Genomic DNA, 288,358 nt, shown 5'->3' with positions numbered 1-288,358 from the left:
TACATCGAGGAAGCAATGATGGAAATAAAAGAAAGATTCAGGAGTGGAATTAAAATACAAGGTGAAAGGATATCAATGATACGATTCGCTGATGACATTGCTATCCTGAGTGAAAGTGAAGAAGAATTAAATGATCCGCTGAACGGAATGAACAGTCTAATGAGTACACAGTATGGTTTGAGAGTAAATCGGAGAAAGACGAAGGTAATGAGAAGTAGTAGAAATGAGAACAGCGAGGAACTTAACATCAGGATTGATGGTCACGAAGTCAATGAAGTTAAGGAAATCTGCTACCTAGGCAGTAAAATAACCAATGACGGACGGAGCAAGGAGGACATCAAAAGCAGACTCGCTATGGCAAAAAAGGCATTTCTGGCCAAGAGAAGTCTACTAATATCAAATACCGGCCTTAATTTGAGGAAGAAATTTCTGACGTTGTACGTCTGGAGTACAGCATTGTATGGTAGTGAAACATGGACTGTGGGAAAACCGGAACAGAAGAGAATCGAAGCATTTGAGATGCGGTGCTACAGACGAATGTTGAAAATTAGGTGGACTGTTAAGGTAAGGAATGAGGAGGTTCTACGCAGAATCGGAGAGGAAAGGAATATGTGGAAAACACTGATAAGGAGACGGGACAGGATGATAGGACATCTGCTAAGACATGAGGGAATGACTTCCATGGTACTAGAGGGAGCGGTAGAGGGCAAAAACTGTAGAGGAAGACAGAGATTGGAATACGTCAAGCAGATAATTGAGGACGTAGGTTGCAAGTGCTACTCTGAGATGATGAGGTTAGCACAGGAAAGGAATTCGTGGCGGGCCGCATCAAACCATTCAGTAGACTGATGACCAAAAAAAAAAAAAAAAGGTGTGTCCGCTACATTTATTGAGCAACAGAGGCACTGACGACGACAGCGAAGACGTCGTCCTAACATCTGCAATTAACTATAACATCGTTTTATTTTCCTTCACGTTCTGAAATACTTCGACATTTCTAGTGAACCTCGTGTCAATATTAAATTGTACACGGCATTGTCAAGTACTTAGGTTCACCGAGCGAGGTGGCGCAGTGGTTAGCACACTGAACTCGCATCCAGGAGGACGACGGTTCAAACCCGTATCCAGCCATACTGATTCAGGTTTCCCTTGGTATCCTTAAATCCTTCCGCCAATGCCGGGATGGTTCCTCTGAAAGGGGGCGGCCGACTTCCTCTCCTATGCTTCCCTAATCCAATGGGACAGATGACCTCGCTATTAGGTCCCCTCCCCTAAAACAACCAAGCAGCCAACTACGTATTTTCCAAGTCCTTTCCTGTTGTTGAATATCCGAGTGTCGTTGCTTAAGGCTAAAGAATTGTAATGAGATTAGATTAGATTAGATTCAGTTTTCGTTCCATAGACCTAAATATGAGATGATTCTCGTGTGTGTGGAACATGCCAAAAAGTATAACATAAAAAAACATAATAAATTTGAATATAATACTCACTATCCTGTCAGGAGACTGTCAAAATAGGTGAATACATTACAACAAACTAAAACTGCTAATATTTACAGAATTAATGCTCTGTCAGAATCAAACATTGCTATGCACTTTCAATAAAGTTATCGTACACAAAATACCTAATCTTGTCTGTTGTGACCAAGTGATGTCGAAACTGAAATCTAATAGGCATTTTTACTTAAACTGGAAAGTAAGAAAAGTATGCATCTGACATCATTATCACTGAAAATACAGACTTGATTACGCGCTTCAGCAATTCTGTGGTATGATTTGCATGTCTTCATATGTTATACACATGCTGGAAGCAAATCTCTTACAGGTTCTGAATGATATAGTGAGTCTTTTCAAAGTTTAATGACAGTGTATTAGCTTCACACCATTTATTAATGTCAGTGAAAATTTTACTGGCAGTTTTTTCTACATCTGTGCGTGACTTGTTACTTATTGCAATGTTTGCATCAACTGCACATCTGGCAATGTAACAGACGAGATTTCATTGATATACACAAGAAAAAGCAATGGATCCAAGATGGAGCCTTGAGAAACACTGCATGTAATTAGTTCCCAATCAAATGAAGACTGACTGCTTACTGCACAGATATTTCGCAACGACACTGTTTCCTCTAGGTTAGATGAGACTCAAACCATTTTGCAGCATTACCGGTGGCGCCATAATAGTCTAATTTACTTAAGAGATTACTATGGTTCACACAGTCAACTGCTTCTGACAGGTCACAGGGAATGTCAGTAGCCTCTAATTTGTTATCTAATGAATGAAGTAGATTATCACTGTACATGTAAATAGTTTTCGCTATATCAGAACCCTTAAAGAAGCCAAACTGTGACTTGGACAGTACATTATTTGCAGCCACATGCTTTAGGAGATGCTTGAACAAAATCTTTTCAAATATTTTTGAGAAAGCCGACAAAAGTGAATTTGGTCGATAGTTTGATGGTACCTCTTTATCCCCTTTCTTGTTAAGAGGCTTAACTTCGACATATTTTAGCCAGTCTGAAAATGTTCCGTTGATAAGAGATTGTTTATACAGATAACTTAAGAGAGAATTTAACTCGCATGCACTCTTTGATTAACTTCGATGATATGTTATCATACTCACTAGAATACTCAGATTTTAAGGATTTTATGAGGGATGCTACTTCTTTGGGAGACGTTAGTGTCATTTCCATTTTACTGAAGTTATTTTTAAAGACTGGTCTCAGATACTCCATTGCTCTGTTCACATAACCTGATAACGAGTAGTCAGTAACGCAAATGAAGTACTTGTTTAAGAGGTTTACAACACTACATGTATTTGTTATCAAAGTCTCATTTATTTTTAGAGCTATCTGTTCCTCTTCCTTTTTGACCCCCACCTGTCTCAGTCTTCACTATATCCCACACAGTTTTTATTTCGTTGCTCAATGTAATTATCTTTTTCTGATAATAATGCTGCTTCGATTTCTGAATTAATTTCTTCAATATTTTACAGTATTCCTTCTAACGCTTCTAGCTTATTTATCTGTTGTGACTTGGCAAGACAGCCAAGCCACTAGGAGGTGAAGCCGAAAGGCACGCGTTTAAGCTCACGCAGGCTGGCGTGAGGTCTGGAACAGTTAAAGGATTTGAGTCTAGCAAATAAAGTACGTAGCTGTTGGAATACTTAACTTTAATCCATAATTGGTGAACATCGGTCTGACGGTACATGCATCACAAGATAAATAGCAATTGACAGTGGCGCCTTGCTAGGTCGTAGCAAATGACGTAGCAGAAGGCTATGCTAACTATCGTCTCGGCAAATGAGAGCGTAATTTGTCAGTGAACCATCGCTAGCAAAGTCGGCTGTAAAACTGGGGCGAGTGCTAGGACGTCTCTCTAGACCTGCCGTGTGGCGGCGCTCGGTCTGCAATCACTGACAGTGGCGACACGCGGGTCCGACGTATACTAACGGACCGCGGCCGATTTAAAGGCTACCACCTAGCAAGTGTGGTGTCTGGCGGTGACACCACATTATCATTCTCTCTTTCTCTGATAATTACTTCTTTGATTTTCATTCTCATTATAAATACGGATTCTCTTTTAATTGTTTGGAATAATAGCAAACCAATGAGATATAAATTAATTTATTTTACTGATTGCAACATTTAATATCCCGATAATAGTGTCAATCTCATGGGTGCCTTTACAATTATAAGCCAACAGATAATTTACTCGGGTAATGGATGAGGACTGAGTGTATTCATATTAATGCTAGTACTTGTGTGCTAGAGTCATACATTTACTGCACACCGGATTTTATTTCATGCATCACGATTAGTATGGTGCAACAATTTACAAGTAATTCAGCACAGTCGAACGCTACCTGGACTTGGTTACGAAATCCCAGCTAAGGTGCGTTTCGCGATTCTAAATTAGCAGAGGTCTGGCCGAAAGCTCGGCACACTAACGAGGCCGCTACACATTGGTTTGAGGGCCCCTTTTATGCTCGCCTCCAAGACGGCGGATTTCCCAACAGCGACCAGAATTCGGTCTGCTGTAGCCTCTGTCCCTTCTGCACAATGCGCTAACTTACCTCGCAGTCCGACTCCTTTCAGACTCGAACGCTAAGAGGGTTCCTTAAGCAAACTGCCGACTAGAATCTGTTCCTTCGGTGAAGCCGCACGTATAGCTTAACTAAGAGAAACTGTCTAAGAACGAATATTGCTCTCGCTACTCACAACGCTAAAAAGGTAGGCTAATTCACGTAAGGCACGTGAAATTCCCACGTGTTACTTAGAACCTTCATAAAAATTATTCACATGATGATTATTAAAATCGCACTACAATATATTAAAACACAACTTAGATAACAAGAAGGAACTCTATAACATCCTAACCGATTCACTGTATTAAGCAAACAGAGGATCTACACATTGCCTACCACGTGGCCACCAAGTCCACGTGTTGGCCTACTATTCCAATTAAATCTCGAGATCGTGATTACTATTCCCTTCTTTCACGGTACACGAATTCCCAGATCATACAGCAATTTCACAAAACATGGCAACACATTACACACACCTCGTTCTCGCCACTGGGGCGCTTGTGCACAATGAATCTCTAAGTCACATGTGTTATTCTATTCAGTCTCAAAACACGAATAGTATCTCACACACGCATCTTAATTTAGGTTATATCCTGCTTTACCAGCTGTGTCTTGCCATTTCATCGTGCTCTTGTGCAACACGACTCAGAGATTTACCATTACAAAGCTTAACACAATATCTTAAAATATTTAAAACATTCTTAAATATTTCACACACGCATCTTAATTTAAAACCTGTCCTGATTCCCTAACCCTGAAATAAAAGATTTAGTATAGTTGTGGCTCACTTAAGGTGAACTCACTAACCATGCCACGCTTTCTTAGCGGAGGTATTTAACGCGTCCACCCGTCATGAAGTCCGCTGCCAGAGTGCTTTAGAACAGCGCGCCACCCAGCATTCTTTGTTCTCCCCCCGGAAGTCCTCTAAAGTATCTTAAAAGAAGCTCCCCTCTTACTGCCAACCCTACTCATCTCTGCTTGACCAAGACCTGAAGTTTCGACTAGCTGTTGCTCTCTTTGGGGCACCCTTACGTCTCTGTCCAGCAGACGCAATCGATTGCTGCAATACTGAAATCGTGAAAATATCTTTCTCTCTCTCTCTCTCACACACACAACATGGGATATTGATTAAGGGAATTACACAGCAAATGTTGGCTTTACAAGGTATAACATAAATAAATGACCATTGGTTTTGCCTTCCTAGGAGTTTGTTATTACATTTTCTGTTCTAACTGAGTTTACTTTTATGATTGTCATTACATTTTCTACTCAAACTGAGTTTATTTCTATGAGAGGATCCAAGTAGTGACCTCTCAGCATATCCTATTTGCAAAGTTCATTTGTCATTACATTTTCTACTCAAACTGAGTTTATTTCTATGAGAGGATCCAAGTAGTGACCTCTCAGCATATCCTATTTGCAAAGTTCATAGGAGGAACTAAACTGAATGATAGATTTACTGATTGCAATAATTATTCACTGACAAAGCTTTTCAATAAATCCACATTAAAATCACAGCAACCACTATTTCCTTGTTATTTATTGTGAGATGGAACAACAGAGATTCCAGATTTTTTTTATGAAGAGGTTAAAATTTCCTGAAGGTGATCTGTATATACTTACTATTGTAAAGGACTTACTATGAAATACTACTTCTGTTGCAGAAGCTTCTGTGATGCTCAGAGCAAAATTTATTAATATCAATATTCTTGAAATGAAAACAGTTTCTGACAAAAATGGCAACTCCTCCTTTCTTCATATTTTCTCTAGAGAAGTAAGAAGCTAACTTGAATCCTGTAAATTTAACATATCTATACCAATTGTCACATTATGTTCAGAGAGGCCGATTATATCAACTGGTTTGTTCAATTCTACACTCCTGGAAATGGAAAAAAGAACACATTGACACCGGTGTGTCAGACCCACCATACTTGCTCCGGACACTGCGAGAGGGCTGTACAAGCAATGATCACACGCACGGCACAGCGGACACACCAGGAACCGCGGTGTTGGCCGTCGAATGGCGCTAGCTGCGCAGCATTTGTGCACCGCCGCCGTCAGTGTCAGCCAGTTTGCCGTGGCATACGGAGCTCCATCGCAGTCTTTAACACTGGTAGCATGCCGCGACAGCGTGGACGTGAACCGTATGTGCAGTTGACGGACTTTGAGCGAGGGCGTATAGTGGGCATGCGGGAGGCCGGGTGGACGTACCGCCGAATTGCTCAACACGTGGGGCGTGAGGTCTCCACAGTACATCGATGTTGTCGCCAGTGGTCGGCGGAAGGTGCACGTGCCCGTCGACCTGGGACCGGACCGCAGCGACGCACGGATGCACGCCAAGACCGTAGGATCCTACGCAGTGCCGTAGGGGACCGCACCGCCACTTCCCAGCAAATTAGGGACACTGTTGCTCCTGGGGTATCGGCGAGGACCATTCGCAACCGTCTCCATGAAGCTGGGCTACGGTCCCGCACACCGTTAGGCCGTCTTCCGCTCACGTCCCAACATCGTGCAGCCCGCCTCCAGTGGTGTCGCGACAGGCGTGTATGGAGGGACGAATGGAGACGTGTCGTCTTCAGCGATGAGAGTCGCTTCTTCCTTGGTGCCAATGATGGTCGTATGCGTGTTTGGCGCCGTGCAGGTGAGCGCCACAATCAGGACTGCATACGACCGAGGCACACAGGACCAACACCCGGCATCGTGGTGTGGGGAGCGATCTCCTACACTGGCCGTACACCACTGGTGATCGTCGAGGGGACACTGAATAGTGCACGGTACATCCAAACCGTCATCGAACCCATCGTTTTACCATTCCTAGACCGACAAGGGAACTTGCTGTTCCAACAGGACAATGCACGTCCGCATGTATCCCGTGCCACCCAACGTGCTCTAGAAGGTGTAAGTCAACTACCCTGGCCAGCAAGATCTCCGGATCTGTCCCCCATTGAGCATGTTTGGGACCGGATGAAGCGTCGCCTCACGCGGTCTGCACGTCCAGCACGAACGCTGGTCCGACTGAGGCGCCAGGTGGAAATGGCATGGCAAGCCGTTCCACAGGACTACATCCAGCATCTCTACGATCGTCTCCATGGGAGAATAGCAGCCTGCATTGCTGCGAAAGGTGGATATACACTGTACTAGTGCCGACATTGTGCATGCTCTGTTGCCTGTGTCTATGTGGCTGTGGTTCTGTCAGTGTGATCATGTGATGTATCTGACCCCAGGAATGTGTCAATAAAGTTTCCCCTTCCTGGGACAATGAATTCACGGTGTTCTTATTTCAATTTCCAGGAGTGTAATTCTTCAAAACAAATAAGCAACTCATTACGCTTACCCTTTAGTCCTCAGATATTCTGATGCAATAAGGGTAAACGATTTTTAGCACTGGTTGAATTACAACTGGATGAACCTAATTTTCCTGTCAATTTTTGAGTATCTCTAGTTTCAATTAGAGGCTATCTGCATAAACTGTGTACATTAAAATTTGCTTTCTGACTGGCTGTTTTGTCAATTTGAATGTCATTTTTAACCTGTCCCCGAACATGGTTCTGCCTTCTGTACCCTAAAAAATGGCTGTTCTGTCATTTTGGATCACTGATACTTTACCACTGGTGATAGTGCCATGTCTTAAGTTATTTGCTATTAGTCCAGACAATTTTCCTTCAGTTTCCTAGTATAGTCCCACCTGGTGATAGAGTCAACAGGAACCGCACTGATGTGAGACCTATACCTGGCCCAAGTAGCTGTTCCACCACTAAATTGACTCTCCTAACAGAAGAGTTTAAATGAGGCCAATCATGGCGCCTCAGAAAAGACACAAGCCCAACACCAGTATATCTCGTTGCTGAAGCTATCTTTACCAAGTCCCTCTCAATTGAATAATTAGAGTTCTTGTCTATGCTATTGCTCGCCCCATCCACTATTACCACGGTGTCTGCCTTTGGGAAGTCTTTGCAGAGTGAACCTACATCCTCTATCAGCTGACCCTGACTTGCAGTAGGTTTAAAAAAACTTGTGTCCTGGTAACCTGACCCTAGTTCATCCTGCAACAGCTAATCAACACCTCTATCATGTGAACTACCTAACAGTAAAACTTCTTCACAACTTTTTCTGACTTTTTACTTTTCAAACACGTTTTGAAAGTTTGCTGTGTCCTGTCTACTCACACATCTGCTTGTGGCTCAACAATTACCACCTGTAACAACAAATCAAACCTGCTCTCCACATTCACAGCAACACTGTCTGATAAAGTCCTATCCCTATTTTTTCTACAACCCATTGTCACTTTCCACCTGTCTTTTCTCTTCTTCCCCCTTAATCTTTCCAGACTTTGTTTCGCTTTAACTAGTTCCGCCTGAAGGGCAGCAATCTTCTCCTCCTGTTACATTATCTTCCTATCTCTACAGCAAATGGTACACAACCAATATGCCTTGTTTATTTTCCCATTTTCCACGCCGCTATAATCAACCACATTAAAGAAACCGCAACAACCTACACACCACACCCCAGAACTAACGATCCTACGGTAAGTCATACACTTCTCACTCATGGCAAACAAATTTTAACTTTAGTCTAAGATAAACAAGAATAACTTCCTAGACTACTCAATTAATATATTTCATTTCTTAGAAAGTTTAGGGCTAAATTTCGGATATTAATTCAAAACTTCCAGAGAAGCAAAAACGATTTTAACCTGTATTGTTTACGTGACGCTTTTCACTTACTTTTCATTTTGACTACTTACTAGAGAATCAAATGAATAGCGTGTAAGAATACGCTAACAATACTAACCACAGTTTATTGAACTAATCACGTAACTTATAGTGTACAATAACGTAAACAGATCCTACTCCAAAATTGGCGCCTATGAAATGTTTTATTTTTTATATGTGAAACTTTCAATTGATATCTTACAATAGGTATTAATTTACTTATTTATGATGTAATATTGCCTTAATTAATTGTTATTACTGAATTAAACACTTACCTTTACGAGAGCTCTGAAAGTACACCATTCTGTAATGAAAGAGAAATATTGGCAGCATTGTTTGCTTATTGAAAAATAAGTGCAGATAATTAGTAATGAGGTCTCAGTATGTTTACTGCTCTGCTCAATAACAATATACAGATACAAAATCGTTCCTATTATTTAAATGAAAATTAAACTAGAAGAACTTCAATTAAAGTACTTCTGGCTATTCAAAATCCGAGTAAAACAATATATTAAATTAGTGTATTTCAAGTCTATGTTAATTTTCGTAGCGCTACTGTGAGTTGTCTTGGCTAGAATTTCGGCGTTCTAGATGTGGTGTAAGTGAATAGCTGTTAATTGAGTTCAGTAATTATTAAGTAAATCACAGTACTTTCTCGTACATAGTTGGCAGATTCCAGAAACCCTGTAAATGGATGTAAACGTTGCTCTGAGGTTACATGGATTATTGCCGTAACAATAGGGGTTTAGACACTTATTCCAAATTAGTATTTTTTAAGTTATTAACGATAAAATACAATCGCCCCATTTCTTTTTGTTATATCGTAATGTGTTGTGTTGTTGAAAACCTTCTGTTGCTCCACGCTACAGTCAAACAGATATGTACTCATTACTGCTCGCATAGTGGTTTGGACAGTGAACACACAGTGCCCAATAGGGCTGGCGACCGTGCTAAATATATTCCGCGTTATGTCAGTTGAGTTCACTGTGGATTATTTGAGTCACGTGGTACACCTTCTCGTTTCGTACTTTATATGTGATAGGGCCATGTTTCAGGTTTATTAATCAAAAATCAAATAAACGGAGAATAGAGGAAGTGGAATAACTTATTCATTAGGATAAGTTGTTGTACACTTCTCCCCACAAACTGGTAATTTTTTTCTTCGGAAACGAGTGCTTGGTCCAAAACTATTTTCCGTTGGTGTACGAGATCACTGTCAAAATTTCGTTTTACCTGCTTAGTAAGAGGGGATGTTACAAAATGTATCAAGATTGTCACGAGCACCATAAATGTACTTTAGAAACTTATTTGTAAGTATTTTCAGTTTTGGCATTATTTGCACATTGTTTTTTTTATAGAGACTACAAACGTTTGATTTGTAGAACAACAACAAAAACAATAATAATAACGATACTACACTAAAATAGATTTGTTTTAGTAATAATTAACATCAGCAAAAGATCGCCTATGTGAAGGGGAGAAGCGTACAAAACAGAGCGCTGTCTGCTTCAGGAGCTTTATCTCCAAAGAAAATTAAATTTGATCAGACGACCAGCACAAACATAGGTCCTGACCTAGACGTTACCACTGAAGAGGAAAAAGGAAAACTAAAATCTAAAATACAACTGCTGACGAAAGAAACCTACACTTTGAATAGAAGAAGTAAAAAAGTCCTAAAGTGTTCTGATTGTGTAGTGGAACTAAATAGATCGCTTTGTTCAGTGGCTCCCGAAAGATTCTGCAAGTGCTCTCGCCTTAAGAGCTTTCTCACCCAAAGCTTACGCTTAATTGCGGAAAAAGGACAACTCTTTTCCTTGTATATCGTTCCTCTTTTTTCTTTGATATTAAAATGTTTTGATTTTAATGGAAGATGTGGTTGGGATTGTTGAGAAAAAGGTAAAGGATACTCAGTACACTGTTGGCGTCGCGTATATTCTGCACGATCTTAAATGCGGCTTACATATACGCCGACAGTAATCTAAGTTTCTACGCAGGACCAAATATTAGTAAAAATGAGTACAATGTTGCTTGCAATGGTTTAATTACATTGCCTAAAATCGCGGCTAGCTCAAAGTAATCAGAAGTAGCATAAAACTTTTACTGTTATTTCCCGTTAAATTAATTGTTACGAAGAGAGATGCGATATAACCACCTACGCAGCCTAAGGATTTGTACTCACGATAAATAATTTCATTGATAGTAAGCTAACTTCATGTTAGGTTCAACATTTCCTTGTTAGAAATAAATTTAATAGCAAACACAAAAATATCGTGAAGCAAACCTAAGCCTTATTGCAGTTAAATCTATCAACGGAATTCCGTAAACATTCTGATGAAATAAACTTTGTAAATATTAATGCTTGAAAATTATTATCAGTTATCAAACTATTTATAATTTTAACTTGAGGGTGAAGCCTAATATTTAATATTTAATTAAATAATGCGTCATGGCCGTCGTTACAACAAAAGAAAGCCAGATGCGCAATCTTCTACACAACTTACTTTAAATAATTATTTCTCACTTACATATTCGCACAGGAAGGGAGAGGTTTTGCATAATAACAGGAGAAATTGACTTTTACCATATATTATAAAAGAAAATACGTACCTCAAATACATAGTGCGTCAGAACAGGTAGCGACTTCATTCTTCAACAGCAGAGACAAAAGCAATATTCATCTTCGATCAAAGCCTTTTTTAATTTTATGAGATAAAATGTCCATGGTTACAAAGAATGTCTTTGCATTGCATAATTACTCTTTGATACTAAAATACATGTTTTATTAACACTTTCAACACAAAAAATCATATCAACGAGTTGTAAAATTTATAGTTATTTGTCGCATTAGCTACGGCTTTTATCGACAGAAATACACTCAGTGTTGTACTTTTTTTTACACTTCACATTTGCACGTCTGGTATATGTTTAACTTAATTTTTATAGGGCTTTCCAGGAGATGACACACTTGCTGCCCACCAATTCAGAAATGGCCAAGCAATTCAAGTGAAGACCCGGAATTCTGAAAGAAGTGCTACAACTTACGAAAGCTACGACAGAAACATTCAAACCTCTAGACAGAGGAGACTTCTATTTTGACGAGATGAATATAGGTGGTTGCATTGCCTTGACACATCAGACGATGTAATTTTAGGACCAAACGAAAGTATTTGGTGGTCATGGTTTGTTGACATCATGGGAACAGCTTGTATATTGACTAGTACCATGGCTTGTGAGTTAATCCTGAATATTATAAAGTAGTTGGTAGCAATTGGTAACAAAATACACCAACAATTTGTGATATGGAAGAAGCTTGGAGTTTCCACAACAAAAACCTAGTTTCCAAATCCTATGGCTCCAGGGAGAAGAGTGTTGGTTTTGATGTCCCGCATTTGCTAGAAATTGCTTAGGAACCACAGTTTAGATGATAGAGTAACTCTGCCCAACATTACAGTCTTCAACAAGAAGTCTTTTAAAATTTTTTAGTAAGAAAGAACAGGGATTTAAGCATCATACATCATAATTATTGCGGAGGTTCAGAAGAAGTAAGAGGACGAGTTCGGTAGAATGTAAGAATGGCAGAGCAGTTCTTTTCACATTATTGTGCCTCAGGCGTTTAGTACAAGCTAAATAAGCATCAAGAACGAAATTTAATTGAACTGATCAATAAACCTTTGATGATTTAAGCTCAAGTGTTCCTAAGAATAGCAAGGCACCTCTTCGAAGTGGCTCTGACTTTAATTTTCTAAGGAAGGAGAACATAGTAAAACGCCTCGTCGCGGATTTTTGTTCCAACATGCTTTGTGAAAAGAGGCAATGCCTGCTGCCTCTCCATTTCAATAAAGTCTCTCTTCGCACATTACCCCTGACACAAAGAATGTGGGAGCTTTGTACATCTTGATTGCGTGCTGAACCAAGACTAAAATTCGTGAACTGGGCGCATTGTACAACAAACCAACGCCTGTAGAAGTGAATAGTAAAATGCGGCTTCTAATATTGACTGAAAACACTGTACATATCCTCTTGTCCGTAAAAACATCCGTTGTGGAGAGTACTACTGAGGTACCGTCACATGTTTCTCCAACAGAAGAAAATGGACTTCATAAAATTCATCATAAGCGGGTGTGTGTTAATATAACTAGAAATATCACAGTTGGTTTGGATTGCACGAAAACCAGCGAACAATAACTAGACTTTTTTGTTTTACTAGTGATGAGCCAGCAATAAATCATGACTACGAGTCCTGTAGTGCACTGAAATAGCTTGTGGGTTACGAAGCGTTTACATGCAAATGCATTGACGTTTCCTTGGGTACAGTCCCAGATAAATTGTCCAGGATTCAGATTAAATCAGCGTTAATGACTGGATGTCCACAATCTCCAGAGGTGTGCTCACTCCTCCTTAAATTATCTGGTTCACTAAAATAAAGAAGTTTGAAGTACTGTTTCACAGTTTCCATGGGCGACATGTAGCTAAGTGTGACGGAGTGATGCGAAAGTTGAATTCTATAATAATCTCAAACTTCTCCGAAATGCATCATAAAGTGGTTTCTCTCTACGCGAGGACAACAGCCTTCATTAGAGTAAGCCATCTGAAAACAAAAGCTAAAACAGAAAACATTAGAGAACTTACTGCGATGCAAAATCTTCAGTGGGTTGCGTCGTCATATTTCTGAGTTACAGTGAGAATTTATGAATGTAGTAAGATGTTCTAGTACTTAATATGAAGTCTCTGAAGGCGGACGTAATTGTAAAATGTACACATTTTTATTTCTTATAAATTCAGATTTAAGCTACGCTTAATAATGTGTGTCAGCACTTCATAGACTGGTGTAAACTCTCGAGGCAGAACAGTGGTCCCAGTGACATCATACGCGTTACCCAATAGGAGCGTGGCTCCCAGGAACGAGGTACCTTAATAGGTGGCTTGGGTATGAAGTGCCCTCTGCCATGTAAAAGCGGATACTTTCTGTCATGCAACATTGCTATGAAACACTCTCAGCCATGCAGCATTGTTCTGGAGCAAACTCAGTCGCGAGTGACTGGTAAAAGCACCCTCTGCCACGCAACATTGGTATGGAGCACTTTCTTCAAAGGTACATTGGTAAGAAGCTCTCTCCACATCGCAACATTGCGTAACATTGGTGTAGAGCACTGAGTGAGCAACTGCGACTCCTAGAAGTTCTACCATCCCCCACTAGATAGCAATGAGGTCGTCTTCTCGGCGACAGAAGCTTTTTAAGTCATCACAGTTCATCCAATTTGAAAGAAACATTTATAAATGATATACACAAAACTACCTCGTAAATCAGTCTATTAGTGAGAAGACAAAAATATCTAATTTGTAGAAATCAGAAGAAAAAAATAATTCCGGTAGAAATGGGTTAACAATGTTATTTACAACTCGTACAAAATAGATATGTGTTTCAAAATTTTACTAATCTGAATAGTATCGCGTACCTAACATCGATAGACACGTGAAATTAAATAAAATAATAAAATAAAATAAAGTAAATTAAATAATATTGAATAGAAATACTGGATACAAGTGTACAAAGCCATTATACTGCCTTTCCTACTTTCTTCTTCTATCTATCTTGTTCTGTCTTCTCACTAATAGACTGATTTACGAGGTAGTTTTGTGTATATCATTTATAAATGTTTCTTTCAAATTGGATGAACTGTGATGACTTAAAAAGCTTCTGTCGCCGAGAAGACGACCTCATTGCTATCTAGTGGGGAATGGTATAACTGCTAGGAGTCGCAGTTGCTCACTCAGTGCTCTACACCAATGTTACGCAATGTTGCGATGTGGAGAGAGCTTCTTACCAATGTACCTTTGAAGAAAGTGCTCCATACCAATGTTGCGTGTCAGAGGGTGCTTTTACCAGCGGCTACCAGGTGATTTGTTTCATCATATCTAATATCATGCAGCACTCTGCCTTGGTTTGAATTACCTGCAGGGCGTCCAGGACCTCTTGGTACTGCAGCATTGGAAGTCAGGTAGCATTTCACGATGTAGCGCAGGAAGTGCAGCTGAGGCATATTTATACCAGTCCTTCTATGAAGAAACCACCCATTATGTATAGAGATATCTAGAACCCATGTAAAAATTGGCCACCACTATTTCTTTCCTCTGACACTCGCTCTATATAACGCTACATTTTCATCTATTCGGTCAGTTCCTCCCATATTTTTATTGTATTCTCCAATTACATTAGGTCGAGGTACAAGTATTCTATTCTTCTCTTGTCTAGAGTATCGGGCAACGGTGCTGACTGGACTGATATCATGTCTTGTGGAAGCAATTGTTACTGTAGAATTATCTAGCCATCTGGCAACGATTATTCCACTTTCCTTGCTGCTCTTGTAATCAAAATCTCCTCTCTTATTCCTTTTGGAGGTGTGAGATGACACTCTTTAGGCAGACAGTTTTCACGAATAGTCCCAGTTGCACCAAAACCTCGTTGCTTCAGGTAAATCAACAATGCTTGTGATGTTAACGGGTTGTCAAAATAAAACCTGTAGGGAAGATGTTTGTTCTTTTCAGAAAAAAATTCGATTATTTGAATCAAAGGAGCAGCACGTTTTCCAAATGCTTTCTCATATTTTTCATTCCTCTGAGGATCAGCTCCTTGGTATATTTGAAAGTTCACTAGATAACCCATGGTTGTGTTTAGACACCATGCTTTGTACCCAAATGTAATATGCTTACGTTTCAGAAACTGTTTACATCCATGTCTGCCAAAATACTTTATCATGCTCTCATCGTAAGACAAATCTTGCTCAATCTGAAAGTGGAGAGCAAACTTTTTTCTTAGTATATTTATTAATGGACGAAGTTTCCACATTCTATCATTAGCATCTATTTTTGTGTTATCAGACGAGTGAATGAATCTCATAATTGTTGCAAACTTGTCCCTTCTCACCGTGCTGTGGACCATTTCATTTCTCATGTCCAATCCAGAATCCCAGCAATATCTTCTGCTAGGTAAAGGATAATAGCCAGAAAGAATTAGAATTTCTAGAAAACCTTTTACCTCTTCATACGTTATTTTTGGATCTGAGCAGTTCTTGAACAATGCATACTTCGTCGATTCCGTGAGAAGAAATTCAATTACTTCGTCGTTCCAAAATAATTCGAAGCACTGAACTGGAGACAGGTTTCTGTATTTACTATAATCACTCACAGGAAATACAGAACTAACACTACGCAGATCGTCTTTTTTCCAGTCTCTGATTACAGTTTTTAAGATTGTGACTTTTCCTGTTCATCTGGTTTATCATCAGGAGAGAAATTAATCTCAGGTTCACTATCTAACCTGTTTTTACTTACTAAAACCACTTCTGCAATAGCCTGGAGTTGCCTTGGTCCAATATTATCGACGTTTCCTCCCCTATCTTCTTCCCCAGGATCTGCATCCGAATCCACATTAGCTTTAGGAGGTTCAATTAATATACCTGTTGGATCTTCTGCCTCCCCTTCAAGAATAGCAAGGATCTCATGGAGAGAGAGACCTCTAAAGAGAACGAATCGTTATTTTCACTGTTTTGCCTAGCGTGACATATATGCAACACAAAATTAAAACTGTAGTTGGAGCCACAAAAATAAGAATTGCATTTTGCAGATAACCATTAACATAAATTTCAGTACTTTTAACATTATAATCAACCATAATTTAAACAAATTGTATTATAATTTGAGATAAAAAACGATACTTACTTCTTATTCCAAGACATAATCTCACTCAGAAAAATCTTCCATAATTGAAGCACCAGTCACTGACCACTTAATGCTTGCAACTGACTGAAACCTACCTAAATATGAACAACAAAGCGTCCTTATCTGAAATCCATACAATAATAGCCACTCCAAACGCAGGCATTGTTGCCAACGAAAGAAAACAATGACAGGCTGTTCTGTGACATATATGTTACGCTAGGCAGAAATGAGTCAAAGTTCCAACCATCGGACATGAAGCTGTTAAGAAAATAAAAAATTGGGGTTCGCAGGTGGTCGTCGTGTACTGCATCTCACGATACTTCGTGTGCTCTCCTTGAAGGTGAGTCATCAAGTCTGACGAAGACGTCCACTATTCGCCACTGGTTAGCGAGCTAGACATCAAGATCGTGATGACGGACTGACCACACCACTTAGAGGCAGTGGCTTCGGTGATATAGTAAAAGACAAAGTTACCCATATAAGATTATTAAATGGTTCAAATGGCTCTGAGCACTATGCGACTTAACTTCTGAGATCATCAGTCGCCTAGAACTTAGAACTAAGTAAACCTAGCTAACCTAAGGACATCACACATATCCATGCCCGAGGCAGGATTCGAACGTGCGACCGTAGCGGTCGCTCGGTTCCAGACTGTAGCGCCTAGAACCGCACGGCCTCTCCGGCCGGAAAAATTATTAAAACGACGTATATAAAGATAATACGTCTGACACTTTAATGGTGAATTTACTTCGCTCTAATCCTGTAACTAATTATGTCTTACCTATTCGTGAATTGTATGACCAGACTAAATAATTTTACTTATTGACTGTTAATATGTTGTTTAAACGTTTTCTGTTGGAGACATATCACGATGTATGTAAAGGCATCTAGTGGCTAATTTCTTATGATCGGTGCGCGCCAACACAACGTCCTGGCTATCGTCCCAACAGAGCGCACTGATCATTGATCAATCTTTTCTTCAGCTGTTATATTGACATTTTATCTTTCATAGGTAATTAATAGGTTGCTACAGGCAATGCATTGCGTATATTAATTTTGACCGTAAATTCACCATAAATGTGTCAGACATATATATATATATATATATATATATATATATATATATATATATATATATATATATATATATATATATGTGTGTGTGTGTGTGTGTTGACATAATATATATATATATATATATATATATATATATATAATTTTACACAAAAGAAGACCAAAAATTGGACACTTCAAGTGCATTTGGTGTAGCTCTCATAAGGTCTTGCATGGTGCAGGTGGTTGGTGATGAGGAACACTGAAGGAAATGGCTGTTAGTCTGCTCAACGTCACACTGGGACAGAACTGAGTCCACAGAGAAATCCCAAATCCGCAGATTGGTCTTGCATCACGTTGTGTTTGATCTTAATGTATTGAGAGACCTCCATATTGACCACTTCTTGGATTGTCCAGGGGGAAGTTCTTTCTTTGGAGCCATCCATTCTCCCAAATACCGACATTTTTCCCGTAATCGCGAGATCCTTGTCGTATGTGGATTCTCGATGAGAGCCTCAGTAGTTGTCAAGAAGTTCTTTCTTGATTTCAGCCTAGGATGTGCGGGCTGACGACCATGTAGTGGATGGGGTTCCTGCTTTGTGGCCTTATTTTTCTCATATCTCGCAGCTACCTCACGTCTGGATTCAGGAGGAACTATGCCAGGGAGGCAATGGATTTTGTCCACAGGGCTTAATCAACCCGTGATAATCCAGCAAGACTCATTTAGAGCCACATCTGCGTTCCTGGCATGACTGGACTTATACCATACCGAACATGCATATTGAGCAGTGGAATAACATAGAGCAAGCGCGCTTGAGCGCTCAGTGAAAGGATTAGCACCCCATGATGTACCTATCAAATTTATCACTATGTTATTTCTGGCTGCCACTTTCTGTTCGGTGTCTAGGCCATGCGTTTTATATGTTAGCGCGCGATCCAGAGTTACTCCAAGATATTTCGGAGTAGTATTATATTCGAGTACGATGCCTCCCCAGGATATATTTAATGGTCTATTTGCCTGTTTATTCTTCAGGTGGAATGCGCACGTCTGAGTCTTGGCAGGATTAGGTTTTAAGTAATTCCATGATAGTAAACAGTGAATTCTTCCAAAGATTTTGATAGCGTATCTTCTACAGTATCAAAACAGTCAGCCTGAGTAGTGATAGCGCAGTCATCAGCATAAATAAAGCTTCGAGTACCTTGAGGGATAGGTTGATCGTTGGTATAGATGTTGAATAATAGCGGCGCAAGCACGCTGCCTTGTGGTAGCACATTTTTCTGAGTTCTCCATCTACTTTTCTTACCCTGAAACTCCACAAAAAATCTGCGGTTCTCAGAAGGTTTCTAATATTGCACATGAGTGTGAAGTCTTTTGTTATATCATAAACCTTATTCAGAAGGAGTCGATGGTTGATCGTATCGTAAGCCGCGGATTGATCTATAAATCAGCACCCTATTTTAAGCCATGTCCCGTCGTTTGTAATTTCCAGGTGACCATCACGAATCACTTCAGTACAAGTACGGTCTTTAAACAAAGGTATCATTTCTGTTCTTCTCACAGTGTATTTTTCATTTACCTTCTGTACTATTCTATAGCAGTTGTATCTATGTATGAACTAAGTTTCAGCGAGCTGTGTTACTTGGCAGTGGCGAATCATAAGAAAATTACCAAGTTTTGCGCAGCAGTGTATTACAGGGCACAGCCCCATTTTCCACAGATCGTGCGACAGTATTTCCCCGTAACTTTTATGGGTGTAGATTGGTCGAAGTGATCTGGTAGAATGGGCTCCCGTTCATCAGACCTGAATCCGTCACATTTCCGGCTATGGGGAAGTTTAAAAACATATCCAACACGTCGATAATGTGCAGTCATTACAGGTGCGTGCTAGCAATGCGTCTGACGCAATCTGAAGAGAACCAGGAGTGTTTTAAAGAGCGCATGATTCACTACGAAGAACGGCTGAAGGTAGTGATCAGGATGCGTGGTTCCAACATGCAGCACTACGTATAGTGTCCACTTTTACATAATAGGCAGATGTGAATGAAATGACAGATTGACACATATTTTAACAGATTGCTTTCCTGTTATATCACTAATGGAACTGTTCTTCAATTTTTGACCAGCACACAATATCAACAGTTATATTTCCTATGCACAAAACGCATGTTCAGTATAAAAGGCAATTACTGCTTTTGGAAATAATGTTATCTCGTTGGAAACAGTCCTCATTACTTTGTTGTACACTTATGCCGGCGCTTTATTCAATTCACAAAACATTTGCCTAGCTTGAGCTTTGGGATAGCTTTTATCTGTCTGTATTAGGGGATATTAATCTCATCTATGCTTTTATAACGACGGACCCTTAAGTTTTTCTTTATTTTGGGGAACACGAAAATTCCATGGGGACACGTGTGGGCCGGTAGTAGTGGCCGAGCGGTTCTAGTCGCTAGAGTCTGGAACCGCGCGACCGCTACGGTCGCCGGTTCGAATCCGGCCTCGGCCATGGATGTGTGTGATGTCCTTAGGTTGGTTAGGTATAAGTAGTTCTAAGTTGTAGGGGACCGATGACCTCAGCTGTTAAGTCCCATAGTGCTCAGAGCCATTTTTGACACGTGTGGCGAATATGGAGGCTGGGGCGTCGTTAAGGGTTTGTTTTTGACCGGACGTTCAGGAGCAGGCAACGAAGTGTGAGCATGTCCATTATTGTGGCGAAAAAGACATCAATTACAATTTCTCCACAAATCCAACCGTTGTTTCGTACTACTGACGCAAACGTCGTTGAACTTGTAAATAGTACTCCTTTTTCATCGTTCGACTTTGTGGCAAGAAGTCACGATGCACTAAGCGGTTAGAAACGAAGAATACAGTGGAGATAACTTTCGCATATCACCGTACTTGGTGATCTTCTCTAGTTCTTGACTATCAAGAAAGCTTCCACTGGGACGACAGAGTTTGCCCGAAATATCCTTAAACCCATCTCTCATCACCTCTTCTGACACATTTCAGTAGTTCTGCATGGATCTTGACTTTAAAAGATGCCCATCGTTGATTCTATAATATTTAATTTTTAGCATTGACACTATCTACCATGTGATTAGTCTCTGACTCTGAATTGTAATTTTATGAAAATACGGCATACATCTTTCACCATGCCTCATTGACTTATGAAACTAGTCTTTCTCATGACGATCAGGCAATGCCTCTCTACTTGCAAATTCCACTGAGTACAATGTTACCTGAAGTCATTAAAAGAATTTAATGGAATTTGGCCCAGTAACTTACCTGTAACGCACAATGGAATCTAAATAAGCGAGTACGTGCGAGTGATCAAGACATGATTTTCAGAAATAATTTAAATGGATATTTCTCAAGCAGGACAGCTATTGTGAATGATCATAGGAGGCTGAAGGGAGTGTTGGAATGCTCTTGTAGGGAAAAGCCTAACGAACTATATTCCACGAAGGAGGACATTTATTATTGGCTAGATGTTCTCTCCTCGATTTTAGCGATCTGCCAGCAGAGCAGAGTCATCTTAACAGTATGGTTCCTTACAGTGGGTCAGCTATTAACAAACTCTCTTGACATAACTCTCTCAGCAGAGGATCAGGTCATCAGAAAGATGGAACGCATGTGTACTTGTGAACTCACGAAAACTCAGAACACTCGCTACAAGGGGGAAAGCAAGTTCACAATATCAAAGAACATCCTTATAAATCCTACAAATTGCAAGTGATGCCGTCACCTGGCTGGTGACCATTCATTCTGCTCAAGAAATTCTGTAGAGCACAACGGAAAAATTCTAATGTGGATGGATAAATGGGTAACTGGGTAATGAACTCAAGCCTTCTTCTCCAAATATCAAGCTGAAATCGATAAAACTGACATGCATATAATTTGTTTACGTAACTCACTGCGTATCTGAACTAAATTACTGCAGTTATTATCTGGATTAAGAAATGAGACGAGTAATACAAATCATAACCGAAATAATTTACCCTAAGAGTGCTCGAAACAAAACGACTTACCATACCGTGAGAGCCCGATCAACTAACTGAGAAAATTTCTGAACTTCCCAAACGCTGTGGTAAGGGCTGAAGGCAGCCAGTTGTCAAGTAATGACACAACATTGCCAGTTGGCTTGATAGTAAAAATGTCATTGCCTCTTGCTCAAGCCTCCCACCAGTTTACTGAAAAAAATTTGAACAAGAGTTGGTTGGAAACTTCCACAGCTTAAGGATTGGTCTACCTGATCACATGACGTACATGTTAGCGGGACCAGCTGTTGTTCCCTGCCCAGTCGTGCCACAAGCCAGCTTCGAAAACTAAATTCTGTGGCAATTCACACCTCTACAATGATCCAAAAAGTTATTCTAATTGTATGATTGCACTTCCAAGCATCACACGTTCATACATCACAGAGCTATCCGTTGTTAGTAATATGGATAAGGGGTAACATAAGATGCTAATATGAAATAATAAAGGAAATACAATCAATAAAATTGAATACCTACGCAATCCTTCTTCCAGGCACGACCATTGTTAAGCAAGTAGCAGGCAAGCAGTCTTCTGAACTATATGAAGTCACTATTCCTGTTTCAAGAATTTTGGAATAAATTACATTGCCACATGTTTGATAGTAAAAAATTTGGAAAAAATCATGGCATGAGGCAATTGATATGCTAACATCATCAGAAACTTCTTTGACTGTGATTCGGTAATCGTTCATAATCATTTCTATCTCGTTTTCCTAATTTCATCGATTGATGATAAACTGGGGGCCAGACACATGCCAGACTCGCCAAAAGCAATGTTTACTATTTTTAATGAAACTCTAGTGCACTTTATTTAGTTCTTATAGAAATATTGAATATAAATTGTCTTACCCTTTGTTTTGAGTCTTCTGTCTGGTTCGATGCGGCTCGCCATGAATTCCTCTCTTGCGCTAACACCTCACAGAGTAGCACTTGCAACCTACATTCTCAATTATTTGCTGGATGTATTCCCATCTCTGTTTTCCTCTACAGTTTTTTGCCCTCTACAGCTCCCTCCAGTACCATGGAGGCTATTCCCTGACGTCTTAACACATGTTCTGTCATTTTGCCCCTTCTCCATGTAATTGTTTCCCATATCTTGATTTCTTCCCCGATCCTGCGGAGAACCTCCTCATTCCTTATATTATCAGTCCACCGAATTTTTCATCCAATTTTCACCATTGTTCTGTAGTACCGCTTTTCAAATACTTCAATTCTCTTTTGTTCTACTTTTTCCGCTGTCCATGTTTCACTATCATACTGGACTCCAAATGTACATTCTCAGAAATTTATTTCTCGCTTGGAGGCCTATGTTTGATACCAGCAGACTTTCTTTGACCAGGAGTGCCCTCTTTGCCCGTGCTAGTCCTCCATGCATCGTCCGTCATGGTTTATTTTGCATCCAAGTTAGCCGAATTCCTTTACTTCGTCTACTTTGTGATCACCAACTTTGATGTTAAATTTCTCTATTCTCTCATGTCTGATGCTCCTAACTATATTTGTCATTTTTATAGAAAATAAGTAATCGCTTCATTATCAAAACCGATGTGATATTTTTGACAGCAGAAAACCGCCTGTTGCAAACGACTTACATGTTGTGTGTCTGTATACGATTTGTGAAGCATTAATATAGCTCTGTAGTCCAAGTTTCCGTCTGATAAACTAGCCTTATCTTTGTTTGAGTAGTGAGAAACATGTCTAAGAAGACTTTGAGCGCAGAGTCTAGTCACCTAATTAGGTTGCTTGGTACCGAGTTTGAGTCCAACACGTCTATGCGGACAGGCTCCTGGTTTCTGCCTGCTGAGGATTTGTAAGGCTCAGACGTTCGTCTTGTGTACTCCCGAAGCTCCGGAATCCAGTATTATTGGTGAGATCGTAGCTTGCGTACGTTGCGCTGGCTTCATTCTATATAACATGTCCGCAGCTCGTGGTCGTGCGGTAGCGTTCTCGCTTCCCGCGCCCGAGTTCCCGGGTTCGATTCCCGGCGGGGTCAGGGATTTTCTCTGCCTCGTGATGACTGGGTGTTGTGTGATGTCCTTATGTTAGTTACGTTTAAGTAGTTCTAAGTTCTAGGGGACTGATGACCATAGATGTTAAGTCCCATAGTTCTCAGAGCCATTATACAACATGAAGTTTTGCCGCGCGGGGTAGCCGTGCGTTCTGAGACGTCTTGTCACGGTTCGCGGGGCTCCCCCCGTCGGAAGTACGAGTCCTCCCTCGGGTATGGGTGTGTGTGTGTGTTGTCCTTAGCGGAAGTTAGTTTAAGTTAGATTAAGTAGTGCGTAAGCCTAGGGACCGATGACCTCAGCAGTTTGGTCCCATAGTCCTTACCACAAATTTCCGATGATGTTTCAACTGTGTGTCCATGTTCGGAAGATTGGGTCTTTATTTATACATTTGAATGAATATTTTTCACTGAGTCGTCCGAGAATATCGGTCATCTGCCACATTACTTTCCCACTCGCTAACTGGTATTGTGGGGATTAGAAAGCGCATGGCATCATTGTTCAGGTTTTATAAATGGGTGGTACTGTATGGCTAAGCGGTCCGCTAGAGAACATTTGTATGTGTTGTTATTGAGCTTTTGTCTACGTTATGAATAATCAGTACATATTATAAAAGTGAGGAATGCGGGTAAGCTACTACAAACGGCATAGTGAACGCATTGTTATGGCCAAGATAGATACGAAGCCCACGTCTACCACAGTAGTACAAGTTTATATGACAACTAACTCCGCAGATGACGAAGAGATTGATGAAATGTATGATGAGATAGAAGAAATTATTCAGATGGTGAAGGGAGACGAAAATTTAATAGTCATGGGTGACTGTAACTCGATAGTAGGAAAAGGAAGAGAAGAAAACGTAGTAGGTGAATATCGAATGGGAGTAAGGAATGAAAGAGGAAGCTGCCTGGTAGAATTTTGCACAGAGCATATCATAGCTAACACTTGGTTCAAGAATCATGAAAGAAGGTTGTATACATGCAAGAAGCCTGGATATACTGGAAGGTCTCAGATACATTAAGTAATGGTAAGACAGAGATTTAGGAACCAGGTTTTAAATTGTAAGACGTTTCCAGGGGGAGTTGTTGACTCTGACCACAATCTATTGGTTATGAACTGTAGATTAAAACTGAAGAAACTGCAAAAAGGTGGGAATTTTAGGAGATGGGACATGGATGAACTGAAAGAACCAGAGGTTGTAGAGAGTTTCAGGGAGAGAATAAGGGAACGAGTGACAAGAATAAGCGAAAGAAATACAGCAGAAGAAGAATGTGTAGCTTTGAGAGATGAAATAGTGAAGGCAGCAGAGGATCAAGTAGGTAAAAAGACGAGGACTAAAGGAGATCCTTGGGTAACAGAAGAGATATTGAATTTAATTGAGGAAAGGAGAAAATACAAAAATGCAGTAAACGAAGCAGGCAAAAAGGAATACAAACGTCTCAAAAATGAGATCGACAGGAAGTGCAAAATGACTAAGCAGGGATGGTTAGAGGAGAAATGAAAGGATGTAGAGGTGCGTATCACTACGGGTAAGATAGATAATGCCTACAGGAAAATTAAAGAGACCTTTGGAGAATAGAGAACCACTTGCATGAATATCGAGAGCTCAGATGGAAACTCAGTTCTAAGCAAAGAACGGAAAGCAGAAAGGTGGAAGGAGTATATAGACGGTCTATACAAGCGCGATGTTCTTGAGGACAATATTATGGAAATGGAAGAGGATGTAGATGAAATAGGAAATATGATACTGCGTGTAGAGTTTGACAGAGCACTGAAAGACCTAAGTCGGAACAAGGCCCCGGCAGTAGACAGCATTCCATTAGAACTACTGGTAGCCTTGGGAGAGCCAGCCCTGACAAAACTCTACCATCTGGTGAGGAAGGTGTATGAGACAGGTGAAATACCCTCAGACTTCAAGAAGAATATAATAATTCCAATCCTAAAGAAAGCAGGTGTTGACAGATGTGAAAATTATCGAACTATCAGTTTAATAAGCCACGGCTGCAAAATACTAAGACGAATTCTTTGGAGACGGATGGAAAAATTGGTAGAAGCCGACCTCGGGGAAGATCAGTTTGGATTCCGTAGAAATGTTGGAACACGTAAGGCAATACTGACCCTACGACTTATGTTAGAAAATAGATTAAGGAAAGGCAAACCAACATTTCTAGCTTTCTTAGACTTAGAGAAAGCTTTTGACAGTGTTGACTGGAATACTCTCTGTCAAATTCTGAAGGTGGCAGGGGTAAAATACAGGGAGCGAAAGGCTATTTACAATTTGTACAGAAACCAGATGGCAGTTATAAGAGTCGAGGGGCATGAAAGGGAAACAGTGGTTGGGAAGGGAGTGAGACAGGGTTATAATCTAGCCCCGATGTTATTCAATCTGTATATTGAGCAATCAGTAAAGGAAACAAAAGAAAAATTGGGAGTAGGAATTAAAATCCATATAGGAGTATAATGGAATGTAGTCGAATTAAATCGGGTGATGCTGAGGGAATTAGATTAGGAAATGAGACGCTTAAAGCAGTAAATGTGTTTTGCTATTTTGGGAGCAAAATAACTGATGATGGTCGAAGTAGAGAGGATATAAAATGTAGACTGGCAACGACAAGGAAAGCGTTTCTGAAGAAGAGAAATTTGTTAACATCGAGTATAGATGTAAGTGTCAGGAAGTCATTTCTGAAAGTATTTGTATGGAGTGTAGCCATGTATGGAAGGGAAACGTGGACGATAAATAGTTTAGACAAGAAGAGAATAGAAGCTTTCGAAATGTGGTGCTACAGAATAATGCTGAAGATTAGATGGGTAGATCACATAACTAATGAAGAGGTATTGAATAGAATTGGAGAGAAGTTTGTGGCACAACTTGACTAGCAGAAGGGTCTGTTGGAAGGGCATATTATGAGACATCAAGGGATCACCAATTTAGTATTGGAGGACAGCGTGGAGGGTAAAAATCGTAGAGAGAGACCACGAGATGAATACAGTGAATAGATTCAGAAGGATGTAGGTTGCGGCAGGTACTGGGAGATGAAGCAGCTTGCACAGGATAGAGTAGCATGGAGTGCTGCATCAAACCAGTCTCTGAACTGAAGACCACAACAACAAACAACGTAAAAAAGTAAGTGTGCAATGTGCGTGCAGCTCAAACTCAGAAACGAGTCCCGGTACGATCAAGGGAGTTATATGTTGTGGTAGCTCTGTATCCCCCATCCATGACGAATGTTCCTTTTTAACTGAGGGGCATGCTGTTGAAGATACAACGGCTGGGAAGTTTCGCCCTCTAGAAATTTCTAGAACGTTCAAGAGTATTCGAGAGCATTTCACAACATTCCAGAATGTTCCGGCATGTTCCACAATGATCTGGGATGTTCTGGAATGTTCGGGAATAGTCTGGAACATTCGGAAAGATTCCAGAGTATTTAGGAACATCCCGGAACATCCCACATCATTGTGGAACATTGTAGAACACTTTCGAATGTTGTGGAATGTTCTGGAATTCGCCACTGATGGTCTTAGCCATTGGTAGGAGTATGTAAAGCAAGAGCTGTAGTGGGTTCGGACGTCAGTTTCTTATTAGTGATGAAGGGAGGAACAGAAAAAGTATTGCAGTGAGTGAATAAAAACAAAAAGTGAAATGTGAGTATCAAAGTGATAAAATGACAGAATACATGTTGAAAATAAAGTGTGATAAGTGTGTACAGAGTGCTTGGTGTATTGGGTAGTAAATAGTTGGCTTGATTTATACACTGGTGTCCAAAATTAAAGCAATGTGCTCACTACTGGGTGTGACCTCTTATGGCAACAATACAGACCCGACAACGACGGAGCGTGCTGTGAATACGGTCATCAATATCATATTGAGGCAATAACGCTCATTCATCCCGCGGAGCTGCTTGGAGAGTGGTGCTGACGTGACGCAACCCGTCTCGCTAGTGCATCCCGGACGTGCCCTATGGGATTCAAATCGCGAGAGCGAGCGGGCCAAGCCATGTGTGCAGTATCTTCCGTTTCCAAGAAAGCGTCAACCACCATTCCATAGGACGCCTGGGCGCACACCACCTCGCAACAATCGTGCATGAGGCCCCAAGACCTCGTCACGATGCCTGTCAGCAGTTAGACCATCGCGATTCACCTGTAAAGTTACATGAAGAGATGATAAACATAATCCGTGCCCTCACCACTAGCGATCCTCCTCGATATCGGTCTCTTTCCACAATATTTGGGTCTCGAAATCGTGTTCCACATCCCCTTCAGATGCGAACCCGTCGGGAACTAATCTCCAGACCAAGTCTGACTCATCAGTGAAAAGAGCTTTGGCCCACTGTTCGACTGTCCAAGTGGCATGTTGACGACTTCACTCTAGAGGTTCCCGTGAAAACGCGTCAGAGGCACACACGCAGCATGTCTCCAGCAATACTCTGTCAGAGCCTTTCTAGACCGTTTGCGTCGATACAACACGTCCAGCGGATGCTGCGAGGATAGATGCCAGTTGCTGCGCAGTACTAAGGCATTACCGTCGTGTCCTTAGAGCCAAATAATGGTCCTCTCTTTCTGATGTCACTTGTGGCAGGCTCTGCCCTGGTCTTCGTGATACAGTTTCGGTCTTTATAAACTGTCGCCACATCCGAGAAACATCAGAACGGTTCACATTAAGCTATTAGGCCACATGAGTCCGCGATTCTCTTGCTTCCATTATTCCTATGGCCCTCCATGCAGAGAGTCTGGTAGGCGTGTTCTCTGTGCCATAGAGCACCGTCTGTGACTGTAGACACAGCAGTTGTGGATGTGAGACTATCCGGCAACACTACTCCTTTCGATAAGTGCACTGACGCTAACGTCATCGCTGGCGTGGTTTTCCGTTGACCGAACTGTCTTCTTCCGTGCAGAACACGGTCGTACGGACATCTGTTAACAGTTTGTGTGATTATACAGGGTGATTCAAAAAGAATACCACAACTTTAAAAATGTGTATTTAATGAAAGAAACATAATATAACCTTCTGTTATACATCATTACAAAGAGTATTTAAAAAGGTTTTTTTTCACTCAAAAACAAGTTCAGAGATGTTCAATGTGGCCCCCTCCAGACACTCGAGCAATATCAACCCGATACTCCAACTCGTTCCACACTCTCTGTAGCATATCAGGCGTAACAGTTTGGATAGCTGCTGTTATTTCTCGTTTCAAATCATCAGTGGTGGCTGGGAGAGGTGGCCGAAACACCATATCCTTAACATACCCCCATAAGAAAAAATCGCAGGGGGTAAGATCAGGGCTTCTTGGAGGCCAGTGATGAAGTGCTCTGTCACGGGCTGCCTGGCGGCCGATCCATCGCCTCGAGTAGTTGACGTTCAGGTAGTTACGGACAGATAAGTGCCAATGTGGTGGCGCTCCATCCTGCTGAAATATGAACTGTTGTGCTTCTTGTTCGAGCTGAGGGAACAGCCAATTCTCTAACATCTCCAGATACTGTAGTCCAGTTACAGTAGCACCTTCGAAGAAAAAGGGACCAAAAACTTTATTGGCTGAAATGGCACAGAAAACGTTCACCTTAGGCGAGTCACGTTCATACTGAGTTGTTTCCCGCGGATTCTCAGTGCCCCACGCTGAGCAACTGTCGTCGATTCACTTCTGCCGTACTCAATAACACAAAAAAGCTTTCTGTTGAGCGGTCGCCATCTTAGAATCAACTGACGCTGACGCCTAGTCAACAGCGCCTCAAGCGAACAAACGTACAATTAAATGAAACTTTATAGCTCCCTTAATTCGCCGACAGATAGTGCTTAGCTCTGCCTTTTGGTGTTGCAGAGTTTTAAATTCCTAAAGTTGTGGTATTCTTTTTGAATCACCCTGTATTGTGAATTAGGCATAGGACGGGGAAATAGCGGTTTGTTACTTTAATTTTGGACTTCAGTGTATTTTAGACAACGTTCAAACGTAAAAGAGGAACATATCTTGCCACATCTGAAGTAAAATGGCGAAAGCAAAAATAACAGCGAAGAAACGAAACAGATGAAGAGCGCGTAGCACATTTAAGTTTCTAACGAACGAGAATGAGTAACTTGAGCAGCAGAGAAGCAGAAGAATAACGAAATGAAGTTATTCTTGAAGAAATGCGACACAATCTTATGATAAAAGACTGTGAATTCAAGCCAGCCATGAAAATATCACCCTACGAGAAGCGAGGACTGGACAAGGAAACAGTAAAACCAAACAAATGAAGCATTCCACTACGACACGATGAAAGAATAGAACAGAATAAACACGTCGTAAACGGGAAAATCGGGTAACATATACCAATTATGCAAAGTGAAAAAATTCAGTAGAGAAACACCAGGATTCTGTTGCATGAATGGAAAAATTCTATTCCCATCACTGGAAGTATCCCCGCAGGATTTTTTTACATCACATGACCGGGGAAACTCCAGAATTAAAACACTTTCTTCAAAATACAAAAGTGTATAACGCCTACTTCCAAAAGACTTCTTTCGGTGTCACTTTGACCAACACTAACACAGATGAAATCGATTATGTTTTTTCTTCCATCCAAGGACAAATGTAATACAACGTGGGGTCATTACTATCATTATGCAAAGAAGACCATAAATTTCTGTAAGTATATTACATCGGAAATGAAGAAACAGTAATTGGTCAACGATGCACAAATATCATTGGATTGAGACGAGAAGTAGTCCGAAATGTACAGAGGATCTTACACGAATACAACCAACTGATTCACGTATTCAGAGCAGCACTAGCTCGAATGATTTCTGATGTTACCAAGTTATTATTCGAGCCGACAAAAGACTAAATGAACACGAACATCGATTTAATGCACCTCAAACAGTCGATGTCGCCATCGTAATTCTGGACAGCGAAAACACAAGGCGTGACATAATTACAGAATGAAGAAGGGTCTGACTCCAACGCATTGCAGAGACACGCTGTTCATATGATGCCCTCCAATATCCATTAATATTTCTGCACGGAGAGAACAGATACCACTTTAATGTGAAACAAATACAACCTGAAAAAGGCGTAGAAACAAACAAAAAAGTTACTTCCAAGGATTTCCATGCTTACCGCTCAATGATCAAAGACGATGGAACATACACTCCTGGAAATTGAAATAAGAACACCGTGAATTCATTGTCCCAGGAAGGGGAAACTTTATTGACACATTCCTGGGGTCAGATACATCAAATGATCACACTGACAGAACCACAGGCACATAGACACAGGCAACAGAGCATGCACAATGTCGGCACTAGTACAGTGTATATCCACCTTTCGCAGCAATGCAGGCTGCTATTCTCCCATGGAGACGATCGTAGAGATGCTGGATGTAGTCCTGTGGAACGGCTTGCCATGCCATTTCCACCTGGCGCCTCAGTTGGACCAGCGTTCGTGCTGGACGTGCAGACCGCGTGAGACGACGCTTCATCCAGTCCCAAACATGCTCGATGGGGGACAGATCCGGAGATCTTGCTGGCCAGGGTAGTTGACTTACACCTTCTAGAGCAAGTTGGGTGGTACGGGATACATGCGGACGTGCATTGTCCTGTTGGAACAGCAAGTTCCCTTGCCGGTCTAGGAATGGTAGAACGATGGGTTCGATGACGGTTTGGATGTACCGTGCACTATTCAGTGTCCCCTCGACGATCACCAGTGGTGTACGGCCAGTGTAGGAGATCGCTCCCCACACCATGATGCCGGGTGTTGGCCCTGTGTGCCTCGGTCGTATGCAGTCCTGATTGTGGCGCTCACCTGCACGGCGCCAAACACGCATACGACCATCATTGGCACCAAGGCAGAAGCGACTCTCATCGCTGAAGGCGACACGTCTCCATTCGTCCCTCCATTCACGCCTGTCGCGACACCACTGGAGGCGGGCTGCACGATGTTGGGGCGTGAGCGGAAGACGGCCTAACGGTGTGCGGGACCGTAGCCCAGCTTCATGGAGACGGTTGCGAATGGTCCTCACCGATACCCCAGGAGCAACAGTGTCCCTAATTTGCTGGGAAGTGGCGGTGCGGTCCCCTACGGCACTGCGTAGGATCCTACGGTCTTGGCGTGCATCCGTGCGTCGCTGCGGTCCGGTCCCAGGTCGACGGGCACGTGCACCTTCCGCCGACCACTGGCGACAACATCGATGTACTGTGGAGACCTCACGCCCCACGTGTTGACCAATTCGGCGGTACGTACACCCGGCCTCCCGCATGCCCACTATACGCCCTCGCTCAAAGTCCGTCAACTGCACATACGGTTCACGTCCACGCTGTCGCGGCATGCTACCAGTGTTAAAGACTGCGATGGAGCTCCGTATGCCACGCCAAACTGGCTGACACTGACGGCGGCGGTGCACAAATGCTGCGCAGCTAGCGCCATTCGACGGCCAACACCGCGGTTCCTGGTGTGTCCGCTGTGCCGTGCGTGTGATCATTGCTTGTACAGCCCTCTCGCAGTGTCCGGAGCAAGTATGGTGGGTCTGACACACCGGTGTCAATGTGTTCTTTTTTCCATTTCCAGGAGTGTAGAATCATATTCTCAACACTGTTCTTTATTCCAATAATTGCTGGTACATACGTATGAAAAAATAGAAGTGGAATAGAAGCTTTACGTAAAACTGAATCGGAAGAAACTACACATGGTAGATTACATCCACCTTCGAGACGCAACCATAAATGACGAAAATATTGACGACGTTCGAACAATGGTAATCTTACCCTCATTATACATAGGAAGTACGAGATACATGCACGAATACATTCAATATGACATGACCTACATAAGAAAATATGGACGACCTGACCACTTCATGACATTCACATGGAACAAGTCGTGGACAGAAATCAAAGAACAGCTGAGATATGGAGAAGCCCCCATGCAACGACACAACAGCCCGAGTTTTCCGACAAGAAAAAGAGATTTATTAAAGTCATCACAAAATATCACATCTTCGTAACCGTTAGATGCTGGATGTACACATTCGAATGGCAAAAACGAGGACTGCCTCACTCTCACGATATCATACGGCTACACTACAGAATTCATCCCAAGCATGTCGAAAAAATCATCCACGCTGAATTACCCAGTCCTCCAGAAGGTCCGGAGCTGTACGACATAGTAATGAAAAGCATGATTCAAGGACCATGTGGGTCATTAAATTCTAAGTCGCCACGTACGATATACATAAAAATACCCAAAACCATACTTGGACGACACAACAAACCGGAGTTGACGGCTATCCCAAATAAAGAACACGATCGCCCGAAAACGGTTGCTTCACTGCAAAAATAGGAATACGAGGCAGCGACGAACTGGAATTAGATAACCAGATAATGGGTAGTACCATATCAAACACAACTTTCCAAAATGATACGAGCAATTCAGTGAAATCCATCAAATATGTCTGTAAGTGAACAAAAGCAGTGACGTGGCAGTGTTTCAAATAACCAAAGACAGCGAACAACAAAAGAGAAACGACGGGATCCTCTCATGTACCAGGTCGGAAGATCAACTTTGAAGGACGAAAAAAAGTAATTCCAGTAGAAGATCATCCAGAAATAATGAAAACTGGCGCACTACGCCGAGTATACACCGTAGATCCGAACAACGCCGAATTTTTCTGCCTTCGGATCTATCTACAAGAAACATGAGGACCAATAAGTTTCACATATCTCAAGTCTGTCGACGATTACCTATGCCAGACGTACAGAGAAGCACGCCAACCCTTAGGGAGTACTGTTAAACGACAACCTCTGGGAATTAACACTACAAGAAGCCCCACTCACAACCTCAGCTGAACAAATGAGACACTTACTCACCACAATTTTAACAACATGCAACCCATCGAATTCGAAACACCTATCGGACTCCATCGAAGAGAGCATGACTGGTGAAATACTGTACCAAATCCGACAGGATCATCCTGAAATGCCCATCGAGTTCAACGACGGCATCTTCAATGAAACACTCATTCGCCTATAAGATAGATGTTAAGCAATAAACAACCAGACGTTAGTACGACTTGGGATGCAAGCACCAAGAAAAGATGATATCAGTGTGCTAAACTTCGAAATTACAAAGGAGAATATCTTGAACATCAACGAACTGTTATCCACTATTTATCAATCAGAACACCACGGATCTCTACTGAACTGTAATTCCAATGTGAAAGACTGCAATTTCCAATCAAATAAGCCTACAGTTTTACAATCAATAAAGCGAAAAGACAAACTTTAAAATATTGCGGCATCAGCCTCAAGGACTCCTGCTCCTCTCATGGTCAACTCTACACCGCTAGCTCTCGAATAGGAAATTCGAAAAATTTGTAAATATACAGTATACCTCGGATAACAAAATGAAAAATGTTATTTATAAACAAGTATTGTCATCATCATCATCTTGGACAGTTTCCAGCCACTGGCTGGGTCTGTCGGGAACACAAGCCTCTCCATCGTGTTCTGTCTTTCCACCATTCCTCCTCTTCCACCTTCGTCCAGTTCTCTCCTCTTCTCGTCACACATTCCTTCACTCCCTTCACCCATCTATCTCTTGGTCTTCCCCTGGGCCTCTTCCCCTCCAGTTGCAGATCAAACATCCTCTTTGGAATTCTTCCCTCATCCATTCTCTTCATGTGTCCATACCACTGCAGTCTTGATTTCTCTATCCTGTCCTGTACTGGTTCCTCCTTTAGTCTTTCCCTCACATACACATTTCGCAATCTGTCTCGTTACACTCAACCTGCTCCTCTGGAACTTCATTTCACTAGCTTGTATTCTACTTTTGTCGCTTTTGTGCATTACCCATGTCTCACTTCCGTATGCCAATATGGGGACAAAGTAGGTTCGGTGTATAATTCCCTTGGATTTAAGTCTCCCATAAGTCCAACCCCTCGTCCAAGTCGTCGGAGATGGGCAACGGCACAAAGTAGGGGACTGCCTATAGGGGCGATGTACAGCGGGGACTTCGTGTGCCCCAGGACCGCTACGGTAGCTGGGAAGGCCCTATGGGAACCCTGAAACGTGACGGCTAACGGGGCTCTGGTGAAGCTGCGATAGGCCTAGCAAGCCAGTAGTGGATAAATCAACTGCTTTCAAAAAGGGAACATGCCTCGGATCACGGAAACAAGTATTGTAAATAGTTAAAATATGTTATCAATAAAAAAAATTTACCTCATACTTTAACAAGTATTGTAATTAGTTAGAAAATGTTTTCAATAAAATTTTTCTACCTCACCTTTAAAGTTTATCCTTTTATTTCAATTATCACACAATCTCATATCAACTACATGAGCGAAGCCCGGTACCCTATATAGTAACTGAATATAAACTCAAATCTCTCATGAATTATTTTCCTCGTGACGTCATTTTTCAATAGGACGATCTATAATGCTCTCTGTACAAGTGCAACCTATTTAAAACGAAGTGCCTGCAGTGGAACTAATATTTCTTAAAATGTCTTCAGCAGTCACATTATTTTCCTGTCAACGTATGATGCTTAGCCAAATAAAGCGAATACAAGTCGCAGTGAACTTCGAGACACGTGCTGCAGCAATACATACATCGAGATTTTGCTTTCTAATCTATCATTTTCTTCACGGTAAGGCTTAGAGCATACAGTGCTCAGTTACTACACATCTGCATGGCACGTACCTCTCCTATAAGGAGGGATACAGTTACGATAATAGGTTATATTAGAGCAGTTGAAGATGTTAATTGCAGATTATTTTCATTTGCTTTATTTTAAATGTTCCTTTCTTGTTCCGATGCGCTACCTCACATTTCAGTAAAAGTAGGCAGGTCGCGCTGTTGTACATTCACGGGTCAAATTGCATACTAAGGGGAATATTTGGAGAATACTGATACCAGAGTCATAACTTGCTATGCACTCAGAGCTAGTAGCTTAAGAGATCGGTCAGGTTTAAAGCTGACTAAAGTTTCGAAATATCTAACATTTTTCAGACCTGTGTCCCAACACAACACTGAAAAATCGCGTAAATTGGGATAATGCAACATGCTAAATTACAAAAGTTCCCTCATTTCTCGAAAAAATCTGTCGCCAACCGATCATAGTAAAAACTGCCAATACTGAATTTACCTTCCCACCAAAAATGCGTCCCTGCGACCACGGGCTCGTCATGTCCGGATCGTTTTCCGGCTGTCTGCACCTCAACGAGGACGCTGGTGTACTCGTGACGGAGCTTGCCTCTACTCTCTGAGGTTGTCGTCTGATGTGCAATTACCCCCTCGGCAGATGGATCGCAGTGACGTACACACGCCGATCAGGTTGGCAGCCCTTCGGACGCGCTCAGACAAGGCAGCTCGCTCGGCCTACTACTGCAGGCTGCACTAGGGCCGGCCCTTCACCAGCCTCACTGGGTTGGCGAGGACTTAATGGATGTTGACTGACGACCCGTCAGAGAGCTGCCGCTTGGCCCATTTCGGACACAGCATCTGGCGACTTGAAACTGGAGGAGGGTGCTTCGCAGAAGCTGTGACACACACCACGACGAAAGCAACAGGCTCGACGTGAGGGGCGGTCCATCAGTCAATCAGTTAAAACCTCTCAGGCTGTCCTGACCTGTAGCGTAACAATCCTGGAGGCACACAAGTGTCTCTTTCTCACGCTGCAGAGCAGACGTATACAATGGAAACTACTATGTGGTCTCTAGCAGACTGTCCTTAAACTAACATACACAAGCTACGAAAAAAAGAAAGAAAAGAAAAATAAAGACTCACCAGGAACGAATGAGACTGAAATCTGTAGATGTGACGTACATGTACAGACAAAAAGATGACTACAGTTTCAGAACAAATGGACGATTTATTCAAGGGAATGAGCTTCACAGATCGAGATAGTGAATGACACAATGTTCCACCTCTCGCCCTTATGTAAGCAGTTATCCGACTTGGCACTGATTGACCGAGTTTTCAGATGTCCTGCTGAGGGATATTGTATCAAATTCGGTCCAACTTGTCTTAGCTTCCCTGCACTTCCTATCTATTTCGTTCCTAAGTGACTTGTTCTTCTCTACTGCTCAAGCTTCCTGAACATTTTTTTTTTACTTCCTTCTATTGTCGACCAGCTGAAGTACACTATTGGCCATTAAAATTGCTACACCACGAAGATGACGAGCTACAGATGCGAAATTTAACCGATAGGAAGAAGATGTGATATGTAAATGAATAGCTTTTCAGAGCATTCACACAAGGTTGCCGCCGGTTGCGACACCTACAACGTGCTGACATGAGGAAAGTATCCAATCGATTTCTCATACACAAAAAGCAGCTGACAAGCGTGACCTGGTGAAACGTTGTTGTGATGCCTCGCGTAAGGAGGAGAAATGCGTGCCATCACGTTTCCGACTTCGATAAAGGTCGGATTGTAGCCTATCGCGATTGCGGTTCATCGTATCGCGACATTGCTGATCGCGTTGGTAGAGATCCAATGACTGTTAGCACAATATGGAATCGGTGGGTTCAAGAGGGTAATACGGAACGCCATGCTCGATCCCAACGGCCTCGTATCACTAGCAGTCGAGATGACAGGCATCTTATCCGCATGGCTGTAACGGATCGTGCAGCCCCGTCTCGATCCCTTAGTCAGTAGATGAGTACGTTTTCAAGACAACAACAATCTGCACGAACAGTTCGACGACGTATGCAGCGGCATGGACTATCAGCTCGGAGACCATGGCTACGGTTACCCTTGACGCTGCACCACAGACAGGAGCGCCTTCGAAGGTGTACTCAACGACGACCCTGGGAGCACGAATGCAAAACGTCATTTTTTCCGATGAATCCAGGTTCTGTTTACAGCATCATGATGGTCGCATCCGTGTTCGGCGACATCGCGGTGAACGCACATTGGAAGTGTGTATTCGTCATCGCAATATTGACGTATCACCCGACGTGATGGTATGGGGTGCCATTGGTTACACGTCTAGGTCACCTCTTGTTCGTACTGACGGCACTTTGAACAGTGGACGTTACATTTCAGTTGTGTTACGACCCGTGGCTCTACTCTTAATTCGATCCCTACGAAACCCTACATTTCATCAGGATAATGCACGACCGCATGTTGCAGGTCTTGTACGGGCCTTTCTGGATACAGGAAATTTTCGACTGCTGACTTGGCCAGCACATTCTCCAGATCTCTCACCAATTGAAAACGTCTGGTCAATGGTGGCCGAGCAACTGGCTCGTCACAATACGCCAGTCACTACTCTTGATGAACTGTGGTATCGTGTTGAAGCTGCATTGGCAGCTGTATCTGTACACGCCATCCAAGCTCTGTTTGACTGAATGCCTAGGCGTGTCAAGGCCATTATTACGGCCAGAGGTGGTTGTTCTGGGTAATGATTTCTCAGGATCTATGCACCCAAATTGCGTGAAAATGTAATCACACATGTCAGTTCTAGTATAATATATTTGTCCAATACATACCCGTTTGCCGGCCGAAGTGGCCGTGCGGTTAAAGGCGCTGCAGTCTGGAACCGCAAGACCGCTACGGTCGCAGGTTCGAATCCTGCCTCGGGCATGGATGTTTGTGATGTCCTTAGGTTAGTTAGGTTTAACTAGTTCTAAGTTCTAGGGGACTAATGACCTCAGCAGTTGAGTCCCATAGTGCTCAGAGCCATTTTTGAACCATACCCGTTTATCATCTGCATTTCTTCTTGGTGTAGCAATTTTAACGGCCAGTAAAGTATTTCGTCTATTATCCATAGTTTCTTCGCAGTTAACTTCCCTGTACCTATTACTTTCTTTCCATGTTCTATGATTGCCTTTTCTTAGAGATGTCCATTCCACTATCGAACTGCCTACTGAGCTACTCATTATCGCAGTATCTACAGCCTCAGGCAACTTCAAGCGTGTCTCTTCATTTCTTAGTACTTTCGTTTCCCTCTTTTTGCTCATTGATTCTTCCAGACTAGTCTCTCAAATTTCAGCCTACTATTCTACGTTACTAAATTGTGGCCTGAGTCTATTTTGCTCCTGGATTGGGCTTACAATCCAATAGCAGATTTCGGAATCTCTGTCTGACGTAATCTAACTGAAATCTTCGCATATCATCCGGCTTTTTCTATGTATACCTCCTCCTCTTCTCATTCTGCAGTAGAGTATTCGCTTTTACTAACTGATATTTACTGTAGTACTCAATGAATTTTTCTCTCTCCGCCCCTTTGATAAGGCCTTTGGCAGAATGTGGGTGACTTCTTATGCCGGACGTTATCGGCTGTCATTGCTGGTGATGGTTATTCAAAATTTAAATGATAGCGAGGTTCAAATCCAGGACCGAGAACGTTTTGATTGCTAGTCAAAGACGCCATCATTAGACCATACTATCGCAACATCTACTGCCAGAAACCCTCATTTGCGAAGCACGTTAATCGAAATCAACGCGCTAATTAACTTCCGTCTTTATGACCACGCTAATTGGGATATGTCGTTGTGTTGGTTGAGCTACACGTTTGATACAGCAGTCCATGACGCGCACAAGGATTCATCTGCCGTATGCATTCAAGCGTGCGAGAGAAGGTTGATGCTGTGAAAATCCGAAACACTTTGTAACGGGTAAGGAAAAATTATGAATGGATCATGAAATAATTGTTCTGCGCTATACCTTGGGAAGACGGAACAGGTAATTGAAGCCAGGGATTATTCACGTTAAGAATTTTGGTGTGGTGGGTAAGAAGCAACGATACAGTCATGGGCAAATTTTTCCCCGTTTCAGGGGATCATTTCAAATTGTAAGGTTCATCATTCCGGTTACCTTAGTGGTGAGGATACCAAAGAAAATGAGACCGCTTCTTAAATTTAGGCAAATGAAACCAGAGAATTATTTTGTGTATCTATGCTTGTGAACGGTCCTGCTATGAGCTTGACTGTTAATGCTACTGTGTTGGTCATGGTCTTAATGTGACTTACTGTAACCAGTTGTAATGCAAAACTGTGTAAACGGGAGCCTTATATCAGTGAATGGTAGGTACGAGTTTTTCCAGCCTAATTTTTTAAGTTCTACATGACAACTTTGTATGAGGTTCAACTTCAAATGAACAAATTTCACAACAAAAAGCTTTTTGAAGATGTGAAGATACCAGCAAAGCTGTCGAAACCGGTTGTTTCAAATAAAGAAATACGTATGCCAGTTTGGCATTGGAATGTTTTTAGATTCATTTAAATGGTTGTTGTTGGTACCCTAAGAAGAAAACAGTTTGTTCATACATAAACAAGCAAGTATTCTTGTGCAAGTGCGCTCACATTAATTGAAAACAGATTGTGGTCAAATATTGTTTAAATAATTATTTATGTACACTCGATAGAAGCGTCTTTTGCCATTCTTTTCATTAGTGGTGTCAGCTAATCAGTTGTAATCACATTTAAATAAAGTAACTGGTAAAATAGTAAAAAATACATTAAATAACTACACAACTATTATGACACCACATCAGCTATTTATGCTGCATTCAGTTTCTGCGTTCCTGAAGAGGATACAATGTTCTGACAAACATTTTCACAATGAAACACTATAAAATACTTAAGAAATCATTTAAAAAAAGGATAGAGATACATTTATTTGAGGGATGATAGCTGTATTGTAGTGCAATCATCTAAGATATCGTTTGTTGACATCTTCATGACGCGTTTAAAAGTTGTACCTCTTCAGGCTTCCCCGGCGATATCTTGACATGTGGAATAATCGGGTCTACTGCCGGATGTTTGTGTCGCTCTGGCACAATATTTCGGCCACGTAACTCGTTGCCTACTTCAGATGCTACCTGAGACTGCCATATTGGAGGATCTTGTCCAGTATTTATGGCCAGAGGGCGCTGGGTGCTCTCTTAGCTCTCTTAGCCTGGTGCTACTTGTAACGTGTTGTCTCTTCCCCGGTGCTCCCTTGGACGTCCGGGCCCGACTTGGTAGCCATCAGTGGATCAGTGGCAGCTCTCTGAGGCCCGTCCTGTGTCGGGCGTTCCGTTCGCGGTCCGCGCCCGCTTGACGCTGCTCTTGAGGTGTTGACACTTCCCTGGTGCTCCGACCGACGTCCGCGCCCGCCTCTTCCACCATCTGCAGTTGTGGCAGCTGTCTGAGGCCCGTCTCGCTGCAGAGTGTACATAAATAATTATTTAAACAATATTTGACCACAATCTGTTTTCAATTAATGTGAGCGCACTTGCACAAGAATACTTGCTTGTTTATGTATGATCAAACTGTTCTTCTTCTTAGCGTACCAATAACAACCATTTAAATGAATCTAAAAACAATCCAATGCCAAACTGGCATACATATCTCTTTATTTGAAACAACCGGTTTCGACAGGCTTTGCTGTCATCTTTACATCTTCAAAAAGCTTTCGTTATGAAATGTGTTCATTTGACATTGCACCTCAAACAAAGTTGTCAAGTAGAACTTAAAATGAGTACATTTCATAACAAAAAAAATTTCATCTTGAAGATGACACCAGTTGTCTTAAATAAAGAGATATTTATGCGATCTTGTTTTCGGAATGTTTTTGGTAAGTAAAACAGATTCCTCCCTTTGTCTTCTCAAATTGAGATAATTCAATTTAAATGAAGTGTGGTGCTTGAACAAAGTGCACTGCTTTTGCCTTCCTTATGCCAGATCTTCTTGCGTCACGATGCCTGAGGAGATGTTGTAAGCAGTGCAGTGAAGGAAATGGATCATTATCTGCTCGACACCATGTACATGGTACACGTTTTGTTTTTTTTTCTTTTTTTTTGAGTTCCCATTTTAACATGGCTGTTTTAGTTCAGTGAATGCCCATGCAAAGATTAAGTGATGTCCATGTTGGCCATGAGGTGCTGTTTCCTGGGTGGTAGCTCGTGGGGCGGCGAACGCCGTCTTCTACGAGGAACCTGAAAACTGCTTCTTTCCAGTCCCCATTCTTGTCCAGCCCTGCCGCGCGGTCTAGGGCTCCTTGTCACGGTCCGTGCGGCTCCCCCGGCGAAGGTTCGAGCTCTCCCTTGAGCGTGGGTTTGGGTGTTGTTCATAGTGTAAGTTAGTTTAAGTTAGATTAAGTAGTGTGTAGGCTTAGGGTCCGATGACCTCAACAGTTTGGTCCCATAAGACCTTACCACAAATTTCCAAATTTGTCCAGCCCACTGAAGGAAATATTTCTACTCTCTATCTACTCAGCGGGATCAGGAACTATGATTATTAATGAAGATTTTGGGTTCTAATTGATAGATATATTTGATCAACTTTCACATGCACAACGTAGGAATATTCCTGTTGATAGTACTAATAATAAATGTCTGTATCCTAAATAGCACTATGAGCAGTTCAGAGGCGACCTCTACGATAAGTTTCAATTAAATGATCTTTCGCCTTGATTTCTGATAGTCAAAATAATTGCTACCCACATAAATAGAAAATAATTATCACCACTTGCCACGCGGATTTGTTGACGTTACGGGCGGCACATAAACAGTGACTTCTGCGAAATATAAGCGATCGAGGACGGTGTACAGTCCTCCCGAGTTCACTTCCTATTTGTACCGATAACGGGAGTTTAATTGCAGTCTGGCTGTGACGCGACCCAAAGCAGCGCTTAAGCCGTTGTTTGACTGACGCGGTCTGTATGGTAGCTGGGCGCGACAGTAAGTCTTTTTACAAATCTAAACGATCCAGGACGGTGTACAGTCCTCGCGAGTTCGCTTTCTATTATTACTGAAAAAATGTGTTTAGTAACAGCCTGTTTGTGACGTCATCCGAGGCAGCGCGTACTCCGGCGTTTGACTGACACAGACCATACGGTAGCTGGGTGCGAAGTGAAGTAATGTCACTGCCTCTCAGTATTTATATACGGGCGCAGCGGACGGCCAAGGGAACAGGTGCTGTCATCCGCTCTATGCCCCGGTAGTAGCCTCTAAATAGCTGCTTTCTCGGGCACATAATATTTTATAGCACCGTTGTGTATTAATTTGGAAGTTTCGTAATTTTTGTATGAATGGAATCAAGTTTTCTATAATCCGAGAAAAAGATATACCTCACCTGCATTTAAACTTTGCCGTCTAGAATTTTTAGAACGGAACTAACAGCAGAAAATGATCTCTGAGCTACAACTTTAAGGTACCTTGTATTGGTTATTACTAACATCAAAGTCTCGAAACTTGTTATAGCTCTATTATTTAATGGGTGTAACCAGAACTGTCTAGCATTAACATAACTGATACTTAATCCACTAAAAATAAGAACGATTTTGTTCCAAATTTAGTTTTCAGTAAATTACGTGAAAACTATTAGAGGTAGCTCAATGGAGTCACGTAGTTACTATTTTTTATGTTGAACTGAAGCTTCATACAAATTTTTGGCTTTCTTGATTATTTAGCGTCACTTATTTTTCGTAAAATTTTGGATTTTGAGAAAAATATTGCTTCGATCAAGATGAAATTTGTAACAGTTGATTCTTACATGCATTTGCACATTATGGCCAATTTTTGGATTTCTTTCTTTATTATGTAGCGCAAATTGTTTTTTATTTTAAACGATGTATTTAGGGAAAGATATTCATCTGATCACTCTGAGATTTGACAATTTAGACATTAATGTACTGAAGCATATGTTGACAAAATTTGGAAAAACCACTTTAATTTTTAAGTTCATTTTTAAATTGTGGTGCAGCACACTCGCTCGCCTCTGTATCTCTCAAATGATACAGCACTTGTTTCACCACAAGCTCCTCTTTTGGTGGTATCGAGTCACTTTCAGCTCTTTCCTGCCGGCGTTGGAGCCTCTCATCCATATTTGACTTCACTAAGGGGGAGGTATTTAAGATGAAGCTTGTCGTGCTGCAAAGATATTGAGCAACAGCTTCATGCCCATGAAGAGGTTGTCGGTCATCGGTGTTGACTTTGCCCGTTTCGGATTTCAATGTTAGTATCCGCCCGATATAGCACGGAGCTGTTCAGGCCAGAAGCTGGATCTTCTCGTTTGGGGCTGATGTCAAGCATCCTGTAATCTGGAGGCAAGTTTGGTGAAGAGCAATATTACCTGTTTCGAGTGGCAGCACTGGTACCACACAAGGGACACATGTTCTCCTGTCACGTAGCACAAGGTTAGAGCCGACGTCCAAACTACATGTGAGCTTGGGCATTTGAGTGTTTTTAAGATACTGTTTCTTGCTGTGATCTTCATTCTGACACTGTCACAATGTTCCTTGAACGTCAGACTCCTATCAAGAAAAATGGTTCAAATGGCTCTGAGCACTATGGGACTCAACTGCTGAGGTCATTAGTCCCCTAGAACTTAGAACTAGTTAAACCTAACTAACCTAAGGACATCACAAACATCCATGCCCGAGCCAGGATTCGAACCTGCGACCGTAGCGGTCTTGCGGTTCCAGACTGCAGCGCCTTTAACCGCACGGCCATCTCGGCCGGCTCCTATCAAGAACAACCTTGAGGTATTTACTGGTAGAGCTGTGATTGATGAGTTCCCAAGCATGACATTTTAACCTGTAGTTAGTATATTTGTTATGGAGATGAAATGTGCTGACTAGTTTTGCTTGGATCAGGCCTCAGGCTGTTGGCATCATCATACTTTCCCATGTCGTCAAGAGCAGACGAAAGTTGTCTTTCAACGCTTTCAAATGTCTTATGCTGGGTAGAGAGGGTCAGATCGTCGACATAAATAAATGAGGTGCAACCATGTTACGTGGTTGGTCGTTGGTATACAATGCTATCTTGGGAAAGATCATTACTATCTTCTGTTGCTGAGCAGTTCCGCAGTGATCTTAAAGCTATAATCTTTGGTCGTGTTATACATCTTTGGGAGAAGTTTCCTGATATTTACGAACAATGTTTCCCGAACTGTTATATATATATATATATATATATATATATATATATATATATATATATATATATATATATATATATATATATAGTAAACGGTCTGAGTGAGACCAAGTGCTTATAATACGGCTTTATTAAAATATTGGTGTAATAGACTAGTTTAGTGCAGAAAGCGGCCAAGTTGAGTTAAATCATACCTGCGGAACATGAGAACGATGAATTTTGGCGGGGATGCCTTTCAGCCAATGGAGAAGCAGACAGCGGCAGAATACCGCTGGAGTCAAGTGGACAGACACATTCAGAGCTGTGCATTCAAGGGACCAATGGGGACACTTTTACATGAATTTTTGAAGGAGACACTTTTTACATCACATCTTGAAGATGGCATTTTTATGTTAGGTCTTGAAGGCAGACAATTTCGGGCGAATTGTTAGAGAAGGCACACCTACCTGTGATAACATGTGCTATTCGATCACGAGAGAGACAGGTTCTGGGCGGTGAACGGTCGCTAAAATATTTTAACTTTCGATAGCAGTTTAATTATCGCGAGCTCTGACTCTGAATGTGCTCCAAAGCAGAACTTTCGATTTTTTCCATTTGCATTATGGAAGTGAGAATAGACAGAGTATGACCTCTTATTCGTTATCTCATGTGCTTTATTTTTGCTTTTGCTTTGGCGAATAATTCGTGTATTGTGATCACGAAACGGACTTACTTTTTCGTGTGTCTTTAATGGCAATCTAGTTTCGGGATTTTGCTACCATTCTCGTAACACTCTCTACGCAGCTTTACTGCATTTAATAAGATTATTTCTGTCTGTGTTATACTGGTAACTGTAGGATAAACATTATTCAACAGAATTCTCTGATGTCCTCAATAATTACTGAGCAGTACCCTTTTTATTAATGCATCATGTGTCTTTTAATCAATTTTTCTGTTTATTTTATTAATACGCAATTCTAGCCAATGCACAGACTGATTGATGGCAGGATACAAGTAACCGCTGGCAAAGTCGCAACCAGTTTGCTCGTTTGGGATACTGGTTAGGGAGCTATTACTCAGCTGAGTATGCTTTAGGTAACGTCGTACATTGGACACAGTTTTTTTTTCAAGGGCATACAGTAGATTAATTGAAAGTAAGAGGCTAACTCAGTCACAGGCTTGGTATAGCATCTCTAAGGGAAACCATCGGGCCTGAGAGTTTGTTTAGTTTTAGTGATTTCAACTGTTTCTCAACTCCACTGGCATTAACATCTCTATCACCCACCTTTCTACTGGAGCGAGAAGGGGCAACATACCTGGATAACTGTGCATATCATTGTCGTCATTTCCAAGTGAAGAAACATAATTAATGTAAAACTGTATATTAAGTAACATTTTTTAACAGGACGATACACACACACACACACACACACACACACACACACACACACACACATATATATATATATATATATATATATATATATATTATATGAGTCATGTTGTTGTTGTGGTGCTCAGTCCCGAGACTGGTTTGATGCAGCTCTCCATGCTACTCTATCCTGCGCAAGCCTCTTCATCTCCCAGTACCTACTGCAACCTACATCCTTCTGAATCTGCTTAGTGTATTCATCTCTTGGTCTCCCTCTACGATTTTTACCCTCCACGCTGCCCTCCAATACTAAATTGGTGATCCCTTGATGTCTCAGAACATGTCCTACCAACCAATCCCTTCTTCTGGTCAAGTTGTGCCACAAACTTCTCTTCTCCCCAATCCTATTCAATACTTCCTCATTAGTTATGTGGTCTACCCATCTAATCTTCAGCATTCTTCTGTAGCACCACATTTCGAAAACTTTTATTCTCTTCTTGTCCAAACTGTTTATCGTCCACGTTTCACTTCCATACATGGCTACACTCCATACAAATACTTTCAGAAACGACTTCCTGACACTTAAATCTATTCTCGATGTTAACAAATTTCTCTTCTTCAGAAACGCTTTCCTTGCCATTGCCAGTCTACATTTTATATCCTCTCTACTTCGACCATCATCAGTTATTTTGCTCCCCAAATAGCAAAACTCCTTTGCTACTTTAAGTGTCTCATTTCCTAATCTAATTCCCTCAGCATCACCCGACTTAATTTGACTACATTCCATTATCCTCGTTTTGCTTTTGTTGATGTTCGTCTTATATCCTCCTTTCAAGACACTGTCCATTCCATTCAACTGCTCTTCCAAGTCCTTTGCTGTCTCTGACAGAATTACAATGTCATCGGCGAACCTCAAAGTTTTTATTTCTTCTCCATGGATTTTAATACCTACTCCGAATTTTTCTTTTGTTTCCTTTACTGCTTGCTCAATATACAGATTGAATAACATCGGGGATAGGTTGCAACCCTGTCGCACTCCCTTCCCAACCACAGCTTCCCTTTCATGTCCCTCGACTCTTATAACTGCCATCTGGTTTCTGTACAAATTTTAAATAGCCTGCCGCTCCCTGTATTTTGCCCCTGCCACCTTTAGAGTTTGAAAGAGAGTATTCCACTCAACATTGTCAAAAGATTTCTCTAAGTCTACAAATGCTAGAAACGTAGGTTTGCCTTTCCTTAATCTTTCTTCTAATATAAGTCGTAAGGTCAGTATTGCCTCACGTGTTCCAGTGTTTCTACGGAATCCAAACTGATCTTCCCCGAGGTCGGCTTCTACTAGTTTTTCCATTCGTCTGTAAAGAATTCGTGTTAGTATTTTGCATCTGTGGCTTATTAAACTGATAGTTCGGTAATTTTCACATCTGTCAACACCTGCTTTCTTTGGGATTGGAATTATTATATTCTTCTTGAAGTCTGAGGGTATTTCGCCTGTTTCATACATCTTGCTTACCAGATGGTAGAGTTTTGTCAGGACTGGCTCTCCCAAGGCAGTCAGTAGTTCCAGTGGAATGTTGTCTACTCCCGGGGCCTTGTTTCGACTCATGTCTTTCAGAGCTCTGTCAAACTCTTCACGCAGTATCGTATCTCTCATTTCATCTTCATCTACATCCACTTCCATTTCCATAATATTGTCCTCAAGTACATCGCCCTTGTATAGACCCTCTATATACTCCTTCCACCTTTCTGCTTTCCCTTCTTTGCTTAGAACTGGGTTTCCATCTGAGCTCTTGATATTCATACAAGTCGTTCTCTTATCTCCAAAGGTCTCTTTAATTTTCCTGTAGGCAGTATCTATCTTACCCCTAGTGAGATAAGTCTCTACATCCTTACATTTGTCCGCTAGCCATCCCTGCATAGCCATTTTGCACTTCCTGTCGATCTCATTTTTGAGACGTTTGTATTCCTTTTTACCTGCTTCATTTACTGCATTTTTATATTTTCTCCTTTCATCAATTAAATTCAATATTTCTTCTGTTACCCAAGGATTTCTACTAGTCCTCGTCTTTTTACCTACTTGGTCCTCTGCTGCCTCAACTACTTTATCCCTGAAAGCTACCCATTCTTCTTCGACTGCATTTCTTTCCCCCATTCCTGTCAATTATTCCCTTATGCTCTCCCTGAAACTCTGTATAACCTCTGGTTCTTTCAGTTTATCCATGTTCCATCTCCTTAAATTCCCACCTTTTTGCAGTTTCTTCAGTTTTAATCTACAGGTCATAACCAATAGATTGTGGTCAGAGTCCACATCTGCCCCTGGAAATGTCTTACATTTTAAAACCTGGTTCCTAAATCTCTGTCTTACCATTATATAATCTATCTGATACCTTTTAGTATCTCCAGGGTTCTTCCATGTATACAACCTTCTTTCATGGTTCTTAAACCAAGTGTTAGCTATGATTATGTTGTGCCCTGTGCAAAATTCTACCAGGCGGCTTCCTCTTTCATTTCTTAGCCCCAATCCATATTCACCTACTACGTTTCCTTCTCTCCCTTTTCCTATACTCGAATTCCAGTCACCCATGACTATTAAATTTTCGTCTCCCTTCACTATCTGAATAATTTATTTTATTTCATCATACATTTCTTCAATTTCTTCGTCATCTGCAGAGCTAGTTGGCATATAAACTTGTACCACTGTAGTAGGTGTGGGCTTCGTATCTATCTTGGCCGCAATAGTGCGTTCACTATGCTGTTTGTAGTAGCTTACCCGCATTCCTATTTTCCTATTCATTATTAAACCTACTCCTGCATTACCCCTATTTGATTTTGTGTTTATATCCCTGTAGTCACCTGACAAGAAGTCTTGTTCCTCCTGCCACCGAACTTCACTGATTCCCACTATATCTAACTTTCCCTTTTTAAATTTTCTAACCTACCTGCCCGATTAAGGGATCTGACATTCCACGCTCCGATCCGTAGAACGCCAGTTTTCTTTCTCCTGATAACGACATCCTCTTGAGTAGTCCCCGCCCGGAGATCCGAATGGGGGGACTATTTTACCTCCGGAATATTTTACCCAAGAGGACGCCATCATCATTTAATCATACAGTAAAGCTGCATGCCCTCGGAAAAAATTACGTCTGTAGTTTCCCCTTGCTTTCAGCCGTTCGCAGTACCAGCACAGCAAGGCCGTTTTGGTTATTGTTACAAGGCCAGATCAGTCAATCATCCAGACTGTTGCCCTTGCAACTACTGAAAAGGCTGCTGTCCCTCTTCAGGAACCACACGTTTGTCTGGCCTCTCAACGTGTTATTATACTTAATAAAGCGCAGTGCTGTAGGTTGTCAGATCATTATTAAGTCATATTTGTTAAGGCAGTCCAAATCTGCCTTTAAAAATATGACTTAATAATCCTTTATCAACCCTTACCATTGTAACTGATAATGCCATAAAAGACGAAAGCTGGATAGTAAAAAAAGATAAATATCATAATACACAGTCAAATGGTGGTTTACTCTTTTCGAAAATATTTGTATCGGTTTCTCCCCAGGTCTGTTTCACTGTCGCTAGGAGTTTCCTGTCGCCACGTGGCGAGAGGGCGTGTGCCGCGGTTTGGAGAGCTCTGAGTGGCGAGCAAGGGCAACATGGGGTTTCGCCTGAGAAGTGAGCGGAGCATACGCTGGACAGGAGAAGGAAGGCGGCGCTCGTGGTCACATCTTGGTGTCCACACCTGAGGCCATTAACCAGCAGGCCGTGAGTTTCGCCACTGTCCGAAAGCTGTACAAGACAGAGAGAGAGAGCAGCGTGATGTCAATGGCCCAACCGGCCTCGGCGCGGTTTGTGCAAGTCACAATAGGCTGAAAGCAGAAGGTTTGCTCTCGTCCCCGACGTCTGGTCAATTCAAGGAATTCAATAGAAGCCACAGTCGAATTTCTTCAAGTTCACCGAACTCTTAAACTCACTTGTTGGGTGTTAGTGACGAACGACACTCCTTTGTTTAAAGCAGGGTCTTGCACGTTGTGCTAAGAGAAAATAAGTTCTGAAACGAATGCCATGAAGTGCTTCCTTCATTCTCTGGAATAAAATCAAATTCACAAGGACCTAAGTCCGGGAGTATGGTGGATGGTACAGTATTTCCCAGTCCAATCGACCGAACAGAGCAGCCACAGCTTGTGTTGTGTGCTCCCGCGCATTGTAGTGCAAAATGACCAGTGGGTTGCGCAGAAAGTGTCGCAGCTTCTTTCGTAAAGCTGGTCGCAGGTGATGCTCCAAAAACGAACAGTAATACCGTGCAGTGACGGTCTGCCGTGGAGGAAGGTAACGCGTTAGGGTAACACCATCACAGTCGTACACGAGAATCACCATAACTTGCACCATGCTGGGGTTCTGACGCACTTTCGACTTTCGCGGCGACCCATAATGACGCCATTCATTGGACTGGCGTTTCAGTTTTGGCTTTGTGGCATTCGCTTCACAACTATCCCAGAGATTCTACAGGCAGTAGGCCGCTCCATTCGCACCATCAACAAAACAGGCTCTGCTAAGGATTTACTACGCCTTCCATATCGCTGGCAACGGGTTATAGACAAACGCTGGTGAAGGACAGTAACAGGTGAAACATGTAACTCTTTTGTATCGGTCGTGAGTAAATAGTTGCCACTATTTAAGTTCCTACCATAGTATAATAAAAAACAAACAAAAATAAGTTCAAAATATATAACGATTTTTCATATAAGGACGAGTATGCGTCATGAAAGGAGGAAAAAAAGCTCGAGTGCGTCCATTGCACGAGGACTCAGGGTACATGTAGGACGTGATGCACTGAACAGGTGGTTTCCGGAAACACTGGACGCAAATTGATTTCTGGTTGGGCGAAAATTTCATTGGGCATAGTTTTCACACAACCATTAGTCTTCACTATTAATTCTGATTTACCATCTACATATAAAAACAAAATGTGTGTTATGTTTCTTGATACATAATTAATTTTGTGTGGCTCATAAGTTGGTGTAAATACTTTCATCTCCCGCCACTTCAGGGAGGGTCGTGTAGGAGTACATTTAAATTTTTGCTGTCCACCGCGTGAAAAGCTTGAACACTACACACAGCTACAGAAAGGGATTTTTGTTTTTATGCGATGAATACATCTACATACATTGTTACAAGCCACCATATGGTGCATGGTGGCTGGTACCTTGTACCACTACTGGTCATATGCTTTCCCTTTCCAGTCGCAAATAGAGCGAGGAAAAAACGGCTTTATAAGTATACTGTCTACGCCTCCATATGAGCCCTAATTCCTCTTATCTTCATTACGCTTATGCAAAGTATACGTTGACAGCAGTAGAGCCTTTCTTTAATCAGCTTGAAATGCCTGTTTTCTTAAGAGTGTTTTGTGAAAAGAATGTCATCTTCTCGCTAGAGATTCCTCTCTAGTTCCTGAAGCATCTCCATAACACTTTCTTGTTGATTGATCCTAACGGTAACAAATCGAGCAACATGCCTCTGAAATGATTCTATGTCTTCCTTTAATCTGATCTGTTGGTAATCGCAAACACTTTAACAGTGCTCAAGAATGGGTCCCACTATTATTCTATACATAGTTCCTATAAAAATGAGCTACACTTTCCTAAAATTTTCCCAGTTAACTGAAGTCGATCATCCCCTTCCCCATTACCAACCTTAGTGTCAGAACAGAAAGAAAGCTGGTAGTCTGTGTGCCAACTCGCTGTCCTGTCGAACGTAGCTGTATGTGTCTAAGGCTACACACAGAGAGTTATGGTAAACGCGCTAGTCTAGGTGCTGCAGTGCCATTATGGGTAGAACGTCATAAACGGTCTGTTAGTTCTGTATCCTTTCTCACACGATTTTACAGAAATTATTCATAAAAAATTTTCATTTTTACGTTTTCATGGTGAAGTGCCCATCTTTTTGCTAATGTTCATAGTTATTGTGATATTCACATTTAGGTAAGACGCTATGCGAAATTCGAAAACATCAATATTTTAGTTAAAATTCGTTTGGATCAATGTATGGTGTAATATGTACCAGATGCAAAATCACAGTGACCCATAATTTTCATACATCCTATACTTTTCGAGATTCGAAACAAGATTTTGGTAAATGATAGCACACAACTACGAGAGTATTTTGCCATATGGTTAACATATGGAACTTCCATATCTACATCGCTGCAGCTGAAGCTACAGATTTTATTTCATTTTTTTCAGTCCAGTACTATAATTTTTAAAAAGTCACAGATGGCTAGTGGAAAAAGAATTTGCTAGTATGAAAATAACCGTGAAATTTCTTCTCTTATGTTACAACAATGTATTGACCTTTCTGGTCACTTATTGCTTGTTTAATAGGACAATCTGTTTCAAGATTTGTCACAATAGCTATTGCAAGGTGAGTCTGTGCAATTAATAATGCGTTTTGGCAAAAAAGCAAACTATAATGCGGCATTTAGATAAATGTATGCATTACTGAAAACTCGTCACGTATAACACTTCTCTTAAGAAAAAAGCTTAACAACTCAGATGAAAATAAATCGCCAGTTTTTTACAGTTTGAGGGGAATCCTGTAATCTAGAGTATCTTTAAAAACGAGCAAATGGGACTGAATCTTACAAAAGTATTTTTTCTACACTTGAGTTATACTTAACATACGAAAATGAACAGCAAATAGTCAACTTTCCGTTCCTATCCATGTACAGCGTGAGGGTGTGAATCTTCTTATTACAAATATTTTTGATTTTATCAGTGATATTGACTTTGACGAATAGCTGGCAGGTTCTGCAAATCATCAGTGTGTTCACAGCTTCAGAGTTATGAAAGAGTTTCATGGGGTCAATTCTAATATAGCCGCCAACCATGTACAGTGTGTAAGGCCAGCGCCAAACGAAGCTTGGCCCTGCAACACGAGGTAGTAGAAGAGATAGTACGAGCAGTTACGGTGGTGTTTCTTCTTGGAAAAACTAGGAAGACTACACATCATACATGGCATGGAGGGAGGACGAAGTTTTGCTTCTACATTGCGACACATCTCCTAACTACGTACAGGTAGTCGGAAGGAGATCTGAGTCTTAAACACACAGGTATTGGTTCAATGGAGCAGGTGATTCGTGATCGAAGTCGCTTCCACAGACCAGTGTAAAGTTTTATCTCCTGCACTGTAGGATGGCCATATACAACAGACCATCAATCACTCGAGAGTGTTCCTGTATTGCTCCCTCATAAGCAGTTTAATACATTCTTTTCGGTTGTAACACACCTGATCAATGTACACTGCCATACACTTTTTTTTCTACCTTGACTTAGAGATCCGTGTCAGCTGCTGCTAAACCCACATTATCAACATTTCTGTCCTCTGTCTCACACAGAAAACTGAACATCGCATGGCATAAACTGTGCAGCTACCACATCACAGTCTGGTAGAAATAAAACACTGACGTGACGTTTCTCATTGACAAAAATGTGGAAGACATCGCAACATATGGACACAGGAAGAGTGTGTGATATTGTAGAGCGCTTCCAACAGCTATTCGAAGGTGATTACCTGTACACTTAATCTCATCTTCCCATCGAAAGGGTATCGGATGCCTCGGTGTTCCATTTTGAAAAGCGTTCTTCCTTTATTCTGCAGTCATGTACATGATTACTGTTCCAGTGTTGACCATCGCCGGTAGATGCTGTTCACAACACGTGTGAGGTAGTATAAATAAAAAGAGGTACTGTTATCTTAATGGTGAAAAAAAAATAAAAACATATATAGGGCATCGCAGCGTGTGGAAATAGGATGAGTCGGTAGCAATGACGAACGCTTCCAAACAACTGTATTAAGGTGATGACTTCTGTATTTAATCCCATGTTCCACAGCGACAAGTAGCAGATGTACAGTGTTCCGCCGAGGTTCCCTCCATCTCAACGGAGTGGTGTCAGTTAATCACTACGTGGTAATCAACAGTATACACAGTGGACGGTCGGGATGGCAAAGATACTTTGCAACCTGTGTAGAAACAGAGTGAGCTAAGTTTTGACCACTTGTTGGAAATGGCAACATGTTGTATTTGCTCCACCACCCTTGTTTTATGTGTAAGGCCAGCGTCAAATGAAGTCTGCTCCTGCAACATGACGACAGTACGAATAGTTACGGTGGTGTTTCTTGGTGGGAATAATAGGAAGACTCAACACAGAGGCAGATCTGCGACCCTCAGGATGGATTCAAGCCTATCACCCAACCACCTATCATCGTTATTCTGCACTATCCAGCAGAGAAAAATTACGAAAACGTTGAGATGGAAGCACCGGGAACTGGGGAAACAATCTTTTATTTGTCGTCTAAGCCGCATTCTACTGTACGTCTACTGAGGTGACACGCGCGAGTTGACTGCTGTCTTGCATGCTTTCCTCGAAAAAAGAGAATCATCTGCCTCTAAACTTACTTGCATATGTTTTAAAGGATGACAGAGAGTGGATTGAGTGATAGGGTGAGATGGAGCTGTAGCTAGGTAGGATTTAATGGTAGACTGATGATGAATTATACGGAGAGAGGGACATGTTGCTGCAGGTCATTATAGCATTATTTTCCGTTGCTTCGTCGGGATGCATCATTTGTGTGACATAACCTGCGGTCGACTCGGATATAACTGGTGTTCCATGTATGACATAGCGCACTGTGTACTTGCGATTGTTAACAGCAAACCACTCGATCATCAGAAGATTTACATCCTGTTTCGACACATTACTCTAGACGAACGAGGATTTATACGACGTAGTCCATTCCCCTGCCGCATGTTGGGCATAAAATTGAGTCTTCAGTTTCTTCAGTTTCATAACTACGGTGATTCTAAGATAGCGACAGGTGTTTGTGAGGTATTACAGTCCCTGTGTATAAATCTGCTTAAAAGATGTCCTGTTTACGGAGTTAGTGGCGAAATGACGTGTAATTTCACATGTCAAACACCGCTGCTATGCCTTTGTCTCTTTCCTTGTAACAGGCATTCTCCTTTACTAAAGATCATTTTGTACAGGACTGATGCGACCATAGTATAATTTCTGAACCGTGATCAGATGTGAATAATGGGGGCTACACACCTCTGGAAAGCTATATTGTAAGAGTGTCACATGGAATCGATGTTTTGAGGAAGTAGCTTTTCATTTTACTGTTTACCACCATAGTTGATGGTAGAGAAACCTGCAAGGAGAATGTATGTCATGCGCTGGAAATGTAGTTCTTACATTGGGATAGTAACAGCGTTGCATTCCATACGACTACAAGGTCGGAAACGGCAACGATCTAACATTATAGCGTGTTTTAAGTGCAGAACATAGTAGCCTTAGGAATGCATGTGTTTGTGTTCTCTTTTACCATTACCTTCTTGGTAGTGACTCCAGACACTAGGACAATACATTAGAATTGATAGCGCAGTTGATTACGTAAAACGCAGCAAACTCCGTCCATCTGGAGCTCTATCATGCATAAAAACACTCGTTTCTTATTCTTAACTGTCTGTTATATCATCACAAAAGTTTCATATCTACTGTACACCGGTAAGGGGTGTTAACCTCCTCGACATTCGCACATCTGGAGAAATCTTGTGCTCCTGAATGAGTGCAGGACAACAGTTACAGACTCTGTTCGCACTGTTCCTACACGAGACATGGAATGGAGCATTGGTCAAAGACAATGCGAGGAGATCTTTCGGTCTCTAACTTTATCCTAAGAATGCGAGAATGTCCTGTGACTCCCATCCACACAAGGAATGATTGTAAGTTAAGCATATGATCGAAGTGCTATAGATATTTAAGTCAAAACACGGTCCTACAGCAGTAACTCAGAGCACTATGTTTCTACGCACGTTTCAAAATGTGATAGACATCGCCCTCTCCGACTTCTGGGTAAAATTAATTTCGCTATCAACTGCGGTGTGTATTAAAGCACATCACCCCATATCAATGGTATCTTTCCTATCCCGACCATCCACTGTGTATGCTGTTGATTACCACATAGTGACTGACTGACACCACTCTGTTGAGATGGAGGGAACCTTAGCGGAACACTGGATATCTGCTACTTGTCGCTGTGGAACGTGGGATTAACTGTAGAAGTCATCACCTTAATACCGTTGTTTGGAAGCGTTCCTAACTGCTACCGACTCATCCTATTTCCACATGCTGCGATGCCCTATATATGTTTGCATTTTTATTTTTTTAGTTTTTTCACCATTAAGATAACAGTACCTCTTTTTATTTGTGCTACCTCACGCGTGTTGTGAAAAGCGACGGTCAACACGAGAACAGTAATCATGTACATGACTGCAAAATGGAGGAACAATGCTTTTGGATACGAGTACACTTTCGATTGGAAGATGAGTTTAATCACCTACGAATAGCTGTTGGAAGTGTACTACAATACCGCAAACACTTCCAGTTTCCATATGTTGCGATGCCTTTTCACAATTTTGACAATGAGAAACATCGCGTCTGTGTTTCATTTCTACCAGCCGGTGCTGTGGTAGCTGCATAGTTTATGCCATGCGATGTTCATTTTTCTGTGAGAGACAGAGGATCGAAATGTGTTAATGTCGGCTTACCAGCAGCTCTAAGTCATGGTAGAAAAAACAAAGCGTATGGCAGTGTACACTGGTTGCGTGTGTTACAAGCGAAAAAAAAAAGCAATGTATTAAACTGCTTATGAAGGAGCAATACAGGAACAATACAGGAACCCTCTTGTGTGACTGATAGTGTGTTGGATATGATCATCCCACAGATGAACCTTTACATCAGTCTGTGGAAGTAACTTCGATCATGAACCACCTGCTCCATTGAACCAATACCTATATACGAGGGTTATTCCAAAAGTAAGGTCCGATTCGCCGTAACTATTGAAATTTGGCGCCAATGACAAAACACGCATGCGCGCCGACTCCCGGCAAGCCTTGCGCGTCAAACGCCGCCATTCGCTTTGTTACTGTTGCTGAGTGTAGTTCACAGTGTCACTTTACAATGTTTAAGACAATTGATCAGCCCGCCGATTGTGAAGTAAGGGCAGTGATACGGTTTTTGTCTGCAAGAAACAATTCAGCGGCGGAAATCCATCGGCAGATTACTGAAGTGTACGGTCCTAACATAATGAGCGACAGTAAAGTGCGCAAGTGGGTGCGAGCTTTTAATGAAGGACGGGATAATGTGCACGATGAATCACGGTGTGGCCGACCATCAGTGATTTCAGACGATTTGGTCAATGCGGTTGACAAAAAAATTCGTGAAGATCGCCGATTCACTATTACAGACGTAGACATGCATTTTCCGAATGTGAGCAGAACAACTTTGTACAGAATTGTGTCTGAACATTTGAAGTTTCACAAATTGTGTGCCCGTTGGGTTCCCAGGCTGCTTACTGAGCCCCAACGAATGAAAAGAATGGCTTTTGCTCTTGACTTTTTGGAGCGATATCATAAGGAAGGTGACAGTCTTTTAGACAATGTTGTCACAGGGGATGAGACATGGGTTTCTCACATCACTCCAGAGTCTAAACGTCAGTCAATGCAATGGCGTCACACGTCATCGCCAGTCAAGGTCAAGGCAAAGCAGACAATCTCAACACGTAAGGTTATGGCGACTGTGTTCTGGGATAGACGTGGAGTATTGTTAGTCGACTTTATGGAGAGAGGAACAACGATTAATAAAGCCGCCTACTGCGCTACCCTGACTAAACTTCGACGTGCAATCCAGAATAAGCGACGTGGTCTTTTGTCGTCTGGAATCTTGTTGTTGCATGACAATGCCAGACCCCACACTGCAAATGAAACGCAAGCTCTGATCAAGAAATTTGGATGGGAACAGATGGACCATCCTCCTTACAGTCCGGACCTGGCGCCAAGTGATTTCCACCCGTTCCGTTACTTAAAGGAGTTTCTCGGCGGCAAGCGCTTCGACACAGATGATGAAGTGAAAGAAGCAGTTAAGGACTGGTTATCGTCACAGGCGGCCGATTTCTATAACATGGGCATTCAAAAGCTTGTTGAACGATGTGACAAATGTTTAAATAAGTATGGAAGTTATGTAGAAAAATAGATAAAGATGTAAGGAATGTAAATAAAACAATTGTTTTGAAAAAACATTTTAGTTTTGATTTTTTTTTATAACCGGACCTTACTTTTGGAATAACCCTCGTATTTAACAGGATCGCCACATATGTTTGGGTGATAGACATGAGTGCACCCTGAGAGACACAGATCTCCTTCTCCTTTTGGAGCATATATTGTATTCAAACATTATGAATCACCTCGAAGGGAACGATCTATTGATACGTAATCAGCAGGGTTTCAGAAAACATCGTTCTTGTGCAACGCAGCTAGCTCTTTATTCGCACGAAGTAATGGCCGCTATCGACAGGGGATCTCAAGTTGATTCCGTATTTCTAGATTTCCGGAAAGCTTTTGATACCGTTCCTCACAAGCGACTTCTAATCAAGCTGCGGGCCTATGGGGTATCGTCTCAGTTGTGCGACTGGATTCGTGATTTCCTGTCAGGAAGGTCGCAGTTCGTAGTAATAGACGGCAAATCATCGAGTAAAATTGAAGTGATATCAGGTGTTCCTCAGGGAAGCGTCCTGGGACCTCTGCTGTTCCTGATCTGTATAAATGACCTGGGTGACAATCTGAGCAGTTCTCTTAGGTTGTTCGCAGATGATGCTGTAATTTACCGTCTAATAAAGTCATCCGAAGACAGTATCAGTTGCAAAGCGATTTAGAAAAGATTGCTGTGTGGTGTGGCAGGTGGCAGTTGACGCTAAATAACGAAAAGTGTGAGGTGATCCACATGAGTTCCAAAAGAAATCCGTTGGAATTCGATTACTCTATAAATAGTACAGTTCTCAAGGCTGTCAATTCAACTAAGTACCTGGGTGTTAAAATTACGAACAACTTCAGTTGGAAAGACCACATGGATAATATTGTGGGGAAGGCGAGCCAAAGGTTGTGTTTCATTGGCAGGACACTTAGAAGATGCAACAAGTCCACTAAAGAGACAATTTACACTACACTCGCTCGTCCTCTGTTAGAATATTGCTGCGCGGTGTGGGATCCTTACCAGGTGGGATTGACGGAGGACATCGAAAGGGTGCAAAAAAGCGCAGCTCGTTTTGTATTATCACGTAATAGGGGAGAGAGTGTGGCAGATATGATACGCGAGTTGGGATGGAAGTCATTAAAGCAAAGACGTTTTTCGTCGCGGTGTATTCTATTTACGAAATTTCAGTCACCAACTTTCTCTTCCGAATGCGAAAATATTTTGTTGAGCCCAAGCTACATAGGTAGGAATGATCATCAAAATAAAATAAGAGAAATCAGAGCTCGAACAGAAAGGTTTAGGTGTTCGTTTTTCCCGCGCGCTGTTCGGGAGTGGAATGGTAGAGAGATAGTATGATTGTGGTTCGATGAACCCTCTGCCAAGCACTTAAATGTGAATTGCAGAGTAATCATGTAGATATAGATGTAGACTACCTATAAGTAGTTAGGAGATGTGTCGCAATGTAGTAGCAAAAGCTTTGTCCTCCCTCCATGCCATGTATGATGTGTAGTCTTCCTAATTTCCGCAACAAGAAACACCACCATAACTGCTCATACTATCTCTTCTACTCGCTCGTGTGACAGGGGAAAGCTTCGTTTGGCGCTGGCCTTACACACTGTACACGGTTGGCGTTGCTATGACACCGTGTTCCCATCTCCACCGATTGGTCAAAACGCACTCCTGTCGCATTAACTCAGTTCATCTTGATTCCCCACAGGATACAGAAGGTCTTAGATATAGCGCTCTCCGACTTCCGTACGACTCAGATTTATATTGGGACGATCACATGGACTAAGCCGCAGGGAGGGCAGGGCAGAGACTTAGGAGCAGTTACAAATGCAGAGGGACTGTCTAAAAAACAGCGATGGTGATCTTGATGCATGGGAGTCTTACCAGATAGGCTCGAAAAAAAAGAAGAAGATGGCTCGTTTCGAGGTACAAGAATGGCACCAATATGATTTACCAGTGGCTGTAATCATTAAAAGACGTCTCTACTGGATCCAACGCAAATATGTGGTTGATTCCAAATTGAGGAAATTATTTTGGACAGTATTTCTGCTTCAAAGCGTAACACTACCAGTGACCTGTGTGTGCCGCTGTATGCTCAGAACCGCTATTTATGAATAGTGATTGTAACATAGAAGTTATGATCGTGTTTTTAATAGCGCGTTCCCTACACAAAATGTATGTTGTGAGCTGTAGAATCCCTCTGTGGTCAGCTTCAGATGTCATTTCTCAATAGTGTACCTCGAAAAGAACATTGTGTTCCTTCCATTGATTCCCATTTGACCTACTTCGCCATGCAAAGTTACATTTATCATGAAATGTAATCAATTAATGTATCAAACTGAAATCAATGACGTGACATCTGGCAGGTGGAAGGCATGGCTAGGTCGCCACGGAATGATTCTTCACAGGCCTTTCTTTTTTCTTTTCTTTCATTGTGGCGATATCTTTTAACGAAATTTCAGTCTCCCATCTATATAGGGCGAGAGAGGCTCTCACAATTTATTTCGTAATCACTAGTATGACATAGCATCGCATTGGGGAAAGGGGATCTGTCACAGTGAACAAAACAGCTGTGTTCTCTTGAATTATAGCTTGTTCTTGTCAAACGTAAAATGGTTGTATTTTTCTCTGTTAATAGATGCTTTATTATAGGAGTCGATTTGGTGTTAAATAGTCCAGCACAGAACGGCGGGCGAGTTCCCTACAAGGCTGTGGCCCTCCCTAGGTCGGCATAATAGTCGTTTATCATGGTTCTGACGATGCCGCCGTACGGCTGGACTCTCCTTAGGCGGCATAGGCTTCCTGTTTCGCAAGCATCCGACTTTTGAAATAGCCTTCTGGAGCATTCTCTGGATGGGTGGGGTTATGTTACCTAATTTCCGTTTTGTGTTGTCTACAACTGTTGCCTGAAGGCATGCCGCGTATCGCGAGTGGTGCAAAGGGGGTGGCAGCAGGGGTGCGTCTGCTGTGAGCAGTCGCCGGACACAGCTGCTCTCTGCTCAGGGGGTGGTGCGTGGCTTCTCTGTGGCTATATTTTAGACGAACAATTTGCACTTTATTGTGTTGGCGTAGGAGCGTCGCCTTAAAGCAGCAGCCAGATGGTGGAAAGCGAAGTGATGCGTACCATCTGGATCATTCTCTGGAATTTTGTTGTTGTTCCAAACGGCTCTGGTCTTTCCTAGAAATACTTTCAACAGATTGCAAGAAAGAGTTGTTGACATTAAATAAAAGTGATTTCCATTGTGGAACGAGAAGCCTATTGGAGGCGTTGGAAGCCTGCATAGTCTGTGTCAGGTCATCTCTGCAGATGCGTCTTGTACATTGAACAGAACGCACGTTCAACTACGGCCTCCTCTGCAGTTTTTTAGGACGACGATTTTCCCCAGTACATGTGTTGCATTATGATCCATTCATTTCAAGTGCTGTTTTTTCATGACAATTTCGAAGTGTTATTAAAACTGTGACACATTTTTTCCCATCACTTGTGGTAGCATGTATTGGCATCGGTTACCTGCGTTGTAAGGTGATTTCTGAGCAGCCATCTGTAGCAAACTCTAACATCAAACAGTGATAGATATTGTATGCTTACAGGTAATGCAGCTTTTAAACTCCTCTCTGTCCAACACCAGCATCTCATCGGTTGAACGTATTTCCCACCAAAAAGAATAAAGGTGCTATCTTACACCCCACCCTTTTTCCCGCCATCTTATAGGTGAAGGGTAGAATTTGAGTGTGTGTCACTGGTTTTCGAGTGGTATTGCGAAATTTTTTGCCAGTGTGATAACACCAGTTGTACGGCATCAGCAGTTATTGAGTTGTATTACGCTTTTATGCCGTCCTTGTGTAGTGCCATGCATATAGTTGTGTAATTAGGCCTGATCTTTCTGATTAATTACGTAGTTAGGATCGATCTTTGCGTCAGTTTCCCAAGCAAAATAAGTAAAGTACACTAAGCATACCTTCCTCTTGCGCATCTGGACAGTTTCCATACTTGGGGGGGGGGGGGGGGAGGTGCACTTGGGCTTTCGATCCAGTAGAATCAGGGTTCGAGTCCCAGAAAGGACACAGCCATTTTTAATTTCCCATCAATTTCAAGCGTTCTGGTGGTTTAATTGTGCTTTCCACCCAGGAGGGTCATGGCTGGAGTCCTGCAAAGTGTACCGCCAATTATAATTTCCAGTCAACTCACGGGTGGCGGGAGGGGTGGGATGTCAGCACCGCCCTGGAACAATGAAATTTCCGCCAAATTTCAAAATTCCTACCAAAATTCGAAATTCCTGCAAATAGGGTAGGTTGTGGGAGGGGGGAGGGGTGGGGAAAGGGAGGGGTAGGGGGAGGAGGGGGCTAGTGCATAATTGTAGGCTGAGAAAAACACGTGACATCATAAGTGGGTGGGGGTTTGCGGTTGTGGGGTGACGGGGAGGGGCAGGGCGTGGTGTGGGGTAGAGGAGAGCGGGGATGGTTGGGGTGGGGGGTGATTAATTGATCAATTTAATTAATTTGATATCAAATGTGGAGTGACGAACCCATCTCCCTACTACTAAAGCCTGCTTCATCATCTCGCAACACTAAAGCTTCAATTCAAAACGTATTTCAGCGACGGTTTTGAGAAATTTAATTGTATTAAAAATCCAATCACAATGCTCTTGGACCGTCATGTCTAAGTATAAAAGAGCACAACCAACTTCTTTTACAAGTTGTGATGCTTCACTGAGGAGAAAATGTAATGAAGTGTTTTTGTTTGAGTTTTGGATACATATTTTCCAAGCAATTCCCATTACTGAGCCAAAATGGAGCGAGAAATCCTCATTTCTTTTGCAACAACATATTTGTGCGAGAATAATTTTTCAACTTTGGCAGCTATGAAATATAACTACCGTTCAAAGCTAGATGCAAGCAAAGAATGAGGAACAGCTGTTCCTGCTATTAGAAAAACTTTCTACTCAAAAGCAAACTCAGCTATCACACTCAACTTCGTAAATTAAAATTGCAATGTTCTTGTAATCATTGATTGATGAATTCTAAATATTGTTGATTTCATGAAATGAATAAAAGAAAATGTGATAAACAATTTCTTCCGTTTTTTCATTATAATAATTCATGCAGTTTTGGTTTCTATAGCTTAAAATCCTTCTAAACCGAAATTTGTAAAACAGAGAATAAGGCCAAGAAAATATGAAAATTTAGTAGTTTTGTTCATAAAATAGGGTGTGAAGAGGGCTTATACTATTTTTGCCCATGAAGAAGGGACGAGAGGAAAAAAGTTTTAGAACTGCTACTACACAACCTTCACAAAAATCACAGTTTAGCGAAGAGAACGAAAGCGGGCATTTGCATCGATCACCTCCACAAATACCGTGCACAAACCTTTGTTGGAATACGGAAGCTGCCGATTTGTTTCTGTACAGTGTATGATTTCACATTTTGTGTAATTAAATGAAACATTACAATATTTGTCTTAAAACTGTCATACTAAGTACAAAACGAAAGGCAACGAACGTGTGAAGGATGGCTGCAGCGGTAGGAAGATGCACCGAATGATACGTCGCTTGTGAAGGGAAATATTCTCTGGGTGTCCCCGATGACATGAATTCCCCCAGTTGTGACGCAGCCATTTAGTCAAACGCGACTTCGTTTTGGCGTTCCTGCTATTGCATTCCTCTACCTGAAGAGCTAGTTGTCAATATTTTCTTTAAAGTGTCGAAGGTTTTTTCATGCTGTTTACGTATCTGCATAACAACTCCTGAGTACCGTGTGAAACGACCTACAAAACTCCATTAACTTGTTTTGATTTAATGATTTGCAAAGTTAATTACAGACAAATAAATACGAGTACATTAATTGGATCTCCAAAGCGCATCGTAGGCCAGTGATGATCCTCCTGAGACGTGACATGGTTTTACGCCGTACTTGTGGTTGAGGTGGCAAAGGTGTTCTCTCATGCATATCATCGGCTTTAGCACTGACGTCATCTGCCGCAGCTCAGAAATTGATTGAATATCTCAGGTACGTGAAGCACGGCAGAATAATTAGGTAAATTTATTAGCTCGCGCTGCATGTTCGCCTGACGGCAGTTTTGGTAAACATCGTTGTGAAAAATTAACGAACTCAGTAATGAGTCAGTTCCGTGAACACAAAGACAGGTTGTGCCAGCACGTATAGTAGTGAGGATGAACAACAACTGCTCTTACAAAGCACCCTTCCCGTGTGTCAATAAACGACCTCGATGAAATTTTGCGGGTGTTTGGAGGGAGCAAAATAGTACAATGTGTACTGTTTGTTTGTGCCCATCCCTAATGGTATTTTGGCGTTTTTGGTTTAGAGGTAATATCTTCGAAGCGATGATTTATAATAATGTTTTCTGTCCTATTAATGAGTTACTTATTACTTTCAGTTAAAACTTATGTGAAGTAGTAAATTAAAAAACAAAAAAACAAAAAAAACGAACGTAAAACTTAAAATAACAATTTAAAATATAAAACAAATACAAGTAAAATAAATAAGTAGAATACTAGTGAATGTCTAGATATTTTAATTAGCAATGTTGAAAATAATCCGACAGCATATTTTATTTTCCAAAAATAGTATTTCAGAAACCAGCTTTATTACACAGGGATGTAAGTGGCTTGGAAGCTTCTTTAATCTATATTGTAACAAAAATTTTCATTTTTCAACATCATTTAACGGTGGTGGGGAATTTTGTTAAACTTAAAATTATTACAAAAGTTTATTACATGTTTTTCAAGGACATTAATTACATTCAAAATTTTATATAAAACATTTTTATATATTATCATCTCGACGATATTCCTTCTAAGCCTAAAATGCCATATTACGTTATGGAGTGTGTTTCACCCCTTAAAAGCGAAACTGGGTACGGAAAAAAATACGTACTGCACTATTTTACCCCGTCTACACACACGCCAGGCTTCATCAAGATCGTTTATTGGCACTTAGCAATGTTCCTTTCTTAGTACCGTACAATATGACTCCGAAATTGTCTTTATACACGGTGAACACTAATAAAACCGATAAACTGGAGGGACGGATTCCTGACTGCAAATGGAGGAAAAGAGGTCCCATGAACATACCAAAACCAGCACCCCTCACAGACACCAACCAGATCACATAAGATTTTTCAGCCCTTTTTTGGCGTTTGTGTGGTCATCGTTCTTTTCAGACAGGCGAACATGCCGGGAGGCGGGGGACTGTGCGTACACCAGATTTGGAGGACCGGGTTCTGGCTCTCGACAGTTTCAGTGAGCTTGTCCGTACACGAATACCATTTCGACTTGTTCCCGATGTGAATACCAGCCCATTGCGCTGCTTTCAGCACGCTGCGTCAGTCACACAGCCTTCAACATAGAAGGAATACACGACAGGTGGTCAGAGGAACTTTCATTTGTCAGCGCCATCTACCGTGGCGACGGTATATTTCTAGACACATGTTCATAGGACCTTTTTTCCTCCATTTCCAGTCAGGAATACATCCCTGCAGTTTGTCGTTTTTGTTACTGTTCAGCCTCTAATTGAGCTAAACAGCCTCAAGAAGTATGCACAGTTTCTAACTGAAATACAAGGGGCGTTCAATAATAATGCAGTATTTCTTTTCTCAATCAATTTCGTTTGCAAAAAATGCAGAATTCGTTGTGGAACGTCGTGGAATATTCCCATTTCAGCCGCTACAGTTTCATGAAGCTACGATGGGTGGCGGCGCTACAGGTAGCCTTCAAAGTGAGGAATGTAAAGATGTGCGCTTGCAGAGTTCCTCGCCGCCTAACGGAAGGTCATAAGAACAAAGAAGTACCATCTGTGCGGAATTGCTTGCGCGTTACGAGGCTGATCCTGACAATTTTTTGTCGAACATCATCACGGGCGATAAAATAAGGGTTCATCACTTCGAACGTCCGCAGCTCGTGGTCGTGCGGTAGCGTTCCCGCTTCCCACGCCCGGATTCCCGGGTTCGATTCCCAGCGCGGTCAGTGATTTTCTCTGCCTCGTGATGACTGGGTGTTGTGTGATGTCTTTAGGTTAGTTAGGTTTAAGTAGTTCAAAGTTTTAGGGGACTGATGACGATAGATGTTAAGTCCCATAGTGCTCAGAGCCATCACTTCGAACCGGAAACGAAATGGCAACCCATGGAGTGACGGTACGCCATCTCTCCTCCGAAGAAAAAGTTAAAAGCCGCGTTCTCAGCGGGTAAAGTCATGGCGACGGTCTTATAGGACTGCGACAGGGTTACTCTGTTCTCTCACACAGTGCAAAGATCAACTTTGAAGCGTATTGTGTTATATATATAAAAAAAAATGGCTCTAAGCACTGTGGTACTTAACATCTGAGGTCACCAGCCCCTAGACTTAGAACTACTTAAACCTAACTAATCTAAGGACATGACACACATCCATGCCCAGGCAGGATTCTAACCTCCCACCGTAGCAGCAGCGCGGTTCCGCACAGAAACGCCTAGAACCGCTGGGCCACAGTGCCCGACTATTGTGCTATGCTCAGTAAACTGAAGATACCACTGTCGAGTTCGTCGAAACAAAAATGCAAACGAATTTCTCCTCCTCCATGACCAAGTAAGGCCTCACAAAAATTCATTGGACTGTTCATCCTCATCCACCCACAGCCCACATCTTGCATCTTCCGCCTTCAGGTCCAAGGAACAAATCTGGAATAAATTTCGAAAATAACAATAATAACTAAGCTTTTTCTGGAAAATCTTTCTCTGATGCATGCCGGAATTAGGAAAAACTAAACAGTAAGCGTTAGTGTAAAGTATACTGACAATCTTAAATGGTCCATTTTGACACCTCACAATCATTCTAGCTTGATTTCTCGTTCGCTTTAACGAGAACGAAGTCACCAGTTACGAATTGGTGACTTTCACACTCTGACACTTATCGCAAATCTTTATCGTATCTGTTATTCTCTTTAACATGCTGTTAAAATTCACAGCTTCAGCCATTTTCTAGTAAATTTCTTTGGTCTGAAATGCCCATAGGCTGAGTGATAATAGTCTACTATTTCAGCGATGTCCGCAGCTCGTGGTTTTGCGGTAGCTTTCTACTTTCCTGCGCACGGGGTCCCGGGTTCGATTGCTGGCGCGGTCAGGGATTTTCTCAGCCTCGAGATGACTGGGTATTGTTGTGTTGTCTTCATCATCATCATTCCTCCCCATTACGGTCAGAGGAAGGCAATGGCAAACCACCTCCGCTAGGACCTTGCCTAGTACAGCGGTGCTGTTATCCTGCATCGTCCCCTACACTCCTTGGAGTATGGGACCTCATCATCATCTCATTTCGGCGATGTACTTGGTCGGCCAACATATCCGCCTAGTGTCGGTATCCTCATCTTTGCCTATGTACGGGTTGTTGTTGTTCATCCTGTAATACTTTCTCAACGTTTCTCCATCTTTATAGTTTTCGTCCTACTTGGTTTTCACTATTTCAAGCATTCGTCCTCGCTCAGACGACGACGCTTATTTTTACAAATACTCTCTATCTTCTTTCGGCCTTCTATATTTTGAAAGTAGTACAATTTCAGTACCCCTTAGTATCCGTGTTCCACAATCAGCTGATTTATTTCAGGGAAACGCGAGAACGCATCCTCTTTGCAGTTGTCTGTACCTTTTACATAATTTTTTTTTTTTTTGTCATCAGTCTACTGACTGGTTTGATGCGGCCCGTCACGAATTCCATTCCTGTGCTAACCTCTTCATCTCAGAGTAGCACTTGCAACCTACGTCCTCAATTATTTGCTTGACGTATTCCAATCTCTGTCTTCCTCTACAGTTTTTGCCCTCTACAACTCCCTCTAGTACCATGGAAGTCATTCCCTCATGTCTTAGCAGATGTCCTATAATCCTGTCCCTTCTTCTTATCAGTGATTTCCACATATTCCTTTCCTCTCCGATTCTGCGTAGAACCTCCTCATTCCTTACCTTATCAGTCCACCTAATTTTCAACATTCGTCTGTAGCACCACATCTCAAATGTTTCGATTCTCTTCTGTTCCGGTTTTCCCACAGTCCATGTTTCACTACCATACAATGCTGTACTCCAGACGTACATCCTCAGAAATTTCTTCCTCAAATTAAGGCCGGTATTTGATATTAGTAGACTTCTCTTGGCCAGAAATGCCTTTTTTGCCATAGCGAGTCTGCTTTTGATGTCCTCCTTGCTCCGTCCGTCATTGGTTATTTTACTGCCTAGGTAGCAGATTTCCTTAACTTCATTGACTTCGTGACCATCAATCCTGATGTTAAGTTCCTCGCTGTTCTCATTTCTACTACTTCTCATTACCTTCGTCTTTCTCCGATTTACTCTCAAACCATACTGTGTACTCATTAGGCTGTTCATTCCGTTCAGCGGATCATTTTATTCTTCTTCTTCACTTTCACTCAGGTTAGCAATGTCATCAGCGAATCGTATCATTGATATCCTTTCACCTTGTATTTTAATTCTACTCCTGAACCTTTCTTTTATTTCCATCATTGCTTCCTCGATGTACAGATTGAGGAGTAGGGGCGAAAGGCTACAGCCTCGTCTTACACCCTTCTTAATACGAGCACTTCGTTCTTGATCGTCCACTCTTATTATTCCCTCCTGTTTGTTGTACATATTCTATATGACTCGTCTCTCCCTATAGCTTACCCCTACTTTTTTCAGAATCTCGAGCAGCTTGCACCATTTTATATCGTCGAACGCTTTTTCCAGGTCGACAAATCCTATGAAAGTGTCTTGAGTTTTCCTTAGCCTCGCTTCCATTATTAGCCGTACTGTCAGAATTGCCTCTCTTGTCACTTTACTTTTCCTAAAGCGAAACTGATCGTCACCTAGCGCATTCTCAATTTTCTTTTCCATTCTTCTGTATATTATTCTTGTAAGCAGCTTCGATGCATGAGCTGCTAAGCTGATTGTGCGATAATTCTCGCACTTGTCAGCTCTTGCCGTCTTCGGAATTGTGTGGATGATGCTTTTCCGAAAGTCAGATGGTATGTCGGCAGACTCATATATTCTACACACCAACGTGAATAGTCGTTTTGTTGCCACTTCCCCCAATGATTTTAGAAATTCTGATGGAATGTTATCGATCCCTTCTGCCTTCTTTGACCGTAAGTCCTCCAAAGCTCTTTTAAATTCCGATTCTAATACTGGATCCCCTATCTCTTCTAAATCGACTACTGTTTCTTCTTCTATCACATCAGACAAATCTTCACCCTCATAGAGGCTTTCAATGTATTCTTTCCACCTATCTGCTCTCTCCTCTGCATTTAACAGTGGAATTCCCGTTGCACTCTTAATGTTACAACCGTTGCTTTTAATGTCACCAAAGGTTGTTTTGACTTTCCTGTATGCTGAGTCTGTCCTTCCGACAGTCATATCTTTTTCGATGTCTTCACATTTTTCCTGCAGCCATTTCGTCTTAGCTTCCCTGCACTTCTTATTTATTTCATTCCTCAGCGACGTGTATTTCTGTATTCCTGATTTTCCCGGAACATGTTTGTATTTCCTCCTTTCATCAATCAACTGAAGTATTTCTTCTGTTACCCATGGTTTCTTCGCAGCTACCTTCTTTGTACCTATGTTTTCCTTCCCAACTTCTGTAATGGCCCTTTTTAGAGATGTCCATTCCTCTTCAACTGTACTGCCTACTGCGCTATTCCTTATTGCTGTATCTATAGCGTTAGAGAACTTGGAACGTATCTCGTTATTTCTTAGTACTTCCGTATCCCACTTCTTTGCGTATTGATTCTTCCTGACTAATGTCTTGAACTTCAGCCTACTCTTCATCACTACTATATTGTGATCTGAGTCTATATCTGCTCCTGGGTACGCCTTACAATCCAGTATCTGATTTCGGAATCTCTGTCTCACCATGATGTAATCTAATTGAAATCTTCCCGTATCTCCTGGCCTTTTCCAAGTATACCTCCTCCTCTTGTGATTCTTGAACAGGGTATTCGCTATTACTAGCTGAAACTTGTTACAGAACTCAATTAGTCTTTATCCTCTTTCATTCCTTGTCCCAAGCCCATATTCTCCTGTAACCTTTTCTTCTACTCCTTCTCCTACAACTGCATTCCAGTCGCCCATGACTATTAGATTATCGTCCCCCTTTACATTCTGCATTACCCTTTCAATATCCTCATACACTTTCTCTACCTGTTCATCTTCAGCTTGCGACGTCGGCATGTATACCTGAACTATCGTCGTCGGTGTTGGTCTGCTGTCGATTTTGATTAGAACAACCCGGTCACTGAACTGTTACATTATATACATCATAATTAAACTGCTGTAAATGAACAGACCATCTTGTTAAACTTTCACGCAATAAATGACAATCTTTGAAATAAGCGACCGCTGTATGACCTGTGTGAATCATAACTTGTCGGTCCCATAACTGACCTTTAAATTTCCTAAAACCCCGTATGACTGTGAGACGTTGCTTCTCAGAAATCGTACATAGTTTCAATCAGTTTTCGTCAGCGTCCTACTTGCGAACGCAACCGTCCGGTGGTTCTTGTTCTCTCTTTCTCCCATCTCCTTAACCAGTTCCACACTTAAACCTTAATTTGACATAATCATTCGCACGGGAAATGGCAAGTAACGGTCAGCGTGATACAATACGTTTCACTGTAACAATTCACTCTTCAGTCTCTCAGATGTGGCCTGACACTCGCTAGTCCACACAAACGGTGTATTCGTGCGTAGCAAGTTATTTAAGTTTAGATCATTGAACCCTTTCCCATGAATGAACTTGCAGTAAAATTCGTGAGAGGTCGCATTCGCCAACAGAAAGTCGTCCACATACACTGTCCATCTGGAACTTAGGGCTGTGCCTAGTTTTTTATCGAGGGTCAGGCACAGATATGTTCAGTCCAAATGTCACTAACTGGTACCACCTGCCTGCATACAAAAAAAGCAGTTTATTTCCTCGGTTTTTCCTCAAGAGCGATCTGCCAGTAGCCTGCTGTCAGATCGAGACCGGTCTAAATTGTACATTATGAAATCTTTGCAGGATCTCCTTCACACTTTCTGGTTTATCAGTTTCACATTGAACAACTTTGTTTAGCGTACGTGCATCTATCACGATTCTGACCCTACGATAACTGTTTCCTACTCTTCTCTATAAAATTCCATTCCAGCATTCGATCTATTTCTAGTTGTACAACATCCTTCTTGGACAGCAGTGCCTTGTACGGTGATACAAAGAACGGTTTGTGGAGCATTACATTTAATTTTCACTGATACCCAGTGACAAGACCTGGTTTATTCGAAAATACGTTTTCATTTCTCATAATTTCGTTATATAAATCGCGTTTCTGCACAGAAGTAGCATTTGGTACCCTTTCCACAATATCTTCGAACTCGTCTTTTAAACTATTGTCAACATTTAGATTCCACATAATGTGTTATTTGCACAAACGAAGTTGACACTTAGCGCGGTGGCTGATGGGAGCAACTGTAAATGGGAAATGCCTTTATTTTCGCTCCTATCAGCCGCGTCAACTTCGTTTGTGTGTTTAATAGTATTCCATATTTCTGCCTAAACCAATCACATTAGACCAAGTAACAACGTGAATACGTTCCTATTGACTACTCGCATCATCACCTGTTTCATTAAAACTCACAATTTCTGTCTGATCTTTTGAAACGCGCATCATTCAATGACTCTGTGGTATCCAATAATCACTCTGAGCCAATACTTATCTCGGTGCTCAAATCTGGCACGACGATAAATTCATGTTCAAATTGTTACCCTTGAATTTCGACACAGACAAATATTTTATGGGTTATAGGTTTGCTGCACTTTCCGGGAGTATCGATAATTTTGACTCCAATTACGGGCATTACTACTATTCCCGGTCTTCCTTTTAACAAATCGAAAATTTTTGCGGACATAACACTTAGCTCTGTTCCGTTATCAATTAAAACGTGCATTTGTAGGCCGTGCATGTGGACAGGCTTTGGCTATTATTTGTCTACTCTTACTGTGTCTAGTTCATGGTTTTTCCGTGAAAAGTCCTACATCTACATACATACTCCGAAATCCACCATACGGTGCGTCGCTGAGGGTACCTCGTACCACAACTAGCGTCTTCTCTCCCTGTTCCACTCCCAAACAGAACGAGGGAAAAATGACTGCTTATATGCCTCTGTATGATCCCTAATCTCTCTTATCTTTGTGGTATTTCCGCGAAATGTAAGTTGGCGGCAGTAAAATTGTACTGCAGTCAGCCTCAAATGCTGGTTCTCTAAATTTTCTCAGTAGCGATTCACGAAAAGAACGCCTCCTTTCCTCTAGAGACTCCCACCCGAATTCCTGAAGCATTTCCGTAACACTCGCGTGATGATCAAACCTACCAGTAACAAATCTAGCAGCCCGCCTCTGAATTGCTTCTATGTCCTCCCTCAATCCGACCTGAGAGGGGTCCCAAACGCTCGAGCAGTACTCAAGAATAGGTCTTATTAGTGTATTATAAGCGGTCTCCTTTACAAATGTACCACATCTTCCCAAAATTCCACCAATGAACCGAAGACGACTATCCGCCTTCCCCACAATTGCCTCATCCACACCAACGTCATTACAGAAGAATCTGTCCGGCTCTGATACCAATAGAGGTTTATCTGATGGTTTCTTTAACGTTCTGTTCTTGAACATCCTTAATTTCTATCTGGCCGTTCTGCGGTTGTTGAAGCCGTCATCACTCCAACATTGTAACCTTTTAATGAATTTCTTCGATTAACGAATCTTGTTTTATGAGCAAAGGACTAACTGTCAAGTCAGGTAAATTTTCTTCAGAAAAATGGCTATTATCTTCCAAATTGCTTGGAAAAATGTTCTGTGTTTCTCCTTCTAATTTTTCTTCCGAGCTCACGCAACCCACATCGCTGCACGACGTCAGCCTTAACTTCGTTGATGTTGTAGTCTACGTGGCTTACAATTAATCGTACCCAGTCATTGTCGGTAAACTTTTCTTGCACATCTTCAGAAATATCGCCTCGGTTTTCTTTAGGACCAGCGTCGTTGGGGTTGACTACTTCAATTACTACCATCATTTGGATAGACGTGCCTCTTCGGTACAGAGCTTTCTGTTTCTTCATAAATGCGGGTTGAGAAGCGTCAGGTATTTTTCGCTCTCCCCATTAGCGCACCTCTCATACAATCGTCTATAATTCTTCAGTTTGCCGTACATCCTACCGAACTGACCTAGCCACACCACCTCGCTTTCCGCGTTGCTCTGAGCGATAGCGGAAGTTGTATCCGATATTGGCTTCCTTAATTGAGCTGGCGAATGGCGCTGTATTGGAGCGTGCGGTGTCGTTGTTGCTGTAACAGCGGCTACCTGTTCCGTAACGACCGGTATTCTATTTTCATCTTTATCACTCATAGCGATCGCTTTGTCGACCACCTGTTCAACTTCAATTACGGTTACCGCAGATGCGTTACTCACTTCGTCTTCTTGCACACTCTCCCATCGCTGATTTATCCAACCGTATCTATCACAGTGACGCTGCATAGCCTTTCTTATGGACCGCCAAGGTCTTCCTGTTGTGGACTGGCAAGACAGCCAATCCACAGTGACGGGTAGCCGAAAGGCACGCGTTTAAGCTCACGCAGGCTGGCGTGAGGTCTGGAACAGGACAAGGTAATCAATATAGCCAATAACGTACGTAGCTGCTGGAATACTTAACTTTAATCCACAATTGGTGAACATCGGTCTGACGGTACATGCATCACAAGATAAATAGCAATTGATAATGGCGCCTTGCTAGGTCGTAGCAAATGACGCAGCTGAAAGCTACGCTAACTACGTCTCGGCAAATGAGAGCGCAATTTGTCAGTGAACCATCGCTAGCAAAGTCGGCTGTACAACTGGGCCGAGTGCTAGGAAGTCTCTCTAGACCTGCCGTGTGGCGGCGCTCGGTCAGCAATCACTGATAGTGGCGACACGCGGGTCCGACGTATACTAACGGACCGCGGCCGATTTAAAGGCTACCACCTAGCAAGTGTGGTGTCTGGCGGTGACACCACACTTCCCACCCCTGCTGGGTCCCAAACCGGCATGGTTAATCGTTTCCCAGGTTAAGTACAACAGGACCGTTGCTTTCAGGCTGTCGTAATTGTTGATTTTGCTCCTGCCTACTATCATTTTGGTGAGAACTACGTACCATATTCACTTGATACTGATCTTTGTCGTTTCTTTTATTATTGTTTCCACTATGACTCTTATTGTTATGATGGTGTGAGTTATTTCCAGTGTGGTACTTACCATTACTGCCGTGGTTATTGTTATTAAGGCTGTTGGTGTTGTGGTAATTCTTACTAGTACAACGTCTCAAACGTTCGCTGTTATTCGGCCAATTATCTTCCTCTTCGAACTCTTCTGAGAATGCAGTAATTATTCTGTAACGACTGCCTATGTGCCTCTTGGAATCATCTGGAAGCTTCTTCCACAACTCCTAGAGAATATGTGATTCAGTTAATCGATAATGTAAATATTGAAATTTGCGAATCTAATTTTCGCAAAGTTCTTTTATTTAGCCGCGCGAGTCTGCGTCGTAGGAATTTGACACTGCGGAATCGCGCCGTACACTCTCCCTCTTCTGTTCTGACCAATAGTCTTTCGAGAACGCATCCTCAAATTCTTGAAATCTCTAGTTCACAACATCGAGGTTTAAGCCCCATCGCTTAGCTTCGCCCTAGCACATCGATTACAGCGTTCATTTTTGTATTATCCGTCCACGATTCAGGCAGTACCCTTCAACAATTTTTAATGAAGTCGGTAGCGTGCAAGCCACCCTGCTTTTTGAGGGGATCGAAACGCTTCTTCTTCGCTAAGATTTCAGTATTATGTGCGTCGCACGGCACATAGTGCCGCTTTTCGTCTAACCTCTTTTCTAGTTAGGTTAAAGGCAAGGCCTCCGGTCCAGATTGTATACCAGTCAGGTTCCTCTCAGAATATGTTGATTCAATAACTACATATTTAGCAATTATATTCAACCTCTCGCTCACAGAAAGATCCACACCGAAAAAGGGAAGTAGGAGTAATCTGCTGAATTACAGGCCCATATCACTAACATCGATTTGCAGTAGTGCTTTGGAGAATATACTGTATTCGAACAGTATGAAGTACCTCGAAGAAAACGATTTATTGACACATAGTCAACACGGATTCAGAAAATATCGTTCTTGTGAAACATGACTAGCTCTGTATACTCATGAAGTAATGAGTGCTATCGACAGGGGATTGATTCCATATTTTTAGATTTCCAGAAGGTTTTCGACACCGTTCCTCACAAGCGTCTTCTAACCAAACTGCGTGCTTATGAAATATCGACTGAGTTGTGCGACTGCTTTCGTGATTTTCTATCAGAAAGGTCACAGTTAGTAGTAGTAGACGGAAAGTCATCAACTAAAACAGAAGTAATATCGGCGTTCCCTAAGGAAGTGTTATAGGGTCTCTATTGTTCCTGATCTGTACTATCGACATAGGAGACAATCTGAGTATCCCTCCCCCTTACAATGTTTGCAGATGACCAAAACGAACTGCAAAATGATTTACATACGACACCTGTATTGTGCGAAAAGTGGCAATCGACCCTCAACTAAGAAAAGTGTGAAGTAATTCTCATGAGTACTAAAAGAAATCCGTTAAATTTCTGTTAAGCGATAAGCCACACATACCAGAAGGGTGTAAATTCAACTAAACACTTAGGGATTACAATTACAAATAATGTAAATTGGAACGATCACATAGATAGTGTTATGGGCAGAGCAAACCAAAGACTGTGATTCATTGGCAGAACACTTAAAAGGTGCAACATGTCTACTAATGAGACTGCTTACACTACGCTTGTCCGCCTTATTCTGGAGTACTGCTGGGCGATGTGGGATCCGCATCAGGTGGGACTGACGGATGACATCGAAAAAGTTCAAATACGTGCAGCTAGTTTTGTATTATCACGAAATAGGGGAGAAAGTGCCACAGACATGATACGTAAACTGGAGTGACAATCATTAAAACAATGGCGTTTTTCGTTGCGACAGGATCTTCTCATGAAATTTCAATCGCCAGTTTTTTCCTCCGATTGCGAAAACATTCTGTTAGCACCCACATGGATAGGGAGAAATGATCTTCGCGATAAAATAAGAGAAATCAGGGCTCGCACAGAAAAATTGAAGTGCTCGTATTTCCCGAGCACAATTCGAGAGAGGAACGATAGACAGACAGCTTGAAGGTGGTTCATTGAACCCTCTGTCAGGCACTATATTGTGAATAGCAGAGTAATCACGTAGATGAGGATGTAGATGTACTTTTGCAACTGCTTGACAAGTGGTCGTCGCTCACCTTTCCACTTTCCCCTTTTTCTCATTGCAAGTAGTCAACTGTATCTTCATTCCAGTATCTACGTCTGATACTAAAATTCGCAAACTAGTAACCTATTCCCTTTCTTCTTTTCGCACTCATTGTACCTTTTAAATTACTTTATTTTCAAAATCTTAAATATGGCTGCGATTCAGCAACTATGTAAATTTGAATAGGTTGAAAAAATTCAGCCAACCAGTTGCAAACCAAAGGTTTATTAAGCCCTAGACATAGATTTCGATATCAGTAAAAATAGCTTCTTCAGAAGGAGTGGAACCTGTTGCATCACATGTATCAAGGCACACCCCTTCTGAAGACGATATTTTTATAAATATCGAAACTTAGACGAAAGGCTAAATAAAGATTTGGTTTGCAACTGGTTGGCTGATTTTTGCCTCTTACTTTACTTTTAATAATGGGATCAACAGTCTGTTCCAGTTCCTGCTGGATCCTCTGTACTACCGTCTCAAAATGCTTCCTAGTTTTGGCTGTACCTCTGTCATTTCCTCCTTAAGATTACCGATTTCGGTATTCACTGCAATTATTGCTATCTTTAGTTCAACTACTTTCGTATTAACAACTCCATTATTATTGTAAACAACCTTGATGCTTTGTTCTGATCATCCATTTTACATGACTGTGCATCAGTTTTACTGTTGAATCAGTCTCTGCTTTTGTTCACTCGGACTGACCATTGATCTTAGCATTAATTGATTAGGATTGAGCTTTCTTTGTTTCGAACTGAGCATTAATTTTACTGACCAACATGCTTAACAAATCGTTTATATTGTAAGATATTACTGGTTTTCACTTTAACGCTGGTTCTTTCTTAATGGTTTCCTCGTATCTATCGTGAATGGATTTGGTTTTGATGTTTATTCCGAATTCCGTAGCATCTGGAAATGCCAGGGATTTCATTTTGTCAGTTCCTGTGTTTCAGCGGTAGTGTCTGTGATGATAGCCGCTGGTTCCTCAACGATATTGCCTGTTTTACTGATTAATGCAAATTTAGAAATTTTGTGGTTCATTTCCACCATTTACCATTGCTGTGCATGAGCGACTTGATTCACAGCGAAATGGTTTAATTCGCAACGAATCTGCATAACGAAAATTTCGTGCCAAGAACAATAACAAACTGATATTGTCCTTTCACAAGCATCACCACGTGTAACCCCCCCCCCCCCCCCCTTTAACTTCCCCCTTCCCAATCTGCCTATTGGATTGTGATATAAATGACCGTGTTCGCCTGTGCCAAATTGAATTTTTCAGTGGTTAACGCTGTCGTTATCGAAGGTAAATATAGCGGTTAGTAGGAGGAAAGACAGTAACAGACCCATCTGAAGGAGAAATCTATTCTAAACCTAATCTAAATACTGATAATAATTTTGAAATGACTGGAATTTAGTACAATCGTTCACGAACCGCAAAGGAGAGAATAGGGTACCACGTAATATGTAATTAAAAAAAATGATTAGCAAAAAACGGGGTAATTAAACAGACGCCAACCCACTAGGGCAGTGAAATCCCAAATACTATGAAAGACAGTTGGAAAGAAAATTAAGCACATCACCGCGTGGCAGCAAAAGGCTGTCATGCCTTTCCAAAACACAACAGTTCACGAGAAAATAAATGAATCAGAAAGCACTGAGATTGCAGATACTTATTCTGAAATACTAAATTTTGAAAGCAAGGTTCAATGAAGTTCCTAATTAAATAAATGACTGGCTGTAACTGAAACATTGTTACGTAAGAGAATGACTTTCAGTAACGTCAGCGTAACGTATTGCAAAATTTGGAAAAAGGCAAGCAATGCACCTTTAATTATTGAAAGACCGAATTGAATTACGTGTAAGCAAATGAGCAATTGATTTGTTTTTAACATGAGAACAGTAAAATACATACCAAGCTAGCAGAAGTCACTCGCTAAGCTGAAAACAGAATAAATGAAACTGCACACTCTCAATTCGTGATGTATCTTTAGCTATTAGCTTTGCCAGTGAAATTTACATTATTTCAAATGAGTGAAATTAAGACTCAAAATTGCAAATTAGTCAATCCTCTGTTGTGCAATACAAGAAAGGACAGTTATGAGGCAGCTTTAGACTGAAACTGGTCATTAGCAAATAAACAAAAGTGGCAGTAAATAGTTAGTCTATGTTTTTATTTTTACGTCACTCGGTGATTACGAGGAAGGGAAAGGGACCCTGCGTGATAATTTCTGACGACAATGACAACACAGGTGCCCTACAAGTTTTAATTATTGCAGGTTATTAATCAAGAAAGTTAGTCATTAAAGTTTATTAAAGAAATGCCACTGGGTAACGCATGTAAAATATTAGTTAACAGTCTTACGATGCTGTAGCTGTGCGGACGACGGATAATGTAGCCGACGACAATGCTGAGTTGCTGCTGATGCTACTGCTGCCGGTTGAGAACCACGAGTCGTCTCCAGAGCCACAGATAATTATGGGGCAGGCAATAGTTAGAATGGTGGCTTCCTTCGCCTGTTCACTCCGACTTTGCTCTAAATGTTTGCTGGTTAATAAAATAGTTGTGTCTACATTGGCGCGATCATAACTACACAAAGCATCGGCGTGATCACGTAATCTACACTTAACGCACTCTCTCAAGACTCATGCTGCTGTATCTTGTCTCTGCACACAGCGCACCAGAGACTCTCCATACACAAAAGATAACGACGGTGCAACTACTGCCATTTCGTCGTTGCTATCGATACATTTAAACGAAGTTCCCTTGTCGATTACGCAGCATTTTACAATACTTACATAATTATAATCAATCATTTACATTCACAAATAAATACGCTGTTACATCCATTAACTATTAAATCTAGTTTCTGTGATAAAGCTTACAGGTATTAAACGGCGAAAGAAAAATTAGGACGATGGAGAAGATATTTTACCTCCATTCTTGGTGTCACAATGGTCAGGCAGACATTCCGATACAGGATATTGGATTGTAAGCCGTACGCAGCAGCAGTTCCAGACTCAGATGACAATACTGTAATGACGAAGAATAGGCTGAGGTTTACGAGACTAGTAACGGAGAATCAACGAGCAAACTGGGATACGAAAGTATTAAGGAAGAAGGAGATACGCTAGAAGTTTTTTGAGGCTATAGATTGTATTGTATGTGTTGTATTGCGTGTTAACCGGGGGCCTAGAAACCAAGGAGAGGTTCCGTCCCCGCCGCAGCCGCAGTGTCCACAACCCTACGGCCCCCGGCGACCACCCCCCCCCCCCCCCCAACCCCCCACCCCGGGGAACGCCTCACACCAGACGGGTGTAAACCCTACGTTTTCGTGGTAGAGTAATGTAGCTGAGGAGGGATAAGAGGAACCAGCCCGCATTCGCCGAGGCAGATGGAAAACCGCCTAAAAACCATCCATAGACTGGCCGCCTCCTCGGACCTCGACACAAATCCGCCGGGGCGATTCATGCCGGGGACAAGGCGCTCCATCTCAATCCGGAAAGCTGTGCGTTAGACCGCACGGCTAACCGGGCGGGCTGAGGCTATAGATACTGCGATAACAAATAGCTCAATAGACTTTTTAGTTAAAGCGAAGGATGATAACTGCAAACAAACCATGGACAACAGAAGAAATATTTCTGTTGATAGACGAAAGGAGGAAGTGCAAAAATGTTAAAGGAAATTCAGCAATGCAGAACCACAAGTCACTTTGTAAGGTGTCAGGCAAATCCAACACCTTCCATGAAAACCCTGACATGATAAGGAAATCCATAAGTATGTCACATAGCTCTGAATAAATCGTGACATTAAATTAACCAAAGTAATACGAGTAACGAGTGAGCAAATGGAATACCACAGACTAACACAAGAATGCCTAAATGCATGTCATACCCTCCCACCGTGAGACAGACGCAGTTCCGAGGGGAGAAACGAGAACAGAAGCCGAGAGCAGAACCGTGTTAAGCTGGAAGGCCCTACGATAAGGGACGGACGGATACCCACGCCGCCAGCTAACCGCTAGGACCACACCACTCGCAAGTTTTAGAGTGAGACTTTTACGCTTCTCTGTTACGTCAGGACCACCCCCCAGCCAATGTTAAAAGCTAGAGCCCTCCAGAAGAAAAGTATAGATCTTACGATAACACAAAAAGGGCTACACCACCCGCAAGTTTTAGCGTGAGACTTTTTCGCGTCTCTGTTACGTTGCAAACTTTAAAAAACATTGCCCCACCACGAAAAGTATAACGTTTCTCATAGACAGAATTTTTGTAGGCGGAGCTTAAGGTTAACATTGAGACCCTGATTGGTCAGATGAAAACACAGCCAGATAGTTTTTTTTTTTAAAGCAACTTCGGTAAATTGTAGTAAGGAGAAGTTAGGAGAGAGTTGCTTCCGAGACGGCGAGGTGAGCGGAGCTGTGCTGCCCCTCGCCCCCTGACGAACACCGACAAGGTAATGAATGCACGCGATGCCGCGTAACAGCGCATAAAGCTTCACTCAGAACTGCAGAAGTCTCATCTGTTACACCCCCTTTTTGCGTAATGCTAGTGTCGATCGTCAATTAAAGCTCTTGGTGTTCACATTTGCCACTTGAAGTAAAAATCTGAAACGCGATGATTTTTTTGTTATATAGTTATTGAGAAGCCACATCAACCACTGTAATTTACCACAAGTTAGATAAGTAATTAAAGATAATTGAGGGTCACTGTAGACCATTTTTATAGTTTTCTCTTTTGTGAAACTTAATTTAACCCTAGATTATAGATGTGATATGGCATAGGTCATCCTTCGATCCATTGTAGATCTTGGAAACCCATTCAGGGAATATTCGTTCACATTTTTGTTGAACGCAGTTGGTTTTTACCATCCTGTGTTAAAACATTTCCTTTTATCAATACTGCAATTTATAAACAATGTTTTATGAGTAGAATAAAATTTCCAATGGTAAACTTAACTGCTTTTTCGACGTTATTTTACCAGCTAACTAAAAATAGGAAAGCCTTGAACCCCTTCCACTAAATTTAGTCAGTATTGAGATTCTTTTACAGGGAGTGCAGTGGAGCTGACGCTGAAATCATTAAGTATTTGGTTATATCATCGCTAGTCTCACTGAACTCTTCTGAATTCTACATGTCATGTGTGGTCTGGCGTCTCCTTACCAGCAACAGGCCCCAGGTTCAAACTAGTCAATTCCCTAAAAAACACGCTCAGACCGTCGTTGCGCGAAAGTGGCAGGGAGACACGATATAGAACAACAGACACCACGCAGAATGTTAGAACTTCGGAACGGTATAAATAGAAAGCACAGGGAAGATAAGGCGAAAGGGCTGCACGAAACATGTGACGATATCAAAAAAGAATCGTCTGTTGGAAGGATTGACTCAGCATATACGCAATCCAAAAAAACTTTAGCTGAAATTAAAAGTGTTGCGTCTAGGCAAGACAGCCTAGACACAATGAGAGGAAGCGGAAAGGCACGCGCTTAAACTCACGCAGGCTGGCGAGAGGTCTGAAACAGGATACGTAATGAATGCTATAAAGAAAAGTACGTAGCTGCTGGAATACTTAACTTTAATCCACATTTGTAGAACATCGCTCTTGATGATACATGCTTCATAATATTAATTAGCAATAAAATACGGCGCCTTGCTAGGTCGTAGCAAATGTAGCTGAAGGCTAGGCTAACTATCGTCTCGGCAATTGAGAGCGTAGTTGTCAGTGATCCCCTTCTGGCAAAGTCGTCTGTACAACTGGGGCGAGTGCCAGGACGTCTCTCTAGACCTGCCGTGTGGTGGCGCTCGGTCTGCAATTACTGACAGTGGCGACACGCGGGTCCGGCGTATACTAATGGACCGCGGCCGATTTAAAAGCTACCACCTAGCAAGTGTGGTGTCTGGCGGTGACACCACAAAAAGCAAGGGCGGTAACATTAAGAGTAAAATGGGGATTCCACTGTTAAATGCAGCGGAGTGAATGATATGTGGAAAGAGTGAATTGAAGGCCTTTATGGGAAAACACTCGTCTGATAGCGTGATAGAAAAAGAAACGGGAGTCAGCAGGTAAGAGAGAGGGGGTCTGTATCAGAATCCGAATTTATAAGAGCTTTGGGAGAATGAGAATAGAGTAAGGTAGAAGGGATAGATAACATTCCATCGATATTATTAAAACAGTTGGTGGAAGTGGCAACAAAACGACTACTCACGTTGGTGAGACTGGGAATATAGCATCAGACTTTCGAAAGAACAAATTCCACACAATTCCGAAGATTGCAAGAACAGACAAGTGCGAGCATTATAGCACAATCAGATTAAGAGCAGATGCATCCAAGTTGGCTGGCTCTGAGCACTATGGGACTTAACTGCTGAGGTCAATGGTCCCCTAGAACTTAGAACTACTTAAACCTAACTAACCTAAGGACATCACGCACATCCTTTCCCGAGGCAGGATTCTAACTTGCGATCGTAGCGGTCGCGCGGCTCCAGACTGTAGCGCTTAGAACCGCTCGGCCACTCCGGCCCGCCATACAAGTTGCTTACAAGAATAATATATAGAAGAATGGAAAAGAAAATTGAGGATCTGTTAGATGACAATCAGTTTGACTTTAGGAAAGGTATTGGCACCAAGAAGGTAGGTCTGACATTGCGGTCAACAAGACTGAAGGAAAATCAAGACACATTCCTTGCATTTGTCGACCTAGAAAAGGCGTTCAACAATGTAGAACGGTGCAAGGTGATCGCAATTCTGAGAATAATATGGATAAGCGGTAGCGAAAGACGGGTGTTATACAATACGTGCAAAAACCAAGAGGGAACAATAAGACTGGATGACCAAGAATCAAGTGCTCGGATTAAAAATGGTGTAAGCTAGGGAGGTAACCTTTCGCCCCTGCTGTTCAGTCCAAACTTCGAAGAAGCAATGACGGGAATAAAAAAATGTTTCAATAGTGGAATTAAAATTCACGTTGAAAAGATATCAATTATTCGCGGATGACATTGCTATCAGAAGTGAAAGTGAAGAAGAATTACGGTATTTGCTGAATTGAATTAACAGTGTAATGAGTACAGAGTATGTATTTAGAGTAAATTGGTCAAAGTAATGAGAAGTAGCAGAAATGAGAACAGCGAGAAACTTAACATTAGAATTGGTGACCACAAAGCAGACGATGTTAAGGAATTCTACCTAGGCAGCAAAGTAACCCATGATGGACGGTGCAAGGAGGACATAAGAAGCAGGTTAGTGCTGGCCAAAAGCACATTGGTGACCAAGAGAAGTCTACTAGTATCAAACATAGCCTTCTTCCTTCGAGGAAGAAATATCTGAGAATGCAGGTCTGAGGCACAGAATCTGATGGTACTGAGACACAGACCGTGAGAAAACTGGAACAGCAGGGAATCGAAGCATTTGAGATGTGGTGCTGCAGAAGAATGATGAAAATTAGGTGGACTGATAAGACAGGGAATGAGGGGGCTATCCACAGAATCGGCGAGGAAAGGAAAGATACGGAAAACATTGACAAGAAGAAGGGAAAGGATGATAAGTCATCTGTTAGTAGCACCTTCCATGGTATTAGAGGGGACTATAGAGGATAGAAACTGTAGAGGAAGATAGAGATTGGGATACATACAGCAGATAATCGAGGATGTGGGATGCAAATGAGAGGAACTAGAAGCGGGCCGCATCAAACCGGTCATAAGACGGCTGACCAGAAAGAAAACCCATGGACAACAGGTTTTGAACATGGCTGCGTGGTCAGCGACCGTTTACAAAGCAAAATTAAAGCAATAACAGTCTTCGGTCGCAAAAAGAAGTCGTTTGGCCTAGATTTAGGAACTACTATGAGCGCCTTCATCAGAAGTAAAATACTCAAACTAACATGTCACGTATATAGTAAATATCAGACCAGTCTGATGCTACCTGTAGTTCGACATGTATGAGTAGCCCATAGTGGTTTGCCTTTCATGTATTCTATTTCAAAAATTTTGTGGCTAAGCTTTATCACTTGATATTTACTTTATACGTGACATGCCAGCTTGAGTGTTTTACTTCTGATGAAGGCACTCGTAGTGGTGCCGAAACCTAGGCCAAAGGACTTCTTTTTTGCGACCGAGGGCTGTTATTCCTTTAATTTTAAATAATGCTGCGAGGGATGAAGGGCTGCGCGGGACGAACGGTGTCCCTTAAGGCTCAAAAGTATACTGACAGAAATTAGTAATCTAGGGTGTTCGACGTACTGAATGAGCAATACGTGTGAGGCACGTTTTGTAGATTGCCCATCTTTCATAGCCGGCCCGAGTAGCCGAGCGGTTCTAGGCGCTACAGTCTGGAACCGCGCAACCACTACGGTCGCAGGTTCGACTCCTGCCTCGGGCATGGACGTGTGTTATGTCCTTAGTTAGGTTTAAGTAGTCCTAAGTTCTAGGGTACTGACGACCTCAGATGTTAAGTCCCATAGTGCTCAGAGCCATTTGAAGCATTTGAACTATCTTTCATAACAAACAACTGCATGCCGTATCGACATTGATGGCAATACCTTAAATAGCAATACACAATCTTCTGCCAAGAAAGTTACCACTGTTTACTCTAGTTATCGTAAATGTAGCATTATCCACTAGGAGAACTGGTGGACATTCAGTTAAGGTGTGGTGCAGTATGATTCAGTACACGGAAAACCAAACGAATGTTCAGAGGAAAGTTCTGCACCAGGCGCCGACAGTAGAACTTGAGAAAATTATTTTGGTTGGTGTGGAAGGATATGTTATCAGCAAGAACGAGTCACTTGCCCGAGAAATGTGCGCTTTCAAGAACACAATGTGGGCATGCTGATATTAGGAGTAATTAATGTGCAGACCTACTGGCGAACATGGTGCACCATGTACTTCCGACTGACGTACCAGTACCACACAGTGATTTTAATAGCTACACTCGCCAGGCAACCAAGATCGGAATGGACACTGTTAGTAGACATGGAATGTAACATTAATGACACATGAAACTGGATAATCCAGCAACAGATTCCACTCCACCCTTGATTTTTCTACTCGGCGCTCACAATAAAGGATATTGGCACTATTAACAGAATAAGACCCTCTTCAAGCTGTTATTCCTGGCTCACTCAAGAGGAAATTGAACATATATTAACAGATCTAGATAAGTAAAATTAGCCAGGAACAATTATTCAGTACAATATTTTAAAAATCAGGGTTTATTTTTTTCGTAGAGAAGCTGTTAGCGCTTTGACTAGGACCGTTGCCTAATGCATTTGCCGTTATATCCGTCTTTGTGAAAGAGCACTTTGCCCTCATCTCGTGGTCGTGCGGTAGCGTTCTCGCTTCCCACGCCCGGGTTCCCGGGTTCGATTCCCGGCGGGGTCAGGGATTTTCTCTGCCTCGTGATGGCTGGGTGTTGTGCGCTGTCCTTAGGTTAGTTAGGTTTAAGTAGTTCTAAGTTCTAGGGGACTTATGACCACAGCAGTTGAGTCCCATAGTGCTCAGAGCCATTTGAACCATTTTGAAAGAGCACTTTAAATTTGGAGGAACCTTCCCGAATCTCCAAATATTCGGAAGTCACTGGTTTTTATTTCTGTCAAGTTTTCACAGCATAGCTGCATTCACAGTTGTAGTATCGGCTTGACAAGAGCTACCAATTTGTGATGCCTAGACCAAACGACGCGACACTCGGATGCAATACGTGGCTAAGAAAAGGGCTGGCTACACCTTTCACACGCACTCTCCCAGAACCGAGGGACACCTTGGGCGTTTCACCAAGCCGCTACTTACAAGGGAACCTCCCCATCGCACCCCCCTCAGATTTAGTTATAAGTGGGCACAGTGGATAGGCCTTGAAAAACTGAATATAGATCAATCGAGAAAACAGGAAGAAGTTGCGTGGAACTATGAAAAAATAAGCAAAATATACAAACTAAATAGCCCATGCGCAAGATAGGCAACATCAAGGATAGTGTGAACCCAGGAGCGCCGCGGTCCCGTGGTTAGCTTGAGCAGCTGCGGAACAAAAGGTCACTGTAATAAGTTTAGTGTCTGTGTTTTGCGACCGCACCGCAAAACCGTGCGATTAGTAGACGAAAGGACGTGCCTCTCCAATGGGAACCTTAAACATTTGATCGCAAGGTCATAGGTCAACCGATTCCTCCACAGGAAAACGTCTGATACATTCTATACGACACTGGTGACGGCATGTGCGTCACATGACAGGAATATGTTGTCGACCCACCTAACTTGTACACTTGGCGAATCGGTAAAAAGATTCTTCTACCTTGCCCGATTTAGGTTTTCTTGTGGATATGATAATCACTCCCAAAAAAGTGATGAAAACATAAGAGTTTGTCATGTAAACCGAAAATAAAAAATTAAAATTTCCACTCGAGGGAAGGCTTGAACCAACAACCTCTCGTTCCGCAGCTGCTCACGCTAACCACGGGACCACGTCGCTGCTCAGCTCACATACTCCTTTATATTGCCTATCTTGCGCATGGACTACTCAGTTTGTATATTTTGCTTATTTTTTCATAGTTCCACACAACTTCTTCCTGTTTTCCCGATTGATCTGTGTTCAGTTTTTCAAGGCCTATCCACTGTGCCAACTTATAACTAAATCTGAGGGGGGTGCGATGGGGAGGTTCCCTTGTTAGTACAGATCACATGAGTAAAAATTCTTGACGCATTGCGTGCATGTTTCTCTGTCGTCAGGAGCGTGGGAGGAGTTTCCGACTCAAACACACGTTGTCTGGCTGGAAAAGAGGACGCTGTCAGACGCGGGGGCGAGGCTTCTGTCGAATATTTGGAGTCGTGCAGCAGGACATATGTTTCTGAGATACGGAACGAAAAATCAATATAAGTTCGGACGAGGCAACTATTGATACGAGCATGACGGTAGACAGTCAGCAAGCAGGAACATTAGCAAATAGTTATTTCTGGACCTGTATTTTAGGATGCAGAGCTGTAGGACTCCCCTGACAGGTCAGAGGTGCACTACATAAAGCAGCTACTGGCAGAATACATGTGGAGTGCATATGGGTTTTTTAGGCTAGGCGGAAGTTTGATGTCCTCTGATGAATACTCACCAGTCGATATGCAGAGAGCGAAATCAGATGATGTACGATGTAGAGAAAATGGCTCTGAGCACTGTGGGACTCAACTTCTGAGGTCATTAGTCCCCTAGAACTTAGAACTAGTTAAACCTAACTAACCTAAGGACATCACAAACATCCATGCCCGAGGCAGGATTCGAACCTGCGACCGTAGCGGACTTGCGGTTCCAGACTGCAGCGCCCTTAACCGCACGGCCACTTCGGCCGGCTACGATGTAGAGAAACTTCGATTGTCAAAATGTTAACAGTAAATTTTAACAGTAATCGGAACAAATTTTCCAAATTTACTGGCCTCTCGGAAATTCCTCAGTCTCGGATTATTCTCGTGGCCGAGTGCTGGCTGAAACCAGAATTAGAAAGCTCTGAGGTATCTGGCGATTCATGGACCATATATCGGAAAGACAGGTTAGACGCCACAGGAGGGGATGTGTTAATTGAAGCCGACAAAAATGTTGTCCCCATGGAGGTAGAATTTAAATGGAACAGTGAAGTTATCTGGGCGCGTACAATAATCAAGTTAATTCTTGGATGTTTTTACCGGCCAACTAATTCCGCTATGACAGTTTTAAAATTAAAGAAAGTCTACGCTCAGTATCGCGGAAATACCAAGATAATGCAGTAGTAGCTGGAGCTTACTTTAACCTACCGAGTATAAGCTGGGACGTCTTTGGATTCACTGCAGGTGATACGGACGGATAGTCTTGTGGAGTACTTACGAACACGTTTACCGCAAACTGTCCACACGCATTGGAGATATTTTACACCATGTAACTACAAACAGGCCTGACCTTATCTACAGTGTCAGCATATAAACAGGGATTCGTGATCATGATGTCATTATAGCGACGATGGTTACTGAAGTCAGTAAACACGTCAAAAAGGCCAGGAGAGTGTTTATATTAGAAAATGCAGACAAGCAAATGTTAGCATTCCACTTAGACAAAGAATGGACAAAATTTAGCTTCATTACGACAGACGTAGAGATATTATGGGCAAAGTATAAACTGATTGTATATCGCGCTCTGGAGATGTGTGTGCCAAGTAAGTGGATTGAGGATGGAAACGACCCTCTGTGGTTTAATAACCAAATTCGGGAAATGATAAGGAAACAGAGATTGTTGCACTCGCGACTCAAAAAAAGAGCGCCCAAATGTTGACAGGTAAAAGTTAGTAGAAATTCGTGTGTCTGTAAGAAAAGCGATGCGGGAAGCACACGACTTCGACCGTCATAGCTTAGCGAAAGATCTAGTCACACGTGAAATCACTAAGCGGGTTGAAGGTTTCTATCCAGTCACTCGTCGACCAGCTTGGGATGGCAATGGAAGACAACAAAAGAAAACCGTTACTTTTAAGAAATCATTCACGCAAGACGACCGTACAAACATACCGTCGTTTGACTGCCGTACAGATTCCCGCATGCTGCACTTAGAAACTGGCATCCGTGGCGCACAGAAGCAACTGAAAGTGTTGAGAACAAGTAAGTCACGAAATCCAGACAGAATCCCAATTAGTTTTTACAGAGAGTACTCTCGGCGTTGGCCCCTCACTTAGCTTGTATTTATCGTGAATCTTACCCAACTCAAGGTCACAAGCGACTGGAAAGAAGCGCAGGTAACTCCTTTGTGTAAGGAAGGTAAAAGAATTGACCCGCATAATTACAGACCAATATCTTTAATATCGGTTTGCTGCAGAATTCTTAAACGCATTCTGATTTCGGATGTAATAAATTACCTTGAGACAGAAAAGCTCCTGTCCACAAATAAGCACGAATTTAGAAAGTATCGTTAGTGCGAAACCTAGCTTGCCCTTTTCTCATGTGATGTCCTACAAACCGTGGATGGAGGGCAACATGCGGTTTCCATATTCCTACAATTCCGGAACGCGTTTGACACGGTGCCGCACTGCAGACTGTTGACGAAGGCCCAAGCATATGGTTTAGGTTCCCAGATAATGCATGAGTGGTTAGAAGACGAGGATATCTTCAGGAGCGCCCCAGGGAAGTGTGATACAACCAGCTGATGGTCAGGGGGGCGGTGGCGGCAATTTACGGCTGTTTGTAGGTGATACCGTAGTTTACGGGAATGGATTGTCGTCGAGTGACTTCAGGAATTTCTAGAAGGAATGATGAATGGCAGAATCCTGTAAGTCCAGAAAATGTAAATTAACGGATGAGTAGGGAAAATAGTCGTATAACATTCCAGTACAACATTGGTGGGGTGTAGCATGACACAGTTACTTCGATTAAATATCTAGGCAGAACGTTAAGATATGAAATGGAAGGAGCACGACAGCTTGGTAGTAGGGAAAACGAAAGCTCGACTTCGTTTTCTTGGGAGAATTTTGGGAAAGTGCAGCTCATCCGTAAGGGAGACGGCGTGTAGAATGCCAGTGAGATCTATTCATGAGTACTATTTGAGTGTTTGGGATCCCACCATATTGGATTAAAGGAAGACTTAGACAAAATTCGGAGACGGGCTACTAAATTTGTTGTCGGTAGGTTCGACCAGTACGCAGACAGCATTAAAATATCTTCTCATTCAAAAGCACAAGATACACACGGATCCGGGAAAACAATTCCTCCAACAACTCACAATACTAAAACCAGTCACTGTGAAACAATACAGACAAATTACAAGTCGGCACAAACAAAGAGAAGCCAGAAGCGGTCGGAAGACCAAATGCACATCGGCCGCTGCGACGACCGACCGAACGACCAACCAATTGTCGTCCCCACTCGAGTCAGGCACAGGAAAGATCCCAGTACAAATAGTCAACTGACAACTTACTGCCATGAAGTCACTTCGACGGGCGGACACACACACACACACACACACACACACACACACACACACACAAGTGAAGGTACCACTACTCGAATATCACGGTCTATTCAACTAGAACTCGCTGAATCCGGTCCTTGACATGGTCGTGCACTCTCGCGACCACATCCTTCCGTCGGACAGTGCATGTGTGTCGCCAGGGTCGGGCGATTACTGGCTGTCCAGACCTCACTGCTGATCCGTCCTAACTCCCTCTCGCTCGACACACGACGACCCGGAAATACTAGAGGCCGCTCCAATGATGGTACCACAGTACGCGCTATCGGTAAGCGCTGCTGCCGCCACTCACGGACAAACAAGGCGAGCAAACGTAGTGGCGCCAGTGAATACACTAAGAAAACGAGACGCCACTATCTCTATTACAAGACGCCAAGCTATGAACGGCATCAACACAAGCCACATGCGGCTCAGACATGTTGGCGAAAATACATTTTTAAATCCGGAGTTACCCATAAGACATCATCCGAAATTGTGCTAAACGCATTCTCTGAAAATTATTTCGAGCAGTTTGGCTCATGAGCTCATGCGAATAGTAAACGGTTGTGAAAACACACTTGACATCTTAGTAATAAATAATCCTGAGCTAATAACGAGCATCAAAACGGATACAGATATTAGTGAAAACAAGGTTGTCGTAACGAGGCTGAATATCGTAATTCATAAATCCTCCAAAAATAAACGAAAAATATACCTATCCAAAAAAGCAGCTAAAAATTCACTTGACGCTTTCCTGAGAGACAGTCTTAACTCCTTCCAAATTAACAGTGCAAGTGTAAATCAGATGTTGCTTGAATTGATAGAAATAGAATCGACAGCAACTGAGAGATTTGTGCCAAATAAATTAACAAACGACGGAGCTGATACCCCTTGGTACACAAAACGGTTCTGAACACTGTCGCAGAAACAACAGAAAAGCATGCCAAATTTGAATGAACACAAAATCCCCAAGACTGGCAGTCTTTCACAGAAGCTCGGAACTCACCGCGGTCTTGAATGTGAGATGCTTATAAGTTTCCCACATCGAAACTTTGTCTCAAAACCTGGCAGAAAACCCAAAGAGATCCTTGTCGTATGTTAAGTATGCTGGTGCCAAGACACAATCAATTACTTCTCTGGGCGATAGCAACGGAAATACTATCGACGACAGTACTGCCAAAACAAAGTTACTACACTCGGCCTTTTGAAATTCCCTCACCAAAGAAGACGAAGTAAATATTCCATAATTCGAATCAAGAACAACTGCCAACATAAATAACGTAGAAGCAACTTAAATCACTGAATAAAAACATGTCTTCCGGTGCAGATTGTGTACCAGTTACGTTCCTTTCAGAGTATGCTGATGCAATAGCTTCATACTTAACAATCATATATAACCGCTGGCTCGGCGAAAGATCCGTACCGCAAGACTGGAATGTTGCACTGGTCACACCATTATTCAAGAAAGGTATTAGGAGTAATCCATTAAACTACAGTCCCATATCATTAACGTCGATATGCAGCAGGATTCAGCAACTTATATATTGTGTTCGAACATTATGAATTACCTCGAAAAGAACGGTGGTCTATTGACAGACAGTCAACACGGATTTAGAAAACATAGTTGTTGCGAAGCACTACTAGCTTTTTACTCACACGAACTGTTGAGTACTATTGGCAAGGGAATTCAAACTGTTTATGTATTTCTAGATTTCCAGAAGGTTTTTGACAGTATACCACAGCCGCGTGTAGTGGCCGTGTGGTTAGAGGCGCCATGTCACGGATTGCGCGGCCCCTCCCGCCGGAGGTTCGAGTCCTCCATCGAACACAGGTGTGCGTGTTGTTCTTAGCATAAGTTAGTTTAAGTAGTGTGTAAGTCTAGGGACCGATGGCCTCAGCAGTTTCGTGCCTTAGGAATTCACAAACGTTTTTTTTAACTATACCACACAAACACCTTGTAGAGAAACTGCTTGCTGATGGAATATCATTTGTTACGCGACTGCATCATGGTTTCTTGTTAGAGAGGTCACAGTTTGTTGTATTTGTCAGAGAGTCATCGAGTAAAACAGAAATGATTTTTGGCGTTTCCCTACGTAGTGTTTCACGCCATCTGCTGTCCCTCATCTACACTCCTGGAAATGGAAAAAAGAACACATTGACACCGGTGTGTCAGACCCACCATACTTGCTCCGGACACTGCGAGAGGGCTGTACAAGCAATGATCACACGCACGGCACAGCGGACACACCAGGAACCGCGGTGTTGGCCGTCGAATGGCGCTAGCTGCGCAGCATTTGTGCACCGCCGCCGTCAGTGTCAGCCAGTTTGCCGTGGCATACGGAGCTCCATCGCAGTCTTTAACACTGGTAGCATGCCGCGACAGCGTGGACGTGAACCGTATGTGCAGTTGACGGACTTTGAGCGAGGGCGTATAGTGGGCATGCGGGAGGCCGGGTGGACGTACCGCCGAATTGCTCAACACGTGGGGCGTGAGGTCTCCACAGTACATCGATGTTGTCGCCAGTGGTCGGCGGAAGGTGCACGTGCCCGTCGACCTGGGACCGGACCGCAGCGACGCACGGATGCACGCCAAGACCGTAGGATCCTACGCAGTGCCGTAGGGGACCGCACCGCCACTTCCCAGCAAATTAGGGACACTGTTGCTCCTGGGGTATCGGCGAGGACCATTCGCAACCGTCTCCATGAAGCTGGGCTACGGTCCCGCACACCGTTAGGCCGTCTTCCGCTCACGCCCCAACATCGTGCAGCCCGCCTCCAGTGGTGTCGCGACAGGCGTGAATGGAGGGACGAATGGAGACGTGTCGTCTTCAGCGATGAGAGTCGCTTCTGCCTTGGTGCCAATGATGGTCGTATGCGTGTTTGGCGCCGTGCAGGTGAGCGCCACAATCAGGACTGCATACGACCGAGGCACACAGGGGCAACACCCGGCATCATGATGTGGGGAGCGATCTCCTACACTGGCCGTACACCACTGGTGATCGTCGAGGGGACACTGAATAGTGCACGGTACATCCAAATCGTCATCGAACCCATCGTTCTACCATTCCTAGACCGGCAAGGGAACTTGCTGTTCCAACAGGACAATGCACGTCCGCATGTATCCCGTGCCACCCAACGTGCTCTAGAAGGTGTAAGTCAACTACCCTGGCCAGCAAGATCTCCGGATCTGTCCCCCATTGAGCATGTTTGGGACTGGATGAAGCGTCGTCTCACGCGGTCTGCACGTCCAGCACGAACGCTGGTCCAACTGAGGCGCCAGGTGGAAATGGCACGGCAAGCCGTTCCACAGGACTACATCCAGCATCTCTACGATCGTCTCCATGGGAGAATAGCAGCCTGCATTGCTGCGAAAGGTGGATATACACTGTACTAGTGTCGACATTGTGCATGCTCTGTTGCCTGTGTCTATGTGCCTGTGGTTCTGTCAGTGTGATCATGTGATGTATCTGACCCCAGGAATGTGTCAATAAAGTTTCCCCTTCCTGGGACAATGAATTCACGGTGTTCTTATTTCAATTTCCAGGAGTGTATATAAATCGTTTAGGAGACAATCTGAGCAGCCATCGTAGGTTGTTTGCAGATGACACTGTCGTTTATCGTCTAGTAAAGTCATCAGAACATCAAAAGAAATTGCAAAACGATTCTGAAAATATATCTGTATGGTGCAAAAATTGGCAGTTGACCCTAAAAAATGAAAAGTTTGAGGTCATCCACACGAGTGGCTACAAGGAATCCGTTAAACTTCGGTTGCACGATAAATCCGTCAATTCGAAAGGCCTTAAATTCAACTAAATGCCTAGAAATTACAATTACGAACAACTTAAATCGGGAAGAACAAGTAGAAAATGTTGTGAGGATGGCAAACCAAAGACTGCGTTTCGTTGGCACAACACTTAGAAAATGTAACAGATCTACTAAGGAGACTGCCTACACTACGCTTCTCCGTCCTCTTTTGGAGCACTGCCGCGCGGTCTGTGGTCCTTAACTGGTAGGATTAACGGAGTACATCGAGAAAGTTCAGAGAAGAGCAGCAGGTTTTGTATTATCGCGAAATAGGGGAGAGAGTGTCACTGACATGCTACAGGACATCATTAAAACAAAGGAGTTTCTCGTTGGGAGGAATCTTCTCACAAAATTTCAATCAACAAGTTTCTCCTCCGAATGCGAAAATACTTTGTTTAGTCCACCTATGTAGGGAGAAACGATCATCATAATAAAATAGGGGAAATCAGAGCTCACACGGAAAGATGTAGGTATTCGTTTTTTACTCGCGCTGTTCAAGAATGGAATAACTGAGAATTATAGTGAAGATGGCTCGATATACCCTCTGCCAGGCACTTAAGTGTGATTTGCAGAGTATTCATGTAGATGTAGATGTAGATCAAGCGATAATACAATGGTTTGGATGTCGAAGTACGATGCGGACCGTGTGGAGGCACGATTCATACAACACATGAATTCACAATATGTAGAGAGAGACGCCGTAGGGACTTGCTACAGGTAAGAAAGATTTGCAGGAAGAATCTGGCAGGAAGATTGAGCGAGAGAAGAGGAAACTCGAGAGAGATGATGCGCGTCGTAATTTTTCGGAAGAAATGGCAGGAGTAAAGAAGATTCAGCAACAACAAAATGAATGCTTCTCGTCGGTTGAAAAGAGAGTAGAAAATAACGACAGAAGCGTAAGAGACGACACAGAGATAAATCGCCGCCAGTGCAAGTCTGCTTAAAGAGGCCTGTGCACAGCTTTATGCTACACGGGATGACACCATCATAGAGCTCCACCTGTAGATCTCTGTCACGAAAGTAAGTGTTGCAAACGAAAATAATCATAGCCCTGAAAACAGACGCACACCTCTAACTGTGACATCAACTGAAATACTTTTACTTAGATACTGGCGTAACAGAAAACGTTTCTCAGATATCTCGAAGCGTATTTTCATGTTAAAGAAATAAATGAGGAACATGAGATGTTTGTCATCCAGCAAGCGTTAGACCACGAGGAAGGTGCTTGAAACGCAGTGACATGTGCTGAACAGACGACGCACAAAGAAATTAACGAGAACTTCTTGGCTATATATCGGAATATTTCTGCCCAGAAAACCGTATCCCTCTCACTTATCCATTCTTGCAAGTCATTTAGCCTGTCAAATGTCGAAAGCATAGTGCTGTGATACTATATTGTCACATTTTCCGGAGGAATTGCAACGTATGCTCGTTAGAGGAAAATCAGCCACTGAGTTTATTCGAAAACGAATGGTCAACAGTCACGAAATTACGGACCCCTAGGTGGCCGTAATGGAGCACGAAGAATCATCCACAATAATAACAATAATTGCTCTAATACCTCACTGTTACCCACTTTGCCTAATAACCATTACACCTTTGACATGTCTGGTGAAAGCAATGGCCCTCAATCCGACGTCTCAGCAGCTGAAATCCCTTGAGTAACTGCATAAGCTTCAACTTACCTTATTTGCTGAAAATCATTTATAAAACCAGCAAAAAATCAACAGTGAACGATTATACAGTGTAACCTTGATTTCAAGTCCAAACAAAACCAAGAAACGCACCACCCCATGAAAGTATGTAAGAATTCCAACATCGACGCAAATACGGGTGGTTGAAATTCATGTTGTTGTTGTGGTCTTCAGTCCTGAGACTGGTTTGATGCAGCTCTCCATGCTACTCTATCCTGAGCAAGCCTCTTCATCTCCCAGTACCTACTGCAGCCTACATCCTTGTGAATCTGCTTAGTGTATTCATCTCTTGGTCTCCCTCTGCGATTTTTACCCTCCACGCTGCCCTCCAGTACTAAATTGGTGACACCTTGATGCCTCAGAACATGTCCTACCAACCGATCCCTTCTTCTTGTCAAGTTGTGCCACAAACTCCTCTTCTCCCCAATTCTATTCAATACCTCCTCATTAGTTATGTGACCTACCCATCTAATCTTCAGCATTCTTCTCTAGCACCACATTTCAAAAGCTTCTATTCTCTTCTTGTCTAAACTATTTATCGTCCATGTTTCACTTCCATACGTGGCTACACTCCATACAAATACTTTCAGAAACGACTTCCTGACACTTAAATCTATACTCGATATTAACAAATTTCTCTTCTTCAGAAACGCTTTCCTTGCCATTGCCAGTCTACATTTTATATCCTCTCTACTTCGACCATCATCAGTTATTTTGCTCCCCAAATAGCAAAACTCCTTTACTACTTTAAGTGTCTCATTTCCTAATCTAATTCGCGCAGCATCACCCGACTTAATTCGACTGCATTACATTATCCTCGTTTTGCTTTTGTTGATGTTCATCTTGTACCCTCCTTTCAAAATACTGTCCATTCCGTTCACCTGCTCTTCCAAGTCCTTTACTGTCTCTGACAGAATTACAATGTCATCGGCGAACCTCAAAGTTTTTATTTCTCCTCCATGGATTTTAATACCTACTACGAACTTTTCTTTCGTTTCCTTTACTGCTTGCTCAATATACAGATTGAATAACATCGGGGAGAGGCTACAACCCTGTCTCACTCCCTTCCCAATCACTGCTTCCCTTTCATGTCCCTCGACTCTTATAACTGCCATCTGGTTTCTGTACAAATTGTAAATAGCCTTTCGCTCCCTGTATTTTACCCCTGCCACCTTCAGAATTTGAAAGAGAGTATTCCAGTCAACATTGTCAAAAGCTTTCTCTAAGTCTTCAAATGCTAGAATCGGAGGTTTGCCTTTCCTTAATCTTTCTTCTAAGATAAGTCGTAGAGTCAGTATTGCCTCACGTGTTCCAACATTTCTACGGAATCCAAACTGATCTTCCCCAAGGTCGGGTTCTACCAGTTTTTCCATTCGTCTGTAAAGAATTCGCGTTAGTGTTTTGCAGCTGTGACATACTAAACTGATAGTTCGGTAATTTTCACATCTGTCAACACCTGCTTTCTTTGGGATTGGAATTATTATATTCTTCTTGAAGTGTGAGGGAATTTCGCCTGTCTCATACATCTTGCTCACCAGATGGTAGAGTTTTGTCAGGACTGGCTCTCCCAAGACTGTCAGTAGTTCTAATGTAATGTTGTCTACTCCCGGGGCCTTGTTTCGACTTAGGTCTTTCAGTGCTCTGTCAAACTCTTCACGCAGTATCATATCTCCCATTTCATCTTCACCTAGATCCTATCCATTTCCATAATATTGTCCTCAAGTACGTCGCCCTTGTATAGACCCTCTATATACTCGTTCCTCCTTTCTGCTTTCCCCTCTTTGCTTAGAACTGGGCTTCCATCTGAGCTCTTGACATTCATGGAAATGGTTCTCTTTTCTCCAAAGGTCTCCTTAATTTTCCTGTAAGCAATGTCTATCTTACCCCTCGTGAGATAAGCCTCTACTTCCTTACATTTGTCTTCTAGGCATCCCTGCTTAACCATTTTGCACTTCCTGTCGATCTTCTTTTTGAGACGTTTTTGCCTGCTTCACTTGCTGCAATTTTGTATTTTCTCCTTTCATCAATTAAATTCAGTATCTCTTCTGTTACCCAAGGATTTATACTAGCCCTCGTCTGTTTACCTACTTGATCCTCTGCCGAATTCACTATTTCATCCCTCAAAGCTACCCATTCTTCTTATACTGTATTTATTTCCCCCATTCCTGTCAATTGTTCCCTTATGCACTCCCTGAAACTCTGTGCAACCTCTGGTTCTTTCAGTTTATCCAGGTCCCATCTCCTTAAATTCCCACCTTTTTGCAGTTTCTTCAGTTTTAATCTACAGTTCATAATCAATAGATTGTGGTCAGAGTCCACATCTACCCCTGGAAACGTCTTACAATTAAAAATCTGGTTCCTAAATCTCTGTCTTACCATTTCATAATACTACGGAAAGGTGTGAATTAATGATTCTACGAAATCTAAATACAAGCAATATAATTTACACGCGTATCTGATGTGCAGTTTCACCAGAATAAGTAACATTCCTTTCGAACCACGTTTCAGGTTCGCAAAAGAAATATTACAGATCCTGAGAAAACTTGAAAATGGGTGTAAGTGACTGTTTGTAACTTACTTGAGTTTAGAGATGCCTAATACGAAGATGGGTTCAGATTAGCAATTGCTCTTACTGACGTAAAATGTGAACAGAGACACGATATTGTTTGTGAAATCTGCGCACAAATATATGAGAAAACAGTATCACTTTACCTAAACTGACTTCTATCACTGTCTCCGATATGCTATTTTGCTATGTAAAAAAATATGCGTCGGACTGTTGTTGTTGTTGATTATAATATGCAAACAGCATTTACTGGCAATATTCTCACAAAATATGTTATTTTTATGTAATTTCAGCTTAAAAATTATTAACATCTACATCTATCTACATGGTTACTCTGCAACTCACACTTAAGTGCCTGGCAGAGGGTCCATCGAACCATTTTCATACTATTTCTCTACCATTCCACTCTCGAATGGCGCCTGGGAAAAAAGAACACCTTAATCTTTCCGTCCGAGCTCTAATTTCTCTTATTTTATTACGATGATCAGTTCTCCCTAAGTAGGTGGGTGTCAACAAAATATTTTCGCATTCGGAAGAGAAAGTTGCAGATTGAAATTGCGTAAATAGATCTCGCCGCAAAGAAAAACGCCTTTGTTTCAGTGACCACCACCCCAACTCGCGTATCAAATCAGTGACACTCTTCCCCTATTGCGCGGTAACACGAAACGAGCTGCCCCTCTTTGCACTTTTTCGATGTCCTCCGTCAATCCCACATGGTAAGGATCCCATACCGTGCAGCAATATTCCAGCAGAGGACGGAAAAGTGTAACGCAGACTGTCTCTTTAGTGGGTCTGTCGCATCTTATAAGTGTTCTGCCAACAAATCGCCTTGTAAATGTATTCACACGGAGCAGTTGAAATCCCCAATGTTTTGAACAGATCTTTACAATGAGCTCCACTACCATTTTTGGTTATGATTCTTATGGCTCTTTTCTGGAATTTCAAATCTCTGTTCATATTTTGCGCATTTGTTACCCCGCTACGGTTGCAGGTTCGGATCCTGCCTCGGGCATGGATGTGTGTGATGTCCTTAGGTTAGTTAGGTGTAAGTAATTCTAAGTTCTAGGGGACTGATGATCTCAGATGTTGAGGCTCATAGTACTCAGAGCCATTTGAACCATTTGAGTGTACATATGAATAGTATGTGACTAAAAGACACTGCATGTTACACACTGATGATAGGATTCTAAGAGCATGACATGCTGATGACATTCTGTTTGCAAGTACCTTCGTGTGTCCACACTACTTCAACTGAGAATCAATATTCATTCCTAGAAAATTTGCGTTTGTTACACAGTCTGTAGAGCTGCCATCTACATTTAATTTTACACTGTCATTTTCCCTCTTCAAACTGAAATTCATGGCATTAGTTTTCTTTCTGTTCAATTTCACTTTATTGCTTATTGACCAATCGTAAACATCCTTGAAAACTTCATTAGCTTTCTTTGCAATGAGTTCTCTTGTTTTCTCAGTAGCTATAATATTGCTGCCATCGGCAAAGAGAATTTTTTCACCATGAGTAGCACTACTGGGAAAGTTATTGGTGTATATCAGGATTAGTTTTGGTCCTTATATACTACCTTGTGGAACCCCTATATTAATGTAGTTTTATTCTGATAAGTGTTTTACTAAATGTTTAGGCCTATTCGAAGTATGTAGTATCTCTACTCTTTGTACACTATCTGCTAGGTATGATCGAAACCAGTCATTAGGTACCCCTCTTATTCCTAATGCTTCTAATTTATTTAATAGAATCTTGTGATCAACTATATCAAAGCCCTTAGAAAGATCCAAAACTATGCCGGTGACACACTCATCTTTGTCAAGAGTATGAAGTACAACCTTTGTGAATTCTACTATGCCTGACCTCGTATTTTTGCCACTTCGTAAACCAAATTGTGATTCGTGTAAAAGATGGTATTTATTCAGGTAATTCATTAAGCTTTCATAATTGCTTCTATTATTTTTGAGAATGGTGACATCAGGTAAACGGGCTGGTAATTTTCTATGTCTTCTGCATTACCTTGCTGAAGCAAAGGTGCAACTCTCGCCTGTTTTAACTGCTCTGGAAATGCCCTGATGTGAAGGATTCGTTTAACGAATATGTTAAGGGGCCTTGCATAATCTCTATGTATTGTTTCAGTACACACATTGGTACTTCATCTAAGCCTACTGACTTTTTATTTTTTAGTTTTTGAACAGTTTTATTGACTTCATTCTCTGTGGTTGGAAGTAACATCATTGTATTTAGTGCAACATTATTTACAGGTGTTACATTTGTTTTGGGGAATTTTGGCTGTAAATTCTCTGCAATACTTGAAAAATACACAGTTACATAGTTCGCTAAGTGTTGTGGATCATTTATTACCGTATCTCCCTCCCTTAGCAGTATGCTATTCTGCATTTCTTTGCCTCTCCTCATTTCCTTTTTTATGACATCCCAGACTGCTTTGCTTTTATTCTCTGCGTTATATATTATTTTGTCATTAAATGACTTTTTTGCAGCAGTCAACACCTTCCTATAGATCTTTTTGTATCTATGATAGAAATTTAAGAAGTCTGAATCAATGCGACTATTTTTCATGGAACTAGGGTATTTGAGTGTTTGGGAGGACTTCTTAATACCTGCTGTTATCCATCTGTTTTGTGAGATTTTGATACAGACATGCATACTTTTGGAAATGCCTTTTCAAAGTTCAGTTTACGAGGGCAGTTCAATAAGTAATACAACACATTTTTTTTCTCGGCCAATTTTGGTTGAAAAAACCGGAAATTTCTTGTGGAATATTTTCAAACATTCCCGCTTCGTCTCGTATAGTTTCATTGACTTCCGACAGGTGGCAGCGTTGTACGGAGCTGTTAAAATGGCGTCTGTAACGGATGTGCGTTGCAAACAACGGGCAGTGATCGAGTTTCTTTTGGCGGAAAACCAGGGCATCTCAGATATTCATAGGCGCTTGCAGAATGTCTACGGTGATCTGGCAGTGGACAAAAGCACGGTGAGTCGTTGGGCAAAGCGTGTGTCATCATCGCCGCAAGGTCAAGCAAGACTGTCTGATCTCCCGCGTGCGGGCCGGCCGTGCACAGCTGTGACTCCTGCAAAGGCAGAGCGTGCGAACACACTCGTTCGAGATGATCGACGGATCACCATCAAACAACTCAGTGCTTAACTTGGTAGTGCTGTCACAATTGTTCACCAGTTGGGATATTCAAAGGTTTGTTCCCGCTGGGTCCCTCGTTGTCTAACCGAACACCATAAAGAGCAAAGGAGAACCATCTGTGCGGAATTGCTTGCTCGTCGTGTGGCTGAGGGTGACAACTTCTTGTCAAAGATTGTTACAGGCGATGAAACGTGGGTTCATCACTTCGAACCTGAAACAAATCGGCAATCAATGGAGTGGCGCCACACCCACTCCCCTACCAAGAAAAAGTTTAAAGCCATACCCTCAGCCGGTAAAGTCATGGTTACAGTCTTCTGGGACGCTGAAGGGGTTATTCTGTTCGATGTCCTTCCCCATGGTCAAACGATCAACTCTGAAGTGTATTGTGCTACTCTTCAGAAATTGAAGAAACGACTTCAGCGTGTTCGTAGGCACAAAAATCAGAACGAACTTCTCCTTTTTCATGACAACGCAAGACCTCACACAAGTCTTCGTACCCGAGAGGAGCTCACAAAACTTCAGTGGACTGTTCTTCCTCATGCACCCTACAGCCCCGATCTCGCACCGTCGGATTTCCATATGTTTGGCCCAATGAAGGACGCAATCCGTGGGAGGCACTACGCGGATGATGAAGAAGTTATTGATGCAGTACGACGTTGGCTCCGACATCGACCAGTAGAATGGTACCGTGCAGGCATATAGGCCCTCATTTCAAGGTGGCGTAAGGCCGTAGCATTGAATGGAGATTACGTTGAAAAATAGTGTTGTGTAGCTAAAAGATTGAGGAGTAACCTGGTGTATTTCAATGCTGAATAAAACAACCCCTGTTTCAGAAAAAAAAGTGTTGCATTACTTATTGAACTGCCCTCGTAAATAATGTGGAGAATTTAGAGAATTTCATATTCACTTTGGTTTCCTTATACTCTTCATCCCAGCTTTGTTTTGCTAGTTCCTTTGAAAAATCTTTTATTTTGATTTCTGATAGATGTCGTTTGTAGGCTTGTAGTTCAGGTAATGATTCGATGCCTGATTTTACTGTTGTTGTTTGAGAGGTGGGCTGACAGTCCGAGATCTTTTACAGATACATCACATTTTTCCCTGTCCATATTTATGACCACTATTGACCAATAGGGACATGCCAAAACGTTGAAGGATATTTATGAGGGTGCTGCTGGATTCATTAATGATATCTGTGTTGACGTTAATGTCCCCACACAGAGTTGTCTTAATTTTTGTACTTGAGACATTGTCTAGAACTTCTGTTAATTTATTGAAAGAAGTGTCCACGCTACCACTGGTGATATCAATTAAAGCTAACTCCACAGTGTAACACATTTTTAATGGAGTTAGTGAACTTGTGCGTCGACGTGGTGGCCCTGTTAATCCAATACATGATATTCCAAACTGTTTGTCTTCACTTGCTGTACTGAGGTCATGTCTTGATTTGAACTGAGTTCCTTTTCTGATATAAATACATGATCCTCCACCGCTTGAAGCAGTTCAGCAGTAAGAGTTTGCCCTTCCATACGATGATAAAACTACATGTTGGATTTGTGATTTGGTTTTCATAGGGGAGGACTATCGAGTCCTTTTACAAATATTTTAAAACATTGTTTGGGTTGGTCTCGAACCAGTGATGTATGGACATCATCTTATAAAATTGGACGGTCTGTCACTCTAGCAACTGAACTACCCACTAATTTACGTGAAGGTGGATAAAACAACAATTTTCACTAAGAGTTTAATTTCGTCGAATGATGCTATCCTTCCTTTTGAAAGGGGAAAAGCGTATCTAGGAGGTCAATTAAAATTAACTTCACAGAGCAACACATTTTTAATGGATCGGTGAACTTGTGCATCGACGTGGTGGCAGTTTGCCGGTACAGTGCTATCACATTTTACGCTTCTTCTATTCTCTGGAACACTCAAAAGAACTTTTGGGAGTTTTTATAGGTGTGTTTGTACAACGTGCTACTATACACCATTTGTAACCCATTTTCCGAAATGCAAATTCCAAAGAAAGACATCACTGTGAATTAGCGTTTTGAGAGTTGGAGCAGCGAGCTAGCCAGTGACGTCACAGGCATCACATGACTCGAATGGAGCGTTTTACTGGGCTTTTAATTTGTTTGAATTTCCTTTCCGTTTTTATAGAAGTATATCGAAATTCAAGAGGAAGAAAAGTATGTTACGAGCAAAAAATGACTGCCTAATTATTCATTTCAGACAATTTTCAGGAATTAGCAAAATACCCTATTATATGTAAGAGACTGCAATGGTTGCAGCTGGCTGCGATCTTATCATAACACCCATGTTTGGTGGTCAAACGCCATTTTATTCGCACTAGATAAAAGTCTGCAAAGCTTCTTCTACAGCACAGAATGCTTCCCCGAAAGACGAACAAGAAAGAAAAAGTAGTTTTGTCTCGCAAAGCGTGACAGAGCAGAATGAAATTCTGTCGCCTAGAAACTGGTAACGCGTTCTAGCAGAAAGAGGCAATCATAGAACACCATAAAGTAAGAGGTACATTGCCCATGTTGTAATATGGAATATGGAAGCAGACACGACAGCAGTGCTCCTAATGGTCTGGCTTTGAATGTGGGGGAATATGGCGCGAAAATACGTATTCTTCCCTTTAGAAAAACGAGTAGAGGTGACATTATTTTTTCATGTATACTTTAGAGGCGGGTGTCATAGACTAGTGGTAAAGCGCGCGACCTGAAACATGCTTGTCACCTTGTTATATATTCGAGAAGTCTCTATCAAAAAGTAACTTCTCTTAGCTGGGATTCACACTCATGCAAAATTTTGTAAATGACATCACGATTGCCTTTCGGCTGTAAGGTTGTTTATTTTATAAAATCCAATATTCCAATTTCGACACTGTGGTCATATTCAAATGAAAGTAATTGCACTATAGCTTGTGAAAACCTTAAGTTATCTACGTGACACAAATGTTGGTTTCATCGCACATCTTGTGTGTATTGCACTCTTTGTATTGCGTTGTAAGCATGTTCGCCGTACTCTGCTTGATTTTTGCTCACAGCCACGGTGGTGGGTGGAGTAAATCTTCCGTATGTGTTTTTGTTTCATATAAAACAAACTGTTCCCAAACACGATGTTTGACTCGTGTATGTTTTTTTTCTGCTTATTAATCTGTGTGTGAAATGTTCGATTTGATTGTGTTGTAAGTATGTTTAACGTATTCTATTTTATTTTTGTTTGCATCATTGAATGGAAAAATCTAACGTTAGCAGGTTTGGACAGATGTGGCATTCGACTTTATTACATCTTATCATAGAATTAGTACGTAATTCTGCTTTTAATGGTATCGCTTGTTTCTATTGAGTATGCTTTGTAGTTTTGGTGCCAGTATGCGAAGTTATTGTGCTAGTTACTGCAGAAACAATATTTCGATATGAAATTCTTCGTTATATTGTGAACGTACTTTCACCGTATTGAACGCTACTCCATTTACTTAACTCTTATTACACAGAATTCACTAACGAAAGGAGGCGAGAGCGTATTATCGTCTCTAAATTTTTCATTGATGTGATTTTTGCTTAAATGTGTGATATGTTGCGCCTGTTAATAACAGCTGGAAACACTTTCGTAATTACTTCTGCATTTTTAGTATTCGCAAGTAAGAAAGGTCTAGGCAAAGGAATACAAAGCATAATTTATTGGAGAAGCAATGCCATTCAGAGTTACGTATCATACTCTTAACAAGACGGCATGAAGTCGAATATCAATTCCGTTAGAAACTGCTGTCTTGGAGTTCCACACTAAATGTGAGAAAGCAGAAAAAAAACGGATGGGAACAAAAATGAAATATGAAGGCAGTTGTTTCATCAAAGTCCGGAAAAATCGAAACCACAGTGAAAATCAAACATTTTTTAATTGCAACATTTAGCTACTCCCTCTAACTACTTCTCTACGTAGTCACCGCTCCGATGTAGACGTTTGTCGTAGCGTTGTACTAATTTTCCAATTCCCCGTGTTAGAAGGCTGCCTTCTCTGCTTTCCACCAATTCTCTGCTCTGGTTTGTAGCTTGTTGCCTGTGCCAAAATGCTTAACGAAAACGTCGCAGAAGCGTTTTGTTGCACTGCAGTATGCGACGGCCATTGTGACGAAAAATGCCTGATAACAACATTACGCTTCGCCTGCTCTGAATTGCGCTTCGTAAAAGATTTTCCATAACCGCCTGATACTCTCTGAGCAAGACCGACGGTTGAGACCCTCTTCCCTCCTTGACTGCTGGTTCAAAGTTCCTGTATCATTGCTGCGCTTCACTGTCACTCGTGACAATTACATTATGTGGGTTGTATGACAGCAGAACGAAGAAATCGAATGACAGCACGCGCTTTACACCTGGTAGGAGACTCTATTGTTGTAGGTATCAAAAATGGTTCAAATGGCTCTGAGCACTATGGGACTCAACTGCTGTGGTCATAAGTCCCCTAGAACGTAGAACTACTTAAACCTAACTAACCTAAGGATATCACACACATCCATGCCCGAGGCAGGATTCGAACCTGCGACCGTAGCGGTCGTGCGGTTCCAGACTGTAGCGCCTTTAACCACTCGGCCACTCCGGCCGGCTGTTGTAGGTATCTTTACGTGCTCACTATGCGTTCAGCACTAAAAAGTGCGATCATCTAGGTATACTTGAGGCCCTACGCAGTGTATCTACTTAAAGCTTCATTGGGTTTTCACTGAGTTTTTTATTTGCGACAGATTTGACTTCACAAAAAAATAAAAATAAAAATATAATAAAAAAATGAAAATAAACTGGCCTTCGTGGACTGCGAGCAGTAGCTTTGAAAAACATTCAAGTTGTACAGTTCACACACGGATTCCTAAGCAGGAACAAATGCCAACAGAACACTGTGCGACAAAACCAGCTTAAACAAAAACAAATATGTAACCACTTACTCCACCCAACATTATGTATGCGAGAGAAAGTCAAGCAGAATGACAGCAACATATTTACGATGCAATTCAAAGAGTGCTGTACACAAAAGAAGTTGTAATTAGGAACACAATACGATTAAACGAGCTTCTGTTTACAACGAAACAACAGAAACAAATATAGAAGAAAACGAGATGATGGAAAACTCACAAATTTGCAGCGCTCCAAATGACCTGGTAGCGAAGCACCATCGTGTTACCGGAAATCCCTACATGAATGATTTCACTCAGCTGGAAGCGACGCATAACTGAATCTCTGTGATAAAACAAACTACTTAGGCCGAGCGTGGAGCAATTCTGCGATACATAAAAGGTGCCCTTTACCGAACCGGCCGTCTCTCAACCCTAATTTCTGTTACGCATGACTCTTTTTCGACGTACTTCTCACAGCATTAGTTAATAAAAGAAGCAAAGTTTTGTTATAGTATATATTCTGGGTGGGATGAGAAGTTCCGCCTTATGCAAGACACCTTTCTTCTTTTGTTTCACCCATACATGTTTCAGCACTTTTGTGCTATCGTCAGAGGGTTCTATTTTTATTTTTAACTGTAAATTTGTTGTTAACATATTAACATTTGCGTCGCTTACAACATTATGTAAAAGTTGCATTTGTAACTTAATTGGCGAAAAGTGGGTGTAATCATAAGTAACATACCTTACATGATGTTATTGTCCACGTTTTTTGGTAGCTGTTCTGCTACACAATATACAACTTGTCATCTGCAAACAGCAAAACGTAATTTATTTTCTGTTTGTTATGCATTTACGAACGGAAATGAGACTGTATCACGTTTTCTTTCTGTAACTTACAGTTTTGAAGTTGTGGTACGTTTTCCTGTGTTGTTGGTGAAGTAAATAGGCAAACAGGCAACAACACAGGAAAACGTACCACAACTTCAAAACTGTAAGTTACAGAAAGAAAACGTGATACAGTCTCATTTCCGTTCGTAAATGCATAACAAACAGAAAATAAATTACGTTTTGCTGTTTGCAGATGACAAGTTGTATATTGTGTAGCAGAACAGCTACCAAAAAACGTGGACAATAACATCATGTAAGGTATGTTACTTATGATTACACCCACTTTTCGCCAATTAAGTTACAAATGCAACTTTTACATAATGTTGTAAGCGACGCAAATGTTAATATGTTAACAACAAATTTACAGTTAAAAATAAAAATAGAACCCTCTGACGATAGCACAAAAGTGCTGAAACATGTATGGGTGAAACAAAAAGAAGAAAGGTGTCTTGCATAAGGCGGAACTTCTCATCCCATCTTCTTAGCAAGCACGGAGACAACAACAAGAACTGCACCACAAGACGAGTATATATGCTGTTGATTTCAGAGTTTAAAACTTAATTTAATTCATTTACGTCCGCACATTCCTTTGTAACGGTGTAGCCTTAGTCCAGCTGGCAGATTACGTAACGCAACGGCAATGTGCTAAATTATATGGTACAACGTAATGAACTGTGTAGTTAGACTTGACGTTCTAATTACTATTCCATTCAGCTAAACGTCCTAGCAACTACAGGAAGCCTACTAGTGTCATAAACGTTATGAATGCGTCGTACCTCGTTCAACCATAAGCAGAACTTCAATACTAATAGTCCCCTGCTTCCGTACGGTTATTTATTATTGCGACATAGGTTTCACGTTATTAGCCTGAATGTTTCCCGAACCGATTTTGTTTAGTTGCGCTCTGTCTTACAAGATTTTGCCAGTTATTTATTTCTATGAGTGTGACTGTGTTATTTTGTATTAGAAATTAATTTCTGTGGTTATACCTTCTTTGTTATTTCTGTCATCAACTTCGTTGTTTACATTTATACCGTGGTGGACAACAATACATTTCATTGTTATGATAGATAATGGGTTAATAGTCCGAAACCTTGCTCGCAAATATAAACAATTAGTGAAGCAATATAAACATTAGTTTTTCCCCACGTAATCGTGTTCCTTCAAGTGACAGTGAGACAAACAGTGATGATAGAGGTTAGTTAATTACTGCGTTCATAAATATTTTCCCTTGTGCACTGTCACAGATTCGATTCCCATAAGAAAGAGGGAAAACTAAGAGTTATAATATTTATTCGATACATGCAGAGAGGAAGAGACACAAAACTATGTGTACACTATGTGATGAAAATTATCCGGACAAGTTTATAGAATGCGGAATGGCCACTAGACGCCACGAGTGGCGGATGCACCATTATGAAAGGATGCCTGGAATACGGTGTAGCCAGTAGAGCAGCACTAATAGCAGAGTGGGTCTGTCAGGAGAGCTGATTGACTTTGAATGTTAACCAGTCATTGGATGTCAAAATGGCTCTGAGCACTATGGGACTCAACTGCTGTGGTCATAAGTCCCCTAGAACTTAGAACTACTTAAACCTAACTAACCTAAGGACAGCACACAACACCCAGCCATCACGAGGCAGAGAAAATCCCTGACCCCGCCGGGAATCGAACCCGGGAACCCGGGCGTGGGAAGCGAGAACGCTACCGCACGACCACGAGATGCGGGCGGATGTCAAAAGGGGTTGCAAATCCATCAGACACATTTCAACACCTCTAAAGCTGTTGGTGGTGTGATTGTCAAGTAGAAACACGAACAACCTGAGCTAAACCAATACCACGCAGACCTCTCGTACTGCCTGGAGAACGTCGCCTGTCATCATGTGTTCAAATGTGCGTGAAATCTTATGGGACTTAACTGATAAGGTAATCAGTCCCGAAGCTTACACACTACTTAACCTAAATTATCCTAAGGACAAACACACACACCCATGCCCGAGGGAGGACTCGAACCTCAGCCGGGACCAGCCACACAGTCCATGAACGCAGCGCCTGAGACCGCTCGGCTAATCCCGCGTGGCTGTCATCATCATGTGTAGGGCCAACACTGAAGCACGGAGTTGGTGGTTGTGTGGCACGGGAATGGTTCCAGTGGATAGGGAGTGGTTCCGTTATTGCGCACAGTAGAAGAACAGTTCAGAGATGATGGTTCTGTCAGCATGACAATGCATCCTGTCACAAAGCAGCATCGGCCTGGCAGTGGTCTGTCGATTATAACATATCCGAAATGGACTGGGCTGCCCATAATTTCGACCTGAACCCTGTGGTACACCTTTGGGACAAGGTAGAAGCTACACTAGGTTCTAGAGTCTAGCGTCTTTAGGACAAGGTAGAAGGTAGTCTTCGTTCTAGACTCCAGCGTCCACAGTCACTTCATCCTCTGGTTTCGGCTTTTGAGGAAGAATGGGCTGGTATTCCTCCATAGGCCTTCAAACCCCTCACTGAAAGTGTCCTCAGCAGACTTTAAGCAGTCATAAAGGCGAAGGGTGGACACACCTCGTATTAATATCAACAAATAGGTGCCTGGATACTTTTGATGAGATAAAGTGCGTAACACTCAATAACAACGCCAAACTGTCCGGCCGCGTTACTTTACGAAGACAAAAATCTCGTATGTAGTAAAGGTTGCAGGTAATGCCAATTGTAACGGAACAGACACACTACTTAGTTTCCAAAATTATTGTGTGTGAATATAAACACTGTTCTTAACCAAATAAAATCCAAATTTGACTATCTGATTCAGTGGTTCCCAAGAGGTGGTCCGCGGACCCCCAGGGGTCCGTGAGGAATGCGAGAGGGGTCCGCAAGATGCTATGACACTAAAAAATATGTTAAATATATTTCGTATGATAACAGATTTTTTAGTTTTGGCCGCTTCCTGCATGAGCAGAGCTTTAGCGAACGCTAACGTCTGCGTCTAGCTTGTTCCTAGAGCCAACTGACTTATTTTTTTAAAGAGTTTGTTATACTAAACACCCAGATTTGAAGACAAAGATTCTGAGCAATAATCAGAAATTTAACAATAATAATGATGACTAAATTGAAAAAGTTTTAAGTTCCATATTTTTTCAATAATAAATATGTCAATGCTTTTTCTAAGTACCAAAAACAGAAAACGTATAAAAAGACTCTTAATTTGGCTTTTTTAGGTACTTGATACCGTGATATGACAAGGTACCAATCATGCTCGATGAGGGGGTCCTCGAGAAAATTTTGTTGGGAATCCCTGATCTAGTTAACTGGTGGACAATGACAGCGCAGACGGTGTGAATTCAGCCCAGTAACACAGGAAAATTTATGTAGTCTCAAAATTTTATACAGCGTTAGGGAGGGGGTAGGGGGGGGGTGATGAAAGACATACTGAAACTCCTGACTGTTGGGGTGTGAGCTTGGGGGGCGGGGGCAGAGGCGTGGGTGGGGGCACGGGCGCGAATGGGAGTGGGAGGAGGCATTAAAGGTAACTTTAAATGTTTTCCTTGAATATCTTGCCGAAAATGTTTCAGGGGACTAAGTTACATTCCCTGCTAAAAATTCTATTGATTTTTTCCCTACGATTAATAGTTTCCTCGTTGCAGGGAATGGAAAAATCGCAGATTATTGTAAATTGTGTTCTAATGGTATAAAATTAATGTATATAAATAAATAATGAGACTTAAGATCGAATGTTCAATGTGTGAGCATGGCGGGGGGCGGGGGGGGGGGGGCGGCGGGGGCAGGCGAAGATGGGGGTGGGGGATGTTGAGGAGCACGGCTTTAAAGGTCGCTTTTTCGTTTTTCTTAAATGTCTCGTAAGCCACGGCATCTGGCGAAAATGTTTCCCAGGACTAAATTAAACTACATTAAATTCCCTGCAAAAAAAAAAAAAAAAAAAAAAAAAAAAAAAAAAAAAAAAAAAAAAAAAAAAAGACATTTCATTTTTTTCCCTTGGACTAATAGTTGCAGGGGACAGAAAAACTGCAGAATATCAAAAATAATGTTTTAATGGTATGAAATTCATGTATATTGTTAAATAACGTGGAATACGAACAAATATTAAATGTTTGTGCCACATCTAAGTGCAGTAGAACCGTATTTAGGGGTATATTTTGTTTTGGAGCTGTAATAGAGTGGAAAGGTAGGGACGAAGATTAGAAACGTGAGCGAAGGTATGTCGCCGGATTGTAGTTATCCACTTTTCTCCTTCATACGACTGCAAAATGAAGAGCGAGCAGGCACTTCCCGTTTCTCTCTACTGCACTACTTCGCAAGAAGCAATTACAGTGCTTTTCACAAAGTTGGACAGACCCTTCTGCAGCACGCCTTATCAATAATTGGCGTCGCAGTGTGCAGACATGCTGGTGGGGAAGGGGAGGTGGTGCCAAAGTGCTTTAAAACTACGTGGAGTACAGAAAGACATTACTAATTACACTAACGCAATTAACGCATATGTACAGGATCTACGTGAACCTCTACACACAGTTATACAATGAATCTAGAGGGAAATGAATTTCTAGTCATCCTACACGGCAGCTGTAGCGTTCTTAAGGGAAAGGCAACTTCCTCCACCCCGAGTGCTGCTAGCTTTTCATTTTACAGACCGATTATATCTCCACAGCAATACAGTCGAGCGACAAGACAAAATAATTTCACTCAGCTACTTTCCGTTTATTAATTATTTATCTGCAATTGTGAAATAAGCTATTATGTAAAAAGAATCAACAGCCGGATCTGTCATCTATCTACGACAGTGATGTGCCTACCGCAAATGTAACACGCTGTTAATACGCATTCGACGATGTCAGTTTCATGGTTTCCTCCACCAATGGCTCGAAAGCTTTTCGCAGCTTGAAGTCATCAAGCACGTCGCCCCAGTCTCAGCTCTCGCAACAGTTGACGAGGCCCAGAGGCTTAAATTGTCTCCTCAGAAATAGAAGTAGGCAATCTAGGCGTAAGGAAACTTCAGATATTTCAACACAAGTCAAGCAATTCATTTCAGCAGGTAACCATTCCAGAGTTAAACATGATTAGTCCCATTCCACTATACGTAACGAGACCCATCTTGCAAGATGTAATGAAGATGTGTGGTCACTGGCTCTACTCAGTTCTAACCAGTCCACAAGTGCCAGTAGTTCATGCAATGGAGAGATTTGTGGAGTCTGACAGTAACACAATTAATGGTGAGGGAGTGCAGCAATTCACCAGCAAGTGGCTAAAACATGGTTACGAGGCTTTACAATAAGCTGTCAACGACAGACAGCAGCAAGATATCACGTTCACCGTTTCAGTCACTTTCCCACCAACACTACATAGCTCACTGACAGCATCACAGTTATAAATTAAGCACTTTGAAGCTATTGTCTATAGGAACGTATTTTACAGGAAACCTCGTTTAAAACAAATGCAAGTAAGTACTCACTTAACAAACTGAAAATAACTCCAGTAAACACAAGCTCAGTGAAGTTATTTTTTATAGTTGCATAAGAGAACTGGACAGGAAACCGGAGTGGCCGTGCGGTTAGAGGCGCTATGTCACGGATTGCGCGGCCTCTCTCGCCGGAGGTTCGAGTCCTCCCTTGGGCATGGGTGTGTGTTGTTCTTAGCATAAGCTAGTTTAAGTAGTGTGTAGGTCTAGGGACCGATGACCTCAGCAGTTTAGTCCCTTAGGAATTCATGCACATTTGACTTTTTTTTTTGACAGGAAACGCTGGGGAGATATAGTGTGTCTGTAAACTGAAAGGCGGGCAATTTCTTGGCGGAGGAAGTCACCTTTACCTGAAGATCGCTACAACTACTGTAAAGAGTAACAAGGAACGAATTTTCCCTGTAGCAGCGTGCAGAGACTAACACAGAATCTATCCATATGCATTTCTTGCGTTTGTATTATTATCAACTCATATCTGCGTTCAGGATAGTGCTAACACACGTTGTGAAAATTAAACATCCCTGTGTCCGTTTGCAACTGTGTCGCCAGTGCCAAACTGCGGAAGGGTTGGTATAACTTTGTGAAATACCCTGCAGCTGCTTTTCATGACGCAGTGCGGTAGAGACAGAGGGGAATTGCCTGCTCGCTCTTCGTTTTGCTGATACATGAAGGAGGAAAGTGTATGGCCACAATCCTATATGTACACTCCTGGAAATGGAAAAAAGAACACATTGACACCGGTGTGTCAGACCCACCATACTTGCTCCGGACACTGCGAGAGGGCTGTACAAGCAACGATCACACGCATGGCACAGCGGACACACCAGGAACCGCGGTGTTGGCCGTCGAATGGCGCTAGCTGCGCAGCATTTGTGCACCGCCGCCGTCAGTGTCAGCCAGTTTGCCGTGGCATACGGAGCTCCATCGCAGTCTTTAACACTGGTAGCATGCCGCGACAGCGTGGACGTGAACCGTATGTGCAGTTGACGGACTTTGAGCGAGGGCGTATAGTGGGCATGCGGGAGGCCGGGTGGACGTACCGCCGAATTGCTCAACACTTGGGGCGTGAGGTCTCCACAGTACATCGATGTTGTCGCCAGTGGTCGGCGGAAGGTGCACGTGCCCGTCGACCTGGGACCGGACCGCAGCGACGCACGGATGCACGCCAAGACCGTAGGATCCTACGCAGTGCCGTAGGGGACCGCACCGCCACTTCCCAGCAAATTAGGGACACTGTTGCTCCTGGGGTATCGGCGAGGACCATTCGCAACCGTCTCCATGAAGCTGGGCTACGGTCCCGCACACCGTTAGGCCGTCTTCCGCTCACGCCCCGACATCGTGCAGCCCGCCTCCAGTGGTGTCGCGACAGGCGTGAATGGAGGGACGAATGGAGACGTGTCGTCTTCAGCGATGAGAGCCGCTTCTGCCTTGGTGCCAATGATGGTCGTATGCGTGTTTGGCGCCATGCAGGTGAGCGCCACAATCAGGACTGCATACGACCGAGGCACACAGGGCCAACACCCGGCATCATGGTGTGGGGAGCGATCTCCTACACTGGCCGTACACCACTGGTGATCGTCGAGGGGACACTGAATAGTGCACGGTACATCCAAACCGTCATCGAACCCATCGTTCTACCATTCCTAGACCGGCAAGGGAACTTGCTGTTCCAACAGGACAATGCACGTCCGCATGTATCCCGTGCCACCCAACGTGCTCTAGAAGGTGTAAGTCAACTACCCTGGCCAGCAAGATCTCCGGATCTGTCCCCCATTGAGCATGTTTGGGACTGGATGAAGCGTCGTCTCACGCGGTCTGCACGTCCAGCACGAACGCTGGTCTAACTGAGGCGCCAGGTGGAAATGGCATGGCAAGCCGTTCCACAGAACTACATCCAGCATCTCTACGATCGTCTCCATGGGAGAATAGCAGCCTGCATTGCTGCGAAAGGTGGATATACACTGTACTAGTGCCGACATTGTGCATGCTCTGTTGCCTGTGTCTATGTGCCTGTGGTTCTGTCAGTGTGATCATGTGATGTATCTGACCCCAGGAATGTGTGAATAAAGTTTCCCCTTCCTGGGACAATGAATTCACGGTGTTCTTATTTCAATTTGCAGGAGTGTATTTCCATTTGAAGCACCACAGGGCTTTGCCAGTCTGACTTCTAGCATGGCTAAATGAGTGTTTGAGGACGGATTTTATTTATTCGTCAAGATGATTGTTTGTATGCATGACTGTATGTCTGTATCTGTTATTCCCAAAACTGTCTGTGGATAGTGGTCTATTATTTGAAGCGGTGAGGTATTGTGTGCCTAGCTGGTGAATTAGTTACTGACTTCCTTTTAACGTATGTGAATATGGATGGTTCGCCTAATAATTCTTTGAAATGTGTGTTGGACGTACATCTATTGGCATCTGCTATGGCACGAGGGATACGGTTTTGCAGAGTTTGAAGTCTGTGCAGATGGGTGTCTGCCGCCATTGACCAAACTTCTGATCCATGTAATATGGTAGGGAGGATAACAGCTCTGTACAGTCGCAGCTTCGTTTCTACTGTCAGCCCCCCACCCCTGAGGAGCGGGTACAGGCGATTAAATGCTGTACTGCCTTTTTTCCGAGCCCTGTTTATTTGTTTTCCAAATGTCAGCTTTTTATCTATCTCTAGTCCTGGGTAGGTTGCCGAGTCGCTCCAGTCTATGTCTCTGCCTCCAACCGAAATCTGCCTGCTTGGGGGATTACCTTACTGGTGAACATTATCGCTATTGTTCTTTCTGGATTTATTTTAATCTTCCATGTGTTACAGCAGCTTACTATTTCGTACAGGTGATTTTGTAGTTTCCTCACTATAAAGTTGAGGTTCCTACTGCTTTTATATACCGCTGTACCATTAGCGTAAAGCCCCAGTTCATTGCCTTCCAGTTTTTGTATGTCATTTGTATATAGGGAGTATAGTATGGGACCCAGAATCGACACCTGCGGGACCACGGCCACAGCATCCCTGAGCGTATTAACATGATTGCCGCACTTCTGCCAGGAACGAGTTAATTATGTGTATTATGTGTCCTGAAATGTCTAACTGGAGTAACTTATATATTACGCCATCATGTCAGACTTTGTCGAACGCTTTCTCGATGTTGATAAATACCGCTACTGTGCTATGTTTTATATCTCTCGCCTTGCATATATGTTCAACCAGATGTGGGGGTTGATGGACAGTGCTACATTCAGGATGGAAGCCAACCTGCTCAGGGAAGATTATGTTATTCTCTCTCAGGAATTGGGTAAGGGCTCTGTGGATAAGGCACTCCGGTATTTTCTCTAGAAAGTATGGGAGTGAAATGGGTCTGTAGCTCTCGGGAATGATGGGGTTTTTATCGTGCTTGGTTAGGATTACGACGTGAGCTGTTTTCCACGCGGTTAGGGAAAGGCACTGGTTATATATGGCGGTGAGGTAAGTGATTGCTGTAGGAGGAAGGTGTTTTAGGTAAGGGGCACGGACCTTGTCAGGTCTGGGGGATTTGTTGTTCCCTAGTTGTCTGATGTAGGCACATACAAGGCGATCAGAAACCGCAGTAAATTCTGTTTCTATCCTCTCTTGCCTCCACTGAGCCACTTGTCCGATTATTACTTCTGCCTGCCTATCGCTCACGTCATCGACGGTGACGTGAGTTCGAAATTGTGACTCCAGCGATGCTTCTAACACTTCTAGCGTCTCCTCGTTATCTTAAAGTAATTTGTTTTCTCCTCGGTGTGGCCTTTGAATGCTGAGTGTAGCCTTCAGCGCTTTCATACTCTTCCATACTTCTCTTGTGTCCTCTCTGAGCTGTTCTTCCCAGCTGGGGTCTCTGTGCTCCGGTAACCTTCGCTTTACCTGGGCTTCTAGTCGTCTAAGCAGGCGACGGTCGACGGGATCGCGAAAAGTCTGCCAGTCCCTCCTCACCCAACGCTTTTCGACTATCAAGTCCCAGGCATCAGGGGGCAGGTCCCTGGCACCTGGTTCGGTGGTCTGCCTGGTGCTCGACTCCCGAACACAAGTCTGCAGGACAATCGTAAAATACTCTATCGCTGTGTCCACCTCTGCTTCATTCCGCAATTCCACATTTGGTGTACGTCCTCGGGATGGTGTTCTACAACGGCGTTATATTTTTCCCAGTTAGTAACTATGTTTCTGACATCCTCCGGATTTCGCTTCGAGATTGACACACTCTAGGACAATTGGGCTGTGGTCTGAGTCCAGCTCGAAGTGAACTGTTGCTGCAGCCCTCCATGGCAGGCCCTGACACAGTAGATATCCAGTATATCTGGCCTGTGTTGGGTTTGGAATGGGATATTAGTCGGCTCGTCGGGAGCGATTACCTCCAGCAAGGGATCGCTCTCGATAAATCGTCTCAGTCTCCGTCCACTGCCGTTTTCGGCGGCGCAGCCCCGACCTTCGTGCTTGAAATTCATGTCCCCCGCTACTATGACTCGCTCGTCGTTCTCGAACAAGGCCTGAAGGTCCCTGACGTTTAGGGTTGACCGTGGGGGTTTATGGGCCGATATTATTTTAAATACTTGGTTGTCTAATTTTAATTCTATCCCGGTCGCCTCGATCGTGACCAACTTTGGTATGTTACTTCTTCGGTGGCAAATCCTGCGCCTCACAAGGACCGCGACTCCTCTGCGTGGGTGGTTTTGTCGATCGACCCTGTGGGCCGAGTAATTGCGCACCTTAAATCGGTCGGTCGGAAACAGATGCATCACCGTGATGCAGGCAACGTCTATGGCGTGCCGGTCAAGAAAGGACTGTAACCGCAGCGTTTTATCCGTCATGCCACGGGCATTACAATTTAAAATTCGAAAGGATCTTGTTCTACTAAGGTCCATTGGCAAATTATGTCATGGCTGCTTCTACTATTATCATCAACTTGGCAAATCTATCTGATTCCGCTCGGGCCTTTGCCAGCGTTTCTTTAGCTTTTTGCACCAAGTGTGCTCAGTTTCAGTCCCGCAAACAGCGCCTTTATTTCCCTGAATTCTTTCAGCAAACTAAAGAGATCGCCGCTAGTGCTTGGCGTCGCCGGAAGTGCCTCTGGTGCGGGTTGTGGAGCGGTTCTGATATCTTCTGCGCCAGGCGCAGCTGGCTGCGTTACCGGAGGATATGATGGTGGGAGCGCAGCTGCTTTGCCGACTGCAGTTGACAGGGCCCGTCTCCTGCAACTCGGAAACTGTTAGTACCAGAGAAAAAATTAATAGCGTATTTTTACGTAGTTTATTTTTGTACCGGGAAACATTTTCGCCAAATGCCTCCGTTTTCGAGATATTCAAGATAAACATAAAAATATGATAGTTATAGGACCATAGCCGCTCCCTCCCCTCAAGCCCCCACGCTCACGACCCAAAAGTCTGTATTTTTAGTATGCTGTTCATGAAATTTCTCCCTACCACTGTACAAAAATTTGCAACTATGCGAATTTTTCCCCCAGTTGACATTTTTTGTCTATGTTGAGTGTCTAACTTTCATTATATCTCTTCCAAGATTTTAAAAACATTAATCACACCAATCTTTAAACAAGGAAACAGAAAAGATTGTAACAACTACAGAGGTATCTCTTTAATCAGCGTTGTGGGTAGACTCTTCTCAGGTATTGTTGAAAGGAAAGTGCGAGTGTTAGTTGAGGACAAACTGGATGAAAATCAGTGTGGGTTTAGGCCTCTTAGAGGTTGTCAGGACCAGATCTTTAGCTTACGGCAAATAATGGAGAAGTGTTACGAGTGGAATAGGGAATTGTATCTATGCTTTATAGATCTAGAAAAGGCATATGACTGGGTTCCTAGGAGGAAGTTATTGTCTGTTCTACGAGATTATGGAATAGGAGGTCTTTACATAGATAGTCAGGCAGCAGTTAGAGTTGACCGTAAATAGAGTTCATGGTTCAGAGTAGTTTCAGGGGTAAGACAAGGCTGCAACCTCCACTGTTGTTCATATTGTTTATGGATCATATGTTGAAAACAATAGACTGGCTGGGTGAGATTAAGATATGTGAACACAAAATAAGCAGTCTCGCATATGCGGATGACTTAGTTGTGATGGCAGATTCGATTGAAAGTTTGCAAAGTAATATTTCAGAGCTAGATCAGAAATGTAAGGACTATGGTATGAAGATTAGCATCTCCAAATCGAAAGTAATGTCAGTGGGAAAGAGATATAAACGGATTGAGTGCCAAATAGGAGGAACAAAGTTAGAACAGATGGACTGTTGGAAGTACTTTGGATGCATATTCTCACAGGATGGCAACATAGTGAAAGAACTGGAAGCGAGGTGTAGCAAAGCTAATGCAGTGAACGCTCAGCTACGATCTGCTCTCTTCTGCAAGAAGGAAGTCAGTACCAAGACTAAGTTATCTGTGCACAGTTCAATCCTTCCGCCAACTTTGTTATATGGGAGCGAAAGCTGGGTGGATTCTTTGAGGTTACAGATATGAAAGTAGCTAGGATGATTGCAGGTACTAGTAGATGGGAAGAATGGCAGGAGGGTGTCCACAATGAGGAAATCAAAGAAAAACTGGAAATGATCTCTATAGATGTAGCAGTCAGGGCGAACATGCTTAGATGGTGGGGTCATGTTACACGCATGGGAGAAGCAAGGTTACCCAAGAGACTCATGGGTTCAGCAGTAGAGGGTAGGAGGAGTCGGGGTAGACCAAGGAGAAGGTACCTGGATTCGGTTAAGAATGATTTTGAAGCAATAGGCTTAACATCAGAAGAGGCACCAATGTTAGCACTGAATAGGGGATCATGGAGGAATTTTATATGGGGGACTATGCTCCAGACTGAACGCTGAAAGGCATTATCAGTCTTAAATGATGATGATGATAATTAACACTTTTAACAAGCAATTTAAACATCGGTGTCGATGTTAAGTGAAGAGAATATTCTCTGTTAATATTGTTGTCAATTTCTTCATCTCTTGCTCTGTCATTTCTGTAGCTTCGTCCATCACTCCTGCTCTCATTGAACACCGTCATCATTGTAAGAACTAACTGTCTTAAAATATTCCTTTATCCGTAATGTCATTTCGTTTGCTGCTATCATTAGATTAGAATTTAAAACTTGTAAAACAGGATTCGGAAAGATACTGACATTGTGTCTTGTTATAAAGTTTTGACCTGATGATAGCAGTAGCAGAAACGACTTTACAAACAAAGACGTTTATTGAATGCTCTAGAGGATTTTATTCACAGCGTATTCACAATAATCGCAGACTCATCCAGGAAAATTATTACATTTATTATATTTAGCTTAAAAGTGTTGGTTACTTTGTCCAACCACTAAATCCTCAACTGCCAGTAATATTTTCATCGACTCACTGCACGAATGGTACCATAGTTTCTCCAGGACCAGTCTCGGGTTTTAGGCGATATTCAATCTGTTACAACTAAACAACAGAAGTCAGCTGTGTCCACTCGATATAGCCTAAGTGCAGGTACCAGTTCTCGGGAAATTTTGGTGAGTTGCGAGATTATGTGAGATATATGTGTTCCTCACAGACTCAATAAAAATACTAGTATTCATACCAGCCCCTCTATACCAGCTACATAGTCGACAGCGCCTCGATTATTCGCGGTACATTCTACTACTCTTCCGACTAACACTGGTTTGTATATTACCTGGAAGAGGAACTGTGGCCTAGGAGCATGGAAATTAGCCATGCCTGTAGATTTCTACCATCTGCATCCTTCGAAATGTTGTGGTTAGGTAAAAAGGTGCTATAGGTCTGTTTTCCTGTATTCAAATACGTAAATGTTTGTTTACATGTCTCTATTTACGAAACTTACTTCCTACTAACTGGACCATTGTCTGAAGCAGGGAACACTTTTCCGAGCTCAAGGCCGCAGTACCTTCTTTGAAGTCGCCCACTTAACCAGAATACTTCTTCCCTTCGTATAAGCTACGAACTTCATACGCTCTCTTGTTTTGTTCCTGCACAAGGTAACGTAGTGCCCCAGAAATATATCGTGTGCTTTGTATCTTTATTATGTGTATCGTGCAGGCGACTGACAAACATTTGGAACACTAGGCATAAAATCTATCATCTGGCACTTTCTACATGTATCCCTGGTTGCTATAGGTAGAACAGTGTAATTCAGAATCATTTGCTAGATATTTAAGATCCTGTTTAGAAACATACGTTCTTGTATTTGCAGTAGATTTCTCCAGGGCGATGAGTGGTAAAACAAAAGCCGGTATGCAATGCATCACTTCAGATCCCAAGTATGTAAAAAATTATTTCGCTTTTTATTAAGAAGTAGGTGCTCTTGCAAACTTTAATATCACTTCATACTTAATAAGTACTTGCTTAACTCGTTCGTAATGTTTATGATCAGTAGTGATATGTTTGAGCAAATGATGTCAACCTCGTACGGTACGTGTGCATTGTTTTCGACACTTGATTTTACAAAGCACTCATACTTCGAAATTCAGCCAATATACAGTATTACTTAATTTATAGGCTGCTTCTTCATCTCAGGCTGTTGTTTTGTACAACGGAATGTGTAAGTATATAAAATAGAAACAGTTTTTTTGGTCAGTATGTCCATGTCCAGATCTGCAAGAGTTTTGAAATGCAACACTAAAGCTGTTAACGACTTTGCTTTAGTTTTAAGATAGTACATTTCCTTCTGTTCTTCAGGTCTGGAACATCCGACGTAATAAATTCGCATGGAAGCTGAATGGGAAGGCAATTGCTTTTTTGTCTAGAGTCACCTGATGCAGTTAGGCGAGAAAGTGTAATTTTACGAGGAGCGTGGCTGTTATGTATAAATTAGTGAAATAACCGGACGTTTGGCTGCGCATTATGTAACTGGAAAGGTGCTACGAGGCGGCTACATGAAGTAGATACACAAATGCTCCCCAGCGTCGTTACAGAAAGCAGGAGGAGAGGTGGGGTGAAGAACAGCCGACTGCTGTGCAGAAGCCGCCAGGAATTCTTGCAGTGTCAATGTTAAGCTATGCCATCACGTCCTACAGTGTTTAATGTGTAATGAAGTAATAACTATATGCAAACCGTTTAAACCTGTATATCATGTGTATCTGAAATATTTAAAAATGCAAAAACTGGTATCTAGTGAAATGGTGAGCTATCTTCCGGATACTTCCTTCACCGTAGTAGTCGGTCACGTGACAGAAGTAATAAAGAAGCAAGCAGTAGATGTTTATAGGTCTTTTGACGTTAGTAGCTGGTTGGGTAGAATTTTTGGTAAAGCAGAGCGGCCAGAATGCCGCACATGGTCTGCTGCGTTCGGTGATAAGAACATTTCAATTTCCACCTATTCGGGACTTAGTCATTTCTTAGTGCATTAGTCTTGCAATTTAAAAAACATTTGAACAGTGAGTGCTAGTGCAGCTAACAGAGACAGAAATTTGTTATACTGAATTGTTTGTTGCCTACAGACTTGGATGAACTTGTTGAGCATTGAGAATTAATGTAATTACAGTTGATTTCGGTGCACAGTGCCATTGGCTTACATCGATCATCAACTGCAATCGCTCCGCTTGCTTTGCTAGATCAGTTATTTCATATCTCATTTGTTCCACTGTATACAACATTAGTCTTTGCAAGGTCACCATTCAATGCAACTTGTGTTTCATCTTAATTTATTGATAGTGAATTCTAATCCTGTGGTTAGGCTACATCAGTATACTGAGGGATCATTCCTTTATGTCCTTTCCTTAAGAATTTTCAGTAATTCATTTGATTTTTACATCATTGAATGATTGTCAGCCCGCATCTCGTGGTCGTGCGGTAGCGTTCTCGCTTCCCACGCCCGGGTTCCCGGGTTCGATTCCCGGCGGGGTCAGGGATTTTCTCTGCCTCGTGATGGCTGGGTGTTGTGTGATGTCCTTAGGTTAGTTAGGTTTAAGTAGTTCTAAGTTCTAGGGGACTGATGACCACAGATGTTAAGTCCCATAGTGCTCAGAGCCATTTGAACCATTTTGAATGATTGTCCATTAGGCGGGCCATAAGATTATTAGACGCTTCCGTAAGGGCACAGGGGAGCTGTACACGACCGGACTCTCTGCATTCAGGCGACCCACAAACAGATCTTGTGTTATGTGCTCATCCTGTGGTGGTTCGATAGCACCAAAGTAATTTAAATTGTCGAATAAGCTCACGATATTTATCTACCAACTGGAACCCCCGGTGTTGTTGCAAAATACAGTATAATGTGAGGAGCTTAGGCCGACGTGCACATCGATGTCCAATTTCGTGCGACTACTCATTTAGAACCAAGTTTTACAGCTTATCTAAAGCAATTGATTCAGGGCTACATAATTTTACTTGCTACTTATGATTATTTTATTTTATACCGCAATTATATTTTCAATTATCACGTTTTCATTGTTGTAAGATCCCTTACAAAAGTCAGTAAAATCGTAGCATAGAGGACCACATTCTAACATACTAAACTATTTTTGTAGACAACCTTCTAAAAACAAATGCCACAAAACCTTCATTCATCTATGCGGTAAGTCCGGGAGAGTTGGACCACTTTTCGTTTTCTTCAGCATAAAATTAGTGTCTTTTTAGACATTTTTTGGGTTCTGGCTGAATGTTCGTATAGAGTGCCATATAAACTTAAGTACTTATTGTTGAGGAACTGCCACTTAAAATGCACAAGGTATGACAAAACGAAAATATACATGAGAGATCCATCTCACCCATAGGTGTGTGAGTGAGCTGCACCAATGTACTGGGAGAGATTGACCATACAAAAATAATTATACGTGCAGAAAAGAATCAATTAAAATTTCATACTTTCATTTGGAATATATTTAATGAATACGGAGACACACCATTAAAATTTTAATCCAAAACAATTTTAATCAGGTTATTACAAATCTTGATTGAACATTGACGTTTGAAATGAGTTGTTGGTTTTGTTCAAGCATTAGCTTGTCTTCCTCTCACCATAGCATTTACACTTATTACCAAATGCTGGCTATCGTGAACAGGCAACACACGGAATCCAATTCTTATTTTTATAAGTTTTGTAATAGATTTCAGCACAGTAACGCGTTCACCCTCTGCTCATTCATCGAAGTTATTTTCGTTATCTTCTAAAGTGTCTGCACCTGATGGAAACGGCTATTGAGTTTCTTCAGACTGTTTCTCTCTCCACTAGTATTCCTATTTGGTGATCTTTTTGTGCCTTTCCTTCCTTTTCTTATAATATTTTTCTTTACAATTTCAATATTTTCAGAAGAGTTTAGCCCTTAGGATATAGTTACTCCTTCCTCTTAAAATTCATGGTTTTGTCAATAAAGCGAACAGGTGATATTTCTTCGAAAAGTTTTTTTTTTTTTTTTGTATTGGATTATGAGTAGACAGTTTCGAGTTAGTAGTTTTGAATGTCTTAGGTTTAGTAGGAGTGGAGACCGAAGTTATGTCAGTGAAGGAATTTGAATTGTGCTTATAACTCTACTCGTTTGATGTGCTTGGGATCAGTAGGTCTTTTGAGGAGCTTTGAAGCGGTTATCTGGTCTGTGTGTGGTATTCTGCTCTTCCATTTGTTAGCATAGACAAATATTCCTACAAGTAAGCATGGTCTGGGACTGTGGCCATCTTTAGTGGTATTATTACACATGCCTTGAGACTAAATTTAATTGTGCTCCATCTCTCTCATGTTAAAACAGGTCGTCCATCTCTCCCAAATAACACTGGTGTATATCTCCCGATTGTCTGGGAAAGATGGACCATTCCCAACTTCTTTCTGTAGGCAGCGATCTATCTCTATGACCATTTTTGTTAATTTTCCGTGATTGTATATTTGTTAAGATCGCAGTAAAATCTGCGTCAATATTGTGAAAACTAAGCCTTAATACCAAATTATGTAACTACACGACAAAACTTTTCTGCTTACCAGAACAGAGAATGCGATTTTTCGCCAGAACTCACACGAAAATGACAGCATCACTTCTGCATTACGTTTCTTCACCAAAAAGCTTCCTCATAAGTAGCGGAAGCTGCTCTCCAGCCGTGCATTTGTGAAATACGCAGCTGCTCCGTCTCACCTAGTAGTACCAATTCTCCCGGACTTGTACTGTTAGTGTTTTCGTGTAGTTATACGAAGTATATATACGACCCACTCTTTGTTAGTGTACAGATATGTGGTGCCTACACCGAAAAATTTACGTACTTCTTATTTTAGATACAAACTGTCTCGACCATATATTGGCCTTTTCTCAGGTCAAATGAGTCAAGGGTGCTACCTGGCGAACAAAGTGTACACGACATGCGTTGTCATCATATGGCATGGCCCGGTAATATGTGGTCCACAGTTTGAGTATCTCCAGTAAAGAGACTTATGACGTCGTTGGTTATTCTCAGTCGGTGGCAAATTGCACAGGGATTTAATCTCTTGTATACAGAGAAAAAGTCGACGCAAAATCTCGGATTTGGGAAATTGGCAGTTTGATTTTCGAAATAACCATTCCGGCTTTTTCCTTTTAAACGATTTAGTGAAAACATAGAGAACTAATTTGACAGAGCAAAAGCTCGAATTAGAGAAGGATGCAGAAGAAAAGCGGCCATGCCCTTTTGAAGTAACCATCCCAGCGATTGTTTTAGCGATTTAGGGAAATCACGGAAAACCTAAATGTGGATGGCTGGGCGTGGGTTCCGACCGTTGTCCTCCCGCATGCGAGTCCTGCATGAATCCTGCTCGGTGTGTGGTATCCGTTAATAGGTCAGGCGTACACTACCCACAGAAAGCGACTAGTAGAGTGTCAGAGTACATGTAGCGTGCACATGTGGGTGTTTTAGGTTATAGAAATCTCTCCACAGGCCTCCTGATTCCAGACAGAGTAACATTCGTCACAGCAGATCGGGGATAGATAATGTTAATATAGCAGGAGCGTCTAAGGACAGAAAGTTTGCTGAAACCAGTGGTTAATAGCAATGGAAATCTTAACTGCCACTGAAATGTTTTCCGCAAAGATAAGTAGACTCTGCTGATGGAGGCGTGTTTATAGTCATAAAAAATACAATAATATCTAGCGAGATTAATACACACTCGGAATGCGACATAATTTAGGTTAACATAAGTTAAAGGTGGATCAAACACGGTGGGCAGATGATTTTATAGATCCCCTGCCTCACCAACAATACTGGCGGAACAGCTGAGCGGAAATTTCAGTAATATTCCGCATAAATTTCCTGGTCATGTTATAGTTTTAGGTGGAGTTTTTAACTTACCAGCTATACAGTAGAATGGGAGACTCAAGTGAGGCATGGTGTAGGGACAGAAAATCATGTGAAATTGTTATAAGTGCCTTTCCAGAAAAATACCTTGCGCAGTTAATCAGAGAGCCGACTCATGAAGGTAACATGTTAGACCTGGTGACAAACAGAGCCGACCTTTTCGACTCTGTTATTGTAGAAAAGGGGATCAGTGATCACAAGGACGTTACAGCATCACTGAATACGGCTGAATATAGGAATACAAAGAAAGGTAAGAAGAAAGTTCTGTTCAGCAACAACGACAAGATAATAGATTGCCGGCCGGAGTAGCCGTGCGGTTCTAGGCGCTACAGTCTGGAGCCGAGCGACTGCTACGGTCGCAGGTTCGAATCCTGCCTCGGGCATGGATGTGTGTGATGTCCTTAGGTTAGTTAGGTTTCCTTAGTTCTAAGTTCTAGGCGACTGATGACCTCAGAAGTTTAGTCGCATAGTGCTCAGAGCCATTTGAACCATTTTTGATAATAGATTTCAGGTTACCTGAAGCGTAATCATGAAAATTTCTTCTTGAGATGGTGTTGACGGTCAATGGGCACTTGAAGAGTGCATTGTGCAATATGCTTCAGACAAAAGCAAAACGGTGACGGTTGGAAACTGTGTTAGGAAGCTACTACGAAACCAAAGAGAGCGTCACTTCAAATTTAAATGTAGAAAATGCCTCAGAAATAAACAAAAACGAAACGAAAGCAAAATCAGTGTATTCTGTGAAATTAGCCAACGGAGCGAAGCAATCTCTCCAGACACTCTTTGACGATACTGGCAGTGAAACGGAGAGTGACACAGGAAAGGCCAAATATTAAGCGCCTTTTTCCGAAAGTGTTTCACTGAGAAAGATCATACTGTAGTTCATGGAAGTATGTTCCGTCTTTGCGACTAAATGAAAGGCAGTTCGTCTTTTGCCATAAGCGTTTCCCTTTTTTTGCTTATGAAGCATCTTCAGTTGCCTGCGATAGATATTTACTTTTATACATGTAATGCATTATGTAGTTGTTACGACTGTGTTACTACGTTACGTTTTCTCACGTTATTCTATGTTTTCTAGGTTAGAAATAACTTTTGCAGCACAAGTTTCTCGAAGTTAAATTATCGTTTAGTGTTACTTGGAAAGCAAAGCATAACATGAGAGAACGTAACATTGTAACATAATCCATTATCGTAAATAAATAAATAAACAAATAATATATATATATATATATATATATTTGTCGTACTCGTTTCGCTTCTTTCATGTATGAATCATCATCAGTGGCCTGCAATATATATATATATATATATGTATATATGGAAATGGAAATGTCGTGTGGCTAGGGCCTCCCGTCGGGTAGACCGTTCGCCTGGTGCAGGTCTTTCGATTTGACGCCACTTCGGCGACCTGCGCGTCGATGGGGATGAAATGATGATGATTAGGACAACACAACACCCAGTCCCTGAGCGGAGAAAATTTCCGACCCAGCCGGGAATCGAACCCGGGCACTTAGGATTGACAGTCTGTCACGCTGACCACTCAGCTGCGGGGCGGACTATATATATATATATATAAGAAGCGAGACGAGTACGACAAAAAATGAACTGCCTTTCATTTAGTCACAAAGACGGAACATACCTTCATGAAACTTAAAGCGCCTAAGGAACAGCGGAAAATGGAAAAAAAATGACGACCATACTGTAGTTATTCCTTTAAATCGTCGCACGAACGAAAAAATTACAGATACTGAAATAATTGAAGAAGGGATCTACATCTACATAGATACTCCGCAAGTCAACGTACGGTGCGTAGCGTAGGGTACCCTGTACCACTACTTGTCATTTCCTTTCCTGTCATTTCCTTTCCTCGCAAATAGAGCGAGGTAAAAACGAGTCTGAATGCTTCGGTATGAGTTCTAATTTGTCGTATCTTATCTTCGTTGTCCTTACGTGCACCATGTGTTGACGTTAGTGAAATCGTTCGGCAGTCGTCTTCAAATGCAGGGACTCTAAATTTTCTCAGTAGCATTTCTCGAAAAGAACGTCGCCTTCCCTCCAGGGATTCCCATTTGAGTTCCCGAAGCAATTCCGTAACACTTACGTCTAGCAGCTCACCTCTGAATTGCTTCGATGTCTCCCTACAATCCAACGTGGTACGGATCCCAAACACTCGAGCAGTACTCAAGAACAGGTCGCACCAACGTCCTATGTGTGGTCTCCTTTATAGATGAACCACTCTTTCCTAAAATTCTCCCAATAAACTGAAATCAACAATTCGCCTTCCCAAACACAGTTCTCACGTGCTCGTTCCACCTCACATCGCTTTGGAACGCTACGCTCAGATATTTAAATGATTTGACTGTGTCAAGCAGAATGCTAGTAATACTGTATCCGAACATTACAGGTTTTATTCTCCTGCTCACTCGCATTAACGTACATTTTTCCACATTTGGGAGTAGCTGCCAATCATCACACCAACTGAAAATTTTGTCTAAGTCGTCTTGTATCTTCCTACAGTCACTCAACTTCGACACCGTACCGTACATCGCGGCATCATCAGCAAACAACCTCAGATTGTTCCCCACCATGCCCGCCAAATCTTTTATGTGTATGGAGAACAACAGTGCTCCTATCACATTTACCTGGGGCACATCTGACGATACCCTTACCTCTGATGAACACTCGCCGTCGAGCACAACATACTGGATTCTATTATTTCTACATCTACATCTACATCCATACTCCGCAAGCCACCTGACGGTGTGTGGCGGAGGGTACCTTGAGTACCTCTATCGGTTCTCCCTTCTATTCCAGTCTCGTATTGTTCGTGGAAAGAAGGATTGTCGGTATGCCTCTGTGTGGTCTTTGATCTCTCTGATTTTATCCTCATGGTATCGTCGCGAGATATACGTAGGAGGGAGCAATATACTGCTTGACTCCTCGGTGAAGGTATGTTTTCGAAACTTCAACAAAAGCCCGTACTGAGCTACTGAGCGTCTCTCCTGCAGAGTCTTCCACTGGAGTTTATCATCTCCGTAACGCTTTCGCGATTACTAAATGATCCTGTAACGAAGCGCGCTGCTCTCCGTTGGATTTTCTCTATCCCTTCTATCAACCCTATCTGATACGGATCCCACACTGCTGAGCAGTATTCAAGCAGTGGGCGAACAAGCGTACTCTAACCTACTTCCTTTGTTTTCGGATTGAATTTCCTTAGGACTCTTCCAATGAATCTCAGTCTGGCATCTGCTTTACCGACGATCAACATTATATGATCATTCCATTTTAAATCACTCCTAATGCGTACTCCCAGATAATTTATGGTATTAACTGCTTCCAGTTGCTGACCTGCTATTTTGTAGCTAAATAATAAAGGATCTATCTTTCTGTGTATTCGCAGCACATTACACTTGTCTACATTGAGATTCAATTGCCATTCCCTGCACCATGCGTCAATTCGCTGCAGATCCTCCTGCATTTCAGTACAATTTTCCATTGTTACAACCTGTCGATACACCACAGCATCATCCGCAAAAAGCCTCAGTGAACTTTCGATGTCATCCACAAGGTCATTTATGTATATTGTGAATAGCAACGGTCCTATGACACTCCCCTGCGGCACACCTGAAATCACTCTTACTTCGGAAGACTTCTCTCCATCGAGAGTGACATGCTGCGTCCTGTTACCTAGGAACTCCTCAATCCAATCACACAATTGGTCTGATAGTCCATATGCTCTTACTTTGTTCATTAAACGACTGTGGGGAACTGTATCGAACGCCTTGCGGAAGTCAAGAAACACGGCATCTACCTGTGAACCCGTCTCTATGGCCCTCTGAGTCTCGTGGACGAATAGCGCGAGCTGGGTTTCACATGACCGTCTTTTTCGAAACCCATGCTGATTCCTACAGAGTAGATTTCTTGTCTCCAGAAAAGTCATTATACTCGAACATAATACGTGTTCCAAAATTCTACAACTGATCGACGTTAGAGATATAGGTCTATAGTTCTGCACATCTGTTCGACGTCCCTTCTTGAAACGGGGATGACCTGTGCCCTGAGCAACTTACATATCTCGTTAACAGGCTACAATGGAACACCGTGTCAAATGATTTTCCGGAAATCCAGAAATATGTAATCTGCCATTTGCAGCTCTCAGTACATCATATGAACAAAAGGGCAAGCTGAGTTTCGCACGTGGACATAAGCTTCTCAGTCTCAAGGAAGTTTATTATTTTCGAACTGAGAATATGTTCAAGGATTCTGTAGCAAACAGAAGTTACCGATGATAGTCTGTAATTTTGCGGGTCCGTTCTTTTACCCTTCTTATATACTGGAGTCAACTGCTCTTTTTTCCAGTCGCTTGAGACTTTATGCTGGACCTGATATTCACGATAAATGTAGGGGCCAGTGCCGTAGAGTTCTGTTTGTAGAATCTAACTGGGATTCCATCCGAATCTGATAATTTATTTGCTTTCAAATCTTTCAGCTGTTTCTCTACGCCAGGTGCAGTTATTACTATGTCCTACATACGGGAGCCTTTCCGATGGTCAAATGTTTTGTACAATTTCCCTGTGTGACATTTAAAACTTCGGCTGCCGCACCAGACTAGTCAACAAGGGACTGAATGGAAGCCTTAGACCCGTTTAGGGATTATACATACGACCAGAATTTTCTCGGGTTCTCTGCCGGATCTTTTGCTAAGATATGAGGGCGGTAGCTGTGTGGTTCGCGCAAAGATCTTTTCACAGACGCAGGACTCTTTACCAACCTTCACGTGTCGTCATTTTTGCGTTCCCTTTGATAGAAATGCAACTGAAATCGCTCAAAAGAGGAAAGACCACTGGACCTGAGAGGATACGAGTTCGATTCTACTCATAGTATGCGAAAGACCTTGCCCCTCTTCTAGCAATAGTGTACCACAGGTCTATCGAGGAGCGAAGAGTTCGTAATGTAATATTTCTGACCTTACAGGAAGCTGTTCTTATAGGAGCTAAGAAGGCAGGAGTTGGAAGATGACGTGATGTTGTGTGCGGTACTGGTGATAGACGTTTTATCCGGCACGTGTGTGGTAAGACAGACCGCCTATATTGTGGTCCTTCACGACTGGCTGCTGTGTTCGGAATTAGTGTGCCAACATCATGAACTACTATTATTCGTATTAGAAACACTGGACAGTGAATCTACTTGCCTTCCATATAAAAGCATCTCTCAATAGCAGGGTGTCATTCCATTACTTAAAAAGTAATTGCTGAACGAAAATGCAGACGAAGCACTTCGGAGATATTCGGATCGCTCCTCAATTGGATGGTGGGCGAAGTTGCTGTAAGACCAGAGCTAGTTAGGCAGTCTCGGAAGACAGACATATTGTCCCACTTGGTCGGTATCGATTAAGAACTTAACTAGCGATCTGTGGTTATTTGGACAAATAACTGAGAACAATTTGATAGTAATTACGCAAATTTCTATGAAATCGTGAACAATGGAAGAAAGTGGAAATTATATGTGATTCATAAAGCGGAATATAATTGTGCACTTTCTCGTATTCTGCTAATAAAGGGCGAAAGGCATCCCGCATAAGCAACTTAGTCGAAAATTCAATTATTTATACACATTCAGTTCATCGCTAAGAGTTTGTTACAGCCTCAAGATAACGGATTCAAGACCTACGTGCTGCTTTCTGCCCAGGGGACGAACAGCTAAGAAAACTGCAGGTTGGTGAGCGTTATTCAGAACTTATGCATTCCACTCAGGCCGATGGAAGCAAGTAGGCAACTCGCACGTACGGCAATCTTAGTATATATGAGATGAGTGGCATGTCAGCTGTGGTAACACTGAGGAGAGATGGAGGAGGGAAATTTTCGAGGGAAGGGATTTATCGTACGCTCGTAAATCCCTCTCACTATCTCTCTCTCTCCCTCTTCCACTTGTCGTACTTATGATTGCAACAAAGCAAAGATCATTTCCGTTTTCAAGAAAAATCGTCGAACAGACACACAAAACTGTAAGCCTTCATGCATGACGTCGGTCTGTTGTAGAATTTTGAAAATTTTTTTATGTGTGCTATGACCTAAAATCTATTCTGTAGGAACCAGGATGGGCTCCGAAAACAAGGATCGTGTGAAACCCAGTTCGCTCTGTTTGTCCACGAGACGCCCAGGTAGATGCCGTCCTACTTGACTTCCGGAAAGCATCCGATGCAGTTCCGCAATGCCGCCTAGTGAAAGAAACTACAAGGTTGTACAATATCAGACCAACTGTGTGTCTAGAGTGAAGAGTTTCTATCGAACAGAACACTGCATGCCAATTTAAAAGGAGAGAAGTTTTCAGACGCAAAAGTATCTGCGGGCGTGCCTCCGGGGAGTGTTATGGGACCACTGCTTTTCGCAAGATATATGTAAATGTCCTAGCAGATAAAGTCGGCAGTTCCATGAGGCATTTCGTAGATAATGCTGTTGCATACAGAAAAGTGGCGACGCTACAGAAATGTAGCGAAATGCAGGAGGCCCGCAGAGTACCGGCCCTTGGTGGAGACAGTGGCACACATCCATGCCCGAGGCAGAATTCGAACCTATGACCGTAGCAGTCGCGCGGTTCCGGACTGAAGCGCCCAGAACTGCTCGGCCACAGCGGCCGGCCCTTCTCCAAGACATCTGGCCTATACACTACGTAGAGCGGACGATGTAGTTCGAACAACAGCATATTGTTTCGTTTAAAATTATATCATGGATCCAGATTCGCAACTTGCAAAAGAAGCACTGAAAACATCAATTTTCTGTCGCTACGATGTTTATATCGTGAATTGCGAGACAGTGCCAATTATCACGTAATACAAACAAGTCTTGAGTACCCCAGAAATCTAATTCTCCGTTCGCGCTGTATACGATTGTTATCATACTGGAATCACGTTCGGAAGGAAGACGGTTCAAGTACACGTACAGCCATCCAGATTTAGGTTTTCCGTGACTTCCCTAAATTGCTCCAGGCAAATGCCGTGATGGTTCCTTTCAAAGCGCAAGGTCGATTTCCTTCCCCATCCTTGACACAAACCTAGCGTGTGGTCCGTCTTTAATGACCTCAGTGTCGACGGGACGCTAAACCCAATCTTCCTTCCTTCCTCCGAGCTGCATGGACTTTCGACTTTCAGCGGAATTGTAAAGTTACTCTGGTAGCATTAAAGATCAAGGCGTATACCGCCATATCTAACAATCGGTACAAGACAGTCCCATAATTTTTTTAGAATACACACATGATGATAATACCAGCTGCTGCATTTCCACTCCTGTGATTCATATTCGAAATTTCTCAGAAGTAAAGTCATTGAGGCATAGACTTTCGACGAAATTATATTTTTGATAAGATCGATTAGAAATAACTTTAACTCAATTTTTTGCACATCAGCATAACTGAAAATTCAGTTATAGATGCGTCTGTCGTCCATCAACGGAACTAATTTCAATTACTTAATTAACTGCAAGCGTAAGGAAAACGATACCCAAGCTAGAAAGCTCTCTGGTGTTCAATGTGGTAAGTTCATATTAGTTTCGGATACTGTGCCAGTATGCATCGTTTCTTAGTTTCCTAGTCTATAAACTGAAGTGAGTTAATAAATGTCAGTTTTTATCACACAACGCGAAATATGAATTACAACACATTCAGGAATGGAAGTGCACGTGGTCAGCCATTGTACCATAATCTATTCTTAAAATCAGCTATTTGATTACATTACAAAATTTGATCTGAGCAACCGAGATGATACCAAACTGTCCAAAATGAGTTCTTTTTTTCCAAATATCGTTTTACAGTACTCATTTGTTGGAACATGGAGCAATTTCATGTGGTCCAACATCTCTCCCAACAGTAACCCAAACGTAGTTGCATAGAAGCCATATGCCAACTGCTGATCGAATTTGACAGAAAACTAATCATTCCTTCTGCTTCCTCTTTCCATTCTGCTCTTTCTCTATTTTTTTAAAAACTCGCACTTTTTTGCGCAGTTTCCACGTGCCAACAGTTCAAACTACACGGTTGTAATTCCGCTATGGTCGCAGGTTCGAATCCTGCCTCGGGCATGGATGTGTGTGATGTACTTAGGTTAGTCAGGTTTAAGTAGTTCTAAGTTCTAGAGGACTGATGACCTCAGAAGTTAAGTCCCATAGTGCTCAGAGCCATTTATGAAGTGCATAAGAGTTGTTTTACACAAAAACAAAAAAATATATGCAGTATATGCAAACTAACTGTTGTTCTTAGTAACGTAGTTATAAGAGCTGATACGGTCAATTTTTTGTTTACGTTCAATTATAAAATACAACTCGATATAATCATCGTGGGTCAATTCTCTGTTCACATGTGTGTAATTGATACTCACATTTAACAAATACTAACAACACACTTCTGGCACAAGTCTTTACGAAACCCGTAGCAAAATAATTTCGATCTTAAAATGAATGCACGGTCAGAGTGCGACGCAGTGCTAACCAGACAGTAACATACACAAAATACTACCAGTAATTACAAGAGCGTATGTCATTGTGGCGACGTCATTTATCCACTGCGCCAAAAGCAGCGGGTGAAAGCGGCAGCTGATAGGTATTTATCTTTGCCGTAGTCGGCTTGGTTACGAGTTGTTTATTCTTGTTAGTTTTTGATCTGTGTCTGGAAAATAAAATGTTTTCTCATCTCATGAAAAAGCTGTTACTTCATAAAATATAAAGGCTCCCATAGCGGTGACACCGAAAAATCGTAGCAGAAGCATAAAGAAAATATATATACCGACGAGAATAATGAATTCAGAGACAAAAGCATGGGGCAGTGGAATCAAGATTGAAGACTACAGTCTGTTCGACCAAGGATCGCGGTCCACGCCCTTTGATTCGCCACAAAACGGAACGACAGATGTTAACGCAAAAGATGGGAGTACCTAAGCGCGACACGGAAGTGTTAAGCTTTCCGCGTTCTGGCCGACGCGCCCCCAGCCTTGGTTTACGCAGGCTGAATGCATATTTCGGCAGCGTGGGGTGTCTAACAACATTGACAAATTTAATATAGTGGTTTCACATCTAAATTTAGAAGTGATAGAGCAAGTAGAAGAAACCTTGTCGCAACAAAATTACTTTGTTCTAAAGGAAGCTCTCATACAGCATTATACGTTGTCACCAGATTTGCGACTACAAAAAACTTTCGCATACGAAGATTTGGGCGACAAGACTCCGTCACAAGTATTCAAAGCCTTACGTACATTAGCCGGCCCGGAACTCCTACCTGAAGAGTCTTTACGTCTAATATGGCTTCTTAAACTTCCTGCCAACACCCGTGCCGTCATTGCAGCAGAAACAGACTTACCATTGCAAGTCTTAGCAAAAAAGGCAGACACCATCGCAAACACCTTAACCGAAGTTTCTGCGTGTTCCGAATTCAACTATAGCCAGGATAGAGGCCCAAGAACGTGTAGTGTGATGGAATCTGACGTCAGTGAGCCAGGAACATGCAATAATACTTCCCAACAGCTGTGCTCATCGACCGAACCCACCATACAGCAACTGGCAGCACAAGTGGCAAAACTCAACGTGCAAGAAACTTCACACCACCAGCAGCTACGAAGTCGCAGTTAGAAAAGACGAAGAAATGCTATCCAACAGGATTTGACAGATCAATGGTGCTGGTACCACAGACGCTTCGGTAACACTGCCAGTCAATGTATTCAACCCTGCAGCTACCCAAACTTAAAAGGCGGGCGTTAATGGGCGCTAACGTTCGTCAACAACAACATAGGCGTCCGAGTCATAGCGTGATTCAAAGAGGTGAAAACGTCACGGTATCTGCAGTCAACCAATCACACCGATTGTTCGTGTTGGACCTCTCTTCAGCTGAGAAGTTTCTGATTGACACAGGTTCAGAAGTCAGTGTTTATCCATGAAAGAGAGGTGATATACTCACGACAACAACGCAACATGTGCTGACTGCGGCAAACAATTCCAGAATATCTACCTATGGTGAGAAACAGTTGGCATTACATCTGAATTCCAACTTCCATCCAAAATGGACTTCTGTGGTTGCTGATGTGCCGATTCCTATAATTGGAGCGGACTTTTTACGGAACTACCGACTTATGCCCGACCTGGTTAACCGTCGTTCGGTGACAGTTCCCACAGAAGGGATACTGCCTACTGCGTCTTCCGCGTCGGTTCAAGTGCAGTGCGATGGTGTCTTTCTGCACGAAGATTTCCGGCTCCTCTACCGCGTCATCCACGTCGGGATATTGTGATACGATTTCGTACCCGCAACTAAGCGGGGCGCACACGTGTGCGTCACGCAAGAAGACATCCGACAGTCGTAACGATTCGTGTACTGTAGGCAATATCAGAGCACTGTCGGAGGAATCACTTTTTCGTAAACTGCTTCAAGACTTTCCAGCACTCACCGAACCCGTCAACGCAACCAGGAAATGCAGACACAATACTCAACACCACATCAGCACGACACAAGGTCAACCCGTTGCCTTCCGCCCGCGGCGTCTGCCTCCAGAGAAGCTGCTCGCGGCGCGAGCTGAGTTCGACAGACTTCTAAAAACAGGTATTGTAAGTAGGTCTGATAGTTCATGGGCATCTCCAGTTCACATTGTCCGTAAAAAAGACAATTCATGGAGAGTTGTGGAGACTACAGGGCGCTCAATGCCCGCACAATTCCCGACCGCTACCCAGTACCCAATGTGACTGATTTTAACAGTACGATTAGCAATGCCAAAATATTTAGTGTGATTGATTGCGCCAAAGCATTTTCCCAAATTCCCATGGCTCCATCTGACATTAAAAAAACAGCAGTTATCACACCATTCGGTTTGTTTGAGTACAATTTTATGCCATTTGGCCTCAGAAACGCTGCCCAAACATGGCAAAGATTCATGCATGAGGTGCTTCGAGAATTACCATTCGTATTTTGATATATGGACGACATTTTAGTATTCTCTGGTTCTGTATATAAGCATGTCGAACATCTGCGGCAGCTTTTCCGCCGTCTGACAGAGTATGGCATAATTATTAACGAAACAAAGTGCACGTTTGGAAAACGCGAGGTAAAGTTCCTGGGATATTTGGTTTCAGCAGCAGGCCTGTCACCTTTGCCTGAGCGGGTTGAAGCAGTACAACAGATGCCCCTTCCCACAACTTACAAAGGACTTCGCAGATTTTTAGGCATGCTCAACTGTTACAGACGTCGCTTACCTAAATTAGCTGCCGCCCAAGAGCCACTCACATCATTACTTGCAGGTAAAAATACAACAGGAAATCGTAAAATTCCATGGAGTCCGGATGCTGAAGTAGCTTTCCATGACTTAAAGAAATGTTTTTCTCGGGCAACACTACTGGGACATCCAAGATTGAGCGCTCCTTTAGCGCTCATGGTTGATGCGAGCCAAACAGCAGTGGGTGCAGCGCTACAGCAAGAAGTTGATGGCAGATGGCAGCCGCTCGCATTTTTCTCTAAAAACCTGACTCGACAGCAGCAAAAATGGAGCGCTATTGACCGTGAGTTGCTTGCTATTTACTTGGCCATAAAGCATTTTCGCACGTATGTCGAAGGGAGGCACTTTGCAATTTTCACCGATCACAAGCCGTTAGTAGCTATATTTCAACGAGACACAGAGCTCAATTCCCCACGTCAGTGCAGGCAAGTCGAGTACATTGCACAGTTCACAACTTACGTGCGTCACATTTCAGGAAAAGACAACCTGGTCGCAGATTGCCTGTCTAGGAATTGTGCCAGTTTAAATTCAATTCGTTGGACCGAGTTAGCGTCTAAACAACGAGAAGATCCTTTCTTGCGCCGTCTAATAGAGGAACAGAGAACTGTGCTGCAGCTCAGACGTGTGTCTGTCCCAAATGTTCCAGACGGAATTTGGTGTGATGTAGCAAAAGGAAAGGAGCGACCTTACATACCAGAACAATATCGTCGCGAGATTTATAGTGCACTACATAACCTATCACATCCAGGAGTACGAGCTACAGCCAAGTTAGTTTCCTCCAAAGTAGTGTGGCCTGGAATACAAAAAGATTGTCGTGCATGGGCGCGTGAATGCTAACATGCCAGCGTAATATAATCAACAGACATGTCTTTGCACCTATTGCTGACTTCCCGACGCCATCTGCAAGATTTTCATTTATACATGTGGACATTGTGGGCCCGCTATCATGCTCTTCAGAACAACGCTATTCGCTCACAATCATTGATCGTTTTACCAGGTGGCCAGAAGTAGTTGTAATACAAGACATTTCTGCGGAGTCGGTTGCAAAAGCACTGTTGCATTCATGGTTCTCCAGGTTTGGCGTTCCGCAAAACATAACAACAGATCGCGGAAGGCAGTTTGAAAGCCAACTTTTCAATGAACTTTTACTACTGCGCGGGTGCAACCACCTACGCACCACAAGTTATCATCCATCTAGTAATGAAATGGTGGAACGACTACACCGCACGCTCAAAGCTGCATTAATGTGTAGTTCCACTTCATGGCCTGAAGCACTACCGCTGGTCCTACTCGGATTGAGAACGGCCGTGAAGGAGGACTTACAATGCTCGTCCGCAGAATTGGTTTATGGCGAGCAATTGAGGGTTCCTGGAGAATTTATCGTTCCAGCATCTACACAGCCGTTCGCCCCTGAGCTATGCACGCAGTTCGCGAGACAACTCAGCTTTAGAATGAGAAACATCAAACCCACTAACCCTGTCAGACATCGAGACCGGAGAGTGTTTGTGCATAAAGACCTGCAAGCAACGTCCCACGTGTGGCTTAGGGATGATACGGTGCGCCCGCCGCTTGTTTCGCCTTACTCTGGACCATACAGGGTAATCACGAGAGGAAGCCACAGCTTCAAAATCGATAAGGATGGTAAAGAAGAGACAGTCTCAATTGAGCGGCTTAAACCTGCTTACACCGAAGAGGGTACACTCCTTCCTCGGTCTGCAAAATCACCCTCAAACGTGGCCAAAGAAACAGCAGATAGTCTCGCCGAGCCCTCGGTTTCAGAAGAGGACAACGAAGCAGCAAGTGCAGAACAGGAGCAGCCACTGCCTGCACCAGATGTTTTCACGAAAGCTGGTAGAAAAATCAAGTGCAAGTTTCCCCACATACCTGGTGCACCCGGTTTCAAAAGGAGGGGGGCTATTGTGGCGACGTCATTTATCCACTGCGCCAAAAACAGCGGATGAAAGCTGCAGCTGATAGATATTTATCTTTGCCGTAGTCGGCTTGGTTACGAGTTGTTTATTCTCGTTAGTTTTTGATCTGTGCTCGGAAAATAAAATATTTTCTCATCTCATGAAAAAGCTGTTACTTCATAAAATATAAAGGCTCCCATATCCTTAATGTACGACATTTTTCATTGCTCTTCTACAAGAAAGGAAGTATGTACACACTTCCCTACGTAAGCTTGGTATGAGAAGCGGGAAAATGTTTTTCCAACGTCCTCCCGTGTACTGTCATCTCGCTGTTCAGTGCTGCAGCCTAGCGGCCGATTGGCCAGTAGCTTTAAGCAGTTGCCAGTAGATGGCAGAGGTGATTCCGAAGCGACTTAGCCAGTCTGTAGCGTCACCGAATCCGTTGTTAAACTGTGCGCCAAAACATCATAAATACGTTTTAGTAAACAATAATTCACACAGCTGACTACTAAAATATTTTTTTACTTTAGCAAATAGGCATGCAGCAAAAGAGTTAGTTGATCCCTCAGGCAAATTGCGCGTGTACCACAGTTTACAACAAAAATCAGATTTTCCCTGCACGGTACTATATAGATCAGATGTCATTACTCTCATTGTAATATTTTGCAGAACAGACGTCATGTCATCGCTTTAATTTAATATATTGTGGAACAGAAGCCAAGCAAAGCTAAGCCAAACGAGATGACAGTTAAGAAGAGAGTAATGAAACAATCTATCATACAAATTCGGAATAATATGTATTGTCTAGAGCAACCAAGTTCCCGACATCCGTCTAGGTGAACACCAACAGCCATGTCCTGCCACATTTACATTCTGAAAACGTTGTCATACTTTCACATGGATAACACTATTCGCAAACAGATGGGGTACAGAAATTCCATCAGAGGGAAAGGTGCCGCGGGGGAAGGGTTGATCTGAGTGGCGACTATGAGAACAACCGGTCACCCTTTAACACTAAATACTGCCAAATCAAGAAATAACATGAGAACTCCGTGAAGGAAAGGAAAGGATAAAATCTGTGTCAGCCGAGAGCAACACGAAATGAATACTTGACTTTCACGTAGTTTTTTCTATGTACGTAGAAGCAAAATCTGATCTAGAAGAAAATCAGCTGAAATCTTCAGCTTAGTGGCAATGTAAGTTTCTTTCGAGGACTAAAATTATGTACATCCAATCTTGTTCATCACATAGCATTTAAAAACGTTGTTAAAATTCTAAACTTTGCTTCTTTAAAGCGTTAGACAAAGGAAGCGTTAGACAAGGGAATATGACACTTATCGAAAAATGCGAGACGTTTTCAAATGTTTGCGGAATCATACAACAAAGGTGCGAGAGGAAATAATGAAATTCTAAAGAATATACAGGATATCGGCCTATCCCCCAGCAACATTTTCTAACGCATTGCAGTGCCACATGTTATTGCACCGGAGGTCATTCTATTTTTACACGGTGTCACAGAAAGAAATACAGAAAATAAAACTACATGGCAAACGTTTATTCTTATACACGGTGACTCAGGAGGAAAGGTACGTGCTTTGAGGGTTAATAGTTATTCTGAATAGAAAACGTCATATGAACATACGTCCTGTTATTAATAGTTTCCGAAGAAAACAACAGAGAAAAGGACAAATTCAGGTGATAGTAACTGAAATTATGTGATCAAATGTTTTGTTTAGTTTTATACATTTCCTCACAAAGATGTTCAAAAAGTCCACCATCAACAGCACTGCGTTTTGAGACTCTTGAGACAGCTGCTGTGTTGCTGATCCAAGCTTATCGTTTGCACAACGATTACAGATGTGAAGTCCATATGTGATACGGAAACAAAGCGCAACCATTATGTGTGTTTTGTGTGCTAGTGGATTGACAAGTAGGCACTGACAGCTTCAACTTCGAGAACTCTATGCAATCGAATGAGAGCTGTTGAAGAAGGACTCACCATGTACAACAAGCTTTTAATAATATTATAACGCCAACTGGTATTTTTGTGATATCTCCAAGGCCTTCGATTGTGTAAATCATGATTCTCTCTTGGAAAACTCAAGTTTTATCGATTTAATAGCTTGACAAACACAATATAAAAGGTTGTACTGAATAATTAAGACAGTGTGGAAAAGGCAGAAAATTTTAGTGACTTGGGGTAAAATTACAAAGGGAATCCCACATGGCTCAATTTTTGGCCCACTTCTATTCCTTATATATGTGAGTGATCTTCCACTTAATACTCAACAAGCAGAACTAGTATTTTTTGCAGACAATACTAATGTTATAATGAATCCTGTCGGAGAGAAAGCAAACAAAGAGCTAGTAAATGATGCTTTCCAAAGAATTATAAGTTGTTCTCTGAAAATGGACTCTCCCTAAATATTGAAAAAGGGCACTACATTGAGTTCTATACAAAAAATAGCGTCATACCAATAATTGATGTTGCACATGAGCAGGAGACAAATGTTAAAAATGTTTGGGTGTATACACTGACGAAAAGTTAAACGAGAAGAAGTATATTACTGAGCTACTTTTGGTCTTCATATAATTGCTAATGTTTGAAACAGACATATCAACCTCTTGACATATTTTGCATATGTCCAGTCGGTTATGTCGTATGGAATAATTTTCTGGGGCAACTCATCACTTAGAGAGAAAGTACTGATTTCACGAAAACGAGCAGTAAGAATAATAAGTGGAGCTCACTCACGGACGTCGTGTAAGTATTTCTTGAAGGAGCTAGGCATTTCAGCTGTGTCGGCACAATATGTATTTTCGCTAATGAAATGCTTCATAGGCCGGCCGCGGTGGTCTCGCGGTTCTAGGCGCGCAGTCCTGAACCGTGCGACTGCTACGGTCGCAGGTTCGAATCCTGCCTCGGGCATGGATGTGTGTGATGTCCTTAGGTCAGTTAGGTTTAAGTAGTTCTAAGTTCTAGGGGACTGATGACCACAGCAGTTGAGTCCCATAGTGCTCAGAGCCATTTGAACCAATTTGAAATGCTTCATAAATAATCCATCACAATTTCAGAAGAACAGTGGTGCCCATACCTACAACAGTAGAGGGAGAAATGACCGTTATTACCCGTAGTTAAAGCTGACAGTGGTTCAAAGAGGAGTTCTGTGCGCAGCAATAAAATTTTTTGATCATTTGCCCAATAACATAAATATCTGACAGTTAGGAGGAGATTAGTGTTTAACGTCCCGTCGACAACGAGGTCATTAGAGACGGAGCGCAAGCTCGGGTGAGGGAAGGATGGGGAAGGAAATCGGCCATGCCCTTTCAAGGGAACCATCCCGGCATTTGCCTGAAGCGATTTAGGGAAATCACGGAAAATCTAAATCAGGATGGCCGGAGACGGGATTGAACCGTCATCCTCCCGAATGCGAGTCCAGTGTGCTAACCACTGCGCCACCTCGCTCGGTATCTGACAGTTAGGGAAACACGTTTTAAATCTAATTCCAAATAATTTTTTGTGGACAACTCCTTCTATTCCATTGACGAGTTTCTATTTAAAAACTGATACCCACAAAAGAAGCGCCGGCCGGAGTGGCCATGCGGTTCTAGGCGCTACATTGTGGAGCCGCGCGACCTCTACGGTCGCAGGTTCGATTCCTGTCTCGGGCATGGATATGTGTGATCTCCTTAGGTTAGTTAGGTTTAAGTAGTTCTAAGTTCTAGGGAACTGATGACCTCAGAAATTAAGTCCCATAGTGCTCAAAGCCATTTTGAACAAAAGAAGCAGTAATAAAATAATAATATGTTCATGAACGTTATGAGTAATCATGTATACGTACCTTGTAAACTGACTCATTCCACATCATTTCGACAAAAGAATGGTTCAGATGATCTATGGAACTAACTAAAATGCGACTTAAGCCTGTGATTTTAAAACAGCTGTATGTCGGATACGTTTCAGAAACGAACATGTGCTCATTTGAAGTTATTTTTTCAAAATCACCAATATTGTCACCCCTCATTGCATGTACCCTTCCTCGTAACTCATTCTGTGTAGGCGCGTGGAGGACAGCTGTCACTGCAATAAATCTGCTTTCCGTAACTGCCGTGTGACGGATGAAGGAAGCTCCACCAACATTGCTCGACTATGAGAAATGTCTCAAATTAAACAAAATATACTGGTAGAAAATGAGAAATGAATACAGTGAAAGACTAGTGCCGTATGAATGATTGGTTAATCCTTTCGCGGCTGATGATATGCATATGCCCCACTGAGGTGAGATGCATGTGCCCCACTGAGGTGATACGCAGTTTTGAGCATTTGGACATCTATCTCTCACATCTGTCTAACGGTAGCATGTAGCGAGTTACTTTCGGATCTTAGAGAACAATACTACAGACTACGGGAATGAAGGAAGGAAGATGGGGTTCAACGTCCCGTCGACATCGAGGTCGTTAGAGAGGGAGCACAAGCACGGATTGTGTCGTGGATGGGGAAGTAAATCGGTCGTGTCCTTTCAAAGGAATGTCCTTTCAAAGGAACCATCCCAGCATTTGCCCGGAGAGATTTAGGGAAATAAAGGGAAACTTAAATCTGGATGGCCGGACTTGGGCATGAATAGCCGTCCTCCTGAAAGCGAGTCCAGTGTGCTAACACCTGAGCCACCTCGCTTGGTATGGACTACGGAATGGATTTATAGAAGGCTGTGAGCGATCAAAGGGGGTGGTGTGTTTTTATGGGTGACACAATGCGTCTTTTTCACGAAAATCAGGTATAATGGCCATCTTCTCCATTTCAGGAATGTCTAAAGTAACTAAATGTATATTCTTATCATCATAGACATTGTTTTGAAGCATTACTACATACATAAATAATTCTGCTGGTTTGTACATAATTTGTATGTAGTGGGACTGTATGCCCGAGAAAACCCCATAGAAAGTAGAAAACATTGGTGGCAGTGTGTCAACGAGATCTTCGAACGGTACATTGAAAACTTGGCGCAATATTTCATGTTTTTCACTCTCAGGAGAATAAATATAATTTGGATCTGATTTGTTATAGTTCTTCCATAATTGCCATATTGATAAAATTATCCTATATTTAAAAATTTGACTGTGAAAATCCTAGGTTCACTTCATCGATTTTCAAAACTGGTCTGCTTAAGATTTGTTTGGTAGCGAAAGCGTATTATTTATCATAAAGGAAGATAGTCTATGAGCTTTTACTTTTGAGAGACATGCAAAACAAATTTTAGAAGTATAGTATGATACATTAACGTATAAATTTTCTAGAATAACAATTACAGTATCTTGTATAGCCACCTCTGGTTATAATGCAGTGTACCCACATGGTTTGGAGAAAAAGAGAATAGAAGCTTTCGAAATGTGGTGCTACAGAAGAATGCTGAAGATAAGGTGGGTAGATCACGTAACTAATGAGGAGGTATTGAATAGGATTGGGGAGAAGAGACGTTTGTGGCACAACTTGACTAGAAGAAGGGATCGGTTGGTAGGACATGTTTTGAGGCATCAAGGGATCACAAATTTAGCATTGGAGGGCAGCGTGGAGGGTAAAAATCGGAGAGCAAGAGATCAATACACTAAGCAGATTCAGAAGGATGTAGGTTGCAGTAGGTACTGGGAGACGAAGAAGCTTGCACAGGATAGAGTAGCATGGAGAGCTGCATCAAACCAGTCTCAGGACTGAAGACCACAACAACAACAACAACCCACATGGGGATGAGCCGGCCACTGTGGCCAAGCGGTTCTAGGTGCTTCAGTCTGGAACCACGCGACCGCTACGGACGCAGGTTCGAATCCTGCCTCGGGCATGGATGTGTGTGATGTCCTTAGGTTAGTTAGGTTTAAGTAGTTCTAAGTTCTAAAGGACTGATGACCTCAGATGTTAGGCCGGCTGGAGTGGCCGAGCAGTTCTAGCCGCTACAGTCTGGAACCGCGCGACCGCTACGGTTGCGGATTCGAATCCTGCCTCGGGCATCGATGTGTGTGATATCCTTAGGCTACTTAGGTTTAAGTAGTTCTATGTTCTAGGGGACTGATTACCTCAGAAGTTAAGTCCCATAGTGCTCAGAGCCATTTGAGCCAGCCACCTCAGATGTTAAGTCCCATAGTGCTCAGAGCCATTTGAACCACATGGGGACGCAGTGGTACCTTAGGTGCTGGTGTTAGCTCGTCAATGTCGGGGTCAGGCCGAAGCGTCACCCTCGCGCATGGGTGAGGCGTAGCTCGGGGGGGAGATGGCCTGCTCGGCCCTCGAACTCTCTAGTGGGACGTCATTAATAAACAAGCATATATTCCAGAATCAAATATTCACTCTGCAGCGGAATGTGCACTGATATGAAACTTCCTGGCAGACTGAAACTGTATGCCGGACCGAGATAAGCGGGCAAGTACGAGTCTCTGTCCGACACACAGTTTTAACTGGCCAGGAGGATGCATTTATTGTTCAGAAATATACTCATTGCTGAGAACATAGCGGCAGTCAGCAGGGCGCTAGCCACGCCGGAACGAGCTCACACACGCATGCGCCGTGCTGTCTCCGCGGCTGACTTGTGGAGACGCGTTCTCAACACCCAGTGACGTCACGGCGCCTTGGCTGCAGCTCGGCCGGTGTTTCCTGCGCTACCTCAAGTGTCAACACCGCGGGGCAGTGGGTTACCAGACCGCTCTCGTTGACGTCATATATAGGCGGCCCGGTAACTACTCATTATAGACAGCGCCCCGGTAAGCACCCACTGACACCACGGAGTGTGTGACGTGGAACTGGGTCTTACTGCAGCCATCGACAGGATTAGGGCCGAGGCATAGCAGGGGCGCAGGATCCATTCCTCCCGAAACCAGGTAGGTTACCAGGTACCAGGACCGGTTGTTGTTGTTGTGGTCTTCAGTCCAGAGACTGGTTTGATACAGCTTTCCATGTTACTCTATCCTGTGCAAGCTTCTTCATCTCGCAGTACCTACTGCAACCTACATCCTTCTGAATCTGTTTAGTGTATTCATCTCTTGGTCTCCCTCTACGATTTTTACCCTCAGCGCAGCCCTTCAATACTCAATTGGTGATCCCTTGATGCCTCAGAATATGTTCTACCAACCGATCCCTTCTCCTAGTCGAGTTGTGCCACAAATTTCTCTTCTCCCCAATTCTATTCAATACCTCCTCATTAGTTTTGTGTTCTACCCATCTAATCTTCAGCATTCTTCTGTAGCACCACATTTCGAAAGCTTCTATTCTCTTCTTGTCCAAACTATTTATTGTCCACGTTTCGCTTCCGTACATGGTTACACTCCATGCAAATACTTTCAGAAAAGACTTCCTGACACTTAAATCTATACTCGATATTAACAAATTTCTCTTCTTGAGAAACGCTTTCCTTGCCATTGCCAGTCTACATTTTATATCCTCTCTACTTCGATCATCATTAGTTATTTTCCTCCCCAAATAGCAAAACTCATTTACTACTTTAAGGGTCTCATTTCCTAATCTAATACCCTCAGCATCACCCTATTTAATTCGAGTACATTCCATTATCCTCGTTTTGCTTTTGTTGATGTTCATCTTATATCCTCCTTTCAAGACACTGTCCATTCCGTTCAGCTGCTCTTCCAGGTACTTTGCTGTCTCTGTCTTTATTTCTTCTCCATGGATTTTAATTCCTACTCCGAATTTTTATTTTGTTTCCTCTACTGCTTGCTCAACTCCTCCAGAACTAGCCTAGTGGCCTTCATGTAATAGACCAGACACATCCCTGCAGTTTCAGTAAGTACGAAGGGGCAGATCTTACTGCTGAAGGGTAACACCTTCGTGTTTCAAAAACTGTTGAAAGGTAGTGTAGCGCGATGGTCGTGTAACATTTAATGGTTACAGAAACTATATTAAAATTGTTTCTATTGAGGAACTGGGTGTTACGGAGAATCAAGACGACCACAATAACGCGGAAACACCTTGTGACAAAATTCAGAAGCAAAAAAACAATTTGTAATCTAAAGAGAAAAGCCACAGAAGGTACTTGTGAGAGACCATCAAAGCCAATTTACAATCAGTTAAAAGGGGGAGATACGCAATAACAAATTATCACAGACGTAGACAGCTTTCGTAAATCTATTTACAAAACTTGACGGAAAATTCTGCCAAAACTGCCGACAAGTGTTGAAGAGGTTATCAACGGGCTAAATATGGAAACTACAGAGGGGACAAATTTCTTACTAGAAAATAATATCGCGAAAGAGTTATAACAGTTGTGGATTTGAAAACCTTAAAATACTTACCTAGTGTGACTCAATATGTGTTGATGGAACATTCAAGTTTGCACAAAGTTTTTTTTTGTTAGCAATTTACAACACACATGCTAGTTAGTGGACATTATATTTCGAGCATTGTTTCTTTATTTAACGGCGAGGTAACTTCTTCGTATCAATATTTCTTTCAAACTGCTGCCAGCAAATGTAATGATCTAGGTCTGAAATTTTCACCGACATTGATGTTTTCAGACTCTTCGACATAATCAAAGCCTGAGGTCTAGATTTGTATAAGAATCCAGAAATCCGAATTTCATTTAACCCAGACCTGGTGGCTAAGAATACGAACATTGGGACTTGCATATGACTGTTACTCAAGAAATGAAATTGGAAAGTTTCTATCTTAAATGTTTGGTTTGGCGACGCTAGATCTTGATATGGATTGTGATTGTTTTGTTGAGGATTTCATGTCAGCGATGCCTCCACTGGAAAAACAGCAAACGTTTTGTGATTACTTAGTAGAATCCTATACAGAAAAAATGCACTCTTTCCTCAATCTGTGTGGGCAGAACTAAGCTGTAATCGACAGCGAAACGCCGATGTTCGTGAAAGATTCCACAGCAAATATGTCAGTTTTACTCATGTAGACATTTAGAGAATTTTTGAGGTGATGAAGCAAATTCAACTCGACTCTATAATCGCTATAAATTTGTCAGAAACCAAGAAAAAGAAGAGGAACTGTTCAGGCTTGAGATTCATGGTACAGTAAGTGGACAATTTCAAAGCTCGAAAAATATCCAAATTTCAGTATGTGAAATTGGTTTCCTCCAAAATCAAACTAGGAACCACACAAGTTAAAAAGTTGAGATTTTTAGGTGTACATAAGCATATTACGATTTAAATGAAGAAATGTTGTAAAAATATTTTAAAATACAAAAGATAGTTAAATTTGTAAATTTTTTGGGGTGTGAATCAGTTTGCTTCCTCCTTTATGCATCCTGACAAGGGAACCTCCCCGTCGCACTCCCCTCAGATTTAGTTATAAGTTTGCACAGTGGATAGGCCTTGAAAAACTGAACACAGATCAATCGAGAAAACAGGAAGAAGTTGTGTGGAACTATGAAAAAATAAGCAAAATATACAAACTGAGTAGTCCATGTGCAAGATAATCAACATAAAGGAGATTCTGAGCTCAAGAGCGCCGTGGTCTCGTGGTTAGCGTGAGCAGCTGCGGAACGAGAGGTCTTTGGTTCAAGCCTACCCTCCGGTGAAAAGTTTAGCTTTTTATTTTCAGTTTATGTAACCAAACCTTATATTTTCATCAATTTTTGGGTGTGATTATCACATCCACAAGATAACCTAAATCGGGCAAGGTAGAAGAATCTTTTTACCCATTCGCCAACTGTACAAGTTAGGTGGGTAGACAACATATTCCTGTTATGTGACGCACATGCCGTCACCAGTGTCGTATAGAATATATCAGACGTGTTTTCCTGTGGAGGAAACGGTTGACCTATGACCTTGCGATCAAATGTTTTCGGTTCCCATTGGAGAGGCACATCCTTTCGTCTACTAATCGCACGGTTTTGCAGTGCGGTCGCAAAACACAGACACTAAACTTATTACAGTGAACAGAGACGTCAATGAACGAACGGACAGATCATAACTTTGCGAAAATAAAGGAAGTAAACTTTTCACCCATGGGAAGACTTAAACCAACGACCTCTCATTCCGCAGCTGCTCACGCTAACCACGAGACCACGGCGCTCCTGAGCTCACATTCTCCTTTATGTTGCTTATCTTGTACATGGACTACTCAGTTTGTATATTTTGCTTATTTTTTCATAGTTCCACACGACTTCTTCCTGTTTTCTCGATTGATCTGTGTTCAGTTTTTCAAGGCCTATCCACTGGGCCAACTTATAACTACATGTGAGGGGGGTGCGATGGGGAGGTTCCCTTGTGAGTAATGTTAAACGAACTGGTACTGTCAACGTGCATTTTCTTTAATGACGTTTGTTTTTAACAACATGACATTAATCCCAAGAATTAGCAGCTTTCGTCCACTCAATAGTAGACAGAAATGCAATCTGCATTTTCGTCACACCTACTTGACTTACGTGCAGAAAAGTATGGTATTCTCCGGCATTCCTTCTCGGTAAGCTACCACGAGATGACCGGGATCTTAACGGCAATCCTTGTTCTTTCCCGTCTAAATTGAGAAATATCCTAATGTCACACTCCTTTTATTGTTTCTAATAGTTACTGGGAGGAATTTCAGCTAATTCGTGTGTTTCATTGCTATGGTGCTATTTTATATCCAGCCGTTTTACGGATCTTTTACTGTCTAGCGGTATTTGACGAGTAAAAAATGAAATTCCCATGCCACATTTAAGCATATTCACGATAAACGCGAGAAAGTTCTACAGCTTATACAATCTTTGCTTGCCTCAAGTATTCATAAAGTTTAGACTAAAGAATGGGCAAGGATGGGCGCTGTTTTCTGGGCAGTGCAAGCGATGTCCAGAACGCTAACGGTTCCGCGGGCAGGTCACACACTGCAGCCACGTGGCCCAATGCGCTGAAGGGTCGACATCAGCTGGCAAAGATGCGTCTACCTGCTTTAAACGGAAGGTATGGGTCCCACCCGCTTCTGGACCATTGCGGTTTTCGGAGGAAATGGTACTAGTTTTCTGAGCATGGAAGAAATAGGTCCTACAGGTACGGAAGACGAATGGCGGCTGTGGCATGTCCCTCAGCGATGACAATTTTCGACTGGACCCTGGACCACAACTTAGGCCTCTAGACGACCTGATTGTGAATGTTGCCGAAGGCTTCCCGTCGGTCTTAACTTGAATGGCAGCAAGGCGGCTTGCAGTGACAGAACCGCCTGGCAGGACTCGCTGTTCCATGAGAGTTCGAATACGGTCTCGACGTATGGAGGATAGTCTGCCACAGGTCCCCTCTCCAGGCTGGTAGGCTGCGAACTGAGTACAAGCACTCCAAGCCACTGCATTGGAGTAATACTGGTATTCATCCGGGGAAAGTCTCGCGTGTATTGCTATTGTGAGGTGACGATGATTTCACTTGGTCTGCTTTCCTTGACTAGGTCAGCTTCACGAGTGCTCTAGCTGTGCCTTTCAGAAGCAGTAGTGGACGTATTCTGCAGCGTCCGTGTTATGAACAATCGTTCTCTGTCTTATATGTAACATCAGCAATCGTTCATTGTTGATATACTAACCGGCTGCCGCATACTGACCTGCTTTGCTTACGTCTTGCGTTACCAAAGTAACACTTCATTCGAAAGTCTATTATTTCGGGACACTTCACCAGACAAGTAATCGTGCACAGCAATGACAGTAGGGGTGTCTACGGTGAAATGTACCTTTAAATGAGTGGCTCTTCTTCCTGGCTGCAGGGTGCTGTCGCACACAGCACTACTTACATTGAACGTAGGCTCCACGTGTGGCGGCTGCATTCAGATGTCTTATTTGGAGATAATGTTACTCGGCAATGGTCAAATGCTGTTTTCCATGCATATAAATGAGCCGTGCTCGTAGTTCTATGTTTTGAAATCCTTGCCTACTGGCGCGAACCGTCTTTGTCTAGTCGTCGGGTGGTGCTTCGGTCGCTTTTTAGTGTAGTCTTTGGTCGTAGTTCCTTGGAGTGGTTGTAGACCACATGGGCAGTCAGCCAGTCGCAGTCAGGAGGAGAGAGATAAGAGACACATGTGACGTGCGGTGGGCTGTTCACAGAGCTTACGGGCGCACGATTGTCTAAGCGGTAGGGTTTTGTTCAAATCAAATGGCTCTGAGCACTATGGGACGTAACATCTGAGGTCATCAGTCCCCTAGAACATAGAACTACTTAAACCTAACTAACCTGAGGACATCACACACATCCATGCCCGACGCAGAATTCGAACCTGCGACCGTAGCGGTCACGTGGCTCCAGACTGTAGCGCCTAGAACCGCTCGAACACAACGGCCGGCTAGGATTTTGTTGGTCTGCAGTAATCGGGCCTCAAGTCGACGCGGCCGGTTTACCCTTGGTTAAGGAGGCATAATTGCTGATGTGGGTGTTGGAGTCATTTTCTGGTGGCGTCTGTTCTGCCCTTGGGGGGGGGGGGGGCACTTGATTGACACATGTGCTCCCGTGTTGAAGTTGCTCTCGCTACGCTGGATTGCCTGAAGTGTTAAATTTACCTTTTGCTGCCTGTGTTTGAAATTATCTGAGTGCCATACTTGTGTCTTTTAAAATTTCTTTTAATTGCAACTTGTTCAATGTCGGCTTATCTGGTTATTCGTGCGTGAAATTAGTTGTGTTATATATTCTGGGACGCCACGAGTATTAGTGCCCAGTGAGGTCGAGATTGAGTCTTATTTGTATTGAAAATTGTTGCTTCGATGACTGATATAACGACTACAAAACTGCCTACGGCCGTGGTAAGCAAAACTCAGCGACCCAGTGAATCGTGCCCAATTTGGGTAATTAAGTTCCATAACTCTGGTGGGATTTTACCCCTTCCAAGAAAATTAATATTTACTGTTGTAAACGTAATTACTGTTATAGTTGTTCAAGTGTTAGCGCTCAAGATTTGCCTGTTAGCTTTTAAGTCACTTAAGTTAACGGTCTAGGGCGCTGCGGTCATGGACTGTGCGGCTGGTCCCGGCGGAGGTGCGAGTCCTTCCTCGGGCATGGGTGTGTGTGTGTGTCTTTAGGATAATTTAGGTTAAGTAGTGTGTAAGCTTAGGGACTGATGACCTTAGCAGTTAAGTCCCATAATATTTCACACACATTTGAACATTTTGAACTTAAGTTAATGTGTGAATTCTCGGTTATTACATTAACTTGGTGTGTATTTTATTGTCAGATTAACCCCGTAATCTATTTAGTAATTTGTATTGTTATACTCTTGTAATACGTAAGGCTTAGTTGGGGCTTGGGGCCACGCTCACATTGAGTTGCTGGTCTTGGTCTGAGCGCTTTCGTATGTTCTATGATTATTATGTATGAATTATATGTGTGCTTGTTTGCTCTCGGCCTTCCGAGCTGTTCGTAGCGTTTGGAGGCGCTTTCCCACCGTTGTTACCCACCGGTTCATCGGGCACGTGCGCGCAGCCGGCTCGCCGCTACCCGTCTCACCGTACCCTCTGAGACGTTATGGCCCCCTGGCTTGCTACGGCATCCCTCATAAATTGAGTCTGTATCTCGTAGCAATCGGGTGTTAATTTCATCTGTAGTGTGTGTTATTCTAAACCATCTTATTCAGACCTGGCCTGCCGTAACTGTCCCTTCCATGTTTTCACTGTTTGAAGTTTGGTTTTAACGTAATAGTTTTAATACTGGTCTAATGCTCAATTTGCTGAATGGTATTTTATCATTTTTCCACGTCAGTATCTTGATTGCGCACGAGGGACTTCTCTGATAGATCAAATATTGGATATTTCTATTGATACGAGACTTGTTTCATTTTGTGTTGCTACACTTCTTGTAAATTATATCCATTAATGTCAAGCACCCCCTTTGTTCAGCCAAATGGTGGAATTGTAATCCTTAGCATCACTGCTGCCATTTTTTGCCCAGCACCAAGCCGTGTTTGAGTTATGTTTGATTGTACTACTTGCTTCTGAGTCCTTCCTAAATTGGTCCATTTAATTCGTTTAAATTAGCTAATTAATCATCAATTCATTCAATTGAAGAAAATTTGCAGTAATTGCCTGAATAATTTGTATTTTATTAGTGTTTTTGGTATCTGTGCAATAAAAGATTGTTGGACTTCTGTGAAGTAACAATTGACTTGTGACATATGGCCTGCACCTTTCCCATGCCCGTGTTTTCTTATCGTGGGGCGTCCACTGACATTTCAGTAAACTATATCAGATCCTATACCATCATGTCTGAGGCATACTCAGTGACAGGTCTGGAGGTGGCACTGATGACCGCCTGAGTTTCATAACACCTAGCTGACGAGAAATGTATGCACCATCATTATCGTGCTGGTAAACGAATACGTCTTCCAAGCGTTATAGGAATGATAGCCAAGTCGGTGGTATTGTGTTCTGACTGTATTCCCCACTATTAACTGTACACCGCACACGTTCAATGTACTCGGCGCAAGGTGCATGTGTGCCCTCAAACTTGAGTTCAATTTCATTTGCAGTGTGAAACAAGCACTTTGTTAAGGCAACCACAGGCACAGATTCTAAGGACTCAACTTCCTCGGTATTCGTGTGAGAACGAATACTAATAAACAGTGTACAAACTAATTACACACATTCAAAACTTCAGCTTATTTGGAATTTCACTTCTTATACACTAACGAACTGGATAGTACCTGACTGCATAGTTATACGAATGGCCCATCATTGTTTGATTACAAGAGTGCCGAACAGTCACTGAAAACAGCTACATCCATTAAATTTGTAAAAGTATACGTACAAAGTTATTTAAAGTGGAAAAGACATATAAAATTAATAGCAGACCTAAGATTCAAGGGATGACTCTGCAGAAAGAGCAGTCCAGAAGGGGGTAACTTAAAAAACCTTCTTTCGATTGATGCTTGACTATTGCTCCTGAATGTAGGCCACTGATCATGTGCGTCTAATAGGGGAACTAGAGGAAATCAAAGAAGAGTAGCGTGTTTCGTCATGGACTCGTTTGTTAAATGCGGAGATATTTAGCCACCTCCAGTATCAGACTCATAGTCGAAATGGAGATGATCCAAAAAAGAGCAACTCGTTTTGTCAAAGATTCTTCTTCTTCGGTAGCGCTACAGCCCTTGGTGAGCCTTGCCTTCTTCAACAATCTTCCTCCACACTTTTCGGCTATTTGCTGCTCCTTTCCACCCCCGGACTCCCATATTGGTGATATCCATTATTACCTCGTCGATCCATCTTCTTCTAGGTCTCCCTTTTCGCCTAACTTAATGGATCATACCTTTCATCATTTTCTTTGGAATTCTATCCTCTGCCATTCTCTCCAAGTGTCCTAGCCATCGTATTCGCTGTGATTTCACAAATTTTACTATGTCCCTTCCTTGTATTAACTCTTGTAATTCAGCATTGTAGCGTGTTCTCCAGTCTTATTCCTCCCTTATTGGCCCATAGGTTTTGCGTAGTATTTTCCGCTCAATGCTTCTTAGTGCATTTTTATCGTGTTCTGTCAACGTCCATACCTCTGAGCCGTATGTGATAACTGGGCGGACTAGGGAATTATATATTAGCAGTTTAGTTTTTCCTGTAACAAGGCTATTTTTGAAAATCTGCATATTTGCAAAGTAAGCACTGTTTCCTGCTTGTATTCTTTCCCTTATAGCCTTTCCAATACTGTTGTCATTTGTTATTAGGGCTCCCAAGTAGTTAAAAGAGGACACTCCGTTGAAGCATTTCCCATTGATGTTTAGGTTCTTAGGGGTTCTTCTGGCCTCAGATTGTGACATTACCATATATTTTGTTTTGTTTTCATTTACTATGAGGCCAATTTTTAAGGTTTCTGTTTCCATTGCCCAGCATGTTTCTAGGCGTGTATTGGTATTTCTTCCTACTATAGCAATGTCATTAGCGTATGCACATATCTGGCTAGTTTTCATAAATATGGTGCCTCTTTTGTTGATTTTATTTACTACGTTATGCAGGGCTATATTGAATAGGACAGTGGAGAGAGTATCCCCTTGCTTCACAACTTTGTTCTGCTAAGGATCTTTACTTTTGCTCTTGTCTCTGTCATTGTCATTCTGATTAGTCTTATTAATTTAGCACATATACCAACTTCTTTCAGTACTCTGTATAGTTCTTGCCGTTTTATGCTGTCAAAGGCTTGTTTGAAATCGATGAGTAGGAAATTCAGTTCTATATCATATTCATAGAACTTTTCCATCATTTGTCTTATTACAAATATTTGATCAGTTGTTCCTCTGCCTGGTCGAAACCCACATTGATATTCCCCTAGTATGCCTTCTGCACACTTCTGTATCCTTTCGTTAAATATACTTGTGAAGATCTTATAAGCTGTACTTAGGAGTGTTGCACCTCTATAGTTTTCACGTGCTGTTCTGTCCCCTTTCTTATAAATGGGGACTATTATTCCAATTTTCCAATTATCTGGCATAGTTTCTGTTTCCCATAAATCTGATATTAATGTGTGCAGTTCCTTTATTACAGCCTCACCACCAGTTTTTATTAATTCAGCAATTATGCTGTCTTCCCCAGGGGCTCGATTGTTTTTTGACTTTTGTCAAAGATTGGTTTAGTGAAAGAGAAAGCGTCCCGGAGATTTTCACTCACTCCAGTCACCACAGGAGATGCGGTGTGCATCACAGAATTGTTAACTGCTACAATTCAGAGGGCGTACGTTACAAGAAGAGTCAGGCAGCCCGTTGCATCCTACTACACACAGGGACGTCAAAAACAATCTGAAAAGCTTGTAAGGGTGCTGCAGGGTGGGTTGTACTGAGAAATAATCGTAAAAAAAATTTGATACATTGCGCCGTTTCCAACTTAATTAGCATTGGAGTTAGTCAATCATGCCTTTGAGTGTGCAAATGCAAGTGGCTCACTAGATGGAGTTAGTCAGTTTTTCTCATAGCATAGACGATAGTGATCTAGACTGCCGAACCTTTGGATTCCATTCGATCCTTATTACCGTCTCATGTCTAGTTTCTGCAAGGCTCTCTTGCTCGGTTTTAGGAAACCAAACGGACACATTTGGGGGTCACCGACCCTGGAACGCTGCTTGAATTTGCGCGTGCAACGACCTGACTAGCTAACTTTAATGCTAAACAACTCGGAATTGGCTCAAGTATCGAATTTTTTATCCTAACAGTTATTTCTCGGCACAACATGCCCTGCAACACCCTTAAAAGCTTGCCAGACACTTTCTGTGACCACCCTCCGTGCCTTGCAAAAAGACCAAAGGAAACCTATAAAGATTGTACCTTAGATGGAGGAACGTCAAGAATCTTTCTTCGTGCGTATCATTCGGAGATACACGTGATATTTTCCGCCACGCATAGCAAGGTTACTTACGGAATATAGATGTATAATAAGTCAAACTCGTACTTCACACAGTGTCTCAATAAATAACAACCTATTAGATGACTGTGTCCTCTATACTTTAATATACACTGTTTTACTTCAGGGTATACTGCTGGACAAAACGAAAGATTATAAAAATACGAAGAACAATCATTGGTGACTGCAAGGGTACAAAAGAGGGAACATTTTCCGGAATGGGTCCTTTGAAAAGTGCACAGCCGATTTTCTTCCACATCCTTTCCGTAATCCGAACTTGTGCTCCGCCTCTAATGACAGCACTGTCGACGGGACGTTAAACTCCAATATTCGTTCTTTTATCTTTCTTTTTCGTGGTCCGTCATCCTGATGACGGTGTGGGCACTAATTCAATCGTAAATTCATTGCGGAGATGAGTTTCTTTATTCTCTGATTATAATATCTGTAGCAAGCATAAAAGTGTGAAATGGTTTTGCATGAGCAGACTTTTCTCAGACCTGAGCAGCAGGAACTGACAAAATGAATGGTACATTCGAACTTTCATTCAAACTACTTTTCGTGGATGATTGTAAATGACTGTACTCAAAAATACAGTTTTGTTTTAAGAGCCAAACGACCGTAAAGTTTAATTAACAGAGCTGTGAACGTACGAATGTTTTCACAACTGATGGACGATATCGCCTACAAAACGCGAAATCAATATTACACCGAGAAATGATTAGCTCTGTTACCAACCTTACTTTGTGAACGTTTGCCAAAAAAATATTTCGTATTTAATGTCGGCTTGGCATTATTTGTGATAGCCGTATCAAAGCCGCAATGATCTGACTGGGCTATATCAAATAGGATATTTTCATTCATCTGTACAGTTTTTAATCCCCTTTCTTCATTACGTGACAAGACGGTGAGTTATCATTTCTGTGATCCGTTGGCGCAATACAAGATGAGAGTGTTTACTTCCCTGTTCACATGACAGACACTTACGCAATAAAGCCAACACAGTAGGGAAACAGGAGGAAAGGAATTTGTAGAGCAGCTTGGCGTCTAGCACACGCAATGTTACAACAGTGTATACAGGTACGACATCACGTCAAAAGTTCTTTAAATAATTACATTATGACAGCGTGTAATAACTTCACCACAACTAAAATGTGTTCCCTCTGTAAAGAAACTGTTCGTGATTTTTACAGGAAAAGAGTCAGGTGTAGGAAGAGTTTGGATATGTGAGTCTGTATTCCGTAAGTAAATACGTGAGTCGGAGTTGTTAGGTGTATGAAAAGAGTAACCAGCTAGCAGACCATTGGAACTAATCCCAGTAAGATGAATGTGCGCCCAGCGTCTTTGTCCACTCACGAATGAAGGAGAGTAGGATAACTTTAAATAATCTGTTCCTACATTATCTACGATCTACTTTGTATACTCACATACCGGCCTATTTACAATTTGTGCAGAAAGCAGATGGCAGTTATAAGAGTCGAGGGGTATGAAAGGGAAGCAGTGGTTGGGAAGGGAGTGAGACAAGGTTGTTGCCTATCCCAGATGTTATTCAGTCTGTATATTGAGCAAGCAATAAAGGGAACAAAAGAAAAGTTCGGAGTAGGAATTAAAATCCATGGAGAAGAAATAAAAACTTTGAGGTTCGCCGATGATATTGTAATTCTGTCAGAGACAGCAAAGGACTTGGAAGAGCAGTTGAACAGAATGGACAGTATCTTGAAAGGAGGATATAAGATGAAGATCAACAAAAGCAAAACTAGGATAATGGAATGGAGTCGAATTAAGTCGGTTGATGCTGAGGGAAATAGATTAGGAAATGAGGCACTTAAAGTAGTAAAGGAGTTTTGCTATTTGGGGAGCAAAATAACTGATGATGGTCGAAGTAGAGAGGATATAAAAAGTAGACTGGCAATGGCAAGGAAAGCGTTTCTGAAGCAGAAAAATTTGTTAACATCTAGTGTAGATTTAAGTGTCAGGAAGTCGTTTCTGAAAGTATTTGTATAGAGTGTAGCCATGTATGGAAGTAAAACACGGACGATAAATAGTTTAGACAAGAAGAGAATAGAAGCTTTCGAAATGTGGTGCTACAGAAGAATGCTGAAGATTAGATGGGTAGACCACAAAACTAGTGAGGAGGTATTGAATAGAATTGGAGAGAAGAGGAGCTTGTGGCACAACTTGACTAGAGGAAGGGATCGGTTGGTAGGACATGTTCTGAGACATCGAGGGATCACCAATTTAGTATTGGAGGGCAGCGTGGAGGGTAAAAATCGTAGAGGGAGACCAAGAGATGAATACACTAAGCAGTTTCAGAAGGATGTAGGCTGCAGTAGGTACTGGGAGATGAAGAAGCTTGCGCAGGATAGAGTAGCATGGAGAGCTGCATCAAACCAGTCTCAGGACTGAAGACCACAACAACACAACATATCGGCCTAGCCTTGTTATTCCTTCCTTCCACCATCTCTTCAACTACAATTTTCAGCGATGACTAAAGAAATATCGGTTCAGTATTCTTCGAATCATTATGTTTTTAGTAGACATTTTGTATCGTTTCTTTTACCTTAGTTTCGAACAAACACAGAGTTGTGCACCAAATATTGCTTTTCAGTAACCTTTTCAGGGTATCGTGATTTATTCGAGAGTTAGTCACAAAGTTTTAATTATCACATCGAAAAATCAGTCTGGAACCGCGCGACCGCTACGGTCGCAGGTTCGAATCCTGCCTCGGGCGTGGATGTGTGTGATGTCCTTTGGGTAGTTAGGTTTAAGTAATTCTAAGTTCTAGGGGACTGATGACCTCAGATGTTAAGTCCCATAGTGCTCAGAGCCATTTGAACCGTTTGAACAACGAAAAAATTAGGCTGCGACGATGAAGCTTGGTTGTGGTGTTCATCGATCTCTATCATCCGCACTTTAGTATGACACAGTTTTACCAACGATAAGTCACCTTGATCGTGGCAGTGTACGTTTCGGCTGTTGAGGAAAAGTTTTTCCTCGAAAATCAGCTCGGCGGAATTCTGGAAATGCCTCCCACGCAGTGGGTTCTTCATGCGAAGGAAGAGTAGGAGATACGAGTACGGGGGTGAGGCAAAATTTGGTGCCCAACCAGCAGCATGTGTAATGGTGCCATGTGCAGATTGATCTGGTGCGTTGCAAAATCTGCCCCATGGAGAGCTTCCGGGGAATATTCGTGTTTATAGTTTTTCGTAATCTCGTCGGCAGATTTAAGTATTTTGCTCCTGTGATGGTTTACTCCTTAATAGTATAATACGTTAGCAGTTCCAAAAACATTCAGCATCACCATGCCGATGATTAAAAACAAGAACATAAAATAACAAGCCTTCATTACATGCTTCTATTTTGAACGTGTACTGTGAACTATCAGCCGTATAAATGACGCATAATATGTATGAGGTTCTACAACAAAGGTAACCAAAGTATTGTACCAGCTCTAATATGACAAACATCACACTAAAAAGGCATAATACGCAAAAAATGCGGTTTTTAGTGGGAATTATTTCTCGAAACGCATATTGCAAAAAATAAAAGAAAATCATGACTAGCAACAGAATATCTTATTTTATGATAAAGAAAACCTTGCAGCTCCAAACAAATCACAGTCTAGTTACGTAGCTCTCTGTCTTCGAGGTTATAGCTAAACTTTTCGACTATCCATCGTATTATAGAATGTTAGGAGCTGGCTCTTTCGTCTCGTACAGTCCTACCTGTGAGAATACACATTCAAGATAAATGACAGACATGACAACGATAGTTGCAAAGCTGCAATCGTAAAACAGTGACGGTGTAAGAATTAAGACACATTCCTTTCACTAAAATTAAACTACTTGTGAATACAACGTTTTATGGTCACTGTTATTGTCACCATGTAATTTCCGCTAGTCATAGTTCCAATACCGTTGGACATTTCCACGTGAAAGAAACACCTATTAGCATTGCTATTCATCTGTATAGTGAATGCTGTGGTTATCGTCTGAGCTTATAGTTCATTCATCTTTTTATAACAATTCGTTAGTTGGTGTATTATACAACAGCTTGCGGCGGCGCTGTTCCTTCCGTCCCTTTACGACGAACCTGTGAACATTGTCTCAGCATATCAGCAGTAGGGAAGCCAAACGAAACCTACTGTACTTCGACGTGAACCAGGCTGCAATTAAAGTCACACGAAATGAAAGGTTGGAAATTTTGTCCTCAAGTAATATATTCTGAAACTTAGGTGAACAAGTATCACCGCCAAGCCCGCGCTAGTCTTAACACTGTCACTCACAATCCCTTTCACTCACGTTAGCAAGTTTATGGTGTTGCATTTCCCGAAAACGTAATAGCTACAAAAATACTGATTGTTTTTGATTGAGAATGCTCGCCAAATATTAAGTCTGTCGGTACCTATTGCAGTCACAGTTTATAGCCACCGACCTGCTCAATACCCAACGCGGAATATATGTCTTTTCTCGTCACAAAATTCGCTTAAAAATTCCAAAATTTCTACACGCCCATGGGAATAATTATGCCGTCACTTTACCACACTTTTGATGTATGAAACACTGCTAGATCCGGCAACTTATCGTTTTCATCGGAACTACTATTACACACGTCCGAACTGTTTCATGGCTAAGCACCGACTCTTCTCTAGAATACTCTTCTCTACCAGCAGAGAAAGGCGTGCGAAGAATATTGCTTTACCATTGGTCAGTTTACTCAACAGCCAATAGCAAAAAAGCATTCTCGCGCGTCAGTCCGCGCTTTTCATCAATAACCAATCGCAAAATAGTAAACCTAACGACTACACTTTTTACCGACGTAATTATCTAATAAGCTGAAGTTTTGCTTATGCATAAATTATTTACTATTGTTATTTATACCTGAATTAACTTTCCTTCACCATAAACTTACTTTACAAATCTATTCTACAAAATTCCCCTTTGTCCATATCCATACTTCTTCGAAATGTTCCCACACTAAATCCTACTACATAACTCGATAAACAATTATCTTCATATTAACCTTAAACCACACTCACGCATCATTCATACTGCTAAAACACATTTATAACATTTTACATACACAAAAAGACATGATAACACTTTATGAAAATTCTAGAACAGTTTGTGAAAAACACTCTATTACTTTAGTGCACTCTAGTGGGCATAATCGAAACTAAATCAGTCCCCTATCCAATATTGTTCTCTATCGGCTGATACATAAAATACGTGCGCGTCCAGTCTCGCGTCACAATCTGCCACTATCCATCTCTGAGACACTTCTCCCACTTAACCGCCTCCAAGGCAGGACCGTTATACGGCGCTGCGCCTCAAACTGCGTGTTTAGTTAGGTGAAATGACTAACAACTGTTAACAGCTGATATAATTATGGATCTGCGTTGTTATCTTCATCGGAATTTGCTTCTCGTTCACTAACACTGGGGAATCGAGAGCGAGGAAGACACGGAACTTCTATATATAAGAGCATTCTTGCTGCCAAACAAGGCGAGAGATTTTTGCTTTTATTTTTAATAGCACTCCACACCACATACGACAACTGCCCTGCCGCACTGTTAACACCGGTTCCCGTCAGATCACCGAAGTTAAGCTCTTGGACGGCTGACCATCCGGTCTGCCGAGCGCTGTTGGCAAGTGGGGTGCACTCAGCCCTTGTGAGGCAAACTGAGGAGCTACGTGACTGAGAAGAAGCGGCTCCGGACTCGCAGACTGACGTATGGCCGGGAGAGCGGTGTGCTGATCACATGCCCCTCCATATCAGCATCCAGTGACTCCTGTGGTCTGAGGATGACACGGCGGCCGGTCGGTACCGTTGGGCCTTCCAAGGCCTGTTCGGACGAAGTTATACACCACATACAGTGACAGGGTATCGGGGAAGACAGTCCAAGATTCCTCCTGAATTGTAGTTCTTGTTAGACAATAGACTAACCGGTAAGTAACGAAAATCTATTTATCCATCTATAAATTCTGTCGTAACATCATGATCTCTAAAGCAAAGTGATTCAGAAGGTAATACGGAGTATATGATATGTGTCTCGATAATTATCTCCACTTCATCTCTCTCATTTGGACTGTATTTCAAAAATGGTTCCAATGGCTCTGAGCACTATGGGACTTAACATCTGAGGTCATCAGTCCCCTAGAACTTAGAACTACTTAAACCTAACTAGCCTAAGGACATCACACACATCCATGCCCGAGGCAGGATTCGAACCTGCGACCGTAGCGGTCACGCGGCTCCAGACTGTAGCGCCTACAACCGCTCGGCCACCCCGGCCGGCGGACTGTATTTCTTCGTAACTACAAATACAGCGAATATTATTTTCGACGATTTCAACCATATTTCCGATAACAATGAACAACTTAATCCATTTCGGTTCTTGAAATTAATTTCATTTATTGGATAATAGTTCAAGCATCTCAGAATTCTAAATCTGCCATTCATGCTCTTATGCTTTCTCCTAGGATTTGTGTTTGCTAACTCATTCAAAGTGAATTGCCACATTTACTCAGTCAACATATGGCGAAAAAAGTATTTACACCTGATTAACACTAATTTAACCACTGTCTAGACAGACAGGTTCATATCCAACAGGCTTCAACCAGAACCGAGAGATTTGAGGAGTGTACCCAGATTGACAAATCAAAGTGCAAGGCTTCCTTTTAGTACTCTCATTTTATTTTGTACAGGAGTACCTCACAGTACAACAGAGAATATCACTTTAACGTATTTTTTATTGTATATTCTACTTAATAACAATTTTTATGAATGTTTATTTCATACTTTTCGTTTTTAGTTTTAATTTATGTTGTTTGCTGCTAATGATGTAATGATTCCGTGGCCAAGTAGCCTCGGCTTACATAGTCCCATGAAACCACATTAATTAAATTTACCTTGCGTTCCATTACGGAATATCATTTTCATAGAATAAAAGATATTCGATACTATATACCGCAGTTATTTATTTTTAACTTAGTTTGAATTTACTAATTTTGTTGTAGCTAGTACAAAATGGGCATGTCATCTACAGTCTTGTTGTCCGCTGCAGTTCGTGTTTTAGTGACGTTAAGCGAGGTAAATGTATGTCGCGGTTTGAAATGACTGGCTGTACGGGTTGCTGAGAATAAATACAAGCTGTACAATATGCAGGTTGATTCCTGATGTTTGCTCGTTACGAAATTTCAGTGTTTATTTATCTGTTTTTATACTCCAGAGTGCACCAAGCGCTCTGTCTCGACTGGTCAATTTCTCTCAATTTTCGAAATGCGTCACCCTCTGTCACTAGCAACGAGAGTTCTTTCCCGTTACTTTTTTGGTTTTACAATCGTGTTGTTGTCATTAACCTGTTGTGCGCCGAAGTAAACTGAGGTTCAGAGCCGTAGCAAAGTGTATTTGCGATGCTACTTGTCTCGGCATGAGGAATGTCGGTGTTTTGAGTTATTTCTTTCGCTTCTCTCCTCTCGGTTTATTGACGGCAACTTCTGTCGGTAGCTAACTTACGTTTTTAGGCAATAAGTAAACGTAGCAAGCTGCGATCGACATTCTGTAACATGTGTATATTTATATCGTGATACCTCGATTGGTTGTTCCTGTAGATACAGCAGAAAGACCAACACTAACATCAAAAGGCACTAACCATGTACTATTACATTTACACTTAGCAATGCGTTTACGGTCTTTTGTGTAATCAGCTCCAATATATTCGTACGGCTATATTTTCTGCCTTCCTCCAGTTCCTTAATATTACTGTCATAATTATATCTTCAGTTTCATCCTGTTCCCTGATCCACTTGCAGTCCTTACCAGTCATGTCCACCATGCAGTTTTACACGCTCGGTGAGCTACGATCAATCCCTGAAAGTTTTTGCATGTCTCATTGCCATAAATCAAAATTAGTAACACACACTAATTTTAAATTTCCTCATATTTATGATTTTTAGGCTAGGAACGTCTGTATATAAACGGATAAAGGCAAAATTTGTTTTTCCAGACGCGTTTCGTCTCAGTTAATAAAAGCATCATTAGCGGCCTGACATACATGTATACACATTTACATTTGTATGCATCAATTTCAACTTAATTATTGTGTAGTTTTACATGTAAGTTGCAAACATTTCTGACCTACGCACCTTTTACTCAATACACGAGTATGTCTTCTTATTTATTGTGTGCTGATATGGCTCTACATGTACTCCTGCGGTACTGCTGATGTGGTTGTAGTTCTGTCTGTAGCAATAAAACAATTTCCCCCACACAACACAAACTGCAAACACGCTCTTTCACCATATTATCTTGTTTAATGTGTTAGTAGTTTTGTCAACTGCGGGATGTATTTCGTAATGTCTGTGGTGAAAGGTTATATTCGTGTTGCCCACTGATTAGCCAAATTCAGTAGTGGATTGTTGTTTATGTGTGTCTTTCCATTTATCATTTGGTTGCTCTGTGATACGTCTTTTTGAATGTGAATTTTTGCTTGTGTGGGGATGAAATATTTATTGCGATTACCTATTCTGATAATTTTCCATGACTTGCTCTATGTTTGGAGGAAGGGATCATGGTTATATTGATCCAAATGTTCTGCAAATGTGGAGTCATTGTTAGCATACTTCCAATATCTAATATGTTGTTTATGTTTTGTCCCATAATTTCTGTTTATCATTCCAGCACACATTTAATTGCAGCTTTGGAATTTTAATCTGTATATCGCTGAGGTTTGGAATTTCTTTCTCTTGGGGTTGAGGCGTTTAAATATGTTCCAGGAGTTGTTGTTGTTTTTTATGCAATATAGAGACCTTGCTTCTTTAGAATGTTTGCAACTTTGTATCTTAGTTTATGTGTGTACGCCATTGTGTAGCACGTCATTATATATTACAGCACTAAGTGACCATCCTCAGTGCTGTAATATACGATTTCAATTGGTAGGCACTGGTGTCAACAAGCTTGTTGACACCAGTGCCTACCAATTGAAATTGTACATTACAGCACTGAGGATGGTCTCTAAGTGACCGAAAATCGATTTTGCGGTTAATAAAACAAAGAAATACGACCAATGCTGTCTCTCCTTCCAAGTATATCCATTATCTGGTCGTGGTGCACAGGACGCTCCATGGAGTCGCTAATCAGTAACTAAAAATGATTAGAATGTTAGTTCAACTACCCACGTAGGAAGAAGTAACGCCATTTAAATTGCATGTACAAGAAAACATTACACAGTGAATTTGAACGCTGTTTGTTTGTGAGAAGATCACGCAATCACTGTGCCTCGTGTAAGGTGACACGTCCACCTAGATGCGTCGGAAATCGACAACGGCAGGATCGGAGACTACCGAGACTGTGGTTTATCGTCCTGCGATATTACTGTCACGTGAAAATGAAATCAGTGGGTACATGGGGGCCATAGTCACTGTCAGGCAGGTTCTCAATGGCCACGTGCGCATAGTGCCTCAGAAGATAGACATACAGATTGTTCAGCTGTCGGCCCTGCAGCTGTCTTGTTCGAAATAAGTCCATATAAATAAATAAATAAATGAATCAATGTGAACAGTGCGGAAGAGAGAGGCGCATCTACAGTGCCTTGCCCTACGACACCACTTGACGTATGAGTTGCACCATGTCGTGTTTCCACTCGAGATCCGGTTCACATTAATAAGTGGTTCATAGCCAATTCACTGTCACTAAACTTTGAAAAGACCTACTATACGCATTTCAGAAGTTCCAAGAGATTTCCTTCTAGTGTGTGTATAAAATATCATTACATGGAAATAGGAGAAGTCGAGAGTGTAAAATTCTTGGGATTACAACTTGATAATAAATTCAGTTGGGAGCGACACACTAACGAACTGCTAAAGCGCCTAAACAAGTCTGTGTTTGAAATGTGAATGATGTCAGACATAAGAGATATAAATATAAAAAAGGGCATATTTTGCTTATTTTCACTCCATTATGTCATATGGTATCATATTTTGGGGTAACTCCACAAACAGAGAAATGTTCTTTAGAGCACAGAAGCGTATAATAAGAGTAATGTGTAGTGTAAATCCAAGAACATCATGTCGAAACCTATTCAAAGAATTGGGCGTACTAACCACAGCTTCTCAGTATATTTATTCCTTAATGAAGTTTGTTGCAAATAATACATCTCTTTTTCGAATGAACCGCTTAGTACACAGTATCAAGACTAGGAATAAGAACAATATACATAAAGATTTAAAATCACTTACTCTTGCCCAGAAAGGACTCCAGTATTCAGCAATGCATATTTTCAATAAGTTACCAGCGATCATTAAGAGTTTAGTTTCAGCAAGGCACAATTTAAACATAATTTAGAAGAATATTTGTGGCCAACTCCTTCTATTCCATCCATGAATTTCTCAACAAGGGCAGTAGACCATTTTAATGAACTTCATAAAACTTCAATTTTTGACAATACTTGGTTGTAACAGCCAAGTGACTATCTACTGTGTGAGTGATGGATGTATGGAAAGCAGATGTAAGTCTTAAGTCTGTAAACAGTGTAAGTTTAATTTTAAATCTTGTACATAATTTGACTGTTCTTAACTGAGGATCATTGAAATGAATAATTTACTTTGATTTTTGACAATACTTGGTTCTATTACCCAAGTAACTAGCTACTGTGTGAATGATGGATTTGATGAAAGCGGATGTAAGTATTAAATCTGTAAATATTAGAAGTTTAATTTTAATTCATGTACATAATTTTACTGTTTATTGACTGAGGATCATTAAAATAATTAAACTCAAGTTTTTCTAATTACATTTTTGTTATGTGTTTATCAGACGTGTTCCACACCCAGGAAGATCCCCTCTTTTGTGGCTCTATGGAATTAATAATTAATCTAATCTAATCAGCGGACAGCATCACGACCAACATTCATGTGCGCAAGCTGCGAGGAGGAGAACGCTGACAGACTACATTCGTCACGGTTATATCAACGCAGCACTTTTCATGATGGCATGGCGTGTAGTTGGGTACGCAAAATTAGCACCTCTGGTTCACGTAGCGGCAAGATTTGGGCAACAGCCGTTACTTTTGTGACGTGTTAAGGTAGGCATGTCTCCTCTATGTTCGAGGTATCCATGATGTAATATTTCAACAAGACGGCGCAAGACTGCACATTACCGTTGTTGTCGCTACAGATGCTGTTCGAGTGTTGGCTTGCTCAGCATTCTCTTCAGATCTCTCATCAATTGAAAACATCTGCTCATAGTTGCTACACTACGACTCCCTAGACTCTACGATTAACGTAGTCTTGGAGCAGCAGCGAATGACGTATCTGTATCTGTCATTCAAGCTCAGCTTGATTTGATGCTAGTCAGGTTAGAGCGTTGGTTGCTGCCAGAGGTGGTAGGTCTGTGTTCTGACCTTCGCACCTTATATACTCTTGAATCACCGACCATTTTAATCATGTATCTGTATACTCAACTGTATACACAGAATTTATTCTTCTTCTTGGTGCTGCTATTAAAATGGAGAAATGCACATCACATTTTTACAAATATGAGAAGACCTCATGATCAGGAAAGTAAGTAAAAGGGTGTAAGTCTCAAAGTTATGACCTTACATACCGGCTGAAGTGACCTAGATATGAAACATAATTACAAAATCTGTCTGTATATTTGAAAGAAAAAGAATGACTGTGACGAAAAAATTGTGTTTTAGAGAGTATAAGCTGCTTTGAAATGACACCTCATTTAATTCTTTAAAGTCACAAATGTAGACCAGAAAAAAATAAAAACAGTGTATTATTTTCTGAAGTGAAATTCTTAAACCTGATATGACTGGTCCAAAACATGATACACCAGTGATATTGTTATCTACATTGAAGATCTAAGCCTGAGGTATTAAAAATGAGACAGAGAACACATAAAATGATGCATATGTATAAGTAGGATATTGCTACGATATTTATGGCATGAAACGTACACCAAAGTGAACTACAGAAACTTCTTTGTAGGTTTTTCCTATTTTCCATACTATAAAATCAACCAGCTATGGATAGGAACTGTTTACAATTATACTTACTGTAATGAAACTAATACAATAACGAAGGATGCACAAAATAAAACACTGTCTTATTTTTTCATGAACATCCACAGTACCCTTAAACACAAAGGAGTGTCCTCGTTTGATATTTCCTACCCTAATGGCAACATAAGGAATTGACAGTTTCCATATCACATCACTATTCATCCATAATAGCAATGTCTTTTTCATTTAATTTGAAGCCAGCCGCTGTGGCCGAGCGGCTAGGCCTTTCAGTCCGGAACCACGCTGCTGCTACGGTCGCAGGTTCGAATCCTGCCTCGGGCATGGATGTGTGTGATATCCTTAGGTTAATCAGGTTTACGTAATTCTAAGTCTAGGCGACTGATAACCTCAGATGTTAAGTCCCATAGTGCTTAGAGCCATTTGAACCATTTAATTTAAAAATTATTTTTCCGTGTCAACAGTTACTAGAGCCGTAATTTCTAGGTTATTTTCCCGTATTTTTTGTATCGTGCAGACGCATCTGTAGCTATATGAATTCCTCTGTCCTCCCTGACATTTAGCGAGATTATAATCTCCTCCACTGGATCAGTCAGTACAATAGGATCTGATGTGGATTCTCCAAAGGGATCGAAATCATCTACGCTGTCATCACTCTTCAGATGTCGGAATCAGAATCAGTTTCCCCAGTTCCCTTCTTTCTTGAGAATTCGCCACAGCTTTGGGCACTTGCGTAGTATTCTGGCTCATCTGGTGTTGGTCTACTTCATTTTTGTCTGGAGGCTGCCTCTTTTCCTTCAATGAGTTAACTGCTGGAGGTGTGGACTCCCGCGGTTGTGTTCCTGGCGTATGGGAAGGGCGATAACCGCAGTGTCCCGCTAATTGGCTGGTGACTGGGCCGTAGGCTACAGTGTATCACATTTCGTCCGAAGCAAACCGGCGGCCGCAAACGTCTTTCTCCCCGGCTCAAAAACGTACGGAAAATGTGTGGGGAGAGATCGGAATTCTATTGGGGGTCTTTAAGGGTTTCGCAACAAAAGTAAAACACATTACCATGCCTAATACCACGTAGGAAAACGGTTGGGATTCAACAAGTCTTGAAGACGTCTCTAAATGGATAAGCGCAGGTCCTATATCATTTTCAAGACAGTCTTTGATGACTCCTCCTGCAAAATGGTGCAAAGTTCGGGTGACGATGGTGTAGGTGGACAGCTATCACACACCCTTCTCTCCAAAGCAGGCTACAGAGGCTCGGTAACATTGGGATTTGGTGACTGGTGGCCAGAGGAGATGCAACAATTCATCCTCGAGCTCACAAAACCAGTTCGGGATAATACGTGCTATGTGAACTGGGGTCTTGTCTTCTTGGAACACAGCTTCACCATTGGGGAACAAACTTTGTACCATGATGTGGATCAGCCAAAATGGTCACATAATCCTTGGCAGTAATACGACCTCGCACAGCAACCACGGGGTCGATCGATTACCGCCATATGGCCCAAATCATCACGGAAACCCCGCAACTGTTGGAACGTAAACACGGCTAGAATTTGGAAACAGTGTGCAACACAGCTTATTCGACAAAATGACTTTCTTCCATTGCTCCGTACTCCAGGATTTATGGCTGCGGTATCTACATCTACATCTACATCTATACTCCGCGAGCCACCTTACGGTGTGTGGCGGAGGGTACTTATTGTACCACTATCTGATCCCCCCTTCCCTGTTCCATTCACGAATTGTGCGTGGGAAGAACGACTGCTTGTAAGTCTCCGTATTTGCTCTAATTTCTCGGATCTTTTCGTTGTGATCATTACGCGAGATATATGTGGGCGGTAGTAATATGTTGCCCATCTCTTCCCGGAATGTGCTCTCTCGTAATTTCGATAATAAACCTCTCCGTATTGCGTAACGCCTTTCTTGAAGTGTCCGCCACTGGAGCTTGTTCAGCATCTCCGTAACGCTCTCGCGCTGACTAAATGTCCCCATGACGAATCGCGCTGCTTTTCGCTGGATCATGTCTATCTCTTCTATTAATCCAACCTGGTAAGGGTCCCATACTGATGAGCAATACTCAAGAATCGGACGAACAAGCGTTTTGTAAGCTACTTCTTTCGTCGATGAGTCACATTTTCTTAGAATTCTTCCTATGAATCTCAACCTGGCGCCTGCTTTTCCCACTATTTGTTTTATGTGATCATTCCACTTCAGATCGCTCCGGATAGTAACTCCTAAGTATTTTACGGTCGTTACCGCTTCCAATGATTTACCACCTATGGCATAATCGTACTGTAATGGATTTCTGCCCCTATGTATGCGCATTATATTACATTTATCTACGTTTAGGGAAAGCTGCCAGCTGTCGCACCATGCATTAATCCTCTGCAGGTCCTCCTGGAGTACGTACGAGTCTTCTGATGTTGCTACTTTCTTGTAGACAACCGTGTCATCTGCAAATAGCCTCACGGAGCTACCGATGTTGTCAACTAAGTCATTTATGTATATTGTAAACAATAAAGGTCCTATCACGCTTCCCTGCGGTACTCCCGAAATTACCTCTACATCTGCAGATTTTGAACCGTTAAGAATGACATGTTGTGTTCTTTCTTCTAGGAAATCCTGAATCCAATCACAAACCTGGTCCGATATTCCGTAAGCTCGTATTTTTTTCACTAAACGTAAGTGCGGAACCGTATCAAATGCCTTCCTGAAGTCCAGGAATACGGCATCAATCTGCTCGCCAGTGTCTACGGCACTGTGAATTTCTTGGGCAAATAGGGCGAGCTGAGTTTCACATGATCTCTGTTTGCGGAATCCATGTTGGTTATGATGAAGGAGACTTGTATTATCTAAGAACGTCATAATACGAGAACACAAAACATGTTCCATTATTCTACAACAGATTGACGTAAGCGAAATAGGCCTATAATTATTCGCATCTGATTTATGACCCTTCTTGAAAATGGGAACGACCTGCGCTTTCTTCCAGTCGCTAGGTACTTTACGTTCTTCCAGCGATCTACGATAAATTGCTGATAAGGGTATCTCGTCTGGTCCGGATGCTTTTGCGCTACTAAGTGATAGCAGTTGTTTTTCAATTCCGATATCGTTTATTTCAATATTTTCCATTTTGGCGTCCGTGCGACGGCTGAAGTCAGGGACCATGTTACGATTTTCCGCAGTGAAACAGTTTCGGAACACTGAATTCAGTATTTCTGCCTTTCTTCGGTCGTCCTCTGTTTCGGTGCCATCGTGGTCAACGAGTGACTGAATAGGGGATTTAGATCCGCTTACCGATTTTACATATGACCAAAACTTTTTAGGGTTCTTGTTTAGATTGTTTGCCAATGTTTTATGTTCGAATTCGTTGAATGCTTCTCTCATTGCTCTCTTTACGCTCTTTTTCGCTTCGTTCAGCTTTTCCTTATCAGCTATGATTCGACTACTCTTAAACCTATGATGAAGCTTTCTTTGTTTCCGTAGTACCTTTCGTACATGATTGTTATACCACGGTGGATCTTTCCCCTCGCTTTGGACCTTAGTCGGTACGAACTTATCTAAGGCGTACTGGACGATGTTTCTGAATTTTTTCCGTTTTTGTTCCACATCCTCTTTCTCAGAAATGAACGTTTGATGGTGGTCACTCAGATATTCTGCGATTTGTGCCCTATCACTCTTGTTAAGCAAATATATTTTCCTTCCTTTCTTGGCATTTCTTATTACACTTGTAGTCATTGATGCAACCACTGACTTATGATCACTGATACCCTCTTCTACATTCACGGAGTCGAAAAGTTCCGGTCTATTTGTTGCTATGAGGTCTAAAACGTTAGCTTCACGAGTTGGTTCTCTAACTATTTGCTCGAAGTAATTCTCGGACAAGGCAGTCAGGATAATGTCACAAGAGTCTCTGTCCCTGGCTCCAGTTCTGATTGTGTGACTATCCCATTCTATACCTGGTAGATTGAAGTCTCCCCCTATTACAATAGTATGATCACGAAACTTCTTCACGACGTTCTGCAGGTTCTCTCTGAGGCGCTCAACTACTACGGTTGCTGATGCAGGTGGTCTATAGAAGCATCCGACTATCATATCTGACCCACCTTTGATACTTAACTTAACCCAGATTATTTCACATTCGCATTCGCTAATAACTTCACTGGATATTATTGAATTCTTTACTGCTATAAATACTCCTCCACCATTGGCGTTTATCCTATCCTTGCGGTATATATTCCATTCTGTGTCTAGGATTTCGTTACTGTTCACTTCCGGTTTTAACCAACTTTCCGTTCCTAATACTATATGCGCACTATTTCCTTCAATAAGAGATACTAATTCAGGAACCTTGCCCTGGATACTCCTGCAGTTTACCAATATTACGTTAACTTTTCCTGTTTTTGGTCTCTGAGGACGGACGTTCTTTATCAACGATGATAATGTCCTCTCTGGTAAGCCGTCAGGTATTTTATCGTTTCGCCCAAGGGGGGGTCCCTCTAACCTAAAAAACCCCCGTGTGCGCGCCACACGTACTCTGCTACCCTAGTAGCTGCTTCCGGTGTGTAGTGCACGCCTGACCTGTCTAGGGGGGCCCTACAGTTCTCCACCCAATAACGGAGGTCGATGAATTTGCAACCATTATAGTCGCAGAGTCGTCTGAGCCTCTGGTTTAGACCCTCCACACGGCTCCAAGCCAGAGGACCGCGATCGACTCTGGGCACTATGCTGCAGATATTAAGCTCAGCTTGCACTCCGCGTGCGATGCTGGTTGTCTTCACCAAATCAGCCAGCCGCCGGAAGGAACCAAGGATGGCCTCAGAACCCAAGCGGCAGGCGTCATTCGTTCCGACATGTGCTACTATCTGCAGCCTGTCACACCCAGTGCGTTCAATAGCTGCCGGAAGGGCCTCCTCCACATTACGGACGAGACCCCCCGGCAAGCACACCGAGTGCACACTGGCATTCTTCCCCGACCTACCCGCTATTTTCCTGAGGGACTCCATAACCCGCCTAACGTTGGAGCTCCCTATAACTAATAGGCCCGCCCTCTGTGACTGTCGGGACCTTGCCGGAGAATCGGCCACTGGCCCAACAGGCGAGGCATCCTGTGGTGGCTCGGAAACGATGTCATCACCACTAGGAAGCACCCCGTACCTGTTGGAAAGGGGTAAGGCAGCTGCCACGCGGCCAGATCCCACCTTTGCCTTTCGGCCAGGCACGCGCGAGCCCACCACTGTCCGCCATTCACCCTGGAGTGATGGCTGACCGGTAAGATGCTCACTGCCGGAAGACGCAGCGACATCAGGGGTTCCATGTGATTCCAAGGCCACCGAAGTAGGCATAGGTCTCACCACAGTTGCCCCAACGCCACTACGAGCCGACGCCTGCGCCTCGAGCTCGATGAGCCTAACAGACAAAGCCTCCACCTGCCCCCGAAGAGTGGCCAATTCTCCTTGCGTCCGCTCACAACAACCACAGTCCCTACACATGACTATGTTTACCCTACTCTATACGGTGACAAATTCCCAAGATAATCTTCTGATGAGCTACTCTGATAATCAAGAAACACTCACTGAAATACGAGACGCGAAAACTACGCTAGGTTTTCCCAGAAAAACTATTTAAAAGCTAAGCGCAGCAAATAAGTACAAAAACGCTTTATACAAACAGTACTCGCTGCTGCTGGTGCTCTCGCTCTGTCTGTCACAAGACAACTGCTGATTCAAGTGACTAGTGGCTAACGGCCGCGAAACAAACAAAAGACGGTTTTAGGGCGCTTTCTGTTCTAAACGATCAAGAAAACACTAAGAAATCTAACACGAAAACTACGTAAAGTTTTATCAAGAACTGTTAGTTACTATGCAGAGCAGATAAACACAAATAGAATCCCTTCCTTAGTGGATGGTCGTAAACAAAATGCAAAATAAACGCTTTATACAAACAGTACTCGCTGCTGCTGGTGCTCTCGCTCTGGCTGTCACAAGACAGCTATGGGTAGTTGCATCAGTGATGTGTGGATCCGATTTCTACCAGCTAGCCCAGGAATACCCTACTTATGAAGCTCTCTTCGTGTTGTTTTGGTGCTGAGAGTGTTGGCGAGTGGACATTCGGTCGCGCAGTTAATTTTGCAGCTGATGTCCTCTTATCTTTCGTCAAAGTCCTCTTTAATTATCTTCTACAGGCGATTACATACATGTTGTGATATCTTCCCGTTTTCCCTGTACCGTGTATAAATATTCAATATGATGCTTCCTGAGTATGAAGTACTTCGGCTACTTTGGTTACAGGGACAACCACCATACGAGCACCAACAACTTGTCCACGTTGTAACTCAGTTTGCTACGTCTACATAGAACGCAGTTGTGATGACGACTGCCCGTTGCAAAGTATTGAGGATCTGCGCAGGTGCCGTTCGTGCTCAAATACAAAGAGCAATCTGCAGGCATGGCTAACATCTGCATTAATGTTCCAGTATATATTTCTCGCGACGTTTCCGTATTTTCATCCACTCCATGTACTTTACTCCATGTTTTGTCGCAGACATTACAGGACGCTCTAACATGAAAATACACTACTGGCCATTAAAACTGATACACCAAGAAGAAATGCAGACGATAAACGGGTATTTATTGGACAAATATATTATACTAGAACTGACATATGATTACATTTTCATGCAATTTGGGTGCATAGATCCTGAGAAATCAGTACACAGAACAACCACCTCTGGACGTAATAACGGCCTTGGTACGCCTGGGCATTGAGTCAAACAGAGCTTGGATGGCGTGTACAGGTACAGCTGCCCATGCAGCTTCAACACGATACCACAGTTCATCAAGAGTAGTGACTGCCATATTGTGACGAGCTAGTTGCTCAGCCACCATTGACCAGAGGTTTTCAGTTGGTGAGACATCTGGAGAATGTGATGGCCAGGGCAGCAGTCAAACATTTCCTGTATCCAGAAAGGAACGTAGAGGTCCTACAACATGAGGTCGTGCATTATCCTGATGAAATGTAGGGTTTCGCAGGGATCGAATGAAGGGTAGAGCGACGGGTCGTAACACATCTGAAATGTAACGTCCACTGTTCAAAGTGCCGTCAATGCGAACAAGAGGTTTCAGAGACGTGTAACCAATGGTACCCCATACCATCACGCTGGGTGATACGCCAGCATGGCGATGACGAATACACGCTTCTAATGTTCGTTCACCGTGATGTCGTCAAACACGGATGCGACCATCATGATGCTGTAAACAGAACGTGGATTCATCCGGAAAAATGACGTTTAGCCATTCGTACACCCAGGTTCGTCGTTGAGTATACCATCGCAGGCGCTCCTGTCTGTGATGCAGCGTCAAGGGTACCCGCAGCCACGGTCTCCGAGCTGATAGTCCATGCTGTCGCAGACGTCGTCGAACTGTTCGTGCAGATGGTTGTTGTCTTGTAAACGTCCCCATCTGTTGACTCAGGGATCGAGACGTGGCTGCACGATCCGTTACAGCCATACAGATAAGATGCCTGTCATCTCGACTGCTAGTGATACGATGCCGTTGGGATCCAGCACGGCGTTCCGTATTACCCTCGTGAAACCACCGATACCATACTCTGCTAACAGTCATTGGATCTCGACCAAAGGGAGAAGCAATGTCGCGATACGATAAACCGCAATCGCGATAGGCTACAATCCGACCTTTATCAAAGTCGGAAAGGTGATGGTAAGCATTTCTCCTCCTTACACGAGACGTCACAACAACGTTTCACCAGGCAACGCCGGTCAACTGCTGTTTGTGTATGAGAAATCGGTTGGAAACTTTCCACATGTCAGCACGTTGTAGGTGTCGCCACCGGTGGCAACCTTGAGTGAATGTTCTGAAAAGCTAATCATTTACATATCACCGCATTTCCTTCCCGTCCGTTAAATTTCGCGTCTGTAGCACGTCATCTTCGTGGTGTAGCAATTTTAATGGCCACTAGTGTACAACAGGGCAACCTGCAGGCATGGCTAACATCAGCATTAATGTTCGAGCATATATTTCTCGTGGCGTTTCCATATTTTTGTCCACACCCTATACTTTACTCAATGTTTCGTCGTAGACAGTACAGGACGCTCTAAATGGTTCTTCGCGCTATTTGACTTAATATCTGAGGTCATCAGTCCCCTAGAACTTAGAACTACTTAAACCTAACCTAAGGACATCACACACATCCATGCCCGAGGCGGGATTCGAACCTGGGACCGTAGCGGTCGCGTGGTTCCAGAATTTAGCGCCTAGAACCGCACGGCCAAAGCGGCCGGCCAGGGCGCTCTAAGATGAAAATACGTTTATATTGATATACAAATGAGAGCGTTCCGTTTGTTCGTGCTGGTTCACGCCTATAGCTGATGTCGCGTAGAAGAGAAATGAAGGCGTCTCTGAGTGCAGCGAATAGCAGGAGAGCTCGACGGACATCGAGTTTGCCGCTTGCCGGCCTGGAGACGGCGAGCGCCCCGTGTGTGCCCACTGCTCGCTGGAGCGCCGCCGCCGCCGCCGCCGCCGCGCCCTAGGCGAGTGTTTACACGGCCAACGGCGCCTCTGCCGCAGACGCCCCGCGCAAACTCCGTTATCCGCGCAACTTTGACGTCGCGTTAATTGTCTCTCGTTTCCTCTGACGCACGCTGCTGGAGAAAACACAGCACGAAAGCGCTGGTGCCCTCCGGCGGGATGCCCAGCAGGTCCCAGAGGCTGCGGAAGACACGGGCCTTCTGCACTCCCCGAATTGATGCGTCGACGATTGCTTCTCATTACACGGGGATTAAGCGCACATGACAAACAAGGAGAGGCTTACTCAACAGATCAAACGCAACTGAAATGCTAGCAGCTCCTCCTCTGCCCTGCGGGCCTTCTGAACAAGCGTACGTTTTTGGCTGGTTTGACTTAAATGATCTTACAGTGATAAAAAATATTCGTAAGAAACGGCTTGACTCCCTGCAGTCAGCCAGAATGATTCGTCTGGGCAAGGCTCAAATCTAGATGATATAATATGGGCTTCTGTGCGCACGCATTAGGTGTGTCACTGTAATGATACGTTTTGTACGAAATGTAGTAAGATGTAGTTATAAATTCAATATTTCTGTTATGCATACGCATCTTAAATACAAAGCCAGCCATTGCTAAGCAATGAAGAGAAAGCTCGCCGCTGTGAGGTACAGCTTGTAACATATGTAAATCCAGACATTTTTACATGTAAATAATAGATTTCAGCTATCAGTCGTCCTTTTTAAATTTTACTGGGAGATCTAAATTTCAGCTAGAAACTAGCCATTCTCAATGCACTATCATTTTTGATCAATGCATGTAATGCTTGTTGATCGGGCTTCATCCACAGTTAATTGAATAGTAGCATTCAATCTAGATCTGCCAATAAAATTTAAAAAGGACGACTGATAGCTGAAATCTATTATTTACAAGTCAATAACAGTCGCTGAGTGCAACAGCCTTCCGAATGGAAGGTAACCTGATGAGGATTTTTACATGTGGAATCTTAATATGTTGACTTATCACTGTGTTGATTGTTTTCTCTCTGCATCTAAAAGACTGCTTTTTTATGGGTCGAGTAGTGTTCCCACAAACACGTCACAAACTTCACTACCTTATCTTCTCTGTACTGTCGCACTGCACCATAAAGTAGCCTACACCTGTCACTATAGACTGACCGTTTTGCGCCCATGCATCCACACTTCAACACCTGGCCTGCTGCCCAGGGAAAAATAAATATTAATGACTTGCTCTTGCCACATGGTACTAATCAACCTAATTACAAAGAACTCGTACTGGGCCGGCCGAAGTGGCCGTGCGGTTAAAGGCGCTGCAGTCTGGAACCGCAAGACCGCTACGGTCGCAGGTTCGAATCCTGCCTCGGGCATGGATGTTTGTGATGTCCTTAGGTTAGTTAGGTTTAACTAGTTCTAAGTTCTAGGGGACTAATGACCTCAGCAGTTGAGTCCCATAGTGCTCAGAGCCATTTGAACCATTTGAACTCGTACTGGCTATAACTATTAGTCCACAAATGACGTAAATACTGATGTAATATTGTTCAGCATATTGTTCTCAGTTACCAGTAGGAATAATGTGCACTTATACCCATTACACCCTGCATAAGGAGAAGAGATACATAGAAAATATTATGAAGTAAGATTAAAATTATACGTTAGATACAACATTGTGGCCGGCCGTGGTCGCTAAGTCTGGAACCGCGTGAGCGCTACGGTCGCAGGTTCGAATCCTGCCTCGGGCATGGATGTGTGTGATGTCCTTAGGTTAGTTAGGTTTAAGTAGTTCTAAGTTCTAGGAGACTGATGACCTCAGATGTTAAGTCCCATAGTGCTCAGAGCCATTTGAACTATTTTTACAATGTTGTGAAAAGAATTTGACAGAACACTGAAAGATCTAAGTCGAAACATGTCACGTCGAGGTTACAATAACGACTGCTTGTCTGATGCTGTCCCTTGCAAGGTGTACGTACGGAAGGCTGACACGTTTTTAATTTTTGACTTGGGCGTATCTGCTTTAAACTTCAACTGTTGTCTTCTCGCTTTGTAACTTTAGGGCTTTTTAATTTTCATTCTGATGAAGACATACTTCGAGGTGTCGAAACCTAGGAAAATGTATTAAACAATAATTTGCAGCTGTTTGGTTGTGTTATTTCTCCACTGAAATTCATATACGGTTGCTAAAAGACAGCAATGTTCAAAACTTCCAACGGACTTCTATGTATGTGCTTACATTGAAGACAGAGTGTTTGTTCCCCTACTTCCGAGAAACGTCGACGAGTTGTGACAACTTACAAAAAAAGCGGTTGCCTCCATACAAAAGGTAGCCACTTTGAAGATTTGAAAATAAAACTTGAAGATATACTGCATTCAGTGCTGTATCAAACATTTCTGTAAGTTATTTACTTTTTACACAATTAAGGTTATTTTTGTATAACTATTTTATAACCACATTGTAAGCAAGATACGAGGGTTCACTGAAAAGTAATGCCTCCACCTTCGTAACTCTTCAACAATTGGCAGCATCGGTATGCGGCAGGTACTGGCTTGTTCCGTAGCCTCTTCTCTACAGGTCCAGTTGGCGGATAGCCTTGGCACTGAACTGTTGTGTTGTTACAGTGTAAAGTATGTAACCCTGCGCAGACGGTCGGTAAGTGCGATTTAAGAAACGCGCAGTCAGTGAATTCTTGACAGCAGAAGGTGTCACCACAAAGGAGATTCTTCAGAGAATGAAAGCAGTTTATGGTGATTGTGTTGATGTGAGTAGTGTGCGTCGTTGGGCGAGTAAGTTTAAAGATGTTGAGGCGGGAACATCTGAGCTGCGTGGCAAACGAAGAGTTGGACGTCCTGCGACAGCAACCACCGAGTTCCACAAGCGAAATGTTGACAGATTGATTTAGGACGACCGTCGTATCACTCAGAGAGAAACTGCAAGCACAATCGGCATTTCACAAGAACGTGTGGGTCACATTAATGCTTTGCATGGCTATCGGACTGTGCACGATGGGTCAGACGTTCCCGCCTCAACATCTTTAAACTTACTCGCCCAACGACGCACCGTATTCACATCAACACAATCACCATAAACTGCTTTCATTCTCTGATGAATCTCCTTTGGGGTAACACCTTCTGCTGTCAAGAATTCAATGACTGCATGCTACTTAAATCTCATTGACCGACTGTTTGCCCAGGGTTCCATACTTTACACTGTAACAACACAACCGTTCGATGCTAAGGCTTCCCGCCAACTGCAGGTGTAGAGAAGAGGTTACGGAACCAGCCAGTACCTGCAGCACAACAATGCTGCCAACTGTTGAAGAGTTACGAAGGTGGAGGCATTACTTTTCAGTCAACCCTCGTATAAGAGACAGGAGACTTAACCTCAAACTCGAAGAAGATTGAAATAATTCTTGTTACAAAGAAGCCAGCCGTTGACAGTTTAATAAGTCGCGGGGTGCCAAAATAGTGACGCGAAATATCTATGGAAGAATAGGAAGCCTGTTAGAAGGCGATCTCGGGTAAGATCCGGTTGGGTTACAGAGAAATGTAGGAACACGTGAGGCAACATTGACTACAAATTTTATATTTGATGATAGGTTGAAGAAAGGAGAACTTATGTTTATAGTATATGTAGATTTAGGGTAAACTTTTCGCCATTGTGACTGGAGTAACTCTTTATAGGTTTGAAGGTAGCGGGGACAATATACAGCGAGCGAAACCTGTCTAAAGATTGTACGGAAACCGGACTGCAGCTCCGAGAGTCATAAGACATGAAAGAGAAGAAGACAGAAAAGAAATGAATTACAGGTACAAAAAACGAAATGTTAACACCTATCATAATTCTGAGACATAGTATTTTCACGCGCTGACAATGAAGAATGATAACCTGTGCACAGGATACCACATCATCATTCACGTACTAACAACTCTGAGACCATTCACCAAGGGCCAATTTCTATATTGTTACAGAGAAATGAATTTCCGAAATGGCGACTTCCTGTTTCGTAGCTCCAGCAGGACGCTTTGACAATATTGACTGTATAAGGTGTGCTGCTGTATGTTCCACAGTTAGTGAGTGATTAAGCTCTTGCCAGTGAAATGACGCTATACAGTTCGTTTGATAGTAACCTGAAACTAATAACGACGAGGAATGTGAGAAATTCCAGAGTAACAAACAGCAGCAATATTGCTCTCAACTTTTCGTTAAAAAATATTTTACACGTCGTTCTCTACACATGGAGTATATTGTTTTTATTCTCAGTCAATAACTATCAGAAATACCTAACACTGATCCGCATATTCATTCATTCTATCTATATAGAGTTTGTACAACACCTTTTAACCTGCATCAGAGGTTGCTTCTTTCACATTTTCATATTGGATGCTACCACCAGACACGGGAAGACCTTCATCAACGCTTTTTTTTTGCATCTGGACTGTATGGCAGAGAAGCGGTACATGACGTACGATGATATTCACCTTTTACGTTGCTGCTTCAAGGACTCTGTTCGGTAACTCAGTGCGTAAGAGATTTAACAGCTGCTGGTTGCCATTGTACCTTGAGCTTCCTTTCTCTCACGCCAGCAAATTTCTTAATTCAATAGCATTAAGTACCTCAGACGCACTGCTCTTTCATCTAGCAACGTATGTACGAAAAGTGCTGGTTTTGATAAATTGCCAATGTTTCGTTAAATCAGTCACACTTCGGCAGAATGGTTTTGTAACGACGGAAGATTACGGGCCTAGGAGAGTAATTGCATGAATGAACTCTGGAAATTACGATTAGAAACATGAAAAAATATGACGTATTCGAACTACGTCAATGGTGATACGGTTCACCCTTTAAGTAGATACGGCTGTAAGTTCACCGTCAAATGATGCATCAATGTTGTGTTCGTGTAAGTTACTAATGGGAGCTACGCTCCGAAAAGTTTGTCTAAGATGTTAGGACACGTAAAAAATTAACATTGATCATTCGTGACAAGCAGTACGTTGGCGTAAGGCATTTCCACACCTCGGCTCGCTAAGCACGTCATTGTGCTGCCACCCGGCCCGGAAATAGATGCTTCCACAGAAAATGGCGGAAAACAACTTGGTCAGCAAGTGGAGGGAAGAAGGTGAAATAGAATTATCGATCGTAACTGGTTGTACCGACGTCCTAGTTCAAACGAAAAATCCTTGCAGTGTGGTGCAGGTCATTAATTGCCTATCTGTTAACTTCACACCATTGGAGAGGAGAAAATCGCAGCAACCGCCCTTTGGTTTAACATCGTCATCGACGACATGGCACGGCAGTAACCTAGATTTAATAATTTCGCTGATACCTACCCCAGGTATCACAGCGATTAAGAGCAGTAAGGTTCAAAACCAGTCTGGAATCCCTTTTCCTCACGATTTTCACTTCCAACAAATAGCACAACGTGATCTAACCATATACAAAGACCATTCAAAAGCCTCCAAGTTAGGGTGATGGACCTTGGCGTCGGAATCCTCTACCTAAAGATGCTGTACGAATAAATTTTCTCAAATGCTATTAGAGTGCAAATGCCGCTATAAACAAACGATGATCTCTAGTATTGTTATAGGCGACTAGATTTTTCTCGTTTCTGGAAATTAACTTCCTGCTCTAATTATCACATTCAATTTTTAATATCTGTTACTGAAGAGGATACAACCGAAACCTAACTCATAATCTTGAAATATAGTTTTCAGACTGAGTCGACCATTTATCTAAGTGCCAAGGTTTGTAACAAATTAATCTAAGTCACTAACAAGTCTGTGACTAACGCGAAATCGGATTAGCGCTCTGATTGTATGAGAACTTCTTAGCTAGTAAAACTCAGCAAGTCAATCTTACAAGAAGAACTCACGAATTCATCAGATGTGCAAGCAACTTAGTGTACGCAAAGAGCATACTACAGGGCAGTCAGTGTTCACTATAAATATGAGTGGCCAGGTGGGCGATATTGGAAACTTAATGGGTTTCTACTGTCGTAGGGAAGCCACAACACCAGAAAATGATAGCAGGAACATATTTGAACCTCAAAATAATGATATTGTGAAAAACCCTTAAGTCTCATTAAATGATTCGTAATCTGTCAGACAAAAGGACCAAAGCACTCAAATGTACAGAGTTATGCGTCTACAGTAATTTAAAGTGGAATGATAACGTAAAACTAGCTGCAGGAAAACGTGCAGTAAGATTCAATGGATTTTTTCTACAAATGAAAGATGTAACACACTAAATCCGCATTCAATCAGTTTTTTGTATACTGCTCTTCAGTCTCGAAATCGTACGAAGTACGACTGGTAAAGTAAATAGACGAGATTCAAAGAATACAGCTCGTTTTGTCACGGTTTCGTTTAGTAATCGCGACATTGTCAAGGAGATGCTCATCTGTCTCTAGCGAAAGACGCTACTTCTGAAGTTAAGCGATATCGTAACAATTATCAGAGCAGCCCACTGAAGATCGTTCCAATGCAGCCGACAGCGCGAGTTTTGCCCGGAAGAAAAGTTCGTAGGATGTCGATATCACTGTTGAGAGATAAAGTGATAAATGGGTATTTAGCTACAATCGATCATCTTTCAATGTGATCGAATTTTGAAGCATCTGTTAGCCAGTGTACTGATGAACAGTTAGGAAACAGGAAAGCGCAATTGTGCAGTAGACTGATAACATTATGCAGACGGGAAAAAACGTTCCATACGTCGCTTTCGTATCATGTGAAATCATCACCTGTAATACCTTTAAAAGCCTTAAGTATAGTCACTGTCATGAAATGTTATGGAAAAACATAGGGTTGCAATGAAAGAGAGAGGGAGATAGAGAGACGAAAAAAAGTAATTTTTCATATCAGTGGCATAATTTTTTTTTCTTGAAGCTGGATGAAATGTCATCTGCGACTGGCCACCATGTGTGAAAGATTTGCCTAACAGAAAGTACAATCTCCAGTCACTTGCCACTGCATTTACTATTTATCTTAAGTTGCCTCTTAACCCGTTTCCGCGCCTTGTGACCTTCACACTGCTTTAGGCGTCTCGCACTGTTCTCCCTCGTGTTTATGTCTACTGGCGCCTACACTCTCCAGACTAAAGCATCAATTATTTCCACTGCCTGGTGGAAGTTTTCCAGCAATTTCTTTTTTGCCATCTCTCCGTGAACGCCGACATCTTAGTAAAAACTATACTCTCAACTTCTAATGTCGTTTTTGAACAGACAGTTTGCAGTCAGCGGACAGACTCAATAACTGTTCTTCTTGAAACTACTTCAGACCCTATTTGTATGTTAGTTCGATTGGTTAGACAACAGAAGTTTCAGTTTTTATAGGACAGCTGATTTTGTCTTGCCAGTCGCAACACACCAAAACTGAAACAAACTGAATTTTCATTCCCAATATATCTAACGCCAGTCGTAAATACAAACTCCTAGACACGAACTTTGCCTCATTCTGCGTTTACAGAGTACTGGTAAAGTTGGTACTGTAACAAATTTAGTTCAAGTAATATAAACAAATAATGAAATAATTGTAGTTTTCTTGATCAATGAAGTAACGGAATAACGTAGCTATAGGAAAGCTGGATTTTAAACTCTGACCTTATATATGTTGAAAGGGGAAATCAGTGGCTCAAAATTACGTCATCGCAGGGTTGTGGGGCGAGACATGGTAAGGAAGGTGCGCAAACGAAACAGATACGAATGAGAAATAACTGTAGCGACGATTCTTGCCGCGAACGGGGAATCCACTGACATGAGGGACTTCGCCAAATTGTTATGGCATTGAGCCAGGGAACGAAGGTATCGGCAGAGTTTATCGCTATTCCCGTGCCCCTGTCGTGACTGTCCAACCCACTCATACAGGTAGCAGCAATACTTAATGTAATCCCATTGCAAACCCAATAGCATTACAATGACTTTCAAATATCCACATACCAGCCGTTCATGCTTATTGTAATTAAATAGTTTACAATAAGTTTCTTTAGCTAAGGCAGCATGTGCGACAGGGATGAAAGGGCTTTTATTACTACTGACTAAGAATAATGCCATCAGACTTATTTTTTAGCCAGATATAAAGATCCCACTTGTCTGGTTTGTATATAACGTCCAGATCTTTCAACAAAGCTTCATTGTCACTGCAGAACGTAATGATGTCTTCAGTACTGAAATGACACCCGGAAACAAGGGCGCGTGTACTGTGTCACCGAGGAGATTCCACTGCTGCGGTCGTGGCTCAAGAGTTCGGCTTTATGCTTTGGAAGATCTAAATCGTTAATCAGATCACTGAGTTCACACTATGTGATTTGGTGTGGTTCTCCAGATGACGATGTTGGCCTGAATGTAGGGTCAGTGTCACTGGCGGACGATTGCACTTTTTACAGTTTTATGTGTCGGTTCAATATCTTTGCTATCACTGCTTCACAGTGGTCAATGGAGGGAAACAGGGACTGGTAATCTACAGGGAGAATGGCAGACGGGATGTCATGGTAAGGAATATTCCTCTTCCTCCTGGTATTAATTCCTTTCCTGGAGGGAGGTGCCACATGAAAACAACAATCCGATGCATAATTTGTGGGTTTACGCCAAATACCAGGCTCAGCAAACATCATGGAGATGTTTTTACCATACATCCAAGCACTGAGTGTAAGTAGGTGAACACGAGGCGCAATAAACAAGTAGAGCCCACGATTTATCTTGGTCTTCATCTCGACACCGAATTACGAGGCGTATGCTCGTTTTACTGGTTCAGTCATTGGTCCCCTTCGTAAACCGCTCGAACGTAACAAAAACGTTATTAGGTTTGCTATTGCAGGTGAACAGAATTTTGAGAAAGCGTGCACGTGCACATTAGCACAGTTCTCCAATTTCAACACACCTCAAATGCATTCACTGCCAACGGCCACGACAATTCTCCCAGTAACATCATAAGAGGACGGAGCTGTAACAGACAATTGTTAAAATCACGTCTGGTTTCTACATTCGACAATGATCACATGACTTGATGGTGCGCACATGAGTCTTGATGTAAGGCAGTGTTACCATATGGCATCTTATGGCAGAGAAACCCTTGTCACAATGCCTTTGCATGTAGCTCTGTGAAACCGTAAACACATTATTTACGTGTAACCTTGAGCTAGGAGACAATTTTAACCTTGATATTCGCGCGCAGGGCATCTAAATGTATAAAGCACGACTACTTTCATTTCTGTAAAAAAAGTAAAAAGTGAAGATTTGTGGATCGGTGTTATTTCAGTAGATTAGTCAGGTGTTTTCCTTTCATGAAAAATATTTAAAATTCGGTATTGCGATGGTTTTTAGCAGTGTCGGAACTGGAACTTTGGAACTTTTTTATGGGTACTTAGACGCCTGCCCCCTCCCCCTTACCCTCCCAACAAACTATTGTGTGGATGCCTTTGGTGGCAAATCTGCTACAGAGCACAGCACTGTTGCCCTCACGAGTGTTTCCGAACACATAGTCCAGTGCAAATTGTTGAACATCACGCATCAGATGCAACCTACGTGTTCCTGTTCTCAAGTTGACACAACGACGTTGACGAATGCAGTTGCAATGACCACGGGGTCATACAGACGGTCCGCAGCTCGTGGTCGTGCGGTAGTGTTCTCGCTTCCCGCGCCCGGGTTCCCGGGTTCGATTCCCGGCGGGGTCAGGAATTTTCTCTGCCTCGTGATGTCTGGGTGTTGTGTACTGTCCTTAGGTTAGTTAGGTTTAAGTAGTTCTAAGTTCTACGGGACTGATGACCATAGTCCCATAGTGCTCAGAGCCAATCATACAGACGGGACAGTGGGTCCATGGAAATATGTCGTCCGGTTGGATAACCCACGTTTCTTGTTATATCAGGTCGCTGGTCGTATTGGAAAGCTCCGTTATGCAATGGCGAATAGCTTCTCGAAATGTGGATCTTAATGCGGACGGCGGCTGGGTCGGGGCCGTAACAGCCTATAAGAAGAAGATTCACCTGGACTTCCATGGGACCTGTGGTAATAACCGAAGGCACATGACAGCTGTAGATTACATGCGCATTATTGCGGGTGACCTGCATCCCTTCACGCTTAGTGTCTTCCGTGACGGCTTTGGGATCTTGCGGCAGGAAAACTGTCGGAGTGTTACAAGGATAGAATTTTACTGCAGTGGTCTGAGGAGCCTGGTAGTGAACTCAGATTGATGTCTTGGTCACCAAATTCACTTGACCTGATCTCGATTAAACTCATCTTGGACGCTGTCGGGCACTAGCCGAGTGGAGGGTCTGAATCAGAGGCTCAGACGGTTATGCGACCGTGTAGGCTGCAGATTCCTCGACTTGCGCCAAAGGGTGGCTGGGTTTCGGGTTGTGCTGAATAGGTCGGGTACCGACTATACGCAGGACGCGGCTACACGGGTAACACGGGCTGTGTAGGGCTTCAGTCACAAAGGGTACAGGCTGAACACAGGAAGAACGTAGATACAGGAACCATTGGTATAACAGTTGTAAACTGTCCATTATAATCATCCGGGCTGTTATGCCGTGGTCGGTTGATGAACTCTGAGGTGATTCCCAACGTTTCGTCTCCGACTGCGGGAGACATCTTCAAGGGGGTCCGTACCTTGATGGAAGGTCCAACACACACACTGGCTCGCTACTGACTGCCGCTAAATTCCGTGTCCGCGTGCCCACGCGCCGCGGCGTGACGTCACGTGTTTTGAGAACGTCAGAATTCATCAACCGACCACGGCATAACAGCCCAGATAATTATAATGGACATGATATTTCCGGCCGTGAAAGTTTACATTTTGGTATCAGACGCCTCTACGGGGAGGAGATGTCAAGAGAAGTGCGACGCCTGGAAGGAATCCAGGAGAAGAGAGTGCAGCTTTTGTGTTCCCTCACATTCCTGTCTCGTTGCAGAGCCGTCGGCGTTATACCGAAGTTTCTGAAGATAAAGCGACTTTTCTATTAGGGAAAGGCACAATGCATTTTCAAACGGACTGAGGAGGCCTTACTACGAGAGCGCATTCAGCAGACCCGACGGGACTTGGCAAGCACAAACTGTAAGTTAATGTCTCTCCATATTAGGATCAGTAATAAACTGTGCAGCGGTGACTGGGATAAAATTGATAGACTACTGCATGATACCATGGGGAAGCGTATGTTGACGACGTCTAGTAGACAGAAGAAGAAGTTTGATAATTTGCTACCTAATCAGACTGTTCGGCATTTAGACGTTTCCCGGACCGTTATCAATTTGTCCAAACGTTCGTAATCTGACGATGAGACGTCTGTGCTTGCCAAGGGAGGAGATTTTGCTGTTAGTCCGCGTTTTGTGCCCACGGGAGAAATTATAGCCAATGTAGAAGCAGGAATTCGCAGTGTAGATTCTATAACAGCTGAAGAAATCCGTATAGAAACAGTGAGAATATTAGCCAATGCAAAACCGCCGAAAAGTAATATAACTATGGGTGAGAGAAGAGCTTTAAAACTCCTGAATGACGACGATAGTATTTTGGTTCTCCCAGCTGACAAAGGAAGCGCAACGGTGGTTATGGATGTGGCCGACTATCAGAGAAAAATTACGGATCTACTGGATCCGCAAGCATATAGGAAGCTGAATAAGGATCCCACTAACAACGTTCTCAGAACTGTGTCGCGGTTAATAACAAAGTCCTCCATTGACGAGAGTGTACAGAAAGGTCTCTGCAGTTCGGTTGGGCTACCACCGAGGCTTAAGGATTGCCCAAAATTCATAAAGAAAATATTCCGTTAAGACCTATACTAAGTGCCATTGGTTCGCCCACCTACTCGTTAGCCAAGTTTTTGACTACGCTGTTATAACCACATGTGGGCAGTTCGGACTCGTATATAAAGAATTCGACACATTTCATCAGCAGATTGAATGGCATAGTGGTCCAGCCGGAGGACATATTGGTCAGCTTCGATGTGGTATCGCTGTTTACCATGGTTCCACTTAATGATGTATTGGAACAGCTGGATCGAATTTTTCCTGCCGATATTTTAGAGCTGTTTAAGTGTTGTTTGACGACCACATACTTCAAGTGGAATGAACAGTTTTATGAGCAAACGGATGGCGTGGCTATGGGAAGCCCCCTAAGTCCCATAATTGCAAACTTCTTTATGGAGAAATTCGAAGAACAGGCCTTAGGTACTGCCAGCAAGAAACCAAATGTATGGTTCCGATACGTGGATGACACGTTTGTGTTGTGGAGACGTGGTAGGGAGGAACTAAGCCGGTTCCACGAACATCTGAACAGTATAAACTCAAGAATTCAGTTTACTATGGAGGAGGAGGTAGACGGCAAACTACATTTCCTCGATGTGCTTGTGTTTAGAAACGAAAATGGTAGTTTGGGCCACTCAGTGTACCGCAAACCCACGCACACGGATCGTTATTTGCACCGGGATTCGAACCACCACCCACAACAGAAGCGGGGTGTTATCAAGACGTTAGCGGACAGAGTTAGAAATATTTGTGAACCTGAGTTGCTCGACGCTGAGATGGAACATCTCCACAATGCACTAACGAAGAACGGATATTCGTCCGCCGAAATAAAACGTGCGTTGAGGCAGCCACGCAGAAATCATACTGACGTACAGGCTACTGCAAAATCTAAGGTTTTCCTGCCGTTTGTTAAAAATGTAACGGGAAGAATAGGGAGGATCTTGACGAAGCGGAATATTACCGTAATTTACAAGCCCACCAGGAAGATACAGGAATACCTTAGGCCTGCCAAGGACGCTCGCAAACCATTGGAAAAATCTGGAGTGTATAGGATCCCATGCAGCTGTGATGATGTTTATGTGGGTACCAGAATACTCGTTTCGAGGAGACGCAAGTACTAGCGGCCACGAGCGGATACTACGAAAGGCTCTACAGGGAGGCAATCGAAATCGCTAAACACCCAAATAATTTCAACCGAAAGGAGGAGGGCGTCAAATTAAACGGTATATGGATGCCGGTGTTAAAGAAGATGTGTATCACTCGTCCACTACTGGGTGATGGCAACGGCGATCGACGGCGACGGACAGCGGCCAATTGCACTGACGTTTTCAAAACACGTGACGTCACGCCGCGGCGCGGGGGCGCGCGGACACGGAATTTAGCGGCAGTCAGTAGCGAGCCAGTGTGTGTGTTGGACCTTCCATCAAGCTACGGACCCCCTTGAAGATGTCTCCCGCAGTCGGAGACGAAACGTTGGGAATCACCTCAGAATTCATCAACCGACCACGGCATAACAGCCAGGATAATTATAATGGACATGATATTTCCGGCCGTGAAAGTTTACATTTTAGTATCAGTTGTAAACTGTCGTAGCTGTGTTGGGAAAGTACCAGAGCTCCAAGCGCTAATAGAAGGCACTGATGCTCAAATCGTTATAGGCACTGAAAGCTGGCTAAAGCCGGATATAAGCACAGCCGAAGTTTTTGCGAAGAACGCAACGGTGTTCCGAAAGGATAGGTTAAACACGGTTGGCGGTGGAGAGTTTGTTGCTATTAAAAGTACTTTAACTTGTCGCGTAATTGAAGTAGATACTTCCTGTGAGTATATTGTAGGCAACTGGAATAAAATTAGTCCCGACGTAGGTTCGAGTCCTCCCTCGGGCATGGGTGTTAGTGTTTGTCCTTCGGATAATTTAGGTTAAGTAGTGTGTAAGCTTCGGGACTGATGACCTTAGCAGTTAAGACCCATAAGATTTCACACACATTTGAATTTTGAATAAAATTATAATAGGATCCTTTTACCGACCTCCCTATTCAGATGATGCAATTGCTGAAAGGTTCAAAGAAAACTTGAGTTTGACTTCAAACACATACCCGATTATAGTTGCTGGTGACATTAATTTACCCTCGATATGTTGGCGAAAGTATATGTTTAATTCCAAAGGTACGCATAAAATATCATCCGAAATTGTGCTAAAAGCATTCTCTGAAAATTATTTCTAGCAGTTAGTTCATGAGCTCACGCGAATAGTAAACGATTGTGAAAACACACTTTACCTATTAGCAATAAATAATCCTCAGTTAACAAAGAGCATCAAAACCGATTCAGGGGTTAGTGAACACAGGGTTGTCGTACCGAGAGTGAATATTGTAACCCAAAATTCTCGAAAAATAAGCGGATAAAGCAGATAAAAATTCACTTAACGCCTTCCTGAGAGACAATCTCCACTTATTCCGAATTAATAACATAAGTGTAGACCAGATGTGGCTTAAATTCAAAGAAATAGTAATGGCAGCAATCGAGAGACTTATACCAAATAAATTAAACAAACGGCGGAGCTGGTCTTCCTTGGTACACAAAACGGGTTAGAACACTGTTGCAGAAACAACGAAGCAAACTTGCCAAATTCAAACAGACGCAAAATCCCCAAGATTGGCGATCTTTTACAGAAGCGCGAAATTTAGCGAGATGCTTATAACAGTTTCGCAACAAAACTTTGTCTCTAAACCTGGCAGAAAATGCAAAGAGATTGTAATCGTATGTGAAGTATGTTAGCGTCAAGAAACAACCAATGCCATCTCTGGGCGATAGCAATGGAGATACTGTCAAAGACAGTGCTGCCAAAGCAGAGTCACTAAACATACTAAACACAGTCTTCCGAAATGCCTTCACAAAAGAAGACGAAGTGAATATTCCAGAATTCACGTAGCAACGAAAAACAATACTCTGAAAGTAAGGCATCCCTACCACCCCTATAGCTGAGGGTGAGCGTGACAGGGGGTGACTTGTCAGCATAACTCAGTAACGGCTGGAGCAACTTCAACCACATGTGGTGTGTAATATATATATATATATATATATATATATATATATATATATATATATATATAATTATTTGCATAAAATACTATGGAAATAATGTACTCCCACTAGCTCTAGTGATGGGATGAGGATGAGAACAGGTGACATGTGGAAATCTAAAACCACTTGTTTCCCTGAACTTCACTGACTTCGAACAAGTATGAAGCGTACTCTCTTATTCGTGTTGTTCATAGCGTCAGTTTGTCATTACATGCATCGGAAAGACTAAAGACATTAAACATTCCAAAGCACTCGAATAAAGTTTTTCAAGTTTAATTTAATGCACATAAAATCACTGTCATTCTTCTTTGTGTCTTTCATTTATTTCGTACTTGTAAACATGTCTGCTTCGTATATGTGTACCTACCTAGAAAGAAAAAGAGGCATTGCATTGCATGGGGTACAGTTAGTCATCCATAAATTTAAGCCCTTGTTCTTGCTAGAAGTATGCAGAAATTTAAAAATGGCTCTGAGCACTATGGGACTTAACTACTGAGGTCATCAGCCCCCTAGAACATAGAACTAGTTAAACCTAACTAACCTAAGGACATCACACACATCCATGCCCGAGCCAGGATTAGAACCTGCGACCGTAGCCACCCGCGATTCCTAACGGGTCGTCTATAACGATCACTGTGTCGACGGGACGTTAAACCCGAATCTTCCTTCCTTCGTATCGGTACACTCGTCTGCGGCGCAGAGTTGGCTGGACGCCGCCGAATCGGCACTTTGGCTACCGCGTGCCGTCCCTCACCTTGCTCTCGGCGCAGTGTGTGTCACAGCGAGGCCACGGCCGCCGGAGCTCTCTCACAACCGGCGTGCCGCCAGCGCCGACCCTCACATTGTGGTCCGGCATCTGTCTTACGTAATTCAGAAGTGAACGAGACTGTACACTGGTCAGCCAGAACAGAAAGACCACCTACGTAATAGCCAGTACGTACGTCCATCTTCGGCACAGGTAACAGCGGCGACACTTCGTGTCATGGAAGCAATGAGGCGTTGGTAGGTCGCCGGAGGGAGTTGGCACCGTATCTGCATACAGAAGTCATCTAATTCCCATGAATTACGGGGAGGGGGGCGGGGGGAGGGCAATGGGCTCTGACGGCACGTTCAGTCACTTTCCAGATGCGTTCCGCCGGCCGTTGTGGCCAAGAGGTTCTATGCGCTTCAGTCTGGAACCGCGCGACCGCTACGGTCGCAGGTTTGAATCCTGCCTCGGGCATGGATGTGTGTGATGTCCTTAGTTAGGTTTAAGTAGTTCTAAGTGACTGATGACCTCAGATGTTAAGTCCCATAGTGCTCAGAGCCATTTGAACAAGGTGTGTTTCATCGAGTTCAGATCAGGCGAGATTGGGGGGGGGGGGGGGCAGCACATCAACTGGAACTCGCCACTGTGCTCCTCGAACCACTCAGTCACACTCGTGGCCCTGTGGCACGGCGAATTATCTTGTTGAAAACTGCCACTGCCATCGGGAAACATGGTCGACATGAAGGGGGGTGTACGTGGTGTGCAACCAGTGTACCGATACACCTTGGTCGTCAAGGTGTCTTGCACTGGTTCCAATGCACCTATGGATGCCCACGTGAATGTTCCCCAGAGCATAATGGATCCGCTGCCAGCTTGTCTCCATCCCGCAGTACAGCTGCCAAGGAGCTGTTTCTTTGGTAGACGCACCCTCCCATTGGCATAATGAAAAAAGTACCGGGATTCATTAGACCACGCAACGCTCTGCAACTGCGCCAACGTCCAGTGACGATGGTCCCGTGCCCATTTGAGCCGTAATTGTCGATGTAATGCTGCAACTTTGGAACATGCATGGGTCTTCGGCTGCGGAGGCCCATCTTTAGGCGTGTTCGGCGCACTGTGTATTCAAACACACTTGTCATCTGCACAGAATTAAAGTTTGATGCTACTGCCGCCACAGTTCGTGCCTGTCCTGTTTTACCAATCTGCTCAGGCTACGACGTCCGACATCTGTAATAATGGGTGGCCACTCCACGATGTCTGGACATCACATTGGTTTCGCCACATGTTGAAGACACTCATTACAGCACTCCTCGAACAACCGACAAGTCGTGCAGGTTCTGAAATGCTTGTGCCAAGCCTGCAGGCCATCACAATCTACCCTCAGTCAAAATCAGATAGATCGCGCGCCTTCCCCTTTGTACTCACGGACAGCACGCTCGTTGATACTACATGCACCGTGAGTGTGTCTGACTAGCAGTCATTCCTCGCCATGTAACGCTGCTATCGCCTGGACGGGCTTGTATCGATAGCAGGCCAGTGGTCATAATGTTCTGGCTGATAAGTGTATGTTTTTTTTTTTTTTAGGTGTACCTGCGAGAGTCGTCAAGATGGTTTTACAAAAGCAATGAAAAAACGACTTTTATTTTGGTACAGACGTTTCAGCTTAACGAAATGTGACTGTTTGGACCTGCAAAGAGCTGCAGCGTTTGTATACGATTACATTGTAAAGGTCAATGTCTAGGCCATATGCTGCTTTATTAAAATTGATTTGAGCTGCTACCCAAAGCCGCAGAGGAGGCCTGCAACCATTACGTGGGAACTGAACTCGTCTCTGATTCTCATTTTTTTGGTCCGTTAATAGCAATACTTCACTTCTTGTTAAAACTTTACTAAGTCCCAAAAAGAAGAGTCTCGAGACTGGCTTGCACAAGGAGTATTTCTATCAACCGGTATGGGGCTGGTACCTCTCTCCACGCTACTGTAGATTTTAATACCATTTTCAGTAAAAAAGTAATTAATCTTCCCAGATGACTTGCTAGGACAGAGACCCTCTTCGTCAATATGTCTTCACTGTATTAATTACACTTTATAGTAGACGGGACACGCAGAATGTAATTCAGAGGTGTGGTTCGTTGACTCCTTTTTCCCAAGGATTCCAGAATTCAGGGTTAGCGAAGCACAATAGACCGTTGCCGTTGTCACAGCAGGAGTCAGTCTGGAGTTTCAGCGCGCACCATTGTCTCGAAGGAATTCGTAGCGCCGTATTTATTCCGCCTTTCTGCAGTGGTCTAAAGTGTCTCTCCAACCCGTCGCTATGTCTAGGGGGGACGGGGGAGGGAGGGGAGGGCACTTACTATCGGCATCCATCCTCACACCAATTTTAAAAGTTCCCACAGCACCATACATTATATTCGCTGTCTCTTAGGTATTTGCTGCATTCCATCACACTTTCTCCGATGTTTGATACTGATTTTACATCATCCAGGTAGAATGTTGGACGTGGGCCTGTTTTTCAGTGTCGGTCATATGATGAGATATTTATCACGAGCACTGTGGTTCAAATGGCTCTGAGCACTATGGGACTTAACATCTGAGGTCATCAGTCCCCTAGAACACAGAACTACTTAAATCTAACTAACGCAAGGACATCAGACGAGCACTATTTAAGGACGTCTCTATCTCATGGTAAGTCACATGAAGATCCCTTTAGTTACATTGCACAGAGAACTGATGTTTTTTGGAAGAACAAATGATTTTTTATAGAATAAATCTTTCGCCCTGCAGTGAAGTATGGACTGTTTTTCACTTCTCCCGCTAGAGTAAAACCCGGACCGAGACTACAACCCAGATGCTCTACCTATCATAGGCAATTCTCCTACCAGCTCAATTATCCAGGCACGACTAACGACCCCTTCCTCCCATACCATCCTAATAATTTCTGCTTTTGTATGAATGTAGGAGATGAGATACTGCTGGGAATAACGTTTTGAGGGCGGTTCATATCTCCTGTCTTCAGAGCTCAGTTGATAAGAGCACTGGATGTGAAAGGCAAGTTTCTGTGCTATACCCCGACTGGGCTAACAGTTTTAATCTGCCAGAAGATTTCAACGATATTTTGGTCGACCTTCATGAACTTCATCTCTGGTGAAAGAACGGTGATGACGAAATTTTGCAAACCAGTTGAGGGAGATAGAAGCAAAGGGATATAAGTGAGAAAACCGAATATTAGGAGATAAGTGCATCGTATTGTAGTGGAAGAACAAAACTATGGCAAAAGCATGCCAGTGTATCGAGCGATTTGAACTGCCTGATAGTGGTTATATGAAGACCTACTTAATAAGAAATGTCCTCTCTTTAGATGCAAAGAGATGCAAGCGCACATGCATCTCTTTAGTTGGTGATCGGAACATTCGATGCAGTAGAATCTGGCAAGTTAGAAGCTGTTTTTGCGATCAAAAAATTGAAATAGAAGGATGGACGTAGTGAACATGTTAAGATGAACGGAGATAAGAAATACATAGGCTGTAAAAATTTTAGTTAAGATGAACGGAGATAAGAAATACATAGGCTGTAAAAATTTTAATATTGATGGTTCACTGAAATATGTACAACTTCCTCAGTGTGTAACGACCCTCATTGGTTTTAATGACTGTGCTGTTGGTCAGAATAAGAAAAAAATATCACATACTTTTGGATGCGTATCACAAAACACACCTCACTGAAGACCACTAAACACCGTGATTTCAGGAATTGCTGTATGGAATGTTTTATAAGACTACCCTCATGAATTTTAATTCTATTGACTTAACACGATGAAACCCAGATCAGTTATAATGCGTTACAATGTACTGCCACCAACTTCAAAAATAACAGAAAAATATCAGAATCTGCAGCAGTTACTTCCACTTGTGCCTTCAGTTTATCATCCTTTCTAATGATTCACAAGCACAAATCAAAAGTATCTGTTTACAAACCATATAGGAGATTACCAGCAAGTGGAAAGCCAAGCACACGGCCTGCTAAGACTTGCAGCCTTCCAATGATGCTACGTGAGACTCAAAATAGACATTTCCTGTAACACAAGAAAATGGGAGTGTCTGTATGTGTATGAGCTAAGGGTTTGCTTGGAAATAAATTTATATTTCCCTATGTAACACTGTTTATTTTTAATTGCTTATCCGCTACATTATATGTGCAACCAAAAACGTTATGTGTATAGGTTAATGTAGTATATGAAAAGGGGACAAAATATTGTATGCTATTGTTATGGTACATTCCAGACCTGATATGAATGAGAGTCAAAGGGGTGTAAGTGACAGTCTTGGAGGCAGAGTGGTGTAAGTGTTAACTAGATTATTGGTGAAAACGTTACTGAGCCCGACATTCTGAATTTAATTCACTGATATTGTACGTATAGCATCATTAGTAACTACTGCATCTGATGGTTACTGTAGACAATGTAACAAAATTACATACAATTTTATATCTGACACAAATTTGGACTTCATTTTCTCACAATCGTGATTTTGTCGTTTACACTCCTATCCTTTAACCGACTCAGTTGTGAACAGTCTTTTCTGAGGGTGAATTATCACCCGGAATTGAACGAACTTCTTCGAGGCACTGTCGTTGTGTCAGGTCCTTACAAAAAATGTGGTGAGAAGGAGACGGGTCGTGACACATTAAACGTGTATTAATATAACTGTAGTGGTCCTGATTAGTAATTAACAGTGGTATCAATCAGCTATGGTGCTTAATTTGATAAAGAAGTGATTTTCATCTCAGTAGCGGAAGTCTATCTTCTTGCAGCATAAAAAGAAGACTGGAATCTCTCCTTGGAAATGTTTACACTGCAGTAACAGATCCAAGTAGCCTTGCCTTTCAGTTTTCGCACATTTCTCGGATACTTTTTCGAGAAGTTTCATATCAAACATTAACAAGCGTAACATCACTGTACACATCGCCTTAAGCGGTTTAGAATAACGTTGCAAAGTGTGTTGTTTTGTTAAAAAGTTTTTTCTTCAATTTTCAGGAAAACGTTACCCATATAACAAAATTACGTACCCCTAAGCGTGCTATCGCCTGTTGGAAACCCCGTTTCGATATCTTTAACAATTCACGAAATAAAGTGAATATTATCCACCCCAGTGTAAATGTGAAGGTCAAACGGAGCCACGAACCATTCAACACCAATACAGTATAGTGTCTTACGCACTTAGCCACTTGGTCGGGTCACAGAACTACGTCCATTATCATAGAGTTTGACGATGTAACTTTCTATCAAGCTGTGCGAAGTGAAGTTTCTTGCGGTCTTACTGCAGTGAATAATATTATTTTTCCCGCCTGTAAACAGGAGAGTCTTTTGATATACTGCTATATGTGCGGTTCAAGCAATTTCATAGATTCCCTCTGTGTCAGGAGAACGAGCTGAATCAAGTTGGCAGACCAGTAGTTTCTTCAAGCCTGAAGGCCCGTAAAACAATTTTCGAAGGTACGTTTTCATATGGTGTGACTATGACGAGGAATTACCTTTTTCCAGTTGTGTATCAACGGCAGGTGTGTCTCTGATAATGAATTTGGATGACATAACCTAAATTAGGTCAACCATCAGCTTTGCAGGGGAAAGAAGTGTCTTGTTTTCTTTTTAATATGGAGAGATAACATGATCAGCTTGAATGCTTTTGCTTCCCACGCATGCTAAAATGATACCTGATTTGTAATCGTTTTTAAAATATAAGAGAAGAGCTGAAAATGAATGTTATTTCGACTGTCAGAAATTAGTGCGAAGCTCCACTAGTACTGCCACATCACTGTAGTTAAATAATCTCGGTCATGACACGAACTGTCAAAACCGTCCAGAGACAAATCTACGACGACAGTCTGTGTTACTACTACCACATCATGCCCATTTAATCTCTTTAAATTTTTGACATCACAGAATGGTTCATTCTAGTCTGGCTTCACACTTAAAGTCTAAGAATCAACCGTCAGTTTTTTCTTCGTTACTGCTAAGTTAATTAAGCTGAGTAGCATTATTTTCTCAATAGTCTTAATATACGAAATAAACTGTACTAATATTCTGTAGTAAGATTTCGCAGAAAGGTAGATATTTTCAAGCGCATCTTCTTCCAGCTGAGGAAAAGTCTGTAGAAGGAAGCGACAGATTAATGGGATATGTAGTGCGAAATCCAGGGACAGTGAACTATACTCTGGCAGGATCAGCAGAGGAGTCCAAAGACACTTGAAACAGATTAGAGTGGAGAATTTACACAGTTGCTACGCAGAGAGAGAGAGAGAGATTAGGACAATACTGAGCAGATCGGGAACAGCACCAAACCAATTGAAAGACTGATGAGGACAGCAAAGGTCATCTCTACAAGGTGTAAAACCAACTGAAACGTAGCCGTGCAGATTATAGCTGGTAAGACGGTTCTGCCGTAATTAATACGCATTTTCATATCCGTCCGTTATATCCAGCGTGTGGCACCAATTATTGTTAAGCATAGGATGCAAAACGTTATAGAACAAAGTAACTGCAAGCATTCACATTTCACAACGTCTCCAGTGGGATGGCTCCGAAGCTCATCGCAAAAGCTTGCTTTAGTCAGACGAACATATCTGTCTGCAACCACAGCACATCGCTAAGCATTGCTGTGTCACGGTGACTTCGCTCATGCGGATTCGTTCCAGACGTTTGCAACACGCATTTATTGAGGTAGTGGCACGGCTTACGCATTTTGCAGCGTAGTTAGCCTTCGAGTACTCGCTTCGGACGCCTCACTAGACAACCAACAAACTTGAAAGCGCTTTTTTATTCCAGTCTCTGATCACAATATGAATTCTTTAGACGATGACCGGTTTCAGTCTGTAATGATCATCCTCAGATCTCTTTTACGCCCTGTCCTAAAGTGATACGGCCATAATGGCATCGTCAAAACATATAAATATAATCAGCATAGCACCGTCACACATCTATGCTGATTATATTTATATGTTTTGACGATGCCATTAAGGCCGTATCACTTTAGGACATGGTGTAAAAAAGATCTGAGGATGGTCATTACAGACTGAAACCGGTCATCGTCTAATGAATTCATATTGTGATCAGAGACTGCAATATAAAACCATTTTACATTACTGGATCACTGTTTGCATACGCGATTATGTCACAGTTGGTTGAACTTGAAAGCATTCACTAGGGGGAAGTGGTATGACAGTAAATTTTTGTAACTGAGATGGAATGTCATATTTCTGAGAATAATTTTCACTGTACATTAAAACCAGTTCTGACGCGTTTAGATGCAGCCCGCCAGCAAAAAAACTGAGCAAATGTAGCATTTTTTTTTACTTTTATCTGAGGAACTGTATGACGTAGTATAATGAGATAGCCGTATAAAATGTTATACCGGAGACGCAAATACCGGAGTACTGCAAATGAACAGTGTGGTATTTTAGTCAAATATCATAAAACTAGTTTATGAATGAGAAAATGTACCTATTACGTGCAGTAAGTGATGGTATTTGACATTTTTGGTTCATTATAGGACAAAACAGTATTCAAACAGATAGTAAATGACATATATGTGTAGATGACAAAGACCTATAAAACATAATGAGGCATAAGCAGAATAACGTATGGAGGTTTAGATTGAAGTTAAGTACTTATGGAGATGAACTGCTCTGAAGTTACGATACTATTATGTTGAAATGCTGAGCACAGTCATGGCCAAAGATGAAACTGTGGAAGCAAGAATATTTGTACTGCTGTAATACCTCTACAGATGATTGATGAAGTTTACTACATGATTGTATAAACAAAAGGTCAGTATTTCAGCGCAAACGTGCGAAGTACGTAGGAATAGTACCATCTACATTCTATACATAAAAAAAGATTACGCAGTGGATTTATCATGCAGAAAGGGCATTTGAATGTTGGTTGGTTGTGAAATGATCGTGTCATGCCTGATCTAAGGAGGAGGGCTGTCTACCAGCAGAACGTCGGAACTCGACAGCAAGTAAGATTAGAGCCTATCGAGACTGTGGTTTACCAATCCACGATATTGGCGCTTGTGTTGGCGAGGACCCAACGATTGCCATGCGGGAATGGAATAATAAATGCCGCACAGGATCTCAACGACTCCAAGCCACAAGCGCCCGAGGGGAAACACATATTGAGAGCTCGACCATACCGGATAGCACAAGCATGCTACATGGTCTTCTCTGCAGTAAAATGGAAAGTGCGATGACGTCTAGAGCACCACGTATTATCAGCATAGTAACTACTGTTGGCGTCATCCCTTGACGCGGTTGTATTGAGAGGGGCGCAAACAGGAGTGTCTTGAAATTGTTGGATGTAAGGTGTGCCAGTTATGCAAAACACCGTTTTTTCCAAATTCCCAAACATGTTTCAGCACCTCTGTGCCATCATGAGGAGGGTTCTGTTTTTTTTTTTTTTTTTTTTAATCTGTAATGTGACATGTTTACTAAATGATTACAAGATTACAGGAATATTTAGCTAAAACAATTTGTTTCTCTTATTTAATACCTTTCACTCGGTTTTCGTGATTTTAGGACCACTTGTGTATTATTTATTACTTGTAGCTTATCATCTGAAATTTCTCATCGACATCGTTTGGTTGTAGATGACAACGTACCTGTAATTTTAATACACAATTGGTCCTGAACAGCCATGAAAACTGAGTGTAAAGGTATTAACTAAATGAAACAAATTGTTGTTTGAACTAAATATTCCTGTAATCTTGTAATCATTGGGTAAAAATGTTCATATTACAGATTAAATAAACCAAAAACCCGCTGATGATGGCACGGAGGTCCTGAAACATTTTTGGGAACTTGGAAAAACGGTGTTTTGCGTAACTCGCGGACCTTACATCCAACAATTTTAATTGCAAACACCGTAAACACAAGTAGCAGCAAATCCAAATGATGGAGTGTCTTGTTCCGGTTCTACGTACCACATCACTACGGACGTATTTGTGTTTGGAGGCCACGAAGAGAACGAAAGTTGCCAGATTCCATCTGTCATTGACATAATTGGCCCAGCATGTGGCGTTATGGTATGGTGTACCATTGAGTATTCAATATTGCCACCTCTCCACTATTACAGACACATCGTGAGACAATCCAGCAACCGTGTTCGTGTTTAAAAATAAACGATATCAAACTTTTCTTTTTTTAATTTTTATGCATCAAATACTACAAAAATGAGAATATTCTATTGTATGACTCTGTGCTACGAAAGCGGTGATGTACCTGAAGAATGGGATATGGCCCAGATGAGCTAAACTTTTAATGTTAGAACTACAGAGGTATTAGACTTCTGAATTCATATTATAAATTACATGCTAAAATTTTAACAATATCGTCAATTGCTGAAACTGCATTATCTGACGCCCAATATGGTTTTCGAAAAGCTATATCATGCTCGGACTGTATCTTCACCACGACACGATTAATAGGATAACACCGTGAATTCTATGTAACAACTTTTCTTGCCTTCACTGATCACGAAAAAGCGTTTGTTAAAGTACATTGAAACAAATTATGGGAAATTTTAAGGAAAAGAGGGATTCCATCTCATCTTATGAGAGCCATACAGTGTTTATATATGAATAACAAAATACAAATAAAGATAGCTGGCAGCAGACATAATACGGCTGGAATAAACCAATGAGTTAGACAACGGTGTCCCCTCTCATCCACTCTTTTTAATATGTATAGCGACGAGGTAACCAAAGCTTGTGTACACTACTTTTTGCTGACGACCAAGTAAGTGTTTGTCAGAATGAAAATGACTTGTAGGAAGCTATCTTTAGTTTAAGTAAAATAGCCACAGGATACAATCTGAAAGTCTCCAACACAAAGACAAAACCAATGGCGTTTTAAGGACACTAGCCCAAATGAGTTAAGATTGAAATTGACTAGCGGGAGATCATAGAGTAAGTTAATACAATTGAATATTTAGGGTGCCGTATTACATGTTGGTCAACCAGCCAAGTACAAAATAAGTTAGAACTGTGTAACTATTTCTGTGGGACATTACACAGAACATAGGGAAAGAAAGTCCAGAGAGATACTCTACTAAAGTTCTTTAAGGTTATAACTATACCAGCACTGCTCTGTCGATGTGGAAACTAGACTCTTAGGATGAGAGATGAAAACAAAGTAGAAGCATATGAAATGAATTTCCTTAAATACGTGGCTGAATATACTTTGAGGGATAAAAAGAGAAATGATGACGTGTGAACTGAACTGAATATGCAACCCAAAACTTTCATAATAAAACAATGTCAATTAAGATCGAAAGAACATATAGACCGATAGCTAGATAGAAGGATCACCAAAGCCATAAAACAATATAAACCTAGAGTCTAATGCTCTTTAGGAGGACCAACGGAGAGATGGGTTAACGAATTATGGAGGAGACGGAACGGAACAAACGGCTCAATCCTTGATGTAGATGATTATGAAAAAAGAATTTTAAACGGTAACCTCTGCCGCACATAACCAGTTTTTTGGATAGCATAGTTATTTTCACGATGCGTTAACTTGTGCGGCTGTGCCGTCAGCTAGAAGTATCTGTGATGTTCTGATTCAGAAAGATGACGCCAGCCCGCATGTTATCCGTGTCGTCCTGACCCACCTCGATTTGGAGGATATTCGACGGTGCTCTGACTAGTTCGTTCACCAGATCCCTCACCCTACTGAATGCCTGGTCATTGGCTACAGATAGACTGGTACTTTACCACTCGCCAGGTAAATACGAGCTATGACCACGTTTTGAAGCAGCATTGAGTAAAGTATCGGTACCTCTCCCAGCAGTGTTAGCGCTATTATAGCTGCCAAAGTCTGTAGTAAAGGTATACACATTGTGGCCGTATAACGATTCTGCCTTGGAGGCGGTTAAGTGCGGAATGTGTCTCAGAGCTGGAGAGTGACAGATGGTGACGCGAAACTGGACGCGCACGTAGTTTATGTATCAGCCGATAGAGGACAATATTGAATAGGGGGACTGTGATTTTAGTTTCGATTGTGCCCACAAGAGTGCTAAGTAATAGAATGTTTTTCATGAACTGTTCTAGTATTTTCATAAAGTGTTATTATGTCTTTTTGTGTATGTAAAATGTTATAAATGTGTTTTAGCGGTATGAATGATGCGTGAGTGTGGTTTAAGGTTAATATGAAGATTATTCTTTAACGAGCTACGTAGTGGGATTTAGTGTGGGAACATTTCGAAGAAGTATGGATAGCCAGCCGAAGTGGCCGTGCGGTTAAAGGCGCTGCAGTCTGGAACCGCAAGACCGCTACGGTCGCAGGTTCGAATCCTGCCTCGGGCATGGATGTTTGTGATGTCCTTCGGTTGGTTAGGTTTAACTGGTTCTAAGTTCTAGGGGACTAATGACCTCAGCAGTTGAGTCCCATAGTGCTCAGAGCCATTTTGAACCAAGTATGGATATGAACAAAGCGGATTTTTGTAGAATAGATTTGTAAAGTAAGTTTATGGTAAAGGGAAAGTTAGTTCAGGTATAAATAACAATAGTAAATAACTTTATGCATAAGCAAAACTTCAACATATTAGATACGTAGGTAAAAAGTGCAGTCGTGAGGTTTACTATTTTGCGATTGGTTATTGATGAAAAGCGCGGACTGACGCGGGAGAATGTTGTTTTGCTATTGGCTGTTGAGTAAACTGACCAATGGTAAAGCAATATTCTTCGCGCGCCTCTCTCTGCTGGTAGAGAAGACTTAGAGTATTCTAGAGAGGAGTCGAAGCCTAGCCATGAAAGAGATCGGACGTGTGCAGTAGTAGTTCCGATGAAAATGATAAGTTGCCGGATCTAGCAGTGTTTCATACAGTAAAAGTGTTGGAAAGTGACGGCATAATTATTCCGATGTGTGTGTAGAAATTTCGGAATTTTTAAGTGAATTTTGTGACGAGAAAAGACATATATTCCGCGTGGCGTATTGAGCAGGTCGGTGGCTAAAAACTGTGACTGCATTTGGCACCGACAGACTTAATATTTGGCGAGCGTTCTCAATCAAAAGCAATTAGTATTTTTGTAGCTATTACGTTTTCGGGAAATGCAACACCATAAACTTGCTAATGTGAGTGAAAGGGATTGTGAGTGACTGTGTTAAGACTAGCACGGGCTTGGCAGTGATACTTGTTCAACTAAGTTTCAGAATATATTAATTGAGGACAAAATTTCCAACCTTTCATTTTGTGTTTCTCCCGAAACGTAGATTAGTGATTTTAATTGCAGCCTAGTTCGCGTCAAAGTACAGTAGGTTTCACTCGGGTTTCCTACTGATGATCTGCTGAGACAATGTTCACAGGTAGGTGCAGGTTCGTCGTAAAGGGACAGAAAGAACCGCGCCGCCGCAACATACATCCAGAAACCTACTAATTGAATCACCTATTCTTGCTAATAGTACGAGGGCAGTTCAATAACTAATGCAACACATTTTTTTTCTCGGCCAATTTTGGTTGATAAAACCGGAAATTTCTTGTGGAATATTTTCAAACATTCCCGCTTCGTCTCGTATAGTTTCATTGACTTCCGACAGGTGGCAGCGCTGTACGGAGCTGTTAAAATGGCGTCTGTAACGGATGTGCGTTGCAAACAACGGGCAGTGATCGAGTTTCTTTTGGCGGAAAACCAGGGCATCTCAGATATTCATAGGCGCTTGCAGAATGTCTACGATGATCTGGCAGTGGACAAAAGCACGGTGAGTCGTTGGGCAAAGCGTGTGTCATCATCGCCGCAAGGTCAAGCAAGACCGTCTGATCTCCTGCGTGCGGGCCGGCCGTGCACAGCTGTGACTCCTGCAATGGCGGATCGTGCGAACACACTCGTTCGAGATGATCGACGGATCACCATCAAATAACTCAGTGCTCAACTTGACATCTCTGTTGGTAGTGCTGTCACAATTGTTCACCAGTTGGGATATTCAAATGTTTGTTCCCGCTGGGTCCCTCGTTGTCTAACCGAACACCATAAAGAGCAAAGGAGAACCATCTGTGCGGAATTGCTTGCTCGTCATGTGGCTGAGGGCGACAATTTCTTGTCAAAGATTGTTACAGGCGATGAAACATGGGTTCATCACTTCGAACCTGAAACAAAACGGCAATCAATGGAGTGGCGCCACACCCACTCCCCTACCAAGAAAAAGTTTAAAGCCATACCCTCAGCCGGTAAAGTCTTGGTTACAGTCTTCTGGGACGCTGAAGGGGTTATTCTGTTCGATATCCTTCCCCATGGTCAAACGATCAACTCTGAAGTGTATTGTGCTACTCTTCAGAAATTGAAGAAACGACTTCAACGTGTTCGTAGGCACAAAAATCTGAACGAACTTCTCCTTCTTCATGACAACGCAAGACCTCACACAAGTCTTCGCACCCGAGAGGAGCTCACGAAACTTCAGTGGACTGTTCTTCCTCATGCACCCTACAGCCCCGATCTCGCACCGTCGGATTTCCATATGTTCGGCCCAATGAAGGACGCAATCCGTGGGAGGCACTACGCGGATGATGAAGAAGTTATTGATGCAGTACGACGTTGGCTCCGACATCGACCAGTGGAATGGTACCGTGCAGGCATACAGCCCCTCATTTCAAGGTGGCGTAAGGGCATAGCATTGAATGGATATTACGTTGAAAAATAGTGTTGTGTAGCTAAAAGATTGGGGAATAACCTGGTATATTTCAATGCTGAATAAAACAACCCCTGTTTCAGAAAAAAAATGTGTTGCATTACTTATTGAACTGCCCCCGTACTACACACATTAACAAAAAATTTTATCACTCCTATATGTCATGCAGGTGTGTTGCTATTGTGACCGTTTCTGTATCAAGCGGAAAGTCACCGCTCACGTTGTTTGAAAACATACACCCAGTTACCATGAGCTCTAACTACAGGTAGAATGCCGCACTCAGATCAACAGCAGCATGTCTCAGTAGGGACGTATCAGAGACGCCTGTGGAACTGTAAAGTAAACATGTATCATGCCACGACGTACAGTCGCGACGTATGACTGGGTCTGCTTCATCGCGTTACAGGGAGAACTCTTTTTAACCAGGGAAGTTGTTCGATCTGTGCACCGGAGTCAAAGTGGTGTGATGCAGATATCGAATCAGTTCCATTTCACAGACATTGTTGAAGACTTGCGTCGTGCAGACCGCTCACACTCGGCAGGTGCACAGGATAATCTTTATTACAACTTTTAAATCACAGGAATCGTGATCTGAGTGCTCTAGATTTAAATCCGTCATTCGAAGAGGCAACAGGACGTCATGTATCGTATAAGTTTGCTGGGAGACGACTGCATGGTGCGAATTTCCATTCCCGACGACCAAAAGGAGCACCACGTCATACATCACGACACCGTGGACTTAGTTACAGGCGGGCAAGAAATCATTCAGAATAGACGCTCCATAATTAGTGGTGCGTGTTGTTTATGGACGAAACTGGGATCTGTTTGTACCCTGATAATCGCAGACAACGTATCTGGAGACAACCCGGTATATGAAGCACCTCCACTACTGTGTCCTATATGTGCAACAAGGTTCCAGCGGTGAACTGATGCTCTGAGGTGGCCAACGTATATCTCTTATGGTTGTAGAGAGCAATCTCACTGCGCTCACCAGTTACGTTTCACAAGTTCGTAGTTCTCCTGCGCATCCCAATTACCGTCTCCTTTTTCCACCCACGGCGCTTCATCTCCCGCATCGGCGGCCCAGGTCAGGGTTTGCAATTGCAGTTTGCGTCCAATCCCTTCTGTCTGAACTGGAGTACTTGCCTTTACCACCTATACCCGAGGTCCATTCGCGTACACTCCCATGGTGTACACCAAGGCCGCGGCTTCACCTGGACCTTTCACATGGCCCAAAGAACTCAGTTCACTCCGCGGCTCTCCGCTGTCGGTTCATCTCGATTCTTGACATGTACCGAGGCCATGATGTTTACAGCGACAGCTCGATGGCTGATGGTCACGTTGGCTCGCGTATGTCCATGGAGAACATGTTGAACAGCATTCCTTGCCAGAAGGTTGCAGTGTTTTCACTGCAGAGCTGGTGGCTCTTGAGCACTTCCGTTCATGCCCTGGGGAGTCATTTCTTCTGTGTAATGACTCCTTGAGAGCCTACAAACTATCGACCAGAGCTACCCCCGTCATCCATTGGTAGCGACCATCCAAGAGTCCATCTATGCCCTGGAATGGTCCCGTCGTTCAGTGGTGTTTGTGTGGACTCCAGGACACGTCGGAATCCCAGGCAACGAACTTGCTGACAGGCTGACCAAACAGGCTAGACGGAAACCGCTTATGGAGATCGGCATTCCAATAACTCACCGGCGTTCGTTTTTACGCCGCCAGGTTTTTCGGCTTTGGGAGACGGAATGGCGTAGTCTCAGTACGCACAACAAACTGCGTGCCACTAAGGAGACTACGAATGTGTGGCAGTCCTCCATCCGGGCCTCTCACAGACACTCTGTAGCTCTCTCTCTGCCGGCTCCGCATCGGCCACGCTTGGGCGACCCACGGCTACCTCCAGCGCCCGGTTGACAGTGGCCCGTATCCTGGTGTAAAGTCCCACTTTGACTGCCCTGCGACGAAATCTTCGGTCACCGGACTCGTTGCCGCTAATTTTATCTGGCATCAGCTAATTTAGGTTTACGTTTTATTCATGAGGGTGGGTTTTGTCATTTGATCTAAGTTTTAGCGCATGTCCTTTGTCCCTGTGTGTCCTTCACCCTAGTGCTTTTACAGGGGTGGGGGGTTAAATGTGTTGCAGAGTGGCTGGCTTCTCCTTTTCATTCACATGGTTAGTCAGCCATTGCAATCTGTTTTGTCGTTTTAATCTCTTCTACCTGTTTCTTGCATTTCTGTGGTTTTCTTCTCCCCTTTTATCCATTTAAGTGCCTGTTGCCCTTCCGTCGTCCTTGTGGTTTTCCTTTCTCTCCGTTTTGTGTTGTCAGCGGAACAAGGGACCGATGACCTAGCAGTTTGGTCTCATCCCCCCTCTTTTAAACCAACCAACCAATCTCACTGCTTTATGGTACAGGAACGAGATTCTGCTACCAATATTGTGTTGATAATTTCATCTTGATGGATGATACCTGGCTTGATAATCATGCTGTTCGCGTGAAGACGTTCCTTCAGCATTCTAGAATAATCAAAATGGAGTGACCTGCGTGTTTCCCGGACATGAAGCCAGCTGAAAATGTGTGGGATCGATTGAAACCATAAGTTCTTGGACGTCGACAACGACCACGCTCTCTTGTGCGACTTTCGCGGATACGCCATTGAAGAGTGGAACAGTTTGCACCAGGGTGGCTCGGTGATCTCATCGACTGTACGCCACGACGCATTGAAACCTGCATTCGAGCAATGGGACGTTCCACCAAGTATTGATGTTGGTCAGGATTTCTGTGAAAAACTCGTGAGAAGCGGACGATTTTTTTTTTCCTGACCTGGAACGTTTGAAATGGACTTATACACACGCCTAAAGGCCATTGTTTTTTCTATGATATGGACTTTGGAGAAAAGGATTGATGCAAAACTTTTCTTGATGCGTGATTTCGTTATTTGTTATCCTTCCTGGTTCTGTGCTTTTAATGTACAGCGGAGTACGACAGTCCATAATAAAGCGACTGGTGGTTCGCAGCGACACATTCGCAGTTACCTCATAACGATCGTTTACTGATCCTTATATGAATAGTAGCGGAAATCAGTATAAAGGCATGGACACTTCTAGGAAAAATAGCATTTTTGGTTGGAGTAGTTGGGTACAGTGTATATGCAGTAGTGTGAGATGCAGTATACTGCCAATCGAAGTCAGGTGGTACCACATTTGATGTCACAAGTACAGTAAATAACAAGACATCAACGATTCAGGTGGTAAAGAGTCGAACTCGGTATAAAGGCTCTGGGTGGTGTTACTGTCTGCGCATGTCCCTTTGTTGTGGATAGGAAACAACCATTAGTGATAACACATATTATGCACCAAAACCATGACTGTGGTAGTATCACGGGGAAAACAGTTATCATACGATGACAAAGCAAAAATCAGTGCGTAGAAGGAAATAGGACTGCCTAATCGTCAAATCGCCAAGAAATTGAACCGTTCAAGTACAGTGATTTATAAATTGATTAGAATGCTCGCACGATATGGACAGAAAAGAAAATATGGGAAAAGTAGAAAATTATGTGAGGCATAGAAAAGGTTAGTTCTGCATAAAACAAGGCCCATCAACCGTTATTCTTCTCAACTTGTTGCTGATGTACAGTTTCCAGTAACTGCCACGTGTGTACGACAAATTTTACTAAAAGAAAACACCTTGCACTCACGAAACGACTGCAGAAACCTGCTCTAACACCAAAACATAAACAGGCTAGACTGGAGTTCACTATAAAACATTTGTCATTGACTTGAGAATGGGATAAAGTTATCTTCAGCAATGAGAAAAAGCTTAATTTAGACGGTCCGCATGACCGAGAACAGAGAAGAAAGTAAGAATTAGCCGATTTTTTTTTTTTTTTTTTTTTTTTTTTTTGCCGTGGAAGTGTTTCGATTTGGGCAGCCTTCCCCACATGGTAACCTTGCATTGCTTTGGTCCTAGAATGAACTATGTTATGAGACTGAGATGCTAGAGACAGAATGGATTAGTATGTATGAGGACCTAGGGCACGAAATTCCAATGTTTCCACAAGATAATACATCTGTGTATGTTTCTAATACAGCAAAAGAGTGGTTTAAAAATAAAAATATCGCAATTTTGCCCTGGCCTGCACATAGCCAGGTTTTGAGCCCCGTAGAAAACCTTTGGGGAATACTTGCAAGGAGTGTTTATCGCAATGGAAGGCAATCTGAGACCGTACGTGAAATGAAAAAAGCGGTACGAGGAGAGTGGGAGACAATTACAGTGCAAGCATTACAAGCACAAACAAAATCAATGCCGAAGAGAAATCTTGAGGTAATCAGGAAGAATGGAGGCTGGACAAAATACTAACAATGTAATAACATGACAGTGAATGCCCTTATACAAATATCCATCCAGGAAACATATACGCCTTACTTTGTTACTCGTGTTACGAAAGAAAATATGTAATTCTAATAATTGATTATGACTTACATGTATCTATCTAGGGGTAATGTACAGTATGTAAAACAACCAAGAGGGAACAATAAGAGTGGGGGACGAAGTACGAAGTGCTCGGATGAAATAAATTATAGGACAGGGATGCAGTCTTTCACCCCTACTGATTAATCTGTACATTGGAGAAGCAATAACGGTAATAAAAGAAGGTTCAAGAAGGAATAAAAACTGAACATGAAGGGATGTGATGGATACGTTTCGCTGATGACATTGCTAGATAATGAGAAGCAGCGGAAATGAGAACTGCGAGAAAGTTATCAGGGCTGATAATCACGAAGTATATGAAGGTAATAAATTCTGCTACCCAGGTAGCAAAATAATCCATGACGGTCGGAACAAGGACATCGGAAGCAGACTAGCACTGGCAAAAAAGGGCATTCCTGGTCAAGAGAACTCTGCTAGTATCAAACACAGACCTTAAATTGAGGAAGAAAATTCTAAGAATTTATGTTTGGAGCATAGCAGTGTGAGATATTGAAACAAGGACTGTGGGAAAACCAGAAAAGAAGAGAATCTAATTCGAGATGCGGCGTTACAGAAGAATTTTGAATATTAGGTGAACTGATGAGGTAAGAAATGGGAAGGTCCTCCGGAGAATCGATCAGGAAAGGAATGTATGGAAAACACTGGCAAGAAGAAGGGACAGGATGGTAGGACATCTGTTGAGATAACACGGAAAAACTTCGATTGTACTAGGGGGAGCTGCAGAGCTTGGAACACAATCAGCAAATAATTGACGTAGGTTGCAAGTGCTACTCTGAAATGACTAGGTTGGTACAGGACAGGAATTCGTGGTGGGCCGCATCAATCCAGGTACAAGACTCATGACTCAAAAAAAAAATGCCTACTACTTTCAAATGCATTCAGTACATGTGTGCTTCAGACACTGTACATAACTTCGTAGGAATCCTACCTTTATACTGACTGCCACTGCTGTGTTTACGCTCTTCAGATATTGTATATTACGTTCATAGAAACGCTGCCGTTATACTGATTGTCACTGCTGTATCTACTCTTGGACAACATTTTGTGGACTACATTTTAGATCGATTAGTTATTCCATCATCAAGACATGATCGCCTCTCATCCGTCAGCGATCGCGCTAAGGGATGGAAAATCCTATAATTCCCTTGCACGGGTGTACTTCATCTCAGAAACGTCTAACGTAATCAGGAACTGAAAACTATTGCAGTTATTAAGGAAACACTTCAAAGAATCTCAGAACTTTTTGTCAATACAAATCAACAGAGATTTGAAGGGCCTCGGTTTTGTTTGAAACCGTGACCTACACCCACAGCGAGTAAAATATTCGTATTTATGATGAGGCTAGGCGCAGTGTACCCTAATAAGTAACGTAAGTCATATATATTGCAATAAGAAGACTGCACAGTTGGTAACGATGTAGCACTAAGAAGGCTGAGCAGTAGTAGTTCGAAATGTAGTAAGCAGCACTGTGTTGCACAGCTTCTATTAACAAAGAAAATTTCAGTGATTAATTGCTTTGATACTAATAAAAAAACTGTACAATAGGTATTACTTTTTCTCGCTACGTGTACAACGCATAATATATTTCGCTGTCGTGTGAACTGACGTTCGGCAATGCTGTCAACAAAGGCTACTGCCTGCCACACTGAGCACCGCATCGTGTACCACGACTCGCATAATGAGGCACTTGTGCATGTGGTACTGAAGGGGCAATGAGGTTGACTTCTGTAATCATCGTGCATTCACTTGCAGCCGAGGTCTCGCTGATGCAACACACGCCCTCAGTCGATGCCTAAGGTGATTAACAGATAGCACCTCAGGCTTTAGTCGGCAAGGGAAAGGGAAAAAAAAGAAGCAGAAGGTTACAGCAGGAGATGAACTGACACAATAGAGCATAATAAAGAGCTAGCTGTAGAAAAGAAAAAAGCTAAGAGAATTTTGACAAAGGGCAGTAGAAGAAGAAAACGACTGAGATCTACTGAGAGCATTTGTACGTACATCAATGATAACAGGAAAATCTTTAGTCTCCTCTGTTACATTTGTACGAGTGATAAACTCTATTGTCAACTGAAATAAAACTGTGTATTGTACTTCTAGTTCTTCTTGACTCGGATTACTGTATACTTCTGTATACAACTTTATCATCACAGTTTCGGATAGAAATTAAACTTGACTCTCTACAAAGTGACTCTCACTAATTACAATTCGAATCGTCGTACAGGTCTTTCGAGTTTTTGTTAAGTCTACAGAATATGTATTTAACGAAAGTATGTGCTCCAGGACATAACAGCTTATAACTGTGATGGTTATAATTGTAACTTTATGTTTAAAACTCGCTGTTTAACACCTATTAAAGAGTGAAAATCACGCTAAATGAAGTTGAGACTAATCACAAAACACTATTTTTTCGTGTACTCAACATCTCCGCGCAGGGCTATGAAGATTTACTATTTGGCAATAGCAAACAGTACTTTCACGAGTGACTTAGCCACACATTTACTAGCTTCTTCTACATCTACATGGATACTCTGCAGATCACATGTAAGTGTCGGGCAGAGGTTCATCCAACCAGCTTCACGATTTTCTATTATTCCAATCTCGTATAGCGCGCGGGAAGAACCAGCATCTAAATCTTTCCGTACGAGCTCTGATTTTCCTTGTTTTACCTTGGTGATCGTTTCTCCTTATGTAGGCCGGCGTCAACAAAATATTTTCGCATTCGGAGGAGAAAGTTGCTGATTGGAATTTCGTAAGATGATTTCTCCGCAACGAAAAACGCCTTTCTTTTAATAATGTCCACCCCAAATCCTGTATCATTTCGGTAACACTCTCTCCCCTATTTCGCGATAATACAGAACATGCTGCCCTTCTTGGAACTTTTTCGATGTACTTCGTCAGTCCTACCTATATGGTAAGGATCCCACACCGCGCAGCAGTATCCTAAAAGAGGACGGACAAGCCTAGTGTAGGCAGTCTCCAAAGTAGTACATTTTCTAAGTGTCCTGCCAATAAAACGCAGTCTTTGGTTAGCCTTCCTCACGACATTTTCTATGTGTACCTTCCAATTTAAGTTGTTCCTAACTGTAATTCTTAGGTATTTAGTTGAATTTACGACCTTTACATTTGACTGATTTACCGTGAAACTGATGTTTAAAGATTCCTTTTAGCACTCATATGGATGACCTCACACTTTTCGTTATTTAGGACCGATTGCCAATTTTAGCAACATACAGACAACTTTCCTAAATCGTCTTGCAATTTGTTTTGATCTTCGATGAATTTACTAACCGATAAACGACAGCGTCATCTGCAAACAACCTATGCCGGTGTTCAGACCGTCTCCCAAATCCTGTATGTAGATAAGGAACAGCAAAGATACTATAATACTACCTTGAGGTACGCCAGAAATTAGTTCTGTTTTACTCCCTGACTTTCCGTCAAGCACTACGTACTGTGACTTATCTGACAGGAAATCACGAATCCAATCACATAAATGAGACGGTATTTAACTACAAGCCGCTTGTATGGTACAGTGTCAAAAGCCTTCCGGAAATCCAGAAATACGGAATCTATTTGAAATCCCTTGCCAATAGCACTCAACATGTGAGTAAAGAGTTCGTTGTGTTTCACAAGAACGATGTTTTCTAAATCCGTGTTGACTGTGTCAACAGATCGTTTTCTTCGAGTAATTCGTAATGTTCGAACACAATATATTTTCCAAAATCCTACTGCATGTCAAAAATGGTTCAAATGGCTCTGAGCACTATGGGGCTTAACATCTGTGGTCATCAGTCCCCTAGAACTTAGAACTACTTAAACCTAACTAACCTAGAGACATCACACACATCCATGCCCGAGGCAGGATTCGAACCTGCGACCGTAGCGGTCGCGCGGTTCCGAACTGAGCGCCTAGCCTACTGCATGTCGACATTAATGATATGGGCCTGTAATTTAGTGGATTACTCCAACTACCTTTCTTGAATATTAATGTGACCTGTGCAACTTTCCAGTCTTTGGGTACGGATTTTTCTTCGAGCGAACGGTTGTATATGAATGTTAAGAATGGAGCTATTGCATCAGCATACTCTGAAACGAAGCTAACTGGCATGCAGTCTGGACCAGAAGACTTGCATTGTTAAGTGATTTAAATTGCTTCACTTCTCTGAGGATATATACTTCTCTATTACTCACGTTGACAGCTGTTCTGGATTCAAATTCTGGAATATTTACTTCGTATCCTTTTGTGAAGGCATTTCGGAAGGCTGTGTTTATTACTCTGCTTTGGCAGCACTGTCTTCTATAGTATCTCCTCAGCTACCGCGCATTGACTGTATCTTGCCGCTCGTAGACTTCACATACGACCAGAATCTCTTTGAATTTTCTGCCAGGTTTCGAGACAAAGTTTCGTTGTGGAAACTATTATAACCATCTCGCATTGAAGTCGGAGCTAAATTTCGAGCTTCTGTGAAAGATCGCCCATCTTGGAGATTTTGCGTCTGTTTAAATATGGAATATTTTTTTCGTTGTTTCTGTAACAGTGTTTTGACCCGTTTTGTGTGCCAAGGAGAATCAGCTCTGGCGTTTGTTAATTTATTTGACATAAATCATTCAATTGCTGCCGATACTGTTTCTCTGAATCAAGCCACATCTGATCTACACTTACTGTATAATATTAATTTGGAAGGCGTGGAGATTGTCTCTCAGGAAGGCATCAAGTGAACTTTTATTCGCTTTTTTGAATGGGTGATATATTTTTCGTTAATTTTTACAGGATTTCGGGGTTACAGTATAGCCACGACAACCTTGTGTTCATTAATCCCTGTATCCGTTTAGATGCTTGTTATTAACTCAGGATTATTTGTTGCTAAGAGGTCAAGTGTGTTTTCACAACCGTTTACTAGTCGCGTAGGCTCATGAACTAACTGCTCGAAATAACTTTCAGAGAATGCGTTTAGCGCAGTTCCGGATAATGTTTCACGCCTACGGAATGAAACATGTATTTTCGAAACATATCGAGGGTAAATTAAAGTCACCATCAACTATAACCTTACGAATCGGGTATTTTTTGAAATAAAATTCAAGTTTTCTTTGAACCTTCCAGTAATTTTGTCCTCTGAGTTGGGAGGTGTGTAAAAGGCCCTAATAGTTATTTTATTCCTGTTGCCAACAATGGCCTCTGCCCATACTAACTCACTGTAACTATCTACTTTGCTTTCGCGACAAGATAAACTATTTCTAACAGCAACAAACACGCCTCCGCCAACCATGTTTAGTCTATCCTTTCGGAACACCGTTAGGTTCTTCGGCAAAATTTCGACTGAGTTTATCTTCGGCCTTATCCAACTTTCAGTGCCTATAACGATTTGAGCATCAGTGTTTTCTTTTAGCAGTCGGAGCTCTGGAACTTTCCCAACACAGCTACGACATCTCTTGAACCGATGGGGCCCTTTTTGTGTTTTCGCGAGACTCTCTAACCTAAAAAACCACCCAATCCACGCCTTCAAGAGTGAATGGATTACAAACCCAGGTACTAGAAGACACTTTAAAAAATACAGACTTTGATGTATATGAAGGACAGAGATCCTGTCAGTTGGCTAAACTATATTGTATTTTCTTTGTACAATTTCACGCAAATAGTTGAATTAATTTTACAACGTATTGATGATAAGAGGTCTAGGTGTAGTAAGACGGGAAGTGGTAGCGAGTAGAGGTAGTTGGTTGGTTGGTTGGTTTGGGGAAGGAGACCAGACAGCGTGGTCATCGGTCTCATCGGATTAGGGAAGGATTGGGAAGGAAGTCGGCCGTGCCCTTTCAGAGGAACCATCCCGGCATTTGCCTGGAGTGATTTAGGGAAATCACGGAAAACCTAAATCAGGATGGCCGGACGCGGGATTGAACCGTCGTCCTCCCGAATGCGAGTCCAGTGTCTAACCACTGCGCCACCCCGCTCGGTGTGTAGAGGACTCGCCTTTGAGTGGTAACTGAAACGTTGTTTGACACATATTGGATCCCAGACTCTGCTCAAATTTTGATTGAAAATCATCGTCAGAGGTGGCTGAGGACATTTGGCGAGAGGTATACCCTAGTTCTGTAAACAGCTTTATCAAAAATGGCGGAGGAGGAGATGAGTAGAGGGACAACCTTCGCACCAGGAAACGCTGCATTGTTGCCAAATTTATTCAAGATGGCGGCGATGACCCCATCTAAGATGGCAGCATGTAGACTTGGCAACAATGCATGACGTCATCCAAAATGGCGGCTTTTGGCGGGAGAATAGTCTAATTGTGCTATGTCCACTAACCTAACCTCAAGAAAAAATGGCGGGAAGTTTGAATTTTGGCGGGAAAATAGTCCAATTGTGCCACGTCCTCTAACCTAAGCCTCCAGAAGAAAAAAAATGGCGGGAAGGTTGAATTCCAACAGTATAATACATGCAAAGACCATACTTGTCTTTATTATTATTATTGATTATCATTCATTAACATTCATTATCTTTCATTATCATTTATTGTCATTTATTATCATTCATTATCATTCATTATCATTTATTATCATTCATTATCATTTATTATTATTTATTATTATTGACCTACCTCCACTAGAAAATTCCATCCAAATTCAAATTCCAACATGATAATGGCTGCAAAACCATGCATTTGTTTATTATTCATTATCATTCATTATAATTTATTAACATTCATTATTATTCATTGTCATTCAGCTGGCCGCGGTGGCCGTGCGGTTCTGGCGCTGCAGTCTGGAACCACGGGACTGCTACGGTCGCAGGTTCGAATCCTGCCTCGGGCATGGGTGTGTTTGATGTGCTTACGTTAGTTAGGTTTAAGTAGTTTTAAGTTACAGGGGACTTATGACCTAAGATGTTGAGTCCCATAGTGCTCGGAGCCATTTGAACCATTGTCATTCATTATCATTCATTGTCATTCATTATCATTCATTATCATTTATTATCATTCATTATTAACATTCACTATCATTCATTATCATTCATTATCATTTATTATTATAGGCCTACCTCCACTAGAAAGTTGCGCCAAATTCAAATTCCAACACGATATTCTCTCGAAAACTGTACTTCTATGTATTATTATCATTTATTATTTATTCAAGATGTCCGATTTTCTCGGTGAGAAAACTATTCACCTTACATCCATAAAAAAATCTATCACAAGTTCAAATCCCCAAAACCATAATTGATCACATGTACGAGCTTTCTCCATCACGTATCTTTTTTTTTCACTGGTAACCTATCATAATTGTGTCAAATAATAAACTGCACTTATAGTAACGTAATTCACGTCCACTGATTTTGCAGAGGGGGGGAATGGACTGAAGACTTTATTTCAGGCAGTACGGTCATCACTTGTTCTCCAATATAGTCAGCACACACATCTTTGATATCACAGTACAGTCACCACGACGTCCGCACTCCAACTGAATTAGTTCAAATCCTCGCCACAACCTGGCCAGCACGTGGAGACACTGCCTACGCCTGTCCCGTAAGGCGCCCGGCCACTAGCGCGGGGGGCGAGCCCAGCGATCGCTTCCACGTTGTAAACATGTTTTCGCTGGACACGCTGGAACATGTCGAGTTTGACATCACAGCGGCTCCTTGTCCGTTCACCACGTGCATTCGTTGCCTCCACACGTTTCCCGCCAAAATTGACTCCCTCGGAGCTGAATCATACAACGGTCGACCGTTACTCTGCAACACTTCCGGCACCACATTCAAACCTGTCGATGCCAACCTCACACAGCCGTTCGCCACGTGCCCCTGTGCGAGCGAGAACGCAGTGCTACACTTTTGGTGGCAAAGTTTGCTCGACAGTGGAGTCCACCATGCCCGCACTAGAACGCCCGCTAATTGACTCGCTCTAGCACGCGCACGTAATAACTGTACAATCGCTGCGCCACCGCCCTGCTTACGTCACACACCCTCCATACATGCGCCGGACATAGGCTACTGTAAATACCTGGAAAATAACTCTTTATTACAGACATTACGGTCATGCAGGTGTCTTCCAACTGACTTTTCCATGCTCACACAGCCAAACTCCAGAGTGCAGCTGACATACGCGTGGCTGGCTGAGCCCGCTCCCTGGCAGCTGACGTCAAGCGGCTTACGGTGCCTGCACAGCCCCCACGGCCAAAGCGCCAGGTAGCGGCAGCGAGCAGCGCCACAAAGGGTCGGCCGCGAGCACTTAACACCGGACACAATGTTTCCTGTCGACCGCGTACCGTGCGCGTTTGCTCGTCACGAGAACGCTCGCTAATTCACTCTCACCACCCTGCTATATTAAATAATTCCATTTACAATTTCATATACAAATTCAAACGTGTTGAACTCCCTAATACCAACTACTTTTCGAGGACCAGAACGCCACCTCCTCCTCCTAGGAAGCAGCGCCAAGTTTGAAATCTGCCAGTAAACAAAGCTCAATTGCGCTCCCACCACCAACCTAAGAGAATTGTTTCGAACTTAGCCACCAGCACTCAACCTCTTCCTATACGTTTCTGGTAAACCGAATGTTTTTTCTACCGAGTTGGAAACTTCGTTGACATCACAACGTGCGATCGACCACGCGGCTCTGTCAGACAAAGAACGCTCTCACGAAGTTAACTGATCACCTGATTCTCATTATTCAGCCCACATGCTTCGATTATCTAATCCAGGATCTTGGCGAAAACACACGTCTGTACACATTAGCCATCGCGCGCACCTAGCTTAGTACCTCCGCAAGTGAATGTAACAAAGTCCACTTGACTATTTAATTAATCTGATCAATTAATTAACCTCTATGATGCGTAAAACTGCCACGTCCACCTAGACTTTGAATCAATTTTCGCCACTGCCACACCCACCTGGACTTCAAATGAAATAGTTAAAGTCCCTACCGACCACCACATCCTTTTACCGACCCATGTTCGTTGGCTAACATGTACTAATGCTTGCTTCCGTTTACTAACGTGCAGTAACGTGTACTAATCCACATTAACTTATATCACATTCTGTCTATACAAATAAGCCAAGCTTCAATTCTGATGGTCAGTTCGTGTTTCGCTACCAGACACAAGAAAATTGTGGAAAACGAAGCCACTAACTTAAGTCACCTGTGATGACTCAAAATCGTCTGCTTTGCCTCTCTCACACACCACGAGCGCGTGACCACCCACATCACAGTCTGGACCTTTATACTAGCGTCGGACATACTCCTGTATAAATATTCTAGCTAAACTATGACCCTAATACTGTTGTTCAATCCACACGGTCCAGCACATGGCCAGAGCACACCCCCAGCACCTAAGCTGAGAACATTGCTTGCCCCATCTTTAGTTAACCGCTGAGAGACGGAGATCTGCTGCAATCACATCCCTCGCGCTCTCGTAGCTACTCACGTCAGCAATTCTATCTAACAAACCTTCCAAGTAGAAAAAATAACAACCAACTCGAATTTCTCATATTCTTTATTGTCCCACAAATACTTAACGTACATTTTATTTACGCATCGAGTATACCTATCACTCTCATACAAAAAACACTCGTCCTGATATACCTGGTGTCATGTTGCACAGTCGGCAGACACACAAACAGCTCCTAATTTCAGTGCACAATATCAAACTGCTCCTAAATAGTGCAGTACACTTAACTGTAAACACCATCAGTACTCGTAATCTGTCCAAACAACGCACAGCAAAGTAACTCAACAGACGCGCGCAATCAACCTATTCCACATTAAGTCACACGTCGGACAGCTCTCAATTCGCTCAAAGGCCTCTGTTCGACCCTTCAAACATGACTTGATGACAGCCGCATTCACACCGAACACCTGAGAAACTCATATTACCTACGCGCCGAACATGACTATCCAAGCCAGGCCATGCGAGTGCGGTCCAACACACATGTTAAGGCCGCATTCCAATGCTCGCCGGCCTATATGCGACACATTTCCACCTTCAAGTCTGCTGTCAGAATAACCGAGAGCGAGTTCACACAGACACCGTCTGCACACATCCCAGCGCTTCTCTCCCCTCTCAATCTAAAACGAGCATTTGAAAATTAAAAAAAAAAAAAAAATACTAAGAGCCCAGTCAACCTCTCCGAAATTGTGAAGTGCCCCCAAAAATAGTTAACGTACGCTTTCGTGTTTTCTAAGCTTATTTGTAAATTCAAATTCTTACCCTAACAGAACATGTTCACCAAAATAATACTGAATGCGCTCCCCACCTCCTACCATTCCAGCTTTCAACATACGCAACTGCGCTGTTATATGGTCATGGTGGATTCCACTGTCGGTCGAACTCTGGCGCCAAACATATCCTTTGTACGGCACGCGGTCGACAGGAAACACCGTGTCCGTTGTTAAGTGCTCACGGGCGCGGCCGACCGTTTGTGGCGCCGCTGGCCGTGGGGGCTGTGCAGGCACCGTAAACTGCTTGTCGTCAGCTGGCCAGGGAGCGGGCTCAGCCAGCCACACGTATCTCAGCTGTGCTCGGGAGTTTGGCTGTGTGAGCATGGAAAAGTCAATTGGAACACACCTGCATGACCATAATGTCTGAAATAAAGAGTCATATTCCAGGCTATGTCTGTCGCATGTATGAAGGGTGTGTGACGTAAGCGGGGCAGTGGCGCAGAGATTGTACAGTTATTACACGCGCGCACTAAAGCGAGTCAGTTAGCGGGCGTTCTAGTGCGGTCCACTGTTGAGCAAACTTTGCCGCCAAACGTGTAGCACTGCGTTCTCGCTCGCACAGGGACACGTGGCGAATGGCTGTGTGAGGTCGGCATCGACAGGTTTGAATGTGGTGCCGGAAGTGTTGCAGGGGAACAGTCGACCGTTGTGTGATTCAGCTCCGAGGGAGTCAATTTTGGCGGGGAACGTGTGGAGGCAACGAATGCACGTGGTGAGCGGACAAGGAGCCGCTGTGATGTCAAACTCGACAAGTTCCAGCGTGTCCAGCGAAAACATGTTTACAACGTGGGAGCGATCGCTGGGCTTGCCCCCCACGCTAGTGGCCGGGCACCCCACGTGACTGGCGTAGGCAGTGTCTCTGCGTGCTGGCCAGGGGGTGGCAAGGGTTTGAAGTAATTCAGTTGGAGCGTGGATGTCGTGGTGACTGCACTGCGATATCAAAGATGTGTGTGGTGACTGTGTTGGAGAACGAGTGATGACCATACTGCTTGAAATAAAGTCTTCAGTCCCTTCCCCCCCTCCCTCCCCCCCTGCAGAATCAAAGGACGTGAATTACGTTACTATAAGTGCAGTTTATTGGGGGTTGGGTTGTTTGGGGGAAGAGACCAAACAGCGAGGTCATCGGTCTCATCGGATTAGGGAAGGACGGGGAAGGAAGTCGGCCGTGCCCTTTCAAAGGAACCATCCCGGCATTTGCCTGGAGCGATTTAGGGAAATCACGGAAAACCTAAATCAGGATGGCCGGACGCGGGATTGAACCGTCGTCCTCCCGAATGCGAGTCCAGTGTGCTAACCACTGCGCCACCTCGCTCGGTGCAGTTTATTATTTGACGCGATTATGATAGGTTATCAGTGAAAAAAAGATAAGTGACGTAGAATGCTCGTACATGTGATCAACTATGATGTTAGGGATTTGAACTTGTGATAGATTTTTGTTGTGGATGTAAGGAGAATGGCTTTCTCACCGAGAAAATCGGACATCTTGAATAAATAATAAATGATAATAATACATAGAAGTACAGTTTTCGAAAGAATATCGTGTTGGAATTTGAATTTGGCGCCATTTTCTTGTGGAGGCAGGCCGATAATAATAAATGATAATGAATGATAATAAATGATAATGAATGATAATGAATGTTAATAAATGATAATAATGATAATAAATGATAATGAATGACAATGAATGATAATGAATGACAATGAATGATAATGAATGTTAATAAATAATAATAAATGATAATGAATGATAATAATCATAATGAATAATAATAAATGATAATGAATGATAATAAATGCCAATGAATGATAAGGAATGATAATGAATGTTGGTGAATGAAAATCAGTAATAATAATAAAGACAAGTACAGTCTTTGCATGCATTATCCTTTTGGAATTCAAACTTCCCGCCATTTTATTTTCTTCTGGAGGTTTAGGTCGTGGACATAGCACTAGTGGACTATTTTTCCGCCAAAATTGAAACTTCACGCCATTTTTTCTTGAGGTTAGGTTAGTGTACATAGCACAATTGGACTATTCACCCACCAAATGCCGCCATCTTGGATGACGTCATCGCCGCCATCTTGAATAAAGTTGGCAACAATGCAGTGTGTTCTGGTGCGAAGGTTGTCCCCCTACTGAGATGGAGGTACAGGACAACCTCTTGCCCATAGCTTGGGAAAGTTGCCCCTAATGCCCAGAAAAATCAAAAATAATCAACAACAGTACAATAATTGAGGCAGACGTCCCAGTGTTATGAGCAGAAGTTTAAGAAATAGGTCCTTCTATACACTGATGAGCCAAACTTATTATGAGCACCTGCTTAAAAGTGTCTTGTTCCACATTTCGAACAGAGTGCAACAGAGATTCTGATTGGCATGGATTCCAGTAGTATGTGGCACCAGATGTGTAAGTGCAGGTCAAGCAATTCCCGCAAATTACGGGATGGTGGTTTACGGGCAAGTAGTTGGTGCCTGATATGTATTCCTGTCAAACCACTGCAGCACGATTCCGACCTTGCAACTCGGACAGTTACACTAATGAAAGATGTTATCACCATAGGGGGAAACATCAACCATGAAGTGATGCAGTTCACTTAGTTCACTCCCGTCATAATGCCTTGAATTACCACCACAGATCCCATGGAAGCCCAACTCAATGTACCCCATAGCATAAATCTGCCCTCACGTCCTGCATCTGTGGCGCGGTCCTCGTTTTGTGTAGCCATTTGCCTGGATGACGGCATGTAAGGACCCAACCAGCGACCTGGTGTAAGAGAACAAGATATGCGATTAATTCGAGAAACGAAATGTTTCTACTGATCCACGGTGAAATGTCAGAGATGCTGTGCCTACCGCAGTCATAATCCATGTTCAACAACGGACTTTTAATGGTGCGCTCCGAAACAGTTGTTCCTGCACCAGCCTTGTAATATGTCATCAGATCTGCTACAGATCGCTGACTACCCTGGATTACACATTGCGGAATCCTCCAACATCTAGGTTTTGTGATGAGACGTGGTAGTCCGATACCATACGGCCTACTAGCTATTTCGTCATTCTTTAATCGGTTTCCATTGCTGCTCACGACAGTTATATGCCGACAGGTAATCAGTTTTATCGTTTCAGAGTTATCGATTCCAGGCGCAGCGCCACAACAATGTGCTCTTTGTCAAAACCGCTTATATCAGCGGATCTCTGCATTTGCGGCCGGTATCTACGCTGTAAAGACTACCAATTCATCTCTCTTCTCCTTACATTCTTTCCTTATTGCATCACATGCCCAGAACAGCACCAGGAAGCGTTTAACCTTGAGGAGGGCATTGGTCATAATGTTTTGTCTGCTCAGTGTACGAGGGTGGTTTGAAAAGTTTTCGGAATCACCACGAGAGGTCAGCGCTAGCGCAACGAGTTGCTCACGTGATACTCATTGGACTGTAGCCTGTAAACACGTGCCACGTCAGTGCTCTTGGAAGAAACCAGTGGCGGTGACGTGGCTCTGTTGTTGTTTCCACGTAGTGATTTGCGAAGATGAAAAAAATCGAGATTCGAGCAGTGATTAAGTACTTTGTAAATAAAGTTATGAAAGCAAAGGAAATTCAAGCCGATTTCCAGAATACATTGGGGGACTTTGCTCCTTCATATGCAACTGCTGCCAAGTGGACAAATCAATTTAAATTTGATCGGGAGAGCTTGGATAATGATCCTCGCCGTGGTGGGCCAAGATGTGTCACTACTTCAGAAATCATTGCAAAAGTGCACAAAATAATCATGGACGATCGCCGATTGAAAGTGCGTGAAGTTGCTCACCCTTTCCAGATGTCATTTGCAAGGGTATATCACATTTTAACTGATCAATTAAAAATGAAAAAATTATCTGCAAAATGGGTGCAGCGACTCTTCACGCTCGATCAAAAACATGTGCTGTCGCCATGGCAAAACTACATGAACTGAGGTCTGAATTGTTGCCACACCCGCCTTATTCACCTGATATGGCTCAGTCAGACTTGTGTCTCTTCCGTAAACTGACATTTTTCTTGCTGGACCAAAATTCACTAAAAACGAAAAATTGATAGCCATAGTTGACAACTATTTTGCAGGCCTGGAGTAAACTCATTTTCGAGATGGGATCAAGGCACTGGAACATCGTTGGACCAAGTTCATTGATCTACAAGTAGACTACATTGAAAAATAAGAACAAATCAGTGATGTAAGTACTTTTTTCTCTATTCCGTTCCGAGAAATTTTCAAATCACCTTTGTATATTAGGTAGTTGAAGTCAGTACTTACGAAAGACTGTTAATAATCTTGGATGACTGAAATGTTGTGATAGAGGAAGGAGTTGTGGATAAGAATGGAAGAGTAGAAAATTTAATTGAGTTATTCAGTGAAATTCAGTTGGAAACTGCAAATAAACTGTTCAAAAATCAGTAGAGGGAAGAGCATACTTAGAAAAAAGTCTTGAGACTTACGAAGATACCAGCTGGATTTAATCTTGGTCAGTCAAACATGCTGGAATAATATACTGGATTTTGAGGCATACCCAGCACAAACTTCCTGGCAGATTAAAACTGTATGCCAGACGGAAACTCGAACTCGGGACCTTTGCCTTTCGCGGGCAAGTGATCTACCATCTGAGCACTTGCCCGCGAAAGGCAAAGGTCCCGAGTTCAAGTCTAGGTCGGGCACACAGTTTTAATCCGCCAGGAAGTTTCGTATTAGCGCACACTCCGCTGCAGAGTGAAAATCTCATTCTGTATGCCCAACAGACATAGACTGAGACCACAATCTAGAAAAAATGAATGGGAGGTTGAAGTTTGCCTTTCATCAGGATGAATCAACACAGGTAATGAGAGTTTCATCGCAATTTATGCCCAAACTGTCACGTTACATATTTTATAACTTAATTTGCAAATCCCAATAATCAGTTTAGTCAATTCTTTAACGCTGCACGAAAACTGCAGATAATATTCCCTAATACCAATTATTACTCTACTAATTTCTTCTTCTCCTTTCCTTTTATCACAGTGAGACAGACCTGTTATTTTCTGCAGCCTTGGAGGCCTTCTTTAGCTGGCTCATGACAGAGAAATTAACTTGGGTGGACAGTGTCATAAACTTGCTGGCCCTGACAGCCCACTCTGAGCAGGTGTAAGCATAGCACCTGCGTCGGAGAATGGCTAATGTGACGGACGTGCATTGTGTGAGAAAGTAGAAGGAATACTTTTGATGAGATAAAGATCTGAAGGCCATGTGAAAAACCCAGAGATTGAGACCGAGGGGCTGGCCGTTGGTTGTGGGCCACAGAATTGTTCGTTTTGCACCAAGTAAGGAGGTCTGCGATTACCTCATAGTAATTATTTGGGTAGAAGGCGCCTGTATGTGTGCAAGGCTTTTGGTTAACCGGGACTGGAAATCTGTCGTGTAGTGAGAGAGATTCTCGGCCTGCCTTCCCAAGTCGTGTGGTTATTGGTTAACCATGACAAAACCCGTGAGAGAGGGAATTTGTTAAACTTATGCATAAAATTATTATTTGTCGGATCTCACAAGGTCTCCTGCAAATGGCCGGCGTGATAACTATGATGCAAAATAAGCTAAGTTGCGGAGAGTGAAGATAAAACACACTTGCTGCCCAGAGGTCGAAGAATACGCTTGGTACAGGGACACTGAAGAATATGCAAGGGAGACATGAGGATAGTTAAATTGCTTCAGGGTTTAATTGTGCGGTTTTACCATTCACATACGTTTAATTTCACCCATTATGTGCTTTGGAGGAAATTTTTGCGTTCAACCCTGCTTTTCTGAGGCGTTCTTTGTAACCACGAATCACGTTCTCAGTAACTGGCCGTTAATTATTAAATGTCTATATGCTTCATTCAATGGGCAAATCATTTAAATTTTTGTAGTTGAAATTTGCTGAATTGGTCGCAGATGGAGGAATTATACTGCAGAGAAATTAGGGTCTAGTATTCCTTCACTTATTATCCATATTTAAGCATTTTGGCTTTAGCGTTAGGGTGGAAAGCAATTTGCGGTTGTTGCCTGATCCTGTGGTGTACGGGAAGCTGTCGTTATTGAGTGACTGTAGGAGGATACAGGATGACGTAGACATGTGGGAGACGTGTCACGATGTATGAAAAGCCCTCTATTGGTTAAGTTCTTACGATCGGTGTGCGCCTACATAATATCCTAGCGGTCGACCCAACAGAGGGCGCTTTTCTTTGATCTGTCTCTTTTTCAGCTGTCATATAGACATTTTATCTTTCATAGGTAATTTTGTAGGTTGCCACGGGCAATGTATTGCGCTATATTAATTGTTGACCATAAATTAACCATAAAAAAGGGTCGGGCCTATACTATTCATATATTTTCTTTTAATAATTTTACATGGGTAACTGCATTCATCTTTTAATGTATCACAATTAGTTTCTATGGTAATCATCAGTTTTAATAAGTCTGATACATGCATTTTATCTAATGTGCTTTTATCAGATTACGTTTTTGCGTAAATGATGACTACATATAAGCAAGCCCACAGTAGTGACATCTTCAGAAGATAAAGCGACTGTTCTATTCGGGAAAGGCACAACGCATTTTCAAACGGACTGAGGAGGCCTTACTACGAGAGCGCATTCAGCAGACCCGACGGGACTTGGGAAGCACAAACTGTAAGTTAATGTCTCTCCATATTACGATCAGTAATAAACTGTGCAGCGGTGACTGGGATAAAATTGATAGACTACTGCATGATACCATGGGGAAGCGTATGTTGACGACGTCTAGTAGACAGAAGAAGAAGTTTGATAATTTGCTACCTAATCAGACTGTTCGGCTTTTAGACGTTTCCCGGACCGTTATCAATTTGTCCAAACGTTCGTTATCTGACGATGAGACATCTGTGCTTGCCAAGGGAGGAAATTTTGCTGTTAGTCCGGGTTTTGTGCCCACGGAAGAAATTATAGCCAGTGTAGAAGCAGGAATCCGCAGTGTAGATTCTGTAACAGCTGAAGAAATCCGTATAGAAACAGTGAGAATATTAGCCAATGCAAAACCGCCGAAAAGTAATATAACTGTGGGTGAGAGAAGAGCTTTAAAACTCCTGAATGACGACGATAGTATTTTGCTTCTCCCAGCTGACAAAGGAAGCGCAACGGTGGTTATGGATGTGGCCGACTATCAGAGAAAAATTACGGATCTACTGGATCCGCAAGCATATAGGAAGCTGAATAAGGACCCCACTAACAACGTTCTCAGAACTGTGTCGCGGTTAATAAAAAAGTCCTCCATTGAAGAGAGTGTACAGAAAGGTCTCTGCAGTTCGGTTGCGCTACCACCGAGGCTTTATGGATTGCCCAAAATTCATAAAGAAAATGTTCCGTTAAGACCGATTCTAAGTGCCATTGGTTCGCCCACCTACTCGTTAGCCAAGTTTTTGACTACACTGTTAAAACCACATGTGGGCCGTTCGGACTCGTATATAAAGAATTCGACACATTTCATCAGCAGATTGAATGGCATAGTGGTCCAGCCGGAGGACATATTGGTCAGCTTCGATGTGGTATCGCTGTTTACTATGGTTACACTTAATGATGTATTGGAACAGCTGGATCGAATTTTTCCTGCAGATATTTTAGAGCTGTTTAAGTGTTGTTTGACGACCACATACTTCAAGTGGAATGAACAGTTTTATGAGCAAACGGATGGCGTGGCTATGCGAAGCCCCCTAAGTCCCGTAATTGCAAACTTCTTTATGGAGAAATTCGAAGAACAGGCCTTAGGTACTGCCAGCAAGAAACCAAATGTATGGTTCCGATACGTGGATGACACGTTTGTGTTGTGGAGACGTGGTAGGGAGGAACTAAGCCGGTTCCACGAACATCTGAACAGTATAAACTCAAGAATTCAGTTTACTATGGAGGAGGAGGTAGACAGCAAACTACATTTCCTCGATGTGCTTGTGTTTAGAAACGAAAATGGTAGTTTGGGCCACTCAGTGTACCGCAAACCCACGCACACGGACCGTTATTTGCACCGGGATTCGAACCACCACCCACAACAGAAGCGGGGTGTTATCAAGACGTTAGCGGACAGAGCTAGAAATATTTGTGAACCTGAGTTGCTCGACGCTAAGATGGAACATCTCCACAATGCACTAACGATGAATGGATATTCGTCCGCCGAAATAAAACGTGCGTTGAGGCAGCCACGCAGAAATCATACTGACGTACAGGCTACTGCAAAATCTAAGGTTTTCCTGCCGTTTGTTAAAAATGTAACGGAAAGAATAGGGAGGATCTTGACGAAGCGGAATATTACCGTAATTTACAAGCCCACCAGGAAGATACAGGAATACCTTAGGCCTGCCAATGACGCTCGCAAACCATTGGAAAAATCTGGAGTGTATAGGATCCCATGCAGCTGTGGTGATGTTTATGTGGGTACCACCAAAAGACCTGTTTCTAAACGTTTGAGAGAGCACAAGGGAAATTGTAGAAGAGGAGAAACGGAACGATCAGCTGTTGCGGAGCATGCTTTCCAGCCAGGGAACCACAATATTCGTTTCGAGGAGACGCAAGTACTAGCGGCCACGAGCGGATACTACGAAAGGCTCTACAGGGAGGCAATCGAAATCGCTAAACACCCAAATAATTTCAACCGAAAGGAGGAGGGCGTCAAATTAAACGGTATATGGATGCCGGTGTTAAAGAAGATGTGTACCACTCGTCCACTACTGGGTGATGGCATCGGCGATCGACGGCGACGGACAGCGGCCAATTGCACTGACGCTTTCAAAACACGTGACGTCACGCCGCGGCGCGGGGGCGCGCGGACACGGAATTTAGCGGCAGTCAGTAGCGAGCCAGTGTGTGTGTTGGACCTTCCATCAAGCTACGGACCCCCTTGAAGATGTCTCCCGCAGTCGGAGACGAAACGTTGGGAATCACCTCAGAATTCATCAACCGACCACGGCATAACAGCCCGGATAATTATAATGGACATGATATTTCCGGCCGTTAAAGTTTACATTTTAGTATCAGTTGTAAACTGTCGTAGCTGTGTTGGGAAAGTACCAGAGCTCTAAGCGCTAATAGAAGGCACTGATGCTCAAATCGTTATAGGCACTGAAAGCTGGCTAAAGCCGGATATAAGCACAGCCGAAATTTTTGCGAAGAACGTAACGGTGTTCCGAAAGGATAGGTTAAACACGGTTGGCGGTGGAGAGTTTGTTGCTATTAAAAGTACTTTAACTTGTCGCGAAATTGAAGTAGATACTTCCTGTGAGTATATTGTAGGCAACCGGAATAAAATTAGTCCCGAGGTAGGTTCGAGTCCTCCCTCGGGCATGGGTGTTTGTGTTTGTCCTTAGGATAATTTAGGTTAAGTAGTGTGTAAGCTTCGGGACTGATGACCTTAGCAATTAAGTCCCATAAGATTTCACACACATTTGAATTTTGAATAAAATTATAATAGGATCCTTTTACCGACCTCCCTATTGTTCCTCACTTACCTTTCGTTCTGAAAGACACCTTTAGTTTTCACCTTCAAGGATGCACATTTCTACGCAGAAATAATTTTTTTTAACTAAACTCAGAAGAAATTAACCGGCTGACGGAAAGTACAAAGATTACTGGGAAACGTCCATGTGACTGTGCCCATTCAGTTTTGTTTTGTGGTACCACAAATTGACAGGAGATGTCGACACCGTTCTCACGTAAACTCGCTGCTCGTTACAATATGAGGACAACAATCACAAATGGTAAAATTTAAGGAATTTTAATAAACTAAGCGTTTATTTAGTATGTCCTTATATGAGGACGTCATGACAGAAAGGGTTAAATCCGAATTTATTACATTGCCCAAAAAGCCCGGAGCTAAGACTTGTTGCTTGTTGTGATTACAGGACCATCAGCCTAATGAATCACCTACTAAAGATCTTTCTGAGGGTCATTCACCAAAGAATTTACAAGATCTGTGAAGAACAGATTTCTTCTATACAGTTCAGTTTCAGAAATGTATTTGGCATACGCGAAGCATTTCGTAGTACTCAGGTACTACTTCAAAGGTGCAGAGACGGTAGTTGCGACATTTATGCCTGCTTTATTGATTGTCAGGAGGCTTTCGACAGAGTAAAACACCAGAAGATTGTTGACATTGTAAGAGGCATTGGTTTGGACGGTAAAGACTTACGTATAATTGTGAACCTATATTGGAACAAGTCGGCTTCTGTCAGGCTGGACAGAGAAAATACAGAAGACATAGACATTCTACGAGGTGTAAGGCAGTGTCGTAGATTATCCACACTGATTTTCAGCATCTGATCAGAACACATCTTTAAGGAAGCTCTTGATGAAGTAGAGATGGGAGTGCTCTTAAACGGAAAGTATATCAACAACATCCGATACGCTGACGACACAGTAATATTTTCTGATAGTGAGGATAGTTTACAGTACCTTGTCGATAGAATTGCACAAAAAACTCTGAATATGGTCTAGATGTCAACCCTCAAAAAACGAAAACAATGATAATCAGTAAAAACAGAGCCCCTGCGTGTCACATTAAGATAAGCCAAAAATCACATAGATCAAGGACATTAAATGCGTACCTTGGCACTACAATAAATGATCAGTGGGATCATCCTGATGAGATGAGAACTCGAATTGGAAATACCAGGGCTGTGTTCAATAAGATGAATAACCTTTTCAAGAATCATGACGACGAAGATTAGACTTTTACGCTGCTACGTATTTTGCACCCTCTTCTATGGTGTTGAAACATGGACTCTGAAAGAATCATTGGGTAAGCGGCTGGAGGCTTTTGAGATGTGGCTGTACAGGAGAATGTTAAGAATACCGTGGACAGCACATGTCACAAATGCCGAGGTTCTGCGAAGAATGAAGAAAGAGAAAGAAGTACTGGCCTCTGTGAAAGCAAAACAGATCCAGTACCTGGGACACATCAAGCGCAACAACAACAGATACCACCTCCTCCAGACCATCCTGCAACGAAAAAGACCAGGGAAGAGAAGCGTTGGCCGGAGCAGAATATCCTGCCTCAAGAACATCGGAACATGGACCTCTAAAACATCTACAGAGCTATTTAGAGCTGCAAGTGCCAGGAAAAGCACTACCAAGGTGGTTGCCAACATCCGGAACGGATAGGAACTAGAAGAAGAATATCTGTCGAAAATCACCGTTGTGCATTGGTGCCCCAAGTTCCGTGCTGCTAGTTCATGATAACGCACGTTCCCGTAGTGTCGTAAACACAAAAGCTACGCCACCTCAAGTGGGAGATACTCGAGCACGCGCCCTATAGTCAGGATCTCTCCCCATGCGATTATCACGCCTTCGGTCTATTAAAAAGGCCTTGAAGGGTCGATGGTTCCTGTCGGACGAGGGTGTGCCCAAGGTAGTTACGAAATTCTTCATGCAGCAGGACACGCTGTTTTGCTGAACGAGTATCTTCAGCCTGGTACATGATTGCCTCAATGCTCACGGTCATTTTGCCTGATTGGCATACCGATCCTGGGCTGTAAGTCCTTCGAACAGAAAGCTTTTGACCACCCCTTGTACTGTACAACAATCAAGAAGAATGAAAGACCATGAGGAAAATGCTCGGATTACAAAGAGAGTCGGACAGCGATGTGGTCTTCCTCCCAAACTGTTCAATCTGTACGTCGAAGAAGCGACGAAGGAAGTACATTACCTGTTCACGAGTGGGATTGTAACAGAAGGTGAGTGAACATCAATGGCAATCTTTGATAACACTGCTATCCACAGTGAAAAGGAGGAAGAACTGCTGGTCATACTAAATGGAATGATTAGTATAGTTGGCACAGAATATTATCTGACAGTAAACCGAAGGAATAACAGTAATGACGAGTAGGAGAAATGAAGATAGTGACAAATTTAACATAAAAACTGGGGACCACGATGTAGACGAAGCCCAGGAAGCAAAATACCGTTGCTGGACGAAACCAGAAGGACATAAATACAGACTAGGTCAGGCAATAAGGGTATTCCTTTGTAGAAGATATGTACTAGTATCGAGCATTGGCCTTAATCTCAAAAATAAAATTTTAGAGAATGTACGTCTGGAGCAGAACATTGTATAGAAATGACTCATACACGGTGTGAAAACCGGAAAAGAAAAGAATCTAAGAGTTTACAATGAGACACTACATAAGGTTTTTGAAAGTTAGGTGGTTTGGTAAGAGAAAAAATGAGGAAGTTATCCTTAGATTCTGTAAGGAGATTGACGTGTGGAAAACTTCGAGAACATGAAAGGGCAGAATGGTAGGGTATGTGCCAAGACATCAAGGAATAATTTGCATAATACTTGATAGAGTCAAGCTGATTGTCCTATAACATCCTCTTTTCCAGTATTTTGTACATTATTATTGGTAGCAACTCTGATGCATGGGCTGTATGATAGTTCTTGCATTTATCTGTTCTTACTCTGTCACTATTGTGTGGACTGAAAGTCTTTATACAATCAACTTGAATAGTTCGCAAAAGGTTTTAGAAATTCCGATAGGCTATTGTCTGTCTCTTCTGCTTCGTTTCATCGCAGTTCTTACAAAGTTCTGTTAAATAAATCCCTTATGTCCTCAGTATCGACTTAATAGTGTCCTTCTGTCTCGTCACTGGGCATTTCTTCAGCCTCATAGTAGCCTACTCTGTACACGTATCATGTCTCTCTGCTCTGCGTTCAACAGTGTAATTCCCATTGCACTCTAAATGTTGATGCAGTTACTTTTCACTTCACCGAAAGCTCTTTTAACTCTGCACGCAGAATCTGCCCTTCTGACGATCATTTCTTTTTCGAATCATTCACAATTTTCCCATCGGTATTTCGCTTTGCGTTCCCTGAACATCCTATTTATTTCATTCCTAAGTGACTTATAAAAATTCCATCATTTTATAGAAAATATTTGTATTTCCGTACTTAACTGATCAACGGAAATATTTCTTTTGTTCACTAAATTTTCTTCGCGGTTGCTTTCCTTATACATGTAATTATCTCTCTAACTCCTGTGACTACCCTGTTCAAAGATTTCCAGTTACCTTCAACTGAACTGCCCACTGTAGTGTTAGTTATGTATCTCCAACTTTAAAGAAACCTTAAATTTATCTCATCAGTCCTTAACAATTCAGTATCTCACTTCCTTCCACCATAAACCTTCAGGATGATTCTATTAACCTTCGGCCTGCTGTTCGTCATTGTTGCGCTCTTGGATTCGTTTTAGAGTGTAAATTTGATTTTAGAATCTCCGTCTGATCATTTAGTAATCCAGTTGTAACCGCCTCTTGTAACTTTTGAAATTAATTTCAGGTTTCAGTTAATTTTTCTCTTCTTTCATTCCTACTATCTATTTCACGTTGTCCCGTACCTTTGCCTTCTGTTGTTCTTCCTACTACCACGTTCCAGTTGTAACACCAATATCGATTGTAAGGAGTTTATACAGTGTAATTATGTGTATGTGACTATGAAGTTGTTGTTCTTTACTAGTTAAGATCTTTGAATTGTCAGAGGGAAGTTGAAGTTTGTAATGTACTTATTGTAAAAAACTTAATAATATTTAAAAGTAATGAAACTTTATAAAATGTGAATGTTAAGAAAGAGAAATGTGTATGTGAAAAACAGGTTCATTCTTATGGATCTTGTATTGTATAGTAAAAAAGGTGCAGGGAACCCCCTCCGCTACGGAGTGGCCTGGCGCGCGCTAAAAGGTGAATTTGGCGGTCGATCTGGGCGGCCTCTGGGGAAGCACGCTACGCAGTCAGTGGCAAGCCGTTGTACGGTTAACATCAAGGATGCCAAGTGAGGCATTTGAAAGTCAATTTATATCGAAATTGCCTCCTATGTGGTTTCGGCTGTCGTATGGTGCTCTTGTTGTTATGGAATGGCTCTAAAATGAGGATAATACGCTGCCAAGAAGAATTTATGAAGAGCATTCATCAGCAAGAGTGTGAGACCAGCTTGCCACTACTATTGCGTCACTGCTCCGCCTGCTTCAGGAACTCAGATATGTATCTTAGTATCGACCAGTTTGTTTGTGTGAGTGGTTTTCAATAATAATTCCAGTGATATAAATATGTGTGACATCCTTAAAATTCTCCTGACCATGAAAGCAATGTAGGGACCCATCCTAAACGTGCAGAAGACCGAGTATCCTATTTCTGAATAACTGTTGATTTGTGTCTGCATTAAATGCGCCAACGTTCAGTGCCAAAGTGTATAGATGTTGCTAGTTAAATTACCTGCTTCACAGGTAGTGAGAAAGATACACAAAAAGGACTTATACGAAAATAATTTTGCTTTGATTATTACTATGATTTTCTGAAGTTGATTGAAATTAATATTTCAATTACTTGCTTTAAAATATGAAGATATAAATTGTTTCAAGTGGGGTTAGAAATCAATATTGGCAAATTGCAATTTGTTTCTGAAATAGTCACAGAATTTGTCTGTAAAGACAGTTTCAGTTTATGGGTCCCCACTATATTCATTTGCATTATAAGAAAGATAAACTAAATACTGCTTTTACTAAAGAAATATGAGATATTTCCATAATAGTGAGAGTATAAAAAGTGTTTATGTAGTGTTATTTAACTTCATTTGTGGTGTTTGTTTGTTAGTTAAACCAGAGCTCTTATCATGCCCAATTTTAGTCTCGTGATGTCTTGAGTAACATCTTAGTGCTGAACTGGTTAATGATTGAGATAGTAACTATTATTGCTATGAGTGAAATATCAATTAACTTCCTATGTTGCTGATTTGTGGAAATAGTAATTACCCGCTACCCATTTCTCAATTCGTCCGGTAGTCGTGTTTATTCATTGCACCATTTAAAAGGAGTATTAACGAAAGTCACTTTAGCAACTCAGTTTCATTTTGCTTTAAACTTAATGTTTCAAAATAGTATGCCTAATTATGCTGGCTACCGTTTGTTGTTTCATTCACGTGAACTTCACTACTTTCATTACTTCCAAAATAAAGCCTTTCAGTTTTCTATTAATTGCCATAGATGCGAAATTATTGTTTGATACCCTCTACCCATTAGGTAAACACACGGTCAAACATTTCTAAATTCCTTCCAAAGGGTAACGCTAGCTTGCTGTGTAGTGTTATATGTGGTTTTTACGTATCAGAACTTAAGGTTCAGTTACGAGGAAACTGCGGCTCGCGTTATACAGTCCTCCACGATTAGTAGACTATCATCTGCTTCTACTTGCTGCATTGCCCGTTTAATGTCCTCATATACTTTCTCCGTCTTCTCATTTTTCGCTTGTGACGTCGACATGTATCCCTGAAATACTGTTGCTATTTTTGGCTTGCTATTTGTTTCTCATGACAACATACCCAGCTATTCATACTAATTCACTATTCTGTTCTGCTTTCCTATTGGTAAGGAATTCTTCTGCAGCTATAAAACTTTCTGCTGTTGTTGGTGTTACCCTATATTCCTCCGACCGGAATACCTTAGCTTTCCATTGTACTTCACTAACTCCCACTATATGTAGATTGAGACTCTCCATTACCTTCTCACATTTTCTAGCTTCGCTTGCACCTTCAAATCTTTGACATTACACTTTTCGACTCGTAGTATGTTTTCCTTTCGTTTGTTATTTAATCTTTTTCTCCTGGTTATCTCCTCCTTTTGAGTCCTCTTTTGGAGATTTCGAGTGAAGGACTAAACTGCATTTTTTATGCCAATGGAGAGATTATCATGACACTTTTTCAATTAGAGGATTAATGTGTTGTGGATACACATTATGTTTGTTTCGTGCTGTGATTTCCATTGCTTTCTGCGTTTTCTGCTCTCATTCTTCCGAATTTCAGAGGTAGTTTTCACCCCGAAGTGACAAAGGTCACCCTAAAACTCCGTGTCCTCTTTTGCTGCCTTCGACAAAGTCGTTGGCAGGACGAGGGTGAATCCCTGCAACAGAAATTCGCAGCAGCCATTGCAGATACTTTTTTATTCAAAAAGGTTTACCAGTGGCCTCGACCGAACCCGATACCCTGTGTACTTTGATTACAAGTCAAGTAATGAACCACGGCCACATACGAACTATGGAGTACGGTTTTTAAGGGTACCAGCAACAAAGAATGTTTGTTTTGTGAGCAACACACCTTACCTCTCGACATAGATTCCTTTGAGGGTTATACACTTGGTCCGGCGGTCGTCCAGATTTTCAATCCCATCGGAAAAATAGGTTGTGTCAAACTCTGCAAAATACTCGTTGACTGCAACTATCACTTCCTCATTTGACGAGAATTTCTTCCCAACAAGTCCAAGTTTCAAGAATTAAATCACATTCCGAATTTCTACCCAACAAGTCCAAGTTTCAAGAATTAAATCACAGTCCAGTAGTTCAAATGAAAATGTTTAGTAGTAGCACGAAACTCTGCTTTCTCCATTTTCAATCGCAATCGACACACTGACCAATTCAGATGGCTGTCAACAGTGAACTGTATGCTGTACATTGTAGTAGTTCTTTTTACAATCCTTGGAACAGTCACGCTTACCAAACATGATGGTGCGACAAAAAGTTTTATTATTTCGTAGAAATTTACCAGACTTATCAAACAACCGCCGGACACCAGTGAATGTACCTGCAAAATCATTCCGCGACAAATAGCTTAAGAGGTATGACGTCATAAATATTGCGATGCTTGACAATCTGACTTTTTCTTAAAACCTAGCGCAAATTACCCAGACTGTATTCAACCATTGTTTGGTAATAAGAACACATACAGACATCCACCAAACTTTAAACATGATTTCAAATCTTATCTAACATTTTTTGTTCATTTACGTTCTTATTTAGCACACTGATGCATTTGTTATAAGACTTCTGAAAATATTTCAGAAATGGGAGGTTTTATTCTTTAAGGAATCGTGGGTTTAATGCTTACTAAACAGAGCCAAATAGCATTACATTATCTACAAAATTTCAGCATAAAAATGTCACAAATTCTATCAAAAGATCGACGTAAGACCGTGGGATCGGTAGCAGACACACGATCACATCAATAAACCGTTCGTTGTTCACCTGTATGTAACTTGTTAACCTCCAGCTATGTAATTTCCCTTGGCTTTGATTAAATTTGCAATTCCAAAATTAACATTAGAACTATAATGAGAATCGGAGATTAATAATAGGTATTCCACTCTGATTTAAATTAATAGAGACACAGAAAGAGCACTTTGTCCTTTTTGGTAAATCGATTCAAAGTGGATCAAAGTTTAATCGTAGTTAGCTTTGATTTCATTTGTTGATACCACTTACTTATGGGTTATTAATTTCGACTAATATTCAGAAGATAAATATTTTCTTATGCAATGCGATTTTTCTAATATCTTAAACTAGTGCGTTCTGTTAAAGGCAGAAGTTTCGTTTTCTACTATAAAGTATATTAGTTCCTAATTAACTTACGCATTAGGGCTGTTGACGAATTTCTCCAACTTCAATGCTTCAGATTCTGGGAACCGTTTGAATACTCTGCTGATGGCAATTTTTGTGTGGAATCGCTTTGATCACGTTTAAGCAGTACTTGTAACCGTCAGTTTTCCGCATTGTGTTCTAGTGCAGTCGGAACTTCGTATTACAAGAAAACCGAGAGGTGAGTCACAGATTTTTATCGACACTGACAACGTAATTTTTCGCGGTGACATTTTTGAAAAAGTTTTTGGATATCATGACGCATCAGCTGGGTTTTTGAACTTAACTTGCATTATTAGATTTGGTTTTGCCTCTTTCTTCTGTTCGATACAGAGCTAACATTGGCAAATGAGTAATTTCAAACGTGAAAAAATGCGTGGAGATGTGATATGCCGGCCGGAGTGGCCGAGCGGTTCTAGGCACTACAGTCTGGAACCGCGCGACCGCTACGGTCGCAGGTTCGAATCCTGCCTCGGGCATGGATGTGTGTGATGCCCTTAGGTTAGTTAGGTTTAAGTAGTTTTAAGTTCTGGGGGACTGATGACCTCAGAAGTCAAGTCCCATAGTGCTCAGAGCTATATTTTATTAAAAACCACAATACTAAATTCCGTTCTTAGAAGTGCATGCACAAGCTACTACCGTACTAAATTTTGACTATCGCACGCACTTCTGAATGACAGACACTGAAACAAGCATCACGATGAAAGGAAAGATGTAAACTATTCAAATTGAAGGAGGCCCAAATTCTAAGGAACTCACATCGAATAAGCCCCAATTCTAGTTCATGTTTATCATAATTTCTTTCGCAGCGAGTAGTAACGTGCAATTGGAAAATAAGGCAAACCACTGCTGTTAATATCAAAAGTAAAATAAAGTTCGAAAGTACTACAGAAAAATACCTATAACATTATTCTGCTGCAGGATTCTATAGCTTACTTTAAACTCGAGCATTATCACATTCCTCGGACATAAGCAGCTTCCATAAAAGAACTAACGTGGGTTCAGGAAAAACCATTCGTGTTCAGAACCACGAATCCCCCTTTTCAGAGTTGATACTTTTCCTGCAAACAGCAAATATAAATATAAAGAAAGACATCACCTTTTTAGATTGCATAACAGTTATTGCGATTTGTACCGGTAATCAACATTCGAGTACACTTAAGTCAGGTCATAGACATACCGGATGGTTACAGTTAAAGTGCAGCTGTCCAGTGTGGGTTGTAATTATCGCATAGCGATGAAACTTGGTAGTTATGCTAATGCGTTAGTGCGGAACCGATTCATGTTGGGAAAAAAAATTAGTTTCAATTTTGGCCACCAAGTGCAAATCTGTTAGTGTATACCGTTTGCGTGACGTTATGACATCCCCTCTGTCATTTTATAAGTCTTAGCGTGACTGAACAGTGTTGCTGTCTAGAAGAGAGATCGTACGTTGTTAGTGAAACTGTTTTGTTTGAACGGCAACAATTACAACGCTGCATTGAGACAATATGCGTGCAGATCTGATATCTAACATGACAGACGAGAGGCGTAACGCGTGGAAAGGAAAGTTTTATTGTGACCTTTAGTTGCGTTACATAAAGTATGAGTAGGTCGTATTACGAAGAGCGGCGAGATGCATGTACACAAAGTCTCAGGGACGATGTAGACAATGCGAATATCAATTTGCAAATGGGTATAGAAGATTTTACACTTAGAGAGTGCCTTTTTGTTTCTTACGTCAGCAATCGAATAACACTGACGCACAGGACAACGCTATCTGCAGCGCTCCGTTCAGTACGAGAACGCGTCTGGGTTCCGCCACCAACACGACGAGAAAAAATTACAGGTAAACAGTCGTGTGTACCCGGATCTGCCTCAGAAAAAACACAAGTTACCGGGCGGCCCTCGCCCGCGGGTCCAACGTCGCGGCGCTGCAGGTGCGTTGTGACGTCAGAGCAGCCATGACGCGCTGCGGGTCATTGTCGACGGCCTGGCTGAAGGCCTCATTACGGCGGGCACCTTCTGGGAAAGCGCCGGAATGCTGCCAGGCTGTCTGTTTACGTCGCCGCTGATCTCTGTCCCATGACGCAACTGTGCGATATCGATCAGCGTCATTCTCTTACCTAACAAAATGTCACTGTGGCTGAAATGTGTCTTAATTTTTCCCAGCCTCAGTTTTGCTTAAGTATTGTCGCTGCAGTAAGTTGGTGCGCTGCTGTACACTTTAAAAGTAAAGCAATGCGGATATCGAAAATATTGTCACGTGTGTGTTTTCTAAGAGGGGCTACCAAATGGACCACTGTGATAAATGTTGCTGTCCAGTTATTCGAAGCTTCGTTGATCATTTTGAGTAGTATCTGCGTCAGCAACAGGATACCCTGCAGATAACATAGCATTCATTCAAAACCGTTACGAGTTTCGGCAATTTAACATTTGTGGAGTGGGCAGGAAATTGCAAGGGTGACACAAAGCATACGTCTTCAATGAAATACAGATAGTTCGTTTTCTTTAGATGAGGTAACCATGAATGCCTGCGTATGACATGTCTAACATTCGGCTCTTTGGTCACTGCAGTCCTTCCTACGCCGTGTGTGGTGAATGCGATCGGACAAGCGACTAGGTTGCTCACACGCTGTGTTTTCTTTATAAGTTTCTTGTTCTCTGTTGTTATCATCACCTCCTGCATGACCGAATTACAGCATCGGATGCTTCCAGCAACTTGGCTGTCTCTAACCATAATGCTAAATCTTTTCCCATCTCCTTCTCCATTTTAATCACGAGACTCCAGGAAGAAATAGCCAATAAGCTACGTCTTATCCAATACCATTCTGCAGGAGACTATCGCTTTAACTTATATCGGCGTAGCTTCGCCGGCCGCGGTGGTCCAGTGGTTCTATGCGCGCAGTCCGGAACCGCGGGACTGCTACGGTCGCATGGATGTGTGTGATGTTCTTAGGTTAGTTAGGTTTAAGTAGTTCGAAGTTCTAGGGGACTGATGACCACAGATGTTAGGTCCCATAGTGCTCAGAGCCATCTCAGCTAATCCCAGTTGCGTTCTTCTTTCCTCATCCCTGTTAAGTTCTGTTTTTTTTTTCCTGGTCATCTGGTAACGGTACGCTATTACTTCTAGCTCTATTCCAAACCAGTCGACTTCATCTATACATCTGATTCCGTGAAAATTCTGTTTACAATTTTATGTGGTGTTCGAAAAGCGCATAATATTTCCATTGGACTCTGACTACTGGTAAAATGAAAGCACTTCTATATTTATATCCAATTTAATTTATTTGAGTGGTATCTAAACTTGAAAGAGTTCAAAACATAATTACACTAATTTAAAGTTTTATTGTGTTATCACGTAGCTGTGTTGACGTTAAAAACATGTGCGACGTATGTATCACATTCATCATATTTATAAACCCGCATAGAAGAGAAACGGGCTGTGCCAGAAAGTTAATGCAAGTCGCCGTTGAAGAGTAAAATTGTGTTCCCTTCAAAACAATGACGCGTCGCCTCAGCAATCCGTAATAATGTACAGATTCTGTTTAAGTGACCTGCTTCATAATATTTCCACGTGTTGTTTCAGACAGTTTCACTGCAACAACTTGTAAGTTTTACTGCAGAGTACTATATTTGATATTCTGGTTTTCATGCTTTATTCGTTTCAACGTTTTGAACCGATATTTAACTGATTGTCTCCAACTATCTAAAGATCTACCTGTAGCGAAAATAATCCACTAACGTGACGAGGATAGTCAGAGAACGCTGTATGAGAATGAAATTATATGGACGTATGAGACATTTTCAACGTCCTACCACGAAACTAGCTCGCTGACAAAGAGAGTTGGAATTAAGAGTCTAGAGCGCTTCTGGATTATTTACGTTTCAGTCGATTGGTGAATATCGCTGGAGTATTGTTCTCTGGATAGTCAACTCAATGATATCGGCAGTGGATAGGTAAAGATTTCGTTCATACTGTTAGAAAAGACACATTTCCTCCTAAGAACTGTACTCAAAAATACGTGAAATTTGAGCTTTTCATATATCTTCTTTAGTAACTACTATTTGTATCACATATTAAGAAATATGCCGTAAGCTAAAGAATGAATGTAATACGAATGCTTCTGCAGAAGAGTTAAGCCTTTCTTAAGTTTGCTGATTCTCTCTGATTACAATCTTTTGCAGGCAAAATATGGCGTGAAGAAGATATTAGGTGAGTGTTGCGGTGACCCTGTACATTTTTGATATCTAGAAGCCTTCCGTTACATATAACGGACCACGCCACATGCGGTAATCGCCAATAAGGTCTTCAATAAAGCGTGCGCTTTTGTCTACTATGAAACTTGAGATGATAATTAAATCAAGACCCTAAGCCACCGAGGGCACAGAGGATAGTGCGACTGCGGGGGTTTATCCCTTGCACGCTCTCCGTGAGACCTACATTCCCAACTTAATGTCCACAGACTACATTCGTAGTGCCCATGCCCATTACAGTCATTACTCGCGGTAGACAATCTTACTGAGTCCCGTAAGAGTTCGGGCACTACGTGTGCATCCAGCACAGAAGAAGGTCAATGGCTGGTTAACCTTAACTATATGAAGATGGCATCTGTTCTTTCGGACTTGTGAGATGGATAGAGCGTCTGCCATGTAAGCAAGAGATCCCGGGTTCGAGTCTTGGTCGGGGCACACGTTTTCAACTGTCCCCGTTGATGTATATCAACGCCTGTCGACAGCTTAGGGTCTTGATTTAATTATCATTTCATTCCAAGAGAGCTGCATGATCACCGTCCGAAAGAACAGATACCGTGATGCTTTGTCAACCGAGACTGTATCTCTTCACTGCTGGTACATTATGAGGATCACTGCTGTACACATCTTCTTATTCGGTTTCAGCTTCCTGCTAACAACACTCAGAAAGGCTCTCGTAATTCGGTAGTTGGAAGATGCTAAAAAAAATGGTGCAAATGCCTCTGAGCACTGTGGGACTTAACTTCTGAGGTCATCAGTCCCCTAGAACTTAGAACTATTTAAACCTAACTAACCTAAGGACATCATCACACACATCCATGCCCGAGGCAGGATTCGAACCTGCGACCGTAGCGGTAACACGGTTCCAGACTGTAGCGCCTAGAACCGCTCGGCCATCGCGGTCAGCGGACGATGCTAAATATCGGCCGCTCAGTACATGCTATGATTTTCTGCTACATCCCTGTGCCCCTGCTAACTGCAAATGAGTTAAATAATTCTTCACATGTCAAACAAGGCCATTAACCCGCATAGAAGAGAAAAGGACTGTGTCATAAAGTTAATGCAAGTCGCCGTTAAAAAGTAAAACTCTTTTTCCTTCAAAAAAATTATGTGTCGCGTCAGCAGTCGATAATAATGAACAGATTCTGTTTACGTGAACTGCTTCATAATATTTTCATATATTTATTCAGAAAGTTTCACTGCTAGAATTTAGAAGTTTCACTGTAGAATGTAATATTTGATATTCTTCGCAGTGCTTCCTAGTTAATAGACTTCAGTACACCTTTGAACATTAGCCTAAATCGGTTATCAGTAGTGTAACCTCCCCACCGCAATTTTTTTTTTAAAGAAAATATAGCAATACTTAATAGAAATGGGGGCCAAGTGTAACCTCCCCACAAAAATTTTAAAAGAAAATAACGATACTAATTAGAAATGCTGATGGACATGGCTCTATGCGTAACCTGCCCACAATCAAATGTACTGACAATGGCAACAAATGTGAAATTCGCAATCTGACTCAATTATAAATCCTTCAAAAAATTAAAGTCCATTCAGTGACAAGAAAATTCAATTAAACCGAAATATCGGTCTTTGGCCCTGTGTAAAAACAATCAGAATTAAAGTCTTACCTCAGAATAAATCGATGTCACATATCTGCTCTTGTTGTTGCGCACCACTTGGAGGAACTACATTGCAAATAATAATATTCTCCTTTTTTTTGTAATTCTAGTGAAATTTTTCTTCAAAAAGAAGTGGAATGAAATGGGAAGTGCAACGAGATCTTTAGTTCAAAAAAAATTAAACTTTTGAGAAAATGCTTTTGAAATAAAAAATTATTATTGGGAGACTTGTTGGAGAATAATTACAATAAATAAAATTTTTCATTATCTAATGATTATATTAATTAACAGTATACCTTATTCCTCATCTTGACCATTGTTGCCGACCGCCTACATCACACAACCGCACTGGGCTGCTACTACTGACCGACCGCTCTGCATGACGACTACAGACTGAGTACTGCTCTCAACTAGACAGAGCTACAGACTCGCAACGACTGACTGACTGCTACTCTGCATAGCGACAACTAACTCGCAAAGACTACTACTGACTGAGAACCGCTCGCAACACTCGCGCGGTCAAGCGCATACTCTCTGGTCACAGATGCTACAATGCCTCGCCATCGCTGCTGCGTTACATACGTGTTTCATAACCCTCCACTCGGGGGGCAAAAATTTGGCAGCGATGGTGAGTCATTTGGACTTGCCAAGCGCGGCAAAATTTTTCTTTAATTAACAAAATCCTACAACTTACAGAATATTTAAATGTTGTGCACACGCACTAAGTACAAAATATATCAGACAAGGACAAAATGTGAATACTAAACATAGTAGCAAATCAGAAAAAAGTATATACAAACTTTTTGACAGATAAAGTGCACAGGCACTGAAAAAAATTCTTTAGCATATGCAGAACAAATAAACAGACTGGCAAGAATAATTAGATGTAGTACATAAAGTAAATGTTGTGCACACGCACTAAGTACAAAATATATCAGACAAAGACAAAATGTGAGTACAAAACATAGTAGCAAATCAGAAAAGTATATACAAATTATTTGACAGATAACAAAGTGCACAGGCACTGAAAAAATTCTTTAGCATTGTCACAACAAATAAACATAATGGCAAAAAAAAAAATTCATGTCCAAAGTGCACATGCACTGAAAAATGTCTTTAGTATTTTCACAACAAATAAACATAATGGCAAACATCATGTCGACCAGTGACATAAGTGTACTCACACTGGAGTTTAGCGAATCGAAAAATGTATAACCTATGAACATAAATGATGTTACCAAAAAAAAATTTTTTCTTTATGTGACAAGAATCAGGATAGGAAAGGGAAGGATTGCATCATGGTTGTAGCACTTTAGATTGCACACAGCTGCTCTGAAAGTCCATATCTTTCCACAGTAGTACAACACCAAGTGACACAACTTGAAGTTCTTTTCCCATCAGAATTTATCAGTGTAGCCAAGACACTGAACTGTCGTAGTAATGTTCCATGTTTTCATTTTGGCAGTACATTAGGTACACCAAACAGTGGGACCATAATAATGTCTTCATCGCTCATGGTGGTGGACAGCATGTCGTGTCAACACCACACTCTTACAAGGCACACCAACGTAGAATTAGTGCAAAACCAAATATAGTGCTCCATGATCACTGGGATAAACAGGACAAATGGACATTGCAGTAATTCAGGGTAGTCAGCTTATGAGGTGAAGGACATCAAGTCACATAATATTGACAATTACAGTCTTCATTGATAGTTCGTGGCATTCATAGCCCAGTTATTGAACATTTCTGTACCAAGTATGTAGTATTACAGAAAAATGTTCATTAATTGTTTTACATAGAATCAGTAGCCTTCTTTTCCTGGTTACAAAATATTATGAAATAATCGCATTCTTTTCAGTTACAGAGTATAATTAAGAATCATTAACCTTTTCCTAATTACAGTTAATTAATCATTTGTCATTAATTAATCATTTGTCTAATTACAGTTAATTAATCATTTGTATAATTACAGTTAATTAATCATTTGTCGTTAATTAATCATTTGTCTAATTACAGTTAATTAATTAATCATTTGTAGCCTTAATTAATTACAAAGCATTATTAAACAGTACCATAGTTAATTAATTATGTGTCATTCCAATCTATTAAGAATCATTAGTCTTTTCCTAATTACAAAGCATTATGAAACAGTCACATTCATTTCCAACAACAAAGTATCAACATTGGAAACAAGAGCTAATCAATGGCATAATTAATAACAATTCGTGGAGTGACATTAATTATTGGCACTCAGTGGCCAGCAAGTATTGAATAAAATCATCATTCAGTATTATTCAGATTATTACGAAGTCATTATTAAAAATCAGTTAATTACAGTCAAATCATTAGTAATCACAGGCATTACAATAAACAGTGGCAGTTATTAGCTAGTGACAAAGCATTATTTTGAATATAGTCTCATTAAGAGGTCATTACTCGAGTGACGTGCTATTCAGAGTTGATCAGTATTATTCAGAATTATCATAAACTAGTGACATTATGTGGGACTGGTAATACATTTTTTTTTTTTTTTTTGTAGCAATGCATTGCGTTGGGATCGATAATTAATTGCTGAGGCATAATACTTTTTGCTTTTGACCTATTGCTGCAAATGAGGATAGGTAACGTCATTCGTCATGAGTCAGCTGTAGCAAGATTATGTAACAAGGCAGTACATGTGATCACATTTATAAATGATAAACACAAATGGGTAAAAAATATAAAAATGCAAGTACTAGAACAGGTATAATAAGTAACAAGTTTAGTAAGTGTCATGAAAAACTTCTCCTGGAAAAAATACAAAAACGGATTATTGACCTGAAAGAAGAAACGCACACTATGCTGAAAAGTAGTGAACTTCGAATTAACAGGTAGTGAAATGTGTATAAAAATGTGTTCCATAGCTGTCCTTTCCAAAACTTTCCGTCATCCTACTATGCAATATAACACCTGCTGTCAAAGCAAACTGCAACAAATAATTAAATAACTACGTAGCATAAATACATTACTTCAACATTATCCTCATCTGTAAAGAAAAAAAAAACTTCATTATCCATATCATCATAACTTCACCATTATCATCACCTGTAAAGAAAAACTTCATTATTCATAATACCATTTCCTTCATCATTATTCATCAGTATTCACTATCATCTGCAAAAAATCACTTCATTACTCATTACATAACTATTCCTTATCTCTAGCATATTTCATCACTAAAACTAAGATGTGTAGTTCTCTCTGACAGCCTGCATCAATCACCTTGTATTCTGAAAGAAAAAATTAGTTAAGACTGCTATTCTGTGATGAGTATAGTATATTCTTGTTAATGCTTGTTAATCCTGATCCATTTACTCTTCCTCATAAAGTTATTGCATCTCCTTTCGTTTATTCCGTAGGTGAAATTCCCATTTATGTTAAATTTATTTCTTAGAATCATCATTCCTTTCTGAAATTGATGAACAAAGATTAATGTCTTGCATTTAAATCATATACCCACTAAATAATGACTGGTTTATGGTAACATAATTAACCCTACAGCATAACATGACAGAAAACGTAATATGTCAAAAACATTGACAGTGTTCAAAAACAAAGATATACACAGAATAATACAATGCAGCAGCAAAAAATGTGAAACAGTCACGATGTTGAGATGTCATAAGGCAAAAAAAATGTCAAAGTCGACTGGTGTGTGTTATATCTTAACTATTTCATAGTCCATACAAACAAAACTGGAGTACAGTCATATACACAAAAAATGGAAAATGTGCACGGTCTGATGTGTAACGACAAGAAAAGCGACCTGCTAACCTTACCTTGCCGGGCACTTGCCAAGAAAAAAAATACGATAATCATCAATAAGTAGTCACATAAATATAATTGCAGAAATAGTCGTAAATGTGTAAATTCATCTGGAAAAATATGCACGGTCTGATGTGTAACGACAAGAAGAGCGACCTGCTAACCTTACCTTGCCGGGCACTTGCCAAGAAAAAAAAAAAATACGATAATCATCAATAAGTAGTCAGGTGAATTAATTGCATTAGTAAATGGCATCATAGTGTGTTGAATCATACAGTGGTTTCACTCAATAAACGGTTTAATGTTTGAGATATGGTGATTGCCTTTCGATTTTCTGGTTCTCAAAGTTTCGACGTGTACAACATTGGGGTGAGGGATGCTGCGAATCCGATACGGACCTGCGTATAGAAGTTCAAATTTACTGCACTTACCTTTTAATTTGCTGGATAAATAGTGTGTACGTACTAATATCTTCTGTCCAACGTGAAAGTCGCGGCGTGTACAAACCTGTTTTTGCTGTCTTCTCCGGCGCTCTGCGGCACGTTTGATGTTGTTCAGCGCAATGTCAATTATTTCGTGGTGTCGTAGGCGACGATTTTTGGGGAATTCTATTAATTCTTTAATTTTGTTCGGTGGTTCAACGTTTTTCAGTATAACAGTCGGAGATAGCATAGTGGATTCATTTGGAATGGAATTAATTACATCTTGGAATGAGAGTATGTGTGTATCCCAATCAATATGTCTTTTGTGGCAGTATATTCTGCACAGCTTACCAATTTCCTTCATTAATCTTTCACAAGGGTTCGAAGAAGCGTGGTACTTGGATATATAGATCGGAGAAATGTTTCTAGCTCGTAACATGCGTGTCCATACACTACTACGAAATTGAGATCCATTGTCAGAAATTACTTTCATTACATGCCCTACATGAGATAGAAAATGTTTTACAAATGCTTTCGAAACAGTTTTAGCAGTAGCTTTGCGTAACGGAGTGAAAGTAACAAATTTTGAAGTGAGCTCAACAGCGACAAAAATGTAGCAAAAACCTCTGTTAGTTCTCGGAATCGGACCAAAAATATCTACTGCGGCCATGTGTCTTAATTTCACAGGTATAATGGGATATAAAGGAGGAATATGTGAAGTGGTGTCTGATTTAGCTTTCTGGCAAATTTTACAAGACGCTAAAACTCGTCGTATACGTTTTTCCATGTTGGTAAAATAACAGTTCTGTCTCAGTATAAGAAAACATTTTCGTGCTCCGTAATGTGCGTAACTTAAATGAGTGTACCAAATTAGTTTGTTAACCAGTTCGTCAGGAATGCATAATAACCAAATGTTGCTGTCAGGATGAGAGCGGCGAAACAGAATGTCATTGCGTACAGTGTAGTGGTTCCTAATCGTAACATTTTTCCTATCTTGCCAAAGGTGTTTAATTTCTTTCCATACATTGTCCTTATTTTGTTCTTGTGCTATGTCCTGTAATGACGATGAAATAAAATTTTCAAATGCAACCTGCTGAATGTACATGACACTGAAATTTGCTTTGCAGAAGTTGGTTGCTACGTCTTGCTGATTGTTACTGAGAGAACGCGATAGTGCGTCTGCTATAACATTTTGCGTACCGGGAATGTGAACTATTGTAAAATTAAATTCCTGTAAATATAGTTTCCATCTGCTTAACCTGTCGTGAGTGAATTTAGCTGAAAGTAAAAATTGTATCGCTCTATGGTCTGTGTAGACGGTGGTATGTCTGCCGTAAAGAAAGTGCCTAAATCTCGTGAAAGCCCATACAACACATAATGTTTCAAGTTCTGTGACGGAATAATTTCGTTCAGCAGGTGACAAAATGCGACTTGCAAATGCGATGTTTTTAATTACTGTAGAACCATCTTCTTCTATTTCCTGGAAAATGTGTACGCCTAAGGCGGTGTTGGAACTGTCGGTAGCAATGGAAAAATTTCTAGTAAGATCGGGGTGCGATAACAGTGGAGCATTCAACAAAGCATGTTTCAAATAACATTCTCGTGAACAAAATTCTGCGTGTCAAAAGTAATGTTTGCGTTACTGTAATATAAAACCTGTACTGTGTCTGGTGAAATTCTGTCGTACGTACTATTATTTACGGGAGGATGCTGTGGCATTTCGACTATTTGAACTGCTCTGTTATTTCTTACTGACGTATTACGCTATCGATGACACCTATTGTCTGTTTCATTCGTGATAATATGTTGTTGCTAATGTTCTTGCTGCTCATAATATCGACTGTTATTAAATGTACGCTGAAAATTGTGCTCGTTATTTTTACGTCTGTCAAGATAGTAATTTCTATACAGCGCATTACGATAGGAATTGAAATAGTGTGTTGTCTGTACGTAGTCATTTCTTTGCTGCCATGCGTTACTATTTGTTGGAGCGGGGACTATACGTGCACGCGGCGAAACATTAAAGTTTGGTTGACCTTGTAGACTGCATTGTTGGTTAGGTATGCTAAGCGGTTGACTTTCATGCTATTGTGGTGGAAAACGTCTATTGTTACCAAAAAATGCGTTTGCTGTTAATTTTACACATACTGATGATTACGATTTTTATCTGTAATTAAAATTACGGCGGTACTGGAGTGCCTACTGAAAATTGTCACATTCGGTAAAAGATTTGTCGTATCCGGTTTTCATTACATACGTTTCTTAATACTAGGTAGAGCAATAGTTAAAGAGCAGTTTGGATAGATATAAAGGATAGTAGAAGAAAAGGCAGCAGTGCAGAAAACTAAAGATGAAACAGCACTACTACAGCTCGGGGCCCTATGCTCGCTACGGCACATATTCATTAAAGCGTAATGAATCCCCTGAGGTCCATTACGCACTGCAAATAAATTTTAGCTTTTGCGTTGCACGCAATAGCGGTAAAAATTCAAAGGCAAATTGTTGTATTCGTGCTAATTCAAATTTCTTCATTACAGGCAATGCTGTTGTAAATACAAAAATAAATTGTCGCATCTGGTTCAAAGCTAGTTTCTCCATTACCGATAATAGCGGTGAATGTACAAAGATAAATTGTCGTATACAGTGCAAATCGTGTATCTGTGTTCTGTCATTATTAAATTCTTTACATTTGCTTACAAATGCAAATTGCTCGAAATCTACGTTCTCGTCACTCAGTTTGATAACACGTTCAGGTTTGTGTGTGAATCTGTTCGTCTGTGTCATTTCGGATTTCAAGTTGCGTAGCTTTTCAGATTTTAAGTCGCGTGGCTTTTCGGATTTTAAGTCGCGTAGTTGCTGTAAATTGCTCACATTATACACGCTGCGTGACTCTGACACATGTTCATAAAGTGGCGGATTCTGTGACGTATTGGTGACTGAAATAGTTTTTAATTCTGTTACTTGAAAACTTGCGACATTTTGGTTATTCTGTCGTTCACTTTTATAATTGACTTCCGTATTCGCAGTGTGTGAAACTTCCACTGACTCTAAATTAACTTCGTCGCAAATCTGTACTGCGTTTTTAGGGCATTGTTCAGTGATTGCATTAATTTCGTGTACCTGTGTTTCGTTTGCTGAACATTGTTCGGTGACTCCAATAATCTCGTCTTTATGTGATTCTGTTGTGCCTACACGTGTGCTACTTAATTCTTGTGCAACAGTGCCAACTTTTTCATTACTGTTATTAGCACAAGTCTTAGTATCCTCACGTAATTGTTCTTTACTGTCCCGACATTGCACGGTAACAGCTGTAATCTGCTCACTAACTTGTTTGTTCTGTTCTTTAAGTTGTTTGTAATGGTTGTCGAAACTTTCACTCTGTTGTCCGGTCCGTTCAATAAGTTTGTCAAATCTTTCATTAAGCTGTTTGAAATTTTCCCGCAAAAATGTCATATATTGATCCCAATTAACATTACCTACTCCATGATCTGTGCTGTTTGACTGTATACCTGCAATTGTCGCGTTAAATGAATCCGTCGAATTTTCAGTACACTGACCATTTTCATTCGAAAAATTTGTCTGTACGTTATTTGAATTTTCTAAATCGGGTGTGTTAAGCTCGGCAGCGCTCATTGCAATAGAGTGTCCCGCGTCATCAATTGTCAAATTAACAGACGAGACAATTGAGTTCGTTTGTTCATCATTAAGGTAAAAGTCATCATTAGTGGTTGGAATGCACTGATTGTTAGTGAACGCAGGATTGTCATCATTACGTTGCGTATCACAATTACTATCGGTCACGTTGTTTAAGTCGGTAATTTCATTCACAATACTTCGCGATACACTATTCACAGTCTTTCGCGGCATTTTTACAATAGTCAAAATTTTTCACAAAACAAATAAGCACAATGCAAAAGCAACACACAAATACAACAAGGCAGCAAATTGCCGTTGACCTGTAGAAAGAAAGTCACAATATTATTAAAAGCGTTGCGCCAAATCCTAATTATCTAAGCAAATAAGAGCAGATATCTGACTGTCGCTCAAAAGACTCTCAACGAAATACGATCCTGGACTGGGTGTCGCCAAGTGTAACCTCCCCACCGCAATTTTTTTTTTAAAGAAAATATAGCAATACTTAATAGAAATGGGGGCCAAGTGTAACCTCCCCACAAAAATTTTAAAAGAAAATAACGATACTAATTAGAAATGCTGATGGACATGGCTCTATGCGTAACCTGCCCACAATCAAATGTACTGACAATGGCAACAAATGTGAAATTCGCAATCTGACTCAATTATAAATCCTTCAAAAAATTAAAGTCCATTCAGTGACAAGAAAATTCAATTAAACCGAAATATCGGTCTTTGGCCCTGTGTAAAAACAATCAGAATTAAAGTCTTACCTCAGAATAAATCGATGTCACATATCTGCTCTTGTTGTTGCGCACCACTTGGAGGAACTACATTGCAAATAATAATATTCTCCTTTTTTTTGTAATTCTAGTGAAATTTTTCTTCAAAAAGAAGTGGAATGAAATGGGAAGTGCAACGAGATCTTTAGTTCAAAAAAAATTAAACTTTTGAGAAAATGCTTTTGAAATAAAAAATTATTATTGGGAGACTTGTTGGAGAATAATTACAATAAATAAAATTTTTCATTATCTAATGATTATATTAATTAACAGTATACCTTATTCCTCATCTTGACCATTGTTGCCGACCGCCTACATCACACAACCGCACTGGGCTGCTACTACTGACCGACCGCTCTGCATGACGACTACAGACTGAGTACTGCTCTCAACTAGACAGAGCTACAGACTCGCAACGACTGACTGACTGCTACTCTGCATAGCGACAACTAACTCGCAAAGACTACTACTGACTGAGAACCGCTCGCAACACTCGCGCGGTCAAGCGCATACTCTCTGGTCACAGATGCTACAATGCCTCGCCATCGCTGCTGCGTTACATACGTGTTTCAGTAGCCATCCGTAGATGTTAAAATTCTTGCAGACTTAATGTATGCCTCAAGTTCTGAGGTCTTTTGGTTTGAGTACGATCAGTCTCAAATTTTAATTTGAATCATTAATTGAACTATTTTTATGGACCTGATTCCTGGCTATCACTGATTAAGAAATTAATTATCACGTTACTATAGCGACTAAAGAACTTATTTTTTTCAGCATCTTCCAACTACCGAATTACGAGCCACTTTACAAAGATCAATACACTCAACAATATTATTTCAAGATCTTAATGGTTTGTAAATTAATATTTTCACACTAAAGACTTTTCAGTGTTAATTGCCTTTTCAGAGTAAGTTCCTAAATAAAGAAATGCCTTTTAAAATCACTCACTAATAGGTTTGTGCTATATTAATCAGTTTCCACTGCATTAAAAAAAATTTCATCATTGTGGTGGTACTTATGTACTCAAAAGATGTCAACGAGGCCAGCTGACGAAGACGCTCTCTTATTAACCCCATGTTGATAGGTGTAACTTACATCATTACATATGAAAGATTTTTCCACCTCTGATATAACAATGAAACATAATTCATAATCTGTTTCCTATATTTTGTTATTAATAGACAGCTTAGTAGTTCTTGACAGTTATCCCCACGTATTCCCTCCGTCGCGAACCTCCGAAGCTTTTCGTTCAGTGATCTGCACTGCCGATAGCTGCGTCGGTAGAACACCACTGAAATACCTAGCCAACACCTTGTTCGCTCGACATGAAACCGACAGCAAGAAAAGGACGTTTTCAGTATGCACGTTACATACAATATAAGTAAATGAACAAAATTAATGCTTTTTTACTAACCCGACGTCGCTCAGTCGGAAATAATGACAGTGCTGCTTCTTACAATCTGGAATATCACAGTATATGAGGAGCGATTTTAGTGTATCAATAAATACTTATACGTTGGGGATAATTCTAATGTTTCCCAAGACGTTGAGACTCTCACATTTAAATCTTCTCAAAACTCGATTTATGAATAACTCTATTCTGTCTCAATTTGCTAGCGCCTTAAATTCCCTAGGGGATAACCCAAACAAGTGTGTAAAAAAATATTTCTTCCAAGGAAAAATGAAACCGAACGAGTGCGAATAGGGCTCGCGCACTGAGAGTTCCATACAAACTTAATTATGTAGCGACAAGTAAGAGCATGGTCGGCATTACACACTGATAGTAAAAGATGTCGCCTTAGTACTTTCACAACCCAATAGAGGGAACCTTTGTCCATCATGCAATGTCCGTAAATCATTAGTTTACTTTGAATTCTTGACTGTCATACACAAGGAGAGACACGAGCGCAGGTTACTCGTCGCGTTTTGAGACTGTTTCTCTCCGTAGCCACCCCAAAAATGAGTCATGCCGCGGCATCTAAACGTATGGATAATGAAAGTCACTTGTAAATTGGTTAAAAACATGGATGCATTTGACAATGATCTGCACTCATGTCGCTTCTTGTATAGCTCAGTCAAGAATTCAAAGTAAACTAAGGCTCTATCAATGAAGGGCAAAGGTTCCCTCTATTGGGCTCTGTAAGAACTAAGGCGATATATTTTACCATCTGTGTGCAATGCCGAACAGGTCATCTATAGTTTTCGGTTAGTGACATTTGCGAGTTTTAAAATATGTAACACAAATAGCCGCATCTTATGACTGCATTGACTTGGAAGCTTAAATTTCTTACACCTCCAGCGACGGTAACCCTCAGTATTTAGTTTCAGGAAACAGGGAAGATTCGTGTGCAGACGCTGGTAGAGTGAACACACTGGTTTTACAAAAGTGTGTTGATTCAATGTTTCATATTTTATGTATCATTACAACAAACTGACAAAACGTTAGGACAGCACAGCAAATGTTGGTTAAGCGCTTTTATTCTGACATTGAATGAGATACTGGATACAACTGGTCGCATTCACTTAAATTCAAAACTCAGTTTTTTTGTTAACCAGCTGTGAATTGTTGTGCTCGTAAAGTAAGTATTGACTTCTTTTTAAAGTTTTAAATTGATTTTTAACCAATTTTTCTGTCAGATAGCTTTCCTAAAATTAATTCTTGGGTCAAAATGTTGCGTATGATAAGGCATAGTTTTTGAAACAAGCCAAATGTACATTTACTTTCACATGTAATTCAAACTTAAAACCTCGTAGTAAATAAAAACAGTGATCAACTACGGTTAATAATGTTATTTATCAGGAATAAAGGGCGCCTTTACCTGTTTCAGACTGATAGGTTCATCGTAAAACGGCTATTTAAGAAAAGTCTTGAATCATGGGCACTGCTATGTGAAATACGAACTTCTCAAAAGCTGTCTACGACGCCATAAAACGTCACAAGATTTTCCGTGTAAGTAGTACTTGGTTCTTAAGAATTTTTTTACATTGTTGTAGCTCAATGTTAGATCCAAATACGGCAATGTAGTTCTTTTTTTTTACTTAATTCCTTCGCTATAGGGCAGCACCACACCAAGGAACTTTCGGAAACAGAGCATGAACGGGACAAGTCAAATATTATTCTGAACTTGTACAGCCCTCTGAAGAAGAACCTGTTTGTTCTAAACTCACAGCAGTGCTATTTGTTGTCAATAAATAGGGTTATTAACAGTGACGAGTTGCCTTCCATTAGGAACGTGGGTGCACTCAATGACTGTGATATGACTTTGAAATGATAGAGCACAGCAATCAGTCGTCCTTTTCTTGCAGGTATTACTCTGCAAATCTAGATTTCGGCTAGTGCCTGGCCATTATCAACGCACCATTTCATAATATCAGTGCATGTTCTAGGACGTCAGTCCCCTGTTTTTCGGGCTTCTGCCACAGTTCTTTCAAGAGTTTGGCCTGCACAGAGTCCTGACCTGAATCCTCTAGAACACCTTTGGAATGTTTTGGAACGTCACCAGCCGGCCGGTGTGGCTGAGTGGTTCTAGGTGCTTCGGTCTGGAACCGCGCCACCGCTACTGTCACAGGTTCGAATCCTGCCTCGGGCATGGATGTGTGTGATGTCCTTCGGTTAGTTAGGTTTAAGTAGTTCTAAGTTCTGGGAGACTGATGACCTCAGATGTTAAGTCCCATAGAGCTCAGAGCCATTTGAACCATTTTTTGGAACGTCACCTTCGAGCCAGGCCTCACCGACCGACATCGATACCTCTCCTCAGTACAGCACTCTGTGACGAATGGGTTGCGATTCACCAAGAAACCTTCCAGCACCTGATTGAACGTGTGCCTGCGAGATTGGAAGCTGTCATCAAGGCTGGGCCAACACCATACCGAATTCCAGCATTACTGATAGAGGGCCCCACGAACTTGTTAGTCATTTTCAGCCGGATATCCGGATACTTTTGATCACATACTGTATATAGAAGGATGTATCATAATATCATGATTATTATTTCACGTCATTTGCTTCATTTTTCAGATGCTTTTCTTCATTTTCACAACTACCCTTATCGCTACGCGTACACTTATTCGCAGTGCTACCCACTATTTCAAACTATAGAAGAACGAAAGTTTCACACGGGTTTCCTGGTTTGTAAGAAGTTACCTGCGGTTTATTTTACAACTATTGTTTGAAGAAGCAATCTCATAAAACTGTAGTTTTTTGCTTTGTTCATAATATTCGTAGAAACATTATAAAAACATCTACGTCATTATCGATTTGCAAAGTTTCAAGTACTAGATACTGTTGAGCCGAGAAACTGCTCTCGTTTCCCAACACTACGATTTACATGACTTCACTTATTGCATAAGACAACGATTTAATTGATTTCTAGCAGTCAGTGCTTTATCACGTACAACTTGGCGTTCTTGAGGAGAGTAACAATTCTAGAAGGACCTGCCGTCCTCGGTGACACTTCCGTGAATCAGTGGTAACTGCTTGGCCACACAGCGGCCGGGGTCTTCCAAGAGTTGGCACAGCCTTGTTTACCATCGCACTGAGCGCCTTCCATGGAGTGCCCGCGCATCCCAGCTCACCTCGCGGAACATTCCAAGCGTCGGTTCCCCGACCGCAGTTGCAAGTGCAGCAGCAGCAGCAGCAGTGGTAGCAGGCTAGTCCTGTCCCACGCACCCATTATATAAGGCCGGCGCTGGAGCCGGGGAAATCCGCCAGTGCGACGGGATAGCAGGGATTTCCTGGCGCCAGTAGCCCCGCCAACAGCTCCAGTTTCCCAACGTGCGACATCGAATCAACGAAATCTGATTTCTCATGGCCCTTCTAGCATTTTCCTGTAGCGATTTAAATAAATCTAGCGACTGGCTGAAAAGGTCGGGTCATTTTAGTTTTCAAGAAATGTCATTGGATCGATAATAATTATAGGCCGATATTGCTGTTGACAGTCAGCTGAAGACGTATGAAACGTGTTTAATACTCACGCATTACGACGTATTTACAGAACGGAAATATCCTCAACGAAAATCACGCAAAAGAGGACGTAAGAAAAAAAAATCTCTCCGTTTGTTCATGAGATCCAGTACGACGTATAAGATGGCGCCCGGGTTAACTCCTGTTCCTTGACTTGTGAAAGGCTTTCGACACATTCCGCACTGTCACACTATCTTATTGGTGGACAAAATATGAGCTTAACTAGTATGGGACCAGATTTTTGATTGTGTTCAAGATTTATTTCTAGGAAGATTAATGAACTGGTGCCAGAAGATGATAACGTTGATAGAAAATATGAACAAGCAATTAAGAAAGTGGCTCTAGAGATACTGGAATTTGAGTGAATGTAGTCAAACAGGATCCTTCATGGATGTCGAGTTACCTTAGAAGTTTATTTGGGAAAAATGGCTATCTACCAAATCAGCTCAGAATAGATATGATTGCTAGGAACTGAAGCAGGAGTTAAGAAACAGCCCGCATCTCGTGGTCGTGCGGTAGCGTTCTCGCTTCCCACGCCCGGGTTCCCGGGTTCGATTCCCGGCGGGGTCAGGGATTTTCTCTGCCTCGTGATGGCTGGGTGTTGTGTGCCGTCCTTAGGTTAGTTAGGTTTAAGTAGTTCTAAGCTCTAGGGGACTGATGACCATAGATGTTAAGTCCCATAGTGCTCAGAGCCATTTTTTAGTTAAGAAACAGAATTAAGTGGAAAAGAACAAGATGCGGGAACAGAAATGCATTCAAGTTGAGAATTAAGGAGTGGTGGCGAGTCCTCGTCGCCAAATGTGGGGTCCTGCCCAGTCTTCTCGTATAGGGTGCGTAAAGGATGCTGCGCTCTCGGTATACTACACAGCGGTTCAAGGAAATAACATTAAGTTTATTTCAATAAAGCAGATTGACAATACTTAACTTGAATTAACAATGGTGCCGCAAGCGATGGGCGTCATGCAACATAAATGCCTTTCGCTCTAGACAATGTCTATACAAGCAATGGATATGGATCAGTAGTAACTGTTCTCGTAGCACTTTTCGCTAGGGTATGACAATACTCTGCAAATACTGTCCACTAATGTCCGACCGAGGCTGCTTATTTTCACTTCGGCTAGATGCCGCTCCTGTCGTGGTGACGTCCTGGTCAGCGCGCTATTGGCTGACGCCGTCTCACCGCCTTCTCTGGTCTTGGGTTCTTCGTCTTCGTTCCAGCGCTTGTGGTTACATTCCTACAAACGAACAGAAGGGTACGAATCCACCGCCTGCAGTCATGAACCACATGAAGAAGGCGGCGACTGCTGTGGAGTGGGCGGGTCCAGCATCATCGGGAGAACCAGGGAAGGTGGAGGAGGCGAAGGCTCCATAGGGTCGTCCTGTGGTGTCGTGAGGACACCCTCTGGCTGCTGCTGTGGCCGCGCTGTCCTCTGGACCCGTGAATCTGGGGGAAGAGAGACTGGAAGATCGTTGTGTACATGAAAGAGGCGAAGTTGATTTTGAGCGCGGCGCTGCAAGCCATGGGACCTGAAAGAAGAAGGTACATGCAAGCGCCAAGTCGACGGGCGATCTCGCCTCGCGCCCACAGTCTGCTGCCGCTAAAAACCCTGTAATAGGCAATACCATGCGGCGCGAAGCGATACTTGCAGCCTTTCTTTGGCGCCGGATGCTGTGGAGGCTGGAGCAGGGTTCACTGTCGGCGGCCGTGAAGAAATTCCGCTGGCGATGGTCTTTTTCGTGGGTGCGAACGATATGAGGCCTTGGAATAGTTGTGATGCTTGATCGCTGGTGTGTGCAGAGCGAAGTTTCTCCAACTGCTCCTTGAATGTTCTGACAAAACATTCCGCTTGGCCGTTTGGCTGTCGATGGAACGGTACACTAGTTAGATGCTGTATGTCATTCCGTTCACAGAACGCTTCAAATACATTTGACGTAAACTGAGGTCCATTGCCTGACGCTATTACTTCAGGTAACCCTTCGAGGCAAAAAATCGATGACAACATCTGAATTGTGCTACGCGACGTTGTCGAGTCCATTGGCGCAGCAAAAGGAAACTAGCTATACGAGTCAATCACGAGTGTTCCAAAATGGTCCCGCAAAGTCTATGGGCACACGTTGTTATGGTGACTGCAACTTAGGCGAAGCAGAGAATTTTTGTGGTGGAGCGAACTGATTTTCCGCGTTTGCGTGACACTGTGACGTCATCTGTTCTGTTTGGGCGTCCATACCCTGATCTGTACATTGTTGACGAACTAACTGTTTCGTACGAACAATACCCCAGTGTCCTTGGTGAAGTAATTGCAACACTTCTTTTTGCAAAGCTTTGGGGATCAGCACACGTGACAATCCACTGTCATTCTGAACAAGAATCACACCTTTCTGTATACCGATGCTATGCCGACGTGCAAAGTATCGGCGCACTACAGATTTCTTGACGAGATGCAAGGAACGAGGCCAATATGTGCGAATGTATGTTAGCAAAATGTTCAAATTTAAATCTGCTTCCGTGGTCTGCACAATTTTCCTATAGCTCAGCGGAAAAGACTAAAGCAATTCAGAATCCTGAACATCAATGTGACAACAAGATGCAGCAGAGGAGTCAAAGTCTGTATCAGGGCCAATCAGAAGACACGAAAGTGCGTCCGCGTTACTATGTTGAGCTGCAGGACGATACACAATCTAGTATTGGTTCTGAGCCAACAACAAAGCCCATCTTGGCAATTTTTGGGCAGTTCGTACGGGAAGCAGTTTCGTCAGATGAAACAAGGTCTGCAGAGGCTTGTGATCCGTTACTAACTAGAATTTTCTGCCACACAAATAGTGCTGGCATTTGGTGACACCATACACAATAGCCAAAGCCTCTTTTTTCATTTGTGAATAGTTACACTGGGCTTCGGACTGCACTTTTGATGCGAAAGCAATAGGCCTGTCTTTATCACCAATTCTGTGCAAAAGCACTGCACCGATTCCGTGCGAGGTATCGTCAACTTGCAAGACTACTGGTTTGCCAGGATCACAGTGAACCAAGCATCGATCACTGAGTAATGCAACTTTGTTGTTGTTGTTGTGGTCTTCAGTCCTGAGACTGGTTTGATGCAGCTCTCCATGCTACTCTATCCTGTGCAAGCTTCTTCATCTCCCAGTACCTACTGCAACCTACACCCTTCTGAATCTGCTTAGTGTATTGATCTCTTGGTCTCCCTCTACGATTGTTACCCTCCACGCTGCCCTCCAATACTAAATTTGTGATCCCCTGATGCCTCAGAACATGTCCTACCAACCGATCCCTTCTTCTAGTCAAGTTGTGCCAAAAACTTCTCTTCTCCCCAACCCTATTCAATACCTCCTCATTAGTTACGTGATCTACCCACCTTATCTTCAGCATTCTTCTGTAGCACCACATTTCGAAAGCTTCTATTCTCTTCTTGTCCAAACTGGTTATCGTCCATGTTTCACTTCCATACATGGCTACACTCCATACAAATACTATCAGAAACGACTAACTGACACTTAAATCTATACTCGATGTTAGCAAATTTCTCTTCTTCACAAACGATTTCCTTGCCATTGCCAGTCTACATTTTATATCCTCTCTACTTCGACCATCATTAGTTATTTTGCTCCCCAAATAGCAAAACTCCTTTACTACTTTAAGTGTTTCATTTCCTAATCTAATTCCCTCAGCATCACCCGATTTAATTTGACTACATTCCATTATCCTCCTTTTGCTTTTGTTGATGTTCATCTTATATCCTCCTTTCAAGACACTGTCCATTCCGTTCAACTGCTCTTCCAAGTCCTTTGCTGTCTCTGACAGAATTACAATGTCATCGGCGAACCTCAAAGTTTTTATTTCTTCTCCATGGATTTTAATACCTACTCCGAATTTTTCTTTTGTTTCTTTTACTGCTTGCTCAATATACAGATTGAATAACATCGGGGAGAGACTACAACCCTGTCTCACTCCTTTCCCAACCACTGCTTTCCTTTCATGCCCCTCGACTCTTATAACTGCCATCTGGTTTCTGTACAAATTGTAAATAGCCTTTCGCTCCCTGTATTTTACCCCTGCCACCTTCAGAATTTGAAAGAGAGTATTCCAGTTAACGTTGTCAAAAGCTTTCTCTAAGTCTACAAATGCTATAAAACGTAGGTTTGCCTTTTCTTAATCTTTCTTCTAAGATAAGTCGTAAGGTTAGTATTGCCTCACGTGTTCCAACATTTCTACGGAATCCAAACTGATCTTCCCCGAGGTCCGCTTCTACCAGTTTTTCCATTCGTCTGTAAAGAATTCGCGTTAGTATTTTGCAGCTGTGACTTATTAAACTGATAGTTCGGTAATTTTCACATCTGTCAACATCTGCTTTCTTTGGGATTGGAATTATTATATTGTTCTTGAAGTCTGTGGGTATTACGCCTGTCTCATACATCTTGCTCACCAGATAGTATAGTTTTGTCATGACTGACTCTCCCAAGGCCATCAGTAGTTCTAATGGAATGTTGTCTACTCCAGGGGCCTTGTTTCGACTCAGGTCTTTCAGTGCTCTGTCAAACTCTTCGCGCAGTATCTTATCTCCCATTTCATCTTCATCTACATTCTCTTCCATGTCCATAACATTGTCCTCAAGTGCATCGCCCTTGTATAAACCCTCTATATACTCCTTCCACCTTTCTGCCTTCCCTTCTTTGCTTAGAACTGGGTTGCCATCTGAGCTCTTGATATTCATACAAGTGGTTCTCTTCTGTCCAAAGGTCTCTTTAATTTTCCTGTAGGCAGTGTCTATCTTACCCCTAGTGAGACAAGCCTCTACATCCTTACATTTGTCCTCTAGCCATCCCTGCTTAGCCATTTTGCACTTCCTGTCGATCTCATTTTTGAGACGTTTGTATTCCTTTTTGCCTGCTTCATTTACTGCATTTTTATATTTTCTCCTTTCATCAATTAAATTCAATATTTCTTCTGTTACCCAACGATTTCTATTAGCCCTCGTCTTTTTACCTACTTGATCCTCTGCTGCCTTCACTACTACATCCCTCAGAGCTACCCATTCTTCTTCTACTGTATTTCTTTCCCCCACTCCTGTCAATTGTTCCCTTATGCTCTCCTTGAAACTCTGTACAACCTCTGGTTCTTTCAGTTTATCAAGGTCCCATCTCCTTAAATTCCCGCCTTTTTGCAGTTTCTTCAGTTTCAATCTGCAGTTCATAACCAATAGATTGTGGTCAGAATCCTCATCTGCCCCTGGAAATGTCTTACAATTTAAAACCTGGTTCCTAAATCTCTGTCTTACCATTATGTAATCTATCTGATACCTTTTAGTATCTCCAGGACTCTTCCAGGTATACAACCTTCTTTCATGATTCTTGAACCAAGTGTTAGCTATGATTAAGTTATGCTCTGTGCAAAATTCTACAAGGCGGCTTCCTCTTTCATTTCTTCCCCCCAATCCATATTCACCTACTATGTTTCCTTCTCTCCCTTTTCCTACTGACGAATTCCAGTCACCCATGACTATTAAATTTTCCTCTCCCTTCACTACCTGGATAATTTCTTTTATCTCGTCATACATTTCATCAATTTCTTAATCATCTGCAGAGCTAGTTGGCATATAAACTTGTACTACTGTAGTAGGCATGGGCTTTGTGTCTATCTTGGCCACAATAATGAGTTCACTATGCTGTTTGTAGTAGCTAACCCGCACTCCTACATTTTTATTCATTATTAAACCTACTCCTGCATTACCCCTATTTGATTTTGTATTTATAACCCTGTAATCACCCGACCAAAAGTCTTGTTCCTCCTGCCACCGAATTTCACTAATTCCCACTATATCTAACTTTAACCTATCCATTTCCCTTTTTAAATTTTCTAACCTACCTGCCCGATTAAGGGATCTGACATTCCACGCTCCGATCCGTAGAATGCCAGTTTTCTTTCTCCTGATAACGACGTCCTCTTGAGTAGTCCCCGCCTGGAGATCCGAATGGGGGACTATTTTACCTCCGGAATATTTTACCCAAGAGGACGCCATCATCATTTAATCATACAGTAAAACTGCATGTCCTCGGGAAAAATTACGGCTGTAGTTTCCCCTTGCTTTCAGCCGTTCGCAGTACCAGCACAGCAAGGCCGTTTTGGTTAATGTTACAAGGCCAGATCAGTCCATAATCCAGACTGTTGCTCCTGCAACTACTGAAAAGGCTGCTGCCCCTCTTCAGGAACCACATGATTGTCTGGCCTCTCAACAGATACCCCTCCTTTGTGGTTGCACCTACGCTACGGCCATCTGTATCGCTGAGGCGCGCAAGCCTCCCCACCAACGGCAAGGTCCATGGTTCATGGGGGGAATGCAACTTTACGTTTTTGAAAAGCTAGTTGGCACTCATCTGTCCAAACAAAGAGGACATTCTTGCGTCGCAAGCGATGCAATGGAGCTGCCACTTGTGCAGCATTCGGTATGAACCGAATGTAATTGTTCATTTTCCCTAATACTGACTGCAATTCTGTGACATTGCAAGGAATTGGCAAGTCTCGTATGGCTAACAAATGCGACTGAAGAGGATATACACCTTGACTTTTCATGACATGATCAAGATACTGCAACTCAGGTTTAAAAAATCACACTTGTCCAGTAGGCACTTTAGTCCTGCATCAGATAACACACGAAACAAAGCAAGCAAATTTGCAGTATATTCTTCTGGTGTATCGTCCAAATATTTTGAACAGTTTGGCGCTTGTGCAGTCAGCCGTTCCAAATACCGTTGAAAAATGGCGTGTGCGGAAGCACTGCCAAAAGGCAAACGCAAATATTTAATTAACCCCAAACGAGTATTTCCTGCACACACTTTATGAGATTCTTCATCGAGTGGTATTTGAAGATATGCGTCGCGCAGATCAGTTTTTGAAAAGTAGCTTCCGGGGCCTAATTTGTCCATGAGATCCTGTGGGCGAGGCAATGGATAAGTATCAATGACAGTTTGTAGGTTGGCTGTAGACTTAAAGTCAACACAGAGGCGAATGCGACCTGAAGTTCTGGGGAGCAAAACCATTGGGCTTGCCCACTAACTCGCTGACATGGGGGCAATAACTCGGCTATCTTACAATTGTTTACATTCAACAGCGACTTTGTCCCACAAGGCAATGGGAACAGTTCTGGCCCGGGAAAATTTCGGCTGAACATCGTCTTTTAGAGTAATATGTGCAATAAAATTTTTAGCCTTGTCTAAACCTCAGAAAAGAGTTCGGGGAATTCTTTTAGCAAGCACTGAATGCAGACACTGACAGCATGTTGTCCTGAATGTTAAAGCGAAACTAATCAAAGCAATGAAGACCGAATATGTTCTCCCATTCGCATTATTGTAGCACTGCAAAAGTCACTGTTCGCGTATATGAGCGATACGTAGCAGGCAAGGTACATGTTCCGAGAACGGGAATTTCGTGTCCATTAAGAGCCGTCGGCCGAGGTGGCCGAGCGGTTCTAGGCGCTACAGTCTGGAACCGCGCGACCGCTACGGTCGCAGGTTCGAATCCTGCCTCGGGCATGGATGTGTGTGATGTCGTTAGGTTAGTTAGGTTTAAGTAGTTCTAAGTTCTAGGGGACTGATGACCTTAGAAGTTAAGTCCCATAGTGCTCAGAGCCATTTGAACCATTGTTTGACTGACCTACTCAATTTGTGAAGCTTACTCTCTCGAATAAATTATCCAATTTTTTTTGAAACAGTAATCATTTGCTTCTTTACACATGTACATCACATCTGTCGGCTTTCATCCCATTCGGATAATTCCTTCGTGATGCACCTGTTTTTATTTTTTATTTTTTGACTTAGTGTGTATATCGTGAACCTGTAAAAGTCCAACATAAAATGCTACCACACTCTCAGTATACGTAAATTACTGTCACAATATTGTTGCTTTTATTAAATGGGTCATTACAGTATTTGCTTTTGAAGAATGATGATTGGTGCAGATTCGGATTCATAAAGTTCGTAAGAGTGAGGGCACAGTAACTTCTGGTATCCCGCAATTAAAAATTCTAACCAATAGTGCCTAAGGTTGTAGCTGTTGCTATGACAATCAGATACGCTAAAAACTGCAGTGCAGCCAACATGGAGGTACAAGATAGGGGAAATGGCGCTACAGACTTCAGCGTCGTGTTAGATGCCCCAAAACATTAGCAGACTGTTTACATGGAGATTTTTTACAATTGCTTTTTCTTCGTTATTTCTATCGTGTGCACGCAACATGCTCTGAACAGTAAATATTACAGAGTTTACGCTAATAACATACTGTCAGCAAGGCTTTTTCGAATGTATTTCTGGTCTTCTTTGGTATTTGATCAAGCAATATGACGCGTTTGTCTTCTTCAATGTCAATTTCTTTGTTTATATATTTCAAATAATGTAAAAAGGAAGTATGTGATGTGAAAAGCATGCTTTCGTAATCCATTTATATCTTGTTCTACCGCATTTGCGTGCATAGCTGATAAAGACAGAACTCCGAAAACAATTTCTTTGCATTTTCAGCTTTCATATCATATGCACAGCATGTTTAATGTTCACATTCGCAAAAAACTTTGATATGATTTATTTGTCTGCTCATAAACGTGTACAATGAAGAAAGAAGCAGGGACAGCAAACTAACATGAATTATGGTTCAAATGGCTCTGAGCACTATGGGACTTAACATCTGTGGTCATCAGTCCCCTAGAACTTAGAACTACTTAAACCTGACTAACCTAAGGACATCACACACATCCAAGCCCGAGGCAGGATTCGAACCTGCGACCGTAGCGGTCACGCGGTTCCAGACTGAAGCGCCTAGAACCGCACGGCCACACCGGCCGGCCATGAATTATGGATGTCAACAAATTGAAAGGTTCTTTAAATGTCGAACGAACACAACTGCACTCGTTAGACGGTCAGTGCGTCAGTATCATTGTAGTTTACCCATTTCCTCGCTTTGAAAAGTTAAATCTACGAAGTGTCATTCAATTTGTGGCCGAAAGCAGCAAAAGATAAATTCATTTTTGAAAACACGTTCCAGAAATTTGCAATTCAATAAACGTCACCAGTAGGCGCTTTTGATTGTGTTAATGAGTATTTAAATTAATACGTCCGACATTAGTTTCTGCAAAGGACTGCTTGTGAATAAAGGAATATCCTTAGTAGTCTAGGCCCTGTAAAACTTGTATTTTGCTTCAACAAGCACGTAATTAAATTTTTTAGTAATGATTGCCTACACTCTGTAGTTTGTATAGGCTTTTCGCAGAGGTGTTCCACGTTTATTTTAATAAATGAGTAGTAGCACAAAGTTTCACACCTGGTTCTCACACTAAATTTTTATATCTTTCTAACAGTACCTATTTGCCCCATTAATTTCATTTTGAGGTTTTCAAAGTACGTAAGCCTACACCAAGCTTTGTGATAAACCAGTAATGATGCTAGCATGCCATGCAATTACTACTTTCGTTTATTTATTCATCCATCATACAGGTGATTAAAATTGATTGAATTTACTTGGTAGCCAAAATCGTGAACGTAAGTGTGCATAATAACAATACTATTCATATGTGAAGAATACACGGAAATAACGATGAAGGTCCGCCAAAATTTAAAATTAAGTTCATAATGCCATTTTATAGAGGAATGGAAGTACTGTAATTTGGCAAGGTAAGTTTTTTTCTAAAAACGACCAAGATGCTCCAGAAATCTGTACTTATATTTTCATATAATTTTTACGTTTTGTTTCATGCCATGGTTTTAGTGGACACTAGACCACATTTAAAATTTCTAATAGTAAGGAAATATGCCATAGGTGCCGACCCAAACAAGTTAAGAGCTAGTTAAGGGTCAACCCGGGGCCCGGGTCTTTTCCGATGAGGGGAATAATGTTGCGGTACCATTGTTTAGGATAGGGAACGTTAGTTTTGTGCAATATTCTGCGCCCAAGTTGCAGCAAGGTGCGGGCCGGATTGCAGTGACTTACGCATACCAACGGTTGCGAAGTAGAATAGAGGCCACAGGGCCGTCAAATTGCTGAAAGAGTATACGTGTCGGTTTTGCATGTTGCAAGTCACAGGAAGAGGGGGCCCACTGGCCAACTAGCGTGTTATGAGTACATTATGTGAAGTGGCGCGTATGGCAAAACAGAGGCGCACAGTCGCTTGTAAATAGGTGCATGTTTCTAACGAGATCCATTCTAGTGTGGCAGCTCTCCTGGACGGTGGGGCTTGTCACACCACCTGCTACATGCAGCAGCAGATGGGGCGCAGCGTTCCAGATCACGGCGGGTCGCTGGTTCGACCCTCTGAGGCCGGCGTGGGGTCCGTAGCCAGCCAGCGGCGGGCCACTCCACGGCTCGCTACCGCGGGCAGTCCTCCGGCTTCCAACACACGCCAGAGGTATCCCGAGGCGAGGGGCGCAGATTCGGACTCCACATCGCAGGCGCTTGTTGTTGCCGCGACCCTAGCCACGCCAGCGAGAAGCACGCAGCTGGCCAACTGCGGTTCACACCAGTAGTAATCTGCTACAATTGGAAGGGCTCCACTTTCCGGCGTACCTCTTCTAAAATGTGGCAATATCTTGATGAGCCGGACAGAGTGGCTGAGCGGTTCTAGGCGCTACAGTCTGGAACCGCGATGCTGCTACGGTCGCAGGTTCGAATCCTGCCTCGGGCATGGATGTGTGTGATGTCCTTAGGTTAGTTAGGTTTAAATAGTTCTAAGTTATAGGGGACTGATGACCTCAGATGTTAAGTCCCATAGGACTCAGAGCCATTTGAACTATTTTTGATTTTATCTTGATGAAATTGCTCTCCATGTTCATAACTTACTGCACCACCAAGAAGTCAAGATGACTATGTGAGAAATGCATTTTCAATGACATGTTGACACGACGTTTCATAAGATGACAACATGCTATCTACAATCTCCTTGTAATTTATTCCTCGTTTGTTCCCTAAGGACTGTAAACAGACTGTCTTAAAACATTCCCATGCATGCTTTTCACCACATTGTATTATTCCATCAAAAGTATGGTCTCCATAAACCTCTCAAATCTGTGGGACTACAAAGATGCCCTCCTTTACTTTGGCGCCGCTTAAGTAAGGTAATTTTTGCCTTAAGTACTTAAACACATCACCATCTTTGTTCATTCCCTTAACAAAGTTTTTCATGAGACCCAACTTGATGTGAAAGGACGGGAACAGAATGTTTTTAGAGCCTTTATACCTGGTTGAAAAGATTTTCTGGCAGGCCATTCATGTTTCCCGTAATGAGATGCACGAGCTCGGCTATCCCATTCACAGAGAAAGCAGCAATATTTAGTATACCCTAACTGCATACCTAATAGCAGTGCAACCACTTTCAAGTCACCACAAATTTATTACATGCATTAATAAAGTAACTGAAGTTGAAGAGGAGGGAGACATAGAGACCACTAAAATGGGTATCAAAATGTTTATATCCAAAGTATTGAACACAAGTAAGACCAGGGACAATAATATAATCCATTGTTACTAGTTATTATGACTCTGACAAACCATTATAATATTAGATTTTAAACTTAACATTAAAATCCCTAAAACGGTGTAAAATGAAAACTGGAGCTCATTTTGAACTGTCTTTATGATATTCGTGATCAGCACATGAGAATTGATAGGAATTGGTTATTTTCATTGTATTTACATTTTCATTCTTGCACAGCGTAACAGTACGCAATGGGGTACCATGTCAAATGCTTTCCAGAAATCTAGAAATATGGAATCTGCGTGTTGCCTTTCATCCACCGTTCGCAGAAAATCATATGAGAAAAGGACCAGCCGAGTATCACACGAGCGATTCTTTCTAAAAAGGTTCAATATTGGTGATTTATTTAAAAATCATAATTATTCCTAAATCGTGCGTCATGCCGCAAGAACAACAGTCAACTGCATCGGAATTGTTACGGGACAAGTAACGTGTACTGAACTTTGAAAGTGAGAGAGAGAGGAATGTAATCGGTCTGACCAAATATCACATGCGTATACACTTTTCGTTAGTATACTGTACCACCGGATTATCAGACAGCCACGTACGGAACGGTCACGCGTACGCTCACAAAATTAACCTGTTACTTCAGGAAACCGATCAACGCCAATTGCAAGAAATGTGTCACTCATCTAAAGTTATTACAGTTTGTTTGAGCAGTGGATTTGAAGTGTTTCTTCTCCAGGCATTTGTTCTGGGTGACTAACCTGTTGATAATAGACTTCGGCGTACTTCAGCTACCTGGATTGAGTGCAACTTCTTGATTCACACTTTACACCTGCCACCACTTAGATAATATATATATGTATGTTTTATGTGCCATTCTAGTTCTTACGCGGCACCCGACTCCAAATGTCCATTGCGTACTATTCCTTTCACAGTGTCCACTCGGTAACTGTCTGTTAGGATATTTTTACGTGCACTGTTCTCATACGATATTATCTAATCTCGAGTGGTATGCCAGGCCTCGTAGAAACGTTGGACAGTTCCAGTTGATACACCAACAAATCAGGCAACACTAAGAGCGTTCTGGTCTTGGGTACTTCCGAACACGATAGGTTCTTTCAGCCATTCTGCCATGTCTCTACGTCGATCCACATTACTGAGCTTATTCCAAACACCCTACTGATACGCACACACATCATCTCACTGCCATAAGTTTCGACACGCTGAGTATCACATGACAAATTGGTACCCGTTCTACACCAGTGTCGTCTTTGAACGGTGTCACTAATAAATTGTCTAAACTACAACTAAAGTCAGTCTGAATAGGCCTCGGAAGGCCCAACGCTACCGACCGACCTCACCGCACCCCAGCCAACAGGCATCACTGGATGCAGACATGGAGGGGCATGTGCTCATCACACTGCTCTCCCTGCCGTCGTCAGTTTTCGTGATCGGAGCCACTACTTCACTATCAAGCAGCTCCTCAACTGACCTAGCAAGGGCTGAGTGCACCCCGCTTGCCAACAGCGCTTGGCATACACAGATGGTCACCCATCCAAGTGATAGCCAAGCCCCTTAGCGCTTAACTTAGGTGATCCTGCCGGAAATGTAGTTACAACTGCGGAAAGGCCGTTGGCAGTATTTTGTCTGGTCAGTTTAAATTCTTCTAAATATTTTGATCTAGTATTTAAGTAGGGCACAGTGATCTAATGCTCAAAGTTGTTTGTCGGAACGGGGTGTCTTTCAGAAGGAATACGTGTTCCACTTAGTGAACAGTCATGCCAAATTCACAAAGAAAACTGCCTGTCTGTTAAGGAAGTTGCGGCTGCGTCGCACACAAGTTATTATGCGGTCTCAACGGAATACAGTCCTTGACCGCAGGCGGCGCGGAATGTATCATTAGTCGCCGTTCAGGTTCGTTTTGAGGTCAGACCACATGTTGCACTCATCGTTGACCAGCATACTCTCTGGTAGTAAACAGCGCACCGGTCAAACCACACAACGGTATTCTCCCTCCTAATACCAGGTTTGAGGGCTACACCTTGCAATTTGAAAGACTATCTACATAGCTCGGGAAGGCGACGAGTATTGGTTCGGTACGATGTGAAAATGAGTTCCGGGCGATTTGTCAATAATATGTGACCTTGGCCCTTTTGAGGCAGCAGATCACACATAAAGCGCTGGTGGAAGCCTGTTGGCCTTTATCATGTGATGTCGCAGTGTAAAATACCAACACACTGTGTGTACCTTTTGGTAGCAAATCGATGTAAAAATTTGATATATTCCCATCTTGTTGCCTCTAGTAGTCCACCGACGAAAAGAGTATTCAATAGTAGTCTTTACTAAAAGGTCTTCATCGTTATAATAACGCGTTGTGGCTTATGAATGAACTTTGAATGATAAAACGTCGACGAACGTTAGTGGAAGACCTTTCATGTGTATTTGACAATCTAACGTCAGTGAGTTCACAGCCATAACGTCTCATGTTATTTTACTCCATACTTTGACTTCTACACATATTTCTTACTATTATGAATCGCATGATCCAGTATACAGATAAATATCTGAATTCAATTGATGCCAGTTTTAGATGACTTACCTAAGCAAGCTAACACTTGGTTCAAGAATCATAAAAGAAGGCTGTATACATGGAAGAAGTCTGGAGATACTGACAGGTTTCAGATAGATTATCTAATGGTAAGACAGAGATTTAGGGACCAGGTTTTAAACTGTAAGACACTTCCAGGGACAGATGTGGACTCTCACCACAATCTATTGGTTATGACCTGTAGATTAAAACTGAAGAAACTACAAAAAGGTGGGCATTTAAGGAGATGGGACCTGGATAAACTGAAAGAAACAGAAGTTGTACAGAGTTTCAGGGAGAGCATAAGGTAACAAGGGAAAGCAGTACAAGAAGAATGGGTAGCTTTGAGGAATGAAATAGTGAAGGCAGCAGAGGACCAAGTAGGTAAAAAGACGAGGGCTAGTAGAAATCCTTGGGTAACAGAAGAGATACTGACTTTAATTGAAGAAAGGAGAAAATACTAAAATGCAGTAAGTGAAGCACGCAAAAAGGAATACAAACGTCTCAAAAATGAGTTCGACAGCAAGTGCAAAATGGCTAAGCAGGGATGGCTAGAGGACAAATGTAAGGATGTAGAGGCTTATCTCATGAGGGGTAAGATAGATACTGCCTACAGGAAAATTAAAGAAATCTTCGGAGAAAAGAGAACCACTTGCATGAGTATCAAGAGCTCAGATGGAAACCCAGTTCTAAGCAAAGAAGGGAAAGCAGAAAGATGGAAGGAGTATATAGAGGGTCTATACAGGGGCGATGTTCTTGAGGACAATATTATGGAAATGGAACAGGAGGTAAATGAAGATGAAATGGGAGATACGATACTGCGTGAAGAGTTTGACAGAGCATTGAAAGACCTGAGTCGAAACAAGACCCCCGGAGTAGACAACATTCCATTAGAACTACTGACAGCCTTGGGAGAGCTAGTCCTGACAAAACTCTACCATCTGGTGAGCAAGATGTATGAAACCGGCGAAATACCCTCAGACTTCGAGAAGAATATAATAATTCCAATCCCAAAGAAAGCAAGTGTTGACAGATGTGAAAATTACCGAACTATCAGTTTAATAAGTCACAGCTGAGAAATACTAACGCGAATTCTTAACAGAAGAATGGAAAAACTAGCAGAAGCCGACCTCGGGGAAGATCAGTTTGGATTCCGTAGAAATGTTGGAACACGTGAGGCAATACTGACCCCACGACTCATCTTAGAAGGTAGATTAAGGAAGGGCAAACCTACGTTTCTAGAATTTGTAGACGTAGAGAAAGCTTTTGACAATGTTAACTGGAATACTCTCTTTCAAATTCTAAAGGTGGCAGGGGTAAAATACAGGGAGAGAAAGGCTATTTACAATTTGTACAGAAACCAGATGGCAGTTCTAAGAATCGAGGGGCATGAAAGGGAAGTAGTGGTTGGGAAGGAAGTGAGAAAGGGTTGTAGCCTATCCCCGATGTTATTCAATCTGTATATTGAGCAAGCAGTGAAGGAAACAAAAGAAAAATTCGGAGTAGGTATTAAAATCCATGGAGAAGAAATAAAAACTTTGAGATTCGCCGATGACATTGTAATTCTGTCAGAGACAGCAAAGGACTTAGAAGAGCAGTTGAACGGAATGGAAAGTGTCTTGAAAGGAGGAAATAAGATGAACATCAACAAAAGCAAAACGAGGATAATGGAATGTAGTTGAATTAAGTCGGGTGATGCTGAGGGAATTAGATTAGGAAATGAGACACTTAAAGTAGTAAAGGAGTTCTGCTATTTGGGGAGCAAAATAACTGATGATGGTCGAAGTAGAGAGGATATAAAATGTAGACTGGCAATGGCAAAGAAAGCGTATCTGAAGAAGAGAAATTTGTTAACATCGAGTATAGATTTAAGAGTCAGGAAGTCATTTTTGAAAGTGTTTGTATGGAGTGTAGCCATGTATGGAAGTGAAACATGGACGATAAATAGTTTAGACAAGAAGAGAATAGAAGCTTTTGAAATGTGGTGCTACAGAAGAATGCAGAAGATTAGATGGGTAGATCACATAACTAATGAGGAAGTATTGAATAGGATTGGGAAGAAGAGAAGTTTGTGGCACAACTTGACTAGAAGAAGGGACCGGTTGGTAGGACATGTTCTGAGGCATCAAGGAATCACCAATTTAGTATTAGTGGGCAGCGTGGAGGGTAAAATTCGTAGAGGGAGAGCAAGAGATGAATACACTAAGCAGATTCAGAAGGATGTAGGTTGCAGTAGGTACTGGGAGATGAAGAGGCTTGCACAGGATAGAGTAGCGTGGAGAGCTGCATCAAACCAGTCTCAGGACTAAAGACCACAACAACAACACCTAAGCAAACGAATAACTGAAATCCCTGCCGAATTTTTTTTTTTTTTTTGAACTCTGTCCAGGTTCGTTTCCATGACACACAAATAGTTCTTCCCTACTTCAGACAGGTCATTTATTTGATAGTTACTATGCTAGTCGGAATTTGAAAACGTTAATTAAGTTTCACAGTATACATTTCAGTAGAAAAGTACTTGTTTGTTTTACCTATTTATGAGTAAGAGTAAGATACATTTTTAAGATTTAGTTTAACAATGAAATAATATGGTCTGTTTCCCCCGTTTCAGTTTTCGAGTTTCAGATGAGTCTTTCCGTTCATTACCATACATTTTATCCAACAGGGAAGGCACAACTAATTTTATTAGTAAATGACTGGATTACTGTACTTTGTGAATCCAATTCCTGTCTGTAGTTTTCTTACTCCTTATCATAAACAGTCCTTTTTCTGCGTTAACCCAAGCTACACGGTCCATAGAAGTCTTTATGTGTAGTGTATGTTGGGTATAAGGTAGAACACAGACCAAGACGTTTTCTCCACGCCAAGCTTATGCGTTCAGTAATCAGATACAGAAAAACTGTACCAAAATCGACGTTATAAGTTTAAAAGCCATATTTCATGAACGACTCTCATGTCATGTATCAGTACGTGAGTTGCTAAGCATTCATACAACTCGAAGACCCTTTAGTCTATGTTTTCATCTGTTAAAGTAACCTTACCTTTGGTTGAGTAGTCCAAGGCATACCTTTAGCCACTATTTTGAATGTCGAGACTGTCTTGTCACTCATATTGCTTGGTGCCGAGTATCGAGTGCAGTAGGGCAGCGTGGTCGGGTAGTGAACGCTCTCTTAATCTCCACCTGAAGCTGTGATTGTTCTGCCTGTTGTCTGCTTGAAATGTATAGAAAACTGTCTTGTTATACTGAGATGGACAATTTGAAACTAAGTCGTCCAGTATTATTAGTGAAACTGTTGGTTCCTCACGCTGCAATGGCGTATTTTTCTCTTATATGACTTCCAGGTTCATTTAAGGACGTACTTCACAGCTGTACATTCCTGTGAGCGATGATGTAGCTGTTAGATTTGTATCTGTTTTAAAACACGTGAGGATAAGTCTCTATTTATCACAGAGTATCCAAGCGTATCGATCGTTTTGCACATTACTTCCCTATTATTTAAGCCGTCCGGAGTGGCTGTGCGGTTCTAGGCGCTGCAGTCTGGAGCCGAGCGACCGCTACGGTCGCAGGTTCGAATCCTGCCTTGGGCATGGATGTGTGTGATGTCCTTAGGTTAGTTAGATTTAATTTGTTCTAAGTTCTAGGCGACTGATGACCTCAGAAGTTGAGTCGCATAGTGCTCAGAACCATTTGAACCGATTATTTAAAAAATATTAGGGGCTTCTCATGAAGTTTCTTTTACGTTCTTTTCTACGAGGCCTGTTCAGAAAGTAAGCTCCGATTGATTGCCAAATTTAAACCACAGTGAACATCAGAAATGTTTTACTTGTAACAATTAGCTACACCTTTCAGCTACTTCTCTACGTAGTCGCCGTTCTGACTTAGACTTTTGTCATAGCGTTGTACCAACTTTTCAATAGCCTCATCATAGAAGGCAGCCGCCAGTGCTTTCCGCCAATTCTCCACGCTGGCCTACACCTCGTTGTCTGTGTCAAAATGTTGTCTTCAAAGACAGCGGTTCATGTGACCAGAGATGAAACTCAGGGGGAGACTATTGCGGACTGTATTGTGGGTAATCTAACACTTCCATTTGAAAACGATGCAGGAGCATCTTCATTGCCCCTGCAGAATGCGGCTAAGAATTGTCGTGAAGACGAAACAGCACGACAGTTATGTAATGTTAGCTGCATAGCTTCAGGCGAAATTTCTCACCAGGCCCTCGTACTTGGTGGCAGACACTATTTTCTAGACATCTTTACGCACTCACTGCGAGCTCAGAAATGAGAAGAGCGACGTGATGCTAACTGGGGTTGTATTAGAGACACTACCCAACACATCTGTGCAAAGCTTTATCGGATTTTCATAGTCGTTTCCATTTCGCGACCGATCGGAGCTTACTTTCTGAACGCCCCTCGTATATGTGTGATTTTGTACAGTCACGTGAACCGAAAAGGGCATTTGTTGACTCCCACTGGTATTACATCTACATCTACCATATACATTCATACTCCGCAAGCCACCCAACGGTGTGTGGCGGAGGGCACTTTACGTGCCACTGTCGTTACCTCCCTTTCCTGTTCCTGTTCCTGTTCGATCGTGTTCCAGTTCCAGTCTTCACTAAATCATTTTTCAGTCCTTCAATCTTTAATGCTCATTAGTAAGTGTGCTCATTTCAGCTTCGTTCATCAATAAAAGACGTTGAAATGCAACGCTCTTTGAAAAATATTTGAAGTGAGCTGCCTTCGATAAAGACAAAATTCCTAGAAACTGCTTTCAGCAGTTACATTATTCTCCGATTTGTACGCACTTTTCAGCTAACTGCGGTAAGTGTGAGTCGCTCAGTGATTTTCAGGACACCTGTTGAAACGAAGAATGCTTTCAAACTTTACATCCTAAATGAATTATATGAATTTGTTATGTATCAGGGCATATCACGTGCAGTTACATACACTCAAATGAATTACTTTCCATATGTTATGCCGTTCGGTGTGACCGTGCGGTTCTAGGCACTTCACTCTGGAACCGCGTGACCTCTACAGTCGCAGGTTCGAATCCTGCCTCGGGCATGGATATGTGTGCTGTCCTTAGGTTAGTTAGGTTTAAGTAGTTCTAAGTTCTAGGGGACTTATGACCACAGTTCTCAGAGCCATTCGAACCATTTTTTCAATGTGTTATTTATTAGACCGTATCGTGTATAGTTACATCTGCATCGCACTCTCTCTATGTGATCAAAAGTATCCGGACACCTGGCTGAAAATGACATAGAAGTTCGTGGCGCCCTCCAACGGTAAAGCTGGAATTCAAAATGGTGTTGACCCACCCTTAGCTTTAATAACAACTTCCATTCTCACAGGCATACGTTCAGTCAGGCTCTGGAAGGTTATTGGAGAATGGCAGCCCATTCTGCACGGAGTGCTGCACTGAGGAGAGGTATCGTTGCCCGTCGATGAGGCCTGGCACGAAGTCGGCGTTCCAAAACATCCTAAAGGTGTTCTATAGGATTCAGGTCAGGACTCTGTACAGGTCAGACCATTACAGGGATGTTATTGTCGTGTAACCACTTCGCCATGGTCCCTGCATTAGGAACAGGAGCTCGATCGTGTTGGAAGATGCAATCGCCATCCCCGAATTGCTATTCAACAGTGGGAAGCAAGAAGGTGCATAAAACATCAATGTAGGCCTGTAGTGTGACAGTGCCCCACTAAACAACAAGAGGTGCAAGCCCTCTCCATGAAAAACACAACCAGACCATAACACCACCGCCTCCGAATTTCACTGATGGCACTACAAACGATGGCAGATGACGATCATCGGGCATTCGCCATACCCACACCCCGCCATCGGATCGCCACACTGCGTACCGTGATTCGTCACTCCACAAAACGTTCTCCCACTGTTCAATCGTCCAATGTTTACGCTCCTTACACCAAGCGAGGAGTCGTTTGGCATTTACCGGCGTGATGTGTGGGTTATGAGCAGCCACTCGACCATGAATCCAAGTTTTCTCAACTCCCTTCTGTCATTGTACTTGCAGTGGATCCTGATGCAGTTTGGAATTCCTGTGTGATGGTCTGGATAGAAGCCTACCTATTACACATTACGACCCTCTTCTATTGTCGGCGGTCTGTAACAGTCAACACACGAGGTCGGCCTGTACGCTTTTGTGCTGTACGTGTCCCTCCAAGTTTCCACTTCGCTATTACAGCGGAAACAGTGGACCTAGGGGTGTTTAGGAGTGTGGAAATCTCGTCTACAGACGTATGACGCAAGCGACACTCAATCACCTGACCATGTTCGAAGTCCGTGATTTCCGCGGAGCACCCCATTCTGCTCTCTCACGATGTCTAATGACTTCTGAGGTCGCTGATATGGAGTACATGGCAGTAGGTGGCATTAGAGTGCACCTAATATGAAAAAAAGTATGTTTCTGGGGTTGTCCGGATACTTTTGATCACATAGTGTATGTATGCTTTTTACAGATGCCTGAGTACAAGAGCTAGATCTTAGTTGTAATTGATCTTAATTGTAAGTTGATTCACTACCTCATGTTTCACTAAAAGTAATAGCGTTGCTTTCCATCCATGGATCAAATTAGTTACATAGGGAACTACTTTCAGACCATTAAAACCAGAGACATAATATGCTATGAATTCACAGGCTAAAGTTATAGAAGATAGTGGCAGCTTTAATGTCCTGGTTGTCGAATAACGAGTGAATGCCACGATTTACGAGTGAAGTTACGTAAAATGCATCTGGCGTTCTGCATATAAAGATACAACATACGCTGACACTTTTACTATATCGGATAATTATGTGATCAGTGATGAGAAGTAGAAAAATTGGGCCACTATTCACGTTACAGTTACAGTTTCAGTTACAGTGAGTAATGTTACACGACACACTTTTGACGGAATTTTGGAAGGTATCTTTCTGTTACGGTCCAATACAACCGTCGCACGCTACCACAGCCGTCGCACGCTGCTCTCCCAAACTCATGCGCACTGCGAGCAACACTCTGTGACTGGCAAGCTCTCTTGGGTTAGAGGTCACGTCTCGATATCGTGACGTCATTTCCATTTTTTCCCCGTTTCAAACGCTTGTTGACAGCCTTAGGCTCCTATACACCGTAGAGAAAAATCTGGGTACAAACATTTTGGTACCTACCATCTTAGCGGAAACTCGTACTTTTCATACGGACAGTTGTCATGTCACATATAAAAAAGATCGACAAGTTCGAGTAGGACCCGTACTCTAAGAATTTCCTAAAAAGATAATTATGTATACAAATAATAATAATAATAAATTTAATGTGACTCAGTGTCCTGGTGCAAGTCTTTCTATTGGACGCCACTTACGGCAACTTGCGTTTCCCTAACCCACACAAGTTGTCCCTAAGGATAAACGTGACCAACATTTTAACGTAGAATCCGAACCACGTGCTGTTTCTGGCGACTTCTTGCATCTTTGAGAGGAGACGAATAGGTTAAAACGAAGACAGAAACATCAATGGTCCGACCGAGATCCGACCTCGCTACTTCTCTCTACGTGAGCACCAGGCCCAACATGTGGGTAGGTGGTTCATCTGTAGAATTTCATGAATGGGTTTGCTAGTGTCAAAATATGTGACGCATATGGCCGTATCTTTTAATTACATTGACGTAGAAGCTTAAATTCTTTACACCGACATGGGACCGTAGACCTTAGCTGCTGCCGTTGCTGATGCTGCTGTTGTTGTTGTGGTCTTCAGTCCGAAGACTGGTCTGATGCAACTCCCGAAGCTACTCTATACTGTGCAAGCCTCTTCATCTCCGAATAACTACGGCATCTTACATCCTTTTGAATTGCCATATGTATTCATCTCTTAGTCTCCCTCTACAATATTTACCCCTCACACTCCCCTCCAACACTTAATTGTTGATCCCTTGACGTCTCAGAAAGTTTTCTATCAATTGATTCCTTCGTCTACTCAGGTTGTGCCACAAATTTCTTTTCTCCCCAATCCCATTCAGTGCTTCCTCATTAGTTCAAAATGGCTCTGAGCACTATGGGACTTAACTACTGAGGTCATCAGTCCCCTAGAACTTAGAACTACTTAAACCTAACTAATCTAAGGACATCACACACATCCATGCCCGAGGCAGGATTCGCACCTGCGACCGTAGCGGTCACGCGGTTCCAAACTGACGCGCTTAGAACCGCACGGCCACACCGGCCGGCTCCTCATTAGTTACGTGATCGTCCCATCTAATCTTCAGTATTCTTCTGTAGTACCATATTTCTAAATCTTCGAATCTGTTTCATCTTAGCTGTTTATCATCCATATTTCACTTCCATACATGGCTACACTCCAGACAAATCCCATCAGAAAAGACTTTCCAGCACTTAACTCTGTATTCGAAGTTAACAAATTTCTCTTCTTTAGAACGGCTGCACAAATAACAAAACTCATCTACTATTTGTGTGTCTCATTTCCTAATCTAGTTCCCTTAGCATCGCCTGATTTAAACTGACTATATTCCATTATCCTTGTGTTGCTGTTGTTGATGTTAATCTTCCTTTCCAGAAACTGTTCACTCCGTTCAACTGCACTTCCAAGTCCTTTGCTGTCCTTGACAGAATTACAATCTCATCAGCAAACCTCAAAGTTATTATTTCTTCTCTTTGGACTTCAATCTCTATTGCAAATTTGTCTTTTGTTTCCCTCAATGCTTGCTCAGTGCACAGACTGAATAACATCGTGGATAGGCTACAACCCTGTCTCATCCTCTTTCAACCACTGCTTCCCTTTCATGCCCCGAAACTCCTGTAACTGTCGTTTGGTTGTGAATAGCTTTTCGCCTCCTGTATTTTACCGTTGCTACCTACTGGATTTCGAAGTGAGTGTGTCTATTCCAGTCAACACTGTCAAAAGTTCCCTAGGTCTTCAAATGTTATAAGTAGAGTCTTGCATTTCCTTATCCTCTTTTCTAAGATAAGTCGTAGGGTAAGTACTGCTTCTGGTTTTCCTACATTTCTCCAGAATCCTAACTGGTCTTCCCCGATGTTGGATTCCACCAGTTTTTCCACTCTTCTTTAAAGAATCCGCGTTAGTATTTTGCAACCATGACTTATTAAACTGATAGTTCGCTATTACTCCCACGTGTCAGCACCTGCTTTCTTTGGAATTGGAAGTGTTACATTCTTTTTGACGTCTGAGGCTATTATGCCTGCCTCGTACGTCTTCAACACCAGATGGGTGAGATTTGTCATGGTTGGTTCTCCCGAGGCTATCAGTACTTCTGACGGAATGTCGTGTACTTCCGGTGCCTTGTTTCGACTTCGGTCTTTCAGTGCTCTTTGTCTACTCTTGCTAGTATATGACTAAATTTCAGCTTGATAACTATACCTTTAACTGAGAAAAAGGTGTCGTAACAGACGAGCAGACACACGGGCAATAAATGGAAAAAAATCTGTGATATTATTACAAATTAACTATTTTCGGATTGTTTCAATTTTCTTGTACTGTGAAACCTTGCTTCTCGTCAAATCTATGCAAAAATCTAGGCCGACGGAAAGTACCCTAGAGGTTTTGATGAGTTTGAGAGTTATCGAAATCTGTGACATATATTGTCGTATCATTTGATTGCATTGAGTTGGAAGCTTAAATTATCCGCACCGTGAAGTAGCCGTAGGCCTTAGGATCATAAATTTCAGCTTGATATTTCTACCTCTCCTTGGGAAAAAGAGGCCTTAACAGTCGGATAGACGAACGGACAAGAAAGTGGTCCTGTAAGAATTCCATTTTTACCGACTGAGATACGAAACGCTAAAAATGAAGAGTTATACGGGAAATAACAGTAGTGTATTTCATTTGAGCACAACTTTATCCACTTTAGGGTTATTTCATATTTTGTACAGAACAATAAAAATGCTTATGATGCACAGAAGGACGTGTTGCTGAGCAAGTTACAAGGATCGTTGTTACCCGCATCGCACATTCCACATGGATCTGAACCAAAGCATGTACTGGAATGCGAGCACAACGATCAGTAATCCTGTCCCTGAAATGTTGGTGCATAGATCACTTCAGTTTCCTTCTACATGGGGTATGTATTACACTCTGAACTGAGTAAACGATGCCAGATCAGCGGTTGGTGTTGTTTCATCTGTTGCCGTTTTCGTCGGTTCTACTTTTGGTTTGTCTGCGACGGAGCTAATTTCACGTAATTTCGTCAGACGTTTCACCTCCGTACTGTAGGTGATGGATGGACTGCGAGTTACATTGGTTGTAATCCTGTGCTGTAACACGGGTGACCTCTCTCCTGATATCAGGACGATCCGAATGCATTCGGTTTGTGTTAATGGTATCAGAAAGGGAGATTCATAACTCAACATTGAATAATGCTATGCTTAAATGAAATTCACCATTGTTTTTCCTTCACCCCCTTTTCATCTGGCAATTACGAATTTCATTCCAGAAGGCGGCTGCAAAACGGCCGCCATGTTCGTGACATTGCCTCTGCGTATTTCCTTCCTCTGACATCTCGGACTCTAAATTTCTGGTTATCTGCCACCCAAAGATATCGAATCACCGTGTAGTTAGGACAATATACTGAAATTTTCCGTGAGTAGTTCAGTGGTACAAGAAGTACATAGCAAGACGACTCTACGATCCGCGAACATTTGATAAAGGACAGTTACGTTACCATAAATTCAAGTAGGTTCAAAATGGCTCTGAGCACTATGGGACTTAACTTCTGAGGTCATCAGTCCCCTAGTACTTAGAACTACTTAAACCTAACTAACCTAAGGACATCACACACATCCATGCCCGAGGCAGGATTCGAACCTGCGACCGTAGCGGTCGCGCGGTTCCAGACTGTAGCGCCTAGAGCCGCTCAGCCACTCCGGCCGGCTTCAAGTAGGACTTGCCTCACTATACTGTCGGCATGTCGTAACAACTAAAACTCGTTGCTGCTTAAATACAATTCAAAAGGAAGAAACAGGCCATAGGTGAAAAGACGAATCACTAAAACAGAAGAAGAGGGAGGGAATGTCAAATTACTCAGTAGCATTAGGATGTAATTCAGTATAGCAATTTATAGTGTTCTTGTTTTAAAACGTAGTTGCTTCCGTAAAGCGTTAAAAACGCGTTGTTAAACAAAACGTTTACATGGTAAACTGCTGTAACTACTGCTAACAGCGACATCGCTTCTTCATACGTTCAGAAATCCCCGTCATTACAACCAGAGGACAGAATAATCATCATCCAAGTGTTGTATAGATTTGTTATAGTCATCGCCACATTTCCTCAGTTTCAGGTTTCGGACTTACGAATTCATTTCAATCACTTTCCCTATACTCCTTCACTTTCATTTTCCACAGCTTGGAATATTACTTTTACAAGTTCAGTCGAGAGGTATGTTTTCTTTTTTTCTTTGTGTCACATATAAAACTTGTCGTCTCTTCAAATCTCCTAATTATATCCGCGAAACCTTTGAAGAGTGTGAGATTTATTTGCCGTAACGAATTCTGGCTATAGAGGTGGGACGTTGAATATATTGTTCGCTACTGTCTCACTTTATCACTCTAGTTAGGACTCGAAGATATCTCAGCTGTAGGGCTTTCGGTGGAGTTTGCATGTTTAGACATCTTAGAGTGAGCTCTAGCAACAACAATTGAACCGAAAAAATCAACTATTTACTAGTGTCTTCATTTGCAGATGCTGTATATTTGCTAGAAGTTGTGTCCAATAACGATAGATTTGTTATGTTGGAATCTTGCACTTAAAGGGTGTACAACACCTCGTCCACATTATGATGAAAGTTACGTCAGAGGAAGAAAGGGAATATGATCGTACGGCTAGAGAGATCAGTCTGCAAAGAAAGGGAATATGATCGTACGGCTAGAGAGATCAGTCTGCAAAGGCAAACATTACAGTTCTACTAATCTGGATATACGACATCGTAAGTTGTTTGTATCTTAAATGCTCCAGAAAATACACTTATGGACCGAAATACATGGATCGTGCGGTGTTTGGTAGCAAATAGAAGAGCATATGCACAGACAGACTCTATAGATTACTCGTAGAAGTAGGCTGTATGCTGTATACATGCTCAACGACATTATTAGATACAAACAACTTTATCGTGTTCCAAGAAATATATAAGTACACCTTTGCCCATTAAAACTGCAACTCCAGGAAGTTACTCGTTGTAAATGGAAATGTTACTTATTGGGCCTATGAAGCAGAGTAACAAGAAGATTTAAGTTGTAGCTGATTTGGGGATGTACACCCTAGGACAAAATGAACGACCCACCACGAAGAAATTATCCGAATGTAACGGAAACTGGTACAAATGACGTACATGTTCAGATAAACAAATGATAATAATTTCAGTAAAATTGGATAATTATTGAAGAGAAAGAGCTACACAAATCGAGCGAGTCAATAACAAGTTTGTCCACGTTTGACCCTTATACAAGCAGATATTCGGCTTGCAATTGGTTGACAGAGTTACTGCATGTCCTTTCGAGGGATATCGTGCCAAATTCTGCCCAATTGGCATGTTAGATCGTAAAAAATCCTAAGCTAGTTGTGTGGCCGTGCCCATAATGCTTCAAACGTTCTTAATTGGGGAGAGACACAATGACCCTACAGGCCGAGGTAGAGTTTGACAAGCACGAAGCCAAGTGGTAGAAACTCTCATAAAGCACTCCGTCTTCAGGCCAGAAGTGGCCCATCGGAACCCTCCGACCGCCGTGTCATCCTCACTTGAGGATGCGGATAGGAGGGGCATGTGATCAGCACACCGCTCTCCCGGTCGTTATGATGGTTTTCTCTGACCGGAGCCGCTGCTATTCGGTCGAGTAGTTCCTCAATTGGCATCACGAGGCTGAGTGCACCCCGGAAAATGGCAACAGCGCGTGACGGCTGGATGGTCACCCATCCAAGTGCCGGCCACGCCCAACAGCGCTTAACTACGTTGATCTCACGTGAACCGGTGTATCCACTGTGGCAAGGCCGTTGCCCAGAAACTCTCATGCTCAAATGTAATCCCAGAAAGGGCAACAAAACGGATCATAGAATGTCGTTGACATACCGCTTTACTGTAACAGTGCTGCGAATGATAACCAAATGGGTCCTGCTATGAAAAGAAAGGGCACTCCAGACCCTCAGTAATGGCTGTCGCGTCGTTTGACTGGTGACAGTCAAGTTCGTGTACCACTACTGGGGCGTCCCCAGACACGTCATCGCTGGTCATCGGGGCTCAACCCGAAGACATTTCTAGTCCAGACAATCAGATTCCAGACCGAAGACATGTCTGGAGACATTCCTGACAGCGGTGGGATACCAACATGACTATTGCGTGCCATGTGGCCCCATAGCCAGGAGTGATGCTATGGAGTGCCATTTCATGGCAGATAGCCCTTGGTTGTCATAAGCAGCACCTTTACAGCTAGTCGCTACGTCGACGGTATCCTACGCCCAGTTTTCTTGTCCATCCACATACAGCAGGAGCTTGTCTTCGTGCTTGCCAAACCCTACACTGGCCAGCAAGGTTGCTGAATCTCTCCACAACTGAGAACGTTTTGAGCATTATGGGCTGGGCCTCCAACCAGGTCGGGATTTTGACGATCTAATGCGCCTGTCGGACAGAACTTGGCATTATATCACTCAGGAGGACATCCAACAGCTCTGTCAACCAGTGGCAAGCCGAATAACTCCTCGCATAATGGCCAGAGGTGGACTAACGCATTGTTGACTTGCTCAGTTTGTGAAGTTTTTTCTCTTGAATAAATCATTCTATTCTTCTGAATTATTTATTTTTCTGTACATGTACCTCATACCTACCAATCTCCTTCGCATTCGGATGATTCTGTCATGGTTCTTTTTGATTATACAATCTGCAGTAATCAATAAACAGAGCTGCGCTCTTTATCAGCAACACTGGTTTTAATCTGGTTCAGTCGATCTCAACTTCCGAACTTCAATTCAGGTATAGATGCCGCCGACTGGTAGCATGCCTGTCTCTTGGCAACCTATTATCAGATTTATTCTGTGGCTGAAACGTGCTAACCATGGCAACACTCGAACAATCTGTGAAACAATGTGCGTCAGGTAAGCACAGGCAAAAGGCGGTATTGCGTTATCTTGTTAAAAAATAACGTCATGGTGAGGTACTGTTTCCAGCATGCCGCAGAAGCTTCGATAGGAGGCCCTCACACGACCTCCATACATACCCCATTACTCCCCATAGGATTTCCATGTTTCTGGAGCCCTGAAGAAAGACATTCGTGGTTGTCTATTTCACCCGGATGAAGAAACGCACACCTGGGTACAATCACGGTTCTTAGGCAACCGCCAACATTTTTTCATGATGGCACTGACCGTTTTGCCAGACAAATGTATTAACAATTATGACGATTAATTCAAAAATAACAAACAGTTTACTTACTTTGCCCCATGTGTCTCGTTTTCATTTGACTGCCCTTTACATTTGACTAGTACTTGTGTGGTTGCTCTGAAATGCCAATTATTTGCGTATCCGAGCATATCAATGGACGTTTGTTTCATTCGGCCTCAATGGTCAGTGTTGTATCTGAACTCACTGGTGTCAACACAGAATTATAAGATTGCTATTATATATGGTAGTGTATACACAGTTTTAAGCAAGGAAAGTTGAATTTTATGCATGCATGAGTGAAAAAGGATAGACAGAGAAGAATGAAAGAACTTACAGTGTGTTCTTAAATCAACACTTGTGTGTCTGGCTGGAGCATTGATGTATTCGACATATTTATCACATTGAAGTTTTTTGTCTTCAGGTTTCACATCTAATCGATGGTGTAGTCATGACGCAGAAATGTACACTCGACAACATAAAAAGCGGGTCACTTCTGAATTCCAATGTGTACGCCACACCTGATTGTATGCAACCAACATGGCACTACTGTGTCGCAGGTCCTCTAAACCCTCGGCAGTACAGTCATTCGTCTATACACAAAGGGTACCACAAGAGACTGCTAGAGGACACTGCTCTTAATGGCAATTAATTCAGACATAAACCAATACCACATTACAACAAATATTAGAAAACACGTTATTAGTGATGAGACAGCCCCTAACTTCATTACGATAAGTGGCACTTCAGAACTCTTACCATCTTCACTAAGTGACATGATGAGTTGCTGTTTGTGATCCGAAGTTGAACCCACTGTTAACCAAACAAGCTTGCATGTCTGATCGAGACTCCACTAGGCATAAAGAGATGTAAAATATCGAAATGTTAACCAGTATCAGTTTACAAGGCAGAATTACTGAAGCTGGAAATAAATGAAGATATTTTTAATACAGCACTGGGAAACCCACGAAGCTTATGTCGGCCCTTGAGATGTAACCACGAATGCTATGCATTAAAATGCATTGCACAAGTGCCAGACGCCATGAAGTAAAGTTGTGGTGATGGACGGGAAGAAGAACTAGTACCCATGTGAATTGTTAACTAAGCATAGTCAGGTGTTAGATATTAAATGTCCTCACCAATGACGATACAAATGATTCTTGCCTGACAGGGATCTGAACTCTGCATCTTCTGAAATTGTCTGATAGCAACGAATGGACATGAAATATTTCTTCTTTCTTCACAAGTAGCGAGATGTGGCCGTGTTCAGCTAGAGGTAACGAAAAAAATAGTTCTGTGCTCCCTGGAACTCCAACTCTGGCATCGTGATTAAACAAGGAAATGAGTTCAAATACAAAGAAAAATTGGACTCGGATCTTGTATCCCAGTCCAGTGCCAATATTTTCAAAATCTCAAGTTCACTTAAAATAAGAAATGAAGGTCCTGTGACCTTACATGACCATTGGTTTGCGAACTAAAATAGCATTACTAGTGAAAGCAGCGACTTCCGCCTCTGATAGCAAAAAGTAATACAACTCTTTTCCCCTCAGTAGTAAATGGACATGTTCAGTGTTTATTTGGAACCACGGCACAGTCCAGCGTTCTTTTCGCGACGCTACTGGAGGTGAGGAGGCTATGTTTGTGGCTGTTACCCCCACTGGGAATCGAATCCACACCTTACCCATTACAAGCTAGTCTGAGATCAACCAACTACCGACTTTCACATGTGTTAGCGTCATGTTTGTGAGATAATGGTGTACGCAACACACGATATGAGAATTCTTCCACTTGAGTTGTTATTGTGAATAACTTACTTGTGGTCAACGTCATGCAGTGCGAACGCAAGGAGAAAGTTTCGTTCCTTTTAGAAGCATCCAGTACTAGAAAAAGCTTGCGGAAACATGTTTGTGAAAGGGAAATGGATTTTTGTCATGGGAAGACCAATTTCAGCGCCATCAGCCAGCAGCCTCTTGTTAGAGACTGGAGTCCGCCCAAGTGATCGCGAGGCATCGTGCATAGAGCCCATGACCTCCAGCGGACTTTTCTGCGCTCAAATTAACAAACGTAACATCACGTAACTTTGTGTATTATTTAATACATTGTTTTAGCATGCTCCGCGGCGATTTTGTATGGCGTGTTGTGTATTGAACCGGGGACATAGAAACGACGGAGAGACTTCGTCCCCGCCGTAGCCCTCAGTGGTTCACAACCCCACAACAGGCTACAGCAGTCCACTCACCCCCCCGCT

This window comes from Schistocerca serialis, chromosome 1, assembly GCF_023864345.2.
Source record: "Schistocerca serialis cubense isolate TAMUIC-IGC-003099 chromosome 1, iqSchSeri2.2, whole genome shotgun sequence".
Taxonomy (NCBI): domain Eukaryota; kingdom Metazoa; phylum Arthropoda; class Insecta; order Orthoptera; family Acrididae; genus Schistocerca; species Schistocerca serialis.
Note: the sequence above shows the minus strand (reverse complement) of the source record.